The 243,877-nt window shown below is 38.5% G+C and overlaps 5 protein-coding genes and 1 pseudogene across 32 annotated transcripts; 5 read left to right on the top strand and 1 right to left on the bottom strand.

Moving 5' to 3' along the window:
* Positions 1-1,256: 1,256 nt before the first annotated feature.
* MIGA1 (mitoguardin 1) lies at positions 1,257-97,067 on the top strand. 6 transcript variants are annotated; one of them, XM_055351116.2, is made up of 17 exons: positions 1,349-1,447; positions 2,641-2,924; positions 4,954-5,067; positions 23,379-23,556; positions 25,326-25,462; positions 28,977-29,103; positions 33,484-33,617; positions 34,857-34,980; positions 63,039-63,139; positions 78,665-78,783; positions 79,041-79,113; positions 79,767-79,853; positions 80,952-81,050; positions 83,638-83,772; positions 86,086-86,139; positions 90,514-90,630; positions 92,359-97,067. In XM_055351116.2, the coding sequence occupies exons 3-17, from the start codon at positions 4,969-4,971 to the stop codon at positions 92,575-92,577; spliced, it is 1,803 nt and encodes a 600-aa protein (XP_055207091.2). In that variant the 5' UTR covers positions 1,349-1,447; positions 2,641-2,924; positions 4,954-4,968; the 3' UTR covers positions 92,578-97,067. The 6 variants fall into 6 exon arrangements, with proteins under 6 accessions (XP_055207089.2, XP_004026059.2, XP_055207091.2 ...); XM_055351114.2 differs by lacking the exon at positions 2,641-2,924 and having other exon boundaries at positions 1,257-1,447; positions 4,959-5,067; XM_004026010.5 differs by lacking the exon at positions 2,641-2,924 and having other exon boundaries at positions 1,331-1,447.
* LOC101149194 (nuclear speckle splicing regulatory protein 1-like) lies at positions 66,442-69,767 on the top strand (annotated as a pseudogene).
* An 8,090-nt stretch (positions 97,068-105,157) lies between the features above and the next one.
* LOC134757917 (ice-structuring protein 4-like) lies at positions 105,158-131,144 on the top strand. Its single transcript, XM_063703046.1, has 2 exons — positions 105,158-106,212; positions 131,055-131,144. The coding sequence occupies exons 1-2, from the start codon at positions 105,937-105,939 to the stop codon at positions 131,142-131,144; spliced, it is 366 nt and encodes a 121-aa protein (XP_063559116.1). The 5' UTR covers positions 105,158-105,936.
* NEXN (nexilin F-actin binding protein) lies at positions 131,067-164,743 on the top strand. Of its 5 annotated transcripts, XM_063702926.1 has the most exons (14): positions 131,067-131,195; positions 134,331-134,409; positions 135,840-136,031; positions 136,234-136,312; positions 136,401-136,549; positions 143,467-143,508; positions 144,690-144,887; positions 144,988-145,164; positions 147,590-147,778; positions 151,512-151,709; positions 155,713-155,934; positions 162,875-163,060; positions 163,310-163,667; positions 163,749-164,743. In XM_063702926.1, the coding sequence occupies exons 2-14, from the start codon at positions 134,383-134,385 to the stop codon at positions 163,760-163,762; spliced, it is 2,031 nt and encodes a 676-aa protein (XP_063558996.1). In that variant the 5' UTR covers positions 131,067-131,195; positions 134,331-134,382; the 3' UTR covers positions 163,763-164,743. The 5 variants fall into 5 exon arrangements, with proteins under 5 accessions (XP_063558996.1, XP_063559006.1, XP_063559034.1 ...); XM_063702936.1 differs by lacking the exon at positions 143,467-143,508; XM_063702964.1 differs by lacking the exon at positions 155,713-155,934.
* A 152-nt stretch (positions 164,744-164,895) lies between these two features.
* On the bottom strand, positions 164,896-200,483 carry FUBP1 (far upstream element binding protein 1). 16 transcript variants are annotated; one of them, XR_002004397.4, is made up of 23 exons: positions 199,784-200,041; positions 190,833-190,923; positions 189,925-189,987; positions 189,076-189,114; positions 188,538-188,577; positions 187,959-188,011; positions 187,791-187,862; positions 187,602-187,659; positions 185,979-186,141; positions 185,780-185,878; positions 185,555-185,656; positions 185,163-185,265; positions 184,971-185,071; positions 184,480-184,621; positions 183,683-183,843; positions 181,262-181,413; positions 181,101-181,180; positions 177,435-177,563; positions 176,114-176,188; positions 170,000-170,145; positions 167,373-167,419; positions 166,345-166,481; positions 164,896-165,113 (listed from the first exon to the last, which is right to left on the bottom strand). XR_002004397.4 is itself a non-coding variant. In XM_055351018.2 (23 exons), exons 2-23 carry the CDS (start codon positions 199,901-199,903, stop codon positions 166,451-166,453), a joined length of 2,067 nt encoding a protein of 688 aa, XP_055206993.1. In that variant the 5' UTR covers positions 199,904-199,958; positions 200,296-200,388; the 3' UTR covers positions 164,896-166,450. The 16 variants fall into 16 exon arrangements, 13 of the variants coding, with proteins under 13 accessions (XP_055206993.1, XP_055207003.1, XP_018875742.1 ...); XR_010132453.1 differs by having other exon boundaries at positions 187,959-188,008; positions 199,784-200,009; XM_055351018.2 differs by adding an exon at positions 200,296-200,388 and having other exon boundaries at positions 164,896-166,481; positions 199,784-199,958.
* Positions 200,066-237,474, top strand: DNAJB4 (DnaJ heat shock protein family (Hsp40) member B4). 4 transcript variants are annotated; one of them, XM_019020235.4, is made up of 4 exons: positions 200,079-200,192; positions 224,615-224,856; positions 232,568-233,136; positions 235,518-237,474. In XM_019020235.4, the coding sequence occupies exons 2-4, from the start codon at positions 224,646-224,648 to the stop codon at positions 235,749-235,751; spliced, it is 1,014 nt and encodes a 337-aa protein (XP_018875780.1). In that variant the 5' UTR covers positions 200,079-200,192; positions 224,615-224,645; the 3' UTR covers positions 235,752-237,474. The 4 variants fall into 4 exon arrangements, with proteins under 4 accessions (XP_055207142.1, XP_018875780.1, XP_018875786.1 ...); XM_019020241.4 differs by having other exon boundaries at positions 200,148-200,518; XM_055351167.2 differs by lacking the exon at positions 224,615-224,856 and having other exon boundaries at positions 200,066-200,192.
* Positions 237,475-243,877: the final 6,403 nt, after the last annotated feature.

The raw sequence follows: 243,877 nt of genomic DNA, 5'->3' as shown, positions 1-243,877 counted from the left end.
CATAATGTTTATCGTGGAATTAAGGAGATAATATGGTCTCAGGAAAGTTGTGTTGAGTGGTAGTCATCATCATTACTGCTATTCTCATTACGCTGAATGTTTGGAGGCTGTGGGAAATGGGAAAGAGGAGGAAATTGGGAAAATAAATGAAAATAGCCTTACAAATTTCAGGTTCTTCAAGTCTCAAGAGCTCCATTTACCCTATAAGTGCAAAATATTTTCACATAAAACCCAGTCTGTGGATCATTAGTTATTATTAATCTAATAATATCATAAATTGGTACTACTATTCTATTTTCCATTTGGTTAAATGGGAATTTTGAAAACAGAATTATTTTGGCTTTTCACCACAAATATGCTCAGCAACTGGAATTCTTAAATCTGCAGTTTTTTTGTTTTGTTTTGTTTTGTTTTTTGTTTTGAGACAGAGTCTCACTCTAGTCACCCAGGTTGGGGTGCAGTAGCACTATCTGGGCTCACACAACCTCCGCCTCCTGGGTCAAGTGATTTTCCTGCCTCAGCCTCCCGAGTAGCTGGGATTACAGGCAGGTGCCTGGCTAATTTTTGTACTTTTAGTAGAGATGGGGTTTCGCCATGTTGGCCAGGCTGGTCTTGAACTCCTGACCTCAAGTGATCTGCCCGCCTTGGCCCGCCAAAGTGCTGGGATTACAGGCTTCAGCCACCGTGCCCCGCCTAAATCTGCAGTTCTGATGGAATGTTTTGACTGAAGACTGAATATAGAAACAGTACCTTGGGTTTTGTTGTTATTTTTTCCTAACCCGGCCCCCTATTAGTTTACTATGTATTAGAACCTGAGAGCTGTGACTACTCTGCCAATAAATTGCCACATTCAATATTCTTCGGTTGCCTAATTCAGTGGGAAACACAGAAAAAAGGTAAAGAGGACATGAAATCAATAATAAATGCATCATCTATACCGGATTAGAATGCCTCTTAACACTCATTCGTCTGAGGGCTGAGGGCCTGTGGTAGAAGTTCTTAATCTTGTTTTCAGGGTTTTGAAATTGTGTAACTTTTTTTTCTTTAATGTAATGAGCATGTGTATACACATTTTTTTTTTCCAGGGGAAAGCCTCCATAATTTTTACCAGATTGACAACCGTTCTAGATCCCCCGACAGGTTACGAACTACGATACTAGTTTTTTTTTTTTTTTACCGGTTTGTAAAAGGATGCAATTCTTCGAATATAGTTTTTACATCCACCTGACGAGGAAGGAGCCTCTACCCTGAACAAAAATGGCGGGAGCTGCTTCTCACGTAGCCCCTCACGCAGAAAGCCTGGAAGGCCCCCTCCACTTTCTCTCCACCTTCGCACTCCTGACCCCGGAAGGACTCCGCCTTCTCCCTGTCAGACTGCTGCTCAGCGCCAGGCATCAGCTGGGAAGCTGCCGTGGGCAGGCCGGCTGTACCTGGCCTGGAGCTCCAGGTACAGGGCCAGGGGCGGGGTGGGGTGGAGAGGCGGGCGGGAGGAAGCGGAGAGTTGAGCGGCCACGCAGTTGGGGCAGAGGCTTCGGGGCAGGGGTGGCGCGGACTCCATCGCTGGCGTTAGCTCTCGGAGTGCCAGGTGGAGCGGCGGAAAGCCAGAGGGTCTACGGCCGTGCCACCCTGAACACCCCCGACCTCGTCTCATCTCAGAAGCTAAGCAGGGTCGGGCCTGGTTAGTACTTGCATAGGAAGGCAGGAGGGTCCCCACGCCAGCGGGAGGCCTGCAAAGGAAGCGCGGAATTGGGATGGGCTCGCCACTGCTCTGAGCCAGAGGAAGGGTCTGGACGGCCGAGCTGGAGGGACCCCCTTTTCTGGTGTTCTTGGCAAAGAAAAAGGAAGACAGCAGAGGAGAGCTCCGCGAGGGGCTGCTGTGGGGTCGGGGGAGAGCGCGCTGGAGGTGGGGCAGCTGGTGAGGTCTCAGGTTCGGCTTGGATGCGGGCGGTTTTGAGCAGGGAGTGGCTTTTGGATGTGAAAGATTACTCTGCTTTGCAGGTGCTTTCAGAGAATAATTTAGCACGGGAATATTGTGTCAGGTCCTTCTGTAAAGTTGTTAAATTATCTATTTTCCAGAGGGAAGACTCAGCTTGTTTTTGCACAGGACTTTGCAACCTTTATTATTGTTGTTTTATTGTTGTTGTTATTGCAGCTAAACATGTTTGCTCTGTTCAAAGTGTCTTCTCAGAGTTAGGTTACATAGATTTGTGCTTCACGTCAATTTTCTTTTTGATACTTCAGACTTTCCTTCCTGTTGGATTATAAAGTCAAAGTTGCAGGATAGAATTTTAAGATGTGTAAGAAACAAACTGTTTATGACGCTTATTTTTAATTCCCCAGTAGTTGGAATGTAGAGGAGCAAGTAATATCACACAGGACAATATTTTTGGTTATGTTTTATAGATTCCGTCTATAAATTTGAATAATCATGAAACCCCCTTCATGTTTATTTTTATTATACTTCTGAAAGCAACTGAAATGACTAGTTTTTTGTTTTTTTTTTCTTTAGTTTTTCAATGAATAATGATTAGGTTTGGAATCAACTTCCTCAGTAATATTAAATGAAAAAGAATGAGGTAGTTAGAACGCAAAAATAGAGATTTGTCATAATCTTTTTTTTTTTTTTTTTTTTTTTTTGAGGCGGAGTCTGGCTCTGTCGCCCAGGCTGGAGTGCAATGGCGCGATCTCTGCTCACAGCAACCTCCGCCCCTAGGGTTCTAGAAGTTCTCCTACCTCAGCCTTCCGAGTAGCTGGGATTACAGGCGCCCGACATCACGCCTGGCTAATTTTTTTGTATTTGTAGTAGAGACGGGGTTTCGCTATATTGGCCAGGCTGGTCTCGAACTCTTGACCTCAACTGATCCACCCACCTCGGCCTCCCAAAATGCTGGGATTACAGGCGTGAGCCACCATGCCCGGCCGAGGTTTGTCATAATCTTTTAAGAATATCTCTGCAGCCAATTAAAGTGTTTGCTTTATTTTCTTTCTATTCTGCTTAAAAATTTGGAATGCTCCATTATAGGGAAAATTACTTTGGGTGAATTACTCAATACGTTTTTTAAATGCAGTAGCATAGATTGCTTAATGATCCAGAATCTAATTAGTAAAAATGTTTCTCAAAATAAAATGTGTTAATATTTAGGGAGGGGGAAGAATAAATGAGCTTCCCCCCACTTCCTTTTTACTGTAGTAATATTAAAAAAGTGATACATGTAGGCAGGTTTTTAAAAATCAAGTATTACAAACAGACTTATAAGGAAAAGCAGTCATTCTTTGCCCAGCTTCTCTATATCCCTTGTCTTATTCTCCAGAGGACCATTTTTCACTTTCTTAACTGTTCATGGTTTCCTCTGTACTTTTTAATCATATGTCTCTATCACAGGTTGTTGACTGAAATAAATGTATGTCAATTAGAACTAACTATACTGAGTCTAAAAGTTGTACTTAGAATACTGGTAGGGGGGATTAAGTTTATACTGCTGTATCCCTAGTAAGGATTAAGGGAAGCATCAGTAGTAGTAACCCATCCTAAGAGGTATCGCTGTGTTTGATTTTAAAGGAAACCACTACTTAATCAGTGGTTTTGACACTTGTCTGAAAACAGGTGGGTATTAACAGAAGGGGATAGTCTATTGGAGTATAGAAAAAGAGAACATAGAGATGTATGCAGAAATGAAGGGCCTAAAAAAGTGTAGCAAATAATTTTTTTTCTTTTTTTGGTGTAGGCAGGGTTTCACCATGTTTCCCAGGCTGGTCTCGAACTCCTGGGCTCATGGACTCAAGCAATCCACCCATCTCGGCCTCCCAAAGTCACTCCCAAAGTGCTCAGGCATGAGCCACTCACTGTGCCCAGCTGCAAATAAACTTTTATAGAGGGATTGCTGGTAATTTTTATATTCTTTTACGTCATATACAGCACTACCCAAATAAAAGAAATAATAAATTTGGTAGACATAAACATTGTGGTTATTAGAGAAGCCCATTCTCTTGTGCATTAGAGATAGTGCTTAGGCGTTTTCTTGGCCTGAATGAAATATTCCTCAGGACTCTTGATTTTTGCACTCATCAGGCAACATTTTTGACTTATTAGTTCAGCTTCCTATGGTCTTGTATTTCAGGGATGGTATGTTTTGATAGAATATGTACACTAGATCGTTTATTTCTTTATTATAAATAGATAAACTTGTAAACTGATTTATGCATCAATACCATGTAAATTTGTTTAACATGTGTTCAAGTGGGTACAGTGGTAAAATTAGGTTTCTGGCTCTATAAATCAGAGACCCAGACCCTGAACCACTGCCTTAATGACCTCTCTTTGTGTGTCAACTGCTTCTCTGTACTCATCTGACTTTTCTTTTTTTGTTTAAGAGAAATAATACGCATTAAAACTATACCAAAATCATATAGCATATATGTGGCATTTCTTTGAAGATCTTTAAAATGAGACAATAGGAGAATAAATGCGTGAGTTCTGGTGTTCAGTCAGTGAACTCTGAGGTTCTAGCCCCAAGATTCTATTCCAGATTCCATTCAGCAACCTGCCTGCCACCTACTCTCACCCCTGCAGTTATATGAAGGAAACCAAATGAATGAGAAGTAAATTTTAAATTACTCTCTAAAAAGTGTTAAATTTTTATGTAAACAGAAAAGAGAGAATCTAGAACTCGCAATTTCCTAAGGAAAATTTGCTACCCGGACTCAAAGTTTAAATCTAGCTTTTTTTTTTTTTTTAACTTCTTATTTTTTATGCTATCTCCTACAGGAAGGATAGCTTATTGTTTCTTTTATGCGTTTGGTGATTAATAAATATAATTTTAGCTCAAGTGTAATGTCATCAATAATTGACTGCAAAAATAAGCTGATAGAATTGAATTTTCAGTTTGTACCTTTCATTGGTAAAGTAACCAGAAATCTTTGTGGCTAATTTTTTTTATGTTTCATTTAATGAAGATTAGAAGAGGAGCCATGTCAGAAGAAACAGTAAGTGAATCACAGTTTTCCTTGAAGACAGCAGCGCTAAGAGTGTTTCATCTTCCTCTGACTTGGTACTATTCTCTCTCCCAGGTAAATAAAAGAAGCAAACAGGAAGTTGAATATTAAGCTTATTGCTCAGAGCATATTTTGTTTACATTATTTCAGTTTTATTTGAGGTTTCTATATAGTACAGTCAAAATATTTATTGCAGTAGTTAAAAAACCTACTTGGTTATTTCACGGGTTTTTGTTTTTGGTTTTGGTTATTGTAACTCTTAAAAAAAGGTTATGTTACTTAAAAATTTTTTTCTGTCTTAAGCAAACTTACATAGTCCATTATTATTACTTTCAGTGAATTATGTTATTCCAGTAGGCCTGTTCTCACTATTAACAATCCTTTAAATTTTATTGTGGTAAGGTACAAATAACATAAAATTGACCATTTTGATCATTTTTAAGTGTATAGTTCATTAGCCTTAAGTACATTCACATTGTTGTACAAACAATATCCAGAATTCTTTTCATCTTGCAAAACTCAAACTCTACAACTGTTTATCAACATCTTACTGTACCTCCTTCCCGTCATTCCCCACCACCATTCTGTTTTCTGTCTGTATGAATTCGACCAGGTACCTCACAAGTAGAACTCTACAGAATTTTTTTGTGACTAGCTCACTTTACTTAGCATAATGTCCTCAAGGTTCATCCATGTTGTAGCATATGTCAGCATTTCCTTTCTTTTTAAGGTAGAATAATATTTTGTTGTGTGGATATACTACATTTTGCTTATGTGTGTGTTTGTTGATGGACATTGGATTGCATCCATGTTTTTGCTATTGTGAATAACGCTGCTATAAACATGGATATACAAATATCTCTTTGAGATCCTGCTTTTAATTATTTTGTGTCAAGCGAAATTGCTGGATCATACAGTAATTCTACTTTTAATTAAATTTATTTATTTATGTATTTATTTATTTATTTTTATTTTTTAGAGGCAGGGTCTTGCTTTGGAGTACAGTGGCAAGATCACAGCTCACTGCAGCCTCAAACTCCTGGGGTCAAGCAGTCCTCCCACCTCAGCCTCTCAAGTAGCTGGGACTACAGGCATATGCCACCATCTCTCCACCAGTTTTTAAATTTTTTGAAGAGACAGAGTCTCAGCATGTTGACCAGGCTGGTCTTGAACTCCTGGCCTCAACTCATCCTCTCACTTTGACCTCCTAAAGTACTGGGATTATAGGTGTCAGCTGGTTCACCCAGCCCTATTTTTAATTTTTTGAGGAACTGCCATACTGTTTTTCACAGTAGCTGTACCACTTTACGTTTCTACCAATAGTGCACAGTTTTTCCACATAGTGCACAGTTTTTCCACATCCTCATCAATGCTTGTTATTTTCTATTTCATTGATAGTAGCCATCCTAATAGGTATGAGGTTATACTAGTCCGTTTTCATGCTGCTGATAAAGATATACCCAAGACTGGGCAATTTACAAAAGAAAGACGTTTATTGGACTCACAGTTCCACATGGCTGGGGAGGTCTCACAATCATGGTGGAAGGTGAAGATCACATCTCATATGGCGGCAGACAAGAGCTTGTGCAAAAAAACTCCCATTTTTGAAACTGTCAGATATTGTGACACTTACTTATTATCATGAGAACAGCAAGGGAAGGACTTGTCCCCATGATTCAGTTATATACCACTGGGTCCCTCCCACAACACGTGGGAATTCAAGATGAGATTTGGGTGGGGACACAGCCAAACCATATCATTCTGCTCCTGGCCCCTCCCGAATCTCATGTCCTCACATTTCAGAGGCAATCATGCCTTCCCAACAGTCCCTCAAAGTCTTGACTCATTTCAGCATTAACTCAAAAGTCCACAGTCCAAAGTCTCATCTGAGACAAGGCAAGTCCCTTCCACCTATAAGCCTGTAAAATCAAAAGCAAATTAGTTACTTCCTAGATAGAATGGGGGTATGGGCATTGGGTAAATATGGCTATTCCGAATGGGAAAAATTGGCCAAAACAAAGGAGCTACAGGCCCCATGCAAGTTTGAAATCCAGCAGGGCAGTCAAAAATTTTTTTTTTTTTTTGAGATGGAGTTTGGCTCTTGTTGCCCAGGCTGAAGTGCAATGGTACAATCCTGACTCACCGCAACCTCCGCCTCCCGAGTTCAAGTGATTCTCCTGCCTCAGCCTCCTGAGTAGCTGGGATTACAGACATGTGCCACCACGCCTGGCTAGTTTTGTATTTTTAGTAGAGATGGGGTTTCTCCATGTTGGTCAGGCTGGTCTTGAACTCCTGACCTCAGGTGATCTGCCTGCCTCGGCCTCCCAAAGTACTGGGATTACAGGTGTGAGCCACTGTGCCCGACCAGGGCAGTCAAATATTAAAGTTCCAAAATGATCTCTTTTGACTTCCATGTCTCACATCCAGGTCATGCTGATGCAAGAGGTGGGTTCCCATGGTCGTAGGTAGCTCTGCCCTTGTGGCTTTGCAGGGTATAGCCTCCCTCCCGGCTGCTTTTATGGGCTGGCGTTGAATGTCTGTGGCTTTCCCAGGTGTACGGTGCAAGCTGTTGGTGGATCTATCATTCTGGGGTCTGGAGGACGGTGGCCGTCTTCTCACAGCTGCACTAGGCAGTGCCCCAGTAGGGACTCTGTGTGGGGCCTTCGACCCCATGTTTCCCTTCTGTACTGCCCTAGCAGAGGTTCTCCATGAGGGCCCACCCCTGCAGCAAACTTCTGCCTGGGCATCCAGGCATTTCCATACATCTTCTGAAATCTAGGTGGAGGTTCCCAAACTCCAATTCTTGATTTCTGTGCATTGGCAGCCTGAACACCATGTGGAAGTTGCTAAGGCTTATGGCTTGCACCCTCTGAAGCCACAGCCCAAGCTCTATGGTGGCCCCTTTCAACCATGGCTGGAGTGGCTGGGATGCAGGGCACCAAGTCCCTAGGCTGCACACAGCACGGGGACACTGGGCCTGGCCCCTGAAACCACTTTTTCCTCCTAGGCCTCCTGGCTGGTGATGGGAGGGGCTGCCGTGAAGACCTCTGACATGCCCTGGAGACATTTTCCCCATTATCTTGGGGATTAACATTTGGCTTCTCTTTACTTATGCAAATTTCTGCAGCCTGCTTGAACTTCTCAGAAAATGGAATATTCTTTTCTATGGCATTGTCAGGCTGCAAATTTTCCAAACTTTTGTGTCTGCATCCCTTATAAAACTGAATGCCTTTAACAGCACCCAAGTCACCTCTTGAATGCTTTGCTGCTTAGAGATTTCTTCTGCTAGATACCCTAAATCATCTCTCTAAAGTTCAATGTTTCACAAATTTCTAGGTCAGGAGCAAAATGCCACCAGTCTCTTTGCTAAAATATAGTAAGAGTCACCTTTGTGCCAGTTCCCAACGAGTTCCTCATCTCCATCTGAGACCACCTCAGCCTCACTTTATTATTCATATCACTATCAGCATTTTGGGCAAAGCCATTCAACAAGACTCTAGGAAGTTCCAAACTTTCCCACATTTTCCTCTCTTCTTCTGAGCCCTCCAAACTGTTTGAACCTCTGCCTGTGATCCCGTTCCAAAGTCACATCCACATTTTTGGGTATCTTTTCAGCAGCACCCCACTCTACTGGTACCAACTTACTGTATTAGTCCATTTTCATGCTGCTGATAAAGACATACCTGAGACTGGGCAATTTACAAAAGAAAGCTTTATTGGACTTACAGTTCCATGTGGCTGGGGAGGCCTCACAATCATGGCAGAAGGTGAAAGGCACATCTCACATGGCAGCCGCAAGAGAGAGAGCCAAATGAAATGGGTTTCCCCTTATCAAACCATCAGATCTCGTGAGACTTATGCGCTATCATGAGAACAGCAAGGGAAGGACTTGTCCCCATGATTCAATTACCTGCCACCGGGTCCCTCTCACAACACATGGGAATTCAAGATGAGATTTGGGTGGGGACACAGCCAAACCATATCAAAGGTAGTATATCCTTCTGGTTTTGATTTGTATTTCCCTGATGATGTTGAGCATCTTCTCATGTGCTTATTGACCATTTGTATGTATCCTTTGAAGAAACGTATATTTTAGTCCTTTGCCCTTTTTTTTTTTTTTTTTTTTTTTTAAGACAGAATCTCACTCTGTTGCATGGGCTGGAATGCAGTGGTGCAATCTCACTGCTCACTGCAGCCTCGGCCTCCTGGGTTCAAGCAATTCTCCCTGCCTTAGCCTCCTGAGTAGCTGAGATTACAGGCGCCTGCCACCATGCCTGGCTAATTTTTGTATTTTTAATAGAGTCAGGGTTTTGCCATGCTGGCCAGGCTCGTCTGGAACTCCTGACCTCAGGTCATCTGCCCGCCTCCGCCTCCCAAAGTGTTGGGATTACAGGTGTGAGCCACTTGTGCCTGGCCCCTTTGCCCATTTTTGAAATTATTTTGTTCTTGTGGAGTTTTAGTTCTCTGTATAGTCTGGATATTAATTCCTTGTTAGTTATATGATTTCCATATATTTCTCCAATTCTGTGAATTACTTTTCTTTTCTTTTTTTTTTTTTTTTGAGATGGAGTCTCACTCTGTCACCCAAGCTGGAGTGTAGTGGTGCAGTCTTGGTTCACTGCAACCTCTCTCTCCTGGGTTCAAGCAATTCTCCTGCCTCAGCCTCCCGAGTAGCTGGTATTACAGGTACCTGCCACCACGCCTGGCTAATTTTTGTATTTTTTCTTTTTTTTTTTTTTTAGACAGAGTCTCGCTTCTTCACCCAGGTTAGAGTGCAATGGCGCAATTTCGGCTCACTGCAACCTCCGCCTCCTGGGTTTAAGCAATTCTTCTGCCTCAGCTTCCCAAGTAGCTGGGATTATAGGCATGTGCCAGCATGCCTGGCTAATTTTTGTATTTTTAATAGAGATGGGGTTTCACCATGTTGGCCAGGCTGGTCTTGAATTCCTGACGTCAAGTGATCCGCCTGCCTTGGCCTCCCAAAGTGCTGGGATTATAGGCATGAGCCAGTGTACCTGGCCTAATTTTTGTATTTTTAGTAGAGACGGGGTTTCACTGTGTTGGCTAGGCTGGTCTCGAACTCCTGACCTTAAGCGATCCACCCGCCTTGGCCTCCAAAGTGCTGGGATTACAGGCATGAATCACCGTGCCCAACCCTGTGAATTACTTTTTTATTCTGTTGATAGTGTCTTTTGATGCACAAAATTTTAAAATTTTCATCAAGTCTTGTTTGTATCTTTTTTTTGTTGCCTGTGTCTTCATTGTCATATTTAAGAAGTCATTGCCAAATCCGATGTTGTGAAGCTTCTTAGGGTTTTAGGACTTATATTTAGGTCTTTGATCCATTTCGAGTTAATTTTTGTATGTATTATTAGGTAAGGGTCCAGTTTTCCCTATACCATTTGTTGAAAAAACTGTCCATTTCCTACTGAATGGTCTTGCACCCCTGTGGAAAATCATTTGACGATATATGTGAGGTTTTATTTCTGTGCCCTTGATGCCAGTACCATACTGTTTTGATTACTGTCGCTTTATAGTGAGTTTTGAAATTAGGAAGTGTGAGTCCTCCAGCTTTGTTCTTCAAGTTTATTTTGGCTATTCTAAGTCCCTTGAGATTCCATATGACATTTAGGACGGGTTTTTCTATTTCCGCCAAAAAATCATTGGGATTTTGACAGAGATTGCATTGAATCTGTAGATTGCTTTGGGTAGTATTGACATCTTAACAATGTTAAGTCTTCTAATCTATGAACATGGGATGTGTTTCGGTGTATTCATGTTTTCTTTAATTTCATTCAGCAACGTGTATATATATATATTTTTAAATTGTAGAAGTCTTTCACATCTTTGGTTAATTCCTAAGTATTGTATTCTTTTTGATAATAATCTAAATGGAATTGTGGGGGGCGGTTGCTTTTTTTTTTTTTTTTTTTTCTTTGAGACGAGGTCTTGCTTTGTTGCCCGGGCTGGAATGCAGTGGTACAGTCATGGCTCACTGCAGCTGAAACCTCCCAGGCTCAGGTGATCCTTCCACCTTAGCCTCCCAAGCAGCTTGTACTACAGGAGTGTACCAACACACCCAGCTAATTTTTTTTATTTTTTGTAGAGACAGGGTTTTACCATCTTGCCCAGGCTGGTCTCAAACTCCTGGATTCAAGTGATCCTCCCGTATTGGCCTCCCAAAGTGCTAGGATAACGGATGTGAGCCACCGTGTTTGGCTTTCTCTCTCTCTCTCTTTTTTTAACCAGATTTTAAAATAACAAGATGGTTCTGTAGTATCCTTCACAGCCAATCAATGAAAGTTTTTTAAAAATCGTTTTGATCTTATGGATTTAATTGTATTTGATGTTTTAAACCATTGCATTTATTTATTCTTATTTATGCTCAAATGATCTCGTATTTGGCCAGTGAGAGTCTATTCAGGTTGGTTCCTGAGTGCTCTTGATAAAACCCTTGTAATCCTTGCTATCTAGTATAAAATGGCACAGGCTCATCTTGTACTTTTCCTGCTCCATACCTAGAATCAACCACTTCTTCAAGGACCCCTTTAGTGTAAAATGATAAAGACAACAAACTAGGTACCATGAGTCAATTCAGATTACAGTGAATAGTTGTGAGAAGGAAAACAATCCAATTATAAAACTCTCCCAAAAGTTCTTTGGTTTGAATTATTCTGGATTAGAAACTAGGTTGGTACAGCTTATTTTTAAAAACTTTATTTTGAAATAATTATAGATTCATAGGAAGTTGCAAAAATTATACAGCAAGGCCCAGTGTACCTTTTATCCCATTTCCCCCAATGGTTACATTTTATATGATTATAGTACAATATCACAATCAAGAAATTGACAGTGACAATGTATGTATATAATTCTATGCCAAGCCATTTTATCATATGCATAGATTTATGTAACCACAGCCTCTATCAAGATCCAGAACTCTTCTATCACCTTAAAGATTTACCTCTTGCATCCTCTTTATAATCACACTAACACCTTTCTTTTTTTGTCTCACTCTGTCCTCCAGGCTGGAGCGCAGTGGCGCGATCTCCGCTCACTGCAAGCTCCGCCTCCTGGGTTCAAGTGATTCTCCTGCCTCAGTCTCCCGAGTAGCTGGGACTACAGGCTCCCACCACCACACCTGGCTAATTTTTTGTATTTTTAGTAGAGACGGGGTTTCACCATGTTAGCCAGGATGGTCTTGATCTCCTCACCTCGTGATCTGCCCACCTCGGCCTCCCAAAGTGCTGGGATTACAGGCATGAACCACTGCGCCTGGCCCCCACGTTTCTTTGCACCATTCCTTTTCTTTTTTTGAGACGGAGTTTTGCTCCTGTTGCCCAGGCAGGAGTGCAATGGTGCGATCTTGGCTCACTTGCAACCTCCACCTCCCAGGTTCAAGCGATTCTCCTGCCTCAGGCCCCTGAGTAGCTGAGATTACAGGTGCCCACCATCATGCCCGGCTAATCTTTTGTATTTTTAGTAGAGATGGGGTTTCACCATGTTGGCCAGGTTCGTCCCAAACTCTGGACCTCAAGTTATCCACCCGCCTCAGCCTCCCAAAGTGCTGGGATTACAGGTGTGAGCCACTGTGCCTGGCGCCTCGCACCATTCCTAATCCCTGGTGAACCCTAATCTGTTTTCCATCTATAGTTTTGTCATTTCAAGACTGCTATATAAGGCTGAGAACAGTGGTTTATTCCTGTAATCCCAGTACTTTGGCTGGCAGGAGGATTGCTTGAGACCAGGAGTTTGAGACCAGCCTAGGCAATATAGTGAGACCTTGTCACTACAAAAATAAAAATAAATATAAGCTGGGCATGGTGGTAGGTGCCTATAGTTCTAGCTGAGGAGGCTGAGAAGAGAGGATCACTTGAGCCCAGAATTTCAAGGATATATTAAGCTCTGATTGCATTATTGCACTCCAGCCTGGGCAACAGAGCAAGACCCTGTCTCTTAAAAAAAAAACAAAAAAAAACACAAAAAACTGCTATATAAATGGAATCACACAGGCTGTTACCTTTTGAAATTGGCCTTTTTTCACTCAGCATAATGCCCTTGAGATCCAGCAAAGCTGTTGAATGTATTACCAGTTTGTTCCTTTTTATTGTGTACTCCATGGTATGGATGTACCACAATTTGTTAACCATTCATTTATTGAGGGTCATTTAATATTACAAAATAAACCTGCTTTAAACATTTGCTTGTAGGTGTTTGTGTGGACATGTTTTTATTTTTCTGGGATAAATGCTCAGAAGTAGATATTTAAGTTTTTTTTTTTTTTTTTTTTTAAACAGAGTCTTGCTCTGTCACCCAGACTGGAGAGCAGTGGTGTGATCTTGGCTCATTGCAACCTCAGTCTCCTGGGTTCAAGTGGTTCTTGTGCCTCAGCCTCCTGATTTGCTGGGATTACAGGCGCACACCACCACGCCTGGCTAATTTTTGTATTTTTAGTAGAGACAGGGTTTCACCATCTTGGCCAGGCTGGTCTTGAACTCCTGACCTCAAGTGATCTACCTGCCTCAGCCTCCCAAAGTGGTGGGATTACAGGCATGAGCCACTGCGCCTGGCCCAATACTTAGTTTTTAAAGAAATTACAAAATTAATTATTGGCTGTATCATTTTACATTACTACCATCAAAGTATGAGAAGTCTAGTTTTCCCATATTCTCACCAGCATTTGGTATTGTCACTTCAAAATAATTATTTTAGATGTTCTAATATAACTGAACAAAAGTCTGGCTGCTCACTGCTTGAGGACCAAAACATGAGAAAGAAAGAGTGGTGAAAGGAAAGCAACTTTATTGAAATGCTAGCAGTTGGGATAGGCTAGGCTTATGTCTCCAAAAGACCATTTCAAGTGTTAGGCTGAGGGAAGGGGTTTAAAAAGAGGAGACCTGGTATGGGAAACATAAGAGTAACACAGGATGCAGGTTCCTATGTGTTGTTCCAAGGACTATCTCGAATTATTGTCTGCCTGGAGTACAGGCTGGTGCCATTTTATTTGCTGCTGAGTTACAGATTATCAGTTTTGAGGTAATTTCCCTGTAGAGGAGAATTCATTCCACAGCTGGGTCTTTTTGCCTGGGTTGTTGTAGCCCCTGGAATTTCTTAACAAGCATGCAGTTAGGTAAGTGTGCATGGTGCAAGGGAGTGTCTGGTGGGAAAGAGAGGGGAGCAGAGTTTCAAAGAAGATTTCAAGGCCATATTTTAAGACTTAGGACACAAAGTTTCTACAGTTTGTTTCAAGGTTACATCTTAAGACTAGAGAAAAAGGAGAAAAAAAGTTTTAAAATGCATTTCAAAGCTGAAATACTCAGTTACACTAATAGTTTTGTACTGGTATCTCACTGTGGTCTTAATTTGCATTTCCCAATTGGCTAATGATGTTGAACATCTTCTTGGGTTTGTGTGTGTTTGCCATCTGTATATCATCTTCAATGAAATGAAATGTCTCTTCATGTCCTTTGCCCATTTTCTAAATTGGATTGTTTGCTTTTTTTTTTTTTTTTTTGAGACGGAGTCTCACCCTTGTAGCCCAGGCTGGAGTGCAGTGGCGCGATCTCAGCTCACTGCAACCTCTGCCTCCCAGGTTCAAGTGATTCTCCTGTCTCAGCCTCCTGAATAGCTGAGATTACAGGCATGCAGCACTATGCCCGGCTAATTTTTTTGTATTTTTAGTAGAGACGGGGTTTTACCACGTTGGCCAGCCTGGTCTTGAACTTCTGACCTTAGGTGATCTGCCTGCCTCAGCCTCCCAAAGTACTGGGATTACAGGCATGAGCCACAGCACCCGGCCTGTTTTTTTTGTTTGTATGTTTTTTGTTTTTTGTTTTTTAAAGACAGCGTCTCTCTGTTGCCCAGGCTGGAGTGCAGTGGTGTGATATCGGCTCATTGTAGCCTCAATCTTCTGGGCTCAAGCAGTTCTCTCACTTTAGTCTCCTCATTAGCTGTGATGCAGGCATGCACCACCATGCCTGGCTAATTTTTGTATTTTTTGTAGAGACGGGGTCTCACCATGTTGCCCAGGCTGGTCTGGAACTCCTGAGCTCAAGCAATCTGTCCGCTTTGGCCTCACAAAGTGCTGGGATTATAGGCATGAGCCATGGTGCCCAGCCTATTTGCTTTTTTTACTGTTGAATCCTGAGAGGTTTTTTTTGTTTGTTTGTTTGCTTGTTTGTTTTGTTTTGAGAAAGGATTCCCTCTATCATCCAGACTGGAAAGCAGTGGCACAATCTTGGCTCGCTGCAACCTCTGCCTCCCAGGCTCAAGTGATTCTCATGCCTCAGCCTCCTGAGTAGCTGGGACTACAGGCATGCGCCACCATGCCCAGCTAATTTTTTTTTTTTTTTTGTATTTTTAATAGAGATGGGGTTTCACCACGTTGCCCAGGCTGGTCTACCTGACTTCAAGTGATCTGCCCACCCTAGCCTCCCAAAGTGCTGGGATTACAGGCGTGAACCACTGTGCCTGGCTGCTTTATTAAAATTTTATCTTTTTTTTTTTTTTTTGAGACAGGGTCTCACTCTGTCGCCCAGGCTGGAGTGCAGTGGCGCGATCTCAGCTCACTGCAACCTCTACCTCCTGGGTTCAAGCAATTCTCGTGCTTCAGCCTCCCAAGTGGTTGGGATTACAGGTGAGCGCCACCGCACCTGGCTAATTTTTTATTATTTTTTGTAGAGATGGGGTTTCGCCATGTTGGCCAGGCTGGTCTCGAACTCCTGACCTCAAGTGATCTGCCCGCCTCAGCCTCCCAAAGTGTTGGGATTACAGCCATGAGCCACTGCGCCGGGCCTTAAACTTTTATTTTGAAAGAATTTTATTTACCAAAGAGTTGCAAAGATTGTACATAGAATTCTCGTGTATGCTTTGTATTAACATCTTAATGTCTGTTATAACTCTAATACAACCATCAAAACTAAGATTAACATTGTAATCTTAATTTTGTAAGTAATATTCTTAACTACACTATAGACTTTATTTAGGTTTTATTACTTTTTTCCACCTTATATCCTTCAGGATCTTATCTAGGTTCCCACATTGCATTTAGTTGTCAGGTTTCCTTAGTCTTCTCCAATCTGTGACAGTTCTTTCAGTTTTCCTTGGTTTATATGACCTGCTGCTTTTGAAATATATAGGATAGGTATTTTGCAGAATGTCCCTCAGTTGAGTGTGTCTTATGTTTTCTCAGGGTTGGATTCAGGTTATGCATTTTTGGCAAGATGTCACAATATCAGGGAATACATGATGATGTCTGTGTGCCTTGTTACTGGTGATAGTAGCTTTGATCACTGGTCAGCCATGGTGTCTCATTCCTATAATCCCAGCACTTTGGCATGACAAGGTGGGAGGATTACTTGAACACAGTGATGCATGTCTGTAGTCCCAGCTACTCTGGAGGCTAAAGTGGGAGGATCGCTTGAGCCCTGGAGTTTAAGGCTCTGGTGAGCTGTGATTGCACACTGCACGCTAGCCTGGGCAACAGAGCGAGACCCTGTCTTTTGAAAAAAGGCACACACACACCCCCCTTGATCATTTAGTTAAGGATGTGTCTGCCACACTTTTCCACTTTTTCTCCTTTGTAAATAAGAAGTTTGGAGGTAGAGACTTTGACACTGTAAGATATCTTACTTTAGTACTTATTTCTTGATGCTGCCTTCAGGAGTTTTTTGTTTTTTGTTTTTTGTTTTTTAAGACGCACTCTTGCTCTGTTGCCCAGGACGGAGTGCAGTGGCATGATCTCGGCTCACTGCAATCTCCACCTCCCGGGTTCAAGCAATTCTCCTGTCTCAGCCACCCGAGTAGCTGGGACTACAGGCGCATGCCACCATGCCCAGCTAATTTTTGTATTTTTAGTAAAGATGGGGTTTCACCATACTGGTCAGGCTGGTCTTAAACGGCTGACTTCAGGTGATCCACCTGCCTCGGCCTCCCAAAGTGCTGGGATTTACAGGTGTGAGCCACTGCACCCAGCCAGCAGTTCTTACTGAAGTGTTTATTGGTGATTTTCTATTTCCTTCATTACTTCTACATTTATTATTTGGAATATTTTTCTTTTTTTTTTTCTTGTTCTTTTCTTTTTTTGTTTTTTTGAGATAGCTTCTTGCTCTTTTGCCCAGGCAGGAGTGCAGTGGCACAATCATGGCTTACTGCAGTCTCAAACCCCTCGGCTCAAGCAATCCCCCTACCTCAGCCTCCAAGTAGCTGGGACTATGGGCGCCCACTGCCATACCCTGCCAATTTTTGTATTTTTGTTAGAGATGGAGCTTCACCATGTTGCCCAGGCTGGTCTCAAACTCCGGCTCAAGTGATCTCTCCGCCTTGTCCTCCCAGAGGTGTGAGCCACCATGCCAGGCCTGGTATATTACTTTCTTTTTTTTTTTTTTGGAGAGAGAGTCTCACTCTGTCATTCAGGCTGGAGTGCGGTGGCACGATCTCAGCTCACTGCAACCTCTGCCTCCTGGGTTCAAGCGATTCTCCTGCCTCAGCCTCCTGAGTAGCTGGGATTACAGGTGTGCGCCACCATGCCTGGCTAATTTTTTTTTTTGTATTTTTAGTAGAGACGGGGTTTCACCATGTTGGCCAGGCTAGTCTGGAACTCCTGACCTCAAGCTAGCCACCCGCCTCAGCCTCCCAAAGTGCTGGTCATATTGATACTTCTGACTTCAATTCAACAACAGAGATTTCATTTTAGCATTCCTAGTTGGATCATTTGTGACGTGTTTATTCAGCAGTGAGACACCTGGCTCTCATTAACTATAGTGTATTACTCGTAATATATTTACTTATTATAATATCTAGTGTACACATAAAGAAATTTCAGAATTTGCACCCCAATACTCCTCTTTTTAAAATTCAACTTAATTTTTTTTTTTTTTTTTTTTGAGATGGAGTCTCTCTCTGTCGCCCAGGTTGGAGCACAGTGGCATGATCTCGGCTCACTGCAAGCTCCGCCTCCTGGGTTCACGCCATTCTCCTGCCTCAGCCTCCCAAGTAGCTGAGACTACAGGCGCCCGCCACCATGCCGGCTAATTTTTTTGTATTTTTAGTAGAGACGGGGTTTCACCATATTAGCCAGGATGGTCTCGATTTCCTGACCTCGTGATCCACCCGCCTTGGCCTCCCAAAGTACTGGGATTACAGGCGTGAGCCACCGTGCCTGGTCTTAATTTTTTTTTTTTTTTTTTTAAGAGATGGAGTCTCACTTTATCACCCAGGCTGGAGTGCAGTGGTGCGATAGTAGCTCACTGCAACCTCGAACCCCTGGGCTCAAGTTATTCTCCTGCCTCAGTTTTCCAGATAGCTGAGACTACAGGCAGGTACCACTGCAGTTGGCCCCAGTACTCCTTTGAGAAACAAATTTACCAACAGGTTGCAGTATTTATGTCTAACTCTTTTTGTCTGTAGTCTTACAATATCCAGGCAAAACACTGTCACTTAGGTCAGCGCCTTTCTTCCTCACACCCTTCAGTGTGCTTCATTTGGAACAAAGTTTGATTTACTTTTCACAGCCTGCGATTTATCTTTGGATCCATGTGTGATCCCATATCCTGGTTGATTTTTTTTCAATTGACATGGAGCACAATTTGTTCTTTGTTGTGCCCAGTTCTGTGTGTTTTTACAGCTGTGCAATCATGTGTCCATCACCACAGCACCAAACAGAACAGTTCTTCATCCCCAGAGTTCCCGTGTGCTGCCCCTTTGTGGTCACCTCTGACCGCTAGCTGCCATTGATGTTTTCTGTCCCTGTAGTTTTATCTTTACCCACAAATGTCACATAAATGGAATTAAACAACGTATAATCTTTTGAAATTGGCTTCTTCCTTTTACCATAATGCATTTGAAATTCATCCACATTGTTGTTTGTCTGAATAGTTTGTCCTTTTTTGTTGATGAGTAACATTCCATTGTATGAATGTACTACAGTTTATCTGTTCACCTGTTGAAGGGCATCCAGGTTGTTTCTGATTTTAGGTGATTATGAGGTCATACATATTTTCTCCTGTGTTTTCTTCTAGAAATTTCTTCTTTGGATTTTCTACCTTTGACAAAAATAGATTGACTATATGTTTGTGTGTCTTTCTTGCAGGCTGTCTGTTCTACTGTATTGATCTATACGTCCACACTGTATTGCCTGTTGCTTTACAGTTAAGTCTTGAATTCAGCTATTTTGAGTTCTGCAACTTTGTTCTTTTTAAAATTGTTTTGGTTCCTCTAGTTCTTTTGCCTTTTCTTAAGTTTTTAAAAATAAGCTTATAAGTAACTACAAAAATTTTTCTGGGTTTTTTATTTGGATTATGTTGTTTATGTAGATCAAATTGGAGAGAAAAATTCCTGTAATCCATGAATATGATGTCTGTCTCCTTTTATCTTCTTTGATATCTTTTGTGTTTCATTGTTACCTAGCACAGATTTTATTAGATTTAGCTCTAGTATTTTCCTTTTCTTTTTCTTGGTGCTATTATAAATAGTATTACTTTTTGAAATTCAAATTCCGGTTGCTTATTGCTTTTATACAGAAATACAGTTGATATTGTATATTGACTTTGTATTCTGTGAAACTTACCTACTAGTTATAGGAGCTTTTTTGTAGATTCTTTGGAACTTTATAGACAGCTGTATCATATGTGAATACTTTTACTTCTTCCTTTCTAATATGTATTCCTTTTATTCCTGTTTCTTAATTTTTTGTACTGGCTAGTACTTCTAATACGACATTGGTGAAATGACATCCTTGCCTTGTTCATGATCTTATGGGGAAAGCATTTAGTTTTTCACCGTTAAGCATGATCTTAGCTACAGGTTTTTAAAATAAATACCCTTTATCAGATGGAGGAATTTCCCTTTTGTGTTAGTTCCCCAGAGTTACCATAACAAATTAGTACAAACTTGGTGACTTAAAACAATAGAAATTTAATTTTTTAGTTATGGAGGCTGAAATCACAGTGTAGCAGAGCCACACTTCCTCTGAAGGCTCTAGGGGAGAATCCTTCCTTGCCTTTTCCAGCTTCTGGTGACTCCAGACATTCTTGGCTGTAGCAGCATGGATTAGTCAGTTCTCACTCTGCTGATAAAGACATACCTGAGACTGGATAATTTATAAAGAAAAAGAGGTTTAATGGACTCACAGTTCCACATGGCTGGTGAGGCCTCACAATTATGGTAGAAGGCAAAAGGCGCGTCTTCCATGGCGGCAGACAAGAGAGAAGTGAGAGCCAAGCGAAAGGAGTTTCCCCTTATAAAAGCATCAGCTCTTGTGAGACATATTCTCTACCACGAGGACAGTAGGAAACTGCCCCTATGATTCAATTATCTCCCACGGGGGCCAGCTCACAACACGTGGGAATTATGGGCACTACAATTCAAGATGAGATTTGGGTGGGGATATAGCCAAACCATATCACAGCATAGCTTCAGTCTCTTTACATGGCCTTCCCCTTTGTGTATTTATGGCTTACAAAGATACTCTCATTGGATTGAGGGCACACCCTAATCCAGTATGTTCTCATCTGAATTCTTACTTTAATTATATCAGCAAAGACCCTATTTTCAAATATGATCACATTCTGATGTTCCAGGTGGACATGAATCATTCTGGGACACTATTCAACCTACTACACCTTCTATTCCTAATTTGCTGGGAGTTTTTAAGTAGTCATAAATGGATGTTGAATGTTTTAAAGTGTTCTTTTCACATCTGTTGAGATAATATTATGGCTTTCTTTAGTTGATATTATGGTAAGTTACATTGATTTTTAAATGTTGAACCAGATTTGCATTCCTAGGATGTATACCACTTGGTTATTTATATATTTTTTAATATATTGATGGATTTTATTTGTTAATATTTTGTGGAAGATTTTTTGCATCTATCAATGAGGGATATTAACCTATAGTTTTATTTTTTTGTGATGTCTTTGTCTGGCTTTGATATTAACTGTCCCCAACTTAACAATTTTTCGACTTCACGATGATGCACAACCATTGCAAATTTGACATAATGTACGGTATTCAATAAATTACTTGAGATATCTAAGACTTTCTCATAAAAGAGGCTTTGTGTTACATGATTTTGCCCAAATGTAGACTAATGTATTAATAAGTGTTCTGAGCATGTTTAAGATAGGCTAGTTTAAGCCATGATGTTTGGTAGTTTGGGTTTATTAAATCAATTTCTGACTTATGTTTTTAAACTTAGGATGGGTTTATTGGCTATAACCCCATTATAAGTCAAACAGCATCTGGACTAGATTGATAACATGATTAGGACGTATCCTCATTGTGTGAAATTGATACTGTTTCTTCTTTAACTACTTGGTGTAATTTGGCCTTCAGTTTTCTTTGTTGGAAGGTTTTTAACTACCTATTCAATTTCTTTAATAGATATTTAACTGCTCGTGTTACCTGTTTTTTTTTCCGAGTGAGTTTTGACTTTGTCCTTTGTGGTCATAGAATTGTTTATAGGATCCTTTTTACAGACCTTTGTGAGGTCTGCAGTAATGACTCCTCCTCTTTTTTTTCTGATTTTGGTAATTTGTGTCATTCTTGCTTTTTTTTCTTAATGAGACTGGCTAGAGGTTTTATTAGTTTTCCTTACAAAAAAAACCCAGCTGTTGGTCTTATTGATTTCTGCTTTAATCTTTATAATGCTTCCTATATCCTGCTTGTTTTAGGTTGAATTTGTACTTCTTTTTCTAGATTCTTTTTTTTTTTTTTTTTTGAGACGGAGTCTCGCTCTGTCGCCCAGGCTGGAGTGCAGTGGCGCGATCTCCGCTCACTGCAAGCTCCGCCTCCCGGGTTCACGCCATTCTCCTGCCTCAGCCTCCCGAGTAGCTGGGACTACAGGCGCCCGCCACCACGCCCGGCTAATTTTTTGTATTTTTAGTAGAGAAGGGGTTTCACCATGTTAGCCAGGATGGTCTCGATCTCCTGACCTCGTGATCCGCCCACCTCGGCCTCCCAAAGTGCTGGGATTACAGGCGTGAGCCACCGTGCCCGGCCATTCTTTTTCTAGATTCTTAAGTCGAAAGCTTAGATTACTGATTTGATATCTTTCCTTTTTTAATATAAGCATTTAATGGCATAAATTTCTCTCTAAAGTTAAAGATGCATCCACAGTTTAAGGCTTTTGTTCTTTAATGGGGAGAGAGGAGAAAGGTTATGGTGCTGGTTCATGCCCTCCACAGAAGCTGCTGTTTCCCTCCCTCTGTACCATTAGGGAGACTTTTGTAGGACTCTTTCAGTATTTTCTACGAGTGCCTGGTGATTCTTGATGATAAGATATGCAAAAAAGGTGTGGATTTCACCTACATTTGCAGCACCTCTCTCCCGCCTCTCAACAGTGTATTCTTTCTCCACCAGTTTTGAAACGATGCTTGCTGACCTCTTCTTGCTAACGTCATGCTGTGTCTTGTCCATGTAAGCCAATGCTAATGTCTTACCTCTCTGCAAATGCCTGTCTCATTAGTTTAGGGGGCAGTTGGTTGCCCTCTGATCTCCGTATTCTGATGGAGTCAGAATACTTTATTTTGTTGTTGGAGGGTTGAAAGTGACATTCTTTCCAGCTCTCAACATTCCAAGCCTTTAGCTTTATTTTAGAGTTCCTTTGCTTTTAGGTATTTAATAGTGTTTGTCTCCCAAGAGAAAGTTAATCGCTTCTTGCTCTGATGTTAGTACTTATATAACTTAGTACTTGTATAACTGTATTTATCCCATTATGCTGTAATTATTTGTCAATATATCTGTCTCCACTCTTAGCACACTGCTTGAGGGAAATAGAAGAGTATATGCAAAATGCAAGATCTGTGACCTCCGTATACCTAGTGCTTCCTGATTGGTTGTAGGCATTTATTGTGTGCTCATAGAATAGAATTACAGTAAGATTTTAATTTATAACACAGTCCTGGTACTTTAAGATTCTGAAGAAATATTTGTTAAATAATTTGTGAATAAAATGGCTTATTTAGAAAGTATTTAGAAATGGATTTAGCTTCTATTTCCTCAGATTTCCAGATAGTTTTTTTTAAAGCTCAGTTTAATCATCCCTGTAAAAAATCTTGCTGTGATTCAGACAGAAGATTCAGTTGCGTGAATTAATCCTTAATTGCTCAAAAAATATTAACGGGGTTAAATTATTTTCTGCTCCTATTGACTTTGGGGTAATATTGTTTACCTGAGATCTTCAGAGTAGTGAGTAATAAATTACAACATTTAAGATATTTTTTAAAAAATCAAATTGGGCTAGCTTGTCATTGAAAGAGTGAAATGATATTCTCTTGATAGTATTTAGAAATAGGTTAGATTAAGAGTAAGTTTAGTTATTAGGTCCTTCTTTTAAGTGAACAAATTAAAGATATTTTTTTCAATTTTAACTGAATCTTTTCCAGATCAAATTTTCTCCGGTGGCTAAAAAGTTGTTTGTGATAACTGCAGTGAGTGCTATATCTGTAATTTTTCTGGCCCATCACTTTAAAAGAAAACGTGGAAAGAAGAAAGGAAAAATATTACCATGGGAACCAGAGCACCTCATACTTGAATACACTAAAAGAGCAGCATCAGACAAAGGTATGTGGAAATAGTTGAAGTAAGTGTACAAAAGAAATTTTATGTGTAAATCATAACTGGAATACAGTGATTTTGGTCTTTTAGTCTCCAGAATTTTCTTCCTAATATATTATTTAACTCAAAAGTAGTATAGATTTATTTTAGAAAGATTAGAAAATGTAGATAAGCAAACAAAAAATTAAAATTACTTGACATTCTGGTACCCAGAAATAACTACTGATAATACTTTCATGTATATCAGTCCACTTATATTTGTATTTAAATGTCATATTGAGACATAAAATGTTATATACAAGTAAATTATTTATGTATTTTAAGTAAAATTGTGATCAGACATTTTGTAACCTGCTTTTAAGATATTTGACAGTGTGGAAGAATGTCTTTCCAGGTCAATAAATATCCGTCTGTGCTATCATTTTTAATATATAACTAGTGTTAATCTGTACGAATGTACCCCAGTTTATTTAATCATTTCCCCATTGTTCCCTTTAGGATGTTTGTGTTTTTCTTATTTTGTGTATCCTTGTCTATTTTCCTTAGTATGTAGAGTTCAAGAAGTAAGTTGCTGTCTTTTAAAGGATCTTTAATTTTTGGTAAAGATATCGTATGAATAAAAATAATTCCTTAAACATGCTGAGTTTCTTAGTTTTTTATTATTTAGTGAGTGTGTGATATGCTTTTGTGAGTCATCTGTCCAGCATACAATTAATGAGTGACTATTTCGTACTGAGTGCAGTGAACATTGCAACAGTAATGATTGCTGTCACTTGCTGAGATTTTATTAGGTCTCAGGTAAGTGCCATATATTCAGTGCTTTATTTAACCTTACAGCAATCCTGTGAATTAGGACTATAGTCTTGTTATTGTTTCTATATTCTACATAAAGAAAACTGAGATATGCAAAAGCTAAGTGACTTGCCCAAGGTCATATAATTTATAAGTGCCGGGATTTGAATCCAGGAACATCTTAACTGCTGCATTAAGAAAAACTTATGCAGCATGGTGACTCGTTACTATAATTCCAGCACTTTGGGAGGCCAAAGCAGGAGGATGGCTTGAGCCCAGGAGTTTAAACCAGCCTGGACAACATAGTGGGACCACATCTTTACAAAAATAACAATAAAAAAATTGTTTTTTTTGGTGTGGTGGCACAGCTAGCTAGTCCCAGCTACTCGGGAGGCTGAAGTGGGAGGATCACCTGACCCAGGAGGTCAGTGCTGCAGTGAGACATGATTGCACCACTGCACTCCAGCCAGGGTGACAGAGTGAGATCTTTTCTCAAAAAAAGGAAAAAAAAATACCAAAAAACTAATGTCAGTCTTAGAAGAATGGATAGATGAGTAGAAGAGGCAGAAGTATAACTAATTTCAATACAATGAGATTTGGGTAAGGTTTAGAAGTAATTCAGAAAAGGAAATGCCTATATTTTGTTAAATTTACAGTTTAACAAAATTGTAAATTTAACATAGTCACCAGTATTTTTATACTGGTTACAATAGACCATTCAAATACCATCCTAATTTATTAGGTGAATATTCTATTCTTCATTTCAGAAGCAGATTTTAGCAGTGTTGAAAAAAGATTATATAAGATTATATAAAGATTTAGATTTTAATAATGATGTACATGTAATAATTTACACAATTGAGTGATGCATGTTTTAAAATTAGAAGCTTTCTGGATGAATATATTATAAACTCTGAAATTTTTACCTGAAATTTATTATTGGCACTATTGATACTTTTAATATTAGTATGTTTATTTGATAGGTTCAAGTTGTTCCAGTAGCAGACAGAATTTGACATTATCTTTAAGTTCTACCAAAGACAAAGGATCTCAAGTTTATAACTATGCTAATGGAGGACTTTTCAGTAAATATTCAGGTTCTGCACAGAGTTTGGCCTCTGTAAGTACAGAAAAAATATTAATTTTTAAAATTTTTGTTTATATGTCTTCTGTGATCTATTAGTTTAAGTGTCATATAGTTCTTAGTATGGAAATACTCTTAAGAAATCGTCTGAATGTGCTTTCTTTAGGCAAGTAAAATACCTTTTTGCTGACTATTAGTCAATTTGGTTCTAGGTTTCTTTGAATAAGTGATGTGGTCTCATTGGGTCCTGTGAAAATAGTGTTGATGTGGAAGTATTGCTTCAAAATTAGATGTTCTTGTTTTCACTAATTTGTGGGAGCTAAAAATTAAAACAATTGAACTCATGGAGATAGAGAATAGAATGATGGTTACCAGAGGCTGGGAAAGGTAACGGGGTGGAGGGGAAGTGGAATGGTTAATGGGTAAAAAAATATAGGCAGATAGAATAAATAAGATCTAGTATTTGATAGCACAATAGGGTGACTGCAGTCAACACAAAGTATTATACATTAAAAAGTAACTAAAAGAGTATAATTAGATTGTTTATAACACAAATAACAGATAAATGCTTAAAGATAAAGGTGATGGATACCCCATTTACCCTGATGTGATCACTACATGTTGTATATATCAAAATGTCTTATGTACTCCATAAATATTTACACCTACTATATATCCACAAAAATCAAAAATTAAAATTAAAAAGAGTTATTAATTTAAAAGAATTAGGTGTTCTGCAAGAAGCTGGACAATGCAGCCAGACTTGGTGCTGGGTCACAGTAATCACTTGATGAGCCTACTTAGGTGAAAGTATTTGGTTTGCTGAAGCCAAGTGTGAGGTTCTTCACCTCCTTCTTTGAATCATTAATACAGTATTGACTGACAAGCAGGAGGCTGCCCATCTTTATTTGGAGCATTACTATTAATGCTGATTGACAAGTGAGGAATGAAGTTAGTATTTGTTTAAATCTAATGTGATTTAAACATTAATTTAAAAAACAGGTAGAATATGTACCTGCTATTAAATACAGAACAGGCAAAAGAATATACAATGAGAGCTGGGTGCTGTGGTGGTGCCTATAGTCTCAGCTATTCAGAAGACTGAGGCAAAATTGCTTCAGTCCAGGAGTTTGAAGACAGCCTGGGCAACATAGAGAAACTTTGTCTCTAAAAAAAATAATAATAAAATAAATGTGTTCCTGATCCACTCAATTCCCCGCCATGGAGATAAACAACATTAACAATTTTTTTTTTTTTTTTTGAGATGAATTCTTGCTCTGTTGCCCAGGCCGGAGCGCAGTGGCGCGATGAGCTGGAACTCAGCTCATTGCAACCTCCACCTCCTGGGTTCAAGCGATTGTCCTGCCTCAACCTCCCAAGTAGCTGGGATTATAGGCATGTGCCACCACACCCAGGTAGTTTTTGTATTTTTAGTAGAGATGGAGTTTACCATGTTGGCTAGGCTGGTCTCGAACTCCTGACCTGGTGATCTGCCTACCTCAGCCTCCCAAACTGCTAGGATTACAGGCATGAGCCACCATGCCTGGCCTGTATTCATTTTTTCTTCATAGTTTATAGAACACCATATTCTGTTCTGTACCTTGCTTCCATATTTCTTTTTTTTTTTTTTCTTTTTTTTTTTTTTGAGACGGAGTCTCACTCTGTCACCCAGGCTGGAGTGCAGTGGCACAATCTCCGCTCACTGCAAGCTCTGCCTCCTGGGTTCATGCCATTCTCCTGGCTCAGCCTCCCGAGTAGCTGGGACTACAGGCACCCGCCACCACGCCCGGCTAATTTTTTGTATTTTTTAGTAGAGATGGGGTTTCACCGTGTTAGCCAGGATGGTCTTGATCTCCCGACCTCGTGATTCATCTGCCTCGGCCTCCCAAAGTGCTGGGATTACAGGCGTGAGCCACCACACCCGGCCCCTTGCTTCCGTATTTCACTGGAATATATAGCTGCCCTATTCTGTAATGCCTAAAAATGTACTAAATTTTTAAAGGCTCTTCTAGGATAGGAACAGCTAGATCAAAGGCCTACAGACTTTCAGTTTCTCTGTGAAACCGAGCAGCATAATGAAGAATATGCCTATTCTTTTTTCTTTTTTTCTTTTCTTTTTTTTTTGAGATGGAGTCTCACTCTATTGCCCAGGCTGGAGGGCAGTGGTGTGATCTTGGCTCACTGCAACCTCCACCTCCCGGGTTCCAGTGATTCTCCTGCCTCAGCCTCCCGAGTAGCTGGGATTACAGGCGTGCACCAGCACACCGAGCTAATTTTTGTATTTTTGCATGGTTTCACCATGTTGGCTTGGCTGGTCTCGAACTCCTGACCTCAAGTGATCTGCCCGTTTCGGCCTCCAAAGTGCTGGGATTACAGGCGTGAGCCTCTGTGCCTGGCCAGAATATGCCTGTTCTATAATGTGAACTTCCTCAATGTCTGAGAAGTGCCTCTTCTGAATTTCCTCAATTGAAAGTTGAAGCCCTTGTTGACTAGAAGTAGATAAGGTGAATTTCATGATAATAGTGTAACAAGTCTTTAGAATCACTGTACTGTACTTGCCTAACTGAACTAGTCATTCCTCTTTTGTTAAATCTTACAATTTAACAAAAATATAAATTTAACATAGTTGCCAGTATTTTTATACTGATTACAGTAGACCACTCAAATACCACCCTAATTAATTAGGTGAATATTTTACTCTTCATTTCAGAAGCAGCATAATCTGTAGGCTATATGTTGTAACTTGTTGCTCCTAGGCTACAAACCTGTACCACATGCTACTGAACTGAATAATGTAGGCAGTTGAAACACAATGGTATTTGTGTATCTAAACATATCTGAACATAGAAAAGGTACAGTAAAAATACAATTTTGTAATCTTACGGTAAGGTTGACTGTTGTATATGTGGTCCGTCATTGACCCAGATGTTGTTATGTCGAAAGTGTCTGTAGTTAGTTTGAGATGCCAGCAGAAGAGCCAAATGGAGTCACCTAAAAGGCAAATGAAAATGTGGGCTTAGATTTCTCAAAACTGAACTGGAATTAGGACAGAACTGGAGTTAGGAATTTGAGAATCATCTGCATGGAGGTGATTGAAATGATTTGCTCAGTGGACCTTGCTAGGAGAGGGCATTTACAAAGATGATAGTGGCTTTTTTATTTTAGGTATCATTTAGCAGAGAGTCAGCATTGTAAAACATTCTAAAAGAAAAATAAGCTAGCTAGCTTAAATCACAGTAGGTATAGATAAAATTTATAAGTGAGTGCTTAAAAGAATAAATGATATAAACATAACTGCCTGATTTCTGATGGAAATAAGTGATTTACCTTCAAAATACTACTCTTCTTGTGTATTTTTGAGCAAACAGGCTTAGAATAAATTGTGATTTCTAAGTTTGATTGATTATCATCAGAATTATTTCTTCATGTGGAAATTACATGGATTGTCTTACCACTAATAGGATTTATAAAAATAATTTGTAAATATGAAATATCACAATATACTATCATGAGAGAGATTTGAAGTAACTTCTGTCCATCTTAATTTTAGGTCCAGAGTGTCAATTCTTGTCATAGCTGCGCTTGTGGCAATTCTAATTCCTGGGACAAAGCAGATGAAGATGATATTAAACTTGTTAATATTCCTGTGACTACCCCAGAGAACTTATACTTAATGGGTAGGAATGAGATGATAACATTTTAAGATATTGTGCTCACATTTAATTTGTTTTGTTCTTGTTTTTTATTTATTGAGACAGACAGGGTCTCACTCTCACCCAGGCTGGAGTACAGTGGCATGATTACTGCTCATTGCAGCCTCAACTTCGCGGGCTCAAGTGATCCTCCCACCTCAGCCTCCTGAGTAGCTGGGACCACAGGCGCATACCACCATGCCCAGCTAATTTTTTAAAAAAATTTTGTAGAGATAGGGTTTTGTCATGTTGCCAGGTTGGTCTTGAACTCCTGAGCTCAAGCAATCTGCCCGCCTCAGCCTCCCAAAGTACTGGGATTACATGCGTGAGCCACCACAGTTGGTGGTAAGTTGAAATTAAAAAACTGAATGGTTCTAAGAGAAGCAACTATAATTTTAAATGTTCTTATATCTGTTGTATCTAGTCTTCATAACGTCATACATTGTGTTAGTTTAAACTAATACAACAAAATTAAAACAGCAGAAAGAGTTTTGGAGGCTAGAATTTCATTATCACTGGGCTGAAATCAATATGTCAGTAGAGCCATGCTCTCTCTGGAGGCTTAGGGGAGAATCTTTTCCTGGCCTCTTCCAGCTTTTGGTGGCTTCCAACATTGTTTGGCTCGTGGCCACATCATTCCAGTCTCTACCTTTGTCTTCGTGTCACATTCTCCTCTGTGTGTATCAAATCTCCCTATCTCTCCCTCTCTCTCTCTTTTTTTTTTTTTTTTTTTTGAGACAGAGTCTCACTCTCGCCCAGGCTAGAGTGCAGTGGTGCAACGTCGGCTCGCCGCAACCTCCACCTCCCGGGTTCAAGTGATTCTCATGCCTCAGCCTCCCAAGTAGTTGGGCTTACAGGTGTGCATCACCACCCCTGGCTAATTTTTTGTATTTTTGGTAGAGATGGGGTTTCACCATGTTAGCCAGGCTGGTCTTGAACTCCTGAGCTCAGTTGATTTACCCACCTCGGCCTCCTAAAGTGCTGGGATTACAGGCGTGAGCCACCTCACCCAGCCACCTTTCTCTTATAAGGACACTTTTGATTAGATTTAGGGCCCACCAGATAAAGTAGGATAATCTCCCTGTGTTGGGATTCTTAATTACATCTAGAAAGATGTAAGATGTTACCTTTATTTATAAGGTAACATTTACATGTTCTAGGAATTAGGACCTGATATCTTTGGGTGACCATTATTCAGCCTACTACACTATCTTAACCTAATCTGTTGACTGTTATATAATGAATCTATCAGAACTCACTTTACTAAATATGTTTTATCTAGCTATCATTTGTATTATATCCAGAAAAAAATTTTAAATAGAAAGAGGCTTTCTGTGTTTCACATCTCAGTATTTCTTGACTTGACCATGAACATGTCTATGGAGCCTCACTGGAGCCCTGAAGAAGAACCAAATGAACCTGTTGTTGAATCAGAAAATTCAAATGCTTTTCCCTGTTCTCTATTCTGTTTCAGGCTATCCTCCTTTTAGTGGAAATGCATACTAAATAAAAAACAAAACCAGTAAACTTGATGTGGCCCTGGCCAGTGAGCAATAAAGGGTTGATGGCTCTGTGTAGAAGGACTGAGTGCCTCAGAATGCATTCCTACTCTCTAGAATAGTTAGACTATCTCATCTCCAGTGCCATCACAGTGGGTACTCCTATGGGGAAAGAAGGTCTCCAGAGAGTTAAATTCACATATTTCTAGATTACTCTGTGTCTAGGAAACTTAACATTCACAGCTTCTGTTAATATTACAAGTTTATGGCTGGATATGGTGGCATGTACCTGTAGTCTTACCTACTTGGGAGGCTGAGGCAGGAGGATCACTTGAACCTAGGAGTTCAAGGTTACAGTGAGCTAATTGTGCCACTGCACTACAGCCTGGGTAACAGAGCCCATTTTCTTAAAACAACAACAACAACAACAACAACAACAACCTCAGAATATTAAAAATTCAAATTGAAGAAATGTAGAGTAAAACTAGAGATGCCACAGGGGGGTCTTTGTGTTACAGGATTAAGCTTGCAAGGAGCCCTGTGGACCACCTGGTATCATCACCCATCTGTTTCAATTCTCTTTATAAAATTGAAGACCTTAAAAAAAGATTGGTGACATATGTTTGACTTGCTGTTACAAAACTGATGATATTTGGTAGTCTGGACTATATTCTATAGTGAGGTAGACATAGTACTTCTTGAGGAGACAGGTTTTATCTTTGTGTTATACAACTCTGCTGTAAAATAATTCCTCCTGAAGCCAAGTGTGGTGGCACATGCTTGTAGTCCCAGCTACTCGAGAGGCTGAAGTGGGAGGATCCCTTGAGCCCAGAAGTACAAGACCAACCTGGGGAACATTGTAAGACCCCATCTCTAAAAAAAGAGACCAAAAAAAACTAAAAAAAATAAAATAAAATAATTATTCCTGTGTTCATATGTTCAGCCAAAATAATAAGTGTGTAGAAGGGATAGTGTGAGAAAAGGATGAAGAAATTAGAGTTGCATAACTTGGAGAAAGGAGAATAGATAGTGATATAATTGGTTTTTATGTGCATAAATGTTTTATGAGGAAGATTCAAAAGCTATTTTTTGCTACAGAAAATCAAACAAGAAGGAAAGGCCTGCATTTCATTTTAAGAAATTTTAGGCCAAGTGCAGTGGCTCACACCTGTAATCCCATAACTTAGGGAGGCTGTGGTGGGAGGATTGCTTGAGCCCAGGAGTTTGAGACCAGCCTAGGTAACATAGTGAAACCTCATCTCTACAAATAAATAAATAAATACATTTAAAAAAATAAAAGAGGCTGGGTGTGGTGGCTCACGCCTGTAATCCCAGCACTTTGGAAGGCTGAGGCTGGTGGATCACCTGAGGTCAGGAGTTCGAGACCAGTGTCGCCAGCATGGTGAAACCCCATCTCTACTAAAAATACAAAAATCAGCTGGGCGTGGTGGTACATGTCTGTAATCCCAGTTACTTGGGAGGCTGAGGTAGGAGGTTGCAGTGAGCCGAGATGGCGCCACTGCTCTCCAGCCTGGGCAACAGAGTGAGACTCTGTCTCAATAAATAAATAAATAAATAAATAAATAAATAAATAAATAAATAAATGAATAACAAATAAATACGAAATTGTATTCATTTAGGATTGTAGGTTCTATAGGTAATTGAAGAAATGACTTGAGAGGAGAGGTATTTTTTAGCTACCATATCTTAAAAACATCGAGAGAATGACTTGCCCAGATTCTTAAACAGCTTTTAAAGATCTTTTTCTTTAATATTTAACATCTTAAAAATACTTTAAAAGTTGAAGTTTTAAACTATTTTTGTTTTGTTTGAAGTGCATAATTATTTTTGTAAGCTTTGTTTTTTAATTTGGAGAAAAGGAATCACATGTTCATTTTTTTTCACACAAAGCTTTCTCTCAGCAAGGAAATGAAATTCCTACTTGGACTATAACTAACTTTTGATGGGTTCATTCAGTATCTTGCAGATTTTTAACTCTGGCCCACCAATTTATCCAAATCCACCTGTTGGGATCATAGTGGTTCAGGACACCCTTTAAGGGACAAAAGGTGGAAAAGGCTTTTATTTTAGACTTCTATATTATCTTTTCTTCAGCTTTACTTTCTTTTTTTTGAGACAGTCTTGCTCTGTCACCTAGGCTGGAGTACAGTGGTGCAATCTCGGCTCACTGCAACCTCTGCCTCCCAGGTTCAAGCCAATTCTCCCGCATCAGCCTCCTGAGTAGCCATGATTACAGGCACATATCACCACACCTGGCTGCTTTTTGTATTTTTAGTAGAGATGGGGTTTTACCATGTTGGCCAGGCTGGTCTCGAACTCCTGACCTCAGGTGATCCACCCACCTCGGGCTCCCAAAGTGCTGGGATTACAGTCATGAGCCACTGCGCCGGGCCATCTTCAGCTTTACTTTGTTCTTCTGAGAATTTATAAACCCGGTAGCTTTTTGTAAACTGGTTTCTTCTATCTTCCCATTAGTTTTCCTTTTAATTTACAGGGATATTTTGAAACATAGTTGTGTAACTATAAAAAATAGCTATTACTGTGGAACTTCTGATGAATTCATTATATTCTTTTAGAAAAATTCTGAGCACCATATACATTTGTGTTATATTTTTAAAGAAATGAAAACATATTGGCCATTTTGTCTCTGATTTTTGGTTAACTGGAACCATAGGCTGAGAATGTATTGGGAAACTAAGATTCTGTCATGAAATGATGTATGATTCTTTAGTGTCAAAATTAGACTGTGACATCAGTGATAATGTATGAAAACATTTCAGGCCCCAATAATTTTATTTTGGCATTGATTTTGCACAGTTAAAATTGTTCTGTTCTTAATTTTTAGGTATGGAATTGTTTGAAGAGGCATTGCGTCGATGGGAACAAGCTCTGACCTTTCGCAATAGACAGGCTGAAGATGAAGCCTGTGGTTCCATTAAACTGGGTGCAGGAGATGCCATTGCTGAAGAAAATGTAGATGTAAGAGTGATTGATTTGAGTGGTCTTCATAATATTAGAAGAATCAAACTTTTTTTTTGTTTTTTTGGTAGAGATAGGGTCTCACTATTGTTACCCAGGCTGAGTCTTGAACTCCTGGGCTCAAGCGATCTTCCCGCCTTGTCCTCTGAGTAGTTAGGACTATAGGGATGCACCACCATGCCAGGCTAATTTTAAATTTTTTGTAAAGATGGTGTCTCACTATATTGCCCAGGCTGGTCTCGAACTCCTGGCCTCAGGCAGCACTTTCACTTTGGCCTCCCAGAGTGCTGGGGATTATAGGCATGAGCCAAGGTGCTGACCCAAAGTAATTTTTAATGTTGATTCAGTATATTTGCTTTATGTGCATTTAATAGAACTGTTTTTTTCTTCTTCCTTGGGACAATGTGGGGTATTTCTTATTGGTCTTTTTCTATCCAGGTAGTTGTTAAATGCCAGATTTACCATTCATCAAGTTTATTGACTTTCCCAGGATATGCAAAATAAGCAGATTGATTTCTAAAGGATTTTTTTTTAAAGAAATGGGGTCTTGCTATGTTGCCCAGGTTGGAGTACAGTGGTTGTTCATAGGAACAATCATAGTACACTATACCCCGGAACTCCTGGGCTCAATCAATTCTTCTGCCTCAGTCTCCCAAGCAGCTGGGACTGCAGGCACATTCTACCTTGTCTGGCTTGGAATTTTTTAAAGTTTGATTTGTGCTTTGGGATTAATTAAGTGCCATTATGTTCATAAAAATCACATAAAGGTGTAGAGCTAGACTAGTCCTTATTGATCATTTAGTTAAGCTAGTGGTTCTCAAACTTGAGAATGCATAAGAATCACCTAGAGGACTTGTTAAAACACAGATTTGGAGGCCCTACCCCATGGGTTTCTCATTGACTAGGACTGGGGTGGATCCTAAGAATTTGCATTTCTACCAAGTTCTTGGGTGATAATGAAGCTGCTGGCTCAGGGACCTTACTTTGAGAACTCCCAATCTAGTCTAACTCCTTAATTTTATAGGTAAAGAAACTGAATCACTAAGAACTAAGGTAATTTTGCCAAAGACACAGCTAGAACCCAGGCCTCTTGACTTCTGCTGCTGTACTCTTTCCACCATCTCTCAGTTGTTTTTTATATTACTCACTTTCTTTGCCTTTTATTTAAAAGTGGGAAAAATATTTAGAATTTTAACATTAGAATTTAATTTGTTCTGTGTACTTTTTCTCTCCTCGTAGGATATTATTAGTACTGAATTTATCCATAAACTCGAAGCTCTGCTGCAAAGAGCCTATCGTCTCCAAGAGGAGTTTGAAGCTACCCTTGGGGCATCTGATCCTAATTCCCTTGCTGATGATATTGGTAAGATGGATATTTCATATGGCTTTTATGAAATGTTTACTTTTCTTTTATATCCTTGGAATCATCTGCATAAGTGTCTGTCTTACGTAATAATAGGTTACTTAAAAAAAAATAAACTAGCCAAGAGAAAAAATTTTTATCATATTTCTTTTTTCTTTCAGTTTTAATTTTCAAATGAACTAATGCCCTTAAGATACGAATTCAAGTACTTATCATAGGCAGGCTGTGACATTATTTTAAAATATATTGTGGGTGAAAAAATCTAGTTAAGAGTGTTGGAGGGAGAAAAGAATAAAAATATACAAATGGGACAGACTCAGCACTTCAGAAATACGCATATAATATTACTTAAAATACTTTAAAGAATTATGTATGTTGTGACCCACTTTAATTGCAGGATAGCTGTTGATGTAAATAGTCAATACATACATCATTATGGGTCATTACCTTTGTTTCCTACTTTAAAGAGAAAAGAGTTTTAAAGATACTTTTTAAACCGTTTTTTATTTTTTATTTTTTTGAGACAGGATATCTGTTGCCCAGGTGGGAGTGCAGTGACACGATCACAGCTCACTGCAGCCTTGACCTATTGGGCTCAAGTGATCCACCTGCCTCAGCCTCCCAAGTAGCTGGGACTATAGGCACATGCCACCATGCCTTGCTAATTAAAAAAATTTTTTTTGTGGAGACAAGGTGAGGTTTTTTTTTTCTTTTTTTCTTTTTGAGGCAGAGTTTCACTCACTCTGTCACCCAGGCTGGGGTGCAGTGGCATGATCTTGGCTCACCTCAAACTCCGCCTCCCAAGTTCATGCAATTCTCTTGCCTCAGCTTCCTGAGTAGCTGGGATTACAGGCATGTGCCACCATACCCAGCTGATTTTTGTATTTTTAATAGAGGTGGGGTTTCACCATGTTGGCCAGGCCGATCTCCACCTCTTGACCTTAAGTGATCCTCCCACCTCAGCCTCCCAAAGTGCTGGGATTACAGGCGTGGACCACCATGCCTGGCCAAAGTGAGGTTCTTGAATGAAGTCTTGGAAGAAAGGAATGATTAAAGTTGCTTCTTCAACTTCTATAAATGCCCCCAAAGAAAGAAAGAAGACAAAATTACATGGTTTTTTTGGTCAAAAATAATTTGTCTTTTTTAGTATGAAGAGGATTATTACTTTCCAACTAAAATAAAAGCTAAGGAGTTTTAACTTTTTCCACATTAGTACTGAAAAAAGCTGAACTTTGAGATATTTATATCTATGCATTTTGAGTTTAGGTAAAAGATTTTGTTTGTATTAGAATTATGAATTACTGTGTATATGTCATAAGGTTATATGAAATCTCTTTGGTCTCTGCTTTGTCATACTATTATTGTCATCAAACATTATTTATTAGACTTGAGTGTTTTTTAATAGCTTCTCTGCTATTAGCATAGGCATAATGTTTTGACATAGCTAGGAGATTACAGTCTAGAAAAAAAGTAGGCAGTATTCGTATCAACAAATATAATTTGTCAAAGCTTTATATTAATTTTTTCTACAGTTTCTTTTGTAACTTTAATTAGAATGTCGTTTATGATACTAAGTAGGAGAAAGAACAGAGAAAAGAAATTTTTTAAAACCTCAAATGTAGAATGAGAATGGAACAACTAGAAAAGTTAGAAAAATGGTGAAGTGGCATGGAATGCCACAGAGAAAAGTAAGTAGGAAAAAATTATAAGGAGGAAAGAGGAAGAGGATCCTGGGACTTTTAATGTCTTACTCTAGGAATGGAGGTTTTGTCTACACTGTCTAATCTTTGGCAGTTTCTTTTAGCCTCATTATAAGGATCTTGTGGATGTGTAGTTCTTGTTCCTTTAGTCTTGTAATATTCATCACAGATTTGGTTCTGTTTGGCATGCCTGGGCACATTTTTTCTATATCCTTCTGTAGAGGTTGACTGGGTCCGTCTCTTATTTCTTCAGGTTAAAAGGATTCCTTGGGTACAGTCTCAGAGGTCTGCTTTAGATTCTTGTTGCTTTTAGACAAGAATACCTCTGGGCATGTGGCTTAGTTTTTGGGGTCTTCAAGTTGTTTCTGAGGCAACTATTGTTAATCTGGAGCTCTAAATGGATAGGGTGGGACCCACAATCAGTCCATGCATTTAGTTAGCTTAGGTTTGGAATAAGTTCCTGACCCCACTCATGTTTTAACCTGTGCTGTCACTGCCTACTAGACTGATGTGCTTTTCTCTGTAGCCGTCCAGTTTGTTGGCCTCCTGTTGCCCTGGAGATTCCATTTAACGTGAAGCTGTTATATTTTGTTCATTTTGGGGAATTGTTTGGATATTGCAAGTTTGCATTTTTGAACTTCTGGATCAAAAGAGCTGAATTTATGGCTAAGACTCTGGGAGCAGCTCTTTTACAGCTGTTACTTGACATTGATCGAAATTGCCTAGAAGTCAGTTAACTCTCCTCATTCTTTAAATCCAAAATCATTGTATACATTTAACTTACTGAGAGGCAACTTAAAGTTAATAGTCATAAATTAAGATAGTGTAACAAATGCCTTCAGAGGCTTGGGGCGAATGTAAACCAAGTATCTATCTGATGTCAGTGAATACTTCATTGTTTTGGAATCTGCTTTGTCTAATTTGATGAACTTCATTTTTCTCCCTTAAGAATCTGGTAGGATTTCAAGATTGGAAGATTTTTTTTTTTTTTTTTTTTTTTTTTTTTTTTTTTTTTTGCAACAGTCTTTCTCTGTCACCCAGGCCGGAGTGCAGTGGTGTGATCTCAGCTCACTACAACCTCTGCCTCCTGGACTCAAGCCATCCTCTCACCCCACCCTCCTGAGTAGCTGGGACTACAGGTGTGTGCCACCACATCCTGCTAATTTTTTTTTTTTTTTTTTTATTGAGACAGAGTTTTGCTCTTGTTGCCCAGGCTGGAGAGCAATGGCATGATCTCGGCTCACCGCAACCTCCGCCTCCCGGGTTCAAGCGATTCTCCTGCCTCAGCCTCCTGAGTAGCTGGGATTATAGGCATGCACCACCATGCCTGGCTAATTTTGTATTTTTAGTAGAAATGGGGATTCTCCATGTTGGTCAGGCTGGTCTCGAACTCCTGACCTCAGGCGATCCACCTGCTTCGGCCTCCCAAAGTGCTGGGATTACAGGTGTGAGCCACTGTGTCCTGCTGAGATAGTTTTCATTCAGAATATAACAGTACCTGACCCAGAGAAGACACAAGGATGTACGTGAAGTGCTTAACAAAGGGCCCACCTAGTACATGGTAACAAACGATAGTGGCTACTAGTTATTAGTAGCTACTATTAACTAGCTTCCGCTAGCTATTACACACAGGGGGAAAGATGAAATTAGATGATGGCTAAGAAGTCTTTCCTGGCTCGACATGGTGGCTCACGACTGCAAACCCAGCATTTTGGGAGACAGATGTGGGAGGATTGCTTGAGCCCAAGAGTTCAAGACCAGCCTATTCGAGACCAGCCTTGTATAGCGAGACCTCATCTCTAGAGGAAACTCTAGATAAAAAATTAGCAGGGCGTTGGCTGGGCGTGGTGGCTCACGCCTGTAATTCCAGCACTTTGGGAGGCCGAGGCGGGTGAATCACCTGAGGTCGGGAGTTCGAGACCAGCCTGGCCAACATGGTGAAACCCTGTCTCTTGTAAAAATACAAAAATTAGCTGGGCATGGTGGTGGGTGCCTGTAATCCCAGCTACTCGGGAGGCTGAGGGAAGAGAATCTCTTGAACCCAGGAGACGGAGGTTGCGGTGAGCTGAGATGGTGTCACTGCACTCCAGTCTGGGCGATAAGAGCAAAACTCTGTCTCAAAAAAAAAAAAAAAAAGAAAAAGAAAAAGAAAATTATCTCAATCCCTACAACAACTTTTAGGATATAAATATACCTATCATCCCTATTTTTCAGATGGGGAAAGTGAGGTACAGAGGCATTAATAACTTCCCCAGGGTTACACAGCTATTAAGTGGAGGAACCCGGATTTGGACCCAGTCAAGCTAGATTTAGAGTCCTTCCTTTCCTTTTCTCTTCCCTTTTCCCTTTTTCCTTTTCACTCTTGTCACCCAGGCTGGAGTGCAGTGGCGTGATCTTGGCTCACTGCAGCCTCCACCTCCTGGGTTCAAGCAATTCTCCTGCCTCAGCCTCCTGAGTAGCTGGTATTACAGGCACGTGCCACCATGCCCAGCTAGTTTTTGTATTTTTAGTAGAGATGGAGTTTCACCATGTTGGCCAGGCTGGTCATGAACTCCTGACCTCAGGTGATCCACCCACCTTGGCCTCCCAAAGTGCTGGGATTACAGGGGTGAATCACTGCGCCTGGCCTATTCTTTATTTTTTTGAGAGAGAGGGTCTGGCTGTGTTGCCCAGGCTGGAGTGCAGTGGCTCGATCCTGACTCAGTACAACCTCCGCCTCCTGGGCTCAAGCGATCCTCTCACCTTAGCCTCCCAAGTAGCTGGGACTACAGGCACTTGCCACCATACCTAGCTAATTTTTATTTTGGGTAGAGGTGAGGTTTTGCCGTGTTGCCCAGGCTGGTCTCAAACTCCTTGGCTCAAATGATCAACCCAACTCGGCCTTCCATACTGCTTGGATTACAGGTATGAGCCACTGTGCCCAGTCGCAGAGTCCATTCTCTTAATCACCATGCTGTATTGACTTACCACTTATAGGGCAGACATCTTCCTTGAATGGGAGGATTAACTGTGAACTTTTTGTGGACAGAGTATGCCTATACCCAAAATTCCCTGTAGGAAAGGTCGGCTTAGAGCAGGCAGCCTGGAAATTCCACTGCTGACAGAGTAAGGAGACTTTTATTTCTGGTGGTGGTATGCTTTTGTGTAGATCTTTTTTTTTTTTTTTTAATTTTTCTTCCTCTATACTCATGTGGTGATCTGTAGTTAACTCATGTGTCTTTCTTCCTTTCTCAGGCTTTCTAGGCAGATTTCACACATTTTGTAGAAAGAAATTGTCAAGGTTTAATCCAAGAACAAAAGAGGCAAGCTATGTGAGACAGAGGGCCTGACTGTGACCCTGAACTTAGTGTAGTGCTAATGAGTTACTCTGACGGATTATCCTACATCTGTATAATAACTAAAAGTACGGACTGTGGATGCAGACTAACTGGGTTCAACTCCTGACATTTCCATTTATCTGTGTGATTATAAAACCTGTCTAAGCCTTGGCTTCCTCTTCTGAAAAATTAACATATAGAGTACCAATTTTATAAACTGAGGATTAAATGAAAGTTCTAGGAACAGGGTGACAATGTTTATTGGCTCGGAATTTGGAACTTCTCTAGGACACTCAGGAAGACCATCATTTTACCTCTAGAATCTTAGGCTGTCGTTTTTGTTGTTGTTGTTGTTCTTGTTCTACCTTTCTGATCCTGTATTTGCCAATTTCAAGACGTTCTTTAAAATTTCTGGTCCACTGATATCCTATTCATGTTTTCCAGTGATGCTATACTTTACTCCATTAAAAAAATTTCTTCTGTCCTTTTCAATGGGCCTTTGGGAGGAAAGAGAAGTACCTTCTTGAACTAGAAGGTAATTTGCCTACCATATTGAACTATAAATTCTGGACATTAGGCCAGGCATGGTGGCTCATGCCTGTAATCCCAGCACTTTGGGAGGCTGAGGCAGGTGGCTCACCTGAGGTCAGGAGTTCGAGACCAGCCTGGCCAACCTGGTGAAACCTCGTCTCTACTAAAAATACAAAAATTAGCTGGGTGTGGTGGCGGGTGCCTGTAATCCCAGCTACTTGGGAGGCTGAGGCAGGAGAATCACTTGAAGCTGGGAGGTGGAGGTTGCAGGGAGCCAAGATTGCGCCATTGCACTCCAGACTGGGCGACAGAGTGAGACTCCGTCTTAAAAAAAAAAAAAAGATAATAAATTCTGGACATTATAATAATAGGGTCTAAGGTTTACATTGGCTTTTGGTGAACTTATGGTTAACTAAAATTTCTAAGTTCTTTGTTATTGTTAGTTTCTTACCATTAAGCCATGTCTTCCCTCATTTATTCCTGTGCAGTTGTTCTTTTGGACAAAGGGTATAGGTACTGTATTTATTATTCTTACTAAATTGTTAGTTCTGAGTCACCATTCTGAATTGTTAAATAGTTTTAGATTTTTTTTTTTTTTGAGATGGAATTTCGCTCTTGTTGCGCAGGCTGGAGAACAATGGTACGATCTCATCTCAGCTCACCACAATCTCTGCCTCCTGGGTTCAAGCGATTCTCCTGCCTCAGCCTTCTGAGTAGTTGGGATTACAGGCATGCACCACCATGCCTGGCTAATTTTGTATTTTTAGTAGAGACAGGGTTTCTCCATGTTGGTCAGGTTGCTCTTGAGCTCCCACCTTAGGTAATCTGCCCGCCTCCGCCCCCCAAAGTGCTGGGATTATAGTTGTGAGCCACTGCGCCCGGCCAAATAGTTTTAGATTTTGATTTGACATCTAACGTATTAATTATTCTTCTCAACTTTGTATCATTCTCTAATTTGGTTAGTTTTGTATAGTTGGTAATCAGTGCTGTCATTGAAATCATTAATAAAAATTGCTAAAATGGATAATGTCAGAGTCAGAGACCTGAGGCATGACACTGTCAAATTTCCTTAGGTCACAAATAATTATTAAGATACTTTGTAAGCTTCAGTTATTCAGGATGAATAAATTCTGGAGATCTAATGTATAGCATGGTGACAGTAGTTAATAACACTGTGTTGCATATTTGAAGTTTGCTAAAAGGCTAGAACTTAAATCTCACCTTACACACCACACACACACATACACACACAATCACTCTGTAGAGGTGGTAGATACATTAATTAGCTTGATTATGGTGGTCATTTCACATTGTATACATATAAAAAAAATCATACACCTTAAATATATACAGTTTTGTATGTCATTAATAGCTCATAAAGCTGTTAAAAAAAACACTTTGTTCAACCAGCTATGAATTCAGCTGATTCTGTTTTTACATTTTTCATCTTGATTATAAAGAGACCATGGGGCCGGGCACAGTAACTCACACCTGTAGCCCTAGTTCCTCAGGAGGCTGAGGCAGGAGCTTCACTTGAGCTCAGAAGTTCGAGGCTGTAATGAGCTATGTTTGGTACCTATGCACTCTAGCCTGCGTGGCAGAGTGAGATCCTGTCTCTAGAGAAAAAAAGAGTGAGAGAGATCATGAGATACTTTTTTGTATATCATAACAAAATGTTAACTGGGAATTTAGGAAAATACAGAATTTTTTTGAAAAAGAGGCTGATATTAATTAACATTATTTGGAAATATTGCTGAGGCTGAGTTTTTTGCAGCTAGGGATTTGCCATCAAATGTTCATAGCTGGTTCTATACTCACTTGCAAATCATTTTAGTATTGGAAGGCTAATGTGGCAGATTTTATTTACTTTAGAAGAGCCTTAGCAAAATTTATTTTACTAATTTGGAATTCAAAATTTAAATAAGGATTCTACTTATTATACATTTGTACTATTTATAGAAGAGTAGTTTGCCAACTTAACATTATGGATAAGATTATAGGCGGACTGTTTAAATCCTTTCAGCATTTTTTTTTTTTTTTCCGAGACAGAGTCTTGATCTGCCACCCAGGCTGGAGTACAGTGGCACAGTCTTGGCTCACTGCCACCTCCACCTCTTGGGTTCAAGCAATTCTCCTGCCTCAACCTCCCGAATAGCTGGTATTATAGGCGTGTGCCACCACGCCAGGCTAATTTTTGTATTTTTAGTAGAGACGGGGTTTCACCACGTTGACCAGGCTGGTCTCGAACTCCTGACCTCGTGATCCTCCCGCCTCAGCCTCCCAAAGTGCTGGAATTACAGGCGTGAGCCACCACGCCTGGCCCAGCATGATTCTTTCAGCATTTTTCTTTGTAGATAACAATGAATTTATTGAAAATAAATGATGTCTATTCTCCTTTTTTTTTTTAAATAGCAGATCCAAAAAACTTCTGAGTTATCAGTATTGTGAATTATTTGGGGTTACTTTTGGTAGATGAAGTTAATAACATAGATTTTGAAAAATATATAGTATGGTTCTAACACTGGATATGGTAACCATTGCACAGCTCTATACATTTAAAACTAAAACACATTGCACACTTAAAGGGGGAGAATTTTGTGGTATGTAAATTATACTTCAATAAAGGAGTTAAAAATACACTATGGATGGTGTTAAGCTAAGCTTAAGTAAGTAGATTTTCATGAATTTGAAATAGTGCAGAATAGCATTTTATGTTAAATTGAATGCAAATCCCAAATTTTCATTTTGGGTTTTTTGGTTTTTAGAGACAGGGTCTTGCTTTGTCTCCTAGGCTTCAATGCATTGCCACAGTCATAGGCCACTGCAGGCTCAAACTCCTGGGCTCAAGCAATCCCCCTGCCTCAGCCTCCTGAGTAGCTAGGACTGCAGGTACATGCCACTGTGCCTGGCTAATTTTTTAATTCTTTTGTAGAGACGGGGTCTCACTTTGTTGTCTAGGCTGGACAAAATTTTTAAAAAGTTCTTTAAAGAATCACTTAGTTTCAAAGCTGGTGTGCCTGTTGAATTCTAATCTCTGTTTCTCTGTTGCCACATAGGTCGTGACACCTCAGCTGGTAACCAGAAATATTAACTATCCTTTGTGAATAGCCTATAAACCATACTGTCGTTTATACGCATGGGAACTTCTGCAAGTGATTTGGTTGTGTCGTTGTTTTTACTTTGGTTAAATTTTAAATCTATTTTCTATTCCGTAACATTGCCATCCAAGAAGCCATTAAATATGATAAATACTGAAAAGAAGATCTGACATTTCTGTTAATTTAGCAGCAAACATGCTGGAAATATTAGAACTAATGCTGAGAAAATAAAAGAACAGTATTAAAATAGGAGGACTTTTATTTTTAAAATGAAAAACTTCTGACAACCTGGCTCTAAAATTGCAAACATTCAAATGCATTCCTAAGCTGTGCTGTCATCTGTGTTAAAATAGAAAACAGGCTGGGTGTGGTAGCTCATGCCTGTCTGTAATCCCAGCACTTGGGAGGCTGAGGCAGGAGGGTTGCTTGAGACCAGGAGTTCAAGACCCAGTCTGGACAACATAGCGAGATACCCATCTCTATAAAAAAATTTAAGCCAGGAATAGTGGTGTGTGCATGTAGTTCTAGCTAGTCAGGAGGCTGAGGCAGGAGAATCCCTTGAGCCTAGGCATTCGAGGCTGCAGTGAGTTACGATTGGGCCATTGTACTTCAGCCTGAGAAACAGTAAGACTCAGTCTCTAAAAATAATTAAAATAGGAAATATTTTTGATATTTGGGAAGGAGGTGATACTGATACAAAATGGTTTACTAGTAATATTTTGTGTTTTAAAAGCATAAACACAGATTTTATTATAATTATTGTGGTTTAAAAGTATGCCTGCAAAAAGAAATATAGCACAGTAGTTGTATTTCAAGCCATCTTTACAATGTTTCCTATGATAAGAAAATAGCTTTGCATTAGGTAGGGTTTGAATTATGTTTTAAGGAAAGAATTCCACCCATAAAATATAACCCACTCCATATTCTATAATTTATTGTTTGCCATGTTCCATGCTGCATTTCCTTAACCATCCTGAATTAATGAATCATTATTGCATGCATTTCTAAGTGCTAGTGCACCAGGAGTTTAATACAGGCTTGAACAATAGTTATTTGTTCTATTCCTCTTTTTTTTTTTTTTTTTTTTGAGATAGGGCCTTGCTCTGATGCCCAGGCTGGAGTGCAGTGGCATGATCTTGGCTCACTGCAACCTCCGCCTCCAGGGTTCAAGTGATTCTCTTGCCTCAGCCTCCCAAGTAGCTGAGACTGCAGGTGCGCTGGGGACTACAGTCGTGCCCCACCACACCTGGCTAATTTCTGTATTTTTAGTTGAGGCGGGGTTTCACCATGTTGGCAGGCTGATCTCGAACTTCTGGCCTCAAGTGATCTGCCCGCCTCAGCCTCCCAAAGTGCTGAGATTACAGCATGAGCCACGATGCCTGGCCCTGTTGTGTTTCTCTTATAGGAATATAGGAGTTGTGCAATCACAAACAAATGAAATGAAGATTTGAGTTAGTTCTCTAAAAATGAAAATGTTTTCCTTATTCACTTATAAGACTGTTTGGTGCTGAATGTGAGACGTTGAAATCACTAGAGGGCAGCACGTTTTATCTACATGTTGGATGCCTGTGACTCAGGTGCCATTCTGTGTTGCTACTTGTAGCACTGGGAGTTAAATGTAAGTCAATACTTGCTGGCAGGCTTTGTATGCACCTGGTACTGTAACTCAGAATGAGAAAGAACGTGGAAGTTATGCAGAGAAGACATGAAATAACATTACTGTAAATTTCCATTATTGTGCAAGTTCTTCTAGCTAAAAGTATCTGGAAGTGTTATGTTTATGTTTATTTATAGCTTCTATTTTCAGAGATTGTTAAATTATATTTGATAAACTATTTTTTTGTAACTTCTGAAGGCTTAATGAAACCTCCAATATGATTTCAATTATACATAGTATAACTTAGTAATTAAGAATATGGGCTTTGGAGTCAAACTAGCATGGGTTCAAATCCTGGCTCTACCCCTCTTGCTAGCCGAGACATTAAGCAAGCCTTGACTTTGCTTAGACTCAGCTTTTTCATCTGTAATGTGTAGGAGTATATTAGGATCAACTTCATAGAACTGTGAGGATTAAGTGAGATTACATAACATATTTAGCATAGGCACATGGTAAACACTTATCTATTCATTATTATAATTATAGTCTAGCAGTTTAAAGAGGCCTGTTCTAAGCTGGTTTAAAAATTTCATAGTTATAGATAGGAGGGTGTCACATGTTCATAAGTTGTTTTACAATGATATTGTTAGTCAATTCTGCAGACAACATTCTTTTTTTCTGGGAATTAATTTGATTTTTCTCATAATAATATAAATTTGTATTTAATGAAACAAGGTAAGCCATGTTTAAACTTATTTTTTGGTAAAGTAAAAAAAGATGCTCTTTATAAATCTACCTGTTTCCAGGTTAGAAATTATCTGAAGGGTTTGAAAAAATAATTATTCTAGATGTAGCTAAGATTACTGATTTTCCCTCATCTCTGACTTGTCATGCGTAGGAGGAAAATAAAAAATGATAATGGTTATACTGCCTCTTGCTGGCATATCCTATTATTATTAATTATTATTATTATTTGAGACAGGGTCTTGCTCTGTTGCTTGGGCTAGAATTCAATGGTGCGATCATGGCTCACCACAGCCTCAACTTCTGGGTCCAAGTGATTCTCCCATTTCAGCTTCCTGAGTACCTGGGACTACAGGTGTGAACTACCATGCCTAGCTAATTTTTTAATTTTTTGTAGAGACAGGATCTCACTATGTTGCCAGGCTGGTCTCGAGCTCCTGGGCTCAGGCAGTCCTTCTTCCTTGGCATCCCAAAGTGCTGGGATTACAGACATGAGCCACCATGCCAGGTCTGGATTCTGAATAAATTAAGAACACAAAAAGAGCCTTTTTTTTTTTTTCTGAGATGGAGTCTTGTTCTGTTGCCCAGGCTGGAGTGCAGTGGCACATTCTTGGCTCACTGCAACCTCTGCCTCCTGGGTTCAAGTGATTCTCCTGCCTCAGCCTCCCGAGTAACTGGGATTAAAAGCGCCCGCCACCACGCCCAGCTAATTTTTTTTGTATATTTAGCTGAAATGGGATTTCACCATGTTGGCCAGGCTGGTCTCAAGCTCCTGACCTCAGGTGATCCACTCACCTGGGCCTCCCAAAGTGCTGGAATTACAGGCATGAGCCACTGCACCTGGCCAAAAAGAGCCTTTTTTTTTGAGATGGTGTTTTGCTCTGTGGCCCAGCTGGAGTGCAGTGGCATGATCTCAGCTCACTGCCTCCTGAGTTCAAGTGATTCTCCTGTCTTAGCCTCCCGACTACCACGCCTGACCTAAACTTTTTTTCTTAATAGCCAGATTGGACAATGTGTTAAGGATTTTTACAACTTCTTCCTTTCCCCTCAAAAAAATTCTCTGGAAGCTGGGTGTGTTGACTCATGCCTGTAGTCCCAGCTACTTGGGAGGCCGAGTGGGGAGGGTTGCTTGAGTCTTGGAGATCGAGGCCGCAGTGAGCTATGATCACACCACCGCACTCCAGCTTGGGTGACAGAGTGAGACCCTGTCTCAAAAAATAAAATAAAATAAAATAAAAAATTATCTGGAGAAGAGAATACAGAGCAAATTAACAACATTCTTACCCAGCCAGCTGCGCAGAGATTCCCTGCCTGCCTTACAATTTCTGCCAACACTTTGTCCAGCTCAGAAGGAGTGAGATCCAGAGCAAAAGTGAGGATGGGTTTGCAGACCCTGACCTTTCTCTAGAAAGTCTGAGAAGGAGAGTGAACTAGTACACACCAAGAACTAGTGAACATTAATTTTATCTTATTTTCCTCTACCTGGTTAATTGCATGCAGGTTCTCAGCATTAGCCAAGTTACTCTTCCCATGGGGAGGAGCAATTGAAGAGGTGAAGGGAGCAACTTAAAATGTAAAACCAGAATAGCTGCTGCTTGGAGATTGGAGTGGAAGTCCTATATGAAATATGAAGGTGGGATACAAAAATTAGCTGGGCGTGATGGTGCGCATCTGTGGTCCCAGCTACTTGGGAGGCTGAGGTAGGAGTATAGCTTGAATCCAGGAGGAGGAGGCTGCAGTGAACCAAGATTGGGCCACTGCACTCCAGCCTGGGCAACAGAGTGAGACTCTGTCTTATAAATAAATAAATAAATAAAATAAAGGTGGGTGGGGAGGTTTAATGGTTTCCTTTGTGACATTGATTACTCTTGACAATACATTATAATTATTTATGTACATATCGAGTGTGTTATGCTAAACCTTAAACTCCTTGTGGGCAGAAGACATACTTAATTCTATTCGGTGTCTGAAACTGGTTTGAATGTAGTATAGATAGTAGTAGGTCTGTGGGTCTTCTATGGTGTTTATCAGAATCACCTTCATAGGTTTTGCTCTAGACCTACTGAAATTGAAACTTTGGGGTTGGGACATGAAGCTTTGGGTTTGTATTTCCTAGTTCAGCCGGTGATTCTCATGTGCATTTCTGCTTACGAGGCCCTGCAGGTAATATCTGAATGATAGATATTTGGATGGATAGACTAGATGGGTAACATTAAGGTTTTTTGCAATAAATTTAAGTAAATGTTATAATTCCAGCTTATTAAATACAGAACTTTATTTTTAGTGAAGTAGAAATTTAAAACTAATTTAAGTACATGAGGAAAATATAATGTATGGTTCATGTGTATTTTATTTTAAGCCTCAAATATATAAAGTACTACTGCCAGTAAGTCTGTTTGTCTTTTTGTTTTTTCTTTTTAAAAATTTGAGACAGGGTCTCACTCTGTCACCCAGGCTGGAATGCAGTGGCGTGACCATAGCTTACTATAGTCTTGAACTACTGGGCTCAAGGGATCCTCCCACCTCAGCCTTCCAAGTAGCTGGGACTACAGGCATGTGCCACCCCACCCAGCTAATTTTTTTTGTATTTTTTGTAGACATGGGAGTCTTCCTGTATTTCACAGGCTGGGCTCGAACTCCTGGGCTCAAGTGGTCCTCCTGCCTCAGCCTCCGAAAGTGCTGGGATTACAGGCATGAGCCATTGCACCTGGTCCCAGATATTTAATTTTAATGTCATCACATTTTTCATTCTTTCCTATATGGTTTGTGCTTTTTATGTATTGTTTAGAGGGATAAAGATAATTCTTTTGTATTTTCCTTGGAAAGTGTTAAAGCTTTGTTTTTCATATTTAGGTCTTTATTCTTCTAGAAGTTGGTCAGGTATGGTGGCTCATGCATGTAATCGCAGCACTTTGGGAGGCCAAGGTGGGAGGATTGCTTGAGGCCAAGAGTTTGAGACCAGCCTGGGCAATGTAGTAAGACCCTGTCTCTACAAAAAAATAAGTAGAATAATTAATTTTATAAAAGTAATTAGCTGGGTGTGGTGGCATGCGTGTATATGCCTGTGGACTCAGCTACTTGGGAGGCTGAGATAGCAGGATCTTTTGAGCCTGGGAGTTTGAAGCTGTAGTGAGCTAGGATGGCACCACTGCACTTCAGCCTTGGTAACAGAGTGAGACCCTGTCCCTTAAAAAATCTTCTAGAAGTTTTGTTTGTTTGTTTTGAGACAGAGTCTCGTTCTGTCACCTAGGCTGGAGTGCCGCGGCGCGATCTCACCTCACTGCAACCTTCACCTCCTAGGTTCAAGTGATTCTCGTGCCTCAGCCTTCCTAGTAGCTGGGAGTACAGGCACCTGCCACCATGCCCAGCTAATTTTTTTGTATTTTTAGTAGAGATGGGGTTTCACCATGTTGGCCAGGCTGGTCTTGAACTCCTGATCTCAAGTGATCCTCCCATCTCGGCCTCCCAAAGTCCTGAGATTACAGGCGTGACCCACTGCGCCCAGCCATAGAAGTTTTTTTAAATGTATTTTATTGTTTTGTTTTTAATGTTTGGATAGGTAATTGCCTCAGCACCTCTCTTTGAATAATATATTCTTTTGTGACTGATTTGCAAAGCCCCCCCCGCCCCCCGCCGTCATATGTCAGGTCTCTTTCTGTGTGTCTTTTCTGGGCTCTCTATTTTGTTCTGTTAATCTGTTTCCTGCATTGGTTTCACAGTGTCTTAATTACTCTAGCTTTATATAGCTTTATAATAAATCTTGACACTTGGCAGGGTGAGTCCATTCACTGTGGGGCTTTTTGAGACTTGTCATGACTGTTCTTAGCCCTTTGCTTTTCCATGTGAAGTTTAGGACAGCTTGTCAAATTTCATGAAAAACCCTCTTGGGATTTTGATTATTATATTGTATTTATAGGTCAGCTGTAGGCAAATTTACATTTTCATAATAGTAACCTTGATATCTGTGAACATGGTATGGTTCTTTACTTAGGTCTTCATTTATATCTTTCATAATGTTTTATAATCTTCTTCATAAATGTCTTATATGTCTTTTTTCCTAAGTCCCTTACGGTTTCATTGTCATTATAAGTGGTTATCTTTTTTAAATTTACATTTTCTAATTTGTCATTGCTGGGATCTTAAATGTAGGTTTTTGCATTTGAATATTAACAACTCTTGTGAACTCTTATTAGTTGTAATACCAGTAATTTGACATAGGTTCTTTTGGAGTTTTTATTTAGACCACATATTATCTGGGAATGATAACACGTTTATTTTTATTTCATCTTTTCACCACGTATTCTTTCATCCCTCTTCCGCACCCCCCTCCCCGCACCCCTGCCCTATCTCACCGCTTTGGGTAGAGTGTTATAATCTTTTTATGTCTGAAGAGAGCTGTGTCAGAAAGAGGACCATAAGTCAGCTGGCCCACTATACAGAATCAAAGACTATATTTCCCTGTGGCTGTAGCCTCTCATTAAGGTAAAGGAGCATTAATGACAGAGATACACATGGAGACTTTAAAGCAGATATAGGTTAAAAATCAGTTTTTAAGTATTTATTTATTTGCTGTGTACCTTACACAGCAAACAAATACTTAAACACAACTCTGAAGCATGTGATGAAATTCAGATGAAATAAGGGCTAATGTGCCTGTTTTCAGGTTGCTTGTAGTCTGATGGGGTAACTAACACTTACACTTATGGAGCAGTTAAAAAGCAATATAAGTTAGTATATTCTTCAATACCGAGCAATTAGACTCAGAGCCTAACTTCCATCCACAAAGTAGAAGATCCTTCTTTAACTTTTCCTCTCCACTTGCATTTCTTCCCATACCTCACAATTGATGTGCCCTCAGCCTGTTTAAGAGCCTAAGATAAGAACTTGAAAGTAAACAGATCTTGTTTGGGACATATGGGTTAATTCTTTAGTTATCTGCAGCTGTTTTTTGCTGCAATATCTGAATATCTATGAAATTTATTTGGGAACTAGAGTTTCACATAAGAAGATATGTACAGTGTATTTCTGCGTGATAGTGTTACTTTCCTTAATAAACAAGTAATTTTGTAAGCTTTGAAAAGTGGCTATAAATGGGTGGCAAATGCAAAAATGTTTGTTTTATTATTTTGAGTCCAGAAACATGTCTATGCTATGTAGGTAATTTTTATACATTTCAAATATCACACAATAAAAATATATATTTATATATTTTATAATAAACAGAAATTTGTATTATCTGAATTATTTTGGTAAAAATTAGGTTTCAGTTGGCCACAACAACTGAGAGATATTCTACCAATCTCTCATGAGGAAATTCTCATCTTCCACCAAAATGTGGGATCCTACCAATCTCTAACACCAGGAATAACTAATACTTTAGGAGACTTCTGTTACTGTCATATCATGAAGAATGTGTGTGATTACATGCTTTGGAAGTTTATTTTTGTAACAGTAGATTCAGGAATTAACATTATTCTTTACACACTTTGGTTAGACTATTTGGGCAGGAATAAATTGCTGGATTTAATGCCAGTTTAGAAGTAAACTGGGTGTGAGGTGGGAGGATCGCTTAAGCCCAGGAAGTTTAGGCTGCAAGACCTTGTCTCAAAACAAAGAACACCAAAAAAGTAAACCCGATTAACAACAGATGTATCTTGTCCACAGTTTCTTGGGGACATTATATAGTTGGTATGGTTTAAATGAATAAAGTTCCAACTTATAATCTCTAATTTCATTTCTTTCTAAAATTAATTGGGCTTCATATTTTGTGTAGTTACACTTTCTGTGAAGAGTAGTATATATGTACAGTAGTAGTATTAGCAGGCAACACTGAAGCCTGCATGATAAATGTTATTTTTGTGGCTGAAACAGAGGACTTTGAGATTCTTTTATATTGATGTGTAGGAACAGATTTAGATCTTAAACCAGGAATTTTTGTGGCTTTATTGAAAGCGTTGCTTCACATATTTCAGATAAGTGTTTAGGCATCTTCCTAATCTATGTTTTTACAGAATGAGCTCACAGAATCTTGGGTCTGTAATATTTATTTAGCAAACATTTAATTTCCGAGTATATGTCAAACATGGTATAAGACACTGGAGAAATAAAGATGAAGATTTCATCTCTGCCTTTAGGCAATGCAGAGTCTAGTTTTGGAAACAGGCATTAAAAAATACACAGACGGTGGAGTAAGTACATAATAACATGTTTATAAAGTGCTATGGGAACACCAAGGAAAAGCATGTGATTATTCATGGAGCGGGGCTCATGGGAACGTTTCACAGGAGGAGTGACACTTAAAGAAAGATGGTCTGCTAGGGATACAGTTGAGAAAAGAGCATTCCTAGCAGAGGGAAGAACATGGATCAAGGTGCAGAGTGGAGCCTGTTTAGGGAACTACAAGTTCTTTGATATGTTTTGGAAACACAATATAGGTGGGGAGTGGTAGGAAATGAACCTAGAAAGCTGGGCAGGACATAAATTATGAAGGTCCTTGCTTTGTACCTTTAGACCAAAGGGAGCCATTGAGGATTATAAGAAGTCATAATCAAATTTATGAGTTTGAAGAAGTCTGGAAGTGTGGCTGGCACAGTTTAAATATTTTATCCATTTTTGTTGCTGCTCCTTTATAAGATTTTATTGAGTCAGTGAGACATCCTTTAAGGGAAAATTAGAGATTTTGCCAGCTTAGTACTGACTGCACAAATTCTCTGGCAGAGCATAGGAAAAGCTGTCAAGTAGAACCTCTTGGCCACTAGAGAGATGTTATTCTTCTTTTTTGGTAAGCAGCCAGATAGAACATTTAGAAATACTGAATGAACTTGGCAACAAGAGGAAATACCTCAGCCTAACAACTTACATCAAATGTCAGCCCCAAGTTGAAGCTCTGAGACCTTGTCCTCTCCCATTCCTGCAGAATCATTGTGGTTGGAGGATAAACTCCCTGAGGGTTTATTTTTAGGGAATGATATGAATTGCCAGCTTAAGTTGTATACTCAGACATCTAAATATACAGAGTACACATTGTACAACATATGAGAAATTTGGCTTAGTAATTTCCTCCCATGTGTAAGGCTCATAATCTTATTTTTAAAGGGTTTAGTAATAACACAAAATGAAATCTAACTGGTATTATACAAGTTAAAGTAGGTTCAGAGAAGAAAGCAATATAATGAAAATTGTTGGGGTCCCAGAAACATGAGAAATTTCTGGTGCTTGCCTTTGCCTGTTTTTTATTGAAGTTATGTCTTAACAGCTTGGATTTCTATGTCCAGGACCATCACTGCCCATATAAGGCCTTTATGTGATTTAGACAAAGGGCCATCCATGTAAGCCCCTTGGGAGAGGACCTTTGTGCCAAGAAGAAGGTCCACTTTCCTTTAGGAAGATGCAGGTCTAGTATTTGGGCTGGATTTCTGCCCCGACTTATTCCTGTGGCAGGGGACCTTTGTGTAACATACAGAATGACCAGTTGTACCTCGTGGCCCTGCTCAAGTCTCTGTAACTGCAGACCTAATCTTAATGACTTCTTGCTCCAGTTTGGGTTAATCTAGTCACTTCTTTCTTCTTTAAAGAAAAGGGGGGAGGGTGTAGAAAATGCTGTTACTCTTCTAAAGTGTTTGAATGGTTCCCATTCCCTTTCCTTGTGTTACTCACTTTGCATTGGCAGCTGTACTTCCCAGTTAGGAATCACAGTTGTTGTGTTGGTCAATCATAGTATATAAAAATTTTGATAAATAGGGAATGCCAGAGACAACTATTGTGGAAATCTTCTTTTGGGTAATGTCAGGCTGTTTTGTACATATATTATTTCACATGGGTGAAACTTTATATGTCATCACAAATCAAGAACTTTGACAAGTTCTCCTTTTTTCTTTTTTTTATTATTCCCACCACCTCATCATATATAACTTTTTTTTTCTTTTTTAGAGGAACAGGGTCTCACTCTGTTGTCCAGGCTGGAGCGCAGTGGCGTGATCCTAACTCACTGCAGCCTCAAACTCCTAGGCTCAAGTGATCCTCCTGCCTCAGTCTCCTGAATAGCTGGACTACATTGTGCACACAACCATGCCTGGCTAATGTTTTTATTTTATGTAGAGATGGGATTTCGGTATGTTGCTTGGGCTGGTCTTGAACTCTTGGGGTCAAGTGGTCCTCCCGCCTCAGCCTCCCAAAGCACCAGAATTGCAGGCATGAGCCACTGCACCTGCCCCAAGTTCTCTTTTCTTTTGTTTCAGTGGATTTTATTGTTTCTCTTTTCAATATTGAGGCACATTGAGGTTAAAAATCAAGAAAATATCATAACTCTCTTAGTTTTTCACTTTCTGAAATTATGTTGTTTCTGATTTTTATATTCAACTTTGTTCTTTCTCTCAAATTATACTGTAGCATTTTAAAACAAATCAGAAAATAAAAATTATCCACAGTATGTATGGGCAGATAGTCATACAGAATAAACAAAGAGCAGCAGTGGTTTCCTAGACTTGATTATTTAAACAAATTATAACAGACTCTGTTTGGAAAATAGCTCATCTTGTCGACAGCAGAAGCTTTTCCATTGTTAATAAAAGCATACAAAGGACAAGGTTCCAAGTCATATTTTAACTGCTGAATATCACCTGGAGAAAAGCTGTTGACATAGAAGTCAGATGACATTGAGACAATTGGCAGGCTTCCTCTTGTTGCTCCTGTTATAAAATCTGCAGTGGACAGCCTGGATTTTAAAAGAAGAGTGGCATCTTTGGAATCTCTACTAGAATCTGCTGAGGTTAAAATAGACCCAGTGTTTTCTAAGTGACAGAAAATAGAATGTGCCTAGGGATGGCAAAAGTGAAATGTAGAAAACCCACTTGGATTGGTCTAAGGAAATAGATCCAGGCCTGAAATTCCAAGTTCCAGGACTTCTAGTTTTCTTTAAAACTTTTAAAGCAAATCCTGCTTTGGAAAAAAACTCAAGTAATATGTGAATTATGAGATTGTGAAAGAAGGGTAAGGCTTGAATCCAGTCAGATTTTTGGCCTAGAATATGTGACAATTGAGTTAAGAGTAAACACTATGGTTTTAATGTACTTCCAAAGAATATCATCGTTGATATCTGTGTACAGTGAATGCTTTAAAAGTTCTGGGTGATTCAGACAGTTTAAATTTTTTTTAATTTTAGATTTACTTATTTTAAAATGTTACCAAAAATAAAAAAGAGCTGCTTCACTGAGAGCCAGTGTGGTAATTTACAGAGTATTTTAAATTTAATGTACAATCAACCAGTTTGGGGAAAGCTTTTTAAAATGAACTTCTAATGTTCATTATCATTCATTAAGGAGTGTAAGCTGCATATTTCAGGTTTACAAGATAGTAGTATAAGTTTAGTTAATTTAGGGCTGGCTATTAGAAACATAAGAAATAAGCCAGGTGTGGTGGCTCACAGCTGTAATCCCAGCACTTTGGGAGGTCAAGCCGGGTTGATCACTTGAGGTCAGGAGATTGAGACCAGCCTGGTCAACATGGTGAAACCCCATCTCTACTGAAAATACGGAAATTAGCCAGGCGTGGTGGTGCACACCTCTAATTCCGGCTACTTGGGAGGCGGAGGCACAAGAATCGCTTCAACCTGGGAGGTGGAGGTTGCAGTGAACCAAGATCGCTCCACTGCACTCCAGCCTGGGCAACAGAGCGAGACTCTGTTTCAGAAAAAAGAAAAAAAAAAAAAAAAAAGAAAGAAACGTAAGAAATTTAACAGGGTTCTGAAAACAAGTTAAAGTCATAGGCAAAATGACCCAGAGTAAGTATATGATAGGCTCTCTAGAGATTTTCATGTCCTGGGGACAGTCCATTTATAATAATAAATTTTAGTTTACATGAACAAATATGTAAGCGTTTGTTATGTGTTCAATAATCTCCCGAGAACTGTACGAACCACCAGGAAAAACAAAAAGGGAAAAGAAGGAAAGTAAAGTCCCTCCACTCAAGTTATATTACAAATGGGAATATTGAGGAACAGAGAAGATAAGAAACTTGCTCAAGGTTACACAGCTAATAAGTAACAGAGTCAGTATTGGAATTCAGCTCTAGAACCCATGGTTTTAACGCTTTTGCTATACTGCCTTACATAGGAGCAAAAAATTAGATAAATTTTGGAGGATGTTTACAGGGGATAGTACTTGAACTGAGTATTAAAAAAAATGTGCTTATGGGTAGCATGGGGCAAAGGAGCAGAAGGAGAGTAGGATATATGTAGAGTAGAAACAGGAGGAACCAGAGGCTTGAATAAAGAATGCATTTGGTAATGATAGTAATAGAAAAAATTATTTTATACTCACGATGGACCAAGTACTGTGCCTCCACAAATCTCATTTAACTTTTGCAACAACTCTAGGAAATTAATATTGCTATCCTCAGTTTACCTAGGTGGTAAGTAGCAAATCTTAGGATCAGGATCCAGGTGCTGGCTGGCTGAATCAGAAACCACGCTTTTACCCATTACATTACTGTATGACAAGTGGGGATATGGTCAACATACCCTCAGATAAAGCAGTAAGTTTTTTTCTTTTTTTTAAAAGTAATTAATGGAAAAGAACATTGGATAGGTAGGATAATCAGAGATAATGGAAAGCTTTGGAAACCAATAGAGGAGCCATTTGATTAGAAAATGGCTTTTTTTCCCAAGTTACAAAAACTCAATATACATAATTAGGCTATTCTTCTCTAATGATTACATATGTCAAGTAAAATAGTCTGTGAAAGCACTTAGTATTGCTTGGACATATAATAGTGACTCAAAAACTGTAAGCTGAATCTGAGTCTTCTAAAGAACTTGTAAGCTCTTTGCACTGTAGTGAAAATATGAACAACAAATGCTCTAACAGCAATGTCCAATAGAAATATAATGTGAGCCACAAATGTAATTTTAAAATTTCTAGTAGCCACATTAAAGGCTCGAAAGAAACAGATAAAATTAATTTTAATATATTTTCTTAAACCCAGTATGTTTTAATAAGATGTTTTCTCTTTTTCGTTGCTAAGTCTTCAGAATCTATTATGTATTTTATACTTACTGCACATCTCATTTCATGTGTTTAATAGACACATGTAACTAGGAGCTGCTGTATTGGACACCAGGGCTCCATAGTTTTATAGCACAGCATCTGGTATCAGATGACCTGAGTTTGAATATTACCATTCTCTTTCTTAGATGTGTAAGTATGTAGCAGCTACTTGGCCTCTCTGTGCCTTAGATTCCTGATACATAAAATGAGAAAACTAATAGTATCTACCTCATCAAAGGGTTATTGTGGGGATTGAAAATAAGGTGGTATATGTAAAGCATGTAACTTGGTATCTGGCAAGTATTGAATGAAAAATAAATGTTTATTTTGATTAATTGCATCACGCTTCTATTGTTATGATTAAATAGCAGACATTCCTTAGTTTCCATGTCTTCTCCTTCTTGAAAGTGTTTGGTTATCCCCACTTAAACATTCCCACTTAAAATTCTAAACCAATCACTAAATAGCAAAGTAAGGTTGCAGAGCTGGAGAAAAAAGGTTATGAGTGGTATATACTTGGCATTATACACTACTACTATTGTTGGTATTCACTACAGGGTACAAATAAATTATTTTCAATTTGCTGTTATATTTAACACTCATCAAGTCTTTTGACTTTTGAATCTAGCATCATTATATATGCTTTCTCAATCAGGTTATAAAATTCGTGTCTGGTAATGATTTACAGCATCATTGGCAACACTGAAATATAGAAAGCATTCATTGTCTTACCCTCCTTCCTCCTGCCTTTGAAGCTCTGATTGAGCTTTTTCTGCTCTCAGCTATTTGGGACCAAGACATATAGTTGATATTGCTTTCTTTTCTTTCCTTCTATTTAAATCCTTAGAGGAAAGTGCACAAAACAAAAAAGTACAATGATTTATCACACATTCTTATGTAACTATCATGTACAGCAAAATGTAAAACATTGCCAACTTTCCAGATGGGTCTTCTTGTAATCCCTTCCAGTCACCTGCAGAATGAGCAACTGTCCTGATGCTCAGGCTAATTACCTTTTAGCTTATTTATTTATTTACTATTTATTTATTTATTTATTTTGAGATAGAGTCTCACTCTGTCACCCAGGCTGGAGTGCAGCTGTCCTGGTGCTCAGGCTAATTACCTTCTATCTTATTTATTTATTTATTTTTTATTTAGAGACAGAGTCTCACTCTGTCACCCAGGCTGGAGTATAGTGGTGCGATCTCAGCTCACTGCAGCCTCCACCTCCTGGGTTCAAGCAATTCTCGCGCCTCAGACTCCTAAGTAGCTGGGATTACAGGTGCCTGCCACCACACCTGGCTAATTTTTGTATTTTTTGTAGAGGCATGGTTTCGCCATGTTGGCCAGGCTGATCTCGAACTCCTGACCTCAGGTGATTCACCCACCTTGGCCTCCCAAAGTGCTGGGATTACAGGCATCAGCTACTGCGCCCAGTCACCTTCTGGCTTTTAAAAATAATTTTATCACTAAGTGTGTTTAGTTTTGTCTGTTTTTGAATTTTGTGTGAGTGAATTTAATAATAGTTTTTCATTATGAATGAATTCTGCATGTAATTCTTCACTCAGCATATTGTTAGATTGATCCATGTTACTGCATGTAGCTGCAATTCATTTATTTTCATTGTTGTGTAGTATTTCATTGTATGAATATACTACGGTTTGTTTATTCTATATTTGGACATTTGGTTTTTTTTCCAGTTTGGGGCTATTATAAACAGTATTATTATGAACACTCTTATGCATATAAGCATACATTTGTGTAAAACACACCCAAGGGTAGAATTGCTAGGTCATAGAGAAAGCCATCTTGAACTTTCATAGGTAATGCCAAACTTTTCAAAGTGGTTCTGCCAGTTGTTTCCACCAGTGGTGTGTGAGAGTTTCCACTGACCGTACATCCTCGACCAAAATAATAATAATAATAATAATAATAACCATTTTCCCCCAATTTTAGTGATTCTGGTAGGTGTGTAATGATATTTCACTGTGGTTTTAGGATTTTTTTTTTTTTGGCTGAGAAAAATTCAGAAGTTTCTGAAAATATTGACTAAGATGAAGCCTTTGGTTTTTTTCTTTTTTTTTTAGAGACAGAGTGTCATTCTGTCACCCAGGATGGAGTGTAGTGACACGATCATGGCTCACTGCAGCCTTGAACTTACGGGCTCAAGCGATTCTCCCGCATCAGCCTCCCGAGAAGCTGGAACTTTAGGTGTGCACCACCACGCCCTGCTAACTTTTTAAATTTTTTGTAGAGCTGGAGTCTCTCTCTATTGCCCAGGCTGATGTTGAACTCCTGGGGCTCGAGTGATCCTCCCACCTCAGCCTCCCAAAGTGTTGAGATTACAGACGTGAGCCATTGCACCCAGCCGCCTTTGGTTTTCAGTTTTCCATGCTGTCACTGTCTTTTAGTACCACAGTTGAGTTGATAAAACTTTTTGTTTTGTTTTGTTTTGAGACAGACCCTTGCTCTGTCACCCAGGCTGGAATACAGTGGTGCAATCTTGGCTCACTGCAGCCTCTGCCTCCCAGACTCAAGTGATCCTCCCACTTAGCCTGCCAAGTAGCTGAGACTACAGGTGTGTGCCACTGCACCACCTAATTTTTTGTAAAGACAGGGTTTTGTCATATTGCCCAGGCTGGCTTTGAACTCCTGGGCTTAAGAGATTTGCCTGCTTCAACCTCCCAAAGTGCTGGAATTACAGGCGTGAACCACTGTGCCTGGCCAAGAGTTTATGACACTTTTAAGAAAGAGTATTTTAAAATTTAATTGGATGCATGAAAGCAGTTAGTTTGGGATATTGCCCAAGATTCTTTCTTTGTACTTTTTATTGTCGTATCTAAAAAACAGATGTATTATTTCTCTTTGTAATCATTTAGCTGCCATTCCAGGAATCATAACAATTACTGAAATAGGAGGTATAGTCTATGGTTTATGGACTTGGATTTAGTGAGTAAATCCTTCTAGTTCCTCTGGAAGTGAGCCGTTTTTCTTTGTTAGATTTTTTAAAAAATAAAGTACAAGTATGGTAACTGATCTGGATGACATTGAATAGCTGGTTATTGTTGACTAAAGTAAAACAGACTTTTAACATCAGACATGGGTAATGTCTGAGAGGTAAAGTGGCACTAGATAAATGTCTGTATTCTACTCTGAAAATAGCAAAAGCCATATGGAAACAAGAGTTAATTGACTTGTAAATTTAATCCCACTCTGGGCCGGGTGCAGTGGCTCTCACACCTGTAATCCCAGTACTTTAGGAGGCGGAGGCGGAGGCGGGCGGGTCACCTGAGTTTGGGAGTTGGAGACCAGCCTGACCAACATGGAGAAACCCCGTCTCTACTAAAAGTACAAAATTAGCTGGGCGTGGTGGCACATTCCTGTAATCTCAGCTACTCGGGAGGCTGAGGCAGGAGAATCGCTTGAATCTGGGAGGTGGAGGTTGTGGTGAGCCAAGGTCGCACCATTGCACTCCAGCCTAGGCAACGAGCAAAATTCTGTCTCAAAATAAATAAATAATAAAATAAAATAAAATAAAATAAAATAAAATTTAATCCCACTCTGATAATGCCATGACATAATGAAAATTGTAAAACTGTGATTTCTTTTTGTGAAATACTGAGAATGGAAAATAATTAAGATAACGCTTTGAAGGTTGTACATGAGGATTAAGTTTTGTATAAAAGCTCAGTGTGTGTGTATTTGTGTTTAAAAAGCCTTAATATGCACTGAAAAGAGAATTATGGGAGTTTTTCTAATTGAGTGTCCCAAAATACCAGTTTGATAGCTGTTTATAAGTGTGAAACAATTATGTTGTTTTATTCTCTAGTTTAATGGAAAAATGTAAATTTCTAAAATATTTTTATAATGGAATAATTTAACCTCAGATTTTATCCCATTAATAGTCATTTAGTAGTAGAAAGATTTTTAAGATGAAAAGTTTTAGGTACTTTAAAAGGATTGATGTAAACATCATCTGAAAACAATTATAATTTAAACTTGGAAGGTAAATACTTAAAATGTAAAGTCTGATCTCACCAAACATAAAGTAGGAAAAAAATATGTTACATGTATGGTTATTTTTGGTACTTAATAGGAATGAACCTTGTACCATGTGGCTTATTCTGTCTTCTGCTTGTGGTAGAAGCAGAATATATTCTGCTTCTATACTAGGAATTCTATACTAGGAATTCTATACTAGAAATTATATTCCAAGTAGAGCTTGGAATATAATTGATTGTACAACTTTTGATTTAAACATTTAATTGAAGCCAGATTGATGTTTTGAATAAAAAAAACCCCATACTTCCTGGGTAGAGTCACAAGTTGTGTTTTTTGGTGCTTAGGGTTTTAAACAGAATTTGACAGATTTCTAGTAGAGGTAATAAATTTTAATTTTGGGAAAATTGTGAAATGAAAATTTGGATGAATCAAAGCCAAGGAGACTTCTGCTTTCTTTCTTTTCTTTTCTTTCTTTGTTCCTTTCTCCCCCTCTCTCTCTCTTTCTTCCTTTTCTTTTTTCTTTCTTTTTTTTTTTTTTTGACAAGGTCTCACTCTGACGTCCAGGCTGGAGTGCAGTGGTGCAGTCATAGCTCACTGCAGCCTCAAACTCCTGGAGTCAAGCAGTTTTCCTGTCTCAGCCTCCTGAGCATGTGCCACAACACCTGGCTATTTTTTTTTTTTTTTTTTTTGGATGAGGTCTCACTGTGTTTCCCAGGCTGGTCTCAAAACTCCTGGACTCAAGTGATCCTCCTGCCTCAGCCTTCCAAAGCACGGGGATGATTACAGGCATGAGCTACCTCAGCCAGCTGGTTTCATTTTAAAGAAGATAGTGTCTGACAAATTTGGCAGATTCAGAATCAAAATAAGAAAAATCTATATAAGTTTTATTCTTTGCTCTTTCATACTTATGATACGTTTTGAAGTTTATCACTTGTTTTCTCCATTATAGTCACATATGTAAGCAGGAAAGTATTTGTTTGAAAATTTAATGTTAACAATTAGATTCCTGATAATAGTACATGAGGATATTCATACCCACATTCCGAATGACAAGTATTGCTAACAGCCTGTCTTGATAGGGCGAGATTAACCATTCCAAAGAATTTGAACTTTTTCAACCTTTTAAACTTTTGGGGGCATTTATATTTGACCCTCAGGTAAGCAGAGTAAACATCAAGGACCTAGGTCTGATTGTTTTTGACCATTCAGTTTTTAAAGTAGGTCTCGTTAAAGCCTTAAAAAGTCACAAATATCTTCTTGAATTGTTTTTTTTTTGTTGTTGTTGTTGTTGTTTTGAGACGGAGTCTTGATCTGTCCCCCTGGCTGGAGTGCAGTGGTGTGATCTTGCCTTACTGCAACCTCCACCTCCCGGGTTCAAGCAATTCTCATGCCTCAGCCTCCCAAGTAGCTGGGACTAGAGGTGCGCACCTGGCTAATTTTTGTATTTTTTTTAGTAGAGACGGGGTTTCGCCATGTTGGCCAGGCTGGTCTCGAACTCCTGATCTCAGGTGATCTGCCTGCCTCAGCCTCCCAGAGTGCTGGAATTACAGGTGTGAGCCACTGCACCCAGCCGTGAATTGTTTTAATTGATCAGCTTATCACAAGTGACAGGCCGGATATTTTATGTTAATAATATAGTTGATTTGAATGAACCTACAAGTTCTTCTAATTTGGGCAAGACCACTTGCAAATAAATTGCTCTGTTTCAAACTAGCTGTGATATATGCTGACTTCACCATGTATAGTAGATAATCCAACTCTGGTTATAATGTACTAAAAAGCCCTTTTAATAAAAAATTAAGCTTAATTCCTTTTTAAATTAAAAATGAATATTTGCTTTGTAACACTGTCTCCCCTACTTGGCAGAGTTTCAGATTCAGTTAAACAATGGATACTTACTGTTTTCCTTTTGACACTGGTAGTCTAAATAAAGACTGGGGGAAAAAATCAAAATCAAACTATGGAATGTGAAATACCACAATGATGTGGAATATCACTTTCTGAACTTTTCACCTTTTACTTTTAAGATAAAGATACAGATATCACCATGAAGGGTAATGTGGAAGACTTTGGCCTGCGAGACACCTTGAGCGTCGCATCCACGGATTCCTTTGCTTCCGCAGCAGAGGTAGGACATATGTGTTCCTAATGAGGATTTCTGTTTCTTTTTTGGTGGAAACAACATTCTTGTCATTATACTGTAATTCAGTTTGGTCACTATTTATTTAGCATGTACCATGTGGTAGGTGCCAGGATACAAAAATGAATAAATCTAACATGAAAATAAGCTCCTACAGGAGCTTACACTCTCTTTAAGGAGATGGACCTGTAAACACATGGTTTAGATGGGCACTTTCATATACTGTAGATTATGGGTGAGGCTTATAAATTAGTATGTTAATGGAAAGCAATTTTTCAACTTATATCAAGAGTCTTAAAAATGTTCAATTTCTTTAGTTCAGAAATCATACTTCTAGATTTTTGTTCTAAGAAGGTGATCAGATTCAAAGATTATATATATATATAAATATTCACTGTTGGCCAGGTGCGGTGGCTTACAACTGTATTCCCAGTACTTTAGGAGGCTGAGGTGGAAGGATTGCTTGAGCTCTGGAGTTTGAGACCAGCTTGAGCAACATAGTGAGACCTTGTCCCTACAAAAAATTTAAAAAATTAACCAGATGTGGTAGTGAGTAGCCTATAGTTCTGGTTATTCAGGAGGCTGAGGTGGAAGGATCCCTTAAGCCCAAGAGGTCAAGACTGCAGTGGGCCATGATTGTGGCACTGCATTCCAGCCTGGGTGACAGAACAAGACCCTGTCTTAAAAAAATAAATATATATATATATATAGATAGATAGATAGATAGATATAGATATATATGTATATACACACACACACATACACACATTCACTGTGGCATTTTAGTAACAATGAAAAACTGAAAACAATCTAATGCCAAATTATGACACATCTGTAATTAGAAATGTTATAGAGCTATAAACATGTTTCCAATAGTTTTAATGACATGGGAACATATGTTAAGTGAAAAGATTAGTATGTAAAGTTTTATATAGATTGTATGATTATAATTTTGTAAAAAGGAAACAAACGTGTGTGATATATAAGGATATAGGCAGAGGAAAAAAGGCTAACCATAAATAAACAGTAGTGATTACTGAATTATAAATCTGTGGATAATTTATTTTTCACTGAGATTTAAATTTTTTACCAAAAGAGACTGCTTGCAAAGAGGTCATCTTTTTGTTTTAATTTTTGTACTTAAAACAGCTTTAAAACTTACATGTGGCCAATTTTATCTCAGAATATTTGCATTTTTTACAGTAGATTTTGGATATAATAATTTTAGGTGCTCTTTTTTCATAGAAATAGTATTATGCATCTGGCCAGGCACAGTGGCTTATTCCTGTTATCCCAGAACTTTGGGAGGCCGAGGCGGGCAGATCACCTGAGGTCAGGAGGTTGAGACCAGCCTGGTCAATATGGTGAAACCCCATCCCTACAAAAAATTAAAAAATTAGCCGGGCATGGTGGTGCATGCCTGTAATCACAGCTACTCAGGAGGCTGAGGCACAAGAATCGCTTGAACCTGGGAGGTGGAGGTTGCAGTGTGCCAAGATCGCACCACTGCACTCCAGCCTGGTCAACAGAGTGAGACTCTGTCTCACACACACATGCACAGAAGTAGTATTACACATCTATAACTGATGTGTGAATTTTATCTCTAGTTTGGAAGCTTTAGATATTCCAATACCTGTACCTTAAACTTTGGATCTGCCTTTTTAAAAGCAGTACTGATTCATAATATCTTTTATCCTCTCAAGGTTTTTCTATATGTGTATATTTCAGCCATCACTTACAGTATCATCTCCTAATTGTTTACATTAAAAAAATTTTTCCACTTATAAGTTTGCAGTAGACAGAATATATTTACTTGTTCTATGGGAAAGCTGTTTCCTCTTCCTTTTACTGTTCATTATATACATATTTGTCTTTCTATTCTGTAGATACTATGTCCTAGGTTGTTTGTAAGGAGAAAAATTGCTATTCACTTTGCACTTTTTTCCATTGTGAGGAACAATATACCTAATTGCTCTAAAGTTTTTTTTCTAATATGCAACCTTAAAAAATATTTTGCTAAGTGTTCATTGTACTCACTTTAAATTTATTGTTTAATAAAGTTTAATAAAAATTATTAAATACTTGTGGAAAACAAAATGCATGAATATACATGAAAAGGACTTACTATTCAAGAAATACCCTAAGAATGCTTCCATGGTATAAATGTATGGTCTCAGAATGTGAATGTTCCAAGATAAATTATTTTATAAGAAATGTTTGTTAAATTATTTTTAACTATATGCCAAGCACTTAAGGTTAAATTAGGGAAAATTGTTTTAATGAAGAAAATTACTAAGTTAATAGAATCAGAACGCTTTGGGAAGTTAAACAAGTTTTTGATCATTTGAAAACCTTTTCAGGATTACCAGAAAGATTTCTTGCCTAGTTAGATTAAAACAATTTCTGGTATAGGTTTTTCTATAAGCTAGATCAATCATTTGTGAAAGTGATTAACAAGATTTTCCTGTATAAGCTTTGCCAAACATTGGTTTGGAACCACGGATGAAAAGCTTTTTTTTTTTTTTTTTAAATATAGCTTTCTTGACAGTAATTCACATGCCATAAAATTCACCCTTTTAAAATATAGAGTTCAGTGGTTTATAGTATGTTTATATAGTTGTGCAGCCAGCACTACTTTCTAATTTCAGAACATTTTTATCACCCTAAACACAAACCCCTACCCAATAGCAGTCACTCTCCAACTCCCTTTACTCCCCAGCCCTTGGCATCCAATACCTTCTGACTCTATGAATTTGCCTTATTCTGGACATTTCTTACAAGTGGAATCATACCATGTGATATGTTGTATTTGGCTTTCTTTCACTTAGCATAATGTTTTCTTTCAAGTTCTGAAAAGTCTTTTTGATGTTAGGATACCTTCCCATTTTACTCCTAATTCTTCCATCTGTTAAAGATATTGTCATTTAATAGGTAGAAACTAATATTGCAGAGAGCAGTTTTTAGCTGTAGATTCCATTTTTTATAGAATTACCACTCTGCAATTGTGTATATGTGCTTAATAGAGAAATCATAGGCTTCTCTTTAAAAAGAAAATTTTATTTAAAAAAATTTTCTTAAATAGAGATGGGGTCTTGTCATGTTGCCCAGGCTGGTCTCAAACTCCTGAGCTCAAGCAATCCTCCCTCGTTGGCCTCCCAAAGTGCTGGGATTATAGGTGTGAGCCACTGTGTCCGGCTGAAAATTTTATTTTTTATAATTCAGATACCTCGGCCGGGCCTGCTGGCTCACACCTGTAATCCCAGCACTTTGGGAGGCCAAGGCAGGCGGATCACAAGGTCAGGAGATCGAGACCATCCTGGCTAACATGATGAAACCCCTCCTCTACTAAAAATACAAAAAATTAGCCAGGCATGGTGGCGGGCGCCTGTAGTCCCTGCTACTCAGGAGGCTGAGGCAGGAGAATGGCGTGAACCTGGGAGGTGGAGCTTGCAATGAACTGAGATTGCGCCACTGCACTCCAGCCTGGGCAACAGCGAGACTGTCTCAAAAAATAAAATAAAATAAAATAGAATAATTTAGATACCTCTACTTGTACTCTAAATGGAACCTTGGAAAGCTTTTGCTATATCCACCTCTCTGATTTGACGACACTTATTTATAGCAATCCAGAAACTACACCAATAGTAGGGCCACGTTCAGTGGATATGGGAGCAAGATGGTGATTCTGGGCAGGCAGTATGGGTTTATTTTGCCAAAGAAAACACAGCAGTTGCATCCTGTTTTGCAAAAACCATCAGTGTTTGGGAATGATTCTGATGATGATGATGAGACCTCCATGAGTGAAAGCCTTCAGAGGGAAGCTGCTAAGAAGCAGGCCATGAAACAGACCAAACTGGAATCCAGAAGGCCCTTGCAGAAAATGCTACTGTGTATGAATATGACAGTATTTATGATGAAATGCAGAAAAAAAAGGAGGAAAACAATCCTAAATTGCTTTTGGGGAAAGACCGAAAGCCCAAGTATATTCACAACTTGCTAAAAGCAGTTAAGATCAGAAAAAAGGAACAGGAAAAAAGAATGGAAAAGAAAATACAGAGAGAACGAGAAATGGAAAAGGAAATACAGAGAGAAAGAGAAATGGAAAAGGGAGAGTTTGATGATAAAGAGGCATTTGTGACATCTGCATATAAGAAAAAACTGCAAGAGAGAGCTGAAGAAGAAAGAAAAAAGAGGGCTGCTGCGCTGGAAGCATGTTTGGATGTAACCAAGCAGAAAGATCTCAGTGGATTTTATAGACACTTACTAAATCAAGCAGTTGGTGAAGAGGAAGTACCTAAATGCAGCTTTCGTGAAGCCAGATCTGGTATAAAGGAAGAGAAATCAAGGGGCTACTCTGATGAAGTAAGTTCAAAAAACAGAGTACCACAAGAGAAATGCGTTCTTCAAACTGATGTGAAAGTAGAGGAAAACCCAGATGCAGACAGTGACTTTGATGCTAAGAGCAGCAAGGATGATGAAATAAAGAAACTAGAGTGAACTGCAGAAGGGAAAAGGTCGTAGAGACCCCTGAGAATCACCCCCAAGCACCACAGGAATCAAAACCACTCTCAGTCACCTAGTGAAGAAAGAGGGCACAGTGCCAGACACCACACGAAAGGATCACGAACGTCGAGAGGACACGAGAAAAGGGAAGATCAGCACCAACAGAAGCAATCCAGAGACGAGGAGAACCATTACACTGACCGTGATTACTGGAAAGAAAGGGATTCTCATAGGCACAGGAGACCAGTCATAGAGATTCCCATTGGAAGAGGCATAAACAGGAAGATAAACTAAGGGCGAGGGACCAAAGAGAAAGAAGTGACAGAGTGTGGAAAAGGGAGAAAGATGGGGAGAAATATTCCCAAAGAGAACAAGAAAGAGAGACAACAAAATGATCAGAACCGACACAGTGAGAAAGGAGAGAAGGAAGAGAAAAGCAAAGCAAAGGAAGAGCATATAAAGTAAGGAAAGAAAGATATGAAAATAATGATAAATACAGAGATAGAGAAAAACAAGAAGTAAGTGTTCGATCTTCAGAAAGAAATCTTCAGAAAGGAAAGCAGCCCAAGTTCTAGGGCAAAGGATAAATTTCTCGACCAAGAAAGATCCAACAAAATGAGAAACATGACAAAAGACAAAGAAAGAAACTAGGAGAAACCCTCTAATTCTGAATCATCACTGGGAGCAAAACACAGACTCACAGAAAGGCAAGAGAAGGGTAAAGAACAAGAGAGACCACCTGAGGCAGTGAGCAAGTTTGCAAAGAGGAACAACGAAGAAATTGTAATGTCAGCTAAAGACGGGTACTTGGCCTGGCAGATGGTGCAGGTTAATGCAAAGAGCTATATTGAGAAACAAGATGATTGATGGCTACCCCAAGAGAAAGATTTAAGGAAGCACAGAAAACTGTAATTCCTGGAACCTTCTGCATAAAACCATAAAGGAGTGTGTTACCAGTAGTTTGGAGGGCATTTTAAAATTTATTTTCAAAATTTTAGGTTAAAATCAAAAGTCAGTCTTACATCTTGGATGTTTGGATGTGGATGTTTGGCTGAATTTATATAGAGTATGTACTTATCAATACCACATTCTTTGTTGTATTCCAGAACCATAAGAGTGTGCTAATTCCCTATAGGTACATAATGAGGAAAATTGGCTCCACTACAACCATTAAAAAATAATTTTGGCCAGATGTGGTAGCTCGTGCCTGTAATACCAACATTTTGGGAGGCCGAGGCAGAAGGATCACTTGAGGCCAGGCATTCAAGACCAGCCTATGCAAGATAATGAGACCTTGTCTCTGTTTAAAAAACAAAAAGCCTGGTGTGGTGGTGCATGCTTGTAGTCCCAGCTGTTCGAGAGGCTGAGGCAGGAAGATCACCTGAGCCTAGGAATTTGATGTTACAGTGAGCTATGATCATACCACTGCACTCCAACCTGGGCAACAGCGGGACCCTGTCTCTAAAAAAAAGCCTTTTTTTAAATAAATAATTTAACTCTTCTAATAACATTGGTTTTGTTGCACGAGCTGTTTGTTTTATAAATATTGTATTTCAGATAAAATATGGATTTGAACAATAGAAAATATACTTTACGTCCTGAAATTTGTATTAAAGTGTAAAATGTGAATCATACATCTTGTCTAAATAGCTTACAGCATAGTTGGCTTAAATGAAAATAAAAAATAGTGATATGCTTAAAAAATACACCAATAATAATGTACAAAGTGACAAAGATGAATATTTAGGATAATTATAACCTGAAAAGGGAGAGAGGGCTACATCTATCATTTAAAATTTTTCTTCTATGAAAGTATGAAGGCATGGCCGTCCGTGGTGCTCACGCCTGTAATCCCAGCACTTTGGGAGACCGAGATGGGTGATCACCTGAGGTCAGGAGTTCTAGACCAGCCTGGCCAACATGGTGAAACCCAGTCTCTACTAAAAATACAAAAATTAGCCAGTGTGGTGGCACACGCCTGTAATCCCAGCTACTTAGTAGGCTGAGGCAGGAGAATCGCTTGAACCTGGGAAGCAGAGGTTGCAGTGAGCCGAGATTGTGCCACTGTACTCCAGCCTGGGCAACAGAGTGAGACTCTCTCTCAAAAAAAAAAAAAAAAAAAAAAAAAAGTATGAAGGCTTGACTGGGGCTGAAAGATCTGTTCCCAAGATAACTCACTCCTATGAATGGAAAGTTGGTGCTATCCATTAACAGAAGACCTAAGTTTCTTACCACATAGACTTTTCTATAGGACTATTTGAGTATCTTTACAGCATGGCACCTGGCTTCCCGCAGAGGGAGTGACCCAAGAGAGGGCAAGGTGGAAGTGATGACTGTTTTGACCTATCCTCAGAAATCTCATTCTGTCATTTCCACAATGTGCTGTTGGTTACACAGGTTAGCCCTATTCAATGTGGGTTGGGATGTGAGTAACCAGGGTGAGAGAATCATTGAAGACCCAATTTGGAGGGTGGCTATTTTAAGTTCCTATTGTCTATTAAGGGATACAGATTGGTAACAGCCTGCTTTCTTTAACTGTAAGTCTTATTTATAATTTTAGGTGATTGATTTGAAAGGAAAATGTAAACATGTATAAAATGGTCCACATTAAAATAGAACTTAGCCTATTTCATGTCCCTACTTGTAATAATCTTGAAACTTCAGACATTTCATTCATGGTCATTCAGAGGACGTGGTCTGGATTAAGGCTTTTAAAAAATATTACTTCAAATTTAGCAAAGTCATTACATGCCAAGGAGGATAAGGCTCAGTCCATCTTGTACCTCATGGGGCCCAAGAGAAGTAATTTAGGATGTTTGAAATCTTTAGCTAATCCCCAAACACAGTTTTCACTGGTTGCTTCATATGTGGGAATTATCTATTTTTCTGTTTTTTATTGTTGCTGTTGTTGTTGACTTGTTTGATTTCTTTCTTTTTTTTTTTTTGTTTTTTTGTTTTTTTGAGATGGAGTTTTGCTCTTGTCACCCAGGCTGGAGTGCAATGGCACGATCTTGCCTCACTGCAACCTCTACCTCCCGTGTTCAAGTGATTCACCTGCCTCAGCCTCCCAAGTAGCTAGGATTGCAGGCACCTGCCACCACACCCAGCTAATTTCTGTATTTTTAGTAGAGATGGGGTTTTGCCATATTGGCCAGGCTGGTCTTGAACTCCTGACCCTCAGATGATCCACCCACCTCCGCCTCCCAAAGTGCTAGGATTACAGGCATGAGCCACCGTGCCGGGCCTTGTTTGATTTCTTTTATGGTCATATTTATGGTACTTGTGAAATATGGGAAATAACAAAAGGTAGGAGGATGATTTGGTGTAAACAAATATAGTATTACTTTTCTTTTTGAAAATATTAAAATGAGTTTTTTAAATGCAGCCTTTTGGGAGAAGAATAATTTCAAAATACATAGGAAATTTCAGCTAGTAAAAAAAAGGACCCCCTTTTAATAGTAAATTGCATGTTCCATAGCTGAAATTAACTGCCTTATTACCGCTGCTTCTGAAATAACTTCTCAGCTCTATTTAAATGTTAATTTTTTTCTAAAACCTTTTAAAACATGTTTGGGAATTTTGTTAAGAAATTCTTCCTATGTGATGTATTCTGAAATAAGAATTTCAACCAATGTTTTAATGAGTTTCTTTTTGTTTAAAAAAGTTTAAGATTAATGATTTAAATAAATGTTTCTGAGCTGGCATTGTCTCTGAAGAGTCAATAATGTTAGCTAGTATCAAATCTTCAACATGATATATTCTCACAGCTGCAGTCTTATTTTAGGAGGCTTCTTTAAACGATTACTTCAACCAAACCAACAAATAAGCAAGGTAGAGCAATAATTCAAGACTCAACTCTGGAATCTCCCATTGTTGGATTGTCTTCTTATTATTGTTAGAAATTATTTCATGTAGAGGGTTTAATTGGAGCCCAGTTTAGTTTTCTTTCTTTTTTTTTTTTGAGACAGAGTCTTACTCTGTCACTCAGGTTGGAGCGTAGTGGTGTGATCTCAGCTCACTGCAACCTTGCAACCTCTACCTCCCAGGTTCAAGCAATTCTTCTGCCTCAGCCTCCCAAGTAGATGGGATTACAGGCATGTGCCACCATACCCAGCTAATTTTTGTATTTTTAGTAGAGATGGGGTTTCGCCATCATGGCCAGGCTGGTCTCGAGCTTCTGACCTCAAGTGATCTGCCCACATCAACCTCCCAAAGTGCTGGGATTACAGGTGTGAGCCACCGCACCTGGCCCCCAGTTTACTTCTTAGGATTTTTCTCTAATAGAGAATAGAGAATACTAATAGTACATGTATGTGGGTCCTATTTGTTTTGACAGTGGTACAAAAATTTAAAACTGTTTAATATCTAAAAAATTTTCATTCTAAGTTATTTTTAAAAACTGTTTAGTTTTGTTAGCCTCAAGAAGACTTTGCCCTTTAGCATAACATATATTCCTTAAAATATGAGGGAAAATGTTACTTAAAGTAGAGAATATATACTGTGAGATACTGTCATCTCTTCATACCTTTTTTTTTTTGCATCTGGCCTAATGGACATATTTATATATCATAAATATTGCTGATGCTGAAACTTCTTATCCCTTGGCTGTTTGGATAAGGCTGATAGGAAGGGTATAATTTGGTGCTTAAGTTCTGGAATAATGTGCCTGGGTTTAAATTTTATCATTTAGTTGTGGGATTCTGGGTAAGTTCCTGCTAATTTAATCTCTGTTTCTTCATCTGTAAAATGTGGATTATTTATTTATTTGTTTATTTGAGAGAGAGAATCTCATTCTGTCTCCCAAGCTGGAGTGCAGTGGTACGATCTTGGCTCACTGCAACCTCCACCTCCTAGGTTCAAGTGATTCTCCTGTCTCAGCCTCCCAAGTAGCTGGGATTATAGGCATGTGCCACCACACCTGGCTAATTTTTGAATTTTTAGTAGAGGCGGGGCTTCCCCATGTTGGCCAGGCTGGTCTCCAACTCTTGACCTCAAGTGATCCGCCTGCCTCGGCCTCCCAAAGTGCTGGGATTACAGGAATGAGCCACTGCACCCAGCAAAATGTGAATAATAGTACTTACTTTATGAGCTTTTGTAAGGGTTAAATAAATCAAGTGAAAGCATTAGCACAGCACTGGCTGCATGTGAAATACCAAAACCAAAGCCTTGAGAGTTACTTCTAGAATCATAGTGTAGACATTCAAAAGTCTCCTCCACAAAGCAAAAAATGTCAAAAACAAAATTTTCAGAATTCTGAAAATGGATAAAAGACTTGAAAAAATTCAGAGAACATTGAATCAAGTAAAATGGCTGAATCTCCATAAGAGCAGTGAGCTTTGTGGATTTTTAATTTGCTGTCTTCCTTTAAATAATAAAAAAATGTTTTGGGTGTGAGAGCAGAGTACAAGCTGTAGTGTCAGGAGTCATGGCAGGACAAGCATTTGGAAGTTTCTTCCACTCTGACCAAGTATTGGTTGAAAGATGTGCTGCAGAAACTACAACCAAAGGAGGCATTATGGCTGGGCACTGTGGCTCATGACTGTAATCCCAGCACTTTGGGAGGCCGAGGCAGGAGGATCACTTAAGTCCAGGAGTTAGATACCAGCCTGGCCAACATAATGAACGCTCGTCTCTATGAAAAATTTAAAAATGGGTGGGAGGATCACTTGAGCCTGGGAAGTTGAGGCTGCAGTGAGCCATGATTGTGCCACTGCACTACTGCCTGGCTGATCTGACAAAAACAAACAAAAACAAACAAACAAACAAAAACTGAAAAACAAACAAACAACACACACAAAGGAGGCATCATGCTTCCAGAAAAATCTCAAGGAAAAGTATTGCAAGCAACAGTAATAGCTGTTGCTGTTGGATCAGGCTCTAAAGGAAAGAGTGGAGAGATTCAACCAGTTAGCATGAAAGTTGGAGATAAAGTTATTTTCCCAGAATATGGAGGCACCAGGATTATCTCTTATTTTATTTTTCCATTAAGTTATTGGGGTACAGGTAGTATTTGGTTACATAAGTTCTTTAGTGGTGATTTGTGAGACTTTGGTGCACCTATCACCTGAGCAGTATATACTGCACCATATTTGTAGTCTTTTATCCCTCACCCCCCTCCCACTCTTCCCCTCAAGTCCCCAAAGTCCATTGTATCATTCTTATGCCTTTGCGTCCTCATAGTTTAGCTCCCACTTATCAGTGAGAACATATGATGTTTGGTTTTCCATTCCTGAGTTACTTCACTTAGAATAATAGTCTCCAGTCTCATCCAGGTCACTGCAGATGCTGTTAATTCATCCTTTTTATGGCTGCACAGTATTCCTTCATCTATACATACCACAGTTTTTTTATCCACTTGTCGATTGATGGGCATTTGGGTTGGTTCTACAATTTTGATTCACAATTTTGCTATTGTGAACTGTGTTGCTATAAACATGCATGTGCAAGTATCTTTTTCGTATGATGACTTCTTTTCCTCTGGGTAGATACCCAGTCGTGGGCTTGCCGGATCAAATGGTAGTTCTACTTTTAGTTCTTTAAGGAATCTTCACACTTTTTTCCATAGTGGCTGTACTAGTTTACATTCCCACCAGCAGTGTAGAAGTGTTCCCTGATCACTGCATCCACACCAACATCTACTGTGTTTTGATTTTTTGATTATGGCCATTCTTGCAGGAGTAAAGTAGGTATCACACTGTGGTTTTGATTTGCATTTCCCTGATCATAGTGATGTTGAGCATTTTTTTCATATGTTTGTTGGCCATTTGTATAACTTCTTTTGAGAATTGTCTATTCATGTCCTTAGCCTACTTTTTGATGGGACTTTTTTTTTCTGATTTGTTTGAGTTCATTGTAGATTCTGGATATTAGTCCTTTATCAGATGTAGAGATTGAAAATTTTCTCCCACTCTGTGGGTTGTCTGCTTACTCTGTCAACTGGTCCTTTTGCCATGCAAAAGCTCTTTCGTTTAATTAGGTCCTAGCTATTTCTTTGTTTTTATTGCATTTGCTTTTGGGTTCTTAGTCATGAAATCCTTGCCTAAGCCAATGTCTAGAAGGGTTTTTCCAATGTTATCTTCTAGAGTTTTTGTAGTTTCGGGTCTTAGGTTTAAGTCCTTAATCCATCCTGAGTTGATTTTTGTATAAGATGAGAGATAAGGATCCAGTTTCATTCTCCTACTTCTGGCTAGCCAATTATCCCAGCACCATTTGTTGAAAAGGGTGTCTTTTCCCCATTTTATGTTTTTGTTTGTTTTGTCAAAGATCAGTTGGCTGAACTATTTGGGTTTATTTATGTGTTCTCTCTTCTGTTCCATTGGTCTATGTGCCCATTTTTATACCAGTACCACGCTGTTTTGATGATTGTGGCCTTATAGTATAGTTTGAAATCAGGTTGTGTGATGCCTCCAGAATTCTTTTCGCTTAGTCTTGCTTTGGCTATGCAGGCTCTTTTTTGGTTGCATATGAATTTTAGAATTGTCGTTTCTAATTCTGTGAAGAATGATGGTGGTATTCTTATGGAGATTGCATTGAATTTGTAGATTGCTTTTGGCAGTATGGTCATTTTCACAATATAGATTCTACCCATCCATGAGCATGGGATCTGTTGCCATTTGCTTGGGTCGTCTCTGATTTTTTTCAGCAGTGTTTTGTAGTTTTCCTTGTAGAGGTCTTTGGACTCCTTGGTTAGGTATATTCTTAAGTATTTTATTTTATTTTTTTGTAGCTGTTGTAAAAGGGGTTGAGTTCTTGATTTGAGTCTCTGCTTGGTCGCTGTTGGTGTATAGAAGAGCTACTGATTTGTGTACATTAATCTAGTATCTGGAAACTGCTGATTCTTTTATCAGTTCTAGGAGCTTTCTAGACAACTTCTTAGGGTTTTCAAGGTAAACGATCATATTGACAGCAAACAGTGACAGTTTGACTTCCTCTTTACCCACTTGGATGCCCTTTATTTCTTTCTCCTGTCTGATTGCTCTGGCTAGGACTTCCAGTACTATGTTGAAGAGGAGTGGTGAGAGTGGGCATCCTTGTCTTGTTCCCATTCTCAGAGGGAATGCTTTCAACTTTTCCCCATTCAGTATTATGTTGGCTGTGGGTTTGTCTTAGATGGCTTTCATTACACTAAGGTATGTCCCTTGTATGCCGATTTTTCTGAGAGTTCTAATCATAAAGGGATGCTGGATTTTGTCAAATGCTTTTTCTGCATCTATTGAGGTGATCGTGTGATTTTTGTTTTTAATTCTGTTTATGTGGTGTGTCACATTCATTGACTCGCATATGTTAAACCATCCCTGCATCCCTGGTATGAAACCCAGTTGATCGTGGTGGATTATCTTTTTGATATGTTGTTGGATTCAATTAGCTAGTGTTTTGTTAAGGATTTTAGCATCTATGTTCATCAAGGATATCGGTCTGTAGTTTTGTTTTTTGGTTACGTCCTTTCCTGGTTTTGGTATTAGGGTGATGCTGAATTAGGGAGGGTTCCTTCTATCTTGTGGAATAGTGTCAAAAGGATTAGTACCAATTCTTCTTTGAATGTCTGATAGAATTCTCCTGTGAATCCATCTGGTCCTGCACTTTTTTTTATCGGTAATTTTTTAATTACCATTTCAGTCTTGCTGCTTGTTATTGGTCTGATCAAGGTATCTAATTCTTCCTGATTTAAGATAGGAAGGTTGTATTTTTCCAGGAATTTATCCATATCTTCTAGGTTTTCTAGTTTATGTGCGTAAAGGTGTTCATAGTAACCTTGAATGATCTTTTGTATTTCGGTGGTATCAGTTGTAATATTTCCTGTTTTTTTTTCTTAGTGAGGTTATTGGGATTTTCTCTCATCTTTTCTTGGTTAATCTTGCTAAAGGTCTATCAATTTTATTTATCTTTTCAAAGAGCCAGCTTTTTGTTTCATTCATCTTTTGTATTTTTTTGGTTTCAATTTCATTTAGTTCTGCTCTGATCTTGGTTATTTCCTTTCTTCTTCTGGGTTTGGGTTTGGTTTGTTCTTGTTTGTCTAGTTGCTTGAGGTATGACGTTAGATTGTCTGTTTGTGCTCTTTCAGACTTTTTGATGTAGGCGTTTAGGGCTATGAACTTTCCTCTTAGTACCACCTTAGCTGTATCCCAGAGGTTTTGATAGGTTGTGTCATTTTTGTCATTCAGTTCGAATAATTTTTTAATTTCCATCGTGCTTTTGTTTTTGACCCAGTGCTCATTCAGGAGCAGGTTATTTGATTTCCATGTATTTGCATGGTTTTGAAGGTCCTTTTTGGAGTTGATTTCCAGTTTTATTCCACTGTGGTCTAAGAGAGTGCTTGACATAATTTCAGTTTTTAGTATTGAAATGCGAGGTACCATTACATTCATTGTGCTCTTTGTTGCCTGTGTACTTTGGTTCTTTTTGGTTTTGCTTTGTAACTTGTATTGTATTGTATTGTATTTATGTATTTATTTCGTGACGGAGTTTCACTCTTGTTGCCCAGGCAGGTCTTGAACTCCTGACCTCAGGTGATCCACCTGCTTCAGCCTCCCAGAGTGCTGGAAAGTGCTGGGATTGTGGGCATGAGCCACTGCACCTGGCCCCCCCCTAATTTTTTTAATTAGAGGATGTGGTGATGCGTACCTGTAGCCCCAGCTACTCGGGAGGCTGAGGCAGGAGGATCACTTGAGCCCAGGAGTTTGAGGCTGCAGAGTTATGATTGTGCCACTGCACTACAGCTTGGGTGACAGAGCGAGATCCTGTCTCTTCCAAACAAAACACTCTAGAAGTTTTCTAGAAGTTTTCTGGGTTGTTGTTTTTTTTTTTTTTTTTGCTTAGCTGGCTACTCTACAGTGTTTGCAATTGTTTTTTAATGAACTGTCAGAGATTGGAATTTCATATGTAGAGTTGTTATGCTAGCCAAAAGCACGACTGTCTTTCAGTTATACAAAAGTTAATCAAAGCTACATATAAGGAAATATGTCTTAGAATAGCAACATTGAGCTTATTTTGTTGTTTTTGTACTAAGTTTTGCTTCATTATAATCATAGGTTATAATACTTGTAAGTAATCTATGGATGATAAAATTCTCCTCCTCTTTTTAAAAAATGCTTCCTCAGTTGTTCTTTTTGGTGAACTATAAGATACAGTATTGCTGGCCAGATGCGGTGGCTGATGCCTGAATGCCAGTACTTTGGGAGGCTGAGGCAGGCGGATCACTTGAGGCCAGTTCGAGACCAGCCTGGCCAATATGGCAAAACCCCATCTCTACTAAAAATACAAAAATTAGCTGGGTGTGGTGGTGCGTGCCTGTAATCCCAACTACTCTGGAGGCTGAGGCAGGAGAATCGCTTTAACCTGGGCGATGGAGGCTGCATTGAGCCAAGATCCTGCCACTGTACTCCAGCCTGGGTGACAGTGAGACCCTGTCTCAAAAAAAGAAAAAGATACAGTATTGGTTTTCTGTACGTTCTGTGGATTTAAATAATTGGATTCAGAATGAACTAAGCTTGTTAAAAGTTTTACTCTTTTTAACAACTCAATATTGAAATAAAATCAATTCAGATTTTATTAGCTATAAAATCCTATTGAAAGGTTTTTATGGTTTAATCAAATTTATTGTATTTTGATGTTAGCAAAATCCTATTTTCTTTCTTTTATAGTTTATCTTCTTATATCAGTGTATTCTGCTTTTTGGTTTTCTGGGTTTTTGTTTTGTTTTGTTTTGTTTTTGAGGCAGGTCTGGCTTTGCCAGCTAGGCTGGAGTGCAGTGATACAATCACAGCTCACTACAACTTCAACCTCCTGTGCTCAAGTGATCTTCCCACCTCAACCTCCTGGGTAGCTAGGACCACAGGTGCATGCCTCCACACCTGACTAATTTTTTTAGATTTTTGTAGAGACAGGGTCTTACCATGTTACCCAGGCTGGTTTCAAACTTCTGGGTTCAAATGATCCTCCCAAAGTGTTGCAATTACAGGCATGAGCCACTGCACCTAGCCTGTATTCTGTTCTAACCCACTGTGCTCTTAGCTTGCAGAACACAGAGAAGTACGGCATACCTACAGCCTGGAGTCCCTTTGTCACTGCCCATTTTACGAGGAAGCCATGCATTTAGTTGAAGAAGGAAAAATTTACTCCAGAGTACTGAGGTACCATTTCAGTTTTGTTTATGTTTATGAAGGATATTAAGGTGTTTGTGTGGTACTTACTAAAAATGTTTATGAGAATAGGAGAAAATATGTTTTTAGGTCCAAGTAAAGAAAAAATTATTTTTACATGTTCTGTCAGTATTGAAAAAACATGTTTTATATTAAGGTCCTGAGGTTAAGCCTTGTTTGAATCCAAATTTATAGTAGGCTTGATCTTGAATGTAGTTTAACAATTGTCTCCCCTGTTTATTACATAGAACTGAAATGTTGGAGTGCCTAGGAGACAGTGATTTTCTTGCCAAACTTCACTGTATTCGACAGGCTTTTCAGGTATTTTTTTAACATTAAGTGACTTCACCCAGCCACTCATCCCCACCCTCATGCTGTAGAGTCCAGTGCAAATAAACAGGACAGCTCTGTGCTCTTGATTATCCCTATTCCTAATGACAAATATAAAGTCCACTAAACTTATTTTTCCTCCCTGCTACTTGCCTTCATTTGTTTCCATATTTCATTATCCTCTCCCACGGCTTCCCAGGCCCACCACACTTTGTCAAAACAGGATATTTTGATACTTCAGGAGTGTAAAAATGGCTGCTTAAAATAAAAACCCTCTTTCTTATTAATTAGTGTGTATTTGAGATTTAATTTCAGTCAATTATAAAATTGATTTTCTAAAAAGAAAATAACAAGAATATATTTGTTTTCTTATGTTTTGGGGCTATAGGAAATTTATTTGAGACTGTAATATGATTTTGAACAGAATTTAAATTCAAATTTAACTCCCTTTAATCTTTTTTTGACTATAGGTTTCAAGAGTTCTTTTTATTTTAGTAAATTAGGACTTTCTCTGTGAGCTGCCTGTTGAAATAGCACCACATGCAATGCATTAACTGTTTTAGGATTATTTGTGCTATTAAGTTGAATGTCCATTCACATTCATTATAGGTCTCTTTTTTCTTTGGGGATGAATATTTTTTCAGGTAATTCTTTCAGAATCAGCTAACAGGATATTCCTCGCTGAGAGTGGAAGGAAAATTTTATCAGCTTTAATCGTGAAAGCACGAAAGGTAAACTTGTTCTGTTGGCAAGATTTTTACCATTTACAAAAGTTGTTTTTACCCTTTGAACCGAAGATTAAGACATTAAATTTTTGATAGAAGAAAAAGTTTTTGTGGATAGTTGAAAAGGGCATTAAGTTATGCTCGGGTTGAACTATGTATAAAGTCCACACTATTTCAACCAAGTTGTTTCTCATAAATTATTTCCAATTTGCCATAAACTCTGTAAATGTCATGGTGAGAATTATCATTAGATCTGCTGCTATAACCATCACTATTATTATTACTAATGCCTCCTCTTTTATTACCTCAATCCTGTTCAGGAAGAGGGTTATAGGAAATAGCGTAGGTCTCAGAAATCTGGAATGCAAATTGAACTGCCTCATCTTCATGTAGTTGAATGAGGCAGAAGCAATGACAAGAACTTCATTCAGACTGTAAGGAACCACCTTACTTTATGCAAGGTTTGTCCAGATGATGAGAAAACAAGCCTTCCTTGAGCCATTTGCACACCTAGTTTTCAGACTCAATCCCTTTGAACTTTAATTCTTTCATTTATATAATAGAATTATATTTATATTACCTCATTTCAGAGGGTTTTTAGGATGATTAAATAAATGATAAATGGGAAAGCAACTTAAAGAATAAAGTGTTAAGTAGTGTAAAGCTAAGTATATGTAAGGTGATACTAACTATTAATACATGCAAGTCCCAATGTAAGTCTTGTGTTGCTTTCTTGGCCTTCTCATGACAGATAAACTCAGTGATTTGAACTAGGGTTCCTCCAAAAGAAGCAGAACTGCAACAAAAGCCTCACATAATGTCTGCTATAACCAGATTTTCATTTTAAGGACTGACCAAAATAGGCATACATATTTGAGTAATAAATAGTTTGCTTGTGACATTTTACTGACATTCTTTATCTTGGCTTCTGCAAAATGTTGCAATAGCAAAGTAGTAAACCAGATAAATTTGGCATACCTTTAAAATGTATTTTAGTTCAGTTACCTAGTAGAATTAAGATCTACCAGACTTATTTGAAGAGTAACTTTCTTTGTAGCTTCTTATAAAGTTGAGTTTAGGGTTAAAATGTGTTTTCTTCTTCAGAATCCAAAGAAGTTTGAAGATGTTTTTGATGAAATGATCTATTTTTTAGAGCAGACCGATCACTGGGGTAGTACTGAAATGGAACTTGCTGCTAGAGGGGTAAATTCAAATTTTTTGTGATATTTATTTTTCTTAGTTATTTGCATGTAATTTTATATGAGTTGAGACTACTGTTTCATTGTCCTTGTTAAATAAAGCCAATTGTATGGTTGTGGGACATCTTTTTTTCTGACGAAGTCATAAACCACACTCCTTGTACATTGGGGCAGTAGTTGTAAATTGTTTTCTAAGAAGCCTTTTTTGCTGTTGTTGGCTCCTTGCTTCCTTCCCTCCTGTCCTCCTTCCCTTGTTCCCTCTCTTCCTTCTCTCCAAAAGTCATTGGCAGGCCCCTAGCAGGGCAGGAATGGTGGCCTATGCAAGGACAGCTTTGGGTAGTACAACAGCAGCAGCTCAGTAGGGCTGGGGAATTGGCTGTATACACAGGACTGAACAAATAAGTATACTGAGAAAAATCAGAGCCAGCTTTTCCCTGTGAGAGAAGGGAGGTATAAAACGCAACGCTGGGATTGGAATTGGAGCTGTCAGTGTGAGTTCACAGTTTATAATATATATGTAGATACAGATATAGAAATAAATATCGGTCCAGGCATGGTGGCTCACGCCTGTAATCCCAGCACTTTGGGAGGCTGAGGCGGGCGGATCACCTGAGGTCAGGAGTTCGAGACCAACCTAGCCAACATGGAAAAACCTTGTCTCTACTGAAAATACAAAAATTAGCCGGGTATAGTGGCTCACGCCTGTAATCCCAACTACTCAGGAGGCCAAGGAATGAGAATTGCTTGAACCTGGGAGGTGGAGGTGGCAGTGAGCCAAGATCGTGCCACTGTACTCCAGCCTGGGTGACAGAACGAGACTCTGTCTCAAAAAATATATAGATATAGATATCGGTCCGGCATGGTGGCTCATGCCTGTAATCCCAGCACTTTGGGAGGCTGAGGCGGGCGGATCACCTGATGTCAGGAGTTCGAGACCAACCCAGCCAACATGGCAAAACCTCGTCTCTACTGAAAATACAAAAATTAGCCGGGTATAGTGGCTCACGCCTGTAATCCCAACTACTCGGGAGGCCAAGGAACGAGAATTGCTTGAACCTGGGAGGTGGAGGTGGCAGTGAGCCAAGATCGTGCCACTGTACTCCAGCCTGGGTGACAGAACGAGACTCTGTCTCAAAAAATATATAGATATAGATATTGGTCTGGCATGGTGGCTCACGCCTGTAATCCCAGCACTTTGGAAGGCTGAGACGGGCAGATCGTGAGGTCAGGAGTTTAAGACCAGCCTGACCAACATGGTGAAACCTGTCTCTACTAAAAATACAAAAATTAGCCAGGCATGGAGCGCATGCCTGTAATCCCAGCCTGGGTGACAGAGCGAGACTCCGTCACACACACACCAAAAAGGAATGAAATCCCAGCACTTTGGGAGGCCGAGGCAGGCAGATCACTTGAGGCCAGGAGTTTGAGATCAGCCAGGCCAACATGGTGAAACCCTGTCTCCACTAAAAATACAAAAATTAGCCAGGCATGGTGGTGCATGCCTGTAATCCCAGCTACTCAGGAGGGTGAGGCAAGAGAATCACTTGAACCCAGGAGGTGGAGGCTGCAGTAAGCCGAGATCGTGCCAGTGCACTCCAGCCTGGGTGACAGAGCAAGACTCTGTCTCAGAAGCAAAAAAAAAAAAAAAAAAAAAAAAAAGAGTGAGTTTACAAGCAGCTGAAAGGCCTTCTAGGCAGAGAAAACGGTGGATACAACAAATACATGAAGACTTAATTTTTCCTTTTCTAGTGTTCCCTTATCCAGGAAATGGAATCAGTATCCATTTACTTCTGCAGGCCAGCAACCTGAGACTCATCCTTCACCTCTCCCTGATGCTCACCCATTTTATCATATTCATCTCTAAGTGTGTCAGTTTTAACTCCTAAATAGCTTTCAGTTTCTTCAACTTTTCTCTCTTTCTGTCACCCCTCTTGGCCTAAGTACCTGTTGTCTTTTCTCTGGGCTACATCAGTAGTCTTTATATTTCCCGATTCCCTGCTCACTCCTTTCCTCCCTGCATTCATTCTTTCCCCTGTTTCATTCTCCACATTTCTGCCAAAATGATACAGCACACTATACTTTTTCCTTTATTGTGCTTCACACAGTTCATAATTGGATATTTGCAGGATTATTTTGTTGCTGTTTTCCCCACTATACTCTAGGCGTCTAATTTGCTTACTCTAGAAGTTTGAGCACTTGGTACAGCATGTAGTATGTAGAGTGTGTATGTATGAATGAATGAAAGAGCAAGATGTTCATGATCTGGTGGGGAAGACAGGCACATATACCAGTAACTAAATAACAAGGCAGAATGAGCATCCTGGATGTTATAATAGAAGCATGAACAAAGGACTCCTAGAATAGAGAGGAGGAGAGATTATTTTCACTTGAGATCTAGGAAGGAGCAGCGATAATGTGAATTCGTAATTTCTAGTGGCGAGCTTTCGTATTTATCTCTCCTTTTATTTTTTATTTTTGAATAAGCTGATTAAAAAAAACCCCTGCTGTTATAAAACCATAAAGCCCTGGCTCAGATTTTATTTCAGCTCTATGTAATAATAATTTCTGTTTCAACTCATAATTTAATGCAGGTGAAAAATCTAAATTTTTATGATGTTGTTCTGGATTTTATATTAATGGATTCCTTTGAAGATTTGGAAAACCCACCCACATCCATACAGAATGTAGTAAATAATCGATGGCTAAACTCATCCTTCAAAGAAACAGTAAGTGGTGGTTAACCTTTCTCAGCCTTTTAAGTTTGATTAAAAAGTGAGGCTGGGCGCAGTAGCTCACGCCTGTAATCCCAGCACTTTGGGAGGCCAAGGCAGGCGGATCACCTGAGGTCAGGAGTTTGAGACCAGCCTGGCCAACACGGTGAAACCCCATCTCTACTAAAAATACAAAAAAAAAAATTAGCTGGGCATGGTAGCGGGCACCTGTAATCCCAGCTACTCGGGAGGGTGAGGCAGGAGAATTGCTTGAACCCGGGAGGTGGAGGTTGCAGTGAGCTGAGATTGAGCCATTGCATTCCAGCCTGGGCAACAAAAGCAAAACTCCATCTCATAAACAAACAAACAAACAAAAAAGTGGTTGGCCAGGCGCGGTCGCTCACACCTGTAATCTCAGCACTTTGGGAGGCTGAGGCAGGTGGATCATTTGAGGTCAGGAGTTCGAGACCAGCCTGGCCAACATGGTGAAAGGCTGTCTCTTTTCAAAATACAAAAATTAGCTGGGTATGGTGGTGGGCACCTGTAATCCCAGCTACTCGGGAGGCTGAGGTGTAATAATTGCTTGAACCCAGGAGGCAGAGGTTGCAGTAAGCCGAGATCATGCCTCTGCACTCCAGCCTGGACAACAAGAGTGCAACTCTATCTCAAAAAAATGTCAAAACTGGGTAGATTGTTAAGATTTACATATACATCTGTCTGTGAAATAATGTATGGAAACTGAGCTCATCCTTTGATATTCAGCTCAGGCATATACGGTATAACATCTTCAGATGAAATTCTCTTTTCAGCTTCTGTTCTTTTCTGTTCTCAAACCTGTTTGACATTGGTTTTTGTTGGGCTTTAAGTGTGCACCTGGAAGCAAAGTAGGGTGGATATATTTCATGATGCAGTTTGGATACCTTTAAAAAAATGTTCCAGTTGGCAATTTCACAATTATTTTGGAACTTACTGATATTAAACTTAAAAGCATTTTAAATAAATTCATTTTGCCTCAATTAAGTATGTTTTAATAATAAAAGGTACATGTTTTCCATTTCTGTAACTGATTTGGTAAAGTGACCTTGATCAAAGCTGGGTCATGCCACAGTAGGGTCAGATTTTTCTTTCTTTTTTTTTTTCCCCTTCCTGGAATCACCTCCAAGGGTCAGATTTCTTCAGGATCCACTGGGTGCTTTTGTCCTGTCACGGTTGTATTTCCTAGTTCTTTATTTGGATCAAACTGTTAGCTCTATTCACAAATATTCCAATAGTACTATTCTTGAAAAAAAATTACTTTAGGCCAGGTGCAGTGGCTCATGCCTGTAATCCCAGCACTTTGGAAGGCCGAAGCAGGCCGATTACTTGAGCTCAGGAGTTTGAGACCAGCCTGGGCAACATAGTGACACCTCGTCTCTATAAAAAAAAAATACAAAAATTTGCCAGGTGCAGTGGTGTGTGCCTGTGGTTTCAGTTACTCAGGAGGCTGAGGTGGGAGGTTCACTTGAGCCTTGGAGGCGGAGGTTGCAGTGAACCGAGATCACTCCTTTGCACTTCAGCCTAGGCAATGGGAGTGAAACCCTGTCTCAAAAAAAAAGAAGAAGAAAAATTACTTTATTATTACACATAGAATATTTATTTGTGTATGTGAATTCTATATACACATATTTTCACTTTTTTCCCTTAAGGAACAGAACTTTAAAACTCTGAAAATTGAATCTCGTTTGTTCCAGAGTGCAGTCTTTTTCCTTTAGTGGCTTTGTGTTTAATTTTTTAAATATTATTTTACTTTTTTTTTTTGCCCTTACAACATACAACTTTGCTCATGATTTAAAAATTTATAAAAATGAAATACCTTTTCATTAATATTTTCAAACAATGTGAGGACCCTGACTAGTTTTGTTTTTTGTTTGTTTGTTTGTTTTGAGACAAAGTCTCGCTCTGTCACTAGGCTGGAGTGCAGTGGCGCGATCTCTGTTTACTGCAACCTCCGCCTCCCGGGTTCAAGCAATTCTCCTGCCTCAGCCTCCCGAGTGTCTGGGTCTACAGGCATGCGCCACCATGCCCAGCTAATTTTGTTTTGCATTTTTAGTAGAGATGGGGTTCCACCATCTTGGCCAGGATGGTCTCCATCTCTTGACCTCATGGTCCACCCGCCTCGGCTTCCCAAAGTGCTGGGATTACAGATGTGAGCCACTGTGCCCGGCCGACTAGTTCTTACTAGTAATGAATATATTGAACGTTTTAGACCCATAAACTTTGAATTTCTAATAAAAATGGAAATGTTTATATAGCTATATATAAATCTTTCTTTTCTCTGCATGTATTTAGGCTGTGGCTTCAAGTTGTTGGTCGGTGCTGAAACAGAAAAGACAACAGATGAAGGTAAAATTCGTTATGTCCTGAATTCCTTTGTTAAATCATTTAAGGATTCTGTCAAAGAAGCTTCTGAGTCACTTCTCTGGTGGGAATTGGCAGCTGTAGGCGGGGTAGGAGGGACTGTCCCTCAGGCTAGATGAGTGACTTACTGGTAGTGGGTTGGCTTCTTTTTTGAAGGCCTTCTTTCTCATCCTTAGTATTGAGGCATGCATGGTATTTCAGCTAACTGGGAGAGGGGTTTCGAGTTGGAAACAGCTCTGATAAGTTTTAGGTTTTTGTTTTTTTCTCTTAATGATATTAATTTTTTTTTTTTTTTTGAGACAGTCTGTCTCTGTTGTCCAGGCTGGAGTGTGGTGGCGCGATCCTGGCTCACTGCAATCTTTGCTTCCCGGGTTCAAGCGATTCTTCTGCCTCGGCTTCCCGAGTAGCTGGGACTGTAGGTGCCACCACACCCGGCTAATTTTTGTATTTTTAGTAGAGACGGGGTTTCACCATGTTGGCCAGGCTGGTCTCAAACTCCTGACCTCAGGTTATCCGCCTGCCTCGGCCTCCCAAAGTGCTGGGATTACAGGTGTCAGCCACTGCACCTGGCCAGTATTTTTTTTTACAGTTCTTTAATATAGTGGATTCCCTTCATTTAATCCAATTAAGAAATAAAGATTTGATTCTAATAGCTGCTTTATTCAGTTTGGAGCCCCTACAAATAAAAAGTCTCAGAGTTTATATCCTGCCTTCATGCCTCACACCCTGTAACCCGTCTTACCTGCTAAGCATTGTTTTTCTCATACACTCCTAGTAGTAAAGGGCAAGGACTCTGGAGTGAGACTACTGGGTTCAAATGCCACATACTAGCTATGTGACCTTAGGCAAGTTGCTTAGCCTCTCTATGCCTCAGTTTCCTTATCTCTAAAAATAGAATAGTAATAGTATCTACCTCATAGTGTTTTGTTTTGTTTTAGAGATAGGGTCTTGCTCTGTCATTCAGGCTGGAGTGCCGTGGCATGATCATAGATCACTGCAGCCTCTATAACTCCTGGGCTAAAGCAATCTTTCTGCCTCATCCTCCCTGAGTTGCTAGGACTACAGGTGCACACCACCATGCCTGGCTGATTTTTTATTTTTTTGTACAGATGACGTCTTGCTGTGTTGCCCAGGCTGGCCTCAAACTCCTGGCCTCAAGTGATCTTCCAGTCTTGGCCTCCCAAAGTGTTGGGATTACAGGCATGAGCCACTGTGCCTAACCCTCATAGGGTTTCTTGAAGATTCAATGTGAAGTGCTTAGAACAGTGCTTGGCATAGTGCATTAAGCAAGTATTGACTATTACAACATTATTATTTACCCAAGGACCTATAGTATTTTATCATATCCATATTTTTCAATCTTATAACTTTGAGACAGTATTGCCAGTTGCAGTGATTTTAAAGTATGGTCCTCACAACATCTTTAGAATGTGCTGGTAGAAATAATTCTGGAGCCCCTGTATTTGAATAATTCTTATTTAAAATGATTCCAGAGACCCATATTTTAAGCAGGTTTCCTTAATGATGATGATGAACTCTAACGTTAGGACTAGGAACAGACTTGTATACATGGGTTTGATTCTCACACTAGCTAGCATGATTACAGTAAGTTACTGACCATCAGCTTACCCTCAGTTTTCCCATTTGCAAAATGGTGTTAATGCCTACTTAATAGGACTGCGGTAAGGATGAAAGTGATGATATCAACAAGCTTAATTTAAACATTAAACATTTAAAGAGTTTAGTAAGTGGTAGTTATAATGATATATTATTAACATGTCTAACTTTATTTTTCTACTTCCTAGAATAAATATTGTACTTTTTTTTCTTTTTGAGACGGAGTCTCACTCTGTTGCCCAGGCTGGAGTGCAATGGCATGATCTCAGCTCACTACAACCTCTGCCTCCCAGGTTCAAGCGATTCTTCTGCCTCAGCCTTTCAAGTAGCTGGGATTACAGGCGCTTGCCACCATGTCCGGCTAATTTGTGTATTTTTGGCAAAGATGGGGTTTCATCATGTTGGCCAGGCTAATCTCAAACTCCCAGCTTCAAGTCATCCACCTGCCTTGGCCTCCCAAAGTGCTGGGATTTCAGGCCTGAGCCACTGCGCCCAACCTATAACTTTCTATATCCATAGATACCTATATGTCTCACCTCTTGGGAACTATTTCCTATACCTGAAATGCCAAATTCCCTCTGTACTTAAATAAATCTTACCCATCATTGAGCTCAGCTCACATTATTCCTTGCTGAAGTTTATCTAGTCTGCTTCAGCCCACACTAAGTTCCCACTTCTCTGAACTCATAATACACTTCAAGTCTGTATGGTATTTAGAACTTTACTATATGTAGAACATACTTTTTGGCCCTCACTAACTAGCTGTGTGTGAATTAGGGCAGTTTATTTAACCCCTCTCCAATATCACTTTTCACATGTTTAAAATGATGTTAACATGACATACTTTTGAAGGAATGTTATAGTAAATTAAATAGAAACTAGCACATTTTCTAGAATATAATGGGTACTCATTAAATGGTAACTGCTGCTATCTTATATTTTAAAAATGAGGTTTAGGCCCGGCACAGTGGCTCTTGCATGTAATCCTAGCACTTTGGGAGGCCAAAGAGGGTGGATCACCTGAGGTCAGGAGTTCAAGACCAGCCTGGCCAACATGGCGAAACCGCGTCTCTACTAAAAACTCAAAAATTAGCTGGGCATGGTGGTGCACGCTTGTAATCCCAGCTACTCGGGAGGCTGAGGCAGGAGAATTGCTTGAACCCGGGAGGCAGAGGTTGCAGTGAGCCAAGATGGTGCCACTGCACTCCAGCCTGGGCGACAGAGTGAGACTCCGTCTCAGAAAAAAAAAAAGAAAAGAAAATGAGGTTTAGAAGATTGTCTTGGAGACTGTAAAATAGAAAATAACCCGCCCCCCCAGGAGACAGAATCTTAAGGTGTAGTTTTCTGTAGTCAGTGCTGTATAACAAATCCCACAGTGTGTTATTTAACAAGGGAATTTCAAAAAGTTATTATAAACTTAGAGTTTCCTAAAACACAGCTATATTGACTAATACTTCACAGGAAGAGGCAATTACACAATTAAATGCTTAAATAATATAGGGTTCCTTAATTAAAAGTTAGGATTCTAGTAAGAGTAATTTAGCTTAATCATTTTACTAGTTTTTTTTTTTTGGTCAGTTAATATAATTAAGTGATTGAGTTGGGCTTTTAAATAGCTAAAACTATGATAGTCTTAATAATAATAAAACTTATACAACTAAGGAACACTGTAGCATTCTTGTTGTTGCTTCGTTGCAAAGCTAATATGATTGCCCTTTTTTTTTGAGACAGAGTCTTACTTTGTCACCCAGGCTGGAGTACAGTGGCATTATCTTGGCTCACTGCACCCTCCAACTCCTGGGCTCAAATGATCCTCCCACCTCAGCCTCCTGAGTAGCTGGGACTATAGGTACACACCACCACGCCTGGCTAACTTTTGTATTTTTTGTAGAGACAAGGTTTCACCATGTTGCCCAGGCTGGTCTCGAACTCCTAAGGGTCAAGTGATCCACGTGCCTTGGCCTCCCAAAAGTGTTGGGATTATAGGCATGAGCCACCATGCCTGGCCGGATTGCTTTTTTATGAAGCATTTTTATGAGGTAAAAACAACTTTTAAGGGCGGGGTGTGGCAGCTCACGCCTGTAATCCCAGCACTTTGGGAGGCAAAGTAGGGAGGATTGCTTGAGCCCAGGAGTTCAAGACCAGCCTGAGCAACATAGTGAGACCTGTTTCTACTAAAAATAGAAAAAATTAGCCAGGAGGGGTGGCGTGCACGTGTGGTTCCAGCTACCTGGAATTTTGAGGTGGGAGGATCACTCAAGCTTGGGAAGTTGAGGCTGCAGTGAGCCATGACTGCACCAGTGCACTTCACCCTGGGCTACAGAGTGAGACCGTGTCTCAAAAAAACAAACAACAAATATAGAAATGTGTCTCAGCACATATGAAACTGTTGGCTAGGATATGAAATCTACATAAAACATTCTATGACTCTAAAGGTTACTTGTAACCTTATTAACTTTCTTAATAGCATGGCTCATGACTGACTCTTGGTTTGCCCTCAAAAAGAGCTAGTCATGAGCCCTGCACTATAGTGCCTGCCTGTAGTCCCCACTGCTCAGGATGCTAAAGCCGGGGGATTGCTTGAGGGCAGGAGTTTGAGGTGTTGCTAGACTCTGGTTCTAAAAAACAAATTTTCTTAAACGCCCACTGGTCATATAATGAATAGCAACTTCAGTTTCTGTACTAGAGAAAGCAAATAACAAGAAGGTAGAAGTAACTTGATTCTCCTTTACTTCCCAACAGATCCCAGATGGATTTTTTGCCCATTTTTATGCCATTTGTGAACACATCAGTCCTGTCCTAGCCTGGGGCTTTTTGGGTCCTAGAAATTCTCTGTATGATTTATGTTGCTTTTTTAAGGTATGTTCAGTCATTGAATCATTTCTCTTTTTTTTCTAAATCAAAAAGGAGATACGGTTTTATTCTGTTTTGTTTTGCTTTTGTAGAAGAACAAATGTTATTTAAGAGTAAAGTTATAAAAGTCACCTAAATTCAGCATTTAAATGTCAGTGTTAAATATTTTTGGCATTTTATAATACCACTATTATTATAATGGACCAGTATTTTATAGATTTGGTGCTTTATTCTGGAGTAGACTCAGCATATCCATTCACCTTATCAATTCCCTAATGCAACGGATACATGGTCTTGCATGGTGTTGCCATGTGACAGTCAAATCAATGTAGACAGTTAGTTTTTCATACCTGGGCACTTTTGAAACTTACAAACAATATCCGCCTTTATTGCACATGTGGTAATATAGAATAAGTTGTGGTTAAAGGTGAGATGAATGATAAAATCCAAGTTGTGAGAAATAAAATGGGGGTTTAACGTTATCTCCCAATGTCAGCAGTTTTAGTTTGCCAAAATACAAGTTATAGCTCCTTATAGAATTTTCTGGCTGGCAAAGTGACAAGGAAAGTCTCGCTATGTAATAGTCTTGAGTTTAGGCTGCATTTCAAGGAGCAAATAAAAGTAAACATAATTGAGTATGAATTTGAAAGTTTGGATGTTTTACTATACCATTCATTTTTTAAAATTATGTTTATGTGCTGTCAAGGTAATATTTTTATAAATGGTTTAGAAAATGTGTATTTTACTGTCATTCAGAACACGTTGATTTTTGTAGTTTACTTGACCACCCAAATGTAAGGTATGTGTTTTAGGGGTTGGGAATTAAGTCTGTCATCAGTGAGCATTCTGACTTGGGGCAAATCATTCTTTGATGTTCCTTTTCTTTATCTATAAAACGAGGGAGCCTAACAGGTTGATTGCTAATGACCCTTTCAGATATAAAATCCAGTGAATCAATGAAGTGTGTCTTCTTAGTACTTCTTAATAACGTTTGGAAGATATGTTATTAAGAAAGAAGATAAAAATTAAATATTCCTGTTTTTCGCTCTTTGAAATTACTTTTTTTCTATTATGGTGACATAACAGCTGAGACTTAATACTTATTCATATACAGTTTGCTTACAGTGAGTTTCAGTGTATATAATAACTTACTGAAATGAAATATCCTTCAGGATCTACCACTGATTTGAGACCTGAAATGTTCTTTATTTTTCGTGTGCCTTAAGGGTTTTTCTTGTACAAAAAAAAAAAAAGCACATTTAAAATTATAATGTATTATTTTATTATTTATTTAAAACTATTACTGGAAATAGTTTATTCTTCTGTCTTAGAGTAGAGGCAATGCTCAAAGGTCACATTGAAGGGAAAGGACTATAACCCCTTATATTTAAACAGTGCTTTAGAGTTTACAGGCACTTCTTATAGATTATCTTTTTTTAAATGTTTCCCCACCTTTTCATGGTATCACATAGGTTATCTTTTTTGATCATCATGTCATCCCTGAGTAGTAAGTAGGATGGGTGGTATTAGCCCTATTTCACAGAAAAAGAAAATGAGCCCCCAAAAAGGAAAGGTTAAATCACTTGTGCAAGGTCCCTTTTCTAATGAGATATGAAACTAGCACTGGAAGTCAGGTCTTCTGAGTCCTGATTCAGTGCTCATTATAATATTAGAAGCTTTTTCAATGTAACATAATTTTGGTCTAATAAATGCCAATTTATGTTCATTTTCCAGAATCAAGTTCTTTTATTTCTCAAAGACATTTTTGACTTTGAGAAGGTGCGCTATTCAAGTACAGAGACTTTAGCTGAAGACCTCATGCAGTTACTCATTCGCCGCACTGAGCTTTTAATGGCCTATCTTGAAGCAGATGCCCTGAGGCATACAAGTAGTTGTCTAAGCAGTCATGGTCATGTTATGTCCACTGGGCTACTGGAAGCCAAAGTACAATAAGTACCATAAGAATCATACAATTTGAGTGTGCTATGAAATATTTTAAGGTAACTATTGATTTTGTAACATATATTACAAAATTAACAGAATTGGTGCATGTGGATTCAGGGAGGAAAAAAAAAATCTACTAAAAAATGAGCAACTGTACTGTATTTATACAGAAGTTCTGTCATTGAATTCCTGTGTAGTGTAGTCATAGTGGCTTTTTGCATTCATTAGGTAATAATTGAAGTTGTGAAATGTATATTTTACAGAAATATTGCTTGAATTGAAGCCAATATTTGGGAGTTAATTGGTTTGTCTTCTTGAAGCTGTCATTCTCAAAAGCTCTGTTTTTATGCTTTGCACCTTTAAAATGTACACTTTAGCCAAGGTCTTTGTGGCCCACACATGCAAGAATATATTACTTCTAATGTCAATATATTTAACTTTGCCTAGAAACATATTTTTAATTATAAAGTTATTCATTTGTTTAATCAAGTTTAGGCAGTAATGATGTTTAATATGTACTGCATAGATTATTGCTTGTGCATTTGCTTATGTATTTGAATCAAAGAAATTGTAATCACTGAATATTGTTATAGAACATTTAAATGGGCCACTTGCAGTGGCTCATGCCTGTAATACATTGGGAGGCTGAGGCAGGAGGACAGTTTGAGGCCAGGAGGTTGAGACTAGCCTGGACAACATAAGGAGATGCCTGTCTCTACAAAAACATAAAAATAAATTAGTTGGTATCAAGCAGAGTTCCATGGAAATATTAAAATTTTTTTAAAAAATAAAAATAGGCTGGGTGTGGTAGTTCATGCCTGTAGTCCTAGCACTTTGGGAGGCCAAGGTGGGCAGATCACCTGAGGTCAGGTGTTCGAGACCAGCCTCACCAATATGGTGAAACCCCATCTCTACTAAAAATACAAAAATTAGCCAGGTGTGGTGGCGGGCGCCTGTAGTCCCAGCTACTCAGGAGGCTGAGACAGGAGTATTGCTTGAACCCAGGAAGTGGAGGTTGCAGTGAGCCGAGATCGCACCACTGCACTCCAGCCTGGGCAACAAAGTGAGACTCCGTCTCAAAAAATAAATTAATTAAATTAAATTAATTAGTTGGGTGTGGTGGCATGTGTCTGTGGTCCCAGCTACTTGGGAGGCTGAGGTGGGAGGATCACTTGAGTCCAGAAGGTCAAGGCTGTCATGAGCCGTGATTGCATCACTGCACTCCAGCCTGGGCGACAGAGCAAGACCCTATCTCAGAAGTGAATAAATAAAACAAATAAAGCACTTAAATGAATTGACATTGAGAAATTTACAATTTACAAATTTATATTAACTGTAGTTTCCAAAATATGTTACTGTTGGTCCTGTAAGTTACAGAGACTGAAGAACTTTCTTTTTATACATTAGAGCATTTTCCCCTGGAATGAGTATTGATTAAAAAGATAACATTTATTAATTAATAAAGGCAATTTAAAATTTAGTGTTATTTGAAGACTGTCAACATCTGAAGGTATGAAACTTGGTACAGTGAAATAATTTCTCCTTTCTCCTTCCTTTTAGTTATTCCCACAGAAAACTCAGCCCAGTGGGAATTTGTCATATTATGCCCATGTTTTTAAAATATTCATATTTTGAATCTTATTGACATTTTAAAGAAGGGTTTTTTCCTCCCTTGAATGTAAAACAAAAATATTTTTAATGATGTGGAAGTATATATTTCATGTTCATTATGATAAATCTACGAACAAATGAATTGTTTTTATGGGTGGAGTTCTTCTATAAGAGTATATTAAATGCTTTCAGAGTTGTATTAATTTTTTTCTAAATAATATACCACTTATTTGGAGTGGCTAACTCAGTATGTAAGTAGATTAGATTTGTTGATTTTGCCCCTAAAACGGGCTTTAGTCATTTTAGGAGTGAGTTGCACAAAAGGACCTAAAATGCATTGTTTTTTGCCTTCTTTTAAGAGATGGGGTCTCGCTCTATTGCCCAGGCTGAAGTGCAGTGTGCTATCATACATAGCTCACTGCAGTCTCCAACTCCTCATACCAGAGGCATGTGTCACCATGTCTTACTCCTAAAATGCATTTTTAAAAAGCGAATTTTTAGATTAAAGTGCCTACTTTCTGATTAATAAATAGAAGATGAAAAAAGTGGGCAGGAAAAGCATAATCTTTTAAGATTTGTAATTTTCTGTATGTGCCACATTTATGTAAATTAACTATAAAATATGGAATTCAGGATCATGCTGTTTTGCATGTACTTTATAGGTTATATAGCATGAAACATACAAATTATCACTGTTCTTTAGTATATAGCTCCTTGCCTTTTCTTACATAGATGCTTAATTTAACAATTACCTATTTATAATTCTTATTATTGACGGGAATATGATTAGAAGTACCAAAACTAAAAATTCCATTATGTACTGTTTACTTTTTATTTAATATTACATGTTTTTACCTTGTTGCGATATCTTTGGTCTTGAATGATATACACACATATGTGTGCATGCACATGCATTTCATTACCATGTAGATAAGACAGTTATTGCTTATATTAATTTACCCATTTGAGGGCTAAGCGTTTTAAGCTGTGGTTTTATAAGCAAAGCTGTAAGTAAATATAATTTATTTTAGAAAGATATTATTTGAAATCAATTTTGAAGAATTGCACTATTTGATAATGCTGCTACTACATGAGATAACTCTGGGGAGTTAATTTTATGAGATAAGATGAATGGCTTTCTAGAAGGTGTTGCTTTTGGTTTTGTTTTTCTTTTTCTTTTTTACATTTCATCTTAGAAAAAGTTGCTTATATTCAGCAGGTTGGTTTGTCAAATTCAGTGTTTGAGTTTGTTTCTGGTCGGTTCAGTAGCTGCTACTTTAGCAAGATGTGGCCTTTCACAAAAGAGGTAAGAGTGACCAAATAGAATTTTAGGACAATAAGTATAGGAAAAATCTCTTTATTGTAAGAGAAGAAACTTGAACTTTTTAAAGGAAATGTCCTCTTGAAAAGAACATCTCTGACTGCATGCAGAAAGGTACTTAAGACATATATAATAGGCCAGGATTACAGTGGCTCACGCCTGTAATCCCAGCACTTTGGGAGGCCCAGGTGGGCAGATAACCTGAGGTCAGCAGTTTGAGACCAGCCTGACCAACATGGTGAAACCCTGTCTCTACTAAAAATACAAAAATTAGCCAGGCATGGTGGCGCATGCCTGTAATCCCAGCTACTCGAGAGGCTGAAGCAGGAGAATCGCTTGAACCCGGGAGGCGGAGGTTGCAGTTAGCCGAGATCGTGCCATTGCACTCCAGCCTGGGCAACAAGAGTGAAACTCCGTCTCAAAAAAAAAAAAAAAAAAAAAAAAAAGACATATGTAACGGTTTCCATTTGCCTTAAAATTGGGTTAAATAGCAAAAGCAATGTTTTTAAAAATGATTAGTTTAGAGCCTTTTAGGGTAAACCCTGTTTAAACACTTAATCATGGAATTGCTCTTGCCACCATGAGCTCTACCATCCACTTCCATATGTAAATTATAAGAGGGACTTCCATTAAGTCAGTCCTGAGAAAATATCCTTTTTTCTAGAAGAAAGAAGATAAATTTTGAGGCAATTTACATTTGGTATTTCTTTTAATTTCATTTTTTGTATTTTGATTTCTCTACATTTTTGTTCAACTAAAAGAGTGCTTATTTCTTCTTGAAGGTTAACATTATGTTTATTAAGTATCAAAATGGAATTACCTTTTAAAAAAGAAGACAAGTTTTCCATACTGTCACAGTAAGCTCCAAAGAACTGTGTCTTTCTCATAAAGTAATATTCTTTATTTGCATCCATTTACTATGATTCCGTTAATTTGTTGAATTAAATGCCTTTATAAAAATATTTACAAATGTTTTCTTGCCTTAAAATGTAACATTTTCTACTTAAATTTAATTTCCAAGAGAGTGATTATTTGCATTACAAAGGAATTCTTAATAATTCCTGTAAGCCTAGGAAATAGGAATGCCAAAGTAACATTTAATGTACTTCTCTATAACTTTTCATAATCAGAAATTTTAAATTATGTTTATATAACCCATTTACTTTTATTTTAATGTGAATATATATTCAGAAATTATTTGATGTAAATTTCAAAATGATTATAGGAATTAAGCTGAATTCTAATTTTTTTTGCTTAGATTAAGAAATATGTATGTGAAATTTAAGAATTTATATAATCTGTGATCAGTGGAAATAAGAACATCCCTAGTTTGTTCCTAATGAGTATATTACGTTATTGTTTTGTTTAGTTTGTGAACATTATGTATTAGCTTTACTTAGCTGATATCAGTAAATGTTTCTGTCTCCTAAATGTAAGGACTGTACTCATTAATTTGTGTAAAAGTAAAACACTACAGTAGCAGAAAAAATTGCACTGGCTCTTTAGCGAAAATAAGCACTGTAACATGGATGTATTACTATTACTGCCAAATAAAAAAGTGATGGTACGTCTTGCTGATGTATTGAATATTTTAAACAATGTTAATATATAATTATGAAGTCACACTTGTCTCATCAGATCCTGTATGAGAATATTCAGTCTCCATAAGACCCATATATATGGCATAGAGAACAGGACAACTGCAGAAGCATTATAATCAAATATAAAACTTTATCATTAAAATAAAAAATAAAAGGCCAGGTGTGGTGGCTCATGCCTGTAATCCCAGCACTTTAGGAGGCCGAGGCGGGTGGATCATCTGAGGTCAGGAGTTTGAGACCAGCCTGGCCAACATGGTGAAACCCCGTCTCCACTAAAAATACAAAAATTATCTGGGCATGGTGGTGGGCACCTGTAATCCCAGCTACTCGGGAGGCTGAGGCAGGAGAATCGCTTGAACCTGGGAGGCAGAGGTCGCAGTGAGCCAAGATTGCACCATTGCACTCCAGCCTGGGCAACAAGAGCGAAACTCTGTCTCAAAAAAATAAAAAATGAAAACAAAGATTAAAAATTTATTGTTTCTCCATGTACTGATGTGGGGAAAAAGACAGTTTTGTGATGAATAAAGTGAAAAAACTTGTATTTTAATTAAAGTGTTTGGATGATAATGCCATCAAGCATAATATAAACTTATCATATTGATGTATATGCATCATTACTATTCATATATGACCTGAACCTCCCTTCTCATCAATTCTTCAAAAGGCTTCAGATATATGGCCGGGTGCAGTGGCTCATGCCTGTAATCCCAGCATGTTGGGAGGCCGAGCAAGGCAGATCACTTGAGGTCAGGAGTTTGAGACCAGCCTGGCCAACATGGCGAAACTCTGTCCCTATTAAAAATACAAAAACTAGCCAGGCGTGGTGGCGCACACCTGTAATCCCAGGTTCTTGGAAGGCTGAGGCAGGAGAATTGCTTGAACCCAGGAGGTGGAGGTTGTAGTGAGCTGAGATCACACCACTGCACTCCAGCCTGGGCAACAGAGTGAGACTCAGTCTCAAAACCAAAAAACAAAAGGGTTCAGATATATTTAGTCAAGGAGAGGGATGCCACCTGGATACCACCATAGTCACCAGATGGAAGTCACCTGGATATGAAAACAGATTCTTAGTTTGAGACTTTTAACAAATGGGTTTATTTTAGAATAATTATATATGATATAGATAAATCTATATAGTTATATTTTTAGAATTATTAAACATATAAAGTGAAATATATTGATAAGAAAACCATATAAACATGAGTGGAATCTTTCCTTAGCTAGGATACGGGGTTGGAGTGCAATGGGAAACTAGAGCAGCATCTCATTCTCATTTTCTGTTTTGTCATTATCTGCCATACTCTGTTGTCTCATGCATCTTCTTTGATCCTGAACTTAATGTTCAGGATCTGAACTTAATGTTTTGCACTTTAAACATCTGTCTCTGAATTCTTATGTATATTTAAAATGCTTCTCTGCAAACATCTTAGTGCCCTATTGTTAGACTTTATAGGGCTTTGCTGGAAATCTTTATAAATCACTTTGTTAATCTTTCTAAACTAACTGTTCTTATGCTGCTTTTGACTTCTGGTTTTTTGTGCAGTGTTTCTTCCTATGCCCTGTATTCTCTGATACTTTATCCTGCCACTTCTTCTCCCTTGATCTCTTTCTCTTCTTATGCTACTGACATCTTTGATCAGGCTACACAAACTCTTCTGTCTGCTAAGGTTCTTTCTTTGGCTTTTTCTATATCTGAACAGTGAAAACTCTACAGTAACCATCATCTGGGCAGGGAAGGACTGTATTCTACTACAGAGAAGAAAAACAGCCTTCCTTCTATGACACTTTTTATTCTTTACTTAAAAGCCACAGCAAAGCAACTGGTACATCAAATATGTCTTTTATGTGTGTCACAGAAGCCTTTCACAAAGTACATTTATATTTAGGAAATTACAGAACTTTTATAATTTGCTATGTTTGAAATGATACCATAGTACTTGAATATAGAGAAGCACTTTGAATTAGAAAGCACTTGAAATATATGACTTCCTGAACTTTGCTAATTCTTATTTAATAATAACTCTGTGTGAGAATGGTCCCAGGGCCCAGGTGCGGTGGCTCACGGCGTGTAATCCCAGCACTTTGGGAGGCTGAGGCGGGTGGATTGCCTGAGCTCAGAAGTTCGCGACCAGCCTGGGCAACACAGTGAAACCCCATCTCCACTAAAATACAAAAAATGATCCGGGCGTGGCATTGCGTGCCTGTAGTCCCAGCTACTTGGGAGGCTGAGGCAGGAGAATTGCTTGAACCTGGGAGGCAGAGGTTGCAGTGAGCTGAGATCACGCCATTGCACTCCAGCCTGGGCAACAGAGTGAGAATCCATCTTTAAAAAAAGAAAGAAAGAAAGAAAAAGAATGGCCCCAGGAATTTTACAAAGGACCAATAAAATAATGTGGTAGAAGATGAAGATGGATAATAAATGTTAAAGCAATTATATTCACAATCTGTTACAATACAACAAATTATCCTAAAATTTTAGCAGCTTGAAACAACAAACATGATCTTACACAGTTTCTGAGGGCTGGGAATTCAGGAATGGCTTAGTCTGGTGGTTCTCTCCTGAAGTTGCAGTCATCTGAAGGCCGATTGGGGCTGGAAGACTCACTTCTAAGGTTTTCTCATTCACATGTCTGTTGTCAGGAGGCCTCAGTCCCTTGCCATTGGCAAGAGACCTTAGTTCCTTCCAACTAGACCTCTCAGCTGCCTGAGTGTCTTTTAAGACATGACAGCTGGCCAGGCATGGTGGCTCATGCCTGTAATCCCAGCGCTTTGGGAGGCTGAGGCAGGAGGAATGTTTGAGCCTGTAAGTGTGAAACCAGCCTGGCCACAAAATGAGACCCTGTCTCTACAGAAAAAAAAAAAAAAAAAAAGACGGGGCAGCTGGCTTCCTCCCAGATAAATAATCCAAGAAATAGCAAGGTAAAAGACACAATGTCTTTTATAACCTAGATGTGGAAGTGTTGCCACTTCTGCCATTGGTAACACAGACCAACGCTGACACAATGTGGGAGGGGATTACACAGGATGCGAGTACCAAGAGGTGGAACATTTGGGGTTGTCTTGGTGGCTGGATACCATGGCAGGGAATCATAATAAATTATACATAATGATGTAGACAAATTATTTTATTTATTTATTTTTTAGAGATAAGGTTTTTCTCTCTCTCTTACCCAGGCTGGAGTGCAGTGGTTCTCACTGCAACTTCTAACTCCTGGGCTCAAGTGATTGTCCTGCCTCAGCCTCCTGAGTAGCTGGGGCTACAGCCACATGCCACCACACCTGGCTTATTTTTATTGTTTAGTAGAGAGGAGGTCTTGGTATGTTTCCCAGGCTGCTCTTGAACTCCTGTCCTCAAGTGATCCTCCCACCTCAGCCTCCCAAAGTTCTGGGATTACAGGCTTGAGCTACCATGCCTGGTTGACATTTTAATGTTAAATGAATGAATGTACTTTCTTTGGCCAATCTTTTGATACAGTATCAAGGCCTTTAATTGGGAGTATGGATTCACTCGATATTTCAAGATATCTTTGTTACATAAACTAAACCGCTAAATCAGTTGTCTCCAACCTTTTTGGCACCAGGGGCCAGTTTTGGGGAAGACAGTTTTTCCATGGACGGTTCGGGGGTGGCTGTAGTGGATAGTTTTGGGATGAAACTGGTCCATCACCGATCATCAGGGATTAGATTCTCCTAAGGAGTGCACAACCTAGATCCCTTACATGCATAGTTCATAATAGGGTTTGCGCTCCTATGAGAATCTAATGCCATCGTTGATCTGACAGGAGGCAGAGCTCGGGTGGTAATTTTCACTCGCCAGCCCTCACCTCCTGCTGTGCAGCCTGGGGTTTGGGGGCCCCTGCCCTAAATCATCATCTGGAATTTCGAGTTTTCCTTACTTTTAAAGGAGAGAAAAGGTACATTAAAAAGCACTGACTGCAGAATCTCCCTAGATTTGTACAATTTTGTACCCAGTCTTTTACATTTGTCTTCTCCACACCTAGCTTGGTGGTAATTTTTGTAAGCTATTTGCCTTTATCAAGTCTTTTCAAAGCATTCAACTCAGCTTTTATAAAAAACTGTAACTTTATTTTTGCTTTTATAATTTCTTTCTTTTTTTTTTTTTGGCACGATCTGGGCTCACTGCAGCCTCCGCCTCCTGGGTTCAAGCGATTCTTCTGCCTCAGCCTCCCAAGTAGCTGGGATTACAGGCACGTACCAACATGCCCGGCTAATTTTTGTATTTTTAGTAGACGGGGTTTCGCCATCATGGCCAGGCTGGTCTCGAACTCCTGACCTCAGGTGATCTGCCTACCTTGGCCTCCCACAGCGCTGGGCTTACAGGTGTGAGCCACCATGCCTGGCCTATAATTTCATTTTTTAAATGTTTACTTTGTATAATTTCAAAACCGTGCAACTGACATAGAACAAACCTAATCACTCGTGATAAGTATACAAGTAATGCTTATACAAATTGGCAGATCTTGGATTTTTAGTAATCTCAAACTTAGCATGTCAAAACTGAGCTCCTTACCACCCCTGCCTAAACCTCCTCTTCCCACAACCTTCCCTATCTGAGTAAATTACAACTCCATTCTTCCAGATCAAAGGCCCAAAACCTCCTTTCCTCACACCTCACATTCAGTTACAAAAAAAAAAATCCTACCATTTATACCTAAAAAGGCAACAAGGAAAAAAAAATATGCCAGGTATTTCTCACTACCTTCACAACTATCACTTTGGCCCAAATCCCCATTCCTCATTCCGATTATTGTGGAAGCCTCCTAATTAATTGATCTCCCTGCTTCTTCTCTTGCCTCATTTAGTGTATGTGCAGCACTTAAGCTAGAGAGAGTAAACATGTCAGATCATGTCACTACGTTGTTCAAAACCTACCAGAGACCACCCATGTTAGAGTAAAAACCAAAATCTTTACAATGCTATACAAAAAAGAGGCTGGGCACAATGGCTCATGCCTATAATCCCTACTCTCTGGGAGGCCGAAGTGGGAGGATGCTTAAGCCCAGGAGTTTGAGACCAACCCAGGCAACATAATAAGACCCCATTTCTACAAAAACTAAAAAATTAGCCAGGTGTGTTGTTGCATGCTTGTAGTCCCAGCTACTCAGAGAAGCTGAGGCAGGAGGATCGCTTGAGCCCAGAAGTTAGAGGCTGCGGTGAGCTGTGATTCCACCACTGCACTCCAGCCTGGGTCTCTCTAAAAAAAAAGGCCAGGCGCTGTGGCTTACGCCTGTAATCCCAACACGTTAGGAGGCCGAGGTAGACGGATCACCTGAGGTCAGGAGTTTGAGACCAGCCTGGCCAATATGGTGAAACCCCATCTCTACTAAAAATACAAAAATTAGCCGGGCATGGTGACAGGCACCTGTAATCCCAGCTACTCGGGAGTCTGAAGGAAGAGAATCGCTTGAACCCAGGAGGCGGAGGTTGCAGTGAGCACAGTTTATGCTACTGCACTCCAGCCTGGGCGACAGAGCGAGACTTATTCTCAAACAAACAAAATCCTACGTAGTCTTGTCTCCTGCTCCCCACTGCACCTCCTATTACCTCACCCTTCACCTACTCAGCTTCACTCGCACAAGCCTCCTGGTTCTTCCTAGAACACGTCAGATAGAATCCTTCTCTGGGCCTTTGTGTCTATCCCTGGACCACTCTTCCTCCAAATATTTGCTTCTCCAGATATTTACATAGCCTACTGCCTCACTCTCCTCAAGGCTTTTACTCATATGAGGCTTTCCTTAGCCACTCTATCTAAAATTACAACATCTACTCAGCCTGCCTCCAGCATTCTCTACTTCCCTGCTCTGGTATTATCCATATTGCCATATTACATGTCACTAAATACTACATAGTTCACTTATTTGCTTATTGTCTGCCTTCTTTCACTAGAATGTATGTTCCATAATGGCAGGGATTTTTCTTTTATCACTGCTGTATCCTTAGCATATAGAACTGAATATCTGTTGAATGAATGAATGATGAATTGGTGGGAAAATAAGCAGGCCTTGCATGCTGTGAGTAGCTATCAGTGTTCTACAGAGAGAATGGAGAGCTTTGTTTAATCTGGTGAATCTATTGGGTGGATATAAAAATAAAAAATTAAGTTTCTATTTATTTATTTATTTATTATTTTTCGAGACAGAGTCTCACTCTGTCGCCCAGGCTGGAGTGCAGTGGCATGATCTCGGCTCACTGCAACCTCCGCCTCCTGGGTTCAAGCAATTCTCCTGCCTCAGCCTCCCGAGCAGCTGGGACTACAGGCGCACGCTACCACACTCAGCTAATTTTTATATTTTTAGTAGAGACAGGATTTCTCCATGTTGGCCAGGCTGGTCTCGAATTCCTGACCTCAAGTGATCCACCCGCTTCAGCCTCCCAAAGTGCTGGGATTACAGGCGTGAGACGCCATGCTCAGCCAACTCACTTCTTTAAATCACAGAAATAAATATGTAATTATAAATTGATATGTATAGGGGCAGGGCACAGTGGCTCACACCTGTAATCCCAGCACTTTGCGAGGCCGAGGTGGGTGGATCACTTGAGGGCAGGAGTTCAAGACCAGCCTGGCCAACATGGTGAAACCCCATCTCTACTAAAAATACAACAATTAGCCAGGTGTGGTGGCACGCGCCTGTAATCCCAGCTACTTTTGAGTCAGGAGAATCGATTGAACTGGGGAAGCGGAGGTTGCAGTGTGCTGAGATCGTGCCACTGCACTCCAGCCTGGGCGACGGAGCAAGACTACATCTCCAAATAAATAAATAAACAAATAAGCAAATAAATAGGAATATATATATATAGGGAAGAGAAAGGTGGGATGAAAGGTGAGGTGCAAGGTGGGGAGAAAGGTGGGATGCAAGGAAGCCTTCTCCGAGGAAGCAGCATTTAAGAAGAGAGCGGGAGGATATGTTGAAGTTAGGTGAAGGGGAAAGTGGGAGAAGGGATTTCATGCAGGGAACAACTTATGCAAAGGCCCTGCAGCCAGACTGCCCATAGAAAGTTTCATGAACTGAAGAAGGCCAAGGTGATGGCATCAAAGAGAGCAAGGGCACAAGCAAGACTACCAAGACCACCTATCACTCTCCGTAGTTTGGTACATTTAAATAATTTTAATTACCAATTTTGAACTTTTCTGTAATCGAGGAATGAATGGCTTGCCCTCCTTAGAAGAGTTTCCATCCTGAGTAAATAGTGTGGGGATGGGACTGGGGAACAGAGTTATATTTGAGTAGAAGGCCTTTTGTGTGTATGGGTGTGTGAGAGAGAGAGAAACAGAGAGAGAGAGGGAGTTTCACTCTTGTTGCTCACGCTGAAGTGCAATGGCGCCATCTCAGCTCACAGCAACCTCAGCCTCCCGGGTTCAAGCGAAGTGGGTTCTTCAACCTCAGCCTCCCAGGTAGCTGGGATCACAGGCGCACGTCACCACGCCCGGCTAATTTTTTGTATTTTTATAGTAGAGAGAGTTTCACCATGTTGGCCAGGCTGGTCGCAAACTCCTGACCTCAGGTGATCCACCCGCCTTGGCCTCCCAAAGTGCTGGGATTACAGGCAGGAGCCACCGCGCCCGGCCTTTTTTTTTTTTTTTGGAGACAGAGTCTCATTTTGTCACCCAGACTGGAGTGCAGTGGGATGATCTCTGCTCACTGCAACCTCCGCCTCCTGGCTTCAAGTGATTCTCCTGCCTCAGCCTCCTGAGTAACTCAGATTACAGGTGTGTGCCTCCACACTAGGCTAATTTTTTGTATTTTTAGTAAAGACGGCCTTTTGCCATGCTGGTCAGGCTGGTCTTGAATTCCTGACCTCAAGTGATCCACCCGCCTCGGCCTCCCAAAGTGCGGGGATCACAGGCATGAGCCACCGCGCCCAGCCCAGGCCTTTTCAACATCCCTGAAATATAACCTGAGCACCGCTGTCTGCTTAGGGCCTGAAGTTGGAAGTGGTTACCTTTATTCTTTATCTGGATGTCATTTAGATTTTTTTTTTTCAAGTGCAGTGAAGAATTAAAGATCTCGTCCACCAAAAATACTCCCTCTGAGTGTGCATTTCGGGTTTTAATATGGTATTGTCTGATGCGTTTGACAGGCTGGCGGTCCAAGCTGAAAAAGGTCTGTGGGTGTCTAATAGTCAAAGATGCCTTTATGAAGCTTTAGAAAGACCAGATATGGTTTGCCTTCAATTAAGAAAAAGGTGGAATATAAAGATATTTGTACTTATATAAATATATTCCTTTTTTTCTTCTCCTCCTCCTCCTCTGCCTTGAACTTTATTCTTCTTCTTTTTTTTTTAACTCTCCTTTTAGAGTTAAAGACTGGAGCTAAGAAAAGGGGAGCAATAGACAGATGAAGTGTTCCCGGATTGCTGCCCCACGCTCTTTGTAATAAAGGAAAACTTGGCCAAAGGTCAATGCTTAGGGTAGTAGAAGATACGTAGTGGCTTGGCTTCTTGACTGGAAACTAGGACGGGTAGAGTAGCTGAGAGAAGTGGGCCCCAGAGCAAACTGGTTGCGGGTAGGGGGAGCCAGCTTCAGCCCGGTAATGAAGCCCATTTTCAGCCTCATTCCTTTCCCATGGCGGAGGCAGCCTTCCTTCCCCAGGCCTGGCTGGAGGTGGAGGCAGGCCCAAAGTTAAGGGGTCAGCTCGCGCACCTAGGGCCGGGAGACAGACAAATTCTGGCGGAAAGTTGGCAGCCACGGTCCCCCTCCCCTGCTTTTCTCCTCAACTCTCCACCCCCACTCCGGGTGATACGGCGGAGGTGGGGGGTTGGGGGAACTGGCCTTGTGTTTTGGAACAGCTGCAGCCGGCGCTGGGCCCGCCTGGAATGCGGGAACAGGCTGCGCACCAGGACTTTTATGGAAACTTGCTGCTGGAGACGGCGGCGGCGGCGGCGGCGGCGGCGGCGGCGGCGGCGGCGGCGGCGGCGGCGGCGGCGGCGGCGGCGGCGGCGGCGGCGGCGGCGGCAGCCAGAGGACTCCCAGCGGCTGGAGCAGAAGTGTTAGCGGCCAGAGCGCCCAGACCCCTACCCACAGCCAGGCGGGACGCGCACAGTCCCTCCACGCGGAAAGAAGGACCTTCGCCGGTCACCGGCTCCTGGAGGGTGAGAAGAGTTGGGGGAACGTGGGCTGGGGGGAGTGGAGACGGAGGTGTCGGGTCCCCTGGTGGGGGCGGGGGCGGGGGCGGGGGCGGGAGCGACGGCTGCAGAGAGGCGCTCGGGGTCTGCGGCTTCTGGCCGTGCTCCGCTGCAGCTCCGGAGGGCGCTGGGCGCCATACAGCTGTGGTCCGCGCTGACCCCGGCCCGGGCGAACCCTGCCTTGGAGCCGCGTCCTGCGGGCTCGGCAGGGTGCCTACCAGGGGCTGCCCCAGCGTCTGAAAGTGTCGGCCGGCCTTGGGCTTCTGGTTGCAATCAATGTCTTTGCCCTGCTCCCCTGCGTCTTGTCGGCTGAGTTTCGGGTGCGTTCCCTACTGTAGGGAGGGAGCCCTCTGTGAGCGGAGTGGGTGCCGGTCCCTCGGCTGAACCCTTGGGGTCCTTAGGGAAGTTCAGTGCCGTCCCCCACCACTTGCCCCAGCCGCGGTCTCCGTCTCTGCCAGCAGTGCCAGTTAAGAAATCCTTTCTGATCGGTCTCTGTGGAAGATGGGGAGAAATATGATTTAACAGCCTATTACTCCCCCCCCACACACCCCCGCATATCCCCCCACTCCTGTCTCCAACCCGTTTTTTTTTTTTTTTTTTTTTTTTTTTTTTCGTGATTCTGCCCGAGGTGGGATGCTGGGGGTTGAGCAACTAGGGCTGGAAGTTTACGAAGTTTACGTAGTTTAAGTGAGTGAAGAATGTAGTCACCTCTTGAGAACTCCCTTTGCCTATATGCTTTTGAAAACGCCAAACCATTCCAGCTGTTTGTAAACTGTGAAACGTTCTACCAATGCATTAGCCTTGGCATTTATAAAGAAAATGACGAAGTTGAGAGGTTATAGTTGGTTACTGCAGTGACTTAGAGATGCTCATTTTATAGTTATTAAAGCACAATGTGAACAAAGTTGGCAGAGAGATAACAAGGTAAAAATAGCATAAGGATATGTCCTAACAAAATGTCCTTGGTGAAGACACAGGTAGAGAAAAGAAGCCATAATAAAGAAATTAGTTCCCTGACCAAAGCAACGGGAATATCATTCATCGTTAAATTTTGTTAATGAATTCATGTAGCAGCGGCCCATTGGCCTGCGAGTCACAACATAACTATGTCTTAGGTAATGTGATTAAATAAACTTAAGTATTTATACTTAAGTTTATATCTTAGTCACACGTTATTTATATCTTAGTCACACGTTATTGAGTGGACCACATAATTTCCCCCGCTAAACATTATCCTTTACAGGTTAAACTGCTGCAGTTAGAAAACTTTGTCTCAAATTCTTTTGAGTTTGGGGTATTGTTAAGAAAAAATGCATAATTAATCAAATGAGAGAAAGGTTTTTTGGGGGGAGGTATAATTTGTATAAGTAAACTTTGATTAACCAATGTAGCTGTTTAAGTTTCTTCTTCCTTACAATTAACACCGTACTTTTGCAGATATTTTATATTTTGACTAATGCTTCTGAGGAACAATTTCAAGAAAAATGCATGCAATTATGTAGTTTATCTGCAATTCCCTTAAAGAATTCTAAGCTAAAACCACAATAAAATTATTTTAAATCCAGTTTTCCTCATCATAGTTACAATGTAATCCAGTTTTAATAGAAGATTCATATTTTAAAATCCATTTTCAATTGAAATGTGATGAATAGCAATTGTTCCTGCTCACTTTAAAATGGAATTTGTGCTATTTTTGAAAATTTGACATGTAAGGCTGATCATTGTCAAAATGTATGTCATCTTGAGATGACTATATTTAGCATCAACAAAGGAATGCATTATCTAGGTTTTTGAACAGTATTTTTCCCCTGAAATTTCACTTGAAGTATTTAGGTTAGGGTTTCATTTTTGAGCAGAATAAAAACTAAATATGCATATTTGGAAGACATTAATTGGGGATTCAGATTGCTTAGAATCTGAGCGGCCTATAATGAGATACTTCATTTATTAAAAAAAATACCTGTTATCTTTGAAATACCCTAAAAGACAAAAAAAGGGGGATTATTTAAATATGAGAATTGTGCACACCTAAAAGAAAGAAAATAATGCAGTGAATGTGGAAAAGTATGTAACAGACAGGTAAAAGTCTAAACGTTTTTATAGAAGAGAGGACTGTTATTTTATAGTTATGTAGGCCACACACACACAGAACATCTTGGTAGTTTATAATTTGGAGAGAAAATGATTTATAACATTCTTAACAATTTCACATATTTCTGTTCTTATTTAATCAATCTGTGGTCCATATCACCTGTGTAGTTTCTTTCATGTTCTCTTTCTGGGTTTATAATTGCATAGTTACATATTATATACATTTGAAATGGCTACATTTTCCTTTTCTATTTAAATATTCAGTGTATAGTTTGGCTTAATTTATAGTAGTTTACTTTATATACTCCAGGGTGGGTGGATTTGTACCCAGAAATCCACCTTAAATTTTAGTTTAATTTGTATTATAATGTTAATACGCCATATCATATTTATGGTTAAAAATTATGGAGAATGGAAAAAGGGGCTCTTGTAATCTGACACCCTTACTGTTAGGATTTTGATGTATTTCCTTTAAGTCTTTTTCCCATGCATATAACTCTTTCTTTTTGCATTGACATATCTCAATAAAACAACATGTGAAAGCATCCCATGCAGTGTCTGCCATCCAGTAAGTGCTCAACAGGTGATTCTTTTTCTTCCTCCTTTATTTCCTTCTTGACATCTCTTCCTTTTTACTCTTAGATTAGAAGGCAAGCAGATTGGGGTTCCCTATACGAGGTTTCGAGGTTGGTGAAATTCACTTCTCACCATCCATCCTGGGCCTCTTCCCTGTCTTTTCTTCCCCTTCACTCTTTCCGGCCAAAATAGGCCTCCCCTTTGACCCTTTCCATTTTGTCAGTGTTGTCTATTCATTTAGACTAAGGCTATGGCAGTCAAAAAGTCGACAGTCAAAAAGGCACCTTTTACTTCCCGATTACCAAGTGTGGAGAAAAAGTAAAAAAAAAAAAAAAAAAAAAAAAAATCAAAAACAAAAAAGACACTTTTGGGGCTGGGTGTGGTGGCTCATGCCTGTAATCCAAGCACTTTGGGAGGCTGAGGCGAGAGGATCCCTTAAGCCCAGGAGTTCAGGACCAGTCCTGGCAACATAGTGAGACCCACCCCCATCTCTACAAAAAATTTAAAAATTAGCCAGATGTGGTGGTGCATGCCTGTAGTCCCAACTACCTGGGAGGCCGAGGCAGGAGGATTGCTTGAGCTCAGGAGGCTGAGGCTGCAGTGCACCGTGCTTGTACCACTGCACTCCAGCCTAAGTGACAGAGTGAGGCTCTGTGTCAAAAAAAAAAAAAAAAAAGACACTTTTAGCCACAGACATACTTAAAAATTGGTACATTTTACATTAAAATATCGATTTACATCCTCTCTTGAAAATTGGAAAATCTGGGCAAAATCTGGGTTCACTTTTTTAAAGAAATTATTTTTATTTCAGTAGCTTTAGGGGTACCAAGTGGTTTTTGGTTACATGGATGAATTGTAAAATGGTGAAGTCTGTCTGGGTTTTTAGTGTACCTGTCACCCAAATAGTGTACATTGTACCCAAAGGTTCACATTTTTGCACAGGAACAATACACTGGAACTAAATAGTGGCTGCCCCACAGACAGGCAGGTCACATGCTCTGCATTTGACATAGTCTCTGAGATTCCCTATTGTTTTAAACAAGTCATACACTCATTTACATTACCTGTCAATTATATTACATAACATTACCTTACATTACATTTACATTACCTGACCCTGAATACTTGAGTATGCACTCCCCGATCTAAGTATTAGGGCAAGTATATCTGATGCATCATATGATGGAAAGTCTGCTGTACTTAGCAACAGGAACTGGGACTTTAAACATTGTAGATATATTTTGGTTAGCAAACCTCTTAAATAATGTGATCATGGGAGTGGGAGAAGAGATCAGCATTCATTGACACTAATTGTTAGTGTCGATTAGAGCTGGAAGGGACCATATATTGCTAACCAAAACAAATAAAATACTTTCCCTGGTGGGATTTTAGAAAGCATGGGGAAGATATTTCTGCTAAGGAAGTATTTCCTAGGATCTTGTAAATAATTTTTTTTTTTTTTTTGAGACGGAGTCTTGCTCTGTCACCCAGGCTAGAGTGCAGTGGCATGATCTTGGCTCACTGCAGCCTCTATCTCCTGGGCTCAAGTGATCCTCCTACCTCAGCCTCCTGAGTAGCTAGGACTACAGACATGCACCACCATGCCTGGCTGATTTTTTAATTTTTTATAGAGATAGAGCCTCACTATGTTGCCTAGGCTTGTCTCAAACTCATGGTCTCAAGCAATCCTCTTGCCTCGGCCTCCCAAAGTGCTGGGATTACAGGTGTAAGCCACTATGCCTGGCCTCCTTAAAAATTCTACTCCCTGTCCATTTGAGAAGTGTTTAGGAGAGTTTTTGTGACTCCTACAGCTTGGCTATAAAGAGGAGTTTACTGTTTTTCTTTTGCCTCCCCATTCCACTGACATGTTTGGAGCCAGAGATCCAGGTCTTCCTATTCCCAGCTGTGTCCTTCAATGAAAGACCATCTTCCACTTGCAGAGATGGTGAGGAGGCCCAGACTCCAGTGATTACCACATCAATTTGCTTGGGAACAGAACTCCTGAAGCCTCAGGTTTCTGGTTGTTCATGGTATTTAGTTTAGCATAAATTCACCCCATTTTATTTTTTATTATTTTAGTTAGTGCATCTAGATCATCGGTCTTCCTTTTGTAGATAAGAATCATGTGTCTTATTTGGGATGATTTTGGATCAGACAGTCTTCCTGTTATCTCTTTGTCATTCATTCACTAGCTCAAATATGAATAGAGCTTGTACTATGTCCTAGGTGTTGTGCGAAACACTAAAACTATAGAGAGGAATAGAGCAGTTCTTACCTTTCAGGGGCTCATAGTTTGGTGGATATACTTCGAAAAGTATCACATACTGTCATATAAGGGCAAAGTGTTATTTATACTTATTGCGGAAGGATATCAAGGCAGGTTGAAAGATTCGAAAGATTCTTGATTTTTTTTTTTTTTTTTTAAGACAGAATTTTGCTCTTTTGCCCAGGCTGAAGTGGCACCATCTTGTCTTAGTGCAATCTCCACCCCCTGGGTTCAAGTGATTCTCTTGCCTCAGCCTCCTGAGTAGCTGGGATTATAGCCACTCGCCACCGCGCCTGGCTAATTTTTGTATTTTTAGTAGAGATGGGGTTTCACCATGCTGGCCAGGCTGGTCTCGAACTCCTGACCTCGTGATCTGCCCACGTTGGCCTCCCAAAGCGCTAGGGTTACAAGCATGCACCACCGCACCTGGCCTTTTTGTATTTTTAGTAGAGACAAGATTTCACCATGTTGGCCAGGCTGGTCTCGAACTCCTGACCTCAGGTGATCCACCTGCCTCGGCCTCCCAAAGTGCTAGGATTACAGGTGTGAGCCACTGCACCTGGCATAAGATTCTTGGTTTTCAGTGAGGAATTGTGTATTGGTAGGAGGGAAATAGATCACTACTTCATATAGGTGAAATAGGATCTAATTTCATATTTTTGAATTGCGATGAGGTTTATGACAGGTTTTATAGTATCATTTTTACTTCATTATTATTTTTTGGACATTTTATAGTATCATTTTTATTTCATTATTATTATTTTTTGGAGACAGGGTCTCGATCTTTCACCCAGGCTAGAGTGCAGTGGCGTGATCAGGGTTCACTGCAGTCTCTACGTCCCAGCTTCAAGCAGTCCTCCCGCCTCAGCCTCCCAAGTAGGTGGGACTACATGTGTGCACCACCACACCTGGCTAATTTTTCTGTTTTTTGTAGAGATGGGGTTTTACCATGTTGCCCAGGCCTCACCCTCCTAAAGTGCTGGGATTACAGGCATGAACCACTGCACCCAGCCTATAGTATACTTTTTTTTCCTTTTTTTTAGAGATGGAGTCTTGCTCTGTAGCCCAGGCTGGAGTGCAGTGGCCTGATCCCGGCTAACTGCAACCTCCACCTCCTGGGTTCTAGCAATTCTCCTGCCTCAGCCTCCCAAGGAGCTGGGACTACAGGCGCGCACTACCATGCCTGGCTAATTTTTTGTATTTTAGTAGAGACGGAGTTTCACCATGTTGGCCAGGCTGGTCTCGAACTCCTTAGCTCAGGCAGTCCACCCGCCTCAGCCTCCCAAAGTGCTAGGATTACAGGCGTGAGCCACCATCCATGGCCAGCCTATAGTGTAATTTTTTTTTTTTTTTTTTTTTTTTTTTTTTTTTTTTTTTGAGATGGTGTCTCATTCTGTTGCCTAGGCTGGAGTGCAGTGGCACAATCTCAGCCCACTGCAAACTCTGCCTCCCGGATTCACACCATTCTCCTGCCTCAGCCTCCCGAGTAGCTGGGACTACAGGCACCCGCCACCATGATTGGCTAATTTTTTTGTATTTTTAGTAGAGATGGGGTTTCGCCGTGTTAGCCAGGATGGTCTCAATCTCCTGACCTCTTGATCCGCCCGCCTTGGCCTCTGAAAGTGCTGGGATTACAGGCGTGAGCCACCGTGCCCGGTCGCCTATAGTGTAATTTTTAAAGTATAAGGTTGCAACCTTCATTAATTAAATGTAATAAAGTTACATTATACCTAAGTTTATGTTTCCTGTACAAGTGAAAAATGATAAAAATTTAGGCTCATATTTTATGAAGCTCAAAACAATTTTGTTGCTTGTTCCAAAGACTGTAAGAATTAGGTTTTAACATTTACTTGTAGCATATAGTTAAGTATTACGTTTAAAATCTTCTTAAAAGTTGGCTGGGCATGGTGGCTCACGCCTGTAATCCCAGCACTTTGGGGGTGCAAGGCAGGCGGATCTCCTGAGGCCAGGAGTTAGAGATCAGTCTGGTCAACATGGTGAAACCCCATCTCTGCTAAAAAATACAAAAATTAGCCGGGTGTGGTAGCGCACACCTGTAATCCCAGCTACTTAGGAGGCTGAGGCATGAGAATCACTTAAACCTGGGAGGTGGAGGTTGCAGTGAGCTGAGATAGTGCCATTGCACTCCAGCCTGGGTGACAGAGCAAGACTCCATCTCAAAAAAGAAATCTTAAAAGTTGACAGCCTGGTTGGGCACAGTGGCTCACATCTGTAATCCCAGCACTTTGGTAGGCTTAGGTGGGCAGATCACTTGAGGTCAGGAGTTGGAGACTGGCTTGGCCAACATGGTGAAACCCTGTCTGTACTAAAAAAAATTAGTCGGGTGTGGTGGCATGTGCCTGTAATCCCAGCTATTCGGGAGGCTGAGGCAGGAGAATTGCTTGAACCCAGGAGGCAAAGGTTGCAGTGAGCAGAAATCACACCACTGCTCTCCAGCTTGGGTGACACAGTGAGACTTTGTCTCAATAAATAAATAAATAAATTGTCGGCCAAGCACAGTGACTCAGAAACTGAGCTCATTTTCTGACTTAAACATGCCTTTTAATTTAATCTCCAGTTAATGGTAACCCTGTTCACCCATTTGCTCAAACTAGAAACCTTGGGTTCATCCTTTTTTATTTACTTGTTTGTTTGTTTATTTCTCATCCTCTGACTCTTGCTTGGGTTCATTCTTGACAATATTCCTCTCCTCACCTCTACCCCTCCAAATCAAATTGGCCAAACCTCTTGCAATTGTGCCCCACTACAGTGTAAGTTCCATCAAGAAGGCTGGGCATGGTGGCTCACACCTGTAATCCCAGCACTTTGGGAGCCCGAGGCCGGTGGAGCTCAGGAGTTCAAGGCCAGCCTGGCCAATATGGTGAAACCCCATCCCTACTAAAAATACAAAAATTAGCTGAGTGTGGTGGCAGACACTTGTAATCCCAGCTACTCGGGAGGCTGAGGCACAGAACTGCTTGAACCTGGGAGGCAGAGGTTGCAGTGAGCTGAGATTGCGCCACTGCACTCCAGCCTGGGTGACAGAGCAAGACTCTGTCTAATTAAAAAAAAAAAAAATTTAGAAAAGAGAGAAGAATCAAATAGACGCAATAAAAAATGATAAAGGGGATATCACCACCGATCCCACAGAAATACAAACTACCATCCGAGAATACTACAAACACCTCTACGCAAATAAACTAGAAAATCTAGAAGAAATGGATAAATTCTTCGACACATACACCCTCCCAAGACTAAACCAGGAAGAAGTTGAATCTCTGAATAGACCAATAACAGGCTCTGAAGTTGTGGCAATAATCAATAGCTTACCAACCAAAAAAAGTCCAGGACCAGATGGATTCACAGCCGAATTCTACCAGAGGTACGAAGAGGAGCTGGTACCATTCCTTCTGAAACTATTCCAATCAATAGAAAAAGAGGGAATCCTCTCTAACTCATTTTATGAGGCCAGCATCATCCTGATACCAAAGCCTGGCAGAGACACAACCAAAAAAGAGAATTTTAGACCAATATCCTTGATGAACACTGATGCAAAAATCCTCAATAAAATACTGGCAAACTGAACCCAGCAGCACATCAGAAAGCTTATCCACCATGATCAAGTGGGCTTCATCCCTGGGATGCGAGGCTGGTTCAATATACGCAAATCAATAAATGTAATCCAGCATATAAACAGAACCAAAGACAAAAACCACATGATTATCTCAATAGATGCAGAAAAGGCCTTTGACAAAATTCAGCAACGCTTCATACTAAAAACTCTCAATAAATTAGGTATTGATGGGACGTATCTCAAAATAATAAGAGCTATCTATGACAAACCCACAGCCAATATTATACTGAATGGACAAAAACTGGAAGCATTCCCTTTGAAAACTGGCACAAGACAGGGATGCCCTCTCTCACCACTCCTATTCAACATGGTGTTGGAAGTTCTGGCCAGGGCAATTAGGCAGGAGAAGGAAATAAAGGGTATTCAATTAGGAAAAGAGAAAGTCCGTCAAATTGTCCCTGTTTGCAGATGACATGATTGTATATGTAGAAAACCCCAGTGTCTCAGCCCAAAATCTCCTTAAGCTGATAAGCAACTTCAGCAGTCTCAGGATACAAAATCAATGTGCAAAAATCACAAGCATTCTTATACACCAATAACAGACAAACAGAGAGCCAAATCATGAGTGAACTCCCATTCACAATTGCTTCAAAGAGAATAAAATACCTAGGAATCCAACTTACAAGGGAAGTGAAGGACCTCTTCAAGGAGAACTACAAACCACTGCTCAATGAAATAAAAGAGGATACAAACAAATGGAAGAACATTCCATGCTCATGCATAGGAAGAATCAATATCATGAAAATGGCCATACTGCCCAAGGTAATTTATAGATTCAATGCCATCCCCATCAAGCTACCAATGACTTTCTTCACGGAATTGGAAAAAACTACTTTAAAGTTCATATGGGACCAAAAAAGAACCTGCATCGCCAAGTCAATCCTAAGCCAAAAGAACAAAGCCGGAGGCATCACACTACCTGACTTCAAACTATACTACAAGGCTACAGTAACCAAAACAGCATGGTACTGGTACCAAAACAGAGATATAGATCAATGGAACAGGACAGAGCCCTCAGAAATAATGCCACATATCTACAACTATCTGATCTTTGACAAACCTGAGAAAAACAAGCAATGGGGAAAGGATTCCCTATTTAATAAATGGTGCTGGGAAAACTGGCTAGCCATATGTAGAAAGCTGAAACTGGATCCCTTCCTTACACCTTGTACAAAAATTAATTCAAGATGGATTAAAGACTTAAATGTTAGACCTAAAACCATAAAAACCCTAGAAGAAAACCTAGGCAATACCATTCAGGACACAGGCATGGGCAAGGACTTCATGTCTAAAACACCAAAAGCAATGGCAACATAAGCCAAAATTGACAAATGGGATCTAATTAAACTCAAGAGCTTCTGCACAGAAAAAGAAACTACCATCAGAGTGAACAGGCAACCTAGAAAATGGGAGAAAATTTTCGCAACCTACTCATCTGACAAAGGGCTAATATCCAGAATCTACAATGAACTCAAACAAATTTACAAGGAAAAAACAAACAGCCCCATCAAAAGGGGCAAAGGATATGAACAGGCACTTCTGAAAAGGACATTTATGCAGCCAAAGAACACATGAAAAAATGCTCATCATCACTGGCCATCAGAGAAATGAAAATCAAAACCACAATGAGATACCATCTCACACCAGTTAGAATGGTGATCATTAATAAGTCAGGAAACAACAGGTGCTGGAGAGGATGTGGAGAAATAGGAACACTTTTACACTGTTGGTGGGACTGTAAACTAGTTCAACCATTGTGGAAGTCAGTGTGGCGATTCCTCAGGGATCTAGAACTAGAAATACCATTTGACCCAGCCATCCCATTACTGGGTATATACCCAAAGGATTATAAATCATGCTGCTATAAAGACACATGCACACGTATGTTTATTGCGGCACTATTCACAATAGCAAAGACTTGGAACCAACCCAAATGTCCAACAACAATAGACTGGATTAAGAAAATGTAGCACATATACACCATGGAATACTATGCAGCCATAAAAAATGATGAGTTCATGTCCTTTGTAGGGACATGGATGAAACTGGAAACCATCATTCTCAGCAAACTATCGCAAGGACAAAAACCCAAACACCGCATGTTCTCACTCATAGGTGGGAATTGAACAATGAGAACACATGGACACAGGAAGGGGAACATCACACTCCGGGGACTGTTGTGGGATGGGGGGAGAGGGGAGGGATAGCATTTGGAGATATACCTAATGCTAAATGACGAGTTAATGGGTGCAGCACACCAACATGGCACATGTATACATATGTAACAAACCTGCACATTGTGCACATTAAAACTTAAAGTATAATAATAATAAAATAAAAAAATAAATAAAAAATAAAAAAACAAAAAACAAACAAAAAATTTAATCAAGACAGGGACTTTGACTTTTTGTTCCCTTTCATCTCCCCAAGCTTAGGATAGCACCTAACACAAAGTAGGAGCGTAAGAAATATTTGTTAAATAAATAATGAGTCACCATGTCCTGTCAATTCCACTTCCAAAATGTCTCTTCCAGCTTTTCATTCCTAATGCCAATGTCCTAATTCAGGCCCTTATCTTCTCTTACCAAGATCATTGTACTTGTCCTCCTTCCACTAGTCTTTCCCCATTAAACTCCATTCTCTACATTGCTATAAGAGTTTCTTTTTCTTTTCTTTCTAGGATACATCTTTAAGTCATGCTCGTTTGCTGGCTCTCTATTGCCAATAGTATTATTAGGTAATATCTGAACTTTTTATTAATATGGTGCACAGTATTCATTCTAGTCTGTGCCCAGCCTGTCTTTCTAGTTTTGCCATAGATCGACTGGACAATTTTATAGCTCCCCAAATTTGCAATGGGTCACCAGGCATTGGTATTTTTGTTCATTCTGGTTCTTTTTCCTGGATGCCTTTACAATCTTTTCCACTTTGTGAAATTCTACTTATCTGTCAAGGTCTAACTCAAATGTCATTGTCTCCGTGAAACCTTCTTTAACCCAGCCTCTTCCTTAACCATACCATAGTCTTTTCCATGTTTCTATAGCCTGGTTATAATACTGGTATTATAGCATTTACTACATCATATAATAATTAGTACATCTATTTCTGTCACCAAAGCTATTTGATTCACAAGGGCTAGCTCTTATTTGTTTCGTATCCCATTGCCAGGCATACTTTTTGGCATACAGCAGATTCTCCTTTTCACAAAAATAATGTATTGTAAATACAGACCTCATCTGTCAAATTTGAAAAAATGCAGCTTTTTTGATAAATTGTGTATGGGTTATACTAATATTGCAATATTCCCTCTGAAACCTGCGGTGGATACATAGTCGTCTTCATTTAACATGAACGCTTAATGTGTTAGAATGCCATTACTAAATCTCTTTATCATCCCAGCCTTCTCTATTATGACCAAACTCTTAGAACCACCTGTTCAATCTTATCTTTTGATCATTGGTTTCTTTCTAATCGTATTCTTGATAACGATTCAATTGACTTGCCTGGGATTTTAGATACATAGGTGTAATGGAGCTGAATTGTTGGGTTGCTGCTGCCCCTTTAAGGTGGCCAAGGACATTGCATCTGCCTACTCAAACAAGAAAAATCACTTAACACTAGAAGAAGAAAAGCCTGTTAAGATTCCAGATACAAAGTCTCTTGGCATTCAGGTCACTGAGTATAGGAATTAAGTTGTTAAGCCAATCTCCATTTAGCATTCTAAAATACATTTCTAGAATGAGAACTTGACATGACTCAATTAGGATGTTTTTCCTGTAACTCAGCAAATCTCAAAATGTGGTCTTAGAACCCCTGGGAGTCCTCAGTACCATTTAGGGGTCCATAAAGTCCTTCCTTTTCCAACTACATATTAGTATAAGGTCATGTTTTCTTAGAGACTTCAATCAAAACAACATCACCGTAGTTTGAATGCAGAAGCAGATACGAGAATGTATTTTTCCTCTATTAAGCCAGATACCAGAGATTAGCAAAAATGTAAAATTATTTTCCTCTTCTTACTAATTATTTTTATGTTTATAAATGGTTTGTTATTGTTACTTTAAATGACTTTATAAGTACATATTAGAATATTTTGTTTTAATTTCTAATATATTAAAGACCTATTGTTATTATCCATATAAACAAAACCTCTATTATAACCAAACTCTTAGAACCACATATTCAACCTTATCTTTTGGTCACTGTTTTCTCTTTCATCTTATTCTTCATAAGAATTCAATGGACTTGCCTGGGATCTTAGATACTTACAAGGTGCAATGGAGCCGAATTGTTGTGTTGTGGCTGCCCCTTTAAGGTGGCCAAGAACCACCTTAGGATCCTCAATAATGGGCCCAGACTTTAGGTCCTGAGCCCCAAAAGTTTGAGACCCACTTTGTAATACACAGCCTTTCTTTTTGTGGGGGGATTTTCTTTAACATCACAGATCTTATTATTTTATTTAGAGATGGTGTCTCACTATGTTGCCCAAACCAGATTCAAACTCCTGGGATCAAACGATCTTTCTGCCTCAGTCCTCGCTAACTAAGCTGGGACTACAGGAATGCACCCAGCTAAAGCTAATTTTTATGTGTGTTTACACACTTTCAGATGTTACCTAAATAAAGCCTTTTCTAATCTAAAAATGTAAGCCTTATTATATTTTTGATAGTTATATTTTATCTCATCTAGACCATAAACTCCATAACAGATATTTTATCCTATTCGTTATTATTTATGTAGTAGCCTATATACTGTACCTAGCACATTATAAAAAATGTTCAATAAATGTTTCTTGAACAAATATCAATGTTCACTAATTTATCTTTTTCTGTTTATTCTTACTTCTGTCATAGTCATCACTCTAAATTTATAAAGCATATGAAAATCACCTAGTTTATGGCACACAATAGGTATTCAATTGTTATTTTCTCCTCCTTTATTCAGTTTAGAGGTTTCAGAACTTTTCTTTAACGTATTGCAGTTTTTTAAAAATCCTTAAATTTTATTTGTACATGTAACTTTTCATTACTTTATTAATGACTTCATCAAATGAAAGTTTACCAATTTTCTTTGAGTGGTTACTTTAAAGTTTTCCCAAAAGAGAATAAAAGGCAAGAATTATAGGTTTTGATTCAGTTCATATTCTGAGAGGATAGGAGGATGTACTACATAGAGCCTAGGATATCGTGAGTACAGGTAGAATATTATTTAAAACATCTATAAAGATGTGTTATGCTGAAATAGGTGTTGCACAAAATAAATGAAACAGACTTTGTATTGCCTAATACAGTGGAAAAAGCTGATAATTGTTGAAGCTTGATATGGGTGTATGGGGGTTCATTGTATTAGTCTCTTTCAGTGTGTATGCCTGAAATTTTCCATAATAAAAAAGTAAACAAAAAAGATAGATTAGACTGATATGTCTGAGATGTTTACCAATATAAAAATGTTTAAAGTTTATGCCAGATACACCTAGAAATCTAAGCATATTTAGAGGTCTCAGAGACTGAAGGAGAAAACACAACCATGTTTAAGATGAAGTGGAGAAAAATCACCATTTCCATTATAATTAGTTTGGGAAAATACCTCCTTGGTAAAGAAGTGACTTAAGAAAGGTCTTGGAGGTAGAAAAAGGCTACTAAATAGATTTATCTAGCTGGAAGGTTGAAAAAATGGAGAGAAGACAAAGGAAACTGAAGAGTCTGAGGGTCTGCAGAAGGCCTGTCAAGCCCAGGTGAGAATTTTAGTTCTGATCCATGATGCACTACACAGTTAACATCCTCAGAGTTAGAGTGATACACTAGAGCACAGAGAAGAGCACAGAGAGGTAGAGATGGCAGTAGTTGAGTAGAGAACCTATGGGCCTGGTTGAGGGCAGAAAGAATGGTGGGCTGTTATCCTATCATAAGAAATGAAAAAAAAAAAAAGAGAGAAATCAGAACAATCATGGCTAGAAGTTCTTCTGGAACTTTTAAAACCTATTTTTTTTTTACCAATAATGTATACTTAAATTATTATTCTATTCTAATACAATATGTATCAGTTAAGAGTTCTGAAGAAACTACATTAAAGTAGCTGCCCTATAGCAACTGAAGTTAACTATGTCATTACACTTGGATTCCGGCACCTATTGAAAAGATTGAATAATTTGAAAATGTTTATCAGGATTCCGAAGAAAAGAAAACCAGTAAAGTGAATACTTTGAATTTTATAGCTTCTCATTTTATAAGTTTATTAATGAAAATTATAGTGATACATATGAAGACTAAATAGAAATAATTTCTGGCAAGCATAATTATATGAAATTGAAGGAGCAGCTGGGGCCTTTTGCTAAATAAAGCAGCAAAATTAAGCTTATAGACTGGTAACTGAAATGTTGACTATTAATATATATAAGCACGAAACTGGGAAGACTGACAAGCCATGGGCAATATGATGAAACCCTGTTTCTACAAAAAATACAGAAATTAGCTGTGTGTGATGGTGTGTGCCTGTAGTTTCAGCTACTCAGGAGGCTGAGGTGGGAGGATTGCTTAAGCCCAGGAGGTCGAAGCTACTGTGAGCTGTGATTGCACCACTTCTCTCCAGCCTGGGCGACAGAGTGAGATCCTGTCAAGAAAGAAAGGAAGTGGGAGGAGATGATAAAATAAGTCAAAGATTAAATTGATATTTGAAATTTTTAGTTTTTATTTTTATTTTTTTGTGACAGAGTCTTACTCTGTCACCCAAGCTGGAATGCAGTGGTGCGATCCTGGCTCACTGCGACCTCTGCCTCCCAGGTTCAAGGGATTCTTCTGCCTCAGCCTTCCTAGTAGCTGACATAACAGGTATCTGGCACCACACCCAGCTAATTTTTGTATTTTTAGTAGGGATGGGGTTTCACCATGTTGGCCAGGCTGGTCTCAAACTCCTGACCTCAAGTGATCCGCCCGCCTTAGCCTCCCAAAATGCTGGGATTACAGGCATGAGCCACTGTTCCTGGTGATATTTGGAATTTTTTTTAAAAACCACCTTATTAACATATGATTGACATACCAAAAGCTGTATATATTTAATGTATGATATTTGGCATTTGAGAATATGTTTCTAAAAGACTAATAATCTGCTATAAATGTTCAACAGACTTCTTTAAAATATAGTATAGACAGTTTGTTAAGAGAATAAAAAGTTGAATCAAAGGAACAGAGGATCTTTCAGACTTGCTAGTTTTTGCGTGAATATTGAAAAGCTTTATGTGATAGCTTTTGGGGGTTATTTTAAATTATAATTTAATTGAACAAGATACTGGAAAGCAACTGATCCCCTGCAATCTGGGAAGGGAGCGTAGAGTCTACCATGCGTACAGAGGAAAATCAGGGAGTAATAGAAGTGCAAAATATGGACTGAGAATGGAAATCATTGATCTTAGTCATCTAACTGGAAGTTGGGGAATAGTGTATACTGCCTTTCAATTCTGTAGTAGGCATGGTTGATGTTAGAACCTTACCTGTGTTTGCAAATAGCAGATCAGACTGGACCACTTAAAAATCCGGTTCCAAGGCTTTTGTTGAGAGTTGTTGCAAAGAGACTGTTAATAGCATGAGAATAGAGACCATGTCTGTGTGTTCAGTGTTATATTTCTCAGTGCCCAGTAGAGTGCCTGGCATAGTAGATGCTTAATAAATACTTATGGGCCAGGCATGGTGGCTCACGCCTTTAATCCTAACACTTTGGGAGGCCGAGGTGGGCGGATCACGAGGTCAAGAGATAGAGACCATCCTTGCCAACATGGTGAAACCCTGTCTCTACTAAAAATACAAAAATTAGCTGGGTGTGGTGGTGCGTGCTTGTAGTCCTAGCTACTCAGGAGGCTGAGGCAGGAGAATCGCTTGAACCCGGGAGGCAGAGGTTGCAGTGAGCAGAGATTGCACCATTGCCCAGCCTGGGCAGTGGAGTGAGACTCCGTCTCAAAAAAAAAATTAATATAAGTGGCATGTTGTATTTATACGATATCCCTGCATAATGATAATCATAATGATAGTCATGCCTTATATCCAGATAATCTTTATCTGTTCATAAAGTGATTCACCTTGAAGCTGGCAAGATTTACTTCTTCAGGGCTGGGCATGGTGGCTCATGCTTGTAATCCCAGCACTTTGGGAGGCTAAGGTGAGAGGATCACTTGGGCCCAGAAGTTAAAGACTAGCCTGGGCAACATAGCGAGACCCTGTCTCGACAAAAAAATTCAAAACTTAGCTGGGTATGGTGGTGCAAGCCTGTAGTACCACTCAGGACGCTGAGGCAGGAGGTGCTATGGATATAATGGTGTACAAAACACAGTCACTACTCTCAAAGACCTCACCTTCTGGTCGAGGAGGTTTTCAGGAAGGTGGGTCATTACTGTACATTGTGGTCAGTGCTACAATTAGGGTAACCATGAGATGCTGTGTAAGCAAACAGGAGAAGCACTTAACCTAGTCTTGTGGAATCAAGGAAGGCTTCCTGGAGAAAGTGACAATTCAAGAATTAAAGGATGAGTAGGAGTTAGCTGAGAGATAAGGGAATGAGAATAGCATAAAGCTGAGGGAGCCAGCTCTGCAAAGGCTTGAGTTGTGCCAGTATTACAGTATGGGTGATAGAGTGGGAGGGAGGGGTAAAAAGAGATGAGGCTACAGAAGTAATTTAATCTACTAAAGTGTATTAAATCACAGAAGAAAAAGTGGATAATGAGAAGAAAAGGGCAAAGATTGAAAGCTGGGGGCAAACAACATCTAAGAGGTAGAGAGAGGTATAGAAGCCCTCAAAGTACATAGAGAAGGAATGCTCAGAGACATGAAAAAACGGAGAATAGTGTTATGAAACCAAGCAAGGAGGATTTCAGGAAGAAAGGAGTGACTGAGAGTATCAAGTGTAGCAGTGAAGTTCAGAAAAAGGGAACTGTTCATTTTATTTGGCAATATAATGAGAAAAGCATTATTAGGCCCATTTTACATATAAAACTGAAGTTCACAGAAGTTAAGTGGCTCATCCAAAATCACATATCTGATAATTAACCTAAACAGAAACTCTAATCCAAGTTTTCTGGCTCTAACTCCAGTGCTTCTTCCACCGTCAATGTTTTCTTAATGTGCATGAAAAAACCAACAGTTAACTATATAATTATCATGAGGATATAATTGAATACAAAGGTTATTAAGTGCAAAAAGTTCTAGTAGAATATTTTGGGAGATTTCAAATTATTTTTGTATTAATATTAAAATTTAAAATATATATGGGTTTGGAATTTTTATGAGGGGGTTTATGAAAAGTTATGATAACATTGAGCCTGTATATGTCATTTGTTCTAAAGTTGTTTTTTGTTTATTTGGTTTCTGTTTTGAGACAGGGTCTTGCTCTGTTGCCCAGGGTGTAGTGCAGTGGTTCAATCATAGCTCACTGCAACCTTGAACTCATGGGCTCAAGTGATCCTCTTGCCTCAGCCTCCCAAGTAGCTGGGACTACAGGGACATGCCACCACACCCAGATTACTTTTTTTTTAATTGTAGAGATGGGGTCTTGCTATGTTGCCCAGGCTGGTCCCCAACTCCTGCCTCAAGTGATTCTCCTGCCTCAACTCAGCCTGGATAACAAGTGTGAGCCATAACACCTGGCCAGGAAATGATTTGGAGAGAAGTTTTGATAACAGTATTTACCTTGAAGCGTTGTTGTAGGAAATAAATGACAATGCTTGTTAACTACTTGGCACATTACCAGGCACAGGGTAAAGACTTAACAAATGTTAACTTGGATTATCTTCATCATTAATTTTATTCATGTTTTGTGACTAAAGGATGTATTAGTGAAATAGTGGGTTTAGATAGGATAATACAATTAATGACTAGGGAACAGAGTTTTCCTGTGAAGTTAATAGGCCAAACAGAGTCAAATTCATACCTTTATCCTTGTGTTAACACAGATAGGTAAATGAGTTAGCAACTGAAATGCACTGTTGTTTCTACCAAGGCAGTGTCATACTTCCCTTTTAATTAACAATAAAGGAATCTTATATGTATTTACAGTGTCTACGTAATTATGAAGTTTTTTCTCCAACATAAAAATATTTAAGAGATGTGAGTCCTATTGGTTTGTAATTTGCACCTTAAGTGCAATTCCATAACACAAAAAGGTCATGAACTTATTTTGCTACAACTCTTTATCCTCAAAAGGCAGAACAGAGCAAACTTTGAGTAAAGGATCACTTGCTTATATTTTAACCAAAAAAGTTAAGGCTAGTGCTGTTCAAATTTTCACTGAGTTTAAAAATGAGAGCTCAGAATACTAAAATGACATTTTAAAAAACGATTTTAAGTGGTTTTATTCATAGTAAATTTTTAAAATCAATTTTATTTTATTCTAAATCTATAATTAAGTCAAGATATAATTTGAGGATTTTTTACAAATTAAATGAAGAGGGCTAGCTGATTCATTTATTTTCTAGGACTATTCTTGACAGATTAATTCTTCACTGTCAGTAAGCCACCCAATTTTCTTTCATTTCACAAAAAAAAAAAAAAAAAAAAAGGCTTTCGAAGTCCCTTCTGGCCAATTAATTGACCTAAAATTATCAGTTCTTATGATCCCATGATTCCAAGTTTTCCTCATACCCTTTAGTATTACTCTAAAAAACTGCACGAGAGGCTCGGGCATGGTTACTCATGCCTGTAATCCCAGCACTTTGGGAAGCTGAGGTGGGAGGATCACTTGAGGCCAGGAGTTTGAGACCAGCCTGGGCAACAGAGTGAGACCCCTGTCTCTATTTTTTTTTTTTAAGACAGTCTCATGCTTTGTTGCCCAGTCTGAAGTGCAGTAGCATGATCACAGCTCACTGCAACCTTGAACTCCTGGGCTCAAGCGATCTTCCTGCTTCAGTGTCCCAAATAGCTGGGACTACAAGCATGTGCTACGACACTTGCAAATTTTTAAATTTTCAGTAGAGATGAGTCTCGCTATGTTGCCCAAGCTGGTCTCAAACTCTGGGCTCAAGCGATTCTCCCACCTCAGCCTCCCAAAGTGTTGGGATTACAGGTGTGAGCCACTGCACCCACCCCGACCCCTCCCCACCTCTATTTTTTTTTTTTTTTTTGAGACAGAGTTTTGCTTTTGTTGCCCAGGCTGGAGTGCAATGGTGCGATCTCAGCTTACAGCAACCTCTGCCTCCCGGGTTCAAGCAATTCTCCTGCCTCAGCCTCCCGAGTAGCTGGGATTACAGGCATGTGCCACCACTCCTGGCTAATTTTGTATTTTTAGTAGAGATGGGCTTTCTTCATGTTGGTCAGGCTGGTCTCGAACACCTGAACTCAGGTGATCTGCCCTCCTCAGCCTCCCAAAGTGCTGGGATTACAGGCATGAGCCACCGCAATTGTGTAAGTAATACATTATATATGCTCACTGGCAGGGGAAGATAGGTTTTTTTCCTAAATAGAGTAAATTCTAGTAGGGGAGATGAATAGTAATAAAATTAATCAAAGTTATTGATATCTACTAATGTTAGTTATTATTCCAGGGTTCTTCATATAATGCTCTCAGCTAATCCTAACTAAGCAGTTAACAGATCTGAAATTTGGATTTAGGTCTGATTACCAAATTTTGGTAATCTAAATGTGAGGTGATTGAAGGTCTGTATTAGTATGGAGGCCGTGGAAATATGAAGTAATATGTAAGAGAAGTTTGAAAGCAACATTCATAAATCTTGACAATCTATTAAAATCTAGGAGATATAGAAGAATGAATCAAAAATAACCACAAGGTTTGAGAAGCCATGAGAATGAAGGGTAGGTTTTGTTGGTTATATAAGAAGAAATATCAGGCCAGGCATGGTGGCTCATGCCTATAATCCCAAAACTTTGGGAGGCGAAGGCGGGTGGATCACTTGAAGTCAGGAGTTCAAGACCAGCCTAATCAACATGGTGAAACCCTGTCTCTACTAAAAATACAAAATTAGCTGGGCGTAGTGAGGCATGCCTGTAATCCCAGCTACTTGGGAGGCTGAGGCAGAAGAATCGCTTGAACCCGGGAGACAGAAGTTGCAATGAGCCAAGATCACACCATTGCACTCCAGCCTGGGCAACAAGGGCAAAACTTCATCTCAATAAATAAATAAATAAATAAATTAATTAATTAATAAAATATCTAACAGATAACTTTAGATATGATATAATGGCTCAAGTAAGACAACAGGACTAGTGCTATTTATTATTTTTATCTCAGGCACATAAAATTAGGTTACTCATAAACCTTAGTTCATGACACACTCATGTATGGATGGATCCCTTTAGTTTACTCCTTTATTTTTAATAATGTCATAAGCACCGACAGACCCACTAAACAAGAAAAGTTAGGATATTATTAATAATTACAGGGAATCATGTCCCATCCTGTCCCCCATTATATTGTCTCCTTCCCATAAAGAAAACTTCAGTCCCACATGGCTTCACTGGGGAGTTCTTGCAAATATTTAGGGAAAAAATAATACTAAATCCTACATGAACACTTCCATAAAACTAAAGAAATAATTCCCAACTCATTCTATAAAGACAATATTACTCTGTTAATAAAGCAGACATCACAAGAAAAGATAACTTACACAACCAATAATTTATCATAAATACAGATACAAAACTTAACAAAATTTTATCAAATTGATTCCAGCAATATATTAAGAGGATAATGCATTATAACCAATTGGGAATTATCCTAGGAATGTTAAGGTTGATTTAACACTTGAAAATCAGTTAATGTAACTCACCATATTAATAAATTTAAAATGAAAGCCATATGATTATCTCAATAGACATAGAAAAAGCATTAGATAAAATCCAACATCTGTTACTGATAATTACTCCAGCAAACTTAGTCTGATAAACGGCATCTAAGAAAAGCCTACAGCTAACATCTTACTTAATAGTGAAAGACTGGACATATTTCTCCTAAGATCAGGAACAAGACAAAGATATCTGCTCTTACCACTTCTATCTAACATTGTACTGGAGGTTCTAGCTAGTACAGTCAAGCCAGAAAAAGAAATGAAAGGCATCCAGACTGGAAAGGAAAAAGTAGAACTGTGCTCACCGATGATGTGATCATCTATGTATGTAGAAAATCTGATGGAATCTAAGAAAAAGCCAATAGAACTAATAAGTTATTAGGCTGGGCTCGGTGGCTCACGCCTGTAATCCTAGCATTTTGGGAGGCCAAGGCAGGTGGATCACGAGGTCAGGACTTCGAGACCAGCCTGGCCAACATAGTGAAACCCCGTCTCTACTAAAAATACAAAAATTAGCTGGGTGTCGTGGGTCGCGCCTGTAGTCCCAGCTACTCGGTAGGCTGAGGCAGGAGAATCACTTGAACCCGAGAGGTGGAGGTTGCAGTGAGCTGAGACTGTGCCATTGCACTCCAGCCTGGGTGACAGAGTCAGACTGTCTCAAAAACAAACAAACAAAAAAAAACTAATAAGTTATTTTAGCAGGGTTGCAAGATATAAAACCAGAATACAAAAATTGTATTTTTTAATTTTAATTTTTTTTCTTTTAGAAATAGAGACTCACTCTGTCACCCAGGCTGGAGTACGGTGATATGATCATAGCTTACAGTAACTTTGAGTTCCTGGGCTCAAGAGATCCTCCTGCCTCTGTTTCCCAAGTGGCCAAAACTACAGACACACACCACCAGGCCTGGCTAATTTTTAAATTTTTTGTAGAGATGGGGTCTACTATGTTGCCCAGGTTGTTCTTGAACTCCTGGCCTCAAGCAACCCCGCTGCCTCAGCCTTCCAAAGTGTTGGTTGGGATTAAAGGAATGAGATACAGCGCCTGGCCCCAAAATTATACTTCTGTATGCAGGTTGAATATTCCTAATCTGAAAATCTAAAATCCAAATGCTCCAAAATCTGAAACGTTTGGAGTACTGACATGACGCCACAAGTGGAAAATTCCATACTTGGCCTCATGTGACAGATCAGTCAAAACATAGTCAAAACTTTGCTTTGGCCGGGCAAAATGGCTCACGCCTGTAATCCCAACACTTTCAGAGGCCAAGACAGGTGGATTACCTGAGGTCAGGAGTTCGAGACCAGCCTGGCCAACATGGTGAAACCCTGTCTCTACTAAAAATACAAAAATTAGCCAGGCATAGTGGCGGACACCTGTAATCCCAGATACTTGGGAGGCTGAGGCAGGAGAATCGCTTGAACCCAGGAGGTGGAGGTTGCAGTGAGCCGAGATTGCGCCATTGCACTCCAGCCTGGGCGACAAGAGCAAGACTCCATCTCAAAAACAAAACAAAACAACTTTGCTACATGCAAAAGTTATTTAAAATATTCTATAAAACTACCTTCAGGCTATATGTATAAGGTGTATATGGAACATAAATGAATTTCATGTTTAGACTTGGGTCCTATCCCCAAGATAGCCTGTTTTATATATATTCCAAAATCCAAAAAAGATCTGAAATCTGAGGCCAGGCACGGTGGCTCATGCCTGTAATCCCAGCACTTTGGGAGGCTGAGGCAGGCGGATCACGACGCAGGAGTTGAGACCAGCCTGACCAACATGGTGAAACCCCATCTCTACTAAAAATACAAAAATTAGCTGGATGTGGTGGCACGCACCTGTAGTCCCAGCTACTCAGGAGGCTGAGGCAGGAGAATTGCTTGAACCCGGGAGGCAGAGGTTGCAGTGAGCCGAGATTGCACCATTGCACTCCAGTCTGGGCGACAGAGTGAGACTCTGTCTCAAAAAAAAAAAAAAAAAAAAATCTGAAATCTGAAACATTTCTAGTCCCAAGCATTTCAGATAAGGGATACTCAACATGTAGTAGCAACAATCATTAATTTAAATCTAAAAAACAACACCATTTACAGTAGTATAAACAACTATGAAATTATTTAGGGATAACTGACAAAAGATGTGGAAGATCTGCACATTGAAAACTACAAAACATTTCTGAGAAATTATAGAATATGTATATAATGGGGGGGACATACTGTGTTCATGGATCAGAAGACTTAACATTATTAAGATATTAATTCTCCCTAGATCCATCTACAGATTCAATGCAATCCCAATCAAAATCCCAGCATATTATTTTGTGGATATTGACAAACTGATTCTAAAGTTTATATGAAAAGGGAAAAGACTTGGAATAGCCAACACAGTGTTGAAGGAGAACAACAAAGCTGGAGGACTAACACTACTCAACTTTAAGACATACTATAAACCTACAGTAATTGATACAGTGCGGTGTTGGTGAAATAATAAACAAAAAGATCAACGAAACCGAATAGAGAGCCCAGAAATAGATCCACGTAAGTATAATCAACTGATCTTTGACAAAGGAGCAAAGGCAATAAAATAGAGAAAAGATTATTTTCAACAAATGGTGCTGGAACAACTGGACATCCACTTGCAAAAAACTGAATCTAGAAACAGACCTTACATACATTCTTCACAAAAATTAACTCAAAATGAATCACAGACTTACAGCATAGAACTATAAAACTCCTAGAAGAAAACATAGACAGAAATCTAGATGACCTCAGATTTGGAGTTCACTTTTTAGCTATGATACCAAAGTCACAATTTGTGAAAGAAAGAATTGATAAGCTGGACTTCATTAAAATTAAAAAATGCTGTTCTGCAAAAGACACTGTGAAAAGAATTAAAAGATAAGCCATAGACTTGGAGAAAATATTTGCAAGAGACATATCAGATAAAGGACTGTCATCCAAAATACACAAAGAACTCTTACAACTCTGTAATAAGAATACAAACAACCCAATTAAAAAATGGACTAAAGGGCTGGGGATGGTGGCTCATGCCTGCAATCCCAGCACTTTGGGAGGCCGATGTGGGCGGATCACCTGAGGTCAGGAGTTTGAGACCAGCCTGACCAATATAGCGAAACCCCATCTCTACTACAAATACAAAAATTAGCCGGGTGTGGTGGCAGGTGCCTGTAGTCCCAGCTACTCGGGAGGCTGAGACAGGAGAATTGCTTGAACCCGGGAGGCGGAAGTTGCAGTGAGCCGAGATCATGCCACTGCACTCTAGTCTGGGTGACAGTGCAAGACTCCATCTCAAAAAAAAAAAAAAAAAGGACCAAACAAAGATCTTAGGAGACATCTCACTGAAGAAGATACAGATGGCAAATAAACATATGAAAAGGTGCTTTAATATATTATTTAATATAATTCTAATTTAATATTTATTCATTTAATATATATTCAAGGAAATGCAAATAAAAATGACAATGAAATACCACTCCACATCTATTAGAATGGCCAAAATTCAGAACACTGACAACATCAAATGCTGGTGAGGATGTGGAGCAATATGAACTCTCATTCATTGCTGGTGGGAATGCAAAATGGTAAGCTACATGGTGGTTTCTTATAATACTAAATATGCTCTTACCATTTAATCCAGTAATCATGGTCCACAAGAACCTGCATACAGATATTTATGTCAACTTTATTCATAAACACCAAAACTTGGAAACAACCAAGATGTCATTTGGTAGGTGAATGGATAAACTGTGGTACATGCAGGTAATAGAATATTATTCAGTGCTAAAAAGAAATGAGCTATCAAGCCATGAAAAACATAGAGGAAACTGAAATGCACATAACTATGTGAAAAAAGTCAATATGAAAAGGCTACATACTGTGTGGTTCCAACTGTATGACATTCTGGAAAAGTCAAAACTATGAAGACAGTAAAAAGATCATGGTTACCAGGAATTATGGGGGAGAAAAGCATAAGTAAGAGGAGTAAAGAGGACTTTTAGGTCAGTGAAACTGCTCTGTGCAATACTGTAATGATGGACACATGTCATTGTACATTTACCCAAAACCCACAGAATGTACAACTCAGGAGTAAACCCTAATGTAAACTATGGACTCTGGGTGATAATGATGTGTCAGTATAGGTTCATCATTTATAACAAATGTACCACTCCAATAGGTGGTAATAATGGGGTTATCCAGTGTTGATAATGGGGGTGACTAAGCATGTGCAGGGACAGAACATATACAGGAAATCTCTATCTTCTACTCAATTTTGCTGTGAACCTAAAATAAACTCTATTAAAAAAAAAAGTTGGCTAGAAAATTCCAAAAGAAAAAAACAAAACAAGATAAAACAAACCTAAAATAAATATTTAAATGATAGGCCTAAACTCATTGATATTAATAATTACATTAAATGTTAATGAACTAAATGCTGCAATTAAAAAAACAGATTTTAGGCCCGGCACGGTGGCTCACGCCTGTAATCCCAGCACTTTGGGAGGCCTAGGTGGGTGGATCACAAGGTCAGGAGTTCGAGACCAGCCTAGCCAACATGGTGAAACCCCATCTCTACTAAAAATACAAAAATTAGCTAGGTGTGGTGGTGGGAGCCTGTAATCCCAGCTACTCAGGAGGCTGAGAATCGCTTGAAACTGGAAGGCGGCGGTTGCAGTGAGCCGAGATCGTGCCACTGCACTCCAGCCTGGGCAACAAGAGCGAAACTACGTCTCAAAAAAAAAAAAAAAAGAAAACCCAGATTTTATCAGAATTGATTTTTGTAAAAAGCAAGGTCCAAACATATGCTGTGTCCAAGACATATACTTTACATATAAAAACACAGATAAGAGTGAAAGTAAATAGCTAGAAAATTATATACCATGCAAACTGTAAACCTAAGAAAGTTGGGGGCCAGATGCAGTGGCTCATGGATGCAATCCTAGCACTTCTGGAGGCCAAGGTGGGAGAGTTGCTTGAGCCCAGGGTTTCAAAACCGGTCTAAACAACACAGTGAGACCCCATTTCTATAGAGAAAAAAAAAAGAGCTGGGCATAGTGCTGCATGCCTGTAGTCCCAGCTACTTGGGAGGCTGAGGAAGGAGGATCGCTTGAGCCCAGGAGTTCAAGGGTACAGTGAACTGTCATTGTGCCACTGTACTTCAGCCTGGGTGACACAGTGAGATGCTGTCTCTAAAAAATAAATGAATAAATAAAAAGAAAGCTGGTGGCTGGGTATGGTGGCTCACGCCTGTAATCCCAGCACTTTGGCAGGCCGAGGCAGGCGGATCACGAGGTCAGGAGATTGAGACCATCCTAGCTAACACGGTGAAACCCTGTCTCTACTAAAAATACAAAATATTAGCTGGACGTGGCAGCACACGCCTGTAGTCCCAGTTACTCGGGAGGCTGAAGTGGGAGAATTGTGTGAACCCGGGAGGCAGAGCTTGCAGTGAGCGAGATGGCGCCACTGCACTCCAGCCTGGGTGACAGAGCGAGACTCCATCCCCCCGCCAAAAAAAAAAAAAGAAAGTTGGTGTGACTATTTTAATGTAAGATAAGTTTAAGACAATGAGGTAAGAAGAAAGAAATTTCTTACTGGTAGGCTGGGCACAGTGGCTCACACCTGTAATCCCAGCACTTTGGGAGGCCAAGGCAGGCGGATCACTTGAGGTCAGGAGTTCCAGACCATCCTGGCCAACATGGGGAAACCCCGTCTGTACTAAAAACACACACAAAATTAGCTGGGCGTGATGGTGTGCTGCTTGTAATCCCAAATATTCAAGAGGCTGAGGCAGGAGAATCGCTTAAACCTGGGAGGTGGAGATTGCGAGCTGAGATTGTGCCACTGCACTTCACCCTGGGGCGATAGAGTGAGACTCTGCCTCCAAAACAAAAAACATACTGCTGAAAGGGTCAATTCAAAAAGAAGATATCTTATAATCATAATGTGTGTGCAATTAAACCTGAAATTACATGAAACAAAAACAACAGAATTAAAGGGAGAAAAAAAAATTCTGGCTGGGCGCGGTGGCTCACACCTGTAATCCCAGCACTTTGGGAAGCCGAGCTGGGTGTATCACTTCAGGTCAGGAGTTCAAGACCAGCCTGGCCAACATGGCGCAACCCTGTCTCTACTAAAAATACAAACATTAGCCAGGCATGGTGGCGCGGGCCTGTAATCCCAGCTACTTGGGAGGCTGAGGCAGGAGAATTACTTGAACCTGGCATGCAGATGTTGCAGTGAGCCAAGATTGTGTCACTGCACTCCAGCCTGGGCGACAGAGTGAGATTTCATCTCAAACAAAAACAAAAACAAAACAAAACAAAACAAACAAAAAACCACATAGTTGAAGATTGATAGAAATAGCTGAAAATTAGTAAAAATACAGATCTAAAACATGATCAACTATCTTCAGCTAGTTAATATTTATAGAGTAATACACTCAATAATTGCTGAATACACATTCTTTTCAAGTGAACTTAATATGTTCATCAAGCTATTCTGGATCAAAAACTTTCAGGGATCTTTTACCATCATGCACCTTATATTTTCTATACCATGAATCTTGGGAAAAAGAGCTAAAGGTTATCACAATTTATTACTTGCTTGAATCATGTCAGTATTTTTTGAGGGACAATTAACTGCTATTTCTATTTATAAAAATACATAATATATTACAAATAAATTAAAATTTATTATACAATATAAATTTTTTTCAGGTGCAAATATATACAGAGCTTCATAATCAGCCCAAGACCACATAGAGCAAACATGAATGATATTTCCCAAAAGGCTGAGGTAAGTCTCAAAAGTAAAAATAAAAATAAACGAGGGAAATGTAGAGTTGACTGTAGAATTGCTGAAAGGACAGTCATTTGGTGGAAAGGTCATATTTAGGAGTTCATAATTAATAACATAATGGCAAGATGTAAAAAAAGAAGAGATACAATTCACCAGCTGGTCTTGGGCTAGTATTTTCATTTGGGTTCTAGGAAATTCTACAAAGCATAAGTAGTAAATTTGTGAATGATAGTGAAGTGGATGTGATAGCTAGCATTCTGAGTAGAATTTTAAATATTTTGTTCTTGATAACTCTTAGAAATTATTATTTTAGTATTAAAACAAAGTTTGACCTATACTCATAGGAGAAAACATAATTCCCTCTTAGGTAAGGAACCTTTTTAGTGCCTTATATATATATTTTAAGTTTTAGCTTTTTTCTGGTTCTTGACTGTAGATACTGAGAGTTGTAAGAAGAGCTCAGTTGCTGACACCTCAGAATTATAAAGTTAACCCTTAAATGGCCAATGACACATAATAGATTATAAAATACAAGTTGGATGTGCCACAGATTAATTAATTGTCATTATCACTAGGAAAAAGGATTTGGTGTTCTGAGGCACACATTTTATTTACTGAAATTTCATTTAGAAATCAGCTTAATTTTCAAAGTGGTGAAAATAATTTGCTCTTCTGGTTTTAGAGTGGAGGAAAATCATTTCTTCAGTCTTCTACCAGATTCCCATTCTTTGTGAAGCTGCTGCCATATGGAATTCCTCTTACAGCCCGCCCCCATATAGAATGATATAGCCTTCTTACACATTTTTAATGTGGCTTAAAGAAATTATAGATGGGAAGTAATAGTAACAACATAAATCACAGCTTGTGCACACAGACCATGGTGTACCTCAGCCACAAATAAGGACTAAAGGACTGGCCTTCGGTTTTGCTTATATTGGATATAGAAACCAGGAAGGGTGTAAAATGTGAATTAGGCTCAAACTTTAAAGCCTAAACTTTTGCTTTGTTTTCAACTTCACCAAATTTACTGAAATTAGTTTGGGTACCTTTTTAGCAAGTGATATAAAATCTGAATCTTTAATAATGGAGTTAGACAATAAAAGACAGTTGTTTTTAATTAGAATTCAGAATTTGATTTTTATATTTTACTGGCTTTCAGCTTCAGTGGAATGCTACCCACAAAATGAGATTTCATTTCACTATATAACAGTGAAATTTCTACTCTCATATTTTCTGTAATGTCATTTTTCATAGTTAGGTTTTAGAAAGTATCTAATCAGGTTGTGATGGTCAAATAAAGGGTTCAAACACATTTCTATTTTCTGTTTCAATAAATATTTTTTATATTGCTTATTCTTATCTATCTTTACCTCATTTCTTCCTATCTTTTTCATTAACTTTCTTTTCTTTATTTTCTTCTAATGAAGATTCTGCTTTCTTCATCTAAACCTGTCCCAAAAACCTATGTACCAAAACTTGGCAAGGGTGATGTAAAGGATAAGTTTGAAGCCATGCAGAGAGCCAGGGAAGAAAGAAATCAAAGGAGATCTAGAGACGAAAAACAAAGAAGAAAAGAACAATATATTAGAGAGAGAGAATGGAACAGGAGAAAGCAGGAGGTTATTTTATTTTACTTTATTCTTGTGAAAATATTTGTTTGCATTTTTTCATTTAAATTGTATTTATTCACATTAACCACATTTCATATTAACTATAACTAAAATACTTTTCTGTATTTGTAACCTAATTTAAACTCTGCATATAATGTGATTTAGTCTAATTTTTGGACATGTGCTCACATTAATTTATTTAACCATCTAGATTAAAGAAATGCTTGCTTCTGATGATGAGGAAGATGTATCTTCTAAAGTAGAAAAGGCTTATGTTCCAAAATTAACAGGTAAGAAGCTTGAGGGGTAAATAGTAAATTAAATTGCAAAATAGAAACATAACCAAGTATCAAATATTTTTTTTTCATATATTTTTAGGAACTGTGAAGGGTAGATTTGCTGAAATGGAGAAACAAAGACAAGAGGAACAAAGGAAGAGAACGGAGGAGGAACGAAAACGCAGAATTGAGCAGGATATGTTAGAAAAGAGGAAAATACAGCGTGAATTAGCAAAAAGGGCTGAACAGGTATCACTGAAGATTAAGTTCGTATTTGTTTCTGAAACTAAGTGTGCAAAGTAAAACTAATCAGTATGTTGCCTAATTAAAATATTTTAATGTAACATAAACCTATTAAAAAGCAGCTAACCATCTGGGAATGGTGGCTCACATCTGTAATCTCAGCACTTTGGGAGGCCAAGCTGGGTGGATCGCTTCGACATCAGCCCGGGCAACATGGCAAAATCCTGTCTCTACAAAAAAATACAAAAATTAGCTGGGCATGGTGGCAAGTGCCTGTAGTCCCAGCTATTCAGAAGGCTGAGGTAGGAGGTTCGCTTGAGCCTGAAAGGTGGAAGTTGCAGTGAGCCACGATCATGCCACTGGACTCCAGCCTGGGTGACAGGGCAAGACCTATCTCAAAGAAAAAAAAAAAAAAAGGCAGCTAACCTGAAAAGATCTGAAGGAAAAATATTTAACATCAGATGCCTAAAAGGACATGGGCAGAATATGCCTATTTTAAGGTAGAATAGTGAGATGATTTGTATCATATACAATCTTACCGCTCTATCCACATTCCTCATCCCGTCTACATTCCTTATTTTTCTTTACAAGTTAGAGAATTTTACAAAGATGTAAGGCAATTTCACATATAAACTATCCATGAGTACCTAACAAAATGCTGGTCTTCTAATAACAATACTTTTAAATGCTGGTATATTAGTCTGTTTTCATGCTGCTGATAAAGACATACACAAGACTGGGAAAGAAAAGAGGTTTAATTGGACTTACAGTTCCACTTGGCTGAGGAGGCCTCAGAATCATGGCGGGAGGTGAAAGGTACTTCTTACATAGCGGTGGCAAGAGAAAATGAGGAAGATGCAAAAGCGGAAACCTCTGATAAAACCATCAGATCTCATGAGACTTATTCACTACCACGAGAACAGGATGGGGGAAACCACCCCCATCCCCATGATTCAAATTATCTCCCACCGGGTCCCTCCCACAACACGTGGGAATTATGGGAGTACAATTCAAGATGAGATTTGGGCGGGGACACAGAGACAAACCATATCAGCTGGTCTTTTAAGGCATACATTAAGTGCTTTCAGTCTTTTTGCTATGCTGCCTTCAGTTTCCATTACCTTTCTGAAAAGAAAAGTGACGATGAAAGCAAAGCATATGCTATACTTGCATACTAAAGAAATGTATTTACCCTGGATTTGCAAAGCGGGGTACAGGTATTGGGTAAATACAGCAGTTCCAAATGGGAGAAATCATCCAAAACAAAGGGGTTACATGGCCCATGCAAGTCTGAAATCCAGCAGGGCAGTCATTTTTTTTTTTTTTTTCCTGAGACGGAGTTTTGCTCTTGTCGCCCAGGGAGTGCAATGGCGCAGTCCTGGCTCAGTGCAATCTTGGCTCACTGCAACCTCCACCTCCCAGGTTGAAGCGATTCTCCTGTCTCAACCTCCTGAGTAGCAGGGATTACAGGTGCCTGCCACCACATCTGGCTAATTTTTGTATTTTTAGTGGAGACGGGGTTTCGCCATGTTGGCCAGGTTGGTCTTGAATTCCTGACCTCAGGTGATCTACCTGCCTTGGCATCCCAAAGTGCTGGGATTACAGGCGTGAGTCACCGCACTGGCCTTTTTTTTTTTTTTTTTTAATTGAGACGGAGTCTCGCTCTGTCACCCAGGCTGGAGTGCAGTGGCAAAATCTCGGCTCACTGCAACCTCTGCCTCCCGGATTCAAGCGATTATCCTGCTTCAGTCTCCCGAGTAGCTAGGACTAAGGCACATGCCACCACTCCCAGCTAATTTTTTTGTATTTTTAGTAGAGATAGAGTTTCACCATTTTGGCCAGGCTGGTCTTGAACTCCTGATCTCAGATGATCTGCCCACCTCGGCCTCCCAAAATGATTACAGGCATGAGCCACCGCACCCGGCCTAGTAATTTTATCTTGTAAATATGTAAAGTTTAATTTTCAAATCTAATTAAGTACATTTTCCACTCCACTCCAATATAATTTAATGTATCTTTGAATATAAGGAGTAAAGTATGGCATAGGTAGTCAAGAAGAGTTTTAATGTTTGCTTGTAAAATTTATTTGTATAAATCCATATGCAAGAATGCCATAAAGGATTCCTGAGTCAGAGGGTAGCTGAATGACTTGGTGACCTACAAGATTTGGAGATTCTAAGATCTTATAATGAATTAAAAATGAGAGCTGGACATGGTGACTCATGCCTGTAATCCCAGCTCTTTGGGAGGCTGAGGCAGGAGGACTGCTTGAGCCCAGGAGTTTCAGGATGCAGTGAGCTATGATAATTTCACTGCACTTCCAGCCAGCAACAGAGAGACCCTGTCTCTTAAAAAAAAAAAAAAAAAAAAAAAAAAAAAAGATGGTGGGGGGTGAGTGGGGATTAACAGTAGATATAGTGGATGTTAGAATCAATTTGGGGAAGAAACTTGATATTATCTGTTTATCTTTGAGGATACCCTGATGAGCAAAGTTAAAGTCCATCAGCTTAGAAAAAAGAGGAGTTACTGGTGAGGGAAGAGAAGGAGATGTTGAAAAGAAAAGGGAGAGAAGTTGATTTGGGAAGAAGCAAAAGGAGTTTCATTTTTTATAAAGCAAAAGAAATAGGAAGTGGCTCTTCAATATTGTCTTCTGAAAGTCAACACTATACCTGAACTTCTGAATATCTGGTCTCTGTGAATATACTGACACCATGGCTACTTAGACAGATTTATCTTTTTCCTAGTTTGTTGGAAAAAAAGTATTCTCCAATGTTTTCTTGTTTTGGTAATGGTTTAAAGTGAGCAAAGAAGAAAGCAAAAAAAATCTTCAAACATACTTTATTATTTTACCATAAGCTAATAAAGATCTGGGAAGCAGGCTGGGTAACAACATAGTGAGACCTCAGCTCTTAAAAACAGACAGACAAACAACTTAGCCAGGAGGTGGTGGTGGGTGCCTATAGTCCCAGCTACTTGGGAGGCTAAAGTGGGAGGATTGCTTGAACCCAGGAGGTTCATGATCAGGCCACTGCACCAAAACAAACAAACGAACAAACAAAAAACCTGGGTTTGGGAAGGTTGTAGCAGCAGCAATAAAAGAAAGTTGAGTTAATAAATTTAGTATTTCTCTTTTCTATATTCTCAATGTCTGGCTTCTCACCGTATCTCCTGGATCTTTTTATTTTTTATTTTTTCAAGACAGAGTCTTGCTCTGTTGCCCAGGCTGGAGTGCAGTGGTGCAATCACAGCTCATTGCAGCCTCAACCTTCTGGGCTCAAGCAATCCTCCTACCTCAGCCTCCTAAGTAGCTGGGACTACAGATGCATGCTACCATGCTTGGCTAATTTTTAAAAAATTTTTTGGCCAGGTGTGGTGGCTCACACCTGTAATACTAGCACTTTGGGAGACCGAGGCAGGTGGATTGCTTGAGCTCAGGAGCTCAAGGCCAGCCTGGGCAATACACTAAAACCCTGTCACTACAAAAATTAAAAAAAATTAGCTGAGCATGGTGGCACATGTCTGCAGTCCCAGCTACTTGGGAGGCTGCGGTGGGAGGATGATCGCCTCAGCTCAGGAGGCAAAGGTTGCAGTGAGCCAAGATTGCACCACTGTACTCAAGCCTGGGCAAGACAGCAAGACCCTGCTGTCTCTACAAAAAAATCTACCAAAAAAGTTTTTTTTTTGTAGAGATGGGGTCTCAATTTGCTGCCCAGGCTCGTCTCAAAATCCTGGGCTCAAGAGATCCTCCCACTCGGCCTCCCAAAGTTGGGGGAATACAGGCATGAACCACCATGTCCAGCCTCCTGGACCTTTTTATTGAGAGATTAACATGATTTATACAGGAGTTGTCAGTATTCTTTTAAAAAGAGAAGTCTTCTTTTTTTTTTTTTTTTTGAGATGGAGTCTTGCTCTGTCACCCAGGCTGGAGTGCAGTGGCGCGATTTCAGCTCACTGCAAGCTCCACCTCCCGGGTTCATGCCATTCTCCTGCCTCAGCCTCCCAAGTAGCTGGGACTACAGGCGCCCACCACCATGCCTGGCTAATTTTTGTAGAGAGGAGGTTTCACTGTGTTAGCCAGGATTGTCTCAATCTCCTGACCTCATGATCCACCCGCCTCGGCCTCCCAAAGTGCTAGGATTACAGGCGTGAGCCACCATGCCTGGCCTAAAAAGAGAAGTCTTTTGTAATTATTTTATTATAGATCCATTAATGATTTTTAGTATAATATATAATTCAACAAAGCCTTCACCATTTACCTAGCATGTCAGTGTTAACAAGTAATTCTGTAACAAAGCAAATTATTCTAAACAAAATATTTTATAGTATACAAAATTATTCTTTTTTTTTTTTTTTTTGAGATGGAGTCTCGCTCTGTCGCCCAGGCTGGAGTGCAGTGGCGCGATCTCAGCTCACTGCAAGCTGCGCCTCCTGGGTTCATACCATTCTCCTGCCTCAGCCTCCCATAGCTGGGATTACAGGCACCCGCCACCACGCCCGGCTAATTTTTTGTATTTTTAGCAGAGACGGGGTTTCACTGTGTTAGCCAGGATGGTCTCGATCTCCTGATCTCGTAATCCGCCCGCCTCGGCCTCCCAAAGTGCTGGGATTATAGGCGTGAGCCACAGCGCCTGGCCACAAAATTATTCTTAATAAAACTATGAAAATAAATTATTAAAGTATAAAAGATTTATTTTTAACAAACTTTGCTCAGAGTAATTTATTTTTCAAGAAATTGGGTGTCTTTTTTTTTTTTTTTTTTGAGACAGGGTCTTGCTCTGTCTCCCAGGCACGCTCATGGCTCACTGCAGCCTCCACCTCCCAGGCTCAAGTGATCCTCCCACCTCAGCCTCCACAGTAGCTGGGACTACAGGTGTGTGCCACGACACCCAGCTAATTTTTTTTTTTTTTGTAGAGACAGGTCTCGCCATGTTGCCCAGGTTGGTCTTGAACTCCTGGGCTCAATCGGCCTGCCTCAGCCTCCCAAAATGCTGGGTTTACAGGCATGAGCCACCATGCCTGGCCAGGTATCTTAATAAAATGTATTATTTCTTTCTTGAGAGAAAATATAGAAAAGTGTGATGATGAGAGAACAGGGACTTAGCCTAGTCCCTAGTATGAAGCAGGGTACAACAAAATTCCCTTACACTGCATGAGGAGTTAATGAACTCTTTAACCACTCTTTCATTGGTTTTAAAAGTCAAATTAAAACAATAAACAATCTGAATTCTTACTTTTTTAATGGTTCCATTTTCCCATTGCTTTTGTTTTCTTTTCCTGAGATCTTAAACACTGCATTATTTAAATCACCTATCTTCTCTCAATTATGTTTGCTAAGAAGAGTACATTAGTCTTCCTCTAAAGCTAAACTAATGGTATTTCTTATGAGTAATGGGTAAATTGAGCTCTCTTTTTTCTTTTTTTTTTTTGAGAGGGACTCTTGCTCTGTCAGGCTGGAGTGCAGTGGTGTGATCTCAGCTCAATGCAACCTCCGCCTCCTGGGTTCACACGATTCTTCTGCACCAGCCTCCCGAGTAGCTGGGACTACAGGCGTGTGCCACCACACCCAGCTAATTTTTGTATTTTTAGTAGAGACGGGGTTTCACCATGTTGGGCAGGATGGTCTTGATCTCTTGACCTCGTGATCCGCCCGCCTCAGCCTCTCAAAGTGCTGGGATTATAGGCGTGAGCCATTGTGCCTGGCCAAGCTCTCACTTTTTAAATGAGGAGCTTTCCTACTTAGACCTCGTCAAAATATAGAGAAAACATGACTATCAGAATTATTTTCCCTTCTAAACTATTCTATCCCAGCTGGGCATGGTGGCTCACGCCTGTAATCCCAGCACTTTGGGAGGCCAAGGCACGCAGATCACTTGGGGTCAGGAGTTCGAGACCAGCCTGGCCAACATGGTGAAACCCCGTCTCTACTAAAAATACAGAAATTAGCCAGGCATGATGGTGCGCACCTGTAGTACCAGCTACTCAGGAGGCTGAGGCAGGAGAATTGCTTGAACCCAGCATGCAGAAGTTGCAGTGACCTGAGACTACAACACTACACTCCAGCCTGGGTGACAGCGCGAGACTCCATCTCAAAAAAATAAATAAACTAGCCTACATCTTTCACTGCACTGTTACTGTATCAGTTTTATTTTTGCCCTATATTTATGTTGTAAAATATAATCATGACAAGTATTAGATTGCTAATGGATAGGTTTTCCTTTGATGGGGCAGTGACAAAGAATGGAGAAGTGTTTCTATGTGTCTTGGTTTAAATTGCTAATTAAATTAATAATTGCTGCTTGTAAGCTCAACAGCCTGGTCATAAGAGTTTGGTCTGTTATTCAGTTTCTGGGTTACAGAGGTAGGCTTTATCTTAATTTTTTCTGTTTTTTCTTTTTCTTTTTTTTCTTGAAACAGGGTCTCACTCTGTCACCTACACTGGAGTGCAGTGGCATGAACATGGCTCACTGCAGCCTTAACCTCCTGGGCTCAAGTGATCCTCCTGCCTCAGCCTCCAGAGTAGCTGGGACCACAGGTGCCTGCCACCATGCCCAGCTAATTTTTGTACTTCTTGTAGAGAAGGGATCTCGCCATGTTGCCCAAGCTGGTCTTGAACTCCTGGGCTCAAGTGATCTGTCCACCTTGGCTTCCCAAAGTGCTGGGATTACAGGCATGAGCCACCTCGTCCAGCCTGATTGTTTTCTTAATATGTTGTTTTCTGGATATTGATATTGATATTGATATCAATATGCAACAATAAATATAAAGGATATATTTGGCTAATTTGGAACAACATAAACATATTTCAAAAATTATAAATTTGAAAATTTACTATAAGTCACAACTAAATTACTTTCCAGTTGTTGTTTAAAAGCAAAAAGTAGAAATCTGATGTAATGTAATGATATGAAATTCTCATTCAATAGATTGAGGACATAAACAATACGGGAACTGAATCAGCATCAGAGGTAAACAGACATTTCCTTTAATGAAACATTCACCTAAAATTATCTGATTCACAAATTATCTTTTAGTATAAGAAAAAACTAAAAGAGCTTTTATTATTTTTATTATAAATGTAGAAATAACAAAAAAGTATGTTTTGCAAAGCAAGAGCATACTTTTGCACTTTCAAACACTATAGCTTAGTGTTTTTAAAGAAAAGAATGTTTTGCTTTCATAGTCAGGTTAGAAAGACAAGCCTTATTAGTCTCAGTTTGAGATACTCTGCCAAGACAACGTATTTTTGAACTGTTACTAACAGCTGAGATTGTTGAACGCTAACATTTATAAAAAGGCAATTTTATTTTCATCATTTGTCTTCTTTCCTCAGAGTTCCTGAGAGTTTATGTTTTGGTTTTTATATAATAGTACAGAGTGCAGTATCTGTTACCAAGAAGAAATGTTCAACAACCACAAAAATTTTAGTCATCCCTTTTATCTAACAGAATAAGTTAAAAATCTTTCAATTTGATGGTGTGCCCAAAACTACAGCCCATAAATTGGGAGCAATTTTATCTCAGGGCCATGTGTTTCATTTCATAACTCTTCTTAGTTTTTAAAAAAGTCAGAGGCAACAACAGATTATATAATTAAAATGAATTAAATAATAATTTTAAAATATTTTAATACAATCAAATACCAGAGAGTTTTATCTATAATATATATAAATGTTTAATAAATCACTTGGAAATACTGTGTTTTTTTCTCACTAAATACTGGTTTCATTATTTAAAAGCTTGCATAGAGAGAAAAATCATATGAAGAAACTTTTTTTTGTTTAAACTGAATCTATCCACCATCAAATTGATTTAGAGTATATTCACATGCACACTTTGTGGATTAGTGCACAAATAGCTTAATTCAGGCAATGTCACTGCAGTTTCGTTATCCAAACAGCTGTATTAACTCCATCTTCTAGGAAATAGAATGCTTCTTGAACCTCGTCAGCAATGGATTTCAGTAAGATTAACTCATAATGCACAAAGAATTTAGAGTAGGAGATATTTAATAATAATCTGTAAAAAAATTGTTCTTCATAATAACATTGATGACAATGTAATGAAATTCACCTATGATGGAGGTAAAGTCCCATGAAACCCAATTTTGATTAAGAAGAAATATGCTAATTATCTATTTTATAAAATAGGAAGGAGATGATTCACTACTTATAACTGTGGTACCTGTCAAATCATATAAAACATCTGGAAAAATGAAAAAGAATTTTGAGGATCTAGAAAAAGAACGTGAAGAGAAAGAAAGGATCAAGTACGAGGAAGATAAAAGAATAAGATATGAAGAACAACGACGATCTCTCAAGGAAGCAAAGTGTCTTTCATTAGTTATGGTAAATTTTTGTTTGTTTTCTAAGAAACAAATCAAGGCAGTTTAAGTTAGCAGCATTTTCCTTTATGACTAAAAGGTGGGTTTTCATAATGTTTTCTTAGGATGATGAAATAGAAAGTGAAGCAAAAAAAGAATCACTATCTCCTGGAAAATTGAAACTAACTTTTGAAGAACTGGAGCGACAAAGACAAGAAAACCGAAAGAAGCAAGCTGAAGAGGAAGCAAGAAAACGTTTAGAAGAAGAGAAGCGTGCTTTTGAAGAAGCAAGGCGGCAAATGGTAAATCTACATATTTAAATCTTACAATTAATATTAATGAAGTTAGCCGACTTTAGATAAGGTTTACTACTACAAATTCAAAGAGATTTTACATATAGAAGGGCTAATTTTCTAATTGTATTCATATTTCATATATAAAATACATCTAGGCTAGGCACGGTGGCTCATGCCTGTAATCCCAGCACCTTGGGAGGCCAAGGTGGGTAGATCACCTGAGGTCAGGAGTTTGAAACCAGCCTGGCCAACACTATGAAATCCCTGTAATCCCAGCTGCTTGGGAGGCTAAGGCACGAGAATCACTTGAACTTAGGCGATGGAGGTTGCAGTGAGCTGAGATCGCGCCATTGCACTCCAGCCTGGGTAACAGAATGAGACTGTCTCAAAAAAAAAATCCATACTGTTTTCCAGTTTCCACTCTGGGGCATTTTACCCAATATGCTTTAAATTTTTATTTTTATACATTGTTATTAATGTATAAATATGCAAAATAATTACTCAATGAACCTGGTTTCCTTCATCTGTTAGTTCAATCTGCAAAGGACTTAATGACATGGGTGCGGGACTGATTATAGGTGTAAACTTGTCCTCAGCAGTCCAGTTTTTCAACTGTTTGAACATATCAAAATAACAGTTTACAGTGGAATATGCAGTTTGCCCTATTAAGTGTATGTGTGTGCCTATTTGTGTGCATGCCTCTGTGTGTGTGTGTGTGTCTGTGTGTGTGTGTGTGTGTGTGTGTGTAATGTGGTTAAGAGCATGGATTGTGGAGCCAGATTTTCTAGATTCAGATAGCCATTTACTAACTGTGTAACCATGGACAACTGTTTTAATCTCTCGCTGTGTTAATTAATTAAATCGCTCTTAGTTTCTTTATTTTTAAAATGGTAAAAATGAAAGTGCCTACTTCTTTTTTTTTTTTAACTTCCACAATGACTTGGATTTTTTTTCAGTGCCTATTTCTTAAATGGTTAAACGAGTTAATATCTAGGAAGCACTTAAAATGGTGTTTGTTACATATACTAAGTTCTTTGAAAATGTTAATTATTACTATGGTATTAATAGATTTATCAACAGAAAGTAAAATTGAAATAAGAAAACACTGATTCCAAACCTTGTTTTAAGATTTAAAAATGGGCCAGGCATGGTGGCTCATGCCTGTAATCTCAGCACTTTGGGAGGCTGAGGCAGGCAGATCCCTTGAGCCCAGGAGTTTGAGACCAGCCTGAGCAACATGTGGAAACCATGTCTCTACAAAAACAAATACAAAAATTAGCCAGGTGTGGTGGCACAGACCTGTAGTCCAAGCTCCCCAGGTGCTGAGGCGAGAGGATTGCTTGAGCCCGGGAAATCAAGGCTACGGTGAACTATGAATGAGCCACTGGACTCCAGCCTGGGTGACAGAGTGAGACCCTGTCTCAAAAAAAAAAAAAAGGATCTAAAAATGGAATATTTGTAATTTTAAAGTTACAGAACTTTCTTGATCAGCTTTCTTGAATGATGTTCTAATAATTATATATATAAAAATTTAATTTTCTAGACATTTATTTGAAAATGTTATTACTCGGGTATAGCTGCATAATATCTGCACATTTTAGATATTTCTGGTGGTCAACTTAATAAAGAAATAGTATTGTTAAATAAATAATACATTTCAATTGATATTACAGTAAATTTAATAATAAATTAAAACTAATGATAAAATCATAAAGCTGGAATTTTACATAAAATAGTTCTAGATAATAATCTTTTATCTGATTAGTATAAGGTACCATAGTTTACAGTAAAAAAAAAAACTACAAAAATTACAAAATGAGAACCTTATTTTACTACCAAAGAGATTCTGTGTAGATATACTTGAACCCCAATTATAGTACACACATACGCATTTTATATTTGTTCTGGGAAAGTTAATACTCAACAGTAACCCCTCACTGCAGCCTCAACCTACTGGGCTCAAGGGATCCTCCCACATCAGCTTCTCGAGTAGCTGGGACTACAGGCACACACCACCACACTGGCTATAATGTGTTTTTTGGTTTTTAGTAGAGACGAAGTCTTGCTATGTTGCCCAGGCCGATCTTGAACTCCTGGGTTCAAGTGATCCTCCTGCCTCCTAAAGTTCTGGAATTACAGGCGTTAGCCACCACAACACCTGGCTAAAAATGTTTTAATATTCAATTTGATCTATAGAAATTTGGCTTACTTGAGAAGTTTTATTTAACCTGAGTACATCTTTATATGGAATTTCTCCAAATTTGAATATTTTATCATAGAAGACATTAAAAAGGAAGGGGATTTACGTCAAGTATATTAAGGGCATTGAAACTCCTGTGTGATAGTGGCTAATTCTGTGCCTTTTGATTGATAATTCATTCCTTTTTCTGATGAACCTCAATTCTTAGTAATGAATTGTTTATTTGGTTAGGTAAATGAAGAAGAGGAAAACCAAGACACAGCAAAAATTTTTAAAGGGTACCGCCCTGGTAAACTCAAACTCAGTTTTGAAGAAATGGAAAGGCAAAGAAGAGAAGATGAAAAAAGGAAAGCAGAAGAAGAAGCCAGAAGGAGAATAGAGGAAGAAAAGAAGGCGTTTGCTGAAGCAAGGAGAAATATGGTAAGACAGAAGCTAACTGGAGAATGCTATTAGAATTCACCTTTGAGAATATGTTAATAGAATCATTAGACTTTAGAGAATACCCTATTATTTCTGGAATCTGTGCCAAGAGTAGAAATGGCAAATATGTTTTAAAGTCTCCCATGGAATAACACCAGTTGGTTGAAGGTATTTGCTTCAATTTGGTGTTCAGAAGATTCTGCTTTAAATTGCCATGCTTGGCACAAAGGATGGAATATTATCTCCCTTCTCTGGGAAGGCATGTTTTCCAGAACTAAGTATCCAAGGAAGAAGAAGAAGTAGGGAGTTTCCTCCCTCAACTTTTCTTTCTTCCTCTCCATTCTTTCGCCACCTCCTTCCCACACTCCCTTTTTTCCTCCTCCATTCCTTTATTTCCTTCCTTTCCTTCTTTCAGTTTTCATCCCACCTACTATATATTAAATGACCTGAGTCATTTAATCAGAATTATTTCTCTCTCCAAAATGCTCACTCATCACTCCTGGAAATTGATACCTAACTTAACTGTCACAAGGTTATGACTGTACTTCCTATACCAGTTTTATGTTTGTACAATGTACAGTTATCTGACAAACAATTTTGAAGCAATTTGAGACTAGAGCACTGCATCTCCTTCTTGAAACACTGTAATTAGCTTTGGTGATATCGTAACCTGGTTTTCTTCCTCTGTATGGGTTAGCATCACACACATATGTCCAAGTGTTTATTTGGCTTTATTGCTCACACAGATACTCAAATCAGAAACGTGGAAGCCTGAAACACTTCCATCTTCTTATTCATGCCTGATGTCCAACCAGTCACTAAGTCTCATTCATTCTACCTCCTAAATCACTATGAAATCTGTCAGTTTTCCCCCCATTTTCACCGCCACTACTATAATCCAAGTTACTGTTACAACTTGCCTGGGGCCAACTCCTCATTAACTTGCTTTCTTACCTGTAACCTATTCTTTCCTGTAAGGCCAGGAGTGATCTTTAAAAAGAAAGAAATTTTGATTGTGTTTTGTTACTGTTTTGCTTAATATTTCCCCACTTTTCTTAAGCAAAAATCCAAAAACTTCTAAAACAAATTTCTTTATAGTCTTGCTCTTGTATATTGCTCCCGTTTCATTTCTTGATTCTTCCTGAATCTGCTCTTTGTTCCAAATATGCTGAATTTGTTTGTATTTCTTCAAAGTGAGACTCAGCCTTCACACTGTCTGAAAGATGTCCCTCACTCCTTTCCCTATGCTCTGCTAACTCCAATTCATAACTTTCCATTTCCTCTGGAAAGCCTTTCCTGATAATAAACACCTTCCATGAATTCTTACAGCATTTAGTACTCTTCTATCATAGCGCTAATCCTGTATTGTTACCACTTATGGCTGTCTTTTCCACTCCATGAGGCCAAGACTGTTCATCAAACATGTGGCACAATGCCTAGCGTAGCAGACCTCCAATAAATGTTGATGGAACAAGTGATATTGAAATCTTACATGCAGTAGGTAATCCCTGATACATAAATGGTTTCTACATAGAAGTCCTACAGACGTTGAGAATGCACTTAATTTTTGGAGAATAAGCAGGTTTAGAAGCGGTAGAAGAAGCCGGGCGCGGTGGCTCACGCCTGTAATCCCAGCACTTTGGGAGGCCGAGGCGGGCGGATCACGAGGTCAGGAGATTGAGACCATCCTGGCTAACATGTTGAAACCCTGTCTCTACTAAAAATACAAAAAAAATAAAATTAGCCGGGCGTGTTGGCGGGCACCTGTAGTCCCAGCTACTCAGAGGCTGAGGCAGGAGAATGGCATGAACCTGGGAGGCGGAGTTTGCAGTGAGCCAAGATCTCGCCACTGCACTCCAGCCTGGGGGACAGAGTGAGACTCCGTCTCAAAAAAAAAAAAAAAAAAAAAGAAGCGGTAGAAGAGAAGTAAATGTGAAGATTACTAGACCTAGTCCTTGGGGCAGATTTGTAGGCCAATACTGCCTTTTTACCATGATTCACTAGCGGAAAAAATGCAGGCGAGAAAACTGCATTAAAACAAAACCAAGTTTCCTAAAGACATTTCTAAAGAGAAGAGAGAAAACCTTCCTCTTACATTTATATTGTTTTCTTATCCACAAATAAGTATTGTAATTTATCCAGGAATAAGTATTGTAATTTCATACTATAGCTTAGTTCATGCATATATAAAATTTAAAAATTTCAGGCAATCTTTGAATTGTAAACCACTTAAACATTGTTTCTGAGTTGAAATAGTTCTGTGGTGAAGCCTGGATTACCCTGATAAAACTTGGAGCAAATGAATAATACCCCTTGCCTCTCTCATTCCCCTGTGTGTATTTCAACCACAGAGTCACAGTTCAGGCCAGAGGGTTATGTTATACCGCGCCGGCCTATAATCTTTTGTTTTTTTTTTTGAGATGGAGTCTCACTGTCACCCAGGCTGGAGTACAATGGTGCAATCTCGGCTCACTGCAACTTCCACCTCCTGGGTTCAAGTGATTCTCCTGCCTCAGCCTCCCCAGTAGCTGGGATTACAGGCGCCCACCACCACACCTGGCTAATTTTTGTATTTTTAGTAGAGACGGGGTTTCACCATGTTGGTCAGGCTGGTCTCGAACTCCTGACCTCATGATCCACCTGCCTTGGCCTCCCAAAGTGCTGGGATTACAGGCATGAGCCACTGTGCCCGGCCTATAATCTTATTAGAAAGATTTTGAAGTTTGAATCCCAGCTTTGCCACATAGTATTTGTGTTGACTTTAGACAATTACTTTTCAGTGCCTCAGTTTCTTTCTCTGTAAAATGAGGATATTAGTAACTACTTCATAGGGTCATAGGATTAAATAAATTAATACATGTAAAGTGCTTATGACTGTACTTGGCAGCTCCAAGTATTAACTATTATTATTTCTTTAAAATTAGCCAGACAGCAAATAAACAATAAACTCATAGCACTAAGAATGATTTTTGCCTGATTATGAAGAGATCATGATGGGTTATCTAATTCATTCAGACAAAATCATGATTAACTTAAATGCTTTAATTACCAACATGGAGAGTCGTTTCAATCCAATTAAAAAATGTTCTCAAATTAGGAAATCTTAATGTCTAATTTAAAGGACTCATGGTATGAATAAATTATTTCTTTGTCTTCACTGTAATGGAGAATAGATGGTTACCATTTCCTTCATAACCACAAAATACCTCGGTCTTACATTTTCTAATAATTCTTCCCTTTTATTTATTTATTTTTGAACACTGTGTTGAGACTTCCTTGTTTACTGTTAAGTCCCCTTGTTTTTTGTTCAATGTGAAACCTATTTAAGAAATCTGGCCGGGTTCGTGGTTCACGCCTGTAATCCCAGCACTTTGGGAGGCCAAGGCAGACGGATCACCTGTCGGGAGTTCGAGACCAGCCTGACCAACATGGAGAAACCCCGTCTCTACTAAAAATACAAAATTAGGTGGGCGTGGTGGCGCATGCCTGTAATCCCAGCTACTTGGGAGGCTGAGGCAGGATAATCGCTTGAATCTGGGCGGCAGAGGTTGCAGTGAGCTGAGATCACACCATTGCACTCCAGCCTGGGCAATAAGAGTGAAACTCCATCTCAAAAAACAAAAACTAAAACTAAAAACAAACAAACAAAAAGAAATCCCAGTTTCTTCAAGAAATAGTCCCTTTTTAGTATGTATAATTCTGGCCAGAGTGATAAAATAATTATTTTAAATAGGTAGTAGATGATGACTCCCCAGAGATGTATAAGACAATCTCTCAAGAATCTCTTACACCGGGAAAACTGGAAATTAATTTTGAAGAATTATTAAAACAAAAAATGGAAGAAGAAAAACGACGAACAGAGGAGGAACGGAAGCATAAGCTAGAAATGGAGAAACAAGAATTTGAACAACTGAGACAGGAAATGGGAGAGGTAAGATTTTAAGAAATATCTATATTCCCCATATTTATTAAGCTAAATATTTTACTTATATCACCTTATAATAACTTTGTATTATTATTCACCTTTAGGATAGTCGACATAGTATTATGAGGTGCTTACATGGTACAGGCGTCTGCACAATTATGTGTACTTTCTAGTCTGCTTTAACTACTCCTTCCTTGCTAGTTTAATAAAAAAGTATGTAGGTTTGCAAGTGACTGAGCTATTACTGTTTATTTATATTTTGTAGTTCATAAATATGCATATATTCAATACATATATTATATATAGACTATACAGTGCCAGCTTCATGGGCATGCACCTTGTGCACTCACAAGACGCCATGTTCAGAAGGCCCTGCATTTGGGGTTTAATGCTGAGGTTACTGTATTCAAATTCTTTTTGTGGTGTGAACATGGCTCACTGCAGCCTCGACCTCCCGTGCTCAAGTGATCCTCATGTCTCAGCCTTCTGTGTAGCTGGGACTTTAGGTGCATGCAGCACCATGTCTGGCTAATTTTTAATTTTTTTTTTTTTTTTGAGATGGAGTCTTGCTCTGTCGCCCAGGCTGGAGTGCAATGGCACAATCTTGGTTCATTGCAACCTCCACCTCCCAGGTGCAAGCAATTCTCCTGCCTCAGCCTCCCGAGTAACTGGGATTACACGTATGTGCCACGATGCCCGGCTAATTTTTGTATTTTTGGTAGAGATGGGGTTTCACCATGTCAGCCAGGCTGATCTCGAACTCCTGACTTCAGGTGATCCGCCCACCTCGGCCTCCCAAAGTGCTGGTTATTACAGGCATGAGCCACCACACCCGGCCTTTTTGTTTTCTTTTCTAAAGATGGGGTGATTGCACTTTATTGCCCAGGCTGGTCTCGAACTTCTGGCAAGCGATCCTCTGACCTGAGCCTTCCACAGTTCTGGGATTACAGGCATTAGCCATCATGCCCAGCCACTGTCTTGAAATTCTTAATTTTACCTTTGAATTTGTGTGTTGTATATAAGTGAAAGCTGATTGGACGATGAAGCATGCCCTATATAGGAGCTTTTGCTCACTAGAGCTTTACGCTGTCTTCCTGCCTCCCTGGAATGGGTTTTCATCAGCCCCCTTCCCAGGGCCCTGCCTAACCTTCTTCCCTCTTCGGACTCTGCTGCCATCCCTCTGGGTGGCCCAGGTTGCGTGGGCAGCAGAAGAGAAAGGTAGAATGGGGGCGTGTATTCACCATCAGCCTTGGCCCCTGCCAGGGGCCAGGCCACACACATGAACAGGGTCAGGGTCTAAGATGTAGCCTCATGACTTGGACTGGCAATGCTATGGCATGTTTGGCAGGCAACTTGGAGGGGTCCTCTCACCAACTTATGACCTAGGAACCGAGTGAGTTCCTACACAGAGGTTGCAATCTCTTGGAAGGTGCCTGTTTTTTATGGGTTGGGGCAGTAGGCACGTGGGAAGGGAAGTTTTACTTCTCTGCCCCAGGTGTGGCTGGCAAATTATCTAGTGGACCCTGAGAATATAAATATAAATGTATAAATAAATACCAGGAATGTGCTGTAGGAAAATATTCCAAGGTCTAGGTTTCTTATGAGTTGTGTATTTTCACCCCACATAGTCCAAAAAGTGGAAATAGTATAAAGGAATGTTTTCTCTTACCCCTTGGTTGAGTCAAGAAATTAACCTTCATGTCATATCATCCCAGACTGTGACACCCTCTGCCTCCACCTTTTAAAACTGTGTGTAGAACTTTAAGTCTTCTCCAGGAAAAGTATACCAGGAATACCTGTAGTAGTTTACCATTCCATTATGGTGGTATTAGGGTTTGGTAAATATTACAAATGACTAGTAATAATAGATTGTGAAAAGTCAGGGGAAAAGAATCTGAATAAAAGAAGATGGGCCGGGCGCGGTGGCTCATGCCTGTAATCCCAGCATGTTGGGAGGCTGAGGCGGGCAGATCACGAGGTCAGGAGATCAAGACCATCCTGGCTAACATGGTGAAACCCCGTTTCAGCTAAAAAAAATACAAAAAATTAGCCGGGCATGGTGGCAGGCGCCTGTGGTCCCAGCTATTTGGGAGGCTGAGGCAGGAGAATGGCGTGAACCTGGGAGGCAGAGCTTGTGGTGAGCCGAGATTGCACCACTGCACTCCAGCCTGGGATACAGAGCGAGACTCAAAAAACAAACAAACAAAAAAACAAAACAAAAAACAAGACAAAATGGTATAAAGAACTGGAGCCAGCCAGGCGCAGTGGCTCATGCCTGTAGCCCCAGCACTTTGGGAGACCAAGGCGGGGCAGATCACTTGAGGTCAGGAATTTGAGACCAGCCTGGCCAACATGGCAAAACCCCGTCTCTACTAAAAAAAAAAAAAAAAAGAAAAAAAGGAAAAAAAAGGAAAAAAAAATCAGCTGGGTAGGTGTGGTGGCACACACCTGTAATTCCAGCTACCAGGGAGGCCGAGGCAGGAGAATCGCTTGAACCTGGGAAGGGGAGGTTGTAGCGAGCTAAGATAGTGCCGTTGCCCTCCAGCCTAGGTGACAGAGTGAGACTGTGTCTCAAACAAACAAAGAACTGGAGCCCAATTATGATTGACTCCTTTTTTTTTCTTCTTAAAACGCAGCTCACTCTATCAGGCTGGAGTGCAGTGGTGCACTCATAGCTCACTGTAATCTCAAACTCCTAGGCTCAAGTGATCTTCCTGCCTCAGCCTCCCAAGTAGCTGGGACTACAGGCACACACCACCACACCCAGTGAATTTTTTCGAAGATCAGACACAATCAGCACATTCAGGGTGGAATGGCTGTAGACCTGGTGAATTGTTTGTAGAGATGATGTCTCGCTCTGTTGCCCAGGCTGGCCTTGAACTCCTGGGCTCAAGTGATCCTCTCACCTTGGCTTCCCAAAGTGTTGGGAGTACAGGTGTGAACCACTGTGCCTGGCCAGTTGACTCCTTTTCTGTCTTTGCTGGTGGAATATATAATTGAGGATACAAGTGATATGTAGAGAAATGTAGATATTTTACCAGACTATATCTCCAGAAATGCTTAATTATTAACTTGAGTATTAAGAGTGATGTTTAACTTTATAAGACTACCATAAAATCAAAAGTAGGAAAAATTTTAGATACTCTGGCTCTATTTAGAGATGAAGAAAATCATACAGTGGGTAAGTAACTGGGCTAAAGCCTGCACAGTGTCAGAGCCAGGACTAGAACTCATATGACTTCTAGTCCAGTGTTCTTTTTTGTTTGTTTGAGACAAAGTCTTGCTGTGTCACCCAGCCTGGAGTGCAGTGGCACAATCTCGGCTCACTACAACCTCCACCTCAGCCTCCCAAGTAGCTGGGATTACAGGCACAAGCCACCATGCCCAGCTAATTTTTGTATTTTTAGTAGAAAGGGGGTTTCACCATGTTGTCCAGGCTGGTCTCGAACTCCCGACCTCAGGTGATCTGCCTACCTCGGCCTCCCTAAGTGCTGGGATTACAGGTGTGAGCCACTGCACCCAGCCTAGTGTTCTTTCAATTATTTTTTGCCTTCCCCTAACAAAGATCTTCCTACAACTCCTAGAAAAAGCTAATCTTGTCATGAATATTTTAGTTTTAGCAAGTTATCAAGGAATGTCAGAGGATTTTAGCCGTATTTCCTAATGAGAATATTTTAAGTAGAATGTTTTCAATAATGCCTTAAATTTGTAGCACCATTTTGAGTTAGTAAATTTGGACCCTGCATTTAGAGAAGAGGTTAAACTGTATTTTTGGTTTCAAATAAGAAACAGTGCACATTTTTTGGATGGTTTCTTGTACAAACTAATATGCTGATATTCAATCTTTTTTTTTTGAGTCACGCATGGTGGCATGTGCCTGTAGTCCCAGCTCCTTGGGAAGCTGAGGCAGGAGGATTGCTTCAACACAGGAATTCAAGGCCAGCCTTGGCAACATAGTGAGACTCTCTCAAAAACAGCAGCAACAAACTTATTAATTTTTTTTTTGAAGGAAGAGGAAGAAAATGAAACCTTTGGATTGAGCAGAGAATATGAAGAACTGATCAAATTAAAAAGGAGTGGCTCTATTCAAGCTAAAAACCTAAAAAGCAAGTTTGAAAAAATTGGACAGTTGTCTGAAAAAGAAATACAGAAAAAAATAGAAGAAGAGCGAGCAAGAAGGAGAGCAATTGACCTTGAAATTAAAGAGCGAGAAGCTGAAAATTTTCATGAGGTATATTACCTTTGTATTTAACATAGTTATGGTACAGTAATGATAATAAATTTAACAGAAGTAACATTGGCTTTGAAATAAGTTTTAGTACTTAAAATTAATCATTGGCATATACAGTAATCTGGGAAGTAAATAGCAAAACACATGTAGATCTTAGACTTTGAAAGACTAGCATTGTTTCAAAATCACCTTTATCAGTGTTAAAACCTATAGTGAATGTCAAATGGTTCACTCTAGCAAAAATGTTCAAAAATATTTTTTGGCTGGGCGTGGTGGCTCACGCCTATAATCCCAGCACTTTGGGAGGCCAAGGAGGGAGGATCACATGATCCAGGAGTTCTAGGCTAGCCTGGGTAACATAGTGAAACCCCATCTCTACAAAAAAAGATACAACTAAAATAATATATTTTTTGGCATATGTTTTAGTTGAGTCAGTAGAACCAGTGTATATTCAAGTTAAACTCCAGATTATTCATAATTTTTTAGATGAAACCCATAAAGCCTCTAGTATTTGCTCGAAGTTACAGTAGTAATTCAGTGTGGAAGAGCCTAAATGAGAATTCTGATGACATGAATCTGAATTATCTTCAAACATAAAATAAAGAGGCAATCACTGACCTGCAATATCCCTTCTAGCTTGACTATTTCTGTGATTATGAATACTAGTTTAAATGAGATCTAGAAATTTTTTTTTCTACCAGAATTGCCATCCTATAAGATTTAACAGAATTTAACCTATATTCTAGAAATACATTTTGATCAAATATTCAGCTAGCAAAACAGGTATGGGAATTTGGGAGGGCCTTCAGAGGAGACTGAATAAAAGGATAGAATGAAGAAACTATGTGCCAATTATTGGGACTATAAGCAATTCATTATTATTGAGGCAGGCACGAGTGCAAAGGACAGCAAAATGAAGATGCAAGCATAATTGAGATGATCATGGAGTCTTAGATGCCATGTGAAGGGATTTTTATTTATTTTTTTTTTATTTTTCTTTTCGTGCTGATGCTTTTTTTTTTATTTTTTATTTTTTATTTTTTTATTGATCATTCTTGGGTGTTTCTCGCAGAGGGGGATTTGGCAGGGTTACAGGACAATAGTGGAGGGAAGGTCAACAGATAAACAAGTGAACAAAGTTCTCTGGTTTTCCTAGGCAGAGGACCCTGCGGGCCTTCTGCAGTGTTTGTGTCCCTGGGTACTTGAGATTAGGGAGTGGCGATGACTCTTAACGAGCATGCTGCCTTCAAGCATCTGTTTAACAAAGCACATCTTGCACCGCCCTTAATCCATTCAACCCTGAGTGGACACAGCACATGTTTCAGAGAGCACAGGGTTGGGGGTAAGGTCACAGATCAACAGGATCCCAAGGCAGAAGAATTTTTCTTAGTACAGAACAAAATGAAAAGTCTCCCATGTCTACCGCTTTCTACACAGACACTGCAACCATCCGATTTCTCAATCTTTTCCCCACCTTTCCCCTCTTTCTATTCCACAAAACCGCCATTGTCATCATGGCCCGTTCTCAATGAGCTGTTGGGTACACCTCCCAGAAGGGGTGGTGGCCGGGCAGAGGGGCTCCTCACTTCCCAGTAGGGGCGGACGGGCAGAGGCGCCCCTCACCTCCCGGATGGGGCGGCTGGCCAGGCGGGGGGCTGACCCCCCCACCTCCCTCCCAGACGGGGCGGCTGGCCGGGCGGGGGGCTGACCCCCCCCACCTCCCTCCCGGACGGAGCGGCTGGCCGGGCAGAGGGGCTCCTCACTTCCCAGTAGGGGCGGCCGGGCAGAGGCGCCCCTCACCTCCCGGACGGGGCGGCTGGCCAGGCGGGGGGCTAACCCCCCCACCTCCCTCCCGGACGGGGCAGCTGGCCGGGCAGGGGGCTGACCCCCCCACCTCCCTCCCGGACGGGGCGGCTGGCCGGGCGGGGGGCTGACCCCCCCACGTGAAGGGATTTTTAAAACATGGATATTGTCTGGGCACAGTGGCTCACACCTGTAGTCTCAGCACTTTGGGAGGCCGAGCCATTTCAAGACCAGCCTGGGCAACATGGCAAAACCGTATCTGTACAAAAAATACAAATTATCCGAGCATGGTGGTGCATGTCTGTAGTCCCAGCTACTTGGGAGGCTGAGGTGGGAGGACTGATTGAGCCTGGGTGGTTGAGGCTGCAGTGAACTGTGATTGCACCACTGCACTCCAGCCTGGGGGTCAGAGCAAGACCCTGTCTCTAACACAGTAAAGCATGGATATTGTCAGACAGATATTGTCTATATAGCTGGATCATGCTGAAGCTATATGGTCTTAGATACATGCATTAAAAAAATTATGTGAGGCCAGGCGCGGTGGCTCACGCCTGTAATCCCAAGCACTTTGGGAGGCCGAGGCGGGTGGATCACCTGAGGTCAGGAGTTCAAGACCAGTCTGGCCAATATAGTGAAACCCTGTCTCTACAAAAATACAAAAATTAGCCGGGCATAATGGCGGGTGCCTATAATCCCAGCTACTAGGGAGGCTGAGGCAGGAGTATTGCTTGAACCTGGGAGGTGGAGACTGCAGTGAGCTGAGATCGCACCACTGCACTCCAGCCTTGGCGACAGAGCGAGACTCCGTCTCAAAAAAATAAAAATAAAAAATAAAAATAAATTATTTGAATGACTACTATGTTCCAGGGACTGCTTTGGACACAAGACATCAGTAACTAAACTTACAGTCCCTGTTCATATAGTGTTTAGAATCTAATAGATGGGTTGGGGATTGGGAGGGATGGAAAACAATTATCAGGTGGTTAACAAACGAAAGCTATTAAGATTAATAAAGCAGAGTAAGGGAAATAAGAGTATGTGTTACTGTTTTGTACAGCGTGGTCAGAGGCGGCCTGAGGATTTGAACTAGGGCTGGTATGGAAAGGACAGATAAGTATGCAGGAGTCAAAACTGGCAGGACTTGGGGATGGTGATGGAGAGGAAGAAAGAGGAAGGAATCATAGCGACAGGGTATACAGTAACAATACGGGAAACCAGACTAGAGTTTGGAAGGAAAAGAGGTTCCATAAACTATTTGACACAAATGGAGATGCTGTGAAACATCAACCAATTTGATATGCATCTAAGCTTCTGTGACATACAAGCCTAAGGCCTGGGTTAGTTGTAGATAAACCTTTTCAACATTGCCAAAAGCAAACACCATTTCTATTTTTTAACATCTAGAAAATGTTGAACATTTTTAACATGTTGGATCTGTTGTTTTGGGGATATATATGTGGATATAATATGCATTTAAGAAGTTTAGTCTACAGCCGGGTGCGGTGGCTCACACCTGTAATCCTGGCACTTTGGGAGGCTGAGGCGGGCGGATCACCAGGTCAAGAGATCGAGACCATCCTGGCCAACATGGTGAAACCCCGTCTCTACTAAAAATACAAAAATTAGCTGGGTGTGGTGGCACGGGTCTGTAGTCCCAGCTACTCAGGAGGCTGAGACTGCACTCCAGCCTGGCGACAGAGCAAGACTGTCTCAAAAAAAAAGAAAAAAAAAAGTTCAGTCTAATGACGTATGATGAAGAAAATTCTAATTATTCTAAGTACTATAATAGAAGTTATTACAGAATCAAATTGGGTGGTCAATATACCTAGGATATGTTTAACAGGGCCAAGAAGGTGACATTTAAGGTGAGTGTGAAGGCTGAATAAAAGTTGCAGGTAAAGAGAAGAGACATTCCAGATAGAGGAGAAGCCTTCCAGATTAACTCAGAGGTTGTAAAAATGTATCTGGGGAACGAAAACAGGTTCAAAGGACTACAAGGCAAGGTTCACAGAATAAGTGATAGGATACAAAGTTGTAAAAATAGGTTGTGGCTAGTTAATGAAGGTCTTTTTAAACCTTGCAGGATCTATGATCTGGGCAACAATGTTAATAACTTTTTAGGTCAGAGTAATAAAATATTTATGTTTATGCAAGAATTCTGGGACCATGGAGGATGAACTGGAAGACAGGCATGAAGTTGGGGCCAAGAGAGAAAAACAGACCTAAATAACAAAACTAGGTTAGACTCTGGTATGGATAGGAGTTAAACAAACAAAAAAGGGTTATAGGTTGCTTTTTGGGCAGTTGGTTGCGGAGGGGGCTACCATTACTTCAGGATAACTAGATGATGCTATAGAGAAAATCAGGTCTGGGGAGTTGGGGTGAATAGTTTTGGCATGTAAAGTTTGAGTGATATTTGGATAAGGAAGGTAAAGGCAGTCTAACAAAGGTCCTGAACTAAGGTGAGAGGCAAGCAGATTCTAACTTTTACAGACAGCACTGGAAAGTACAAGTAGATAAAGCTGCTTATAAAGTTAATTGTTGAAAGTGAATTAAACCCTGGAGAACACCAATATTTAGTGGATGACTGGCCAAACATCAGTCTTTATAGGTGTAACATGGAAGGTAAAGAAAAGTTCAATCAGCATGCACTTGCTTCCTTTTGTTAATGGTAGTGAAACCTTAGCAGTCATACCTATACCTACAAAATATGTAGGTAATAACAAAAGACAGGTGACTTCTTGTTTTTGCTATTACTGGCTCTCTAGTATACATGGATGTGGTATTAGGACATGGCTGAACTTTTATACCCTATCAGAATATCCTGAATGGAATTTCCTCTGGAGGACAATGAAGTCCCTCCTATCATATCTTTCTGGCTTAAAGATGACTGAAATCGTATTTAAAAACTTGTTAGCGGCTGAGTGCGGTGGTTTACGCCTGTAATTCCCAGCACTTTGGGAGGCAGAGGCAGGCGGATCACCTGAGGTCAGGAGTTCGAGATCAGCCTGGCCAACATGGCGAAACCCTGTCTCTACTAAAAATACAAAAATTAGCCGGGCGTGGTGGCAGACGCCTATAATCCCAGCTACACAGGAGGTTGAGGCAGGAGAACGGCTTGAACCCGGGAGGCAGGGGTTGCAGTGAGCCGAGATCACGCCACTGCGCTCCAGCCTGGGTGACACAGCGAGAAATATCAATGTTCAATGTGTCTTCAAAATGTTTATATTCTTTCAAGGCTCAACTCATTTACATAACCTTACCTAATCAAAGAATTCCATCCCAGCTCCTGTAGCACTTAAACATGTACCCCTCATTTGGTACTTAAATGCCTTATATAACATTTGAATTTCTAGTTAGATTTTCCAATAAAGTCTACTCCAAAACTACCTTAATGCCCCATTGTATCTCAAGGAAAATACACTGCCTAACTGCTGACTTTAATATTCATGGGCTGAGAGTACCAATGCCCTATAAAGAATGTACCTACAGAATACCACTTATATTACTATCTTAGATTTCTTTCCCAGAAACATGTTTTAACCTGGCTTTTTAGGAGCTCAAGAAAAGTTGACAATTGTACTTGACTGAAGAACTGTGCATAAGTTTTCAGCTCAAGAGAAATTATTTTAGTTACTCAAATTTATTTTCTAAATGCAGGTTTGAGGCAGCTAAATGAATAGTTATGAATTTGCATAAACAGGCTAAAATCTGAAAGGCAAGTTATTAACTGGGAGGGACTCAGAATAGCAATTATTGTACCTGCTGATATATTCCATCTTAAAGGTTCATTTGGTAAACAACAAAAAAAGTGTATACTGTGAACAAAGAGGTCCTTTTTAAATTTAAGTCTCAGAAGTCTGTTGAGATAAAACTACAGTAAGCGAATCATGGTTTAACATGTATTTTTCTTAGTCTTTTATGTATAATAATAATTTTTCAAAAAATGCTATTCATTCATTCATTAGCAACAACCATAGTCAGGCATTATATTTATCAACTGAAGGTAAATAATGGCACAAAATAGAATTTATGCATCAGGTAGCAGGTTGTCTGATGTCCCATGATTTTCCAACATCAAATAAAAAATCTAATGCAGAACCAGAAAAACCATGCAACTACTTTAACCTCCTTCTACTCCTTTCATCGGAAATGAGGCAGGTACAAGGTACGAGGTGTGAGGTGCAACACCTCAAACTGAAGTGAAACACCCGAACCAAGATTTTTCTTATATAGGCAATTAAACTGCTTGTTTCAAATTTCCCTTTAGTTGGATGTGGCAATCTGGAGCAATTTCCTCATAGTACTATGAAATATAAATGGTGAGATTTCCAACTAGATCCACAAATGCCTAGGTAGTTAGAAACCAAAAGTCAACAACTGAAGTACTTTAGAAACCATGAATTAACTACCCACATTAACCCAACTCCACCAAAACTGCTCTAGAAGACCTTATCATTACCAAATTATTATTTTCCTAGACACAGTATTTGACAGACTCTGCTCTTAAATCACTCCCTTATTAGCATTTCGCCCTTCCAATTCACCCCTCAGATGACTCAAACATATTTTACTTAGTGATTTCCCCATGTTTCAGCCATTGCCTCTTTCAACAGTTGTCTCTGTTTTTCTACTTGTAAACACCCTTCCCCTGCCATTTCACCATCAATACATTATTTGGATGGAATTCATTAGGGACATAGTTCTAAGAAGGGTAAAGAAGGAAAATCATTAAGTGAGAAAGAACAGATTTATTATGCAGTAGGGAATCGTATGGACTTACAGGAATCAAGGGAGTACTTTTAACAATTATTTAGAATGTATAGTATTCTGACCTTTTTCAGTTAAGTGCTATCAAAACCAAGCGGAGTTGGCAGGACAAACAGGCTGGGATCCCAGTGATATTGTGATCTTTACATTTGGAGAAAAAGCCTATAACTAAGAGAATGCTTCATAAATGTATCTATCACTTTTCCTGAACTGGAGAGTTAGAAAAAATCTGAGTGTCTGCAGTGTAGCAAAAATATGCATTATAAACATGTTAATCATTTTGTGCTTCTAAACACCTTTAGAACTAGTAACGCTTCTTTGTTTTTAGAAGGCAAGCAATTGTTAATCTTGGCCCACTTTCTTGCAGGAAGATGATGTTGATGTTAGGCCTGCAAGAAAAAGCGAGGCTCCATTTACTCACAAAGTGAATATGAAAGCTAGATTTGAACAAATGGCTAAGGCAAGAGAAGAAGAAGAACAAAGAAGAATTGAAGAACAAAAGTTACTACGCATGCAGTTTGAACAAAGGGAAATTGATGCAGCACTACAAAAGGTACCAGGCTTATGTATCCTTTATTTTCCAAAGATGCCTCTTAAAACCCATAGTTTTATAATTAGGTAGGTTAAAAAAATGTTTTAATGGTTTTCTTTCAAGTCACTGGAATGTACTGTTAAGTACACTTTGTAGTAGGCACACTTGTATGTTCTTTACTTAAAAAAAAATTTCATTTCAAAATTGTTACTAAATCGCTGCCCTGAAAATACTATAAATGCCAACCTGAATGCATTTATTTTAATATAGAAAAGAGAAGAGGAGGAGGAGGAAGAAGGTAGCATCATGAATGGCTCCACTACTGAAGATGAAGAGCAAACCAGATCAGGAGCTCCATGGTTCAAGAAGCCTCTTAAAAACACATCAGTTGTAGACAGTGAGCCAGTCAGATTTACGGTTAAAGTAACAGGAGAACCCAAACCAGAAATTACATGGTGGTTTGAAGGAGAAATACTGCAGGATGGAGAAGACTATCAATATATTGAAAGGGGAGAAACTTACTGCCTTTACTTACCAGAAACTTTCCCAGAAGATGGAGGAGAGTATATGTGTAAAGCAGTCAACAATAAAGGATCTGCAGCTAGTACCTGTATTCTTACCATTGAAAGTAAGAATTAATCACTCTTTTTATCTTTCATTCTAGTAATTTTTTTTTCCTTAAAATCACTTTTCTTCTTCTCTTTTTTAGCTGATGACTACTAGCTCCCCTCCCCTCTCCCTGGAACTTTCTCTTTCACTCCAACTTTCTTACTACATCCATCTTTTCTGTGGCGGGGCCAAAAAAGGAAACCAGGAGTGCCACTATGCTGACTTCTTATTCCTTTTCATAACAGTCTTCAAAGCACAGCTCATCTAAAGAATGCCTACTTCTTTTCCAAATAAGCATCAGATTTATCGCCTATTATGCAGTAACAGTCAATAAAATGTACTTATGGGGGGGAATTACTCAATTATTCTATCAGAACCTATTATAAAGACTGTATTTCCCATAGACGTTTACAGCAACTATGTTTAAAAAACAAAAACAAAAAAACCCACACAAACCTAAGTAGAATACATTATTTTGCATGAAGGAATGTCATTTCTGAGCTTTTTACACCTAAAATTAGGCTGAAATAGCTGAGATAATTAATTTGGAACCTATCAATTTGAGTGGACTTTTTCTTTAGTAGTACACCATTTTGGTTGTTGTAGTTTCAAAGTCTTTCTGAAGCAGATATATTGGGATTGGAGCGGGGTAGGGAAAACTGTCACTCCTTTCAGAGGAAAAGGGGAGGAGCATGGAGAAAAACAAAAATTAAAGGACTTAAAGAATGGCTATACAGTGTTGAGTGTTGAGGATATTAAACATGTTATTTTTCAAACGTATGTAATATATATTAAATTTATAAAGCAAATTTATGTTGTGATCTTGCCTGAACAAATTATATTTTAATGAAAAAACTTTGTATTAATAGTTCACGCAAGAGAAAACACTTTCAACATAGTCGAAGGCTTCAAGATCTAAGTGTATCAGACTTAGGGAAAAAGTGGCACAACCTTCGATTTAAAATTCTAGTCTTTAAAATGAGTTTGTAAATAATTAGCTATTACGTTCTATTAAGTTGTTTTATATTTTAATTTTCTGGAAGACAATTTTATTTTACAACATGAACCCAAATAAAGTAACTTCTGTATTTAAAAGTCTTTCTGTATTTTAAGACTTGTGCAACCAGATGTTACCCTTTTATCATTAAAACTTTTTAAAATCATCTTTTCTCACAGTAAACATAAAAACCCAGTCAAGTAGAAAATTTTACCATGTAATACATGTATAAAAAACACAAAGCACTCCCTTATAATATTCATCAATGTACATTTATTGAGGAAACCATAATGAATACAAAATTACAGCAATCATGTGACCTTTTACATACAATGTCATTAAAGCAAACTCTAAACCACAGTTGTAAAGTATTCAATTTACCTCAAGTCCAAGCTGCATCTCCCTAAGACACTGTTCCCATCACAGTAGCCATTTTAAGCCAATCTTCTTTTTACACACGGGTAGTTTCTGTAGAGAACATTTTTCTCAGGACGAAAATGCATCGAGCATGCATAAGAAAAAATATATATATATGCGCAAATACATTTAAGAGTTTCTATAGGGGTATCACCGAAGAAAATAAAACCCTGGGATTTATTTGCTTATTAAAAGCACCAATTTTTAAAAATCCCTCAAAAGCTTATATTGTGGCAAGAAAAATGAAGTCACTAACTCAACAAAAAATAAGGTAACTTTCAGAGCCAAAATTATCTTTAATTAGGTATTGTTATAATGCATTTTAAAGTGAGGCAGAGTTTGCAGAAAATAAAAACAAGACATCCTCACTGATTAGTAAACTCTACATCATTATTCTACACAACAGATAACTTTCTAAGTACAGCTGATTTTACTGGCAGACTATTCAAACAAATAAAATGCTATCACTTCTGAATGACTCCCCTTTCCCTCTGAAAGTACTCTGCTATTCCTACCCAAACCCACCCTTATGAATTAACTACCAAGATAATTTAAAAGATATATTTTACAATGTTTATAAACAACTAGTATCAAATTACTAGTTTTAGTATTAAAACCATTTTTGATATTAAAAAATAAAACTATACTTCTCATTTCTAAAAGAAACATCAAACCATAGAATTCTAAGTATCACCACACTAAGCTGTCTTAAAAAAAACTAAAAACATTGTCAAATTTTTGTTTAAGTGCTAAATAAGTCAGTTCAATTTCAATCTAAACTATACATTGTTTCTAACACTAATATCCAATGCATTAAAATCAACTGGCTCACCTTTTCTGCTTTCCATTTATTTCAGACTTAAGATCAGCGTCATTCAAAATAATGCTTATAGTATCAGTGAAGGCTTATGGTAATGAATAAAAGAATTCTCATGAGACAGAAACAATGCCCCAATTTCTATTATCATCAATCTATCTGTATTTTTTTGTTATAAAAATGCAATCTACAACTAACCAAAACTCGACAGGCTCTCAAGTTTCAATGAGCCCCTTTATATTATCAATCGTACATACCTATCATTGACTATTAAAACATAACATACACATAAATGTGGTGTAGTAACTATGTAACTTAAGAAATTTAACAGTTCATGGAACATTTAAGATCAAGTGAATAGCACTTTAAAATGAAAAGTGATCAAAAGCAGGTACATTACACCCTATACCATATTATGTATGGGAATACATTTCATATTTCTCAATTATGATTTGCCAATTTTACCTTCTACATTGAGCCCTTCTATGGTCCATGCTCATCGGCTCACCAATGGCATACACTCAAAGGATTCCTCTTTATGGGTAACTATCTCAGGACCTGATTTTATGAGCTATGATTTGGTGCTTGCAGCATCTTCAGCACTGTGTGTGAAAATGAAGGCAGTATTTTTGAATATTTTTCTTTGTTGCAGAGATAAGCAGGAGTTTTAAAAGGATCAGCACATTTTAGAAATCGAATAAACAAAACTGATAAGATGCTGCTTTCATACATTCATCTTAACTCAAAATATGTACCAGTTAAAATCATCTAGAAAAACACACAAACATTTTAAACTGGCAAAAAAATTAAATAAATGCAGCGTCAGTTATTAAAATATTATTAAATCAGAAAAATACTGATTGCTACAGATTATGAAAGGTTATTTGCTATACAGTTAACATTTCACTGATGCACATGCCTTTTATCAAAACATACTGCCTTATAACTTTTTCCTTCTTCAGCATATAACTTTTGTCTAAGAAAAAAATCATAATAAAATTCTAACCCATAATATCCTTACTGAATTATTATAGTTTAAGAATAAGAAAAAAATAAAGAAATTATAATTTTGGAGGGCATAGAAATTTTCTGTCCATCATATAAAACAGATTGTGAAGGCTGTTGAAGTTTCTAAACAAGTGATTTCCTAAATCTTGAGAACTGTGTAACTGTCCTTTCTTAATATTAACACTTCTATATTTGGGGAAAAAATACAAAAAGATTTGGATGTAGTTCAATTACTGCAGCAATCTACTCATCATTTTCTTGTCTTAATAAAAAAAAAAAAGTAAAATAAAAAACATTACCCAGAAATGTAAACAGTTGCTTTAACAACTTACAGACTTTCCACTAAGATAGTAGCATAAAATAACAAAATACATTTTGGGGAAGCAGTAGCAGATTGCCTTTGAATACACAACCACAAAAACCTCACAGGGACAACATTAATGTACTGAAATATTTATTTATATATGTCCTTAGGTTGTGCTTACCTGGTGCTTTTTGCAGCAGAACCTAAGGTGGAAGGTCTGGGAAGGCACTGTGAAGTATAAATAATTGCACTGTTTGCAATTAATAAAGATTTTAAACCTTAAATGAATCAAAATCAACAGCCTCCAATTTGTGAGTTATGATACTGAATTCAACTGAACTACTTCTTCAGTTCATTTAATAAATGCACCACTTTCCTAAAAGGTCATCTATAAAACAGTATCATGCAAAATACTGCAATTGTTCACGTCAATACCCTACTCTTAAAGATAACAAATAGCTAACTCCTTAACTATTAAACTTCATACTAGAACTATATATCCAGATCTAAATAAGGGTAAGGGAAGTCACTCTAGGTTATATAAAACAATCAAAAACATTTCAAAATATCTACAATGAACTGTACTGCTATTTCCATCCTGTAGGTAATCTCAACATTTATGTCCTTGTACCTCTTCCTTTAAAGTATATTCAAAACAACAAATGGTGCTCTCCACCAATGACAAAATATATATTTATGAAATGTGTTAAAATTGCTACATTGCTCATTATTTGCAAACTGAAATCCCCTTCTGTCTGATACATTTCAAGACTTTCATATTAAATATAGAAGATATGCATATTTTACACTGAAAAACAGTATTTTAGGAGCACCAGTGAATACTATTCAACTTTGTTAAGTATCAGTTTTCTTTAGCTATAGCTAAAGCATATAAAAAATACTTACCCATTAAGCTCACTTTAAAAAAAATACAGAACTATGTATTATTCTATGTTAAATTAAGAAGCAGTTATGGTTTTCCAAGATATCAGCACTGTATTCCAACATAATATTCACACAACGTATGGCATTTGCATTATGTGGAACATTGACAAAAAGATACTGTTGCAGTTCATCAATTTGTCATTCTGATGTACTTACAGTGCAATGCTCCTTGAAGGAACACAATCAAGGATGATACACAGCACAGTCCTCCTCACCCCTACAGAGCTAGTTCTATACTGGCTGGATCAAACCTGCACTTCAACAGACAATGGCAAGACAGACTGTATTTGCATGTAGTCTAATATATTAATATGCAAAGAGCCAACAAATATGCAAAGAGTAAAACAATGGATTTCAACAAAATATCAGAACTTCAGCATGAGTGTTAAAGAGTAATAAAATGACTTCAAGTACATAAAAAAATTAAGTTGATTCAATGATTGGACTTGTGCATTTACAAAACAAAGCTTATCTATACTGCATAAAGAAAAAAAAAAGCTTGAACGTTTCCATACCCCATTTATGTTTCAATGGCAGATGCAATGTAGCTATACTTTTTGCACACTATTCACTTTTCTATCCTAAATTTAGAAAGAAACACACTAACATTATATACATTGAAAGAGTTGCTTCACATGGAAAAAAAACTGTTCTTATTAGACTACTCATATTCACTATCTGAAAACTGTTTAAAATTAGTTATGCCGAAACAGTCTTGGAAATCAAGTATTATCAAATTAAGAACAGAAAGGTTAACTGTTATAGCAGCAGTACAGGTCTGAAACAGTGGTCATGTATAAAAGGAAATTTCACTGTTAATGCAATGGAAGTATGCCAAAAGATCATTGTACACACATGCAGTTTTTAATCAAACAGAAGGAAAAAAAATGAAGATATCAGGATTACTTGTGCTGAAAGAGCCAAATACAATAAATGGAAAAGATCCTCCAATCTACCACTATACTGCAAGGGGGGAAAAACATGCCAGTGTTTAAAAACTCAATATTTCATGGGGAAAGCTTATATATTTGTGTATATGTATCTTAATTTATCATTGCTAAGAAATTATGAATCCTTTAAATACCCACATATCCAACTTACCGACACAGGAGGTTTCATATCATTTATTGTAAAGCACAAAACAGGCATTTTAAAAGTGAAAGTATACATTGAAAAAGTACATTTATATCACAAAGCATCAACCACATAATTGCAAATACATTTGCTGGAATGTGTACATCTACACTAAATACTAAAAACAAACCAATTTTCATTTCTACACAGAAATATTAACCTCCTATCAGTAGTGATAGATATTTTGTACATTTTCAAAAAAAAAAAAAAAAAAGAAACACTATTTTAAACCAAAAACAAAATTAAGATCTTCATCAAGTCGTCTGCATCCATATATTTAACAAAGGTTTTTTTCCCCCACACAATGAAGCAAATACTGTATTGTCCACTTCTTATTATTGGCCCTGTGCAGAAGAGATACATAAGAAATACACAAAAAGTTAAAGAAAATCCTTGAAATGGAGCTAATTCAGGAGTGAATCCTTTAAGAAAGAAAAAGTGGTTAATATAAATGGTGGTGGCTTCTTGCATGATTTGCAAATCCCTGGGGGAAGAAAATTTATTTTTAAAATCAAAGGCATTGCAGAAATATTCACCACACAGATGCTGGAAAGCATTATAAAAAAACAAACAAAAAAACCCAAACAATACACCGTAGTACTTCATTTAAATAGTTATTATACTTTGCCAGATAAAAATTTAAAAGGCAAACACTCCCAAACAGACAAACAGTAAACATGCAGAAAACAGACTGGAGTAGAAATCAACAAATTAGCAATTACATTATACCTGAGGTGCTGGAGGATGCTGTGGCATTCCCTGGGGACTTGTCTGGGCATAATAGGCTGCTTGTTGTCTATAATACTCAGCCCAGGCTGCACTATAATCTGGCTGACCACCTGGAGGAGCCCCAGTCGGAGCAGGAACTGCCTGACCTTTGAAAAAAAAAAAGAACTTTGTTGCTGTAACCACAATTATAAGCCCAACATCTCATTTCTAATAAAAACAGTATCTTGCTTCTTGTAATATTTCTCCCAAGCCTTTGAATAATCTTGTGTCTGCCCTTGTTGACCTAAAAAAAAACCCCTAAATTTTAATATAAAATTACATCCACTGTAAGTACAGGTTATAAGACAAAAGCACAGAGGGTCAGAATTATTCCTGTTTTATTTAAAATATTTAGTAGTGTCAGGAAACTACTCTGCAATTAGAAAAAAAAAAAGAACGCTCTTTTCTTTTTGCCTTATAATTAATCATTAACTTTTAGTTCTAGAGCATCATTATTAGTAAAAAAACAGAATCAACCCCAAATCCACAGTGCTTTAGCTAAGGAAGGTAAAGATTTAGGCATAATCTTGATTCGATTCCAGAATTACAAAAAGAACATTTTTGAAAAACTTTAAGCCCACTTAAAGGCAATGATTTAAAGACTGTATTAAGACCTAGCCAAGACTTTTTCCTGATTAGTAACCTATAAAGTGTATGTACACACACACATAATAAGATGTTAAAAGTATTAATAATTTATTCCAATTACAACACAATGTTATTAAAAGTAACCTGACAAGGAATAAAGAACAAGATCAATGAAAACACATAAAACTCAGCTTTCACAATCAGGTCTTTTTCCAAATAAGGTGACTTTGTTGAATTAAGAGACTAAAGAAATATAGCAATGAAATGCAACGCATGAATCTTGAATGTACTCTGAATTAAACAAAACACACAGACGACAAAAGACATATTCCTGACAACTATGGAAATTTAAATATAGTCTGTATGCTTGTGATAATATTGAGGGTATTTATTTTCAGACAGGGTCTCACTCTGCCACCCAGGCTGGAGTGCAGTGGTGCAATCATGGCTCACTGCAGCCTCAACCTCCCAGGGCTCAGGTGATCCTCCCACCTAGGCCTCTAGAGTAGCTGGGACTACAGGCCCACCATGCCTAGCTGACATTTTTCTCTTTTTTTGTAGAGATGGGGTTTTGCCATGTTGTCCAGGCTGGTCCTGAACTCCTGGACTCAAGTGATCCACCTGCCTTGGCCTCCCAAAGTCCTGGGATTACAGGCGTCAACCACTGTGTCCAGACATTGAGTTTATTTAGAGCAAACTGTCTTGTCTGCAACTTACTTTGAAATGGTTCATACACAAAAAACATACATATAAAGCACATACAGCAAACTTTTAAAAAATGATGAAGCTGAGTGTCTGATGCCTTATTTCCCCAATTTCTGAAGGTATATAATTTTCTAAATAAAAAATTGAGAAGAGAGAGTATGTGTTCTCCTATTCAGTTTCTTTACTTAAGCACTATTTTATTTCGTTTGTAACTCACTTGGCTTTGTGAAATAATTACCATAGACAAAAATACTGGAGCATGGACATACAGGAAGCTCTTTTTATGTTTGTAGGATGCTGCCAACAAGACCAACTTCATAGTTTCAGAAAGCAGTCTATCACCATTGTAAAACAGGTCACAGACTCAAAGCAACTGAGTGAAAGAATTTAAGATTTATGATTCTTTAAAAATGCCTGAAAAAAAACCCTCTTTCCTTGGGTAACAGAGAACTCTCATATACTATTAAAAATTCTCATATTTTCCTGTCTTCTGTAAATAACTGTTCTCAAAGAGGAAGTAAGTTTAACATTTTCCTCTTACAAGACACAATTCAAGCAAATCTGAAACAGGTTTCAATATCTAAAAAACTGGTGTGACAATAGCAATAAAACCACACATTGTCTCTTACAGGGTGCACACTTGAAACCAAACCTGATCAAGGTAGCAATCAATATTCTTCAGGTTTTAAACCCCATTGTAAGAGTTACTCATTTTAGATGCAAATTAACAATGTAAAATGGTAGAAACAGGCATATGCATCAAGAAAATTCATCGATGTTCCCTTAAAAAACTACAACCTCTGCAAACTCCTATATCCCTGTGGAAAGCTAATAGTAAACACTTTAGACTTTAAGAAAAACCAAATTCTTGGTAAATAAGTTGGTAATATTTGACACTCCAATCTTAAAAGATGTTCAAGAAAAGCTTATTTCACTCTTCCAATCTAAAGGGCAAATGTGATTTATTTTGCCCAGTTGGAAGTAGAGAAAGAACTCTTTCCCTGCCCCTTCAGACATGTACTGCCTTACCTTGCGCTCCCCTTATTCCTCTCTTTAGTTACTGGATTTTGTTTGTTTTGAGACAGGGTCTTGCTCTGTCACCTAGGCCAGAACACAGTGGCAGTGGTGTGATCATGGCTTAGTTACTGTTTGATGCCAGATAGTTGAGTTTATACTTCAGTAGAACATTATCTAATATTTATTATAGTTTTATAATTATAAAGTATAAAGTTTAGCCTTAAATTTCTTTCATCCCAAAGATAAAAGACTTGCTCTAGAGTTAGCTTGTAAGATTCTATCAGAGCCTAAGAGCCAGCCTTGCATGAATAGATTTTCACACTCAGTTGTCTTCCCATATACCTGTACCTTTCCCACAAGTCCTCACTCTACCCTCCTTTAGGCTTAAGGTACCAGATTCTTCAGGGTTCAGAGTCTACCATATCAGTCCTTATCATAATGGCCTTCCTCAAGTCAAACTTTTCCCAAATGTCTTCACTTCTCCAAACAAGAATTACTCCTTTCTATTTTGAAACCCTGTTTGTTCTCTTAAGGGTCTTATAAAAAATCCCTCTATTCTAGCTTTAAAAACACCCATCTTTACTGCCATTCCTTATAAGTCTCTGAAATCTTATCAAGATTTTCTCTACTTGGGAGGCTGAGGCAGAAGAATTGCTTCAACCTGGGAGGTGGATGCTGCAGTGAGCCGAGATCATGCCACTGCACTTCAGCCTGGGCGACAGGGAAAGGCTCCATCTCAAAAAAAATAATAATAATAAAATAAAATAAAATTTCTCCTCTTAGTTTGGTGTTATCCTTGGGAATTTAGAATTGTTTTAAAATATAAACTTAATTTTGGGAAACTTAACCCACATCTGTTTTCAATAGTTTTTTTTTTTTTTTCAGTAAATAAGCAAATAATGACAAATTAAAATCTATGAATGGAGTTTTCTGTTCTTAACAAGAAAAACTTAAATTAGGCTCCAAAAGCTGTGAAAGCCTGCCTAGTTTGGCAAAAGGGGCACTAGGATGGGGAATCAGGAAATCTGAAGTCCTAGCATCATACCCCTGCCACTGGAAAAGTCAACAACAGTTGGCTTTGAGATAAAGATGTCTATCTCCCTGTTATTCCCTTTCTCCTTCCATTTAAGAAATGTGAAGACTGAACCAAGTTTTATGCTTTAAGGTTTCTTATTTGTAGTAAAAAGATCCTGATGACAGGTAAGATACCTAGAAGAAATTAAAGCAGTTAAGCAACTAATCATTTACAAAAAGAACTTTTATAGAAAAAGACAAATTGACTCCATATGATGATGACAAATGCTCACTCATCAAGCACCTGACTAAATTACCTAGCATTATTTCCTTTAAGATATACACATGTGGCCAGGCGCAGTGGCTCACGCCTGTAATCCCAACACTTTGGGAGGCTGAGGCGGGTGGATCACCTGAGGTCAGGAGTTCGAGACCAGCCTGGCCAACATGGTGAAACCCTGTCTCTACTAAAAATACAAAAATTAGCTGGATGTGGTTGGGCGCCTGTAATCCCAGCTACTTGGGAAGTTGAGGCAGGAGAATCGCTTGAACCCAGGAAGCGGAGGTTGCACTGAGACGAAATCGCACCATTGCTTGGGGAATAAGACCAAGACTCCGTCTTAAAAAAAAAAAAAAAACAACGAGATATGTATGTGAAGGACTTGCCCAACTAATCTATTTTGCTCATAAAATTAACAGGTGAGGCTGGGTGCAGTCGCTCACACCCGTAATCCCAACACTTTGGAAGGCTGAGGCAGATGGATCACTTGAGGTCAGGAGTTTGAGACCAGCTTGGCCAACATGATGAAAGCCCGTATCTACTAAATACACAAAAAATCAGCCGGACGTTGTAGCAGGCGCCTGTAATCCCAGCTACTTGGGAGGCTGAGGCAGGAGAATCGCTTGAACCTGGGAGGCGGAGGTTGCAGTGAGCTGAGATTGCGTCACCGCACTCCAGCCTGGGCGAGAGTGAGACTCCCTCTCAAATAAATAAATAAATAAAATTAACAGGTGATTATTGTGGTACTACAGAAAAACAACAGAAAAGGTGGGGTAAGGAGTTTCTTTAGTCATACAGCATTATTATTTAACATCTAATTATTATTTAATTATTTCTATGCCATGTTTTCCTACAGAGGATTCAAGACAGTATAGTATAGTATCTCTAACTGGCAGGGAAATGGTAAAAAAATAAAAAATTAAAGACAAGGCAAAATTTCTTCCCTTAACAATAAAAATCAGAATTCAACCCACCCACTCATTTTGAGTAAAACATAAAAAGTAAAACAAAAAAGACTAAACAGTAAATGTATTAATGGCCATATTACAAATAATCAATAAGGTAAAATAAAGCACAGAAGCCAAACTCATTCCTCCGTAATTACCTAAATCCATTAACAAGCCTTTAGTTTTACCTACTTAATAATAACTAGGGACCCTATCTAGGGGACATTACCCATTGAGAAAACAGAAGTTGAAGTTAGTGATTTTTTAACCCAAACACGTGACCAGGTCTCACTATGATGCCAAGGCTGGCCTCAATCTCCTGTGTTCAAGGAATCCTTCCACCTTAGCCTCCCAAGCAGCTGGGACTACAAGTGTGTGCCACCGCACGTGGCTCATGCTCAAGTCTTTTAAAATGGTGATGCTATTTAATTAAAGTTAAGTTGATTACAGGTCCTGACCACAATGCTGTCAGGGCATGATTATTAATAGCATCCCTATTCATTCTAAAAAGGATCCTAGTTCAGAAAATAAATTATGTAACCAACCTTAATCAGAGTATGCTGTTTTTAAGTTAAAAGTTTCTTTTTGCCGAATTGTAGCTACTGTAGATCTGCCTAAGCTAGGTCACAAAAACATAATCTGTTAAAGCCTCAGAAAGAGACGGAACATGACTCTCCTAGGAAGCCATTCTAAAAGGAAAAACAATTTTTCTTTAAAAAGAAACCAGTTGTGCAAAACAACTTTATCATCAGGTATATGTAATTTTACATCTAGAAGATTAAAATCATCACCTTTCTGGAAATTTTTCTTTCTGTGGAGAATGAGAAACATTCTTTGGCAAAGAAAACATTGAAAATCCCAAGTAGACCGTTCTCTTATGACAAAACTCTACCACCTATAGATTCTTTTTCTGCTAGTGAAGGATAACCAAGCTTACCAATTTAGCTTTCATTTGTGACATCTAGCTGTGGTATGTAATAATTTTAAATGACTAAGAGCAAAAGCAGCTGAAACATAGTGATTTGTCCAGAAGTAAAGTATCAGGTTCCAAATGGTTCCTAAAGAGACAAATTTGGGAGACAAGCTTGGGACTCAGACCCTCTTGGAAGCCAGATTCTGGTTCCATCACTTGGTTACTTTCTGTCACTGCAGATTACTTCTTACCTGCTTATCTTGCAGCAAAAATAATGGTATCACACACAATTTTCACCTGACACATTAAAATTTAACCTTATGTCATTTAGACTGATAATATATATAACTGTCATTGTCAAAAGTATAGTAATGTTAATATTGTATGTACCAGTAAGGACATTTCTAGTTTCAATTAATAACTGGTTGACAAATGCAATTAGAAAAAAAAATTTCCTTGCCATATAATCACAAATTTAAAAACTATAATTTACAACTGTCTTGATATATTTACAAGTCCAGTGATTTTATTCAATTATTCTCTTCCTGAAGATAATAATTTGTGTTTCAATTTAATTAAGTATGTATTTTCAAGAAATGTATAAAACATACCCATTTTCTTGTAGTACTCTTCCCAAGCCTTGGTATAATCAACCTGTCCAGCTGGGGCTGGATTCTGCTGATCTCCTTGTTCAAGCAAAACAAAACAAAAAACAGAATTAAAGTTTTTAAAAGGCAATTTTGGCCGTTTCCTTGGGTGTAGGAGCTGGCAGGGGCCTGCAATGTGACAGTGAGGGTAGGAGGGAGGTACTATGTGGTGGTGGCATCCCTAACAGTGCCAAAGATAGAAGGTACTGGGGGTACAGAGGTGGTGGACAGAAAAGAAAACCAACCTGTTTGAAGACTGGTTATGTTGAACATATAAGTAAATGCATGTCAAATAAGGAAATACACTGAGGACACCAGGTTTCTCACCGTTTGTAAACAAGTACAAAAAAGGAAAAGGCTTGAAAACCCCAAAATGCTGAAACGGATGTGGTGATATGAACATAGTTTTTAAAAATATATACATATATCGATGTTTATGTGTTTTTTGGTGTGTGTATGTAGGTATGCATGTATGTAAATATACTTCCTAGTTCTGCCTGTTGAAAGAAGCTAGAAGCAATTACACCTCAGTAGCAACAAGCATACTCAAGTCTCGTTTCTAACTACCATACTCTACTAAAAGGAATCAGAGCTCCTTGAAGAAATAGCTGACTCAAGGGCTGGAGCCCAGAAAGCACAAAATAACAATCTTACTGTGCCAGACAGTATGGAAGTGCTTAAAAGAATGACAGGTATTTCAAAAGGATATAGGCACCACCCTGAATATACTCCCTGACTGGCCAAATCCAGATAATCTGATTATCAAAATTATAAAAATACTTTAAAAATATAACCTATTGCAAAAATCAGAAATCCATAATGATATAAAGAACTTAATATATCAATGTTGACTTACTGATTTGGAGGGCTGTATGATGGTTATGTATTTTTGAAGAAGTACCCAACAGGACATCATGTCTACAGTTTAGTCTTCAATGATTTCTTTCAGAACTAATTATGCTGGATATAATTAGCTTCCTTCAGAACTAATTATAATGGATATTTAAAATAAATACACACAGATACACATGTATGATATAGATGGTAACAGAGTAAACAAGGGAATAAAACATTAACAGCTGGGCTATCTGGGTGCTCCTGGTATTCTTCTTACAACTTTTATGAAAGTTTGAACCTATTTCAAAGTAACAATTTAAAAAAGGAAAAGTCTGCTTAAATTATAATTAAATAATGTCAGAAATTTTAGGTATTATACAGTGATGTACTTCATATATAATTCCAACCACAAGTTTTGGCTTTCACATACAATAAGTTCTGTAGTTACCTTGTCCATTAGTTTGAGTTGTAGTTGGTGCACCTGCAGGGGCTGCTGGTGGTGGCTGCGCTTGCTGTTGATAATAGTGAGCGTAATAAGCAGCCCAAGCTGCTGAATTTGGATCCGTTCCTGCCTTAGCTAAAATAAATGAAAGTTCAAAGTTTGCATGTGAAGTCTGTAATTCTCTCTCTCTCTCTCTCACACACACACACACACACACACACACACACACACACACACACACACCCCAGCACTCTGGCAAATATACAGCCCCCAAAAATAACTAGAACATTAAAAAAAGTATATGAAAACTTAAATTTTCTATTATTTTTGTTGTCACCATCAGCTTTTATTAAAGAAAACCAAGTCTCAGAGAACATGTGACTTTCCCAGGTTAAAAACTACTGAGTGGCATAACTGGGATATGAATAAAGGTCTTTTGGCTCCAAATCCAATGCTCTGTCTCAAACTATCCTGTGCCCTTGTTTTTTTCTAAATTGGTTTCGCCTCAAGCACAAACAGCTCTATCTAGAAGATGACTAAAGAAAAACATTTCTAGGGACTAACCTGTGTAAGAAAGAAACAATTATTTTAGAACAATGAACTTTGTCCTTATTTTCAATGAAGAGAAAATATAAAAATCTTAAAAAAGATTAGCCACATTTCATCCTATTTCACATTGAATGTTATAAACTTGATGTCATCCTACTTGAAATTCTTCATTCTCTACAATCTTCAGGATGTTCAAAGCTTAAGTACAGCCTTCATTCAACATCTTTAACAGCCTGAACCCCCTGGCTTAGCCTTTCCATTTCAGCCTCATCTCTCCTTTTGGTTGTATCTCTTCAACACCCAAGCTCCAGCCACAACACAGTGCTTGTACTTTTCAGAAATCACTATGCCCGTGTCTCGGCTTTTAGCTATGTTGTCTCCTCTACACTTGACTGACCCTCACTCATCTCCCACATCAACTGAAGTGCGAACAGTTTGAGACCTTTCAATCTTCTAGAAACCAGAAAAAACTTGATTGTCTTTTATACTAGGAATACCACACAATTAAAACTTTTAAATTTTCTATTATACCTTCATTCTGAACAGCAGCAATTCTCAGCTGCTTAATAAAGGTTAGTCAAGTTTGAGAAAAATGAGCAAGAATTTCTAGAAAAAGAAAATTGCAAGGTAATATAATTGTAAGGTGTTATTAGGACACCCTCCAAACTTTTCTCAATTGCCCAATGTACTGCTTTTGTATGTTGGATGTTTACATATCTCAATAGTCTCATTATCTGTATTTTTTTTTTTTTTTTGAGATGAAGTGTCTCACTCTGTTGCCCAGGCTGGAGGGCAGTGGAGCAATTCTCAAGGAGTTCTCCTGTCTCAGCCTCCTAAGTAGCTGGGATTACAGACACCCACCACCACATCCAGCTAATTTTTGTATTTTTAGTAGAGACAGGGTTTCGCCATGTTTGCCAAGCTGGTCTCCAACTCCTGACCTCAAGTGATCCGCCCGCCTCAGCCTTCCGAAGTGCTAGCGTCACAGGTTTTAGCCATGGCGCCTGGCCATTATCTGTATATTAATCAAGAAATCTAGGTATTTCACTTTACACTATGCCTGGATAGAGAATTTGAGATAAAACAGACTTTAGGAAGTGGTATTTCTACTCCCAAATGTGAAAACCATACCAGAAAACCAGTCTCACAGTTACAAATAACTAGTATGTACTAAGAATTTACTAAATATTCACTCAACCCAAGATTCATTCATTTATTAATTTATAGATAAGAAAACAGAGGCTTAGAGGAGTTCAAAAACTTGCTTGACATCTCACAATTAGTAAACTGTAGGACTAGGACTGATATAGGTTTATTTGACTCTGAAGTCTAAATTCTTGACCACTACATAAATCCATTAACAGACCACTCTTTTTTTAAAGAAACATTTTAGTTCATATAATATTAAAACATTATGCTATTCTAAGTCTAATATAAGCAATATCCAACCCCAGGGACCCAGTAACCCTCTGATAAATCTGAGTGGGGCCAACCAGCTGGTTTTAGTTAAATGGGTTACTTCTTGCCCAAAGGCCATGCTGCAACCACATTCACTGACCAGCTTACAGTAGTGACTTCACTACTACTCCAAGTGAGAAATTCAACTTGTGATACAAAGACCACTTCCACTTCTTATTCCCATCATTTTTCCTCAATCATGCTAACCACCCAGTAGTGCTCAAAAATACAATCCTGGCAGATCCAAGTTACCCAATATGAATCTGCCTTTTAACCTACTCAAACTCTTCAATCCCATTAATTATACCATCCCAATCAGCCAACAAGAGGGAAAGAAAAGCCCTTTCATTCTCCAAAAATTAGTGGTTAGAATATTATATTCTGTACCCTGTGAGCCCCTTCCATCAGTGTTGCTTACGCTGGGAGTGCATTCTTTTGCTATAGAACACAACCCCAACTTTGCATACCTATATCCTAGCACAACTCAAGTCATGCTTGGTAACTGTCATGCTGTGTCATCATATTCCAAACAGCACACTTCCTATGAAGTTAATCAAGCAATTTCATTTACATAAATTACTTCAAGTTTTTTTTGGGATAAATGTATTGTGTGTAGAAAGTATTCCATAATTGAGTATATTTTCCTTGAAACTACACGAGTGAAAGAGGCCTAAAAGGTAGGTAGCAGGTGAGAAAAAAGCATCATAAATAAATGTCAATTGGTTTCAAAGAACGACTCTTTGACCAAGATGGAAAGCAAACTACAGGGTATGGAAAGATGCCAGAATATAATAGGATATAATAAATAAATCTGAATATAGAAAATAATTAAACGTATTTGGGCTTTAGCATGCAGTTATTAAATACAGGCCTGATTTTTACTCACATGAAGTTGTCATATGAGGAGTACTAGAACAGATATCTTATTTGACAATTTCGAAGTTTAATGAATGCCCCAATACTTAACACTCTGTTAGACTGTTATATATATATATATTTATATAGACTGTTACATATATACATAATTTTTTAAGAAATGGGATCCCATTCTGTTGCCCAGGGGAGTGCAATGGTGTGCCCACAGCTCAATACAATCTAGAACTTCTAGGCTCAAGCAATCCTCCCACCTCAGCCTTCTGAGCAGCTAGAAGTACAGGCACATACCACCCTGCCCGGCTAATTTTAAACAAATTTTTTTAGAGATGGGTTTTGCCATATTGCCCAGGCTCATCTCAAGCCTCAGCCTCAGACTTCTGAATAGGTGGGATTACAGACGTGAGCCTCAGTGCCCAGCCTCTATCACATAATTTTCTAAATAAGTAAAAACTATTTTTCCACAGATAACGTCACAATGAACATACTACACATTTGACAGCACTGGTATCCAAAACCTATGACACTGTGCTCTTTCCTGCAGCTTTTAGCTTTTATCATTCTACTGTATCAACTCATAAGCCAAAGGCAAGTAGAAAGAAATTCCATAAAAGCAGAGCTCATATTCATGTCAGTCCTATACACTGGGGTAGAGGCAGTGCCTAACACTGTTGAAAGAGTAAAGTGAGTGAAGGTGATGCATACAAATGTAGAATCAACACTAGAAAATTTAATAATGTAACAGGAGTGGAAAATAATGCAGATAACACACAAATAATAAGCATCTTCTACCTGGATCAGGAGGAGCCTGCTGCTGCCAGTGTGGATATGCATTTCCCCATCCCTGGGGAGCGTATGGGGCTGGAGGACCACTGAAAATAAAAATCAGTATAAAAATACAGTCCCAAAACTAGAATCTTTGGGGAGAGCCCAGAACTAAACCCAATACTTACTGAGGAGCTGGGCCTGGTGGTCCAGGATTATAAGGTGCAGGGTTGTATGGTCCCATTGGAGTTCCAGGCCCTGGAGGCCCAGGAGGTCCATGGGGGCCTGGGACACCATGGGGCCCATGGGGTACAGGTGGCCCTAAAGGATTTACTGGACCCTACAAAAAAAAGGATGACATAGAAAAATCAGAAAAACACAGTAATGGTTAAACAACTCTATGGACAAATAATCATCCATTTCTACCCTCTTATAGTCACAAACAACAAATTTTAGGTTTTCCTTCCTTTCCTCATTCATTTTGCAAAAACTATTCCATCTGCCATAATAATGAGACATGTAAAATTCACTAAAATCAACAGCAGTACCAATTAAATGCAATTTAAATTAAATTAAATTTAAATTAGCAATTAAATTTCCTTTAGCTTGTTTGCGGACAGCAGTAGTTCCCTTTCCTTTTATAATTCTTACTTTTACTATCTTTTTCCATCTTAATCACAGAAATCAGGTCCTTATCTTCAGCTCTTCTCTCTACATCTACTTGCCTAACATGAGACAACCATCTTGACAATATATTTCCAAACTGCTTGGGTCCTGTATCATCGTCTTCTGAACATTTCACTGATAACGTTAATAGCTAGTTGTTTCACTATGAAACTAAAATCCACCTCACAACCTATTTCTGTCACTGAAATCCCATTCAGATCAATAATTTATATCCTTTTTGGCTTTTCATGTATCATGATGTTTAATAGCACAAAAATTCCCTTTTTAATTCCTTCAATAAATCAGGATATTTTATATCCTTATCATGCATGCATGCCACATCATTAATAACGCTTAACTGATTTCTGTTTTGTTAAGCCAACAAAGACATTACACTTAACTGTCCTAAAATGCTCCTTCTGAGTAGTTAACACAACCAGGCGACATGTTGGACAAAATGCTAACACTACATTTTGTTGTAAATTTCTCACTGCAAAATAGGGAAACTAAACTTCATGACCTTTAAAGTTCTTTTTATTAACTTGTCTCTTTAAATCTCCAATTGCTGTCATCTCTCACTTACTATCCATGACCTATTCTTTCCAAGTAGTAAAAATAATACTGAAAAAGTAGCAACATTTTTTAGGGTTATGTGGCAGGCATTCTTTTAAGTGACACACACATGAACATTCATTTAATTCCTACAACTCTATGAAGTAGATACTATTATCCTCATTTTACAGGAGGAAACCAAGGAACAGAAAAGCCTGAGTAACTTCTCCAAGGTCACAGAACCAGTAAATGATTCACAGAATTCTGAACTCAGGCAACCCGACTACAGAGTCCATGCTCTTAATCACCACACCAAATTGCTTCTCCAAAACAATCTATCTTGTTTTTCCATGAATCCAACAGAAATCCTGACCCTTGCATGTTAGGCTAATACTGTAAAATAAAAAACCAAGATGTGCTATTCATTTTTTTGCCATGGCATCAACCTCTATCATTACTCTACAAACATCCTCTTCATTTTTTGAACCATTAAACTATCCATACAACAGAACTCACAATGTTTGTGTACATTTTCTAAGACGTTCCTTAAGCGTCTTTTGTACATCTATTTTTGTCTTCTCAAGTAGACAGAAACAGTGTCAACCTTGTTTTGCACGCACCCCATTCACAGCATGGCAAACACCAAAAATAATTTTTCCTAGGCAATTCTAATAATTTAAGATGCTCCCTGCACACTTTGTGTTAAAAACTCCAGTAAGACACTGTCTGCCTCACTTACAAAAAAGCAGTCAAAGCGTTTCATACTTTTTTGTTCTAACAGAAAACTTTTCTGGAGAAAAAATTTCCAAATTTGTCTGTGCACCAGAATCACCCAAACATCTATGTAAAATTAGATGCTGGGCCCTAGCCCAGACATTTTGAGTCAGGTCTGTCTCTGTATATTATGTGTAGGAGTGGGAAGCACCCAAATAGTCTACATTTTAATACCCCCAGATGATCTGTGAGCCAGTCCAAAACCTAGGATTTATGAATTTCTACTGTAGAGCGGCAGATGTATCTGATTTATCTTGTTTGCCTCGCTGGGGTTCAGTAGAGTAAAATCTTAATAATGAATTCCCATTAACTATGTCCTTCAAGTATGTTCCACAATCCTACACCAACACTAATATCATGCCTGCAGGTAACACTACCCTCCTCTTATCTAGCCAAACCCAAATGTAAGGTTGTTCTCAAAACCTGTAACTGCACATTTAATTAGGTTATTTTCATTGCTGGAAAATCTTCACGTTGTATCTATTATACATATCATGAAATCTACAAATGCTGACTAGTAATGATACATTTTCCCTTTGATGTATTTGAATAAACGTCTTAATTTAACTACAGTCTAAGGGTCTACACTAAAAATTAAAAGTTTAAAGTATACTCACACCAATCTTTTCTTCTATGAGTTGCCGAGCATAGTCTATCTGTTGTGGAGTGCCACGAATTGTAAATAACTTCATATTAGGATCTGCATTTGGTGGAGGATTTCTCTGAAGTTCTATTCTTGCACCAGACTGTTGGCTTATGCTTTTTATGGTTTCACCTCCTAAAATCAAAAGACAGTAATTTCTTTAAAGGTTTCAAGGGCGTACTAGGAGCTATTTAGAAGAAAATGGTCACAATTAAACGGGCCATTAAAAATATGGTTTGGTCAGTATCCTAACTGACAATATTGTATTAAGATTTTTCATTTAATATTCTACACTGAAAATCAAATTTTAGGAAGCATTTCATGCTTCTCTTAAAATACATTTACATTTACTTAGTATGTTTAAACATAACCTTAATGTGATTATAATATTTGAATTAACTGCTTTTAAAAGCAGTGTAAATATAAACTAATACACTTATAAACATTCAAATTTTTAAAATGAGTCGGGAAAAACCAAAATGCACAAACAAAAACACTCAAACCACTTTTTGGGTCAAAAGACATTTCTTATGCTAATAATTATCTCTTAGTTCGCTTTCTCTAGAAGCTAGTAAGATTAAAATCCTGCTCTTTTTATAAATATACATGAGATCCCTCATTTATGTTTTAGTTGTTACATATTAACATAAGAATGCTTTTCTACTAAAATATGGTCAGAGAAAAAGCATTGCCACTTGTTTACGACAGCAACAGAAAGTGTCCAGAAAAATGAATAATGTGTTAAAACATTAGGAGTTTAAAATACATTGCCTTTTCCTATTATTAATCCAGTTTTCCCAGTTGGCACAATAAAATTAAATTCCTGTAGTCCACCAGGTGGTCCCATGTTCCAGTTGCCTTGACCTCTACCTCTTCCTCGACCACCAGGTCCAGGTCCACCAGGATTACCAGCCTATAGAGAGGGAAAGACAAGAACAAAGAGTCAGCACAGAAATACTTTTGTTTCATGATAAAATTATTACGTTTATTTTTCCCAGCTCTCATATACCTGAATCAGAAATGTAGAGATGAACTGGCCCTAATAATAAGTAATAACATTTTTTTAAATACAAGAGTAAATAAGGTAGCACTTAAGGTAGTAGTTCTTCCTGCTCCAAGATCTTTACCTTAAAGCAATTTAAACTTTCTCCATTAATAAAGCATCATCAAGCAGACTCTGATATAGAGGTAACTTCAGATTTCATGAAGGAAAATACTTTTCCATAAAAACAAAAAATGAAAATGTTAACTTTCTATCAAACCTGAACACTTCGAAGAAGGTCTGTAATAATTTCTGCAGCATGTTGACATCGGTCTGGAGGTCCTGTTATTTGTGCTATCCTCTCCGGTGTTGTCCCATCATCTTCAAAACAAAGAAACAAAATTAATTAAACAATAAATGTATGTCAAAACTCATTGCTGCCAACACTTACAAGATTATTATATGTACTCACCTGGCTTAAACTGAATGCGAACACCAGCATCATTTTGTATTTTTTTGATCATCTCTCCATTTCTTCCTATTACAATGCCAACAGCAAATCTTGGAATGGGGACCTTATGTAAAAAAGACTAAGTATTAAGAAAGCTAGCTTCTCAGGGTTTAAAGTAAAAAAAAGTATTTTAAAAAAGCGCCATTTCCTGAAAATCTGCCTCAAATCAGAAAAGTACATATAATTCTATATTTATAGTAAATAGGGTAACAAGATATATAGAATTCTGTATTCTAAAGTATAAAGGTGAAATAAAAGGATAACAATGTTAGAGCTACTTAACACAAAACAGAAAACACTATTATATTTATGAATTAGCATACAACCATTTCTGAATGGGTATTTTTACTTACATCTATCCCTTCATTTCCTCCTATTCTTGACCCATACTCATTCCGAACTTCTCTGAAACCGCCTTGATCACGAATTAACTCTAACACCATTTCCTTGGCTTGCTAAAGCAGAAAAAAGTTAGCTAATTTAGAAAGCATGTCTCAAAACATTTTAATTATTCATGCATATTTTGCCCAAACCCATTCAACCCACTCTTTCTTTATAAAGTATAAAGTTAAGTTTACTTGAACTTTATATGGGTCTCCTGTAATCCTAAGAGGTTTGTCAGCACCAGTGTTCTGCGGCCCGTCTTGAATCATAACCATTTTAACTCCAGCCCGTTCCTGTTATAATCATAGAAATAATATATATTAACAAAAGGGAGTGGACAAAAATGGGCATCAAAACAGATCAAAAGTAGCCATTTCACAAAAATAACAATACCTGAAGCTGTTTAATAGTTTCTCCCCCTTTTCCAATGACTAATCCTGCCTTGCTAGCTGGAATCATGATTTCCTGAACTGCATTTCCCGGTCCATCGCCATGATGGAAGCCAGGAGCTGGTCTTCCTTTTTCAACAATCTGGTCCAGTAACCGTTTTGCTGACCTGTTAACAAATTAATATTTAAATAGTAAGCTGTGGCATACTCAAGCTTATTCAAATGGAGAAATATAAAACAATATAACCAAGTACTCCTCCTATCCCAGTTCAGGATTACGTGCCTTGATGCTAACTTTAACAATGCTTTTACTTTTAACTGAAAGAAAATGCCATCAAGGGTCAAAGATTGAGAGATTATGCAAAAAAATTTTCTAGATATACAATTTTTATTTTTAAGAATAGTCCAAAATTTCCAAGAAAGAACTCTAATGCTAAAGTTATCTCAGAATTAAACTGATTCTTCCAAGAATTAAATGATTTATTTACATTTTTAAACTACCATTTTGCTTACTCATATGCTACAATTATTCATTCAACAAATATTTAAATATCAACTATGTGCAGGTGCTATTCTAGGTAATGGGGTAATAGCACTCAAAGAAACAGGGTTCCTGCTACAGTGGCTTCATTTCATTAAATAAGTAAAAATAACATGTCAAATGAATAACACATTAATTGGAAAGTGCTATAAAGAAAATCAGGCTGGGGGGAAAATCACGCCTGTAATCCCAGGACTTTGGGAGGCCGAGGTGGGTGGATCACGAGGTCAAGAGATCGAGACCATCCTGGCCAACATGGTGAAACCCTGTCTCTACTTAAAAAATACAAAAATTAGCTGGGTGTGGTGGCATGCACCTGTAGTCCCAGCTACTCAGGAGGCGGAGGTTGCAGTGAGCCGAGATCGTGCCCCTGCACTCCAGCCTGGCAACAGAGCGAGACTTCATCTCAAAAAAAAAAAGAAAAGAAAAAATCTAGTAATGAGGGAGAACTAATAATGCAGAAGAAAGTACAACTGCAGGCTGAACCTTCAGTAGGAAGAAAGGGCTGGCTTTAGGCACACGAACACAAAGGAAAGCAATTACCTGAGTACTATGTGAACAGAGGAAAAATGAAGGCTGGTAGGTTTAGTGGTAGGGAAAAAGAAAAGCTTCTTATCATTTGCTTCCATTTTCTCAGTAAATAAGCTTAAGTGGGAGAGGGTGGGGTTAGATGCTGAAGATTTGGAGGTGGGGAAATACAGTATTAAAGAGCCTTGGAGAGGAGTGGAAAAGTGAATGGAACCAGGGAAATGCAGGCAACACAGTCCACTTGAGCTTAATGTCTGAGTTTTAGGTGTCACCAGTCAACCTGACTGTGCACTCTTCTCCAGGCTACACGTGGCTTTACAAGTAGAGAATGGAGTAGATATGGAGTTGTTTTAACCATTTTCTGTGTTTAATGATTCAGATGATGAACCCTACCTGAGAAAGGCATGAGGCATAAACTTCAAAGGAGTTGGAGGACTTTGAGGGAAGGTGGCAGCGAAACCATAGTGTAAAATAAAGCAGTAACAAAGAGAAGAGACGAAATTCAAAGAGTTTTGCTGTTGTTATTTAAGTAGATTTTTAAGATTTTTTCAAACTTACTGGACAGATTCAGGTGTTCCAGTTAACATACAGGACCTTTCTGGAAGGCCACCACTGTCTACAATTTAAAACAAACAGAAAACTTCAGGTCAAAAGATTAAAAGTAGCATTATTGTTACTAGAAACCTTAAAAAAAAAAAAAGCTAGTTTTCTAGTCACACTGAAAATACCATGAGAATGTAACATTACCAGGAGCTATCTGTATTTTGCATCCAGATTCCTGTTGTATGCGTGAGATCTGTTCACCTCCTCTGCCAATTACTAGTTAGAAAAAAAAAAAAATTTTTTTTTTTGGTTGAAAGATTCTAAAGTATGTTTTGATCATGTTTTCAGAACTTTAAAAATCAAGTTACTTACTGAATCCAACCATTCCATCTGGAACTTTGTATTCTTCTGTCATTACAGATCTGCTAAGAAATAACAGAAAGCACCATTTTCCTTCAATGAAAGAATACTTTGTTTACAAATAAAAGATAATCTATTAATAAAAATGGAAGTCTAATGTCTCCCAATGGCTTAAACTAAGGTTCTAGGCTCAGACTCATGTCAAAAAATATGGTCTTATTACTTGAGTAGTTAAATTAAGAATTTTAAGATGACACATCAAGTGAAGAAGGGATGATGAATGGAACAGTCTGAAGGCATGAACTGTAAAGAAGTTGAAGTGGAGTTTAGAGAATGTCATCTTAACAGTTACTCTAATTCACCCCTGTTCTTCTAAAATGTGGTTAATTCCACCTATCTCTCCAAATCACAAATTTTTCTCACTCAAAAGAAAAATCATCACTTTATGGTACCTTCCCAAGGGGAGTGATATGAACTAGGTACACCAAAAAATACACAGACACATATTCAATATACACCAATGTGGTTGTGTTTTTACATACAGCTCAACCAAAACTTGCAGAGTACTTTTTGAAAATCTTGTGACTATACCTTTGCTGCTGATGCATCGGTGGTAACTGTGTTCCAAAAGCTATCAAAAAATTAAATAAAAATAAAACGAAAATTCAAAATTTAAATTTACTCATATATTTAACAACACAATCACATCAAACATTCAAAAATCTCTCCCTAATGCACAGACAACACCTTGAAGAGAGTCAAATTTTTTACACAATATTTATATTGGCATTGACAGGGGCAAGAGAGCCAATGAAAGGGAAGACATTATATTAGCAATGGCACAGAACAAAATAATTTCCTTTTTCAAGTTGTACAAGTATAGATCAAGAATTGGAGTTGTTAAATATGTAAAATAATTCAGCAACCAATCCTTACATATACCTGGCCACAATTAATGGGACAGATTGTAAAATAGGAGGAACAGGTATATATTTACAAAGAAATTCAGGCTAGCTGATCCAAAACACTCATAAACCAACTAACTTCAAAGATACCCAATAATATGAACAAAATCTTAACACTGAAATTGTTACTTTAGCTTTTGACCCAGTTTAAAAGGAATACTTACAGTCATTTTGAGGAGCAACTTTCTTAGCATCTGGTTGATCTGCAAAATTAAGTGTCTTTTAATTTTTTGCCAATTAAGTACAAAGCTTCTCCCCTCCCAAACAAGAATAAATAACAATATAAACATTTATTGAAATATCTGAAGGTATGGTTTATCATTTGAACCAAAACTGCCAAAATTCAACCCAAACTCAGTAATCTAAAAAAGAAACGATACTTCATTCTCTTCACGTTCAAAAGATGCACAGACATTAAAACAGTTATCTGATTCTTAAGAAATCACTGACCTTAATGTATGTTAAGCACATTAGAATGATACAAGACAACGTACTTTAGGTCCATTACTAGCAAAATATCACATGCTAAAGGCTAATGATGCTTCCACCTCAGGAACTGAAGACTGGGGGGAGAAAAGCCTATCAAACTACAAAAATCTGACATATTAAAGTGTATCTGACAGTGACCACAAAGCTATGCCCCCAAAAAATAAAACAAAAAAACCCCCCACAACATTACAAGGCAATCTCAACCTAAACTGTTCTATTATTTATAAACAAACATTTCACTGCATAAAACTTTAGCAAAAAAATAAAATCTCAAAGCAACTACATGACTACCTTCATCTAAATCCATTACACAGATGAATACAATGCATACCTTGGAACAGACAACCTATAGCTCAAAGTACTACATTCTCCTCCCCCCCTTCAAACTTAAATGATTAAACATCAGAATGTTGTGCAGCAAAAATTCAGACACATAATCCAAGAAATATTTGTGTCCATTTAAGAATCCACTGGTTTATTTCACGTTTACATACTGAACACAGGTAATAAATAAAAATTCCTGCCTTTAAAAGGAGAGGGCATTCCCTCCCAGTGTGTTGTACTGCTCGGACTTGTCCAAGAGCCATCTACACATAAAATAAAAAGAATACATTACATACAACATCTGAAGCATCATTAGCTCATTTTTTTTTCTACATTAAAAACCTCACTATAAATATGAAAGACACTTAAATAAAAGGAAACCAAGTTCTCCTGGTCAAAAGCTACAAATACATTCTATAGCCTCAGTGAGAATCCTCCCTTTAACAAAAAGGGTAAAAAGAAAATGTATCAAAACTCATATATCAAACCTAAAACAAAAAATACATGCAGACTTCTAAGTTCAGAAGCTTCAACGATTACGATTTTTAAAAATACAAAGCACTGTAAATCCACTGTTTTAATCCACAGGTTTAAAGCTAAACGTGAAACACAAAAGTACTGAAAGTAAAGAACATTAAAAAAAAAATGGTATAACCTGCAACACACTAGAGTAGCAAACTATAGGAATTTCAACCTTAAAGGTGCAATTGGAAATAGAAAAATGACGAAAACACAGCATATTAAAATCCATTCACGTATGAGTAAAACCAGTGAAATGTCTTCTAAGCAATTTATATTTTTGTTTTTTAATATTATTAACAAGACGTCTGTGCAAACTTTCAATCTGGCACAATCCTAAAAGAGGGAAAATAAATTGTTTTCTATTAAGACAAAACTTCCTTTTTTTAAAAAATTTTTAAAAAATTTCTTTCAAATTTTACTTACCTTGTCTAGTTTTCTTTCCCCCCTTTTAGGCCAATATACAGCTTACAATTTTAACAACCTTATAATAAAAGTTAATATCTCAATAAAATAACAGAAAAATACCGAGAATCACTTCAACTAAACACTCTGAAAAACAATTTAAAATACTTAGAGTATAACTTACCTCCATCTTCTAAAGGTCTTTTTTGTCCCCCATAACCATAGTCATTTGAATTCAGTGATGTCCCTGCATCACCTCCAATTTTTGCTGCAATCTTAAAAAAAAAAAAAAAGAAAAATACCATCACAAACTATTATATACTATTCATTACTAAATTACCCCCACTTACTTCCTGATACATGTATATGTGAAATATTTAGTATCACATAAGAAAATTTACTTGAAAAATTAAAATTATAGTTCAATTTATTGCTACCATTAATACTTCAGGCAGTTAACATAATAATCATGAGATTATTAAACTTCTGATACATCCCTATAAGAAGCAACAAACAAGTAATCAACTAGGAATCCAGAAGAGAGACCAGATTTAAAGAAAATCTGGATCCTATCTGGCTTTCTGACATGACACTTCAAAAGATGTGTGTAAACACATAGAATGTGAACACTTTGTGGGACTCAAAGGCTATGCTATCTAATAAGGTAGCCACTAGCCATATGTGGTTGAGTACTCGAAATGTGACTAGTCTGAAATGATACTTGCTCTAAGTGTAAAATTACTCACTGAATATTGAAAACCTGGAATATAAACATCTTAAATTTTTATATTAAGCACATGCAAAGGGGGTAATATTTTGGATATGCTGGGTTAAACAAAACATGTGGCTCACATTGTACTTCTATTGAACAATGTTATTCTAAGGATATATGTAGGAGTCCGGGGAGCTCAAGTCTTAAAAAAACCTCAGCCGCAAAACCATAATCCTCTTAGAAGATTTTTAAATTTTAGAGTAGGGCAAATAATTTATTGCACCTGACTGAACCAATTTAAGAAATACCCAGCTTTGCTGGCATGGTGGCTCATGCCTGTAATCTTAGCACTTTGGGAGGTGGAGGTGGGTAGACTGCTTGAGCTCAGGAGTTCGAGAGCAGCCTGGGCAACATGATGAAACTCCATCTCTACTAAATACAAAAATTAGCCAGGTGTGGTGGTGCATGCCCATAGTCCCAGCTACTCGGGAGGCTGAGGCACGAGAATCACCTGAACCCAGGAGGTGGAGGTTGCAGTGCACCAATATCATGCCCCTCTTGGATGACAGAGCAAGACTGTTAAAAACAAACAAAAAAAAAAAAAACAAAAAAAAAAACCTGGCTTCAAGTCACAAGTAGGGCACAATCAGCAGATACTTACTGAATTTTTCTATAAAAGGACAACTGAAGTAGTTCCCATTTCCATGGGGAATCATGGAGTGGTTCTGCCACATTGCTGAGTGGTCAGCAATAGGCCAAGCTAAACACTGCAATGCTGTACATTCATTATTGATGTGTGATGGGCTCATGAGAATTTATTATGTAATTCTTTCAATTTTGAGTATATTTGAAATCTTCCATGAAAAAATATTAAAGAAAACCTAACTTTTGGTGACTGGGATTCCCCAAAGAGATCCCCATATGGATAACTGCTTCTAGTTTTTATTATAATCAGACAACTGGAGAGGGTAAAATTATAGTTAAGTGCTGAAGTCATAAATTCAACATGGATCACTTAAGTCTATGTATCAGTTCCCATATACTAACTTCATCAGACAACTGGAGAGGTTAAGATTATAGTTAAGTGCTTAAGTCATAAATTCAACATGGATCATTTAAGTCTAATTACATATCAGTTCCCATATACCAACTGTATTTCCTAGGACTCCTAGATTTCCCTTTTCCTCATCTAAAAATGCAAACACCTACCACGAAGAATATTAGGATCAAGTACTAGATTGCTCGATAAAAAAAAAAAGGTACACTCTCAGCTGGACACAGTGGCTCATGCCTGTAATCCCAGCATTTTGGGAGGCCAAGGCGGGCAGATCACTGAGGTCAGGAGTTCAAGACCAGCCTGACCAACATGGAGAAACCCAGTCTCTACTAAAAATACAAAGAAATTAGCTAAGCGTGGTGGCGCGTGTCACCCAGCTACTCGGGAGGCTCAGGTGGGAGAACTGCTTGAACCCAGGAAGTGGAGGTTACAGTGAGCCAAGATCACGCCACTGCACTCCAGCCTGGGCAACGGCATGAGACTCTGTCTCAAAAAAAAAAAAAAAAAAAAAAAGGTAAATTCTCGCTTTGGTCAATCTAACCTTTAACCATCTTTCACTTTACCAATTACAAACCTGTCTTTGTTTCTGGGTGTCTAATTTAAATCTTATCTTCCTAATAATGCCTGAAAACACTGCTTTTCCACCCTTAGGTCTTAAAGCACTTAGCATTTGAATTGTTCCTCAGGAAAGTAAATACACTGCTGGGTATCGACAGGCACTAATAGTAGAAGGAAAGTATTTCAGGCCAGAGAAAATGGTGCTACCAAGAATAGGAAATGGTTTAGCCTATGAATACCTTCTGCAGTTAGCTTTTATAAATACTCTATGAGTTTGCAAAGCAGCACTCCTTGAACTCCAAGAAACTTCTATACAGAGAAAAGACACTTATTTATACAACTTTACCCACTGAATAGTTCAAAAACTAACCAAATGAAAATGAAAGCTGAGGCCAGGCGTGGTGGCTCATGACTGTAATCCCAGCACTTTGGGAGGCTGAGGCAGGGCGGAGGGGATCATGAGTTCAGGAGTTCGAGACCAGCCTGACTGACATGCTGAAACACCACCTCTACTAAAAATACAAAAAAAAAAAAAAAAAATTAGCCAGGCACAGGGGTGCGCACCTGTAATCCCAGCTACTCGGGAGGCTCAGGCAGGAGAATCACTTGAACCCGGGAGGCAGAGGTCGCAGTGAGCCAAGATCGCACCACTGCACTCCAGTCTGGGTGACAGAGCAAGACTCCGTTTCAAAAAAGAAAAAAAGAAAAGTAAAGAAAAAATGAAAGTTGACAGTTCACACTAAAGAACCAGTAACAGCATTTCAAAAACTGAGAACTGTTACAAAGACATTAGAGAAAAGCGTTTAATGAAAATACCAATAAAGAAGCCAGGCTCAGTGGCACCTGCAGCCCCAGCTACTTCAGAAGCTGAGATGGGAGAACTGGTTGAGGCCAGGAGTTCAACGTTAATACAGCAAGACTCCATCTCTTAAAAAAAAAAAAAAATTTGAAAAAACAAAATGAACTGTAGATTTGATAATTTTCTAAGATCAATAGAAAATACACAATTCCTAGGTGACTACAAGGATAGTTAATTTAAGAAAAATAGTAATTCCTAAAAACCAACCTCCAACTCCTTTTTCAGAGTACTTGAACTCAACATATTCAATTTTTATTAGACATTTATCAAGTGTGGGAAACTTTTTACTTTATTTATTATTATTATTTGAGATGGAGTCTCACGATGTTGCCCAGACTAGAGTGCAGTGGCGTGATCTGGGCTCACTGCAACGTCCTCCCCCCAAGTTCAAGCGATTCTCCTGCCTCAGCCTCTCGAGTAGCTGGGATTACAGGCGCCTGCCACCATGCTCGGCTAATTTTTGTATTTTTAGTATAGACACGGTTTCACCTTGTTGGCCAGGCTGGTCTTGAACTCCTGACCGCAAGTGATCCACCTGCCTCAGCCTCCCAAAGTGCTGGGATTACAGGCGTAAGCCACCATGCCTGGCTACTTTATTTAATTTTAGTTTTACAAAAATAATTCAAGCTTTCCATCTGGACCATTATCTACTTCTTGAATGAGTAAGTTATTTTTCCTGTTTTCACTACTTTAGCATTTCTCACCTCTATTGAGGAAGCCAAGAGGTGAGAAATCCAAGAATTTCAGAGTTGAAAAGAAACTTAAAAGACACAGTAGTCTCTCTTTATCTTCAGTTTTTGCTCTTCACGGTTTCAGTTACCTATGATATAGTACAATCAGATATTCTGGGGTAGGGGAGGGTCCCCTCATTCATATAACTTATTATAGCATATTGGTTTAATTTTTTTTAAATCTGCCCTTCTTGTCAAGTAATACAGTGTACTGTTGTAATTGTTCTATTTTATTTTTTTAATTAAATTAAATTTTTGAGACAGGGTCAGGCTGTTGCCCAAGGATGTAGTGCAGTGGCACGATCATGGCTCACTTATGCAACTACATAAAGGACCCAACATTGCCAACATTCTAGACTTGACCTCCCAAGTTCAAGCAATCCTCCCACCTCAGCCTCCTGGATAGCTGGTACTACAGGCAAGCACCACCATGTCTGGCTAATTTTTTGGTGTTTTTTTTTTTTTTTTTTGAGACGGAGTCTCGCTCTGTTGCCCAGGCTGGCATGCAGTGGCGCGATCTCGGCTCACTGCAAGCTTCACCTCCTGGGTTCACGCCATTCTCCTGCCTCAGTCTCCTGAGTAGCTGGGACTACAGGCGCCCACCACTCCCGGCTAATTTTTTGTATTTTTAGTAGAGACAGGGTTTCACCGTGTTAGCCAGGATGGTCTCAATCTCCTGACCTCGTGATCCACCCGCCTCAGCCTCCCAAAGTGCTGAGATTACAGGCGTGAGCCACCGCGCCCAGCCTATTTTTTGGTATTTTTTATAGAAACAGGGTTTCACCATGTTGCCTAGGGTGGTCTCAGACTCCTGGGCTCAAGCCATCTTCCTGACTCAGCTTCTCAAAACACTAGGATTACAGCCATGAGCCACCTTGGCTAGCTGATTTCTTTTCAAAGACAACGTCATAGTTAAAGTGTTAAGATTATAGGTGTGAACCACTATGCCCAGTCTTGCATTAATTTATTATTATCGTTAATACTGTGTCTGATTTAGAATTTAAACTTTATAGATACATATGTATAGGAAAAAATATTACTGTGTATATATTGGATTCAATACTATCTGTGGTTTCAGATATTCATTGAGGTTCTTGGAATGTATCCTCCGAGGTTAAGAACAGACTATTGTAGTTTACTTAATTAACTTCTGAGACTCAGAAAATCTCCAAAATCAGGTGGTATGATCAACTATAGTCCCTCAGTATCCCTGGGGGATTGGTTCCAGGAACCATGCAAATACCAAAATCCACAGATGCTCAAGTTCCTTATATAAAATGGTACAGTATCTGCATATAACCTACGCAAATCCGTCAGTATACTTAAAGCATCTCTAAATTACTTATAATACCTGATACAATGTACATAGTTGTTGTATTGTTTTTATTCGTATTACTTGTATTGCTGGACTGTTATTCCATTTTTCTAATATTTCTGATCCATGGTTGCCTGAATTTGCAGATGCAGAGCCCACAGATAGAGGTCTGACTTGTACTTTAATTCATTAAAAATGTTTATTGATTTAATTCAGTAAATGTTGAGTACCTACTATAGGCAAGGTCCTGATGGAGTTAGTAGTTCCCATACACCAGATATGTGAAGAAACGTGGACACTAGAAATATTACCACACCATAACTTGCTTATCACAAGCCTTGCTAAACTGTCACAAAATGATTTAAAAAAAGAATCATGCTCAAATGTTAGTTTTCACTGAAGAGACTGATGGAAATAAAAAAAAACAGCTCTAGTCTATATTTTCATTTCATTCAAACAACATTATGCAGCCTAAATCACTTTTATAATTGTCAGAGAAGAGACTGCAAGAAGGATCGAATACATAATGACTAATTTCATAGCTGTCTAGAGGGGAAGGGATGAGGGTTAATAGTCTTGCTTAGCTAATCATCTAGTCTGATTCATTTCTACCTTCATATAACCTCGAGGAAAAAAACGGTAGATAAACACATTTTAATTTTCCAATGTTCTAGAGACAGAAGTTGCTATTAGTACCACTGCTAAAGACTCAATCAAACAATCCCAATCTCTGGAGTTACAGCTTGATATACACAAAAATAAATTTCTTAAGTGCACAGGCTGGAAACCCTGAACTAAAGCAGCAATCTGGTGTCCCTGTGTTGAATTTAGCTCAGAATATTATAAAAATCTAAAAATTTCACATAAAAATAAGCCAGAAAAAAAAAAAAAAGAAGATTGGCAACTAAATGACCAGATGTCAACAACCAGCTAGAGTTAACATTACTGGCATTACCAGGTACGGACCAGGAATCATAATTACTTGTCCTGCTTTTCTGAATAACAACTATCCAGCTAAAAATACCAATGGCATCCCCACTGGTACAGCCTTTGAAGCTCCTTGAGAGCAGGAAACTATTCCTATATCTCTTCCTTCCAAAAACAAAAACAGCATAGTATTCTAGACAAAGAAAATAAACTTAGGATTAGTTGAGGATTCTAGAAACTTATGTCAATATTCTCTTAAATACACAAGGAGGAAGTAGTTCAGATATTAACCTAACTTTTGTCTAAGTACGCTTCTGTATATTCCACTTATATCATCAGAGTAACAGCTACAACTGACATTTAGAGATATCAAATGTAATGGGTAATTCCAGGCAAAAACTAAAGTTAGGGAGCTCAGATTTAAGATCATTTTTATAAAGAAATCATTACAGCAAAGACATCAGGACAACTGATCTATTAGCATATACGACAATAAATTTCACAATTTGCCAACAATTTCTATATTTTAAGAAGTATAAAGAAATTATGGCTTAGCCTAATAATAAAATCCAATTTTTTTTTTTGAGACAGGGTCTCGCTCTATGCCCAGGCTGGAGTGCAGCAGCGTGATCTCCACTCACTGCAACCTCCACTTCCCAGGTTGAAGCGGTTCTTGTGCCTCAGCCTCCCAAGTACCTAGGACTACAGGCACAGGCCACCAAGCCCGGCTACTTTTTGTATTTTTTGTAAAGATGGGGTTTCACCATGTTGGCCAGGCTGGTCTTAAATTCCGACTTCAAGTGATCTGCCTGCCTCAGCCTCCCAAAGTGCTGGGACTACAGGCGTGAGCCACCGTACCCGGCCTGAAATCCAATTTTTAATTAAAGCATTGCAACACAAGGTATTCCAGTATCTGGATCCGCTTGTACCTTTCCTTGCCTCGTTTCACGTCCTCCCACCCCCATCTTCTAGCGACTTCACTTCTGGGTCCTTGTCATTCCCTCAAGTCCCCATACCTCTGCGCATGCTGCTCCTTTTCTTTACTGGCCAAACTCTCTTTCATTTCATAATGTCTTGCTCAAATATCACCTTTACTTAGGAAGTTGGGCATCCCCTCCTAACTTGTGTCCCGTACAAGGTGCCTGACTTATAGAAACTCTATAAACACTTATAAAGCAAGTGGATTAATTAAATATCCATATTTTGTCTGCTCTCGTTAAAGTATTAATCAGATAATCCTGTTCATTTGCATTTGGTCAAGGAACTATATCATAGCTTCTTAGTAGGAAACAATTCATGCATTAAAACAAACAAACGAAAAAAAACAAGGCCGGGCGCAGTGGCTCACGCCTGTAATCCCAGCTTTGGGAGGCCAAGACGGGCGGATCACGAGGTCAGGAGTTCGAGACCAGCCTGGCCAGCATGGTGAAACCCTGTCTCTACTGAAAAAAAAAAAAAAAAAAAAAATACAGAAAATTAGCCGGGCATGGTGGCGGGCGCCTGTAATCCCAGCTACTCGGGAGGCCGAGGCAGGAGAATTGCTTGAAGCCGGGAGGCAGAGGTTGCAGTGGGACGAGATCGCACCACTGCACTCCAGTCTGGGCGACAGAGGGAGACTCCGTCTCAAACAAAACAAAACAAAACAAAACTCCAGTATCTACCTACAGTGTGCGATACTAATTAATCCAATGTGCTGCTGGTTCTGGTAAAATAAAATAGTTGGTTCCAGTAAATAAAATTGTTCCCTTAAGTTTTACAAATCAATCTAATAAAACACGCTAAGAGTGTTTGTCATAGTTATATGCTTATTGCTAAACATGTTCAGAATTTCTTAAATTACGTGGAAAAAACCGCAGAACCTTTTGTTGACTACTCCTAGTATTTCTGGTTATAAAGAAGTACAGGTACATGTTTATAATGCGTTCACATTAGATGTGTTACAACGGATTTTATGAATTCTAATTTTGACTCAATGTTCCTTCAACTGTACCGGTAAAAAGTTAAATAAGTGAACTCCTAATGCAACGAAAACACTGCACAACACTGGTTTCTAATTATCATTAGCTTAAAACTAGTAAAAAATGCCCAGCACCTAGTACAATATGCATAGTGTCATAGAGAATAGGATTCTTTTGCTTACATGCAAATCCATACCACCACCACACATTTTGAAATGTTAAATATATTAGGGGACTATCTAAAAATGTAAAGTTCAAATTAAGGTATCTTTTATTTTCCTGGAATACACGCACTATTTTAACAGCTTTCGTCTGGGAAAGTGGTGCCTTCAGGGCAAATGCACGCACTACGTAATACAAAGAGGTCTGGTCAGTTTACGACTCTGAACAGAGAGGCAGATTCAAATTGAAACCTCTGGTATAATGGGCCTGAGGCCATTTTGAGAAATAAGGGGGGCGGACTGGTGGAACAGACTGACACGTAAATCCCGCCCAGAAAAAAACTGCTTTCAAGTCCCTTCCTTGTAGAGGTGTGACGGTGAATGGTACTGAAAGCGGTTTTAATTGCGAGAGAGAACGGAAATGAGCTGTAAAGGCTACTTTGATGACAAATCCCTTCCCTTGCTATGGCTCCAGGACAGACCCTAGTTCTTTCCCAAACTCATTACCAGAACTTTCCATTAAATTGTGTGAAACTAACTGCGCTTTATCCCCTGGAAGAGGATCTTCATCTGAACTAGCTCACTGGAGACACGCGAGTGCCTCAGAAGCCGGAGAAAGACTTCAGGCCTTCTTTGCGTAGCACGCGTCGGGGTTCTAAGTGGATTAGGCACCGAGAACACAAAACTGGGTTCTGGTCTCTAATCGTTATTACCAACATGGGGAAACGTGTTTCTTCACATTTCAGCCCGGAAGGACACCTCTTTCCTCTTCCTCATGCGCTTAAGGGTAGCGGCCTACCCAGTCAGCGGCCAATTACCGTGAGCTTTCGGGATTCCGCCGCGCGGTCCACACTTACCTGCCGGGCTCTCTGCAGTGCATCTTTGAAAGCGTCGTTAACTCCTCCACCACCACCGCCGCCACCACCGCCACCAGCTGAGCCAGAAGAGGGGGGAGGCACTGTTGAATAGTCTGCCATGGTTGCACTATAAGAGCCGCTGCCGCCTGTTCAGAGTCTTCCTCTCAGCTAACAGCTAAGAAAGAAAGAAAATGGCGGCCGTCGTAGCTCTATTACATTCTTGCGCGACCATCGTGCCGTAAAGGGGCGGAGACTGAAAGAACAAAATCTCGCGATGTTTCCGAGGCAAGGCGCTAGTGTGGGTTAGGGCTGAGAAAGAACGACAGGAACAGAGACGTCGCGAGAATTAAGTTTAAGACTTCGCGAGAACAGGGTTTCTTTTGGCGCCTCCTCCCCGCGCGTTCTTGGGGTGAGGTGGGGTAATTGTTCCTGCAGGGTGGTGGGTGATAGTGGCCAGTTGACTGCGACTGTGTTTGGGTGGTGGGAAGCCTGAAGAAAAGGTTGTTTCTTACCGGTCGCTGCCTCAGGGAGGTAGTGCGGTAGAATTTTCCGCTATGGGTCATTCTCGGTGTCCGCGGGGAAGGGCGTGACAGCGACGGGCGTGACGGCGACGCAACAGTGTCTCGAGAGCGCTGCCGCCCGGAGGGCGCCAGGAGAAGTGCGTCCGAGACGCCGCGCGGTGATGCTCCCGAAAACGTCTGCCCGGCCTAGCGGGAACCCAGCATGATTTTCAGGGTAGTAAAGTGTCCCTGTATTTTACTTACAGACTGTCAGATTTTTTAGTTTTATCACGAGGGTGGGTGTTGAATTCAGGCTGGAAGCCTGTTAGTTCTCGACCATATTTTAAGTTTTTTGTTTAAAATAATGTGGATGAGGCTCTAGAAGTCTGACTGCCCTTTTCTTTATCCAAAAACGTGATTGTTCTTAAAGTTCAGTGTTAGCCAGATTTAGTAACCTAGTATATGTACGTGTCCATGGCCATTTTTATTAAGGTTTTTTGTTTTTTTTTTTTTGTTTTTTTTTTTTTGTTTTTGAGAGTGTCGCTCTGTTACCCAGGCTGGAGTGCAGTGGCGCGGTCTCGGCTCACTGCATCCTCCGCCTCCTGGGTTCAAGCGATTCTCCTGTCTCAGCCTCCCGAGTAGCTGGGACAACAGGCGCCTGCCACCACGTCTGGCTAATTTTTTGCATTTTTAGTAGAGACGGGGTTTCACCGTGTTAGCCAGGATGGTCTCGATCTCGTGACCTCGTGATCCACCCGCCTCGGCCTCCCAGAATGCTAGGATTATAGGCGCGAGGCACTGCGCCCGGCCTGTTAAGGTCTCTTAAGTTAAGAACAGCATTGTTTCTTGACCAAATAGATTTTGTAGCTTCTTAGGCGTAGTTTCTCCCACCCCATCCTGTGGGTACTCAAATGTAAGATCATATTCTGAATTGTCATCACAGGACTAGGTATATATATATGTGTGTGTGTGTGTGTGTATATATAAATTGGTATTTTATGTTATGTACTTCAATTACCAAGTAATGCCAGACATTTCTTCAGACCTTCTCCAACATATCGTGGCATGTAATTTTCTGTGTTAATAGTAGTAAGCTCCAGGAATCGTTAGGATACTTTAGAAGTCTTACTCTTTATTATTGAGTATATCACAGTGACTTTTTTTTCCAAAATTATTTCTGTTTAAATAACAAAGAATGAGGTAAAATGAACTTTCTCGACTTTGTGGCATTTTGTCTTACTTGGTTAGGTCTAAAAAAATACTTTTTCAGCAGCTCTTAAGAGTAATTGTGAGAAACATATATATGCTGCATTCTTTCTGAAAACCTAAAAGTAATGTGTTCATTTGCTTAAGCACCAAAATAGCAGTTAATATGAATGTAGATACAGGTGAGCCATCATTTCCCTTTAATCAGCTTTTAAGGCAGTAGTATCCATTTATAGCTCTGATGATCTTTTTCAGTGTTCATGGCCATCCCTTTAAATTTTGGTGGGATTTGCATTTGAAAAATCAGTGCACGTATGGGACTACAGATTTAATCATAATGTATAGAAAAACAGTAAAAGCAGTGTTGGGTGTGCGGCTAGGTAGAAATTTTCCAGTTATATTTTGAAAATGTCTTGATTTTTTCATATTTTATTAATTAGGCAATACAATCAGATCTTTTGATCAATGTAATTTACCACAGTGCTATAATTTACCCTCAAAACAAATTTATGTATATCTCAATTTATTTTAGTTATCACTGAATATTGAAAATATGTAAGGACCTCAATTTTTTTTTTTTTTTTTTTTTTTTTACATACTCGCTCTGTTGCCCAGGCTGGAGTGCAGTGGCACGATCTTGGCTCACTGAAACCTCAGCCTCCCGGGTTCAAGAGATTCTCCCATCTCAGCCTCTGGAGTAGATGGGATCACAGGTGTGCACCACCATGCCTAATTTTTTTTTTTTTTGAGACGGACTCTCACCCTGTCACCCAGACTGGAGTGCAGTGGCATGATCTCGGCTCACTGTAACCTCTGCCTACTGGCTTCAAGCAATTCTGCCTCAGCCTCCTGAGTAGCTGGGATGACAGGCACCCACCACTACGCCCAGCTGATTTTTGTATTTTTAGTAGAGACAGTGTTTCACCATGTTGGCCAGGCTGGTCTCGAACTCCTGACCTCATGATCCACCCTCTTTGGCCTCCCAAAGTGCTGGGATTACAGGCGTGAGCCACCGCGCCCAGCCAGAATAAAATTCTTGATAGCTTAATCTTTTGGAAAAATTAATGCTTGAGACAAAGGTTCTTTGTGAAAATATAAATAAACTGCTTTTTAGGACCTCTTCAGTGAAGCTGGGAGGAATATTTGGGGGGTTGCTAAGGTGTCATTCCAAACTTTTCAGTGTTCTTAAAATCTAATAAAAGAACAAACATCTTTAGTGTATTATACAAAAGGCCTCTTTGAATATTAATGGAGTATTTGTTTGGTTACTCCACACATTCATTGCCAGGATCTGTCCTTTGATTATGATCATGGGAGATATAACAGGGCATCATAGGATATATAGGAAATAGATTATTAATTTTTAGAGAAAAATTTGAGCTCTCCACCTCTTCTTGTAAGACATAACACTCCCAGCTTTCCATTACTTTAGGTAATAATGTTAGATTGAAAGTTTGGGACTCCTGAAAGCATCTATCTTAAATAACTGGCCTTATCCGGTTCTTAAGTGAGTTTAGCTTATTCCATAGCATACATTATAATAATTTATAATAAAGCTGCTATATACAAATATGCACTAATATACTTGTAATTTCCTGTAAATTGATCCTATACTTGTTTCCTAGATGTTTCCAAACAACTACCTACAAAACTTTGGTTTTACATGTTGCCTCAAAAACAAAATGTCTAAAATTCATATATTTACTGTTCTTATTCTCCTTTTTTTTGTGGTCAAAACATTTATTGTTTCTTTTCCTATTGGATCATATATTTAGATAATCTGTTCTTCTATTACATTTATCTTTTTCATTAACCTTTAGCTAAATAAAAAAATCCAGATTAAAAATAGTCTTTTCTCATGAAACTTAACCTGACTAACCAATTGCAGCGACCTTTTATTTGTTCAGTGGTTACCCACATTGGCTACAGGGAGCTTTTAAAAAATATGAAAGGTAGGCTGGGCGAGGTGCCTCACGCCTGTAATCCTAGCACTTTGGGAGGCCGAGGCGGGTGGATCACCTGAGGTCAGAAGTTCAAGCCTGGCCAACATGGTGAAACCCCGACTCTACTAAAAATACAAAAATTAGCTGGGCATGGTAGCGGACGCCTGTAATCCCAGCTACTCGGGAGGCTGAGGCGGGAGAATTGCCTGAACCCGGGATGGGGAGGTTGCAGTGAGCTGAGATCGCACCACTGCACTCCATCCTGGGTGACAGAGCGAGATTCTGTCTCAAAAACGAAAGAAGGAAAGAAAGGTTAGCCCTAACTCCTACTCCCAGAAACTGATTTAATTGGACTATATTTGAATCCGTAAAAGCTTCCTGGGTTAATCCTAAAGTGCAGACACATTTGAGAACCACTGAAATACACAAGTGTACAAGCTCTGGCCGACTTTTGATTATTTTTAATGGCTTGCAGTTTGTTTCTAGTTATGGATATATAGTCTTGAGTTGAATTCAGGGCCTAGAAACAGCTTTTTTTAAACTGTTAAAATAATTAAATGGGAAGTGATTAGACTGGGGTACCTCCAGTGCCCTGTGTTCCTACATAAGCAAACTGAAACCTAATTCAATGTAAACTGTCTTAACCAATCAGAAACTGCCAATTAACCTTTAACTAGGGACTTTTCACTGGAATGGTCCAAATCAGGCTGTTGCTCCACTTTAATCAAATGTTTTCTTTGCCTTGTTTCTGCATTCATCCTGTGAAAGTCCTCCTTATCCCTTCAGCCCTAAGCCATTGAACTACTTTCAGTTGGGATCTGTCCTATTCATGAATCAATTGAAAGTTTTTCTTTTTAACTGGACTAACTCAAACTTTTTGTTAGCTAGACTAAGGCAGAGTTTCTTAACAAAAGGTCACCAGCGTCATCAAGAGTGCTTTTTAGCCGTACGTGGACCTACTGAATCATGTTCTGGGGAATCTATCTTTCTTTTTTTTCCAGAAAGCATCATAGTTGATTCTACTCATCAAGATTTGAAAACTACCCTTTTACACAAAATATATTTAATATTTGAGGAATTAAAGTGAATTAAATTTTGTTTCCCTGGCTAGATTGTAGTAAATGTTATGAATACAGAAATTTTGTCTTCTCCCTTTTCCCCTCCTCTGTATAAAAGAGGGCTGGTCAAGGACCGGGTCTTATTCTTTGGTTTGCCGAGTATGCTTTTATGTTGGTAAAAGTTTAATAAATATCAAGTTGAATTCTTTATTCCACTTATCATTTTCCTACAAAGCTACATATGATTATGAATGTGGAGGGCCTTTGAGGCCAGATGGCACTGAAGGGTAGTTTCACACAAACTTTTCTTAGAATATCAGTCTTGGAAAGACCTTGAAGGTAATCTCGCCCATTTGTTTCATTTTATATTGGAGGAAACCATAACACAGATTGCTGAGTGCCGTCTACAAAGTGTCAAGATTAATTGCAGAGCCAAGACTAGATTTCTAATCCAGTGCTCTTTATTTTGTGAACTATCTTCTATATGAAGCATCGGTGTTTGGGTTGGAGGTTTTCTGCTTCTTAGGTACAAGAGGAAGAAGAATCTGTACAGAACCAAAAACATCTTAATTTTTGTAATCAGGATGTCTGCCTTTACTGACAACATTTACTGACAACATTTCCTTCTGAAAATAGGTTATTGAAAGATCAAGGATCTTTGCCAGTGAAATCCTTAACTGGAAGTGGGTGGGTATAAGATATAAAACTCATTTGGTATAACAATTTTGTTGTTTTTTGGTGGAACTTTGCTTCTCTGTTCTGACATTTCCATGTCTCTATTTATAGTAGTGATCTCTTTGGAATTTGCCTTCTGATTCCATTTGTTCCTTTATGTTGCTTCATATTAACTGATATTCTTCATTTAAAAAAATTTGAAGGGACATGTACTTAAGAAAAAGGAATTAATTTTTTTATAAGAAATATCTGGAGGTACTATTTTTCTATGGTTTATCATAATCATTGTTTATGCCAGGTTATCTAATTGTAGCAATAATATAAATACTATTTTTTCAAGCAAGAATGGTAGTTTTAAAAAATTTTGCATATTAAGCTTTAGACGCCTTTTATCCAGGACAGATATTACCTTTAGATTCTTAACAACCTTGCTCCTTAACTATGCACTTTGATATAAATGAAGATTGAGAGGTTTTAGTTAGAGCCTTTAAGTGGTAAACTGTCAAGGGCAGGGGCTATCTTATTTACCTTTGAGATGAAAATAATGCCTGGCATCTAGTAGGTCCTAATTAATCTATTCATTTATTCAGTTCAACAAAAATTCTGGGCATTGTTCTAAGTGCTAGAGATACAGTAGTAAACAAAATAGACATATATCTCACCGTCTTGTCTTGAGCATGCTAGTGAGTGAAGGTGGAATGAAACCATGGATCACTTTGCAGAGACTCCCTATTGTTTTCAGACAATTATTTGTATCAGTCTAACCAATAATATCCTGTAGCTAATTAAGCAATGGTTTGAAGAGTCAGAATGGGAGAAGCTGAATGATCAGATAGATCATTCATTCATTAAACATTTAATTTCCTAGTGTATGTTAAATTATTTGAAACAAGCTAGTGAATGTGAGTCATTGTCATCCCAATTGTCAGCCTGATTCTTGTGCTCTGTTTATATCTTGGGGTAAAGACTTCAAGCTTCTGGCCAGGTTACAGCCCGGGAACTTCATCTCAGATCACATACCACTGAATCCCAAGTGCATAAAATAATGTGTGCCATGTAGTAAATATTACTACATTAATCCTCAACTACTCGAAATGCAGTTTCCTCACTACTTTTGGCCACAGCCTGCATCTAGTCTTCATCCAGACAACTCAAACAATAAAAATCTTCAAGTCTGATATTCTCCTCAAGATGACCTCTTGTCAGTTTGTTTCCTAATGTACTTCTTCCGTTCCTCTAGTCTTTTGACACTTCTCTTTTCTTTCCATCTCTTACTTGCTGGCTTTCCTTCTTTGCCAGTCACTTCAGTAATTCTCAACTCACACTCCCCTTTGTCTTTTAGTTGTGTCCATTCTTTAAATCAACAACTCTTAATCAGTTCAAATTGACTTTGGAGTCGGATGAACTTCAAATCACCATTTGCTACTTCAGTGACCTTGCCAAATTCTTTAACCTTTTTTGAGTTTGTTTACTCCTTGTTATCCTAAGCATTGTTTTGAAAATTAAATGAGATTATTGTATCCAGATACTTTTGACCACAAGTAATGAAAACTCTTATTAAATGGCTTAAATAGTAAAAAATCCAGGGGTAGAGTGGCTCTAAGGCTGGTTGATGAGCAGCTCAACAATTTATGAGGTACCCATGTTTTTTTCATCTTTGCCTTCTACCACCCTCAGCTTCTTGACTTTACTCCCGTAATGATTGCATAATGGTTGCCACAGTTCCAGGTGTCATGCAGTCATAATTGTTAAATGGAAGGGGAAAGTTTCTGCCACCAATGTCCCTACCCTCCACCCCTGCCCACAACTGCCAATCTTATTAACCTTGTCCCGACCAGAGTTGAGTCACAGGCTTACTCTATCAAGTGTCATACTGGCTTAGAATAATTAGGATTCATCTCAGGGGTGAGGGAGAGGCCCCACTTTCCTAGTAATAGTTATTCTTACTACTGCATTTGTGAGTGCTAGGACTCAATCCTTGTGCCCTTTTACCCTATCTATGATTCTGTTAATTTCCTCTAGTCTCATGGTTTCAAATATCACCTACACTCTTCCCAAATTTTTCTCTTTTAAGAGACAGGATCTCTGTCGCCCAAACTGAAGTGCAGTGGTGCAATCTTAGCTCACTGCAGCCTTGAGCTCCTGGGCTCAAGTGATCCCCCTGCCTCAGCCTCCTGAGTAGCTAGGACTACAGGCATGCATCAGCACACCTGGCTAATTTTTAAATTTTTTGTAGAGATGGGGGTCTCGCTATGTTGCCTAGGCTGGTCTCAAACTCCTGGCCTCAAGCAGTCCTTCTGCCTTGGCCTCCCAAAGTGCTGAGTTTGAGCCACTGTGCCTGGCCCCATGCATCTTTATTTTATATGTCCAATATTGAACTCCTCAGTTTCTCCCTTCTCCCCTCTCTATTTTAGTAAGTAGCAAGTCTGTTCTGTGTTTGCTGAAGTTGAAAAACCTTGGTGTCCTTATTGGTTTTTCCTCACATTCCCTGTCTGATTCACCAGGAAATCCTGTTGACTCTACCTTTAAGATATATCCAGAAGTTCACCACTTCTCATCACCTCCACTGCTACATCATGGTCCAAACCACCTGAATATATATGTATATTGCTACTTCAGTGACCTTGCCAAATTCTTTAACCTTTTTTGAGTTTGTTTAGTCTTTGGCACCCTAAGCCATATGTATATATGTATATATATTTTATATATGTATATATATATATACATAAAGATTTTATATATATACACATAATATGTATGCATACATTATATATATGTGTGTGTGTGTGTGTGTGTATTTTTCCCCCCCAGACAGTGTCTCACTTTGTCACTCAGCCTTGAGTGCAGTGTATAATCAGAGCTCACTGTAACCTCAAACTCCTATGCTCAAGCAATCTTGCCTCGGCCTTCTGAGTAGCTAGGGTTACAGGCATGTGCCGCCATATCTGGCTGACATTTTTTATCTTTTGTAGAGGCAGAGTATCGTTATATTGTCCAGGCTAGTCTGAAACTCGTGGCCTCAAGCTATCCTCCTGCCTCAGCATTCCAAAGTGCTGGGATTACAGGTCTGAGCCACTGTGCCCATCAGTTCTTATTGGTCTTCCACCCTTGCCCCCCGTCTTTCCCACACTGTTAAGAATCAAAGTGACCTATCATTCGCATAAGACTCTCCAATGGCATTGTATCTTCCCTCAGAATGCAAGTCAAAGTCTTCAGTGGCCTACAAGCCTCTATTGCACCTGTTATTTCTCTGACCATCTTTCAACCCCTTCACCATCTCTATCATTCTGACTCAGCCACCTTGCAGTTCCTCAAAGATGCCTTGCATTCCCTCACTTCTAGGCTTTGGTGTTTGATATTTCCCTCTATCCAATAAGTTCTACCATATGGATGCATAGCTTTCCTCCTTTCCTTTCAGATTGTAGTGCTAATATCATTTTCTCTGAAATCATTTCTGGCTACCCTATCTAAATTTTGAATCTCCTTATTTACATTTTCTGCTTTATTTTTCTTAGCTTTTATCACCATCTAACACAACTTACAGTATTTAAAAATTTTTATTATATCTCCCCCCACTAGAATGTACAGAGAATGAGGCAGGGATTTTTGTTCATACTGTATCCCTAGCACCTAGAAAGGTGCATTGGCATATGAAAGGTCCTTAATAAAAATTTGTGAGTAAATGAATGTTCATTCATTCTGGTTTCAGCTGGGTCCTTAGTGGGATTTAGTAATTGTTTGTTTCTGATCAGCTGCTTCCCTATTTTCCATAATTGGCATACTGAACTACCACCATTCTTATCAAACACCCTACTTTACTCTGAATCCTTAGCAGTGGATGTTCCCCCACTCCTCTCTTTTAAAACAGAGTATTGCTACTGTGTATGAACTTCTTGGTCTTCCTAGTCCTTTTACTTTCAAATTTATAAATTGTCGTCGTCTACTTCCTTTTGCTCTCAGAGCCCACCTCTAATTTTATTCATGTCTCATCTACTGATATTCTTGGTATCAAATCATATCAAATCTTATCTTCTTTGAGATGTCATTTAAGCAATTATTTCTTTTATTATATGTCTTACATGTTTTTAAATATCCTCCTCTATATTGTTTTCTTCTTCTCTGGACTATCTTAAAACCTCTTTTATCCTTTCCTTATTACAAGTCTATCTCCTTCAGACAACTTGTTAGAAATATTTAAATTTACTATTTCATTTTCATTTCCCTCTTAATGTTCAATTTACCACATTCTAGCTTTTATTGGTCACAATTCTATCTACCTCATAGAATTCTGAGAGATTAAATGAGGATACATGTGTTTTTAGGTTAATATTTTTTTGAGGGCTCACCAGGATTAACTATTACTACTGAAGCCAAAATCGTTCTCACTCTTACAGATACTTTTCTATCATCTTTATTTACTTTTCTATATCCCTCATGAAATAGTTCCTGTCTTTTGGTTTTTGGACACTAGTGATGTCAGGATGCCTTCAGCTCCAAGTAAGAGAATCTCTTAAATCCAATGATAGGTAGTTCCAGGATTGATTTAGAGATGCAACACTGTCAAGTTAGGCTCTTACTGTCTTTGTATTCTGCTGTTTTCACTGTGTCATAGATGTCTACCTTTAGGATTGTAAGAATTTCATTATTCAAAAACAGGATGCAGTGCTGGGGTTTCTCCTTGGTGGATATCTCCTTATAGGGAGGAAAATCCCCAGAACATCTCTCTTACATCTCATTGGCTAGAATCATGTCACATGTCTGCCCTTAAACAATCACTGGCAAAGGAAATACTACTGTGATTGATTTAAATCAACCCTGAGCCATCCCCAAGAGACTGGGGGATGCTCTCACCTTCCTTGAGTTCATTACTCTATTTCTGGGAGAAGTTACCTGTTAGCTAGAAAGAAGATATGAATGGTTCTTTGGTATGTAATCAGCAGTGTCTGCCATAGCATTCTCACCTGGTTGATCTCTGATGGTTCCTTCTGTCTTTTTTATTGTCTCCTGTTGATTGATGTGCCCCTTAAATGCTGGTCATCCCAAAGTTCTGTCTTTGATTCTTTCCAAAAATTGTTCCTCCTTCACACTATAAAATATCACTTGCATTAGGATCCTTTCTAAATATTTGTCTCCAACTAATATTTCTAAGCTCCAGTTCAGAATATCTCCTGGATGTCTTCATCCACGTTCAATTCAAATGAATATTGTTGTGTTGGTTTTTGGAGAGTCAAAAATTAAATAAAATTTACCTTATATTATCTTACATTTTAATGAGGTAGCCAGAGAAATAGATAACTAGGAATGCAGTCTTATGCAGCAAAACTTACCAACTATTGAAGTAGCATAGATGAAGGGGTTATTAATAAGGTTACAGGAATGTTCACAGTAGAACTTGTCTTTACACTTAAAAAGTACTCTTCTTATATGCTATACTTTCATTAGTAGCACAACTGTGCACACCTTTGTCAATCCAGAAATGGGCAGTCTGAAATCCTTCCTCTTCCCTACATCCAGCTGATGGGCAAATTATACAGATGCTATTTCTTACTACTTAATCCTACCTGTTGGTCTGTTTATATCATAGTCATCCTACTTTAGGTTCTTGTTATTTCTCATCTCTTTGTGATTCATTCATTCAGTAAAAGTTTATTGAACAGCAATATATTGTAAACGCCTTGTTCTAGAAATAAAACAGGACCCCACTGGTTACAATCCAGTGGATAAGGCATAAACACACAGATAGTTATGTAAGGTGATGTGTAATACAGTGGAGATATGGGGGGAAGTGTAGGAGCTCAAGGTCCGGGGAATCTAACCCAAGTTTGGGCTTCACAGAAGCCCAACTACAGGGTGAGTCTCAAAGCAGAAGTAAGCTAGGTGAAGGGCTCCTGGAGTAGGGAAGAGGGAAATACACCTACACACATACCCTATTTGCTTTATATATAACAAATATCCCTTCAAAGGTATTAACTTTGGTGCCTGTGTACTCATTAATGTTACCGTTGTTCAAAAACAATTTTTTAACTGATAATGGTTAATGCAGAAGATTCTCAGTAATGATATTATTATACAGTTGATTCTCATTATTTGTCAGTTCTGTATTTATGAATTTGCCTACTCACCGAAATGTATTTGTAACCCCAAAATCAATACTTGAAATGCTTTCAAGGTCATTTTTAGACATACGCATGTTCAGAGTGGCAAAATATTTAAGAACTAGCTGAGCTTTGCACAGAGGCTCACATCTGTAATCCCACCACCTTGGGAGGCTGAGGCAGAAGGATTGCTTGAGGCCAGGAGTTCAAGACCAGCCTGGGCAACATAGTGCAACCCCTCCCACCATCTCCACACACACAAAAAATGAACTAGCCGAGATTGAACAAGTCAGTGGTCTGCCCTCATGTTTCAGCTCTCATACTTTTAAACAAGTTTCATGGTCCATTTAGTGCCACATTTTTGTATTTTTGTGCTTTCTATTTTTTTTATTGGTGACTTTACTGTTTAAAATGGCCTCTAAGCATAGTGCTAAAGTGCTGTCTAGTGTTGCTAAGCACAAGAAGGCTGTGATGTGCCTTACAGAGAAAATTCAGGTGTTAGGTAAGCTTCATTCAGGCATGAGTCATAGTTCTGTTGGCTATGAGTTCAATGTCAGTGAATCAACAATATATATTATTAAGGTATCTTTAACAGAAATACACATAGAAGAGGTTATGTATTGACCAGTTGATGAAAATGTGACCAGAGCCTGGCAGGAACCTAACACTGTATTTCCCTTAGGGGCAGTGACTCACTATTCTGTAATTTAGCATTTGGGATGATTTTATAGAACATAACCATGACAAATGTTTTATAGAACATAACTGTGGGTTTTATAGAACATAACAAATGAGAATCAACTACTTCAGGGTAAATTTCATTTTGGGAAATAGCCATTATTTATGACCAGGACCGATGAATTAGATGGGAATGGTCAAGGGGAACAATACAGAGGTATGATTATTAAACAGTCTTTCTCTGCCTTTTAAAACACATGCCACCCTTTTTGATAAGCATCTCACCTCACACTTTAAATATTCTAATATATTCCCTTTAGCAGTCATGTCCAGGTTGAGAATCAGCGTATAAGTTTTATTTTACCATCAGACAAGCAAAAACAGGTTGACCTTTATTCTTTTTTTTTGAGACAGAGTCTCTGTTGCCCAGGCTGGAATGCAATGGTGCGATCTCAGTCACTACAACCTCTGCCTCCCGGGTTCAAGCGATTATCCTGCTTCAGCCTCCCGAGTAGCTGGAATTACAGGCATGTGCTACCACACCTGGCTAATTTTTGTATTTTTAGTAGAGACAGGGTTTCACCATGTTGGCCAGGCTGGTCTCGAACTCCTGACCTCAGGTGATCTGTCCGCCTCAGCCTCCCAAAGTGCTAGGATTATAGGCTTGAGCCACCGCGCCCGGCCTATTTCTGAGTGTTTATTGTAAAAACTATAGTTTTTAAAGTTTGCCAGATGCAATAAAATTTTATCATGTTTAGTGCTTTATTTAGACTTTGCTCTCCCTCCAGCGAAGAATAATTTGTATAAAGCAGAAGTTGGCAAACATTTCCTGGTAAGGGCCAGACGGTAACTATTTTAGGCCTTGTGGGCCATACAGTTTCTGCTGCAGCTACTCAACTCTACCGCTGTCTGGCAAAAGCAACAATAGACAGTAGGTATTACTTTATATAGTTATAGTATAAACTCCTTTTTCTTTTATTTTTTTTTCTTTTTTGAGATGGAGTCTCGCTCTGTCACGCAGGCTGGAGTGCAGTGGAACAATCTTGGCTCACTGAACCTCCATCTCCCAGGTTTAAACAATTCTCCTGCCTCAGCCTCCCAAGTAGCTGGGACTACAAGTGTGTGCCACCACATCTGGCTAATTTTTTTGTATTTTTAGTAGAGATAGGGTTTCACCACGTTGGCCAGGCTGGTCTCGAACTCCTGACCTCAACTGATCCGCCCTCCTTGGCCTTCTAAGGTGCTGGGATATAGGCATGAGCCACCGCGCCTGACCTATTTATAGTATAAACTCCTTAAGGGTAGGGACTATGTATTATACTGTTTTATCCTTCATGTTACATGTAACAGTATAGCACAGTGGGGTCTCAGTAATGGTTGGCTTGATATGCTGATTTGACCTAGATAACAAAAAGTTTATATTTTTGAAATATTAGTAACTTGAACATTAAAACCCATCCATTTACAGTTAATTTATTTTAGAGATCTATTTTTTCTCTAAATATCCTTCTTTAGACAATTATAATAGTTCAAGCTCATGCATTTGGAATTAGGTAGTCAATGGCTGAATTTTATAGTAGTTGGTAAATACTATAGGACATACGGGCTTATTTATATAAATGTTCTAATACTTATATTTGGTAGCCATTATTAAAGTCTTCGAATCATAGTTAAGTCTCCATGGTAGCAGTGGTTTCGTGATTATGTTTTAATAGATGCAGTATACGATAAAGTTAATTCATAGTTAAAGTTTGGTACTGATTTAAATTAAATCATTTGAGAGGCCAGGCACAATGGCTCACACCTGTAATCCTAGCACTTTGGGAGGCGGAGGTGGGAAGATAGCTTGAGCCCAGGAGTTCAAGACTAGCCTGAGCAAAATAGGGAGACCCTACCTCTACAAAAGAAAAAATAGCTAGACATGGTGGCACATGCCTGTAGTCCCAGCTATTTGGGAGGCTGAGTTGGGAGGACTACTTGAGCCCCGGAGGCTGAGACTGCAGTGAGCCATAATGAAACCACTGCAGTCTAGCCTGGGTGACAGAGCAAGACTGTCTCAAAAAAAAAAAAAAAAGAAAAAAATTATTTGAGAATTGTAAACAATTAGCTAAACAAACTTGCTAAATAATCAGTTTGTTGCAGTCTTGGCTAAGAGCCTAATAGTTCAATGAAACAGCTGCATATCCTCTCCTCCTCTTGGGCTACAGACATTTTTTTTCTGTGTACTCCTTAAACTACTCTCTCTTTTTTTTTTTTAAACTACTCTCATTTTTCTAATGAGCCAATTAAGATGACATCTCAGGCCACATATAAGAAAAGAGTATGAGAAGAGACATTTTAGAAAAGATAAAAGTGAAAATCACGTAGATTCATTTCCAAGTGTTGCTTTTACAATTAAACATTGTGAAAGTGTATGTCAACTGAGCATGTGTAAATACATTCCTACTACCTTAAGTGTAGAGTATTATTTTGAAAAAAATTCTCATATCGTTTATATAGATGAACAATGTAGTACTATTTTATAAGTAAAATAGAGTTCACCTGTTGCATGTGAGAGGTATGTATGTGTGGTATACTTGGGCTGAGATTCACAGGCTGAGATTTCTGAAAAATTGGATTATAGTACTGCTGACTAGAAGGAACCACTAGATCTGCACTGTCCAACACAGTAGCCACTAGCCACATGAGGCTCTTAAGCTACTGAAATGTACCTATCTGAATTGAGGTCAAAGTGTAAAATACATGCTGTATTTCAAATATTTAGTACAAAAAATAAAGAATGTAAAGTATTTCATTGATAATTTGTATTTTAATTATATGCTGCAATGATAATATTTTGGATTTACTAGGTTAAATAAAATACATTATTAAAATTAATTTCACGTTTCTTTTTACTTTAAAAAAATATGGTTTCTGGAAATATGGCTTGCATTTGTAGCTTGCTTTATATTTCTGTTGGACAGCACTGGTCTAAATAGTGTGATCTTTCAACACAGGCAAAGTGTTATAATGAAATATTAGTTTATCAAGACCCATTTAAAATGATGTAGAAACTCTAGCTCTTTTTAAAATTTTTTGGCTAATACAGTGTTTTTGGTTTTGAGACAGTCTTGCTCTGTTGCCCAGGCTTGAAGTGCAGTGGTGTCGTGATCATGGCTCATTGCAGCCTCATCTCCCTGGGCTCAAGTGATCCTCCTGCCTCAGCCTCCCAAGTAGCTAGGACTACAGGTGCATGCCACCACATCTGGCTAATCTGTTTTATTTTTTGTAGATACGAGGTCTCACTATGTTGCTCAGCTGGTCTTGAACTCCTAGATTCAAGTGATCCTTTTGCCTTGGCTTCCTAAAGTACTGGGATTACAAGTGTGAGCTATCAACCTGGGCCTAACTCAGTGTTTAAAATCAGTGTAAACAACACTGTATTTTAAATTAGCTGGGTGTGGTGGCACATGCCTGTAGTCCCAGCTACTTGGGAGGCTGAAACAGGAGAATCACTTGAACCCGGGAGGCGGAGGTTACAGTGAGCCCAGACTGTGCCGTTGCGCTCCAGCCTGGGCAACAGAGTGAGATTCTGTCTCAAAAAACAAAACAAAAAAAGAACTCTTTAAATTATTTCAAAATGCCAGAAAAGTATATTAGCTCGCTGTACATTCACTAGTCATTAGCAAGCTTTCAAGGACTTATTGTAAAAGAGGGTAACAAAGAAGGGCTAGTTGTTGCTTGAATATTTTATTCATCCCAGTTAGAATAAGTTAGTTCTATACTCCCCAGAAAAGGAAATGATATATATATTTTTTGGATACAGGGTCTTACTGTGTCACTCAGGTTTGAATACAGTGGCATGATCACGGCTCACCTGCAGCCTTGACCTCCTGGACCCAAGCCATCCCTCTGCCTGAGCCTCCTGAATAGCTGGGACTACAGGCACATGCCACCATGCCTGGCTGATTTGTAAATTTTTTGTAGGGATGGAATTCTCACTTCGTTACCCAGGCTAGTCTCAAACTCCTGGGCTCAAGTGATCCTCTCACCTCGTGCTTCTAAAGTGCTGGGATTACAGGTGTGAGCTACTGCACCTGGCTGATTTATTTTTTTAAGTATAAAATATGTCTGATCCCTGGGTGTCTCCAAATCTAGTAATTTCTATACATTTAAAGCAATTTTATTTTCTTGGTTTTTGAAAGGTGTGTACTTTTTAATTTTTTAAACTTAATTTAAAATCTTGTTTTAAAGACCACTAGACAAAAAAATTAAATGTATATATTATAGTGCTTCATTCAGGGAAAGTATTATAAAACCAAGCCATGACACAGTATCAACATTTGAAAACTTGGGGAATTACTAATATTACTGTAGCGATAAAATGGAAATTTTGATGATACAGACAATAGTCCACAGAGAATTATGACTAAAATTGTTCTTCCTACCAACCATTTTAAGTTAGTTTGCCATCTTATGTTGGTGCTCTTGGAGGCTTACACATTATTATTATTTGAGACAGGATCTCCCTCTGTCACCCGGGTGGACTGCGATCATGGCTCACTGCAACCTTGATCTCCTGGTCTCAAGTGATCCTCTAGAGTAGCCGGAACCACAGGCGTGAGCCACAGCGCCTGGCTGGGAAGCTTACAAATTATTAATGAAACTTTATTAAGAACACTTTACCTTACTGACAACCAGAAAAGTAATTTCACTGGTTTGGGAATAAATGGACACTTAAGAAATGAAGCAACCTCTTCAAGTAATTTTTTTTCAAAGACCAAACTATTGAATTAGTGCTTTTTGAAGAGCATGAAAGAGCAGTCATCAAGTGTGACATGAAAAACTTTCAGCTGGGTGCAGTTGCTCACGCCTGTAATCCCAACACTGGGAGGTTGAGACGGGAGGATTGCTTGAGCCCAGGAGTTTGAGACCAGCCTGGGAGACATAGTGAGAACCTGTCTCTACAAAAAAAAAAAAAAAAAAAAATATATATATATATATATATATATATATATATTAGCAAGATGTGGTGGTGGTGTGAGCCTGTAATACTGGTTACTTGGGAGGCTGAGCCCAGGAGAGATCATGGCTGCAGCGATCTGTGACAATGCCACTGCACTGCAGCCTCGGTGACAGTAAAACCCTGTCTCCATAAAAAAAACTTCGAACAATCTGACCGTAACTTATTTTCTGCCAGCTTCCCAGGGCAAGCCTTCCTAATTTGCATGCATTAATCTCACCAGTATTTTTGCTGTATCAAATACATTTTATGCTCTTTTGCTCAGTGTTCCTGATCCAAATTGCAAATTCTCCCTTTCTCTTTCAAAATCTATCAGTCTTTCATGACTTTGCTCACATTTTTCTGTTCTGAAGTCTTTCCTATCCCCACCACTCCAGCCCAAGTTGAGGATAATAATTAACTTTTTTTTTTCTTCTTTTCTTTTTGAGACAGAGTCTCCCTCTGTCACCCAGTTTGGAGTACAGTGGCATGATCTTGGCCCACTGCAACCTCCACCTCCCAGGCCCAAATGATCCTTTCACCTCAGCCTCCTGAGTAGCTGAGACCACAGGTGCACGCCACCATGCCCAGCTAATTTTGTATTTTCACGGGGTTTTACCGTGTTGGCTGGTCTTGAACTCCTGGCCTCAAGTGATCTGCCGTCCTTAGCTTCCCAAAGTGCTGGGATTACAGGCGTGAGCCACCGCACCGGCCTCTGTTTGACTATCTTTAAAGCTCTTAAAACGATCTCATTTCGTTATTAACTTTTTATTGTTTGTCTTCCCCCTCTAGAATGAGTTGAATGAGAGCAAGGATAATGTCTATCTAGTTAACAGCACCTAAAATAGTGTGTGACACAAAATAAACACTCCATAAATATTTGCTGAGTGATTGAAATACTTTGTGGAAAATGTGCACTATGATAACCACCTTTTTAAACAGTTTGTGTACCCATCAAATACTATAAAAGGGACAGTCAGATACTATTGACAAATTCCAAATATAATGAATCCAAACTACTGTCATTGCCTAAAAAAGGACATTTACAGGTAAGGGGCATGGGGGAGTAGGATTTCTAAAACAATTTAAGCTTAAATGGATAGGGCTTAATGTCTTAAAGACACTTGCCTTAAGTTTATGTCTTTCAGCTTGTAACGTAGATAAGGTAAGAAGTGAATCTCTTTAAAATTTCTCAGCTGAGCGCAGTGGCTCAGACCTGTAATCTCAGCACTTTGGGAGACCAAAATGGGTGGATCGCTTAAGCCCAGGTGTTCCAGACCAGCCTGGGCAACATGGCGAAACGTCGTCTGTACTAAAAATAGAAAAATTAGCCAGGCATGGTGGCATGCCTGTGGTCCTAGCTACTCTGGGGGCTGAGGTGGGAAAATGGCTTGAGCTCAGGAGGTCGAGGCTGCAGTGAGCTGAGATTGTGAGATCAGGAACACAATCAGCCTGGGCAACAGAGTGAGACTCTGTCTCTAAATAAATAAATAAATAGATTTTATGGGTCTGTATCTTGGCAACACATGCACAATAAATAAAATTTCCCTATTTTTCCCCTAAAGACAAAGTTGCATTTGTAGCCATCACAAAATTAATAGGTACTGTAACTATTATGCTCTGGAACCTTTTCACAGGAATGAGAATTGGGGGTCTGAGTTCCAAACTTAATCAAGCATTTGCTCTATAGCAATCTATGGTAATGATACATCTTAGTGCTTACTGGTTTTTTAGGAAAGTATAATATGTAGAGGTAAGATATAGTCCATTATTAAATGGCCAATAATTTGATTTTATATAACTATTTAGATATTATCTTAAAAACAGATGAAACGTTAGGATAGACACAGCCTAGTACCCTCTAGTTTTATGTAAATATTGGAACAGTGTATGTTTAAGTATTGTCAAGAATATCTTAGCTCATTATTAGACTGTAGCTATAGAAAAGCTCTTTGAAATCTTATCACGAGTATCAGATGTATGTGAGAAAGCATATGGAAGTATTTTATAAACTGTGAAGTATATAAATGTTATTATGGGGAAGGCATAGAACAGGTTTTTGTTTTTTTTTTTTTTAACACTGAGAAAATAGTAAAATTCAGAGATAAAGGTCTGAAAAGGGAACTTGGCAAGAGGCAAGATCTTGGGGGATGCCAGACTCCTCTGGGGGTGAATCTGGTAGTTACTTTAATGCTTTATGCCAAGTAAAACTTCCTGAGTCAAAGGAGACTATTTGTCAATAGACATCCAAGTGGTAGCAAAATAGTTTATATAGCTTAAAATACTGAAAATAATGTATATGTAGATGTCATATAAATTGTAGTGCTGACACGTACTATCTCATCTGACTCTCACAATAATCTTTGTGAGTTAGGTATTCAGATAATTTAAATGATTTATCTAAGTTACTCACCTGTTAAGTGGGAGAACTGAGATTAGAAACCAAGTATTCAGATTTTTAAGTCTTTATTCTTTTGTGCTAGCCCTCTAAGAGGAATTGATAAATAATGGTTTTCCCTAGATAATTTTCAAGTAATTTGGTACGACTGAGATATGTGAGGCACCGACAGATATTAAGGCTGGACAGATCTTCTGATTCCAAAATCAAAGATATATACTTTAAGAATATAAATATTGGAACTGAAATACAATGAATGCTACCTATGGGAAGTTTTAATGATTTTAAATTTTAACAAAATCAACATGAATGAGTAGCAAATATTAACTGGAATATTTAGAAATACCAATTGGACAGCTGTGTGTGTATGTGTGAGTGTGTGTGCATGTATGCTTATAAATAACATTTTGTTATGCATATGGTATAGTAATTTTCCTGGAAAAAAATTTTTCAAGTTCATATGAGATCATCATCATGATAAGAGTAGCTAACACTTTGGTATTCCTCACTACGTGCCAATCACATTTAAGTATCACACATTGATTGCATTTAATCCTCACAACAGTCCTAAATTGGTATTAATGTTACCAGCTTAACAGTTAACAGAGTTAACTCTGTTTGACAGATGAGGAAGCTGAGGTCAGAGAGATTTAAGTCCAAGGTCTTACAGCTATAAGTAGTATTACCAGGATTCTAACCCAGGCACTCCAGCTCCAAAATCTGTGCTTTTAACCACTATATTATGAATATTCCCTGGGTGTCACCTCGGCAAATATAATCACTTTTACATACTCTGAGGTTATATATTCAAATATCTAAAGCACTGTTAACAGAGTTTAAAAGAGCCTCAGTTTATTTGCTTATTCTTGGACAGGAATTATTGGGGAATGGAGGTCATAATTTTCTAATATGAATCACTAAGAAATTTCATGGCCGGGCATGTTGGCTCATGCCTGTAATCCCAGCACTTTGGGAGGCCAAGGCAGGTGAATCATGAGGTCAAGAGTTCAAGACCAGCCTGGCCAAGGTGGCAAAACCTCGTCTCTACTAAAAATACAAAAAAATTAGCTGGGCGTGGTGGCACGCACCTGTAATCCCAGCTATTCGGGAGGCTGAAGCAGAGATTTCTTAAAACCCGGGAGGCGGAGGTTGCAGTGAGCCGAGATTGTGCCACTGTACTCTATTCTGGTCCAGCCTGGGTGACAGAGCGAGACTCTGTCTCAAAAAAAAAAAGAAATTTCAGGGTCCAAGCACCCTGGTTTATGCCTGTAATTCCAGGATCGAAATTTCAAGGACCAAGCACCCTGGTTTATGCCTGTAATCCCAGGATCTTGGGAGGTCAAGGAAGGAGGATTGTTTGAGCTCAGGAGTTGGAGACTAGCCTGGGCAACATAGTGAGACCTGGTCTCTATAAAAAATTAAAATAAGCCAGATGTTGCATTGGCCTGTAGTCCCAGCTACTCGAGAGGCTGAGGCAGCAGGATCACTTGAGCCTAGGAGTTCAAGGGTGCAGTGAGCTATGATTGTGCCACTTCACTGCAGCCTGGGTGACAGAGCAAGCCCCATCTCAAAAAAGAAAAAAAAAAAAAAGAAATTTTAGGACTAAATATGACCCATTTAAGAATTAAATATTGCCAGGAAAAGTTATTCACAGGTGCGTTGGTAAAATATGAGAAGTCATTTGTCCTCCAGCATTTAAGTGATGGTCTGAATTTTGATGTAATTTCTTCTGAGACTCATGGCATTTTATCTTCTTCTGTACTATTTTATTATAAACTGAGAAATGATTTGTGAGTTGGAAAAAGAAAACTTGTTTTTTATTATATATGAATAAAGTCAAAGTAGAAGATGAAGATGACATCAACTGAATAACAAATTATACTTTTAGTTTTTTGTGGTTAAAATGCTATCTTAATTTCCATTTTTTTAAAAAAATTAGTTTTTAGTAGAGATAAGGTCTCATTATGTTGCCCAGGCTGGTCTTGAACCCCTGAGCTCAAGTGATCCTCCTGCCTTGGCCTCCCAAAGTGCTGGGATTACAGGCATGAGCCACCTCACCTGACTGTACTTTTCTTATAATAAAGGGAAGATAATTGTGTTTTCATGGAATAATCTTACCAATGTTTGAGTAGTAAAGTAAAAATTTAAAAATGCAAGTGCTAATTTTTATATCTTTGTTAAAAATGCAGCATTCTTTAGTTTTAAGGGGAAAAATGTATGTCAGTTACTAACTCAAAGCTAGTTTTTGTTCTCTTCAAACTTTCCGTCACACATACATGTAAGCTATAACATCAAATAAGCAGCATTTATGTGATATCTAAATATTCCAGATAGACTATTTCTATGTATTTTTTGGTTTTATTTTAACCTTTAAAATAAATAAGCTTTTATTTATTTTACTTTTATTAAATAAGCTTTGATCTCAGCTCTTCTCTGTTCCATTTCCCCTACAGGCTACCACTACTCTCCCTTTTACATACTCTTCCTGTTTTTGTCATAATTATTTGCAGGAATGACAATCCCAACCCCTCCCCAAAATTGCCACATTCATATCATACAAACTTGGATGACCAAGATTTAATGTAAAGTGATCGTATTGTATAATGGATTTTCAACTCCTAGGTAGTAGAGAAGACATCTCAGTCTGAAAAAGTGAATATAAGGGTAAAATATCTCCAAAATGCTATGTACTTTTAAAGATGATCATCTTGATGCTTTACCCTATTTCATCTATTTGCAGTGGGTATATTTGTAAATATAATTATTGTCTTTAAATTATTTTCTAAGGATAAATTCCAGGTGTGGTATTTATAGAGCTATTAAAATAATATTTAGTGGCTTTTACTATTGCCAAATGTTTGAATTATTTACAAAGCTTTACAAAGCTATAAGTGTGCAAGTATCTGCTCATTTTACCAAAAGCTAGCCAGATTGTTGTATTAATAGTCGTAAATCACGATTATATTTGCTTTCTTATTAACTTGAAATGTCAAAGTTGAGGTGAATTCTTGCTTTTCAATTTTACAATTACAATTCTTATGTGTGTGTGATATTTAAAGAAATGTGAAAATCCCTTTTCACCCTTTTCAGTGTCTAGGGAGCCAGATTTCTTTCCGTCTGTTAATATATAATACAATTTCTCACAAATATGAAAGACCTGGTCTTCAGGTTCTCTAAAATAATTTACTGTGTCAAGTTTTGATAATATTCCTAGCTCTCTGAAAATGATTGAATCAAATAACTATCTATTTTTTTTTCTGCAAACACTACCCACCAGAACAATTTCCGGTTGTTAAATAGTAAAGTCACCATTCCTTTGGTAATGAATATTTAAAGGAACTCCCTTGGAAATGAATTTTGTAATAGGTGATTTTTTATTCTGTTTTTACTCTATGTGATACTGATCCTTGCACTGGATTTCAGTTTGGCAATATGCTTTTTAAAACTGGGAGTCTTAAGGTGACTTTGGATATTAGCATTTTTCACTAAGTTTTTTGGATTTGAAAGTACCTTTTGACATTATTTCTTGGTGAGGCTAAAAAAATTGATAAATAGCTGACAAAGCTCTGTAACCTACAGGTAGGCTAGATCGGTGTTATACATTTCTAATGTCATGGTGATGTTAAAGTAGAGAATTTTGAAGAGTAGAAAATCATAGCTGTCAAAATGCACAAAGATGAACATTCGGAAAGAATTGCTGAATCATCATTGCTTGGCATATAGAGTAGGCGTTCTCATTTCTTTAAAGGTTAACACATGATTATTCCCCTTTATTATATTCTAAACATATATGTACATTTTCTTTTCCTCATAAAGGTTTTCTAACATTTTATTTGGACCGTGTGCAATTCTTTTGACTTTTCTTATTTATCTCTCTAATAGAAATGGGAACATTTTTGAAAAGATGAGAAAACCATACAGGAGAAAAAGATGAGTTATATACATAGAAAATGTCTCATAAATACCCAAAATATGTTATCTTTTCAAAAGCAGGCATCAAAAGGGTATATAAATGCTATGATCTAACTTTGTTAACAAAAAATTATAAAACTACAGCAAATAACCATGAAGGTTTATAGAAAACAGGATTAGAAGTAAATACAGTAATATTTAACAGGGATTACCTAAAATGATATTATAGGGAGATTTTTAAAAACTTTTTTCTGCGTTTTCCAAAATCTCCAACAATGAATATATATTTATAATTAGGGAAATGTGTTTTTGAAAGAAAAAATATTTCTCATGTTACTGCCTCTTAAGTGGCATATCCAAATTTTACATTGATCCAGTTGCAGTTAAGTCTTGTAAGGAACATGAGTATGTACTGTCTGTAACCTGATACTTCGTTCTAGCTTTCCTGCAGCACCACAATTCTTTAAATAGGGATCCTGTGGGGCGGCTGCGGGGGACGGGGGTTGAGGGGTGGCAGGGACCTCGTTCAGTTTTAGTTTAGTTGAAGTAACTAAGTTCAGATACTAAAATTTCAAAAATAAGTATTTGTTTGCCAGAACTATGAACTCATGTATACTAGAAATAACTAGTTAGATAAAATCATGTTTAAGTCCTTTACTTATTTTGAAATAATGCATTTGAATTTTATTATGGATACTCCCTTAATAACGTGAAACTAGTACACAAACTTTCTGGCGTTTCTGATTGATAGACCCCAGAAATTTTGAAGACGACGTAGACTACTTGGAAATTCTAATTTAAACAATCTGCATTTTGGTATTGTATACTTAACAGACAAATAGCTTAAAATTAAAAAATACCTAAAGTAGATTTGTCGTTCCTTTTATTAGTATATTAACTTTAACTTCTTTTAACATAGGGTGTTTAATGACTAATGATTTTCACCTAGTATGGAGTACATAAATATATAGTTGTGACATTCTGTGTTGAAATATTGGCATGTTAACCCATTTGTCCTGTTTAATTAGGAAATAAAGATGGTAGAGCCAGTCGGAAAATGAATAGTTAATCGTGGAGGAGGAGAAAACATAGCTCAGTACTTTGACTAGAGGCAGCTGGGAAAGTGACGTCCTGTAGCATTTGCTGTTCTAGAAAGTACAGAGACACGTAGTGAAAATGGGAGGATCTAGAAGGAGGCTGTCTCCTGTGTAGTGTATATTTATCTGTAAGTGAGCCGTTGGGGAAGGATTGAATACAGAGACGCTGTCTGCTTGCTGCCTTAAGACAGCTAGCTGAATTGCTGATTAACTTTTAAAACACCCAGCTTGGTTTATTTTTCTTAGAATCTGTTGCTAAGACTGGGGACGCTGTTTTCTTTTACAAAGGGAAATCTAAGTTAATTTCAAGGCATTCGAAATGGGGAAAGACTATTATTGCATTTTGGGAATTGAGAAAGGAGCTTCAGATGAAGATATTAAAAAGGCTTACCGAAAACAAGCCCTCAAATTTCATCCGGACAAGAACAAATCTCCTCAGGCAGAGGAAAAATTTAAAGAGGTCGCAGAAGCATATGAAGTATTGAGTGATCCTAAAAAGAGAGAAATATATGATCAGTTTGGGGAGGAAGGTAAGTATTCTCTGTATAGCTTTCTGTCTCTTCAGCTCTGTCTCTTTTTTTTTTTTCTCTCTCTCTCCCAGCCTTTTTCCCCTCTCTCTCAGCTTGTTAAGGTTATCCTTAAATTGGATTCTCAGTCATATCAAAAGTAGAAGGACAAATGTATAATAACAAGGTTTCATCTCTGATCATATGAATGAGTATTGCAGAGCTATGAATGAAATGTCCTTGTTTGCCTTTTTTATTTTAGCATTTTGTATTATACATATTTTATTATTAGACTTACAATGTTAACAATGTATATTTTAAAATAAACCTTGAATTCCCATACCTATTAGTAAATTGTGTCAAAAGTCTTATGAAACCTGTTTCGTTTTCTAATGAATTTTCTGCCAGAACCAATAAAGAGTCTTTAGTCATTTAAAACCTTAAGATTGGCATTTCAGATTCTGAGTAGTTTATACCTTATTCACAAAAACAAAAAGTAGTTTTTTGCCTTTCTTATAGCAAGGCTAGTTTAGATTGAACAAGACAGAGTTGTGACTCTCAGAAGCAGAAGGCGCAGGCATTTAGCTTCTAGTTGTTTTTGGCATTCTGCCTGGAGAGGAAAGAATTTTCCTGATGTCATAAAATACCAGAACAAGTTTTTAGCTTAATTGTAAACAATAATTTTGTGCCAAGAAAATGAAATCTCAGAAATACAATTTTTGACCTAAAATGGCCACCTAGTTAGAATAATTACTGATTTACTTTTAGATAACATTATTTATTTAGAAATTTTACTATCTAGGTATAGAGAAAAGCATGACAACTTCCCTTTCCTCTCCCTGCCATACTTTTGTTTTTTGCATTGTGAGATGAAAAACTAGTGAGCACAGTAAAGGAGGATAATTTCAGATTATCCTTTTCTCATTCTGCATTTTAAATCAGGTTTGTCCGTCACTTCCATATAAACGGGGCTATGAAGTAAGACTATTTTAAATTGCTAATTGATAACACAAAAAACTTTAATTTGTACTGGTTTGGGGATTTTCAACTTTTAACATCAGGACTAAGTTATTTTATTATTAGTTTTTCTCCCAAAATACTGGCTTTCAAATCACTGTAGCTATGAAAACTTGTTATCCCTTTGATTCCTTTATTACATTTAACATCAAATTTTCCTACTTAGAAATATATCCTTAAAATATAGTCAAGCAGTGACTGCTTATTTTGAATGAAACAAATTAAATGTAGACAAGCAGGGTGATTGTATACAGAGGGTTTTTTCCTTTTTGTTTTGTTTAGCTTTTTTGGTCTATGAGTTGCCCAAAATTGAAGTTTATGTTGCTGGTTTTGGTGTGGTGAGGACCTACAGTGTCAGGTTCTTACAAAGTAAATATTGAAAAAGGCAAATACTGGGCAGTTCAATCTTGCATGATACCTATGGCCATATTACCCAAAATATCATGACTTGGTTTATCTCAAAAGCTAAGCAGGAATCTGAGATACTACCAATAATGTACTACTATTTCTAAAGGAGTAATTTTGTAATTTTGTAAAGAAATTCACAAACATGGAATGACACCGTGAATTCCTGTGAAAAAGCAGAGATCCACTGCTTTGTTTTTAAAATATTTTGCAACAATTCACTGATAGCTCAAGTTTGTGGCTAAGCCATTGGATTCAGGGTTTAGTAAGGATATTTGTCTTCAGAATTTTCAAGTCACCAAATGATACATTTTTCTTGATTTAACATTATCTCTTAATAGTGCTTTTCTAGAGTGATTTTTCTCATTTGATTTTTATTGGTCATTACACAGTGAGTGAATTTTTTAAAAACTAAATCACCCTGAATCTGTATACCCTGGGTTTTTTTTTTTAACTTACATAATTGATATAAGTGATAGAAGGAAAGAGTGAGGAGAGAATACCTTTTTTAAAACATAGAAATATATTATGCAGAAATACCATTCTCTAGTTATAGGTTACTTGAAAATACAATTGAATGGGCCAGGCGCCGTGGCTCATGCCTGTAATTCCAACACTTTGGGAGGCCGAGACAGGCGATCACCTGAGGTCAGGAGTTCGAGACCAGCCTGGCCAACATGGTGAAACCCTGTCTCTACTAAAAATACAAAAATTAGCTAGGTGTGGTGGCAGACACCTGTAATCCCAGCTACTTGGGAGGGTGAGTGGGAGAATCACTTGAACCCAAGAGGCAGAGGTTGCAGTGAGCCGAGATCGAGCCACTGCACTTCAGCCTGGGCGACACAGCGAGACCTCATCTCAAAAAAAGAAAAGGAAAAAAGAAAATACAATTGAATGAAAGTTATTTGAATTATTTTTTAGAATTATTCTTCCTTCACAGGAAAGTATTATATTTATTTGCCGTTTATTCAGAATATCTCATTTATTCTATTAAAAAATCCCATTTAGATACACTGTGAAAGCAGGGGGAAACATTTTTTCTCTTTGCCTTTTATTTATCTCCAGACGTGGTTCCATAGGTGTCTCCAGTAGTAACAAAACACTGAACTTTAGGACTATGGAAACACTATTAATTTACCTGGTATCCTTCTTCCCGCTCCCCCCAAGTTATTACAGTGTTGGGACTTAGAGCTGGGATGATGGGAATAAGGAACCATAAACTGAAAAGTATATAAGTTGCATATGCTAAATTTATGTATTTAGGAGTGAAAGAACCAGTAATCCAGAACACAGTATATTTGTGTTCTGAATATTCACAATTTAAAATGCTTTGTTTTAAAAACAGTTGGCTAGCTGGGTGAGGTGGCATATGCCTGTAGTCTCAGCCAATAGGGAGGCTGAGGCTGAAGGATTGCTTGAGCCCAAGAGTTTGAGTCCAGCCTTTGCAACATAGCAAGACCCTACCTCTAGAAAAAACAAAGGAAAGAAAAAAAATACGGATAACTCAAATTTACTTTTAGGAATCTATAAAAGGGAAACAAAAACATGTCCACACAAAGACATGTACCTGAATGCTTATAGCAGCATTATTTATAATAGCCCCAAACTGGAAACAATCTGAAAGCACCATAAATTGGTGAATTAAACAAAATGTGCTATATACATTCAATGAGGAACTATTTAGCAATAAAAGGACCAATTTGTGAAACATGCTACACCATTGATGAACCTCAGAAACTATGCTAAATGAAAGAAGCCAGATGTAAAAGACTATATATTGTATGATTTTATTTATGTGAAATGTCTGGAAAAGGCCAGTATATAGAAAAAGAAAGCAGATCTTTCTTGCCTAGGACTTGAGGTGGGAGCGGGGATTAGCTACAAATAAGAACTAGAGAATTCTTTGGAATGATGGAAATGTTCTATAACTGGATTGTGATGATGGTTATACAACTCGATCAATTTACTATAATCAATTGAATTGTATTTGTACAATAGGTTAATTTTATATATGTAATAAATCTTTTTAAAAATAAAATTTCTCTATAGTTGAATCATTTGAAAACAAAAACCACAGAACTATAGAAATTTAAAATTGGATTCTGAACCACTCTCTAAAGTTTTAGGTTTAGTCTTGAATAGTTTAGTGGATGTCAACAAAAATTTGTGTTAAGAGATTTAAAAGAAAAGATTTTCAATAACACATCCTCATTCTAGTTTTCTAATTTTTCTTTTTTTATGCTTTCCTTATTTTGTTATTGCATATGATTTATTCAGTAACTTCAAATATTAAAAGGTAGTGTTTAAATGATAAAACTTGTATTTATTAATCTTTATACTAGTTCTGTTCTTTAACTTATATAGCTAGCTGGATTTTTTTTTAATTCACTGTGTGTTCTAAAAACATGTAAGTAAATTTGATTTTTGTGAATTAAAACTGTTTAAAAAATCTCAGAATCTCATTATTTGATAACTGAAGTCTTGCTGTAAATCTGGATTTTTACATATTAGATCTCCTTGGATGGAGTAAGAGTTATTAAAGTATTATCATGTTTTTTTCTTTGCAATCTGAATTTTTCTCCAGTGTTTCTTCTTTTGGAAACTTTTAGTCAACCTTAACTAATTAGTGGGAATCATTGTTATAGATAGTATTCCAAACACATATTTGGTTTGGGACTGCAAACTGGTTGACTGGTTAGTTGTAAAATAATAGCAGTCTTGCTAAATCATAGGCAAATGTTGCTTCTCTAGTGCATTTTTTGATCACACAAAGTGATGACGGTGTCTAGAAAACATTTTGAATAGCAGAGGGAATCCAATTGGATATTAAACATTTCCATTAGCGTTCAAAATGTACATGATTAAGAACTGACCATATAGTTAATGTGACATTACTTATAATTTTATGTGCTAGACAATGCAAGTGATACTTGCATAATGATGTATATTATAGTGGCATGAATTTTGGTAGGATTTTTTTCTTTTTTTTGTTGTTTTTGAGACAGAATCAGTCTCCTGAGTAGCTGGGATTACAGGCGTGCGCCACCACGTCTGGCTAATTTTTGTATTTTTAGTAGAGGCGAGGTTTCACCATGTTGGTCAGGCTGATCTCGAACTCCTGAACTCATGCTCCACCCACCTTGGCCTCCCAAAGTTCTGGGATTATGGGTGTGAGCCACCGTGCCCAGCCTAGGATTTTTTTCATTCATTAGAGTAGCTTCGTTCTTTGTCTGAGCTGCATAGTTGACTGTTTAATAGTGTCTAGGAAAACCTCAAAGCTGCATTGGAGTCTTTTTATCAGCTTTGATAAGTTACTTCAGACTTTGTATGAATCTTCTCAGAGACTTTGTAATTATGACCGAATTGCCCTTTTTGGCAGAGGAGGAAGAGGTTTTCCAGAAAGCCAAACCCATGATGTAATAAATTAAAACATTATTCTTTCTTTTCATGAATTCATTATGGGTGCAAGTATTTAAATTTTGTCTTATAAGAGGCTAGATTGGGCAGGCTGATTTACCCAGTTTACTTAACTCAGTTAAATAATTATACTCCCTTAAGTCTATGGGATGAAGGATAAAATGATTTAAATAATTTAAGCATTGGTTGAGTCACTTTGGTCATGACCTTGAGCTACATATTATTCTATCATTAAAAAAAAATCTGCCATTACCTTTTTAACATTTGGAGTTATACTACTAAAATTTATAAAAGGGAAATTTGGATGAGCTGCTTATGAAAAGATCTTGTCCTGCTTATACTTGTCATTCTACGAGGAATTTCCCTAACTGCTATTTGGATATATTGTTCAATACATATTTTGGCAATTTTCAGATTATTAGGTCTCTCTTGATCTCTCCAGATTTCTATTCATGGATGAAGGTAAAAATTTTAGATATCACTTGAGACCCTGTTAGATGAAATAGAGTAGATATATACCTTTTAATGGAAGAAGCCAAATGTAGGATAAGACGTAAGCAAAACTAAGTTTCTTTAAAGTATGCTGTGTGTTAGTGGCATTTTAAATTGTTAAATCTCTCATATATGTATATGTGTGATTATATTTTACATTGTTTTTGCTTCTGCCTTTGTCTCTGTACCGATACTCAAGACACCTTTTTTAGTTTTGATTTAGAAGGACTTTAGGAATTAGTTCATTCCCTTCATTCACTAAGCATGAATACCTACCATTTTCAGCCCTGTATGCATGAGCAGTGCAAAATAAATATATTTCCTGCCTTCAAATCACTCACTGTTTGGAGATATTAGAATCTCCTAGCTTAATCTGTTGGATTTTTCATAGTTTTATGATTTTTAGATTCTTTTCCTGCTTATTTCTTGATCTGTATTGACCCCTTAAAAGATCACCATACTGTTGTTTTTTGAGTTTTAGTAGAACATTTCTTTCATACATAGTGGAAAATGTTGTTTCAAATATAATCTTTTGTGGGTTAAATATTACTTAGTGGAACCCTTAAGCAAAGGGTCAAAAAGTCACTATATTGTTGCCTGAGGTGGACTGTTCACAAGAGACAGAAATAACCCATATAGAGGCCTTACGTGTCAAAGTTTACAGCTCTTGATTTCAGTCTTCTTACAAGCATTGAAATTAACGCTAAGATGTGATATGCCTAAAAAATTTGGTATCTAGGTAGGAATGACGATCGTAGTGTCTAAAAAACCATTTTTCATAGTGTCCTCATTATTAGAATTTTTTTCACTCTCTGACACAGAGTTCTATTTTAATTCTTTTTTTTTTTTTTTTTGAGATGGAGTTTTGCTCCTGTTGCCCAGGCCGGAGTGCAATGGTGCAGTCTTGGCTCACTGTAACCTCTGCCTCCCAGGTTCAAGCGATTCTCCTGCCTCAGCCTCCCAAGTAGCTGGGATTATAGACATGTGCCACCATGCCCAGCTAATTTTGTATTTATAGTAGAGACGGGGTTTCACCATGTAGACCAGGCTGGTCTCGAACTCCTGATCTCAAGTGATCCACCCGACTCGGCCTCCCAAAGTGCTGGGATTACAGGTGTGAGCCACTGCACCTGGCCCTATTTTAATTCTTAAACAGTAAAAGATGATCTGAAATAAAACTAGTTAGAATGAATATGGTATTTTTATTACATTATATTTTTAGATATTTCTATTTTATTTATATATAAACAGTATGAATATGGTATTTTATATTTTGCTATATATTTTATTAATATATTTATATTTTTAAATGTTATATATATTGTTTGATTGTAATAAAAATTAAAGATTTAAGTTCTGCACTTTGTGTTGATTGTTGAAGACCTTCCAACTGACATCTTTTAAAAACTTATATATTTATAAGTAGATACTTTTATAATTTATATGCTTCAGCATGCCAGATCAGTAGTTTATAAGACAAGGAGTTCCCAGTTTTATTTTCTTTTTTCTTTTTTTTCTTTTTTTTTTTTTTGAGACAGAGTCTCACACTGTTGCCCGGGCTGGTGTGCAGTGGTGCGATCTCAGCTCGCTGCAACTTCTGCCTCCCAGGTTCAAGTGATTCTCCTGCCTCAGCCTCCTGAGTAGCTAGTATTACAGGTGCCCGCCACCACAACTGGCTAATTTTTTGTATTTTTAGTGGAGGCGGGGTTTCACTATGTTGGCCAGGCTGGTCTCAAACTCCTGACCTCATGATCTGCCTGCCTCGGCCTCCCAAAGTGTTGGGATTACAGGCATGAGCCTCTGCGCCCGGCCTTATTTTATTTTTCTTACTTACCCGTGGAACAAAGAATCAGGAATAAATATTAGAGATGCTGATTTGGCCGGAAGCAGTGGCTCACACTTGTAATTTCAGCACTTTGGGAGGCCAAGGCAGGCAGATCACCTGAGGTTGGGAGTTCGAGACCAGCCTGACCAACATGAAGAAACCTCGTCTCTACTAAAAATACAAAATTAGCCGGGCGTGGTGGCGCATGCCTGTAATCCCAGCTACTCGGGAGGCTGAGGCAGGAGAATTGTTTGAACCTGGGAGGCAGAGGTTGCGGTGAGCCAAGATTGCGCCATTGCACTCCAGCCTGGGCAAACGAGCGAAACTCTGTCTCAAAAACACAAACAAACAAACAAAAATGCTGATTTGGAGGAAGAATTTGAAAACTTAAGAATTTAATTTAGGATGTAATCATCAAGAGTTTTATAGCTGTTCTGTATTTAGTTAAAGTGGCATTTCTGGCCAATATTAATACATTTTAATGTAAGTTAGCCAAAATTTATTAGCAATACAGTTTTTGAAAGTTTAACTTTTAAGAGTTGCAAGCTTTTTTCTAATCATGCTTATCTCTTCAATTAGGGTTGAAAGGAGGAGCAGGAGGTACTGATGGACAAGGAGGTACCTTCCGGTACACCTTTCATGGCGATCCTCATGCTACATTTGCTGCATTTTTCGGAGGGTCCAACCCCTTTGAAATTTTCTTTGGAAGACGAATGGGTGGTGGTAGAGATTCTGAAGAAATGGAAATAGATGGTGATCCTTTTAGTGCCTTTGGTTTCAGCATGAATGGATATCCAAGAGACAGGAATTCTGTGGGGCCATCCCGCCTCAAACAAGATCCTCCAGTTATTCATGAACTTAGAGTATCACTTGAAGAGATATATAGTGGTTGTACCAAACGGATGAAGATTTCTCGAAAAAGGCTAAACGCTGATGGAAGGAGTTACAGATCTGAGGACAAAATTCTTACCATTGAGATTAAAAAAGGGTGGAAAGAAGGCACCAAAATTACTTTTCCAAGAGAAGGAGATGAAACACCAAATAGTATTCCAGCAGACATTGTTTTTATCATTAAAGACAAAGATCATCCAAAATTTAAAAGGGATGGATCAAATATAATTTATACTGCTAAAATTAGTTTACGAGAGGTAAGTTGGTAGGACCTAAAATCCTAAGACCAAATAATTATGTAGTTGATCATAGGGAGTGTATCTAGATAATAGCTAACATTTATTTAATGCCTATTATACATTAAAAATAATTACTATAACAATCCTCTAAGATAGTACTAGTATTATACCTCTTTTATGGATGTGATTATATTTTCTAACTTTAGTTACTTATAATTAAAGTGTCAAGTGTTAACTGGATTGTGTACTATGAGGCTGCTTTTACAAATGTGGTTTATGAGATCTGCATTGGTAATCTCAATACATTAGTCTTTGTATATAGGGTTTGTTCTAAAGTTGTTAATATGGAGTAATAATTGCATAACAAAAAAGATTAGAAGAAAATAATTTATAATTCACTATAAATAAATTTGTATACATTTATATTAATAAAAATACATTTATAAGTGCATATAAATATATACATTTATAAATTATAATGGTACTACGTTAATACAATTATTATTTGAGTTCTTATTTGCACTATTTTTTTTTTTTTTTTGAGACAGAGTCTTGCTCTGTCACCCACAGCGCAATCTCGGCTCACCGCAACCTCTGCCTCCGGGTTCAAGTGATTCTCTTGCCTCGGCCTCCTAAGTAGCTGGGATTACAGGCGCCCCCCACCACACCTGGCTAATTTTTGTATTTTTAGTAGACACGGGGTTTTACCATGTTGGCCAGGCTGGTCTTGAATTCCTGACCTCAGGTGATCCACTCGGCTTGGCCTCCCAAAGTGCTAGGATTACAGGCATGAGCCACCACGCCTGGCCTATTTGTACTATTTGTCAAATTGGATTGTAACTTTGCAAATATGGTCATAGCAGTTCCCTGCTTCAAATTCTTAAATTGCTCTATATAACCTCTATCATAAAGTCCAAACTCTTTAGCTTAAAATAAGTCATTTTAAATCTGATGTCTACCCATAAAATGTATATGCACTTCCCCAAGTTTGCTCTATTATTATTATTTTTTTTTTGAGATGGAGTCTCGCTCTGTCACCCATGCTGGAGTGCAGTGGCACAATCTCAGCTAGTACTGCAGCCTCCACCTCCCAGGTTCAAGTAATTCTCCTGCCTCAGGCTCCTGAGTAGCTGGGATTACAGGCGCCCGCCACCATGCCCAGCTGATTTTCATATTTTTAGTAGCGATAGGTTTTCACCATGTTGGCCAGGCTCGTCTTGAACTCTTGACCTCAAGTAATCCGCCCACCTCGGCCTCCCAAAGTGCTGGGACTATAGGCGTGAGCCACTGCACCTGGCCCAGTTTGCTCGATTATTATCTTGTATACTTGAGCTGTACTCTATGGAACACTATTGTTTCTTACCCTGCTCTAATACCTACCTGCTACTGCCCAATGCTTAGTTCAAGCATCCTCTACTCCCGGAATCTAAGGGGTTAAGTTGGGTGCTCTTTCTCTTACAAAAGACCTCCATGCTTACCTCTGTTCTTACACTATACAGTATTATAATGGCTAGTTTGCTTCTATGTTTCTGTGAGTTCCTTGTGCATTCCTTGAGCTGGGGTCTGTGTTCATGGTCCCTATAAGGCTCACCATCTAGCCAGAATGTGTGGCATATAGTAAATGCTCAGTAAACATTTGTTATCTAAAACAAATATATTTCTTGTCCTAATACTTTCCAGAGAAATAGTTGCTCCTATCCTGTTCTTTCCAGTCCTGAATTTCTCCCTCTTCTCCCATTCCAATCCCTGCATCTTGAATGTATTAATAGCAGCTTCAAAATAACCATGTCATTCCAGGGCAATGTGGAATATATCCTTTACTTCTCTTTTACCTTTTCTTTTTTTTTTTTGGTAACATATCTAATAATGCATGTCCTGAAGGAATTTTCCTTTTTCTTCTTTTCTTTTCTTTTTTTTCTTTTTCTTTCTTTCTTTCTTTCTTTTTTTTTTTTTTGAGACAGTTTTGCTCATGTTGCCCAGGCTGGAGTGCAATGGCACGATCTCGGCTCACTGCAACCTCTGCCTGCTGGGTTCAAGTGATTCTCCTGCTTCAGCTTCCTGAGTAGCTGGGATTACAGGCGTGTGCCACCACGCTCGCCTAATTTTGTATTTTTAGTAGAGACGAGGTTTCTCCATGTTGGTGAGGCTGGTCTTGAACTCCTGACCTCAGGTGATCTGCCCGCCTTGGCCTCCCAAAATGTTGGGATTACAGGTGTGAGCCACCATGCCTGACCTCTGAAGGAATTTTCTAATGAGGAAAAAAAATTTATAACTATTGTTATTCTTTTGGAGGTTAAAGTTTTACCTTAGTGGTATTATCCTTTACCATCTGGTAATATTTGTGCTTAGATTTTTGAGTTTTGAAGTGTTTTCATTTTATTTTATTTGGTCCATTTTAGGCATTGTGTGGCTGCTCAATTAATGTACCAACACTGGATGGAAGAAACATACCTATGTCAGTAAATGATATTGTGAAACCCGGAATGAGGAGAAGAATTATTGGATATGGGCTGCCATTTCCAAAAAATCCTGACCAACGTGGTGACCTTCTAATAGAATTTGAGGTGTCCTTCCCAGATACTATATCTTCTTCATCCAAAGAAGTACTTAGGAAACATCTTCCTGCCTCATAGAATGAAGAACTTTGTTACACATATTTTGATAAGGCACTGAAAATATAAAAGGACTGGCAGTTTACTGATGTAGATGTGAATTCTGTATAAAGATGTGTAAATTCTTTTGAGGGTTCATTAAATTGCATGAATAGAGACGGGTCAAATAAATAGGCAAAAGGGATTTTTACAGTTAGAGATAAAAGAGAAAACCATTCACTGTATTTTATTTCATTTATCCTGATTCAGATATTTTTAGTAATTTGCTTATATGTAAAAGTTGTTTTTTGTGGAGTCAGTGGATATATTTCTAATAAAGTGCTAGACTATCCAATTACTTAATTTCTTATACCTTTAGATAATCAGTATGAAAAGTTCCCATTTATAATGGAAATGAAAATTCTTAACTAAACTATACATGTAATATGTATTTCTAGAAGAGAATAAAAACCCAAGTCAGTTATTAGATTTAAACCACCTTCTGAAATGCTGCTATAGGGCTGGTATCTGTAAAAGAATATCCTGATGCATCTGTTTCACCATTTTGATTTTTAAAGTATGCTGTAGCATTTCTTAATAACATCGTTGTGATGTTCTTAAGGCAGATGTTTCTTCATAAAAAGGAAAGTAATGGCAATTTCTCTCCTGTGGAAATCCCAATTGCTTGAATTACTGATATTTTAGAAATAGACTTTTTAAAATGCCATATGTAATTTTATGCAAGTTGACTATATATCTTGTACTTAATAAATTATAGGCTCATTTTGTTCTCTGCTAGTTTAAAGTAATTTGTTTAATAATAGATGTGTTTTTAGAGGAAATGCTGTTACTTGGAATTAATTTTCCAGTTATACAGTCTTCTATAACTTACTAATAATATTCTATATGTACTTTATGTAATTTCCCTAAAAAGAATGAACTACCACTACACTATGGTGTTAAACCAAAATATAGGGAAAATAAACACTAACTGCTGCTTATGGATAATGTTGCAACTACTTGTTATGCATATAAATATTTTACTTTTTCACATGTATAGATTGCATTTCTTAGGTGTTTTAATTTTTTAAATATATTTATGTTTTAAAAATTTAGTTTTGTTTTCTGTTTTATAACTATAGTGAGAATGATGTTTTGAAACAAAATTTTTGGTTATAAAATAGTTTTCAGGATTACATATATATATACTGGATCCTATCACCTTTTAGTAGAATATGAAATATTCTTTTAGAAATCCAATATAAATAGCTTTATAATAGCCATATTCTTTATTACTTTATTGAGATATAATTTACATGCCATAAAGTTTACCCTTAAAATATACAATTCAGTGGTTTTTAGTGATATTTACAAAGTGGTACAATCATCATCACTTTCTAATTCCAGAATATTTTCATCACCCGAAAAAGAAATCCTAAATCCATTAGCAGTTACTTCCCATTCTTCCCTTCCTCCAGCCCCTGAAAACACTACCATCTACTTTTCATCTGTATGGATTTGTCTGTTCTGGACATTTCACATAAATAGACTCAAACAATATATGGCTTTTTTTTTTTTTTGGTCTGGCCTCTTTCATTTCGCTTAATGTTTTCAAGGTTCATCTATGTTGTATCACGTATCAGTACTTTATTTTTTGTGTGGCACATCATATGGATATACCACAATTTGTTTATCTTTTCATTAATTATGGGCATTTGGCTTATTTCTACTTTTTTGGCTATTATAAATAATGCTGCTGTGAAAATTTGCGTGCAAGTTTTTGTGTTTCAATTCTCATGGGTATATACCTAAAAGTGGAATTTCTGGGAGTAACCATATATTTGAGTTGCAAATGGAAAATGCTTGAAAAAAATGCCACAGAATTCAGCTAATCGTATTTATTACTCTAATTCATACATGATTCCTCTATAACTGTCTCTCTGAATGACAGTTAAAACTCCCTACAGAAGTGTGAACATTACAGAAATTTTCTCACAAGTCTAAAGATCTAGATCTGAAAAGCATCAGTCAACGTGGTGACTGATAGTGGTTTCTGTTTTAAACCCATCATTATTTATTGCAATTTTCTTGATTAAGCATTTTCTCCCAGGTAAAATAAATGATTTATAGATAGATATATAATAATCTTTGGATTAAAAAGTTTTTTTAAGCAGAGAATTATTATTCTAGTAGTAAATAAATTTACATAACTACACAAAACCAGTATACCAGTATCTCTCTTATCTTAAAGGATATTGACAATGCTTTAGCATGTAGTAAGTGCTCAGTTTTTATGTGTTGAATGTTGAATTAAAAGTAGTAATGAGTAGAGTTTTAAAGTTTTTTAATTTATTTTTTCAAATTATGAGAGTACTTTTTATTTTAAAATGTTTTCTTTAAATTCAACCAGGTTCTTGGATAGCCGGAATAGTTTTGAAGTACTATAGATCCCATAAAGAAGATGTTTATCTTCCCTAAAAGAAAAACCACAAATTGCTTATGTTAAAAAAAAAAAAAAAAAAAGAAGAAGACGACAAAGGCCAGGCACTGTGGCTTATGCCTGTAATCCCAGCACTTGGGGAGACTGAGGCAGGGGAAAATCAAAACTTGAGTCCAGGAGTTTGAAACCAGCCTTGGCAACATAGTAAGACTCCATCTCTACAAAAAATTTAAAAATTAGCTGAGCCTGGTAGCATGTGCTGTAGTCCCAACTACTTGGGAGGCTGAGGTAGGAGGATTACTTGAGCCCAGGAGGTAGAGGCTATAGTGAGCCCTGATTGCACCACTGCACTCAGCCTGGGTGACAGAGTGAGACCCTCTCTCAAAAACAAAAAACAAGTATAAGCCAAGGTGATTAATGGCCTGCTAATAGAGGTATTTTGTTTGGCCAGCTCAGTGGTTTAAAAACTATTTTTTAATTAGAATGCTTTTTAGGCAAGACATGGACTCTTCTGTTGCCACTGACCTACCATTATCTATTGCATTACATAAAGCTGCTTCACATGTTTAGTTATATTGCCTGGGCCTCTGAAAGCATCTGAGTTAGTCACATCTACTGTAGCTCATCACTCCTGCCTCTCTTGTTAGCCTTCCTTGGAGACAAGGAGTTGAAAATACTCTTGTTTGTTTATTTTTGGGAAACTGTCATTCAAATAGTTATGATGGATAAAGGAAATTAATATATGTGATTAGACTCAGTAAATGGCTCAGAAGGGACTATCTTCATATTCCAAGGACTATTTACATAACCTCAAAGAGTTAAGACTAAATATCATTCTTAATCTAAAAATAATTTTTATCTACTAACGTGTAATGTAGTATACTGCCTATATGTCTGACTTCATGTATACACGGTTTATTTTTTACCCTTTATGGAGAAGTATAGAAAAAAAATGTGGCATGTTACTTTTAAATAATAGCTTAATCAAAATGTGAGTAAATAGATGAAGTTTTATAGAGTAAATATTTCAGCCTTTTAAATTTTTTTGTGATACTTCTAATTCATAAAATTCATAAAACATTTGGAGCTGGAAATAATTTTTAAAATCCCATTTTCTAGATAAAGAAGTAAACCCAGAGAGGCTAAGTGGCTTGTCTGCGGTTAAAGAACAGGTTTGATGTATTCAAAACTCTTCTGGTCATTAAAAAATAAAAGAAAAAAAAAAAAAGGAGAGCAGGCCGGGTGCAGTGGTTCATGCCTGTAATCCCAGCACTTTGGGAGGCCGAAGCAGATGGATCACTTGAGGCTAGGAGTTCGAGACCAGCCTGGTCTACATAGTGAAACCCCCTCTCTACTAAAAATACAAAAATTAGCCAGGCATGGTGGCAGGCACCTGTAATCGCAGCTACTTGGGAGGCTAAGGCAGGAGAATCGCTTGAACCTGGGAGGTGGAGGTTGCAATGAGCTGACATCATGCCACTGCACTCCAGCCTGGGCTACGTGGCAGAGGCAGACTGTCTCAAAAAAAGGAAGCTGGAAAGGGAATTCTTATTCTCAGTGCCATTTTTCTCCAGTATGCCATTGATATCCCCTGTTTCTCAATTTCCAAGACTAGATTAAATTCTTTTACAGCTCATTTGCTAGCCAAGTGTGGTGGCTCACACCTATAATACTAGCACTTTGGGAGGCTAAGGCAGAAGGATTGCTTGAGCCTAGGTATTCAAGACCAGCCTGGGCAACATAGCAAGACTCCATTTAAATATTAAAAAGAAAAGTTAATTTGCCTATTTATTTGTGTAGTCTGTGTAATTTAGCATATATATTTGAAATATATTCGGTCATTTAGGAGCATACAAAGTTATAATTTGGTGCTCACTAGAAAGCTTTTGAAACATTAATTACAAAAACAGGCTTTTTCTTTTTAAGGATATTAATAGCAGTAATAGTCCATAATTGGGCTGTGTCCTTCATTAGTTTACAAATATATATGCCAATGTTATTCTCAAAATAGTGTAAGGCCACATCTGAGCAAAAAACAAGCATATTATTTTAATTTACATAAATAACAAATGAAGATTTTTACAAGTAAAATACTATTCAAATATTAAATTATTGTAAAAAGAAAAAGAGAGGAAAGAAAAAAGGCGAGAGAAAAAGAAGGGGGGAAGAAAGGAAGAAAAAAACCCTGCAGATTTTATTGAGAAGAAAAGTTTGTAATGACAAATAACATACGGAATCTCTACAAACATTTGCAAATATTGTAACTCCTCCCAAACTAAAAATTCGTTAGTACATCTTCTCTCCAGCTGTTAGAATTTTGGTTTGTGTAAACTTAGTTCTTGAGGTTTTTTTTTTTTTATACTTTAAGTTCTAGGGTACACGTGCACAATGTGCAGGTTTGTTACATATGTATACATGTGCCATGTTGGTGTGCTGCACCCATTAACTCGTCATTTACATCAGGTATATCTCCCAATGCTATGCCTCCCCCCTCCCCCCAACCCACAACAGGCCCTGGTGTGTGATGTTCCCCTTCCTGTGTCCAGGTGTTCTCACTGTTCAATTCCCACCTATGAGTGAGAACATGCGGTGTTTGGTTTTTTGTCCTAGTTTGCTGAGAATGATGGTTTCCAGCTTCATCCATGTCCCTACAAAGGACATGAACTCACCCTTTTTTATGGCTGCATAGTATTCCATGGTATATATGTGCCACATTTTCTTAATCTAGTGAGTTTTTTTTTTTTTTTAAGGCATGGTCTTGTTGTGGCCAGAGCGCAGTAGTGCAATCTGGGCTCACTGCAGCCTCGACCTCCCAGGCTCAAGCCAATCCTCTCACTTCAGCCTCCCCTGAGTGACTGGAATTACAGGCGTGCCCCTCCATGCCTGGCTAATTTTTGTATTTTTTGTAGAGATGGAGTTTCACCATGTTGCCCAGGCTGAGCCATTATTAATTGAGATAATTTTAAGAAGTGGAAACCAGAGTTTGGAAAAAAGGAAATAAGAGTAAAGCGAATGGTTGAGGAAGATGAGAAATTTTTGATGCAGACTTACACATAAGAAATAAAGCCAAGGCCGGTTGTGGTGGCTCATGCCAGCACTTTGGGAGGCTGATGCAGACAGATCTCTTAAGCCCACGAGTTCGAGAACAGTCAGGGCAAAATAGCACAACTCCATCTCTACAAAAAATACAAAAATTAGCCCAGTGTGGTGGGGCACTCCTGTAGTCCCAGCTACTTGGGAGGCTTAGGCGGGAGGCTGATTTGAGCCCAGGAGGCAGAGATTATAGTAAGATCACGCCATTGCTCTCCAGCCTGGCAACATAGCCAGACTGTGTCTCAATCAATCAATCAATCAATATAGCTAGAGGTAAAAACCACTGCTGCTGTTTTTGCTAAAGGGATGCCATTGAAATGGATACAAAAAGCCTGGATGGGAAGTAGTTTTGTAAGATGAATTTAAAATTTATATAATAATAATAATATAATTTCTATATAATAATATAATATAAATTATATTATATTCTTATATAACTATTTCTCGAGCTCAAGAAATATTTATTTTATTTATTTATTTATTTATTTATTATTTTTGTTGTTGTTGTTGAGACGGAGTCTCGCTCTTTCGCCCAGGCCAGACCTGCAGTGGCGCTATCTTGGCTCACTGCAAGCTCCACCTTACGGGTTCACGCCATTCTCCTGCCTCAGCCTCCTGAGTAGCTGGGATTACAGGCGCCCGCCACAGCGCCTGGCTAAATTTTTGTATTTTTAGTAGAGACGGGGTTTCACCGTGTTAGCCAAGATGGTCTCCATCTCCTGACCTCGTGACCTGCCCGCCTCGGCCTCCCAAAGTGCTGGGATTACAGGCGTGAGCCACCGTTCCCGGCTTAGTTATGTTTATCTGAGTCAGTTAAGTAAAAGTTGCGTAATTGTTTTTTATCTTAAGTATACATTTTGCATCTCTGTGACTGGGGATGAAGAGGTTCAAGAAATGAGATTGGCCGAATCAATGGCTCACGCCTGTAATCCCAGCAATTTGGGAGCCCGAGGTGGGCAGATCACTTGAGGTCAGGCCTTCCAGATCAGCCTGGCTAACATTGCAAAACCCCGCCTCTACTAAAAATACAAAAATTAGCCAGGCATGGTGGCAGGTGCCTGTAATCCCTGCTACTTGGGAGGCTGAGGAAGGAGAATCACATAAACCTGGGAAGTGGAGGTAGCAGTGAGCCGAGATGGAGCCACTGCACTCCAGCCTGGGTGACAGAGTGAGACTCCATCTCAAAAAAAAAAAGAGAGAGATGAGATTAACTGAAAATCATAAGATCTGAAAAGTTTAAACATTAGGAATGAGGTTAGACTTTTTAAAAATCGCCTTCTTGATGTGCCTATTATGTTTAACAAACCAAAAATGAATTTGCAAGCATTTTATTGAAGCTATGAAAATGGGAGATCCTGAAAAATTTCTAGTGATCAAGGAATTGTAAATCATATAGTATTTATTATTACTAATTAAATGCACTCTTATCCTCTTTATTTAATACAATCTTCATTTTAGTGAATCTAAAAACTGTCTTCTTAGGGTTCTGCCTAAAACTATTTTTTTTCCCATGACAACTTAAATCCTAATCGTTTTCTTATCTCAGTGCTTTCAGAAACATATCTGCTTCAGACTGGGAAATTATATTTTACTATGGCTTTTATACATTACACTCCCTTACTTATGAAGGAAACCTTGAAAATTGGCACAGCTAACTTCAGAGTAGTAATTACACAATAGGAATAGTTAGACATTTTATACTTTTTTCCCAGAATATTTTATGTATAAATTTTGGAAGAAATTAATCAGATGTTAAAATTGGAAACCAGGCTTAAGATGGGGCTTAGTATTATTTAAAATTAGTTGCTAGGTTATATAGGCTTATTCTCATTAAGTTTGAAGATGGTATATAAAGTTATATCACTTCTGTTTTGGCACCAAAAAAAGGTAGACTTATATATCACAAAATTTATACAATATAAACTGTATTATTTAACCAAAAGAATGTAACTTAAAATAAGTCAAACATTTTAAAATGAAATTGATATCTTATTTTGATTTACAGTTAGAATCTTGAGGTGTTGCATATGAGAAATGAATTTATTTTACTTATTTATAGAAATGAGGTCTTGCTCAGTCAACCAGGCTGGAGTGCTGTGGCACCATCTTAGCTCATTGCAACCTAGAATTCCTGGCCTCAAACAATCCTCCTGCCTCAACCTCCCAAGTAGCTGGGATTACAGGTGTGAGCCACCATGCCTGACTGAGAAACTTATTTATTTTCTTTCAGTTTTCAAATTTTAAACAATGACTTACTTAATATTATGAATAGATACCAGTCATCTCATTTAATAATTTGTCTTAATAAATGTGATGGGTTTGAATATTAAGAAGATGAACCATTAGCCAGGAATTCTAATTTTATGTTGCTAAGAGATTTTAAAACTTTACCGATCTTTTAATTAATATAAAAATATTTTATTTTTTACTTGTATTTTCGATAATTGTCATGGATTTGAATTATTTCAAGACCTATATGTAGCTTTAAAAAAAGGAATATAGACCGTATATACTATGTAAATATCAATAATTTCTTTACATAGGTATTTGATTTAAAAATGTGTTTTTTGTTCTTACGAAATAACATTTTATTATTTTTTTTTTCTTGAGTCAGGGTCTCACTCTGTCACCTAGG

Source organism: Gorilla gorilla, chromosome 1 (assembly GCF_029281585.2).
Source record: "Gorilla gorilla gorilla isolate KB3781 chromosome 1, NHGRI_mGorGor1-v2.1_pri, whole genome shotgun sequence".
Taxonomy (NCBI): Eukaryota; Metazoa; Chordata; class Mammalia; order Primates; family Hominidae; genus Gorilla; species Gorilla gorilla.
Note: the sequence above shows the minus strand (reverse complement) of the source record. Positions and strands in the feature narration are given on the sequence as shown.

What these genes read in the sequence shown, in the direction of transcription:
- MIGA1 (XM_055351114.2), top strand. Translation starts at nt 4,969, where the DNA reads ATGTCAGAAGAAACAGTAAGTGAATCACAGTTTTCCTTGAAGACAGCA. An exon ending in GGTACTATTCTCTCTCCCAG is followed by an intron (nt 5,068 to 23,378) that starts GTAAATAAAAGA and finishes AATCTTTTCCAG; the next exon opens with ATCAAATTTTCTCCGGTGGC. An exon ending in AGAGAACTTATACTTAATGG is followed by an intron (nt 29,104 to 33,483) that starts GTAGGAATGAGA and finishes CTTAATTTTTAG; the next exon opens with GTATGGAATTGTTTGAAGAG.
- LOC134757917 (XM_063703046.1), top strand. Translation starts at nt 105,937, where the DNA reads ATGCGGGAACAGGCTGCGCACCAGGACTTTTATGGAAACTTGCTGCTG. An exon ending in CGGTCACCGGCTCCTGGAGG is followed by an intron (nt 106,213 to 131,054) that starts GTGAGAAGAGTT and finishes TATATATTCAAG; the next exon opens with GAAATGCAAATAAAAATGAC.
- NEXN (XM_063702926.1), top strand. Translation starts at nt 134,383, where the DNA reads ATGAATGATATTTCCCAAAAGGCTGAG. An exon ending in TGAGACAGGAAATGGGAGAG is followed by an intron (nt 151,710 to 155,712) that starts GTAAGATTTTAA and finishes TTTTTTTTGAAG; the next exon opens with GAAGAGGAAGAAAATGAAAC. An exon ending in TTGATGCAGCACTACAAAAG is followed by an intron (nt 163,061 to 163,309) that starts GTACCAGGCTTA and finishes ATTTTAATATAG; the next exon opens with AAAAGAGAAGAGGAGGAGGA.
- FUBP1 (XM_055351018.2), bottom strand. Translation starts at nt 199,903, where the DNA reads ATGGCAGACTATTCAACAGTGCCTCCCCCCTCTTCTGGCTCAGCTGGT. An exon ending in AGTTGCTCCTCAAAATGACT is followed by an intron (nt 188,578 to 189,075) that starts GTAAGTATTCCT and finishes ATTTTTTGATAG; the next exon opens with CTTTTGGAACACAGTTACCA. An exon ending in GAGACCCATATAAAGTTCAA is followed by an intron (nt 185,657 to 185,779) that starts GTAAACTTAACT and finishes TTTCTGCTTTAG; the next exon opens with CAAGCCAAGGAAATGGTGTT.
- DNAJB4 (XM_019020235.4), top strand. Translation starts at nt 224,646, where the DNA reads ATGGGGAAAGACTATTATTGCATTTTGGGAATTGAGAAAGGAGCTTCA. An exon ending in TGATCAGTTTGGGGAGGAAG is followed by an intron (nt 224,857 to 232,567) that starts GTAAGTATTCTC and finishes CTCTTCAATTAG; the next exon opens with GGTTGAAAGGAGGAGCAGGA. An exon ending in CTAAAATTAGTTTACGAGAG is followed by an intron (nt 233,137 to 235,517) that starts GTAAGTTGGTAG and finishes GGTCCATTTTAG; the next exon opens with GCATTGTGTGGCTGCTCAAT.